This window comes from Heterodontus francisci, chromosome 40 (assembly GCF_036365525.1).
Source record: "Heterodontus francisci isolate sHetFra1 chromosome 40, sHetFra1.hap1, whole genome shotgun sequence".
Lineage (NCBI taxonomy): Eukaryota > Metazoa > Chordata > Chondrichthyes > Heterodontiformes > Heterodontidae > Heterodontus > Heterodontus francisci.
This window is the reverse complement of record NC_090410.1, coordinates 21,205,430-21,451,426: the sequence shown is the minus strand read 5'-3', so window position 1 is coordinate 21,451,426 and position 245,997 is coordinate 21,205,430. Positions and strand designations below refer to the sequence as shown.

General features: G+C 44.7%; 2 protein-coding genes across 7 annotated transcripts; both read left to right on the top strand.

Moving 5' to 3' along the window:
* Positions 1-90,648: 90,648 nt before the first annotated feature.
* LOC137353140 (THAP domain-containing protein 5-like) lies at positions 90,649-100,083 on the top strand. Its single transcript, XM_068019181.1, has 4 exons — positions 90,649-90,878; positions 92,109-92,301; positions 97,299-98,408; positions 99,830-100,083. Exons 1-4 carry the CDS (start codon positions 90,796-90,798, stop codon positions 99,953-99,955), a joined length of 1,512 nt encoding a protein of 503 aa, XP_067875282.1. The 5' UTR covers positions 90,649-90,795; the 3' UTR covers positions 99,956-100,083.
* Positions 100,084-105,967: 5,884 nt separating this feature from the next.
* LOC137353139 (uncharacterized) lies at positions 105,968-242,804 on the top strand. 6 transcript variants are annotated; one of them, XM_068019176.1, is made up of 31 exons: positions 105,968-105,988; positions 106,650-107,529; positions 119,091-119,334; positions 121,449-121,556; positions 125,424-125,576; positions 126,938-127,078; positions 129,376-129,830; positions 130,618-130,732; positions 132,364-132,800; positions 134,460-134,607; positions 153,176-153,478; positions 154,168-154,392; positions 155,493-156,322; positions 164,363-164,463; positions 165,389-165,437; positions 166,357-166,510; positions 166,623-166,966; positions 169,374-169,535; positions 170,197-170,308; positions 173,105-173,556; positions 176,985-177,146; positions 188,041-188,152; positions 190,017-190,489; positions 199,296-199,390; positions 200,819-200,870; positions 202,042-202,200; positions 218,256-218,367; positions 228,795-228,886; positions 229,064-229,118; positions 235,039-235,203; positions 236,358-242,804. In XM_068019176.1, exons 2-31 carry the CDS (start codon positions 106,852-106,854, stop codon positions 237,167-237,169), a joined length of 7,500 nt encoding a protein of 2,499 aa, XP_067875277.1. In that variant the 5' UTR covers positions 105,968-105,988; positions 106,650-106,851; the 3' UTR covers positions 237,170-242,804. The 6 variants fall into 6 exon arrangements, with proteins under 6 accessions (XP_067875277.1, XP_067875278.1, XP_067875279.1 ...); XM_068019177.1 differs by lacking the exon at positions 105,968-105,988 and adding an exon at positions 105,997-106,127 and having other exon boundaries at positions 121,452-121,556; XM_068019178.1 differs by lacking the exon at positions 105,968-105,988 and adding an exon at positions 105,997-106,127 and having other exon boundaries at positions 173,108-173,556.
* The last annotated feature ends 3,193 nt before the right edge of the window (positions 242,805-245,997 follow it).

Genomic DNA, 245,997 nt, shown 5'->3' with positions numbered 1-245,997 from the left:
ACACTGAAGAGTGCCTGCAGAGTCTCATCGACAGGTTTGCGGCTGCCTGCAATGAATTTGGCCTAACCATCAGCCTCAAGAAAACGAACATCATGGGGCAGGACGTCAGAAATGCTCCATCTATCAATATTGGCGACCACGCTCTGGAAGTGGTTCAAGAGTTCACCTACCTAGGCTCAACTATCACCAGTAACCTGTCTCTAGATGCAGAAATCAACAAGCGCATGGGTAAGGCTTCCACTGCTATGTCCAGACTGGCCAAGAGAGTGTGGGAAAATGGCGCACTGACACGGAACACAAAAGTCCGAGTGTATCAGGCCTGTGTCCTCAGTACCTTGCTCTACGGCAGCGAGGCCTGGACAACGTATGCCAGCCAAGAGCGACGTCTCAATTCATTCCATCTTCGCTGCCTTCGGAGAATACTTGGCATCAGGTGGCAGGACTATATCTCCAACACAGAAGTCCTTGAAGCGGCCAACACCCCCAGCTTATACACACTACTGAGTCAGCGGCGCTTGAGATGGCTTGGCCATGTGAGCCGCATGGAAGATGGCAGGATCCCCAAAGACACATTGTACAGCGAGCTCGCCACTGGTATCAGACCCACCGGCCGTCCATGTCTCCGCTATAAAGACGTCTGCAAACGCGACATGAAATCGTGTGACATTGATCACAAGTCGTGGGAGTCAGTTGCCAGCATTCGCCAGAGCTGGCGGGCAGCCATAAAGACAGGGCTAAATTGTGGCGAGTCGAAGAGACTTAGTAGTTGGCAGGAAAAAAGACAGAGGCGCAAGGGGAGAGCCAACTGTGCAACAGCCCCGACAAACAAATTTCTCTGCAGCACCTGTGGAAGAGCCTGTCACTCCAGAATTGGCCTTTATAGCCACTCCAGGCGCTGCTTCACAAACCACTGACCACCTCCAGGCGCGTATCCATTGTCTCTCGAGATAAGGAGGCCCAAAAGAAAAGAAAGAAAGAATGCTACTAATACTAACTGTATTGAAAAGGGTGGAATATTACTGGGAATGGTACTGGCAATACCTGTTATTACTGTGAATCATGCACCTAAGGATGTATACCGAGTAGAGAATATTGGAGTAATGAGGGAAGGACACCATGCTGTGTATCATCACATTCACCCCTATACGGTCCGCTCTAGGAAAGTAATGTTGAGAACGTCATTGAGATGATGTTGTGTGGGAGAATCGACCATAGTATGTTCACATCCTGTCTATGCCACTGAGGAAGCATTCTATGGTTTTAATACAACAGTTAACTGCACTATCGAGGCAGTATCAGCGGTTGTGAGTCCAACGCAGTTGGTTTACATGAGTAAGGGGAAATATTGTGTGACTACCTCCCTGACATCATTCTGGCACGGTAGGACACAGTGCCTCCTAGAGAATAGTACAGGATGTTTTACCCCAACGTTTCCCTCAAGGATAGGCCAGGTGGAACTGGTGGACATACCCAGGCGAGAGGTAGTGGTCCTCAATGCCACTGAGAGATGATCTGGAACTGTATGTTAGCCAATTCTCATACCCCATACCCCCATTGCCCGAACATATGACAGAGATTAGAGAAGGACTGGACTGAGTGCATAAAATTTATTACATCCTCCAGCAAAGGAGTGGGCAAGTCCAACGGGACATTGCGGTAAAACAGGTGACCACCTGGTGGGCTGACCTGTGGGACTGGGGAATGAGCGTGCAAGTTCACTCCTGGATCAGAATATTCTCACATGTTCCGATTGTAGCTCAGCTTGTGGTGTTGCTTGCATCCTCATCACCCTCTGTCAGCTAAGGTGACGAACTAAGAAACAGGAAAAGCAAGCACTTATATGAAAGGTTTTCCAAGAAGGGACTCCTCGGGGGAGGTTGGAGGATCACAAGTTAGAAGGTTTTATCTAAACCTAACTGGACCCTGAAGGGGGCAGGTAAGGTTTAAAGGGTGGAGCTCTGTCGGCGACCACCATCCGACCTGTGAACTATATGTGACCTGTTGAAAGTGTAAACAAGACCACAGCAGGTAAGTAGGGATGTGCTGAGACAGCTATGTGGTGTAACTGAACTGTAAAGGGGAAGTGAATGTGGTGAAACCTGCAAGGTGGTCATTAAGACATGTCTAAACTCACTGCTAAATTTGTAACAGACGCGCCATGTGAGCTGGTTGCTTGGAGACCAGGGTCGGCGGAGATCTGTTGAAGATCAGATTTTGAAACGCTGAATAAACGTGCTGTGTGAGCAATAATTTGGTAGTCTTGAGCCGTTGATACCCAGAGTAAACCTCCGGACCAGGACCAGTAATAGGGATAGTCTACACAGCCTTGACCAGTCAAGAGGGGCGTTGCAGTACGCACCACAGAGGGTCTCAGGAATAATCAGTGTGCCGTGCACTGCACCATCTGGCAATGCAACGCGGACATATTTTTCAGGAGGACGAATGGGGGGGAAGCACCTTTCCACCTCAGACGAGGATGATTTGGATCAGCCTGAGGTGAAGGCTGTTAATGTGAATGAGCCTTTAATGGATGCCAGGGCCATGGAGAGACGTGCACAGGACATCAGGGACAACCTCACATTTGGATGTTTTAGCCAAGAGTGAGGAACCTATGTGATTACAGTTCCAAAGTAACAACTACTTTACCTTCCTGGGATGTTCATTTACCCCCCGTCAGCCTAACCATTGCTCCAAACTCAAAGCAGGCATCCTCTGCCATCTACAATTGCACATGGAGTGGAACTTTGCTGATCTCACTGGCAGTTGAATACTGAATTAGAAAAAACCTGTGGCACACTTGAACATATGTCTACCATCCAGCCATAACCACTCAAACAAAGCAGCTGCAACATAATATCATTTTGACTATACCCGCACCTTCTAATGGCTCCAGGTTGTGATGAAACTGGAAAAACCCCTATGCAAAGCTTGCATATGAAACCATGTCACTACAGATGACTGCTACAAAACTGCAAGCTACAACTAGCAGTCAGTGAAGACTGAAGGGTTAAACGTCTAAGTTCAAACAAGAATGGCCATGTGTGCCACTCCTTTGAACGCATCAAAGCGTGCCAGCATGAAGCATGCCATTACATTTGGCTTTTCACCTTGGCAAGGTTAAATGATATACAAAAATGTAACAAAGATTAAATCAAATACATGTATTGTTAAAGATTTAAATGGGCAACAATTTCAATCTGACCACCCGTGTCACCTTCATGCTCACAATTCCTTAATTTTACACTTTCTGCAACTATGTCTAGGTGCAACCCCGACATTAGCAACTGAGGTGGAGGCGGTCTGCTCAGTGCGCTGCCCCATTGTTGTTGATGACTGTGGTGGGTATCCTCTGGAGGAATGGGACTTTGAGGGCTCCATCCTACTGGGGTCTGCAGCACTGGTGCAGGAGCATCCCCCTCGGGCTCGCCTACAGGAGGTAACGGGGTCAATGATGGGGGCGGGGGGAAGATGCGACACCGCTTTCCTAGGGCAGCTGGCATGTGCTCCTTCTCCATTTGGGTACGTGTTGGCACCTGCCTGTCTCCCTGAGGGAGGTTCAAGTTCCTCGTTCCCCCTCTTGTTTATCCAATACTGCATGGAGCCCATGGATACAGGTAAGACAGCTATGGGTCACGTGCTCAACCTGGCTCTCCATGGCAGTTGCCAACCTCTCCATCGTGGAAGCCATACGATCAAATGCCTGGGACATGGCTGACATCAGACTTGCATGGACTCCTCCATGGCACACGTAAAGCCACGCATGACCTCAGGCATTTCCAACATATTTTCCCCATGCGCGCGCAGCACTTTCAGTAGACATCTTGTGGCCTCGAACAGAGGATCATCAGCGTGGTCCGCCGCAGACCTCCGAATGTCAGCAGCTGGGATATGTCTGTGCTGTGTCCACCAGATTGTGACTGATTCTACACACAAACCCTGCCCCCGCTGTCCCGCCCCGGCGGACCGTGTGGATGTAACTGACCTGGCAGAGGTTGCAGAAGAAGCAGATGATGGTGCACTCTCTGGGGCATTGGCTTCATCTTCCCTCCTGTCATGTGAGTGTGGGCACCTGCATGGAAAACAAACAGAAGCACGTTAAGCATCATCACAGCATGAGCTCATCACATTTTTACACAATCCTCCACTGAGCCCATATGGCATCAACAGTAAGGTTAACATTTGGCAATTCAGACTTGCCATCTTCGATGGCTCTTCCTCCTTGCTGGCAATCTGCACCATCTCCTCTTCTCCAGGGGTCAGGTGTCTGAGGTCCGGGACACCAACCCGTCTTGCTGCACTCCCTTTCATTGTGGGTCTGTTTGCCCTGCTCAAGAAAGTGCTGAATTAATGACATATCAAACGACGCCTAACATCACTCATTCTGGCCTGTCAGTCACACGCTGCATCCAAGCGCTACCAGATGCCAGACTTGCACATTCTCCAGACTCAATGGCTATCACCAAGGCTGATCACACATTCGACCACATGGCATGGCTGCCCACTGACAGACGTAAAGTTTTAGGGAGCCCACGAGATACTATTTATAAAGCTCTGGTTGCATCACTGACTTTCGTCAATCTGAGCAGGTCATTAACCCATTTCTGACACAGTACCCAGGTTCGCCGTATCACCCCACAGTTCAAGACCTCGTCCACCACCTCCGTCCAGGCTGCCTTGTTCAAGCAGGAGAGTCTTCTGAGGCCACCTGCAGGGAAGAGGACCTCCTGCTTTTCCCTGATGGCCTGGAGGAGCACCTGCAGGGAGGCATCACTGAACCATGGGGTTGGTCTCTGCCTACTGGGTGATATTCTGGTGATGGTGGTGATGAAGAGATGAGAGATAAATAAAAGGGAGGCAGTGATGGGATGGAGAGAGATTCAAAAACAGATGAAGGTGGGTCACAAATTAAAATGATTGAAGGTAAATAACATAGAAATGTTTGCATCATTTAGAAAGTCGGCCAAGCTGCTTATCCTCCATGATTGCAATGCAGAGTGACTTATAGCCGTTACTGGTGCTTTGCAGACTGTTGGTGTTTCCACTGATGAAAAGCCATCCCTGCCTCCGGAACTTAAATTTTAAATTATAATCACGTGGGGACCAGTAAAAAGGGTGGGAGCGGAAGTGCCGCCAACTTCCAGTTCCATGTCAGAAATGCCTCGAGATGCGGAAAATACCACCCATGGAGTCATTATGGCACATTATTCCCATCGAGTCCATGCTGGCTCTCTGGAGGGCAATCCAGTCAGTCGCATTCCCTCGTTCTAAGCCCATAGCCCTGCAAGTTTAATTCCCTCAAGTAACCATCCAATATCCTTTTGAAATCACTGATTGTCTCCATTTCCTATACCTTTATAGGCAGAGAGTTTGAGGTCATTGCCACGCACTGCATAAAAAAGTTCCTCATTACACCCCCCAACATCTCCTACCCAAAACCTTCAAAAAGGTAACCTGTGTTTCGAAATTAACTGTTTTAAAGCAAGCCAGGGAAAGCGGGAAGGGACAAAAAGGATGGTCTGTGATGGGGTCAAAGGAGTGATTAAATGTCAAAAAGAATAGTGAAGTTACATCTCGAAACATAGATTGGGGGAAATCAGTTCCACTGATTGGGGAGTCTAGAACTAGGGGCAAAGGCAACAAAATTTGAAGCAGTTCTTTCAGCAGTGAAATTAAGAAATACTTCTTCACGCAAAGGATGGTAGAAGTTTGGAACTCTCATTGGCAATTGATTCTAGATCTATTGTTAAATTTAAAACAGAGATTGATAGATTTTCGTTAAAGGTATTAGGGATATTGGGAAAAGGCAGGTATATGGAGTTAGGTCACAGATCAGCCATCATCTCATTGAATGGTGGAACAGGCTCGAGGGGCTAAATGGCCTCTTCCTGTTCCTATGGTCCTCTGTTTTCTCCACAGATGATGCTAGACCTGCTGAGTAAAAACATATAAAACATAGAAAATAGGAGCAGGCGTAGACCATTCGGCCCTACAAGCCTGCTCTGCCATTCATTATGAACATGGCTGATCATCCAACTCATTAACCTGTTCCCGCTTTCCCCCCATATCCTTTGATCCCTTTCGCCCGAAGAGCTATATCTAAATCCTTCTTGAAAACATACAATGTTTTGGCCTCAACTGCTTTCTGTGGTAGCAAATTCCATAGGCTCACCACTCTGGGTGAAGAAATTTCTCCTCATCTCAGTCCTGAAAGGTATATTTTCCTTATATCTTAGTGAACATTGCATGGTTTCAGTATGACGTACTTGTACAGCAATAGCTTTGTGGAGTCCAGCTATGTAATAACTTGATATACAAAGTGTTTTTTTGTATTCTTTCATGGGAAGTGGGCATCGCTGGCCATTCCAGAGCGCAGTTACGAGTCAACCACATTGCTGTGGCTCTGGAGTCACATGTAGGCCAGACCCCAGGGCATTAACCTGGGCCTCTGGATTACCAGTCCAGTGATATTGTCACTATGCCACCATCTCCCCTTGAATCCACTATCACATCTGGATATGTGTCTCAACTCCATACATTGAGTATATGTGCCTCCCATCTTTACTTCAGTATATAGTATCTTATACATACTGAATTGATATTGGAGCTGAGAGGTTATACTAATCAGGAAAGGCTGAATAAGCTGGGCTGTCTTGAAAAGAAGGCTGAGAGGTTACCTAAAAGATTATGAAAGGGTTTGCTAGGGTAGACATAGAGATGAAGTTTCCACTTATGGAGGAAAGTAAAACTAGGAGCCATAAATATAAGATAGTCACTAATAAATCCAACAGAGAATTCAAGAGAGTGGTGAGATTGTGGAACTTGCAACCACAACAAGTGGTTGAGGAGAAGAGCACAGATGCGTTTAAGAGAAAGTTAGGCAGAAAGGAATAGACGGATATGCTCAAAGGGTTAGATGACGTAGGGTGGGAGGAGGCTCATATGGAGCATTAACATACCAGCATCCACAAGTCAGGCTGAAGGCCTGTTCCAGTGCTGTGAATTTGAAGTATTTCTGTGGAGCAATCTGTTTTAGTGATGTTGGTTCAGAGAAAAATATTGGTCAGTGACAATATTGAAAATGCTGGTCCTTTAATTAAACAGGACTCATTTCAGTGTTAATAGAGAGCAGGTGATGCTCATTCTAGTTTTGTATTTGAAGACTGGGCTTTTGACCAGTTAGGGTAGGGTAGGGTAGGGTAGGGTAGGGATGGGATGGGATGGGATGGGATGGGATGGGATGGGATGGGATGGGATGGGATGGGATGGGATGGGATGGGATGGGATGGGATGGGAAGGGAAGGGATGGGAAGGGATGGGAAGGGATGGGAAGGGATGGGAAGGGATGGGAAGGGAAGTGATTGTCATCAGCTTCCTCATTTTGGTGAATGGACATCTGCCTGTTTAACATGGTAGCAGATGATTAACTTTGATCTTTTCAGGTGGGAATAGAAAGAAAAAACATAGTTTCTTCCCCTAATCAAAGCAAGGCTCCTGGTGGTTTTTGGGGTGAAATGGCTGAATCATACTGCAGGCTCTTGAACTATGATTACCCACTGGTCTTTTTGGAATTGGATCCATACAAACAATGGAAGAATGAGGTGGAAATGTGGACTCTGGTCACTTTCCTAACCAAGAGGAAGCAAGGTATGGCTTTGGCTTTGTCTTTACCAGGAAAAAGCAAGATTAGAAATGAAGTATTTTCAGAATGTTACTGATTTGGGTACTGAAGAGGGATTGCCAATTCTAATACAAATTATGGACAAGATTAACAAACGATGATTTGTTGGAAGCCTGAGGCATGGTTGGTTTTTGATTAAATTTAAGAAGATGGACAATCAGTCTGTGGAAGAATGTCATGGAATTTGATAGGTTTTGTAACGATCAAAAAAAATTCAATCTAGAAATTCTTGAGTCTGTGCTTGCATTCAAATTGTTAGATTGTGCACAGATCTCAGATAAACCTTTGGTTTTGACGGGGATTCAGTTCCGTGGTACAGCTTTTTTTTTTGAGCAAATGACTGTAGCCCTAAAGAAATGTTTAAGAAAACAATCATTTCCAACTACCTTCATGTCACAAATTGGAAATTCTGCAGTGATAGAGAATGGAGGATTCCATGATTACTGGCTCCCCAAATTGATGGGGGTCTAGTTGCAGGAGAGAGAGTTGCTGAAGGACCTTTTTTGAAGTGGGTCACAATTGATAGATCTATGGATCAAAACAGAAGGCGAATGAATCCCAGAGATGCATGGGGAGTGGTTAATAAGTGTTTTTGGTGTGAGTCTAAGTATCACTATGCAAGGAATTGTCCTAGAACCAGGAACTGAGTATTTGAAGTGACTTGAGACGGATGATTCTGCTGATTAATATGATGAATGACATGACAACATCCTATTGGTGACTGAAAACTTGAGTCAGGCCATGAGCATTTTAGTTTCCGATTTTCATTCGGTTGTGCAATATTAGATCGTGGCTACCTCCAACAGTGTGGAGTCAATCGGCTGAACTGTTACTTGGAATCCCTTGACATGGCAGCTAGAAGTAAAGTTACTGAATATGAAAGCGCTACTTGCTTTAGGTTGGGAGATGATAATACATTAATGTCTTTAAAGAGTGGTCCTCCTGTGTGAAATAGCAGGAATGTCATTTCTTCAGCACTGATGTGGTTCAGAGTGACATACTGCTGTTGAATAAATCTTCAATGAAAAAAGTGATAAAGAGATTGGACATGGAAAATGACAGTGTTTGTCTTTGGTAAAGCAGTAAATTTACAATTCACTGGATCAGGGTATTGTATTCCATTGAAGAAACAGAGTGTTGCTTGCTGAGAAACTCAAAGTATTATTGACATCTGAAGACAAGAGTCTGGCTAACGAAGATTCTCTGGAAGTTGCACAGACAATTTTCCCATCCTTCATCGCAGAAGTTAAAGCTACTACTAAAGGATGCTGGAGTTGTGGATAAAGAACACCACTCCCTTGTTGAACAAGTCACATCTCAATGTGACATATGTATTAAATATCAGACACTACCACGCTTGGTTGTGAGTGTCCCATCAGAATTTAATGAAGTGGTGGCTATGGACCCGAGTGTGGGATAGATCATGGTATTTATCTGTCGCATTTTGTCTATGGCAACTAGGTTCAACATATCTACAGTAATAAGGACAAACTGACAATAATGGTTAAAGTTATGGAAAAGTGGGTTTGTCCAAGTCTTGGAATGCTGGCAAAACTTCTGACCGATTAATGGAGGGGAATTTGCAAATGATGAGTTTAGGGACATGTGAGAACTTAAATATTGTAGTTATGAACACTGCTGCAGAAAGTCCACTCAGCAATGGATTGTGAGAGTAATCATGAAATACTGGCAGATCAACTGAACTTCAAGCTACAAACAGCTCTGGCATAGGCAGCACATGCAAAAAATTCTTCACAAATGGTGGGTGGGGGTGGGGGTGGTGTATAGTCCATATCTATGATATACAGTTGTAATCCAAAATTGCTTTCCATGCTATGTGACTATCCTCTGGCCCTGGAGGGAATGACTATTCGCTCTATTTTCTCCACTCACCTCGCCTAAATGCACTACAGGCTGGTAGGAGAGCATTTATTAAAGCTGAAGCATCAAAAAATTCAGACAGCTTTTAAGACATTTCATAAGACTGTCCGGAGAAGACTTTAGTTCTGGCGATCTTTGATATAAGAGGGAAGGGCATAGTGAATGGAAAAGTCTGGGAAAAGTTATCGGACACTATAGGAAAATTTTAGTAATATAACATAACATGGGAATCAAACCATAAAAGAACATTGTTAGTGGGTACTAGATGCGTTATGAATTTTCAAACACCAAGAACATGGGAGAAGGTGATAATCATGAGCCACCATTTACATCGCAAACCCATGCATTCTGTGATTGAGCCAGAGGGGCAGAATCTGAGATCAAGAAATAGATACTGATACACCATGTTCGGGAAGAACGAAAGCAAGCTATCTCATCCAGGGATCAGTTGCCTAAAGTAGGTTTCCTGGTGGTGTACCAGCCAGCTAGGTCCAAAAACTGGAGGGAGGCTACGATAGTTGGACAAGCAGGGACGTCTACAGGCAAATACAAAATTGGTTAAATCTCCAAGAAGAGGGACAAGAAGTGAAGGCCACGGATTGTCAAACAGGAGTTCAAGAATGGAGAATGAGAAAACTTAGCTCGAGTTCAGATAATTCAGGAGATGCATCTGGGAGGAGAAAAACATCGTACACAGAAAGGACCTCTAGTAGACATCTTGACGGGTAGTGCAGAGGCCGCATCCTGACAAGGCAACTGTGTAGCTTAGATAGTGGAACCACGGGAAATGGGCAAGGTCTTAAATGAATACTTCTCGTCTGTATTTACCATGGAGAAGGTCATAGAAGCTAATGAGTTCAAGGGAGGGAACAGCAATTATCCTGGAGCAGATCAACATTACAAAGGAGGAGGTGGTGGAGGTTTTGAAGCACATTAAAGTGGATAAATCCCCAGGGCCTGACCAGGTGTATCCTAGGATGCTCTGGGAAGCAAGGGAGGAGATTGCTGGGGCCCTGGCAGAGATTTTTGTATCATCGTTCGCCACAGTTGAGGTACCGGAAGACTGGAGGATAGCTAATGTTGTGCCTTTATTTTCAGAAGGGCAGCAGGGATAAGCCAGGGAACTACAAGCTGGTGAGCCTTACATCACTGGTGGGAAAGTTATTCGAAGGGATTCCGAGAGACAGGATTTATATGCATTTGGCAGGGCAGGGTCTGATTAGGGATAGTCAGCATAGCTTTGTGCATGGGAAATCATGTCTCGAATGAGTTTTTTTTGAGGTGATCTAGAGGATTGAGGAGGGCAGGGCGGTGGACGTTGTCTACATGGACTTTAGCAAGGCCTTTGACATGGTCCTGCATGGTAGGCTGGTCCAGAAGGTTCGAACACATGGGATCCAGGGTGAGCTAGCCAATTGGATACAAAATTGGCTTGGTGATAGGAGGCAGAGGGTGGTAGTGGAGGGTTGTTTTTCAGATTGGAGGCCGGTGACCAATGGTGTGCCGCAGGGATCGGTGCTGGGCCCTCTGTTGTTTGTCATATATTAATGACTTGGATGAGAATGTCGGGGGCATGATTAGTAAGTTTGCAGATACCACCAAAATTGGTGGTATAGTGGACAGTGAAGAAGGTTGTCTAAGGTTACAACAGGATATAGATCAACTGAGAAAGTGGGCAAGGGATTGGCAGATGGAATTTAATGCAGACAAGTGCGAAGTGATGCATTTTGGGAAGTTAAACCAGGGCAGGACATATACAGTGAATGGCAGGGCCCTGGGGAGTGTTGTTGAGCAGAGAGACCGTGGGGTGCAAGTACATAGTTCCCTGAAAGTGGCAACACGGGTCGACAGCGTGGTGAAGAAGGCGTATGGCATGCTTGCCTTCATCGGCCGAGGCATTGAATACAAGAGTTGGGATCATCATGTTACAGTTGTACATAACGTTGGTTAGGCCGCATTTGGAGTAGTGTGTGCAGTTCTGGTTGCCGCACTACAGGAAAGATGTGATCAAGCTAGAGAGGGTGCAGAAAAGATTCACAAGGATGTTGCCTGGTTTGGAGGGCTTGAGTTATAAAGAGAGATTGGATAGGCTGGGTCTGTTTTCCCTGGAGCGAAGGAGGCTGAGAGGGGACATGATAGAGGTATATAAAATTTGAGAGGCATAGATAGGGTAGATAGCCAGAATCGGTTTCCAATGGTAGGGGTGACTAAAACTAGAGGGCATAGATTTAACGTGAGAGGAAGAAGGTTTAAAGGGGATCAAAGGGGTAAATCTTTCACACAAAGAATAGTGGGTATCTGGAATGAGCTGCCTGAGGAGGTGGTGGAGGCAAGAACAGTAGCGACATTTAAGAGGCATCTGGACAGGTACTTGAATGAGCAAGGCATAGAGGGATATGGAATTTAGTGCAGGCAGGTGGGATTAGTATAGACAGGCATTATGGTCAGTATGGACGTGGTGGGCCGAAGGGCCTGTTCCTATGCTGTACGTCTGACTCTACAACCTTCTCTGGATAAGGTCAGAAGCAGAAGTCCCGGTGATCTGGAAGTGTTTTCTAGCCACAAATAAGTTAGAATATAGGGTGATAAGAGGCTAAACAGAATTAGATAGTCAAAGAATTTGGGGTATATTTAGAGGTTATGGATAGGGGCCAACCTGCTCTATATCTCAGATGGATCTGTACAAGGAAAGTCCTACCAGATGGGACCTAAATAAGGCCAAGGCTCAGTTGGCCAGAGGTTTTGAGTGCTTGGGGGGATAAAGATATTAGGGTAGACTCTCCCACAGTGGGAAAGGTGATTGAGATTTTTTTGGCTATTTTAGCAACCTATTCTTGGAGGTGCAAGTCCATTGATATCAAAGCGGATTTCATTCAGGGTGACCTGCTTCAGAGGGAAGTGTTTCTCCAGCCTCCGAAGGAAACATCAGACATGAAAGGGAAGCTCGAAGTTGAATGAATATGGGTTGAATGATGCTTCCCAGATATGGTATTTCCAGTGAGGGCAGTTCTGTTACAGTTAGGGTGTTCACAACTGCAGGCGGACCCTGCAATATTTTATTGGCACTATAATGATGCATGTGGACAATTTTCTTTTAGTGGGGTGGTACTAATGAGTTTGAAAAGGATGTTATTCATTGAATCATGGCAGAATTTAAAATTGGCAGTCAAGCTTTTGGGGATTTTAAATGTGGGTTTGGAGACAAAACCAGGTGAGACGGATGTCATTTTACATCCACATTATTAATTGGAAAATGTTACTCCCATCACAATTGGTTGCACCAGATTGGGACCAAAAGACAGCTATGTCCAAGGATGAAATGGAATAGTTGAGGAGTCTTGTCAGACAGCTCAATCGGTTAGCCTCACAGACAAGACCAGGTGCAAGTTTTGATGTGCTAGAACTTAGTCTTGTGATGAAACATCCTAAGATTGAAGACATCTGAGGGTGAACAAAACATTAATAAATAGAGGTGTATGCTGAAGTTCCCTGCTTTGGGTGATCCCAAAAGTATGAAATTAATCGTTTTTTTGTGATTCCTCGCATGCAAACCTTGATGGATTTTCCAGTGCAGGAGGGTTTGTGATATCCCTTGTGGGAGAGAATGGGAAAAGTTGTCCATTGGCATGGGAGGCCAAGAAAATAAGAGTGAAGAGCGCACTAGATGCCGAAACTCCCGCACTCGTGGATGCTGTTGATATGGTGTTTATATTTGTCCAAGATCTTGGAAGAAATCTTGTATAAAAGAGACTGAAAAAAGACAGTACAAATTGAATGTTACATAGATAATCGATCTCTGTGGGATAATATACATTTGTCAAAAGTGTGAAGGGGTGCGGGGGGGGAAGGCTGAGGATAGTGTGTGTATCTCTGTACCTTTTCTTGAAGGGAATCCTGACAATATTGAAAATACTGGTCCCTTTAATTAAAAGACTCATTTCAGTGATGGAGAGCAGGTGATGCTCATTGTATTGGATTTAAGGGCTGGGGTTTTTGCCCAGTTGGAGAGTTGCCTCTGGACAGTTCTTACAGAAGGAAAGAATGGGAACTGATGTTTCGACTGAACTATGAATTGCCAATAAAATAGTTGTGGATCAGAGACTGTCATAGGCTTCCTCCATTTTGGTGACTGGACATCTGCCTGTTTTAACAGTCAGGACACTGTGGAGAATTCCACTGCTCTCCTTCAAAATACTGCCTTGGCAAATAAATCAGCTTGTTTTAGCTCAAGTGGTCTGTCATTCATTCTCTCTCTCTCTCTCTCTCTCATCTTTGGGATTAAGACCCACAAAAGCTTACACAGAGTGGGAATTGAACCTGAGGCCTTGCTTTAGCTGCACACTGCATTAACCAGCTGAGGCACTGGTAGTATTGAGAAATATTTTTATGGGCAAAATAAGATTATGGTAGCATTTAGTTCTGTTTTTTATTGCTCACTGTCTCCTGAGGAATCAGCTGTGGCTCAGTGGGAGTATTCTCCCGTGAGGTAGAAGGTTCAAGATCAAGTTCAGCTTCAAGGAATTGGAGCATATAATTTTGGTTGCAGCTCCCAGTGCTGTACGGAGGGAGTGCTGCACTGCCAGAGGTGCTGTCTCTTAAAAGGGTGAGGTAGTAAACTAAGGTCCCGTTTGCCTCCTCGGGTGGATGTAAAAGGTCCCGTGGCATTGAAGAGCAGGGGAGTTCTTCCTGGCCAGTATTTATCCCTCCAATCAACATCAGATTATCTTAATTTGAGGGAGTGTGCTTTGCACAAGTTGGCTGGCTGCTGCATCTCCTACATTACACCAGTAATTACCCTTGGGAACATCGGAGTCGGCCATTCAGCTCATTGCGCCTGCCACTCACCATTCAATATTTCTTGTATCTTTCTCAGTGAAGACAGACACAAAGTAATCATTTAGCTTCTCTGCCATTTCTCTATTTCCCCATTATAAATTCTCCTAACTCGTCCTGTAACGGACCCATATTTGTATTAGCCAAATGTTTCCTTTTCATAGAATCTTTTACAGTCTTTTTTTTTTCTAGCTTACATTCATATTCTATTCTCCCTTTTGCTGTATTCTAAAATCCTCCCAATCCTTAGGTTTACTACTATTTCTGGCAACTTTATAGGCCTTTTCTTTTAATCTTATACAATCCTTAACTTTTGTTATCCACAGTTGACTGCCTTTACTTTTAGGGTTTTTGTGCCTTGAAGGAACGTGTAGTTCATTTAAACTAATATTTCTTTAAAGACTATCCATTGCTTACGTACGGTCATACTTTATAATGTATTTTCCCAATCCACCTCAGCCAATTTGCTCCACATAGTTTCATAACTTCCTTTGTTCAAATTTAATACTCTGGCTTCAGATTGAACTACCTCACTTTCAAACATGATGTAAAGTTCTATCATATGGTCACTCATCGCTAAAGGATCTTTTACAACAAGATTATTTATTAGCCCTTTCTCGTTACATAATACTCTATTTAAAATAGCCTGTTCTTTAGTCGGTTTCTCAACATACTGTTCTAGAAAAGCATTCCTAACATTCCAGAAACTCTTCCTCCACAGCATTAGTGCTCCATTAGGTTTATCCAGTCTATATGCAGATAGAAGTCACCCATGATTATTGCCTATGATACATGCCTCTATAATCTCCTGATTAATACCATGCCCACACGACCACTACTGTTTGGTGACCTATAAACAACTCCTACCAATGTTTGCTGCCCCTTGCTGTTTCTTAGCTCCACCCAAACAGATTCCACATTTTGTTCTTCCAATCTGAGATCCTCCCTTACTAATGTACTGATCCCATCCTTTTTTTATTAGCGCAATGTCACCTCCTTTTCATTTTTGCCTGTCCTTCCTAAATGTGAAGTATCCTTGAATATTCAGTTCCCAGTCATGGTCGCCACATTTCCATTACGACAATTAGATCATACCCATTTATCTCCTATTTGGGCTTTAAATCATCTACCTTGTTGCGAATTTTGCGTGCATTCAGGTAGAGTGCCCTTGTCGTCTTGACATTTTGCATTCTAAGCCTAGTTGATGCTTGCCTTTGTTTCACCTGCCTTCTAATATCACTTGCTACTTTTCTAACTCCCGTTACAAGCTTTATTTCCTTTCCCACTTGAGCTATCCCTCTGATTCCCGTCCCCCCCCCCCCCCCCCCACCACCCCCCACTCGGACAAGCTAGTTTAAACCCTCCCCAAACTATTGAATCCCCTATCTCTATTGCTCTTCCACTCTTCTTTCTCCCCTCCTATGCAGCTGAGCCACCTGTGGTGCTACAGACTTTGCTCTGGCTGCACTCCCCCAAGGAACCAACACTCTCCAGTATTCAAAATGGAAAACCGATTCGCAAGCAAGACTCCTGCACTGCCTGCCTGGTTCTCTTAGACTGCCTGGCGGTCACCCAGTCCCTCTCTGCCTGTGTACTCCTAACCTGTGGTGTGACTATCTCCTGAAACATGCTATCCTCATAGTCCTCTGCCTCGTGGATACCCAGTGAATCCAACTGCTGCTCAAGTTCTGAAATCTGGAGCTCAAGCTTCTACAACTGGTGACACTTCCTGCAAATATGTTCATCTAGGACACGCGGTGAGCCATGACTTCTCATACCGCAGGATGTACATTTCACCTAGCCAAGCTGACCTGCCATAATGTAACTTTAAAAACATTTTATTACAATGCGAAGTAAAATAACTTGTCAGTTACTCACCAATCAACATCGTCCCCTGTACTGAAGAGAGGCAGCTACTGGAGGCTGAAAAAATGTGAAAGAAAGGAGCCCCTCTCTCATGCACAAAACTCCACTCTAAAGCTTTTTCCCAGGGTGGAAGAGTCAGTTACTAGGGGACATAGGTTTAAGGTGCGAGGGGCAAGGTTTAAAGGGGATGTGCGAGGCAAGTTCTTTACACAGAGGGTGGTGAGCGTCTGGAACTTGCTGCCGGGGGAGGTGGAAGCAGATATGATAGCGACGTTTAAGAGACATCTTGACAAATACATGAATAGGAAGGGAATAGAGGGATATGGGCCCCGGAAGTGCAGAAGGCTTTAGTTTAGGCAGGCATCAACATCGGCGCAGGCTTGGAGGGCCGAATGGCCTGTTCCTGTGCTGTACTGTTCTTTGTTCTTTGTACACTCTCTGTACACAAACTTATTTTATTAATTTATAGTTCCCCCTCTTTACCAAACCCCCTTCTTAACACTGCCCTCCAGCAGTACTCCGTATAGGCGAGCAGCAGAGTACCCTGAATTTATACTCTGAAAACAATACTGTGTCAGCTCTGCTACAGCTCAGAAACCAGTTTAAGCCAGCTACCTAATAAACTAGCTACAGCTACTAAATGTTCATATACCCCTGTTTAAAACTGCAAGAAACCTAACTTCCCTCTTAACTGAAAGAGGAATTTCAATTAATTGCTAGATGTGAACAAAAGAAAAACTAGTCTTGAGATTAACCCTTAAAATTCACTCACTTACCAAACTCCCTTCACACTCAGTGCACTTCAAAGTACTTAATTGGCTGTAAAGCACTTTGAAATGGCTTGAGGTCATAAAAAGGCACTATATAAATGCAAGTCTTTTTTTTCATATTCCTCCTTTTTGTTATGGTGTGCTGCCTGCTACACAAACAGATACAAGGAGAAATGTTTGTTATTGTGACATGCCTTCTCAGGTTTCTGTTCCCTCCCCTTTCAAAATAGTTGTCGTCATTCCCCTCATCCAAAACCTACTCTCAACCCCTCTGTCTTTGCAAACTACCACGCAATCGCCAATCTCTATTTCCTCTCCAAAGGCCTCGAACATGTCATTGCCTCCTAAATCCATGGCCATCTTTCCTGAAACTTCCTTTTTCATTCTCTTCAATCATCTGAAATGGTGCCAATGGAATTCACAAATATCACTGACTGTAGCTGTGGTGCAATTTTCTCCCTGTCCTCCATTCCTCCCTGTGGCCTTCAACATGGTTGAACCATCTTCCATTAACGACTCAGCCTCCATTGTCCAGCACAATGGGACTGCCTTTGCTTTATTCTACTCTTGTCTACTGAATCGAAGCACAGCCTCTCCAGCAATGGCTTCTCTTTCCATGCCTGGACAGTTATATCTAGTTTCCCCCAAGGATCTACCCTTGCACCATCACCCCACTTTTCTTCCTGATCTGCTTCCTGGACAACCATGATCTCAAGACATGGGTTCAGAGTCCACGTGTAGGTCTGATGACTTCCATTTCTTCCAAGCCACCGTCTCTCTCAACCCCTGTGATGTCAAGTGGCAAGTTTTGGATTTTTAAAAGGAATGGTGATATAGTTCTAAGTCAGGATGGTGTGTGACTGAGAGGCAAACTTGCAGATGGTGATCCCATGCTCCTTCTGCCCTTGTATCCTTCCAGGTGGCAGGTTTGGAAAGTGCTGTCAAAGAAGCCTTGGTGAGTATATTTGATTCTGCTCCATTTATTCACCACCCTCTTTATAAAGAATCTGTTCATCTTCCATCTTCTCAGTTCGAGCCTGACCCCTTTGAGACAGATTACAAATCCTTTTAAACAGTTAGGTGGAACCTTCTCCTTCTAAACAGTTAGTATCTTCCTACATGAGGCAAACTGAAGAAATCTTCCCCAATGGCATGTATTTACTTATTTTTAATGGGAGACTTTGAAAAACAATTGCATTTTGCTATAAAGTGCTTTGGGATGTCCGAGTTCATGAAAGGACACCTCTCCCTCATTAGAGGTGATTTTTGTTCCATCTTTTTTCTTTGCTCATGAGGGGACTTGATTGTGAGACTTGGTCCTACCCATCACCAGCTTTCACACTGAATCAGAGACTCCCACCCCATCAGCCTTCCCACAGCCCCACTGATCATCTGACAAGTTACCACACTACCCCAGTATCCCCCCACCCTCTCCCCCAGGGAGGAAGCTCATTGCTAAAACTCATTAGGGCCACTCTGAAGCAGAGTATGCAAACTTTTCAAAAACTAGTTCTAGAAGACCGAGAAATTCCAAACCGGCTGACCATTACAAACACTTGGTGAGTGCAAAACTCTTTTTCTACCAGAGCAATCCTTCACCCTGCTCATTCATACAATAGTCAGGACCAGCACGAGAAAAATGAATTGCTCTTGGGGAGTCCCTTTTTTGAGGAGCTTATGAACTTTGCTAAAACAACAAGCATGGAATTCCATACATTAAGTCATAAGGTTGAGGGTTCAAGTCTCGCTCCCTTTGTATCGAACCCTGATGTTGGGGTCAAATGAAGGTCATTACACTACACTGTGTGGGAAACAGTTACCCAGCAGTGATTTTCCCTGTATTGGGCAATTAGTGGCCAGAGGGCAGACTCCTCCATTCCATTAATGAGGCCCTCCAGCACAGAAGGAGATGAAGTCTGCAGTTCAGGTAAGAGAGAAAGGGCGCCTCCATTTTGAGATGCCCTCTCTCCAACTTTTTTGCACTTATAAATTTAAAAATGGAATCAGTAGCCAGGCCACCATTGTGGACAGCTAACAGAGGTCTGAGCCTGCAGCTCTGACCAACAGACTGAGAGGGCCTCAAAGCCTGCCTGGAGTGCTGGCCCTCAGCCTGCTGCCAAGAGGCCGCCTCCATTCAGCAGGCCTAGTCCCCAGTGGCTTGGAGGCCTGCAGGCTGACTGGAAAGTCTCTGCCAATAGGACTTCATAAGCGTTTAGCTAGTTCAATTGGCTACCCACTGCTTGTGGGCAGATAGCTCTGCTGAACCCCCACCCCACCTCAAAAACTGGCCTGAGGGCGGGATGGTGCCAGCAAACTGGCTGCCAACCGGTGGCAGGAATGTGAGTGCCCGCCTTCCTCCATGCTTGCCTCATACTTAGGCTGACACTCCCACTGCAGTACTGAGGGAGTGCTGCACTGTTGGAAATGATGTTTTTCGGATGAGAGGATAAACTGGGGGTCTGTCTCCCCAGTGTCCTGACCAATATTTATCTCTCAGTCAACATCACTGAAACAGACTATCTGGTCATGATCACATTGCTCTTTGTGACAATTTGCTGAACTCATATTGGCTGCTGTGTTTCCTACATTACAGCTGTGACTACATTTCAAAATTTGCTGTAAAACACTTTGGAACACCCTGAGGTTGTGGAAGTTGCTAGAGCCTGGCTACCCGACCCGTACCTGACAACAAGTGTCTGGGTCAGGTCGCTCTTCTGGGTCCAGCATTCGGGCTCTTGTCGGGTCGGACACATTCTATCACCACCTGGGTGCGTGGCTCCAATGTTGATTTACTTTTTGGACTTGAAAAGTTGTTTGTTTGTTTAGTTTTTGTTTAAGCTTTTGTAGAGAAGCAACAAAGTGAAAAAAGCTAGATTAACTGATAGTCGGGTGCAGGAAAAAACGAAAGGACTCTGGCCGGGTCGGGGTCAGGTTTCATTTGCAGATCCAAGCTGTCCTTTAAAAGTCGCTATTTAATTGATTAGGAAAGGTATCGGAAGCAACATGAGTGTTTTTTTGTGCAACGAGCAGTTAAGATTTGGAATGTGCTGCCTGATCGGGTGATGGATGCAGATTCAATAAGAACCTTCAAAAAGGAATTAGATAAATAATTGAGAGAAAAAAATTGCAGGAATATGGGAAAAGAGCCAAGGAGTGGTACTAATTGATTTCTGTTTGAAAGGGCCAGCACAGACTCCTCCTGTGCTGTATTATTCTATAATTGGATAGCATTTCTTTTCCATAGAAATTACAACACAAACAGGCTGTTGGGCTCAATCATCCTCCCAGTCAGCAGTTGTCCTAATCCCACCTGCCTGTTCTCTTCCTATAGTCTGTTATCCTCTTTCCTTCAACCATCCTATCTCACGTGTTCGAACATATTTCTTCCCTGCTTCAGTCATTCACTCTGCTCGAACATTCTACAGCCTCACAACCAATCATGTATAAAAAGGTTCTCCTACTCTTTGTCCTAAATCTATTACACTTAATCTTGTGTGTCCTCTCATTCTAAGCTTCTCGTTGGAAACAGTTTGTTTCCATCTACTCGATCCCATCCCTTCATAACTTTTAAACATCTCTATCAAATCATCCCATAATCTTCTCTTATGAAAAAAGCCCGATTTTTCAGGCTAAATGGGAGACTGAGAATGTCCTCAGTTTAGGATAGTGATTGGGTGGCCATGTGGCAAAGTAGGAAGAGAAAGGCAGTGCAGGACCCACAGTGTGGTATTCAGTATTGGATACTGATGAGGACAACAACACTGAAGGAGTACGGTCTGGAGCATGGCACCGTGAGGCAAAGGACAGCACTGGGAGGGGGCTGCTGGGAACAGTGAAGTGTGGGAATACAGTGGTCAGAGGGGATTTGATAGTCTGGGGACAGACAGTTGTCAGTCCGGTGAGTTACCCCAATGCCGAGGTAAAGGACATCACTGACAGGGTGCAGAACATTTTGAGGAGGGGATGGGAACAACTAGCAGTTATTATCTATGTTGGAACCTACGATATAGGGAGGAAAAGGGTTGAGGTACTGCAGTCAGTTTCAGGAGCTAGGGAGTATGTTGTTCTCCAGAAAGTCAATTGGTGAAGGTTAGTACTGAAGCCAACTTTACTCAGTCTTAGATTTATTTACAGAATTAAACATTACAAGCATATACCTCCTAAATCAACCACACTGCAGTTTCAATAAGTGTCTCTTTTTTGTGTTCAAGTGAATCCCCAGTTAATGGCCACCACCTGCAGACAATTAACAGGAAGTTGTGAAGCAAGACCTCAGAAAAAAACTGGTTTACTCCCAGTGCCACGCCCTAGTGAATCTGGGAATGGAAGTTTAGTTTAACTCGCAGCTGCAAAGATGGTGCAGGAGGGAGGGCTTTGGATTCCTCAGGCATTAGGACCAGTTCTGTGGCAGGGGGGACCTGTACGAGAGAGATAGTTGACACCAATATCCTGGCTGGGAGATTAAACAGTGCTGCAATAGGGTGGGGGAGAGAACAAAAATAGTACAGCACAGGAACAGGCCTTTTGGCCCTCCAAGCCTGCGCCAATCATGATGCCTGCCTAAACTAAAACCTTCTGTACTTCCGGGGACCGTATCCCTCTATTCCCATCCTATTCATGTATTTGTCGAGATGCCTCTTAAACGTCGCTATCGTACCTGCTTCCACCACCTCCCCCGGCAGCAAGTTCCAGGCACTCACCACCCTCTGTGTAAAGAACATGCCTCGCACATCCCCTCTAAACTTTGCCCCTTGCACCTTAAACCTATGTCCCCCAGTAACTGACACTTCCACCCTGGGAAAAAGCTTCAGACTATCCACTCTGTCCATGTCGCTTATAACTTTGTAAACCTCCATCATGTTGCCCCTCCACCTCCGTTGTTCCAGTGAAAACAATCAGAGTTTATCCAACCTCTCCTCATAGCTAATGCCCTCCAGATCAGGCAACATCCTGGTAAACCTCTTCTGTACCCTCTCCAAAGCCTCCACACCCTTCTGGTAGTGTGGCGACCAGAATTGCACGCAATATTCTAAGTGTGGCCTAACTAAAGTTCTGTACAGCTGCAGCATGACCTGCCAATTTTTATACTCTATGCCCCAACCGATGAAGGGAAGAAGGCATATGGTATGCTTGCCTACCTTATCCACCTGCGTTGCCACTTTTAGTGACCTGTGGACCTGTACGCCCAGATCGCTCTGCCTGTCAATACTCCTAAGGGTTCTGCCATTTACTATATACTTTCCATCTGTATTAGACCTTCCAAAATGCATTACCTCACATTTTTCCAGATTAAACTCCATCTGCCATTTCTCTGCCCAAGTCTCCAACCGATCTATATCCTGTTGTATCCTTTGACAATCCTCATCACTATCCGCAACTCCACCAACCTTTGTGTCGTCCGCAAACTTACTAATCAGACCAGCTACATTTTCCTCCAAATCATTTATATATACTACAAAGAGCAAAGGTCCCAGCACTGATCCCTGCGGAACACCACTAGTCATAGCCCTCCATTCAGAAAAGCATCCTTCCACTGCTAACCTCTGTCTTCTATGACCAAGCCAGTTCTGTATCCATCTTGCCAGCTCACCTCTGATCACATGTGACTTCACCTTTTGTACCAGTCTGCCATGACGGACCTTGTCAAAGGCTTTACTGAAGTCCATATAGACAACATCCACTGCCCTTCCTTCATCAATCATCTTTGTCACTTCCTCAAAAAACTCAATCAAGTTAGTGAGACACGACTTCCCCTTCACAAAACCATGCTGCCTCTCGCTAATAAGTTCATTTGTGTCCAAATGGGAGTAAATCCTGTCCCGAAGAATCCTCTCTAATAATTTCCCTACCACTGATGGAAGGATCACTGGCCTATAATTTTCTGGATTATCCTTGCCACCCTTCTTAAACAAAGGAACAACATTGGCTATTCTCCAGTCCTCTGGGACCTCACCGGTAGCCAATGAGGATACAATGATTTCTGCCAAGGCCCCAGCAATTTCTTCCCTTGCCTCCCTCAGTATTCTGGGGTAGATCCCATCAGGCCCTGGGGACTTATCTACCTTAATGCTTTGCAAGATACCCAACACCACCACCTTTTTGATAACGACATGGCCGAGACTATCTACACTCCCTTCCCTAGACTCATCATCCACCAAGTCCTTTTTTTAAATTCTGTCATGGGATGTGGGTGTCACTGGCTATGCCAGCATTTATTGCCCATCCTTAATTGCCCTCGAGAAGGTGGTGGTGAGCTGCCTTTTTGAACCGCTGCAGTCCATTTGGGGTAGGTAGACCCACAGTGCTGTTAGGAAGGGAGTTCCAGGATTTTGACCCAGCGACAGTGAAGGAACAGCGATATAGTTCCAAGTCAGGATGGTGTGTGACTTGGAGGGGAACTTGCAGGTGGTGGTGTTCCCATGTATTTGCTGCCCTTCTAGTTGGTAGAGGTCGTGGGTTTGGAAGGTGCTGTCTAAGGAGCCTTGGTGCATTGCTGCAGTGCATCTGTAGATGGTACACACTGCTGCCACTGTGCGTCAGTGATGGAGGGAGTGAATGTTTGTGGATGGGGTGACAATCAAGCGGGCTGCTTTGTCCTGGATGGTGTCCAGCTTCTTGAGTGTTGTTGGAGCTGCACCCATCCAGGCAAGTGGAGAGTATTCCATCACACTCCTGACTTGTGCCTTGTAGATGGTGGACAGGCTTTGGGGATTCAGGAGGTGAGTTACTCACCTCAGGATTCCTAGCCTCTGACCTGCTCTTGTAGCCACGGTATTTATATGGCTACTCCAGTTCAGTTTCTGGTCTCATTGGTGAATACTGATGCAAAGTACTCATTTAGTACCTCGCCCATTTCTTCTGGCTCCACACATAGATTCCCACCTCTGTCCTTGAGTGGGCCAACCCTTTCCCCTGGTTACCCTCTTGCTCTTTATATACGTATAAAAAGCCTTGGGATTTTCCTTAATCCTGTTTGCCAATGACTTTTCATGACCCCTTTTAGCCCTCCTGACTCCTTGCTTAATTTCCTTCCTACTGCCTTTATATTCCTCAAAGGCTTCGTCTGTTCCCTGCCTTCCAGCCCTTACGAATGCTTCCTTTTTCTTTTTGACTAGGCTCACAATATCCCGCGTTATCAAAGGTTCCTGAAACTTACCAAACCCATCCTTCTTCCTCACAGGAACATGCTGGTCCTGGATTCTAATCAACTGACATTTGAAAGACTCCCACATGTCAGATGTTGATTTACCCTCAAACAGCCGTCCCCAATCTAAATTCTTCAGTTCCTGCCTAATATTGTTATAATTAGCCTTCCCTCAATTTAGCACCTTCACCCGAGGACTACTCTTATCCTTATCCACAAGTACCTTTAAAACTTATGGAAATATGGTCACTGTTCCCGAAACGCTCCCCTACTGAAAATTCGACCACCTGGCCGGGCTCATTCCCCAATACCAGGTCCAGTACGGCCCCATCCCTAGTTGGACTATCTACATATTGTTTCAAGAAGCCCTCCTGGATGCTCCTTACAAATTCTGCCCCATCCAAGCCCCTAGCACTAAGTGAGTCCCAGTCAATATAGGGGAAGTTAAAATCACCCACCACCACAACCCTGTTACCTTTACATCTTTCCAAAATCTGTCTACATATCTGCTCCTCTACCTCCCGCTGGCTGTTGGGAGGCCTGTAGTAAACCCCCAACATTGTGACTGCACCTTTCCTATTCCTGAGCTGTACCCATATTGCCGCGCTGCATGACCCCTCCGAGGTGTCCTCCCGCAGTACAGCTGTGATATTCTCCTTAACCAGTAATGCAACTCCCCCACCACTTTTACATCCCCCTCTATCCCGCCTGAAGCTTCTAAATCTGGAACATTTAGCTGCCAATCCTGTCCTTCCCTCAACCAAGTCTCTGTAATAGCAACAACATCATAGTTCCAAGTATTAATCCAAGCTCTAAGTTCATCTGCCTTACCTGTTATACTTCTCGCATTGAAACAAATGCACTTCAGACCACCAGTCCTGCTGTGCTCTGCAACATCTCCCTGCCTGCTCTTCCTCTTAGTCTTACTGGCCTTATATACTAGTTTCCCCTCATTTTTCACCTGCTGTCCTACTGCTCTGGTTCCCACCCCCCTGCCACACTAGTTTAAACACTCCCGAGTGACGCTAGCAAACCTCGCAGCCAGGATATTTGTGCCCGTCCAGTTTAGATGCAACCCGTCCTTCTTGTACAGGTCCCACCTGTCCCTGAAGAGATCCCAATGATCCAGATATCTGAAACCCTCCCTTCTACACCAGCTGTTCAGCCACGAGTTTAGCTCCTTCCCTTTAGGTGGAAATGAAGAGGATCCAAAGCTAGACTCCCTGGATGACTAAAGATGTAGAGGTATGAATGAAACAAAAAATTTGGCTTTTTAAATATTTGTTCTTGGGACATGAGCATCACCAGCATTTATTGTCCTCAATTGCCCTTGAAGGTGGTAATCCATGTGGTGTAGGTACACACACAGTGCTTTTTTTTTAAAGAGGGGTTTGATACAATTGGGTGGCTTGCTGGGCCATTTCAGAGGGCAGTTAAGAGTCAACCACATCGCTGTGGGTCTGAAGTCACATGTAGGCCAGACTGGGTAAAAGTGAAAGGTTTCCTCTCCTGAAAGATATTAGTGAACCACATTTTTAATCCAATAATTTCATGATTATTAATAACTAGCATTTTATTCCAGAGTTCCTAATTAATGAAATTTAAATTTCCCCAGTTACTGTGGTGGGTTTGTACTCCTATCTCCAGAACACTAGTCTCGGCCTATGGACTACTAATCCAGTAACATTACCACTTTGCTACTGTGCCCCCCACCCCCCACCCGATTACAGGCTATAGGGACATTGTGGGGCAGTGGGACTATTTTGTGATCGATACAGGGCCATGGCGAGAGCCCAGAGCAGTGGATTGGGATTGATCCAGGGCTATGGAAAGCAAGCAGGGCAGTGGGACTAGTTTTGGATTAATCCAACCCAAAATGTCAACAGATGCTGCCAAGCCTGCTGAGTATTTACAACACTTTGTTTTCAGAATTCCAGCAGCTGCAGTATTTTTTTTGCTTTTATTTACCTATTTAGCATATCTGTTTTCTAGTTCAACCAACGAGTTTTCATTTTGTCCCATACATCTGAATTTTTCTATAAAATCTCTTGAGAAAATCCTGCCTATGACCTTCTGAAAATCCGTATTCACTACACCATAAACACAGGGAAGAGAGCAAGGATTAGTTTGGAGCAGAGAATTCCAAAGATGCATAACTGAGTGAGATTAGGGACCAAAATGTGGTCTAGTGGAGGTAGAGCACATGGCTGAGGTACGAAATGAGAACTTTGCATCGGTCTTCACTAAGGAAGAGAATGCTGCCAATGTAGCAGCAAAGGAGGTTCATGGAGACATTGGCTTGGATAAAAATAGATCAAGAGGAGGAAGATTGGTGGTTTTCAAAGTAGAAAAGTCACCCAGTCCAGATAGGATACATCCTAGGTTGCTGAGGGAATTAGGGGTGGAAATTGGGGAGGTTCTGGCCATAATCTTATCCTCTTTAGATGTACGGGTGGTTCCAGAGGACTGGATGATTCCAAATGTTACACCCTTTTTTAAAACAAAAGTGAGGGGGATAAGCCCAGTAATGACAGGCCAGAGGACAAAATTAATTGGTGCTTGGAAAATATGGGTTAGTAAATGAAAGCCAGCACAGATTTGTGTAAGGTGAATCACATTTGACTAACTTGATCAAGCTCTTAGAAGTAGTAAGAGATGAGGGCAGTTAGTTGAGGTCCATGTGGACTCTAAGGCATCTCATAAAGTACTATACTGGGTCAAAAACCTGGAACTCACTTCCCAACAGCACTGTGGGTGTACCTACACCACACGGACTGCAGCGGTTCAAGAAGGCAGCTCACCACCAAATTAAGGACAATTAGTGATGGGCAACAAATGCTGGCTTTGCCAGTGATGCACACATTGTCAGAGTCAGAGTTGTACAGCAAAGAAAAGGCCCTTCGGCCCACCGTGTCTGTGCCAGCCATCAAGCACCTAACTATATTCTAATCCCATCTTCCAGCACTTGGCTCGTAGCCCTGTATGCTATGGCGTTTTTCAAATGCTCATCTAAATACTTAAATGTTGTGAGGGCTTCTGCCTCTACCAACTCTTCAGGCAGCACGTTCCAGATTCCAACCACCCTCTGGGTGAAAATACTTTTCCACAAATCCCCTCCAAGCCTCCAGCCCCTTATCTTAAATCTATGCCCCCTGGTTATTGACCCCTCCACTAAGGGAAAAAGTTTCTTCCTATCTATGCCCCTCATAATTTTGTATACTTTAATCATATCTCCCCTTCGACCACCGCCCCCCACCCCCCACCCCGCCCCCCGCAGCTTTCTCTGCTCTAAGGAAAACAACCCCAGCCTTTTCAGTATCCCTTCATAGCTGAAATGCTCCAGCCCAGGCAACATCCTGGTGAATCTCCTCTGCACCCTCTCCAGTGCAATCACATCCTTCCTACAGTGTGGTGATCAGAACTGAACACAGTATTCCAACTATGGCCTAACTAGCATTTTATACAGCTCCATCATAACCTCCCTGCTCATATTCTATGCCTCGGCTAATAAAGGCAAGTATCCCATATGCCTTCCTAACCACCTTATCTACCTTGTTGCTGCCTTCAGTGATCTATGGACAAGTACACCAAGGTCCCTCTGACCCTCTGTACTTCCTAGGGTCCGACCATCCATTGTATATTCCCTTGCCTTGTTAGTCCTCCCAAAATGAATCACCTCACACTTCTCAGGATTAAATTCCATTTGCTGCTGCTGTGCCCATCTTACCAGCCCATCTATATTGTCCTGTAATCTAAAGCTTTCCTCATTATTTCCACCACCAATTTTTGTGTCATCTGCAAACTTACTGATCATATCTCCTATATTCACATCTAAATCATTTAATGTACACTACAAACAGCAAGGGTCCCAGCACCAATCCTTTTAGTTTACCACTAGTCACAGGCTTCCACTCGCAAAAACAACCCTTGACCATTACCCTCTGCCTCCTGCCACTAAGCCAATTTTGGATCCAATTTGCCAAATTGCCCTGGATCCCATGGGCTCTTACCTTCTTAACCAATCTCCCATGCAGGACCTTATCAAATGCCTTACGGAAGTCCATGTAGACTACATCAACTGCTTTACCCCATCTATACATCTAGTCACCGCCTCGCAAAATTCAATCAAGTTAGACAATATCATCCCCCTGACAAAGCCATGCTGACTATCCCTGATTAATCCCTGCCTCTCCAAGTGGAGATTAATCCTGTCCCTCAGAATTTTTTCCAATAGTTTCCCAACCACTGATGTTAGACTCACTGACCTGTAATTACCTGGTTTATCCCTAGTACCCTTCTTGAATAATGGTACCACATTTGCTGTCCTCCAATCCTCTGGTACCTCTCCTGTGGCCAGAGAGGATTTGAAATTTGTGTCAGAGTCCCTGCTATCTCCTCCCTTGCCTCACATAGCAGCCTGAGATACATCTCATCTGGGCCTGGGAATTTATCCACTTTTAAGCCTGTTAAAACTGATAATATTTCTTCCCTTTCAATGTTAATATGTTCAAGTATATCACAATCCCCCTCCCTGATCTCTACACCTACATTGTCCTTCTCCGTAGTGAACACAGATGAAAAATAATCATTTAAAGCCTCACCTATGTCCTCCGGTTCCCCACACAGGTTGCCACTTTGGTCATTAATGGGCTCTACTCTTACCCTGGTTATCCTTTTGCCCTTAATATACATATTAAATGCCTTGGCATTTTCTTTTATCTTGCCTGCCAATGTTTTTTCATGTCCCCTCTTCGCTCTCCTAATTACTTTTTTAAGTACCCCCCTACACTTTCTATACTCCTAGGGCCTCTGTTGTTTTCAGCTCTCTGAATCTGCCATAAGCCTCCTTTTCTATCCTTATCCAATACTCTGTATCCCTTGACATCCAGGGTTCACTAGACTTGTTGGTCCTACCCTTCACCTCAATGGGTACATGTTGGCCCTGATCACTCAATTTCCTTTTTTTGAATGACTCCCACTGGTCTGATGTAAACTTTCCTACAAATAGCTGCTCCCAGTCCACTTTGGTCAGATCCCATTTTATCATATTGGAATCGGCCTGTCCCCAATTCAGTACCTTTTTTCCGATCCATCTTTGTCCTTTTCCATAACAACCTTAAATCTTACAGTTATGGTCACTATCCCTGAAATGCTCCCCCACTGACACTTCTACCACTTGTCTGGCTTCATTCCCTAGGATTAGGTCCAGTACCACTCTTGTAGGACTTTCTACATACTGGTTCAAAAAGGTCTTCCAGACTAACTCAGTTTCTCTTCTATATTTGACTGTACATCACCCCCTACTGTACCACTCTGTATCCCATCCCCTGCCAAATTAGTTTAACTGCCCTGCAACCCCCACCCTGCAACAGCACTAGTAAACCTTCCAGCAAGGATGTTGGTCCTGGTCCTGTTCAGGTGCAACCAGTCCCACCTTTGCCAGAAACAGACCAGTGATCCAGGAAACTAAAGCCCTCCCTCCTGCACCATCTCCTCAACCACGCATTCATCTGCTCTATCCTCCTATTCCTATACTCACTAGCACGTGGCACCGGGAGTAATCCAGAGATGACGACCTTAGAAGTCCTGCTTTTTAATCTGCTACCTAGTTCCCTAAATTCTTGATGTAGGACCGCATCCCTCTTTCTACCTATGTCGTTGATACCAATGTGAACCATGACCTCTGTTCACCACCCCCCCCCCCACCCCTTCAGAATGTCCTGCAGCCGCTCAGTGACACCCTTGACCCAAGCACCAGGGAGGTAACATACCATCCTGGAGTCACGTTTGCAGCCACAGAAACGTCTATTTGTACCCCTTATGATAGAATCCCCTATCACTATAGCTCTTCCACTCTTTTATTTCTCCCCTCCTGTGCAGCTGAGCCACTCATGGTGCCACAGACTTGGCTTTTGCTGCATTCCCCTGAGAAGCTATCTTCCCCCAACACTATCCAAAGTGGAAAATCTGTTGGAGAGGGAGATGGACCCAGGGGACTTCTGCACTACCTGCCTAGTTCTTCTACTCTGCCTGGCAGTCACCCATTCCCTTTCTGCCTGAGCAGTCTTTACCTGCGGTGTGACCACGATGATCTCAGCCTCGCAGATGCTCCACAATGTCTCCAGCTGCCGCTCCAGATCCGAAATGTGGATTTTGAGTAGCTACAGCTGGAGACACTTCCTGCACACATGTTTGCCCTGGACATTGGGACTGTCCCTGATTTCCCACACTGCACAGGAGGAGCACGCCACACTGCCGAGCTGCGCTGCTATGACTTACTCCCTTAAATTACCCAAAAATTAGATTTACACTCGGGACCTCTAATCCCAAAAAAAAACTGCCTACTATATTAAAACAAAACTGTAGACCTTTCCCTTTTACTTTTAGTTACTTACCCAGCTATTTAGAGTTATTCCCTAACAGCAGTTACTCACCAACCTTGTAGCTTTCCTGTGACGTCATTGCTCACTTTGTTTTCAAACTCCAGCGCACCTGGACTCCTCTGCTCCGCTCCTGTAAGGTCCCATGAAAGAATTAAAAAAAAGACTTGATAGCAAAATTAAAGCCCATGGGATTAATGGGACAGGGGCCGCATGGATAAAAAATTGACTAAAGGACAGAAAGCAAAGATTAATAATGAATGGTTGTTTATTAGACTGGAGGGAAGTAAACAGTGGTGTTTCCCCAATGGTTGATATTAGGACCACTGATTATTTAGGTACATATTAATGACTTGGATTTGGGTGTACGGAATGAAATTTTAAAATTTGCAGGTGACATGTAACTCAGAAGTAGTAAACAATGAAGATAATTGAAACATATTTCAGGAGGACACAGAGCGGTGAAATGGACTGACGCATGGCTGATGAAATTTAAAGCAGGGAAGTGTGAAGTGATGCACTTTCCTCAGAAGATTGAGGAAAGGCAATACAAACTAAATGGTACAATTTTAAAGTGGGTGCAGGAGCAGAGAGACCTGGGGGTGTAGGTACACACAACTTTGGTGGCAGAATAAGTTGAGAAGGCTGTTTTAAAAAAGAAAAGTACAGGATTCCTGGCTTTATTGAGAGGCATACAGTGCAAAACCACGGAAAGTACATGAAACATTGGAACAGTGTACGAACAGGAGGCCATTTCGTCTCAATCCTACCCTGCCATTCAATGAGATCATGGCTGATCTGTGACCTAACACCATATCTTTGGCTAACAAAAATCTATTGAATTTAAATTAACAATTGATTGAGCATCAATTGCTGTTTGCAGAAGAGAGTTCCAAACTGCCGCCAGCCTTTCCTTGGAGAAGTGCTTGCTCATTTCACACCTGAAAGGTCTGGCTCTGATTTTTAGACCGTGCGCCTAGTCCTAGACTTCCTAACCAGTGAAAATAATTTATCTATCTGTTCTCCTTTAATATCTTGTAAACTTCACCCCTTAACCTTCTAAATTGGAGGGAATACAACCCTAGTTTGTGTAATCTCTCCTCTTAATTTAACTCCTGGAGCCCAGGTATCATTCTGGTAAATCTACACTGCACTCCCTCTAAGGCCAATATATCCTGCCTAAGATGTGGTGCCCAGAACTGCTTACAGACTCCAGGTGTGGTCTAACCAGGGCTTTGTACAGCTGAAATGTGTGTTCTAATCCCCTAGATATAAAGGCCAGCACTCTATTAGTCTGCTTGATTATTTTCTGCATCAGTTCATGACATTTTAACAATCAGTGTACCTGGACTTCCCCTGTTTCTGGTTTCTCAACATTTAGAAAGTACTCTGTTATAAATACCAGTAATGACCAGAAATTTGACAGATCAACATTTCCTGGAAACCATGTGAACAGAACATCATGATGCAAATACACAAAGTATTTGAAACTTCACGTCTGGAGACGAAGCAACTTAATGATTCTGAAAACACAATGGCCCAGATATTGTAATCACTTATAGTCAACCTGTGAGGATTCCCTTACTCTCCATGGGATAGGATGTGCCAAAAGTTCAGTTGTGAAGCTACTTATTGAGACCAAGTCAGGACGAGCTTATCAAGTTTCATGCAAATTGTCAATAAAGTCATGAGCTATTTACAGTCCAATGCAGGCTACATACTTCTAGTATTCGTCATGGACAGGGAGTGCACATCTACTCTTGCAGCTTTTGCTTTCAAACTTCTTTTCTTTTTGTTTCTCTTCCTCTTGTCTTGTTTCTCTTCCTCTTGTCTTGTTCCTCTTCCTCTTGTCTTGTTTCTCTTCCTCTTGTCTTGTTTCTCTTCCTCTTGTCTTGTTTCTCTTCCTCTTGTCTTGTTTCTCTTCCTCTTGTCTTGTTTCTCTTCCTCTTGTCTTGTTTCTCTTCCTCTCCAACATGCAGACCTGACTAGTAGGGTCTCTTTTATCTGGCTCTTATCCAATTAGCCCCTCCCAGTGCCCAATCATGTTCATCCCTGTGGCTATCATTCCCTGGGCGTGCCTTTCTTGACCAATCAGGTATTTGTTCATATGGCTGTTACCAACCTTATATAATTACATAATGACTTTCATTACAACACTGTCTTATTCTCTCCTTCTCAAGGTCTTTATATTTACGCTACCTTACGAACTTGAGAGAGATCTCCTAGACAGTTCTCATCCAGCTCTTCAAGGACTTTTAGCTCCAGCTGTAGTGGGCTTGTTACAGTTTGGCACAATTTCCCACAGTCCCTCTCCCTTGGCATCTTTTTTTATTATGCCCCATTTTTCTACTACATTATACTGCAAAAGTTCTGTGGTAGGATTAAATGTTCCTCGAGCTTGCATTGATGTTCACTGGAACACTGCAGCAGGCCAAGGACAGTAATGTGGGCAATAATCATACATATTGATCTGGTCTATGGAGAAAGAGTTAAGGGAATGGCTGGAATGGGGGGCAGGGATTTCCAGGTGGGAAACCCGGAAGTAAGGGTTCCCTGGATATCCTTGTGAAATTAACAGCTTGTAAGCTTGTATTTTTTCTGCAGGTTTCATGCCCAGCAGCCAAATAGATTGACAGGCGCCCTGTCAGGCTAGAAGGACTGCAGCACCCGCCACAGCAGAGAGAGAAAGATCAGGTTGGGGTGATTGGGTAGGAGGAGATTGTGGAGGGAGATCAAGGGGAATGATTGTGGAGCTTGAAGGTAAAGCATGGATCATGGAGATCTTGGAGGCCCAGGGTATGTTGTCTGATCTTGGGGTCTGTAAATAGGTTTTTGTGTTGGACAGGGGTGTATGTGTAGAGAATGATGTGGGGGGGGAAACACTCCTGCTCCTCCTGGCCTCCAAGCAATGCTGTAAATTCACTTACCTCATGGATCCAGCCTAACTCTCCTTTTACCAGTTAAGATTCCTGAATCCCGGGAAACCCAACTATGATTAACTAGGGCGGCACAGTGGCGCAGTGGTTAGCACCGTAGCCTCACAGCTCCAGCGACCCGGGTTCAATTCTGGGTACTGCCTGTGTGGAGTTTGCAAGTTCTCCCTGTGTCTGCGTCGGTTTCTGCCAGGTGCTCCGGCTTCCTCCCATCTCCAAAGACTTGCAGGTTGATAGGTAAATTGGCCATTATAAATTGCCTCTAGTGTAGGTAGGAGAATGGTGGGGATGTGGTAGAGAATATGGGGTTAATGTAGGATTAGTATAAATGGTTGGTTGTTGGTCGGCACAGACTCGGTGGGCCGAAGGGCCTGTTTCAGTGCTGTATCTCTAAATAAATAAAGAATAAAGAATAGAAATAGAGGCATGTAGCCTCCTTGACAAATTTTAGTGACTAGCTCACCTCCTCAGAACGGATTGATTGCCCCTTCCCCGACACGCTTCTGTCAAAACCAGAAGTGAACGATCTGGAGGTAAGTTGAGGTTGACTTTGAAAAATTTACAAATTTTACTGCCTACCCACCCCAAATCCACCCTTTTGGGGGTTAGAATACCTGGCACCTAGATGGACTTTGCAACTAGATGACCGGAGACACAATATCTTGGACCTGGATGTTATACACATTACACAAGGATTTAGCAACGAGATACTTCAATGAATTGACACCAGCCTGCATCAAAGATATAGAAAGACTCGTAACTGGACTCTCTGCACTGCAGTCAGTGGGGAAGGCAGAATCTCAGCTCCAAGGACCCCCAAGAAAGAACACTTCAAGTGCTGTGGAATTGATCACTCCATAGTCTTGACAAGGAATTCTCAAAGGAACAGGTTATCAGTGCGAATTTCATCACCGTAACACCACTGGAAGTTATGAAGGCCTGGCACCATTCTGCCAGGACATGCTGCACCATCAGCAGATTCTGGCCTGGCCCATGCAGCGCGTTCCCTTGCCTAGTGGACACCAGAGGGAGTGTCCTAAGTCATTGGAAGGCTGTGAAGAAACTCTACCCTAACGTCACCCATCCTAACCAGCTAATGCCAGGTTAGCTCATTTGGACCATATGGGTACAGGCAATGAATTTGAGCATCTTTCTGAAAACAAGAAGCGCTAAGCTGCAAGATGGGCCCTTTACTAGCAGTTCATTAAAAGGCCAGGCACACAAATTGCAGGTACAGTATTTTTAAGAACTTCAACTATTGCAAAGTGTCTGGAAGTACTCTGGAGTGTTCCTGGATTTACAAGAAAGGGTTCCCACATCCTCACGGGGAGGGCAGAGGAGTAGGTGACCTGTTCACGCAAAGGCTACAGAAGGTCTGGGAGCTGCGGTTACAACATGACAGAGAGATGAAGCAGAAACTGCGGAGAGGACAAGCTCTGTGCGATGCCTTCTGTCAAGCTGGAGCCAAACTCCTCCATGCTCCTTAACAGTTAAAAGAGACCATCTAGCAAGCCAACCAATGCGCCCAACATCTCCATGTGCATGCCCATCGGCGTTCTCCTACATGCTGCTCCATTGAGATCTTCATCTAAGTCCTCTGCAGGAGAACCCATCTGCCACTTCACCCTCCAGTGAGCTGGCAAACAAACCATCCTTTACCACTGTTCTGAAGAAGGGTCACTGACCTGAAACATTAACTCTGCTTCTCTCTCCACAGATGCTGCCAGACCTGCTGAGTATTTCCAACATTTCTTGTTTTTATTACATCCTTTACCACTGGCCTGGCTGCAGCCCACTCGTGCCTGGTGAGTAACTATGTGCTGATCTCAACTCTATACTTTCCTCCAAGGTATGTTCAGTGCCAGAATCTGAGCTGATGTCTGCGAGTGTCAGATCAAGTGAAGGGACCTCATCGCCACTGTGCTGTTGCGCTCTCTCTCCCTCTTTCCTCCCCGTGGCTGCTGTGGCTGGGCAGGTGGCAGTTCTTGGGTGTCTGAAAGCAAAAATCGGAAGGAGAAGATTGTAATATAGTTGAAACTAATTACTCACTTTGTGGAGCCGGATTTGCAACTACACACAGACCCAATATAGGTAAGGGTGTTTCGTTCAATTATCAATTATCAAATTTATTAAGTATTAAACACATAGACATCAAAATGCTTATACTTAACAAAGGCGATAGGAAACGGCTGTTCAGATCTTGAACCCTGGACCACAGAAGACCAGTTGCCAAAGTGCTGTTTCTTGAGGTGGATCTTCTCTTTTTCTCTTCTCTAGTGCCACTGAGGATCTCAAGACTCTTGTACCCTTTTTGGATCTAGCTGTTTGGGATAGAAATGCAATACTGTACCAATGTGCCTCTTGGCTTGCTGTATTCATGTGACCTCTACCATGAGGCACTCTGCAGGCAGCCATTTACAGTCAGTTTCATTAAGGACCGAGTACACACCAGACTGGTGTACTGTGAGCTTGTAACATGGTGTCAGAGTGGAGCTGAGGTGTGTGTTGAAGAGCTGTTTAGAAGCACAGCTATGGAACAAAGTCCAAAGGAATGGTCAGAGGTGCTAAAAGCTGCTTAAACAACCACAGGAAGCCACAAAAAAGAACAAAAACAGCTGAAAACACAGAGTAAGACGATGGCTGCAAATTTTCCTCTGCCTGCGCCAGTCGAAGTGAAAGGTGATATGAAACAGAACTGTCAGTTTTTCCACTCACAGTGGCAAAATTACAAAATTGTGACAGATTTTTGTTATGAGGGCATGTCCACTGCGAGTAACTACTCTTTTATCATTGTTGGGTGGAGACTTTTACAAAGTGTATTGCACCCTAAATCTCAAGAACAAAAAAAAAACAGACAGCAGAAATTTTGAAAGCCTTGAAGGCACGCTTTAAACCCCAAGTGACCGTAACCTATGAACAGTATGTGTTCAATATTAGGGCCCAAAATGAAAGAGTCCATTGATCAATATGTGACTGCAATAACAGTTTGCAGAATCCTGTGAATTTGTGCAACTAAAAGATGATATAATTAAAGACTAATTGTATTAGGCATAAGATATTCCATAGTGAGGGCACGTCTACTGAGAAGACCATCGTGCTGTCAGGAAAGCGATTGAAGTGCAGAAGTGCTGAGGTTGCAAATCAGCAGCTCGACCATATTCATGGCGGAACAGACCAGACCTTCTATTGTGCTGATAGACCTTCCAGGCCAAAAGGGCAGGATGCAAATACTGCAGAAGACATCACACACAGGAAAAGTTGGCACGTCCAGCGTGAGGAAAGCAGTGTTCTCACTGTAAGAAGCTGAATCATTTTGCACGCAAGTACTTGGCTAGAAGGAAGCACAACAAGCAGGTATAGATGGCTACTGGAGAGATCAGCTTAAGATTCTGATGAATCACTGTTCAACATACAATAGGTTGGTTCAGTCAGGTCAATAGGTGATAAATAGTTCACAAAAACAAGAAATGCTGGAATCACTCAGCAGGTTTGGCAGCATCTGTGGAAAGAGAAGCAGAGTTAACGTTTCGGGTCAGTGACCCTTCTTCGGAACTGACAAATATTAGAAAAGTCACAGATTATAAACAAGTGAGGTGGGGGTTGGGCAAGAGATAACAAAGGAGAAGGTGCAGATTGGACCAGGCCACATAGCTGACCAAAAGGTCACGGAGCAAAGGCAAACAATATGTTAATGGTGTGTTGAAAGACAAAGCATTAGTACAGATTAGGTGTGAATATACTGAATATTGAACAGCAGCAAGTGCAAACCTGAAGAAAAACAACGTGAAAAATACAGTGGGTAAGCAAACTGAACAAACTAAGATGAAATGAAATAAATGCAAAAAAAGATCGTAAAAAATGTAAAAAGGAATGTAAAAAAAAGGAAGAAAAAATAACTAAAAATGAAAGTAAAATGGGGGGCTGTCATGCTCTGAAATTATTGGACTCAATGTTCAGTCCGGCAGGCTGTAGTGTGCCTAATCGGTAGATGAGATGCTGTTCCTCGAGCTTGCGTTGATGTTCACTGGAACACTGCAGCAATCCCAGGACAGAGATGTGAGCATGAGAGCAGGGGGGAGTGTTGAAATGGCAAGCAACCGGAAGCTCAGGGTCCTGCTTGCGGACTGAGCGGAGATGTTCCGCAAAGCGGTCACCCAGTCTGCGCTTGGTCTCCCCAATGTAGAGGAGACCACACTGTGAGCAGCGAATACAGTATACTACATTGAAAGAAGTACAAGTAAATCGCTGCTTCACCTGAAAGGAGTGTTTGGGGCCTGGGATAGTGAGGAGAGAGGAGGTAAATGGGCAGTTATTACACCTCCTGCGATTGCAGGGGAAGGTGCCCTGGGACGGGGACGAGGTGGTGGGGGTAATGGAGGAGTGGACCAGGGTGTCGCGGAGGGAACGATCCCTTCGGAATGCTGACAGGGGAAGGGAGGGGAAGATGCAACTGGTAGTGGCATCACGCTGGAGGTGGCGAAAATGGCGGAGGATGATCCTTTGGATATGGAGGCTGGTGGGATGTAAAGTGAGGACAAGGGGAACCCTGTCACGGTTCTGGGAGGGAGGGGAAGGGGTGAGGGTAGAGGTGCAGGGAATGGGTCGGACACGGTTGAGGGCCCTGTCAACCACAGTGGGGGGAAATCCTCAGTTGAGGAAAAAGGAGGTCATATCAGAAGCACCGTCATGGAAGGTAGCATCATCAGAGCAGATGCGTCGGAGACGGAGAAACTGGGAGAATGGAATGGAGTCCTTACAGGAGGTAGGGTGTGAAGAAGTGTAGTCGAGGTAGCTGTGGGAGTCAGTGGGCTTATAATGGATATTGGTAGACAACCTATCCCCAGAGATGGAGACAGAGAAGTCGAGGAAGGGAAGGGAAGTGTCAGAGATGGACCATGTAAAGGTGAGAGAAGGGTGGAAATTGGAAGCAAAGTTGATAAAGTTTTCTAGTTCGGGGCGGGAGCAGGAAACGGCACCGATACAGTCATCAATGTACCGGAAAAAGAGTTGGGGGAGGGGGCCTGAGTAGGACTGGAACAAAGAATGCTCGACATATCCCACAAAAAGACAGGCATAACTAGGACCCATGCGGGTACCCATAGCGACACCGTTTACTTGAAGGAAGTGCATGGAGTTGAAGGAGAAGTTGTTCAATGTGAGAACAAGTTCAGCCAGGCGGAGGAGAGTGGTGGTGGATGGGGACTGGTTGGGCCTCTGTTCCAGGAAGAAGCGGAGAGCCCTCAAACCATCCTGGTGGGGGATGGAGGTGTAGAGCGATTGGACGTCCATAGTGAAGAGGAGGCGGTTGGGACCAGGAAACTGGAAATTGTCAAAATGACGTAGGGCGTCAGAAGAGTCACGGATGTAGGTGGGAAGAGACTGGACCAGCGGAGAAAAGATAGAGTCTAGATAGGAAGAAATAAGGTGATAAATAGTTTGTGACTGTTGGAATGATGACTGTAGAAGGAGAATATCAAGTCAACATAAAGTGCCAGACACTGGTGCGTCATGCAGCATCACGACCTTCACAGACCTGTGCAAAGTGGCTCAACATGGCGATCCAAAAATGAAGCCCTCAAAAGGAAGGCTGAGGCTATATGATGGCACCATATTAGTGCCAAGAGCACAAGTTACTCTGAGCCCATTGCAATGATAAGAATGAAGATCTGGAGTTCCAGATCATAGACAGCAAGCAAAAGCCACTCATCTCAGCCAAAGCAAGTTTAAAGCTTGGACTGGTAACCCTCAATGTGCAAAAAGAGATGCTAAAGAGCTTTCATGCAAGCCACCAAGGAATTGAGTTGAGTTTGAGGAAGAAAGCAATGACAGAAGAAAATTAAAAACAGAGCTGATAATTTAAGGTGGACGACATTTCAGAGGAGAACGCCTTTGCCAGTCGCAAGGTGACACGCGTCATACAAGTGGCGAGGAAGAGCTGGCAGTCATCTGCTCAGGCGCCCGAGGCTGTGGGGAAGGAGCACTCTGATTCCGCAGAGTGGGTAGACAAAATCAAGATGAAATGGCAAAATTTCATTTTGACAAAACTGCCAAAATATTGCCAGAATTGAGCATTGGACAGCCAGTCAGGGTAAGAATCATCAACGCGCTCAAGAGTCAGCCCAAGTGGCAGCTAAGGATCTGCATAGAGCAGTTGTCACCTCGATCGTATGTGGTGAAAGTGAAGGACCAGAGATACCGTCACAACTGCAGGCACATACACACCACTGGAGAAGCTGTTCCTTCATGACAGGCAGCCAATCAGGAAGATGACAACTCATCAACTACACAGATCGCGGAACAACCATCAGCCCTAGAGGTCCACAGCACCCCAACAACGGAAATAAAGCAACAGTTCCCACAGCAACAAGTGACAAGGGAACGACGCTCGTCAGAAAAGGAAAATCAACCAGAGGAACGACAATGCATATGCGCACCATTAAGAGACCAGCACAATTTAATGACTGTGTGCAATGCATGTGCAGAGACTGACTGCTAATACATGAGAACAATTGTGTGCATTGCGGGTAAATTGGGCAGCTCCAGTGTCAATGTTAAAGCATGCATATCCTTGTATGAAAAGGGACTGATGGGGATAGAAATGCAGTACTGTACCAATATGCCTCCTAGCTTTCCAGATAAAGTGGAAAATGGCTCGGGTGACCGCCACAGACAGGAGTGGGGTATGAGCCAGACCTGCACCACATACAGCAACAAAGTGAGCGCCTTGCACCTGATAACCAGGTTCTTGCCCACAAGTGCAAACAGCAGAAGGAATGTTCAGATATTCGAGCATCTCATTCACTCACCTCACCAAACACCACCTGCCCCACCTGTGGCAGAGTGTGTGGATCCAGAATTGGACTATTCAGTCACCTTAGGGCCCACAACCCTGGAGTGAAAGAAATTATCCTCATTCCTGAGGGATTGCTTAAGAAGGAGAAGGAAGGAGAAGTAGTACTGAGGGAGTGCTGCACTGTCAGAGATACTGTAGGTAGTTTTGGAGTGGTTTGAATTAGCTTTATTTTATTCTTTAATCTGATACTGGCACATTACTTAAAGGAGTCAGTTATATTTTATATTTTACATTGATTTGCTTTAATACATTAATCAGTCACAATTAATCCTAAAAACTTGATTTTTTTTTTGTATTAAATTGTGTGTACCTTGATTATAATCCAACATCCAAGATACATAATGTATTAAGTTACACAATTGTTCAATCAGCTGATGTATGAGTTTAAACATTTAGTTCATTTGTAATCCGCAGTGGTCGGAAGAGCTGGGAATCCATAATAAGTGAGGTGTTGTGAGCTCCAAGTAACCCTTTTGTTAGTTCAAGGCTGAGAAGCCTCTACAGGCAATATTAATTAGATTGTATCTCGAAGGATGAATGAAATTCTGTGCAGAAGCGAAAAATATTTCAGCCAAAGTGTCTGGGATCTTGGACAGCATGAGTACTCCTTTGTTCATGTTGCCCAGGTGTCTTATCTCAATTCAAATTTGTAATTAAAAACCAATCTAATTAGGCTAGTAACAACTAGAGCCAATTACCAGCCCAGCTTGCCTCTGCCTGCTAAGCAATGCGATGGTCAGAAAAGGGTTAAAAATAGGAGTCTCAAAAGGTTTTGTTGTGCACATGCAAGAAGATTCACAGAAGTAGAAGAATTCCAGCACATGGTGGGCGGGGGGGGGGGGGGGGGGGGGGGAAGAGGACAAACATAACAGAAAGGGTCTTCACGTTGTCTGTGACCAAATTTCGATCAGAAAACACGACCGTGAGAATTGTAAAGTCAGCACAACGCGTTATTTCTTCATAAAATTTTAATGAATTACTGCACCGAGTATCCTGTTACCACATGGGTCACGGACTTGTCAGGACTAAAGTTAGAAATGAGAAAGTCTTAATAAAAAGAGAAATCTCCATCTTCCCTCTCGGATGGATCAAAAAGACCCCACGCGAACTAGTCAAGGAAAAGCAGGGGAGTTATGCCTGCTGTCCTGGCCCTCAGTTCAAACATCTCATCTGAAAGATAGTACCTCTTACAGTGCAGCACACCCTCTATACTGCACTAGAATGTCATAGAGAGTCATTGAGTCATACAGCATAGAAACAGGCTCTTCGGCCCACCACGTCCATGCCGACCATAATGCCTATCTATACTAATCCCACCTGCCTGCATTAATTCCATATCCCTCTATGCCTTGCTCATTCAAGTACCTGTCCAGATGCCTCTTAAATGTTGCTACTGTTCCTGCCTCCACCACCTCCTCAGGCAGCTCATTCCAGATACCCACTATTCTTTGTGTCAAAAATTTACCCCTTTCATCCCCTTTAAACCTCCTCCCTCTCACCTTAAATCTATGCCCTCTAGTTTTAGTCACCCCTACCATGGGAAACAGACTCTGGCTATCTACCCTATCTATGCCTCTCATAATTTTATATACCTCTATCATGTCCCCTCTCAGCCTCCTTCGCTCCAGGGAAAACAGACCCAGCCTATCCAACCTCTGTTTATAACTCAAGCCCTCCAAACCAGGCAACATCCTTGTGAATCTTTTCTGCACCCTCTCCAGCTTAATCACATCTTTCCTGTAGTGTGGCGACCAGAACTGCACACAGTACTCCAAATGCGGCCTAACCAACGTTATATCCAACTGTAACATGACGTCCCAACTCTTGCCTTCATCGGCCGAGGCATTGAATACAAGCATGCCATACGCCTTCTTCACCACCCTGTCTACCTGTGTTGCCACTTTCAGGGAACTATGTACTTGCACCCCAAGGTCTCTCTGCTCAACAACACTCCCCAGGGCACAGCCATTCACTATCTATGTCCTGCCCTGGTTTAACTTCCCAAAATGCATCACTTCGCACTTGTCAGCGTTAAATTCCATTTGCCAATCCCTTGCCCACTTTCCCAGTTGATCTATATCCTGTTGTAACCTAAGACAACCTTCTTCACTGTCCACGATACGACCAATTTTGGTGTCATCTTCAAACTTACTAATCATGCCCCCTACATTCTCATCCAAGTCATTAATGTATATGACAAACAACAGAGGGCCCAGCACCAATCCCTGCGGCACACCACTGGTCACCGGCCTCCAATCTGAAAAACAACCCTCCACTACCACCCTCTGCCTCCTATCACCAAGCCAATTTTGTATCCAATTTTCTAGCTCACCCTGGATCCCATGTGTTCAAACCTTCTGGACCAGTCTACCATGCGGGACCTTGTCTTGCTAAAGTCCATGTACACAATGTCCATCGCCCTGCCCTCGTCAATCCTCTTGGTCACCTCCTTGAAAAACCCAATCAAATTCGTGAGACATGATTTCCCACGCACAAAGACATGCTGACTATCCCTAATCAGACCATGCCTTTCCAAATGCATATAAATCCTGTCTCTCAGAATCCTTTCCAATAACTTTCCCACCACTGATGTAAGGCTCACCAGCCTGGAATTCCCTGGCTTATCCCTGCTGCCCTTCTTAAATAAAGGCACAACATTAGCTATCCTCCCAGTCTTCCGGTACCTCACCCGTGGCTAACGATGATAACAAAATCTCTGCCAGGGCCCCAGCAATCTCCTCCCTTGCTTCCCAGAGCATCCGAGGATACACCTGGTCAGGCCCTGGGAAATTATCCACCTTAATGCGCTTCAAAACCTCCAACACCTCCTCCTTTGTAATGTTGATATGCTCCAGGATATCGGTGTTCCCTCCCTTGAACTCACTAGCTTCCAAGACCTTCTCCACGATAAATACGGACAAGAAGTATTCATTTAAGACCTCGCCCATTTCCCGTGGCTCCACACATAGATTACCACACTGATCCTTAAGGGGACCTACTCTCTCCCTAGCTACCCTTTTACTCTTAATATACTTATAGATTCTTTTAGGATTCTCCTTTATCTTATCTGACACGGAAATCTCATGGCCCCTTTTTGCACTCCTAATTTCCTTCTTAAGTGTACTCCAACATCCCCTATACTCCTCGAGGGACTCATTTGATCCCAGCTGCCTATACCTGACATATGCCTCCTTCTTTGTCCTGACCAGACCCTCAATATCCATTGTCAACCAAGGCTCCCTAAACTTGCCAGCCTTGCCCTTCCATCTAACAGGAACATGCCGGCCCTGAACTCTTCCTATCTCACTTTTAAACAGCCTCCCACTTGCCAGATGTCCCTTTACCTCCAAACAGCCTCTCCCAACCAACTTTTGAGAGTTCCTGTCTGATGCCATTGAAATTAGCCTTCCCCCAATTTCGGACTTGTCCTATCCTTTTCCATAACTATCTTGAAGCTAATAGAGTTATGGTCACTGGTCCCAAAGTGGTCCCCCACTGACACATCAACCACCTGCCCAGCCTCATTTCCTAAGAGGAGGTCGAGTGTAACCCCTTCTCTAGTAGGGCCATCCACATAATGCTTCAGAAAACTATCCTGGACACACTAAACAAATTCTTCCCCAGCTGATCCCTTAGCACTAAGGCAGTCCCAGTCAATATTAGGGAAGTTAAAATTACCTACTATTACAACCCTATAATTCCTACACCTATCTGTGATTTCCATACATATATGCTCCTCCAATTCCCTCTGACTATTGGGGGGCCTAGAGTATAATCCCATCAAAGTGATCACCCCTTTCTTATTTCTAAATTCTACCGATATGGCCTCGCTAGACGTTCCCCCTGGGATATCCTCTCTAAGTACTGCCGTGATGTCCTCCCTAATCAGTAATGCAACGCCCCCTCCTCTCTTACCTCCACCTTTGTCACGCTAGAAGGATCGGTTCGCCGGAACATTGAGCTGCCAGTCCTGCCTATCCCTCAACCACGTTTCCGTAATAGCTATAATATCACAATCCCATGTACCGATCCATGCTCCGAGTTCATCTGTCTTACCTGTAAGGCTTCTTGTATTAAAGTAAAGGCAGTTTAGCCAACCAGACCTTCCACACTCCCTGTCCTGCCCCTGCCTGGCCTGCCTACTGGACTTGCTTGCTTTAACCTCTACATTCTGGGGCGGCACAGTGGCGCAGTGGTTAGCACCGCAGCCTCACAGCTCTAGCGACCCGGGTTCAATTCTGGGTACTACCTGTGTGGAGTTTGCAAGTTCTCCCTGTGTCTGCGTGGGTTTTCTCCGGGTGCTCCGGTTTCCTCCCACAAGCCAAAAGACTTGCAGTTTGGTAGGTAAATTGGCCATTATAAATTGCCCCTAGTATAGGTAGATGGTAGGGAAATATAGGGACAGGTGGGGATGTGGTAGGGAACATGGGATTAGTGTAGGATTAGTATGAATGGGTGGTTGATGGTCGGCATAGACTCGGTGGGCCGAAGGGCCTGTTTCAGTGCTGTATCTCTAAACTAAACTAAAATTTGTCTCAACTATTTCATTGGAGAGACTACTGCTTTGGGTCCCACCCCGCTGCGAGACTAGTTTAAACCTTCCCAAGTTGTACTAGCAAACCTCCCCATAAGGATATTGGTCCCCTTCCAGTTCAGATGCAACCCGTCCTTCTTGTACAGGTCACCTCTGCACCAGAAGAGATCCCAATGATCCAAGTAGCCGAACTCTCCCGCCGACACCAGCTCTTCAGCCGCGCATTCATTTACCTTATCCTCCTATTCCTACCCTCACTAGCACGTGGTACAGGGAGTAATCCTCTGGTGGCTCACCCTCCCCTTTCAGAATGTCCTGCAGCTGCTCCTAGACATCCTTGACCCTAGCACCAGGGAGGCAACATACCATCCTGGAGTCTAATTTGCGGCCACAGAAATGCCTATCTGCACCCCTTGCGATAGAATCCCCTATCACTATAGCTCTTCCACCCCTTTTCCTCCCCTGCTGTGCAGCAGAGCTCTCCGTGGTGCCACGAACTTTGCTGTTGCTGCTTTCCCCTGGGGAGGTCATCCCCCCAACAGTATCCAAAGCGGTATATCTGTTTGAGAGGGGGATGGCCACATGGGACTCCTGCACTACATCTGGTGGTCACCCATACCTTTTCTGCCTGTGCAGCCCTTACCTGCGTTGTGACCACCTCATTAAACATGCTATCCACGATGTCCCCCAGCATCGTGTATACTCCACAGTGAATCCACCCGCAGCTCCAGCTCCCTAATGCGAGTAGCCAGTAGCTGCAGATGGATACACTTCCTGCACACATGGTCGTCAGGGACATTGAAAGCATCCCTGATTTCCCACATAGCGCAGGAGGAGCATATCACGGGGCTGAGCTCCCCTGCCATGACTTACCTTTAGGTTAATTAGTTACTCCCTTATTTTAAGATATTTAAATGCACTAACAGCTGCTACTCACCAAGCAATCACCTTGCAGCTCTCCTCTGACGTCGCTTTTTTTTCCAAAACTCCAGCGTGCTGGAAGAGTTCCTCTCCGCTCTGCTCCCAGAAGGTAAGAGACTGGGCCTCGATCCTCGGGTTGGATTAAGAGGCTCCGCTCTCGGCTTTCTCCCCACAGGTCTGCTCCATTCCTCTCCTCTTCGCTCCCAGGAAGGTAAGAGCAATGTCAGCCTTGAATTTTGCACTCAGGGCTTGGAGTGGGACTGGCACCCACAACCTTCTGACTCAGTGGTAAGAGCTGCTACCCAAGTGAGCCATAGCTGACGCTTCCATGACTCATACCTCCATGGAGAGCTGGCATAGACACAATGGGCCGAATGGTATCCTTCTGTGCCGGAAATGACTATGATTCATGCTGGGTTGATTTCTTTATAGATGGCCATCAGTGTGGTGTGTGTTTTTTGATTTTTTTTTTTAGTTTTTATTTCAGATATCCAGCATTTACCATTTAAGAACATAAGACATAGGAGCAGGAGTGGGCCATTCGGCCCCTCGAGCCTGCGTCACCATTTAATAAGATCATGGCTGATCTGGAGGTTTTAACTCCACTTTCCTGCCTGACCCCGCATAACCTTTAACTCCCTTGTCGGTCAAAAATCTGTCCAACTCTGCTTTGAATATATTCAATGACTCAGCCTCCACTGCTCTCTGGGAAGAGAATTCCAAAGATTAACAGGCTCGAAGAGAAGAAATTCCTTCTCTTTTATCCCAAGCATTCCAATGTGGGATAATTGGACGAGTCACACGTAATATCCCCAGTTAATTCACAAAGCCACTGATCATGAAATCTTTGTGTGCCAGAAGCTGAAATAGGAAACCTGCAAACTGCAAAAAACAGGAAATGGTTGTGTTTGTTCAGAAACGCCCTACTGCTTAAAATTAATGAAATAAATGGAAACGTCCTGAATAACAACAGTCTGTTTAAACCAATAACAACTAGCACCAAAACACTTCAGTCAGATCACTTCTTAAATCTTCTATATATCACGGAATAGAAGCCAAGTATATGTAATGTCTCCTCATAATTTAACCCTTTTTAGCCACTGTATCGTTTTGGTGAATTTGCATTGCATCCCCTCCAAGACCCAGATATTCTTCCTCAGGTGTCAGAACTGAACATGTACTCCGGATGAGGTCCAACCAGAGTTTTACACAACTGTAATGTTTCAAGCAGGACCACTTGAACATCACAGCACTACACTCACCACATGCTGTCCTCGCTCAGCACATCATGGCCTGACCATTGAGGCACTGTCAGGCATAAAGGGCCTTTCACCAGCCTTATTTAAAGGGGTCATGCAGTAATTTTAGTTGCTAGTATAATATTTCTAGCTACTGCTTGAGTTCTCTGTGCTTTCTGCTGTGTTCTATCACTCTAGATGATTCACTTTGTCTACACTGTTATGGCCAAGTGAGGAGGGGGGGGGGTTACAGTCGCATCTCTTGATCTTCCTCTTATCTGACTGCAACAGATTTTATTCCTTTTTTTTTAAAACAGTGGTTGTGCTTACTACCCCTGTGAGTGCTTTAACTTTTACCTTTAACTGTGATCATGAAAGAACAAATCAGACAAGTTTTCTTAAGTTTACACAAGAAAGAGGTAAGTTTATTCTACTCAACAAGCTAAACCCGTATTAAAATAATAATAAAAATAGGCTACACATTCAGGCAGACATTCACACGAGGATCACACACACGGAAACAGATTACAAAGTGGAAAGTAGGTGTTTTAGGTTGAATTAAAGTCCAGAATAAATAAAAGTTAAATACACAGTCTGAGGCTGGATGATTCGCTGGCCTTCCAGCTGGATTTGTATTCTTGAAGTCCTCGCTGGTCAAAGTCCACTTTGAAAGTTTCACTTTCTCTCTCTGGAATTCTAGTTTGAGTCTCCTCTGTTCTAATTGTATTTTTGCTAACATTACCCTGTCTGTTTCTGACTCTAACTTTGTTTCTGAATCTTCAGGTTCAAGTGAAAAATGGATGGCCACATGTCTTAGGATTTCAGATTTCTTAGCTTTTGCACGGAAAGTAATCTGAGCTCGGCCTCCTGCATTGCCTTGTCCAATGTCCTCGCCTGCCACAAGCTTTGCACTGATCCTGGACAACTGCGAATTGGGTGAGTTAGGCCACATCTGCCACAAGGCTAAGCAGATTTATGAGCCTTGATTACCAGACCAATTGTCGTAGCCATCCCCAATGCTTGTAACTGTTGGCGCTGAGCCATGATGGTTTCATATCTCCTTCCATTATTTGAGTAGTGCATCTGTGGTGTACACTTTCTTCTTTTCTAGCAGGTCTTTTTGAAAGGCCTCTAATGGGGTAGATGCGATTGCTGGTTCTACAATCTGTTCCAACAATTTAATATCTGCAAAGTCACATTCTTGAGCTTTGTCTCAGCACTTTGCAACAAACTGGTTAATGGACTCATCTTGCCTTTGCCAGTGGTCATAAGCTCAAGCTAATGAACTCAGAAATTGACCTTGACCTTGAGTGAACCAGGAATATCGATAGCTTTCTCAGGTCCTTCTGATTCTCAGCTGACAATCCTGATGTATTGATCTGTTGCAGGCCCTCATTGCCCAGTGCGATCTTGATTTTCACGGCTTGCTTCTCTGGTTCGCTCACTTCTTTATCCAAGAAACACAGTTCCATCTGCCGGAGAAACAATTTAAACTTAGACGCTATATCTGACGCCTTCCAATTCATAACTGAATATTTGCATGCCATTTTCTGGATGATCCTGCTTTTTCACAATATAGGCCTTTTTCACACATTTTCTTTTTACAAGCACACTTCTTTTTCCTTTTTTAGACTGGTTCATTTTCAGCAGGCCCGCCCCTTTAAGAGCGAGAGACCACAGCTAATTTTTTGTTGACATAGCTCGTCTTTTTTGACATGAAGAGCACGGCTTTCTTTGTTTACACAGGCTTTTTTTAAAAACTGACAGAGCAGTTTTTTTCTCTTTGCAGAGATCTGCAGCTTGCAGTACTGGCAACTGCCGCAGCCAGCCTTTTACTTTGCACAGGATCTCCAGTGGTGCTGTTGAGCTCTTCCCACTCACAAAGCCAAAAGACCAGGAAAACTAATACAATAATGGCTGCAGCTACTTCTTTTCAAATTTTTGACCCACTGTCAGATTAGTTGAAAACTCCAATCTCCTGGCAATTTGCCTACTGTTCTCACTTTCAACATCTTCTGGAGTCCTGTCTGCAGTCCTAGCTCACCGCACTGTTGTGGGGTCTTCTGCCAGCTGCACTTCTGGTAAGCAACCTACTGTTCCTTGTTCTCTCTGTCCGTTCTTCAGAATATATCAAATGTTGCCACCATGTAATATTTGGTGCTCTTCAGAAAAATATATCCCAAAGGTTGCCACCATGAAATATTACTTGTTCCTTTTGGTATGTGCACTATTGTAAGATTCACAGGACCACAAGTAATATCAAAAGAATAAGTGGGTTTTAATTATAACTTAACTGGAACATATCTACACACATCCTACTCTGTTGGGCTACACCCACAACTCTCTGGTGGTCTTTGATACGTCGCTTCCTCCAGTGACCTTCACTTACAGGCTCCTAAGGTGGTCTCACTACAGCAACCACAACTCCAGCCTTACACCAGGGCATAGCCAGCACTGCCCGTGGCTATCAAAGACACTAGGGCCCAAAACTCCTCCTTTAAGGTTGCAACAGGTGACATCTGAGACGGTGGCGTAGTGGTGATGTCGCTGCACTAGTAATCCAGAGACCCATGCTAATTCTCTGAGGACACAGGTTCAAATCCCACCATGATTATCATAAAAATTCATCTATTTCACGACTGCCCTTTAGGGAAGGAAATCAGCTGTCCTTACCTGATCGGGCCTACATATGACTCCAGACCCACAGCAATGTGACTGACTCTTAACTGCCCTCTGAAATAGCCTAACAAGCCACTCAGTTGTACAAAACTACCACACAAAAGTTGAAAAGGAATGAAACCCAACAGAACACCCGGCATCAACCAAGGCACTGGAAATGACAACAGCAAACCCAACCCTGTCGACCCTGCAAAGTCCTCCTTACTAACGTTTGAGGGCTTGTGCCAAACTTGGGAGAGTTGTTTCACAGACTAGTCAAGCAACAGCCTGACACAGTCATACTAACGGAAACATACCTTACAGACAAGGTCCCAGACACCACCATCACTATTCCTGGCTATGTCTTGTCCCACCGGCAGGACCAGCCCACCAGAGGTGGTGACACAGTGGTATACAGTCGGGAGGGAATTGCCCTGGGAGTCATCAACATTGACTCCGGACCCCATGAAGTCTCATGGCATCAGGTCAAATATGGGCAAGGAAACCTCCTGCTGATTACCACCTACCGCCCTCCCTCAACTGATGAATCAGTACTCCTCCATGTTGACCACCACTTGGAAGAGGCACTGAGGGTGCAAAGGGCACAGAATGTACTCTGGGTGGGGGACTTCAATCACCGAGAGAGGATCAGGAGGACCACTACTGACCAAGCCGGCCAAGTCCTGAAGGACATAGCTGCCAGACTGGGCCTGCGGCAGGTGGTGAGGGAATCAACAAGAGGGAAAAACTTACTAGACCTTGTCCTCACCAATCTGCCTGTTGCAGATGCATCTATCCATGGCAATATTGGTAAGAGTGTCCAAACAGCAGAAACAGCATACAATAGACGGGGCTAAGTGATTCCCACAACCAACGGATCAGATCTAAATGCTGCAGTCCTGCCACTTCCAGTCGTGAATGGTGGTGGACAATTAAACAACTAACAGGAGGAGGTGGCTCTACAAATATCCCCATCCTCAATGATGGGGGAGCCCAGCACATCAGTGCGAAAGATAAGGCTGAAGCATTTGCAGCAATCTTCAGCCAGAAGTCCGAGTGGATGATCCATCTCGACCTCCTCCTGGAGCCCCCAGCATCACAGATGCCAGACTTCAGCCAATTTGATTTACTCCGTGTGATATCAAAAAATGGCTGAAGGCACTGGATACTGCAAAGGCTATTGGCCTGGACAACATCCTGGCTGTAGTACTGAAGATCTGTGCTGCAGAACTAGCTGTGCTCCTGGCCAAGCTGTTCCAGCTCAGCTACAACACTAGCCTCTACCCAACAATGTGGAAAATTGCCCAGCTATGTCCGATCCACAAAAAGCAGGACAAATCCAATCCGGCCAATTACCACCACATCAGGTCGACTCTCAATCATCAGCAAAGTGACGGAAAGTGGCATTGACAGTGCTATCAAGCACCACTTACTGCTTACTGATGCTCAGTTTGGGTTCCGCCAGGGCCACTCAGCTCTTGACCTCATTTCAGCTCTTTTGTCCATGTTTGGACCAAGGCTGTACTCATGAGGTGAGGTGAAAGTGACTGCCCTTGATATCAAGGCAGCATTTGACCGTGTGTGGCATCAAGGAGCTCTCGCAAAACTGGAGTCAATGGGAATCAGGAGGAAAATCAGGGAGAATCAGGGTGCCTATCTATAAGGCACATGTCAGGATTGTAATGGAATACTCTCCACTTGCCTGGATGGGTGTAGCTGCAACAACACTCAAGAAGCTCAACACCAACCAGGACAAAGCAGCCTGCTTGATTGGCACACCATCCATCACCTTCAACATTCACTTCCTCCACCACCGACGCACAGTGGCAGCAGTGTGTACCATCTACAAGATGCACTGCAGCAACTCACCAAGGCTACTTCCAAACCCATGACCTCTTCCACCTCAAAAGACAAGGGCAGCAGTTGCATGGGAAGACCACCACCTGCAAGTTCCCCTCCAAGCTACACACCATCCTGACTTGGAAATGTATCGCCCGTTCCTTCACTGTCGCTTGGTCAAAATCATGGAACTCCTGCACCAGATGGATTGCAGCAGTTCAAGAAGGCAGCTCACCACCACCTTCTCAAGGGCAATTAGGGATGGACAATAAATGCTGGCCTAGCCAGCGACGCCCACATCCCATAAAGAATTTTGAAAATTACCAGTGGCGGACGGGCACTTCACCACCCGAGGAAGCTGCCCAGGTAGTGCCAGGCACCTCCTTGCGGGCTGGGGGGGGCCCTCCTGATTGTGCACCCTGTGTCCCGTGGAGGGCCCCCCCAGGAACCCCTGCTGCCCCCACTAAAACTACCACCCGGCACTATTTTGCAGAAGAACACGGATGTTTTCCCCCAACATCCTTGCCAAGCCCTCGAGCAACACCACTGGAAAAAATAGATTTTCTGGTCATTTATTTCATTGCTGTTTGTGGGATCATGCTGTCGCAATATGGCTGCTGCATTTCCTACATTGACAGCATTGATTAGACTTCAAAAGTACTCCATTGGCTGTAAAACGCTACGCAATCTCCCGAGGTAGTGATAGGTGCTATATAAATGCACATCTTTCTTCAGCGAAGCCCTTGTTGTCAGATTTTAATTACTCTGGCTAATCTTATGCATGAATAGGTCTGAGAGTCCAGTTGCAGCAAAAGTAATACTTTATCAAGGAATATAAGTTTTAGCTTCTGTCTTAGCTAGTGTTGACATAACAATTAAAGGTAAACATGCAAGGCCTGCACGTCCACATAATTTAGGTCAGGTCAGCTTGAACAAAGTGTCCAAAGCTCTTCCATTATTTGATGGTACAAGGACTAAGGGACACAGAGTTAAGGTTTCAGGCAAGAGATGCAGGGGGATGCGATGAAAAACATTTTTACACACCGAGTGGTTTTAGTTTTAGAGATACAGCACTGAAACAGGCCCTTCGGCCCACCGAGTCTGTGCCGACCATCAACCACCCATTTATACTAATCCTACACTAATTCCATATTCCTATCACATCCCCACCTGTCCCTATATTTCCCTACCACCTACCTATACTAGGGGCAATTTATAATGGCCAATTAACCTATCAACCTGCAAGTCTTTGGCATGTGGGAGGAAACCGGAGCACCCGGAGGAAACCCACGCAGACACAGGGAGAACTTGCAAACTCCGCACAGGCAGTACCCAGAATCGAACCCGGGTCCCTGGAGCTGTGAGGCTGCGGTGCTAACCACTGCGCCACGGTGCTGGCCTGGAACTCACTGCCTCCAAAACAATCAACGATTTCAAAAGGAAATTAGATGGGCGCCCGAGTAAATGAACTTGCAGAGCTATGGCGATAGACCGAGGGAATGGGACTGACTGGATTGCTCTACAGGCAGCCAGCATGGACTCAATGGGCTGAATGGCCTCCTTCTGTGCCATAATGACTCTACGGTCAGGATTTCACGGGACCCGGCGGGAAAGCGAAGGCGGAAGTGGAAGTGGGTGACGAAGGCCCTCCCACTCCAACTCCCGTTTCCATAGCAATCTCACACCGGCCGGCTAATTTATGGCTGGCGGGGGGGTGGGGGGGGGGGGGGGGGTGGAGGGTGGCCGGCCGCTTAGCGGTCGGAGGCGGACTTTCAGACGGTAGCTGCATTATCACCTGAATGGAAGGTGCACTTTGTTTTAAAGGCTGACGCAACATGCACATCCACTGCTGCAGCTCTCATCCCTGCAAACATTCTGCAAGGACTCAGACCTGCAAGCATCCACTGCCCGTGATCCCCCTCCCCCACCCCCCCACAGCATCCACTGCCCGTGATCCCCCTCCCCCACCCCACAGCACCCACTGCCCATGATCCCCCTCTCCTCCCCCCCCACAGCATCCACTGCCCATGATCCCCCTCTCCTCCCCCCCCCACAGCATCCACTGCCCGTGATCCCCCTCCCCCACCCCACAGCACCCACTGCCCGTGATCCCCCTCCCCTCCCCCCCCACAGCATCCACTGCCCGTGATCCCCCTCCCCCACCCCACAGCATCCACTGCCCGTGATCCCCCTCCCCCCCCCACAGCACCCACTGCCCGTGATCCCCCTCTCCTCCCCCACCTCACAGCACCCACTGCCCGTGATCTCCCTCCCAACCACCCCCCCCCACAGCATCCACTGCCCGTGATCCCCCTCCCCCACCCCACATCATCCACTGCCCGTGATCCCCCTCCCCCCCCCACAGCACCCACTGCCCGTGATCCCCCTCCCCCAGCACCCACTGCCCGTGATCCCCCTCTCCTCCCCCACCTCAGCACCCACTGCCCGTGATCTCCCTCCCAACCACCCCCCCCACAGCATCCACTGCCCGTGATCCCCCTCCCCCCCCCACCACAGCATCCACTGCCCGTGATCACCCTCCCCCCCCCACCACAGCATCCACTGCCCGTGATCCCCCTCCCTCCCCCACAGCATCCACTGCCCGTGATCCCCCTCCCTCCCCCACAGCATCCACTGCCCGTGATCCCCCTCCCTCCCCCACAGCATCCACTGCCCGTGATCCCTCCCCCCCCACAGCATCCACTGCCCGTGATCCCCCTCCCAACCTTCCCCCCACAGCATCCACTGCCCGTGATCCCCCTCCCCGCCCCACCACAGCATCCACTGCCCGTGATCCCCCTCCCCGCCCCCCCCCGCAGCATCCAACTGCCCATGATCCCCCTTTCCCCCCCCTCCTACAGCATCAAACTGCCCGTGATCCCCCTCCCCCACAGCATCCAACTGCCCATGACCCCTTCCCCAGCATCCTCCGAAGAAGGGCCCAGGAGAAATGTGCTTGGAGACATGGCAGAAGCAAGATCTTGGGTGGCCCCACAGTTTAGTGACATCTCCCTGCATGTTCTCCTCCAGGCTACTCAGGCAAGGTGGGAGGTCCTCTTCCCCAGGGACAGAGGGGGAAGACCTCTCCCCCACCCCCCCCCCTAACCAAGCAAGCCTGGACAGAGGTCAGCTGCCATGGGGTGGTCCAGAGAAGCTGGCTGCAGTGCCACAAGTACGTCAGTGACCTCCACTCCACAAAGTTGAGTACCCCATTCGGTGCCCTTTAGAAGGTGGCAAATGTAAGGCCACAGATGGTGGGGATGGAGATCCCATCGTGTCAGTGGCAATGGGTGGAGGCTGCAGCATCTCCTGTGTAAGGAATGGCTACAGCTCTGTCTAGGGGAGTGAGTCTCACATTGCCGACCCTGGTGGGGTCAAGGTGGTTCAAGGCATGCATGCCATTGGCTCCAGACACAGCAGCAAGTGCACAAGTCGATTAGGTGTTGTGTTTGCTCCAGTGCGGCCACTAACATTCTTCTTCCATGTTCCCACTGGAGAAGAGGGCCCAGAACACCAAGCAGAGGGCACAGACCGGTGGCAAACTCCCAGTGATTGCCATCCTGATGCCCATGGCAGAGGAGGCTCGAGAGCTGGCAGGTTCTCATGGCGGCTACTCCATCGCCGACAGTGAGGCTGGAGTGCCCTCACAGGAGGGTGAGTCACCTCATCAGCAGGCACAAGAGAAGCCTCAGGCGAGCATGAGGGATGGTGTTCATGTGTCCAATGTAAAGACATCCATGTTAAATTTCGGCGACTCTGTGAGCTCCTGACTGGAGAGGTTAGGAATGCTGAGCATTCTGTTCTGTCTCGCAGTTCAACCACAAGAACAGAGCTGCCGTCTCCTCCTCTGAGGAGGAGGGGATCTCAGAGGGCGCAGCATCACCGCATTCCCCCACACCAGTGTAGATACTTGCACCACAGTGGTGATGCATTTGCAAATAGAATCAGGGTCACAACCTGGTGAGAACACCACCTGATCAGCTGTTGGAGACTGTGACAACTGAGGGCACTGACACTTGGAGAAATGTGGGAAGCTAGGCCAAGTAGAGAGGGTTTTAAACTGAATAGTGTGGGCAAGGGATCAAATTTGTGAAGATATGGTAAATCAAGGAGTAGAGACAAGGCGAGAGAGAAAGGTATTAATATGGGCAATGATAGACTGTGACAGGAGGGGACAGAGTGTACAAATCTAAGAATAAATCAGCAGACGAGGCTAGAGGTTACAAAAATAATAAAAGGACAAAACTAAAGGCTCAGTATCTGAATGCACGTCGCATTCAAAATGAAACAGATGAACTGAGAGCGCAAATAGAAATAAATAATCTGACAGCTATTACAGAGATATAGCTGCAGGATGACATAGATTGGGACCTGAATATTGAAGGGTACATGGCATTTAGGAAGGACAGGAAGCTAGGAAAAGGTGGAGGGGTAGCTCTGTTATTAATGATGGTATTAGCGCAATAGAGAGGGATGATCTAAGTTCAGGAGACCAGGATGTAGAAGCAATTTGGGAAGAGATGAAAAATCATAAATGCAAGAAGTCACTTGTGGGAGTGGTGTACAAGCCACCTAACATTAACCACACTGTAGGATGGGTTATAAAGGAAGAAATAATGGCAGCTTGTCAGAAAGGTACAGCGATAATTATGGGGGATTTTTACCTACATGTAGACTGGAAAAATCAGATGAGCAGAGGTAGCCTATTTGAAGAGTACATAGAATGTTTTTGGGATAATTTCTTGGAACGATACATTCTAGAGCCAACCAGAGAGCAGGCAATACTCGACTTGGTATTGTACAACGAGATAGGATTAATTAATGACCTCATAGTTAAGGTATCCCTAGGTAGCAGCGATCATAATATGATTAAATTTTACATTCAATTTGAGGGAGAGAAGAGTGGGTCCAAGACTTAAATAAGGGCAATTGTGAGGGCATGAAAGCAGAGGTAGCTAAAGTGAACTGGCAAATCACATTAAAGGATAGGTCAATAGAGATGCAGTGGCAGACATTTAAGGGGATATTTCAGAATGCACAGAATGGATACATTTCAACGAGAAAGAAAAATTCCAAGGGTGGGACCCGCCATCCGTGGTTACCTAAAAAAGTTAAAGATGGCATCAAGTTTAAAGAAAAAGCCTATAATTGTGCAAAGATGGGAGGCAGATCAGAATATTGGACAGAAGATAAAAAAAACAGCAAAGAATGACAAAGATTGATAAGGAATTGATAAGGAATAACATTAGAGTATGAGAGAAAGCAAGCTAGAAATATAAAGACAGTAAGAGTTTCTATAGATTTAAAGAAAAGAGTTAACAAAGTGAGCGTTGATCCTATAGAAAGTGAGTCTGGGGAATTAATAACGGATAATAAGGAGCTGGCCGATGAATTGAACAGATAGCTTGCATCAGTCTTCACTATTGAGGATACAAGTAACATCCCAGAATTAGCTGTAAGTCAGTAAATGGAAGGGAGGGAGGAACTCAAGAAAATTACAATCACCAGGGAAGTGGTACCGACCAAATTGTTGGAACTGAGGGCTGACAAGTCCCCGGGTCCTGATGGACTTTATCCTAGGGTCTTAAAAGAAGTGGCTAGTGAGATAGTTGATACGTTAGTTTTAATTTTCCAAACTTCTTTAGATTCGGGGAAGGTTCTGTTAGATTGGAAAATAGCGAATGTAACTCCTTTATTCAAAAAGGGGTTATGGCGGGGGGCCCGAAAAATGCCTCCGGAAGAGGCCCACCATGGGCCTCGTGCCGGGAAGTCCCGGTCCCATATTACCAGCGGCGGCGAGATCTCATAGCAGCCCCCCACCCCACCACTTGGCGACGGGAGCAGAATTTAAATATGTTAATTAATGCAAAGTAATGAATTAATGACTTACCTGCTCCCACTGGCTGTCCCACTCCGCAGTTGTGGTCGGATGCTGGGACTCCTGCACCTTCAGATCTCTGTCCGGAGATCCGATGCGGGACAATGTTGGGGAGGAGGTAAGTATTTCAGTGTATAAGGGGGGGAGTGGGGTAAAACCAATATGATTGGTGTAGGGGATGGTAGGAAAGGTTAAAGATGAAAGTTTGTGAACTTTGTTTGGGGGGGGGCCGGACAGGTACACAAAGTAAGTATCTTGGGTTGGGGGGGGGGCGGGCGAGAGGGCAAGGAATGAGCTCTCTGGTTATTGTGGTGTGAGAGGGGGGCCAGAAGCATTTATTTATTTCTTTTCATTAAATTTAAAATGCATGCAACTTAAAAAATTTAAATTAAATGTAAGGACTGGAAGCCCTTTAAAAATGGCATCGACACCTGCGTAGTGGCGCCAGATGCCGATGGTGAGGACGGAATTCCCGCCCCCTCCATATCGGGGGAGGTGGCCTGCCCCAGCCATGTAAATGAGCCGCTGCGGCTCCGCAGAGTACAGCCCGCATGTGCAGGCTGCCATTTTTTATGGCTGCCACTGATTACGGAGGCGGCAACATAAAATCCATGCCTCTATGCAGTATGCCTTGCTTTTAAAATAGTCATGTTCATGGGAAGTGCAGCAATGGAAATACAAAAAAAACTGGAGAGTTATATAAAATAAATCAATTTCAAAGACTGCTACACTCGCCTTCAACAAGATGGAGGACATGCACCTTCCCCTGCACTAAAATACACATTCGTGTCTGCTAGCACTAAAACTCGTTAACCCCGTCTGCAATGAAATTATAAACAGATCAGACATGGATGGGAGCTATCCACAAAAATGAGCTAAGACAAAGGCACTCTCGGACAACTCATCTCCAGCTACAATCACTACAATAAAGTGTGAGAATACCTCATCTTACCAAAACAGACTGCTATCAGAAGCTATTGTATAGCCCTTCAGGAACTGAAACCTAAAGTCACATGGGTGAGACCAACACTTAATGAGTTTACCTTTAAAGGTAACCTTTTTTGGAGATCAACCAGAGATCTCTAGCCACAGAGAAAACATCGAAAGCCATCTTGAATTCCTGCATGAGGCTGAGAGTGAGATCAATTCCAGCTAAGACAGTTGAACCATGCTGAGATCAGTTTGCATCACATGATTTTAGCAGGGTATGCATTTTGTTACTGGCAGATAAGAAATGGGTTGTTGGTTCACATCTGCCACCTCCCAACTGACTGCAGATAGTGTTAAACTAATGTTTTTGCACCTGTGCTTTGTTTGCCAAATAAACAGACAGGGATCGGTTTTCTTGTAGGTTTAAAACAGAAGATTAAATATTTATTGAACAATAATCACTGGAAATGATCGCAACACTTACCTCGGAGCGGCGGCTGGCGGACCTGTGTGGAACCTGATCCGGAGCAGCGGTAGACTCTGTGTCTCTCAGCGTGCGGAGACTCAAAAAGAGAAAAAAAAACTGAGTGACATCATGAGAATTCTGCAAGGTAATTGCTTGGGTAAGTAGCAGCTGTTAGTGCATTTAAATTACTTAAAAAGGGGAAAGTTTTTTTTTAAAACCTCAAGTGATAAGATGAGTAGTACTACTTAAATTAGTGTAATTTATTAAGGAATTTAGATTGTACTGGGTAGTGCTTGGAGTAGAACAAGACCCCTAGTGTAATTAGTATTTTTTAAAGGGAGGAACTAAATTAATTTCAAGGTAAGTCATGGCAGGAGATCTCGCACCCGTGGTGTGCTCCTCCTGCGCTATGTGGGAAATCAGGGATGCTTCCATTGTCCCTGACAACCATGTGTGCAGGAAGTGTATCCATCTGCAGCTACTGACTACCCGCATTACGGAGCTGGAGCTGCGGGTGGACTCACTGTGGAGCATCTGCGATGCTGAGGACGTCATGGACAGCACGTTTAGTGAGGTGGTCACACCGCAGGTAATGGCAGCACAGGCAGAAAAGGGATGGGTGACCGCCAGGCGTAGTTGTAGCCGCAGGCAGGTAGTACAGGAGTCCCCTGTGGCCATCCTCCTCTCAAACAGATATACCACTTTGGATACTGTTGGTGGGGGGGGGGGGGGGGTGGGGGGTGGGGGATGACCTCCAAAGGGAAAGCAGCAACAGCCAGGTCTGTCACACCAAGGATGGCTCTGCTGCACAGCAGGGTGGAAAAAGGAGTGAAAGAGCTATAGTGATAGGGGATTCTATCGTAAGGGGTACAGATAGGCATTTCTGTGGCCGCAAACGTGACTCCAGGATGGTATGTTGCCTCCCTGGGGCTAGGGTCAAGGATGTCACAGAGCAGCTGCAGGACATTCTGAAGGGGGCGGGTGGGCAGCCAGAGGTCATGGTACACATTGGTACCAATGATTTAGGTAGAAAAAGGGATGAGGTCCTGCAACAAGAATTTAAGGATCTAGGTAGCAGATTAAAAAGCAGGATCTCTAAGGTTGTAATCTCTGTAAACTCTGCTAATGAGTTTAGAAATAGAAGGACAGAGCAGATGAATGTGTGGCTGAGGGGATGGTGCAGGAGGGAGGGCTTTAGTTTCTTGGATCACTGGGTCTGTTTCTGGCAAAGGTGGGACCTGTACAAGTTGGACAGGTTGCACCTGAACCGGAATGGGACAAGCATCGTTGCTGGGAGATTTGCTAGTGCTGTTGGCGGTGGTGGGGGGGGGGGGGGGCGGTGGTTTAAACTAATTTGGCAGGGGGATGGGGATGGGATACAGAGTGGAGGCACAGTAGGGGGTAATTTAGAACAGAAAGTGAGTCTGCCTGGAAGGCAGAGCAAATATAGACCTGGTAAGGCACAAGGAAAAAATGCAAGGTTGGATTGCATCTATTTCAATAGTCTTACTAATAAGGCAGATGAATTGAGGGCGTTAATTAGCACATGGGATTATGATATTATTGCTATCACAGAGACATGGTTGAGGGAGGGACAGGACTGGCAGCTCAATATTCCAGGGTATAGAATCTTCAGGCATGACGGGAAAGGATAAAAGAAAAGGTGACATTGCACTGTTGATCAAGGAGTCAATAACTGCAGTAAGGAGGGATGACATCTTAGAAGGTTCCTCAAATGAGGCCATTAGGGTAGAACTTAAAAACAAAAAGGGAGCTATTACTTGGTTTGGAGTGTACTACAGGCCTCCTGGTGGGGATAGTCTTATTAACTGGGATAGTCTTAGTGCAAAAGGCTTAAAAGGGGCGGAATTCTTAAAATGCATCCAGGAGAGGTTTTTGAGCCAGTACGTAGAAAGTCCGACAAGAGAAGGGGCAGTACTGGACCTAATCCTAGGGAATGAAGCCGGTCAAGTGGTAGAAGTGTCAGTGGGGGAGCATTTCGGAGATTTATTTATTTAGAGGTACAGCACTGAAACAGGCCCTTCGGCCCACCGAGTCTGTGCTGACCATCAACCACCCATTTATACTAATCCTACATTAATCCCATATTCCTACCACATCCCCTCAATTCCCCCACTACCTACCTACACTAGGGGCAATTTACAATGGCCAATTTACTTAACAACCTGCAAGTCTTTGGCTGTGGGAGGAAACCGGAGCACCCGGCGGAAAACCACACGGTCACGGAGAACTTGTAAACTCCGCACAGGCAGTACCCAGAATCGAACCCGGGTCGCTGGAGCTGTGAGGCTGCGGTGCTAACCACTGCGCCGCGGATATTGACCATAACTCTAAGATTTAAGGTAGTTATGGAAAAGGACAAAGATGGACCAGAAATAAAGGGAAGGCCGATTTCAATATGATAAAACAGAATCTGGCCAAAGTGGACTGGGAGCAGCTGCTTGTAGGAAAGTCTACATTTCATCAGTGGGAATCATTCAAAGAGGAAATTGTGATAGTTCAGAGCCAACATGGACCCGTTAAGGTGAAGGGTAGGACTTACAGGCCCAGGGAACCCTGGATGTCAAGGGATATAAAAGATTGGATCAGAAAAAAAAGGAGGCTTATGGCAGATCCCAAGCGCTGAAAACAGCGGAGACACTAGAGGAGTATAGAAAGTGTAGGGTGGCACTTAAAGTAATTAGGAGAGCAAAGAGGGGACATGAAAAACCATGGCGGGCAAGATAAAGGAAAATCCCAAGGCATTTTATAAGTATATTAAGGGTAAGAGCATAACCAGGGAAAGAGTAGGGCCCATTAGGTTCCAAAGTGGCAATCTGTGTGTGGAGCCGGAGGACATAGGTGAGGTTTTAAAAGATTACATTTCATCTGTGTTCGCTATGGAGAAGGACAATGTAGGTGTAGAAATCTGTGAGGGGGATTGTGATATACTTGAACATATTAGCATTGAAAGGGAGGAAATATTAGCTGTTTTAGCGGAAATACAAGTGGATAAATCCCCAGGCCCAGATGAGATGTATCCCAGGCTGTTATGAGGCAGGAGAGGAGATAGCAGGGATTCTGACAAATTTTCAAATCCTCTCTGGCCACAGGAGAGGTACCAGAGGACTGGAGGACAGCGAATTTGGTACCATTATTCAAGAAGTGTAGCAGGGATAAACCAGGTAATTACAGGCCAGTGAGTCAAACATCAGTGGTAGGGAAACTATTGGAAAAAATTCTGAGGGACAGGATTAATCTCCACTTGGAGAGGCAGGGATTAATCAGGGATAGTCAGCATGGCTTTGTCAGGGGGAGATGGTGTCTAACAAACTTGATTGAATTTTTCCAGGAGGTGACTAGATGAGGGTAAAGCAGTTCATGTAGTCTATATGGACGTCAGTAAGGCTTTTGATAAGGTCCCGCATGGGAGATTGGTTAAGAAGGTAAGAGCTCATGGGATCCAGGGCAATTTGGCAAATTGGATGCAAAATTGGCTTAGTGGCAGGAGGCAGAGGGTAATGATCGAGGGTTGTTTTTGCAATTGGAAGCCTGTGACCAGTGGTGTACCACAGGGAGTGATGCTGGGACCCTTGCTGTTTGTAGTGTACATTAATGATTTAGACATGAATATAGGAGGTATGATCAGTAAGTTTGCAGATGACACAAAAATTGCTGGTGTTGTAAATAGTGAGGAGGAAAGCCTTAGATTACAGGGAAATATAGATGGGCTGGTAAGATGGGCGGAGATGGCAAATAGAATTTAATCCTGAAAAGTGTGAGGTAATGCATTTTGGGAGGACTAACAAGGCAAGGGAATATCCAATGGATGGTAAGACTATAGGAAGTACAGAAGGTCAGAAGACCTTGGTGTACTTGTCCATAGATCACTGAAGGCAGCAGCACAGGTAGATTAGGTGGTTAGGAAGGCATATGTGATACTTGCCTTTATTAGCCAAGGCATAGAATATAAGAGCAGGAGGTTATGATGGAGCTGTATAAAACGCTAGTTAGGCCACAGCTGGAGTACTGTGTACAGGTCTGGTCACCACACTATAGGAAGGATGTGATTGCACTGCAGAGGGTGCAGAGGAGATTCACCAGGATGTTGCCTGGGCTGGAGCATTTCCGCTATAAAAAGAGACTGAAAAGGCTAGGGTTGTTTTCCTTGGAGCAGAGAAAGCTGAGGGGGGACATGATTGAGGTGTACAAAATTATGAGGGGCATTGATAGGTTAGATAGGAAGAAACTTTTTCCCTTAGCGGAGCGGTCAAGAACCAGGGGGCATAGATTTAGGGTAAGGGGCAGGAGGTTTAGGGGGGATTTGAGGGAAAAAAATTTCACCCAGAGGGTGGTTGGAATCTGGAATACACTTCCTGAAGAGGTCATGGAGGCAGGAACCCTCACAACATTTAAAAAGTATTTGGATGAGCACTTGAAACGCCATAGCATACAAGACTACGGGCCAAGTGCAGGAATATGGGATAGAACAGTTGGGTGCTGGATGGCCAGCACAGACATGATGGGCCGAAGGGCCCGTTTCTGTGCTGTATAACTCTATGACTCTAACACCACCAGTGCACATTCACTCTCACATACACACTCAAGAAAAGAAAGAAGGTAGCAAAGAAATGAGTGTAACTTTTAAACAACTCCGCCACCTAGGAAAATTGAGTTAAGAAGTAAGAGCACCGTCTTCAAACTGAAGTGTTGACTGCCAGTAGACTTCAACTTCAGCAAATGCAAGACAACCAGCAAACAGGCCTGCAACTTTAAAAACCTACCTTCCAAGAGGATCCCACAGGTATTGTTTCCTGAAAACAGCAGGCTTTTACACCTTAAACTCTTAACGCCTCTTACCCTTTACCTTCTATCTTTTCTTGAGTGTGTATGTGAGAGTGAATGTGTTCGGGTGGTGTTGCGATTTTTTTCTGGTGATTATTGTTCAATAAATATTTAATCTTCTGTTTCAAATCTACAAGCCAACCTATCCCTGTCTGTTTATTTGGCAAACAAAGCACAGTTGCTGAAACACTAGTTTAACACTATCTGCAGTCAATTGGGAGGTGGCAGTTGGGAACCAACAACCCATTTCTTATCAGCCAGTAACAAAATGCATACCCTGCTAAAATCACGTGATGCAATTCTTGTTTAAGGGGTTATTGTTGGCAGTTATTTCCTACACCTGCTGTCCTATCTGCTCCGGCGGTTTATTCTGCTAAGCGATATTTTAGCCACTTGCTGTACATTCTATAGTAATTAACCCATGTTGCTTCCTGCTCATGTTGTCGCCCTAACATAAGTCATTTTTCAACTATTTCCCCTAAAACCTGCACTTGTTACGATCTTATTAGAATAAAAGCAAAATACAGCAGATGCCTTGAGGATAGGGATTGAAATCCCACCACAGCAGCTGATGGAATTTAAATTCAATTAATTAATAAAAATCTGGAATTGAAAGCTAGTCTCAGTAATGGTGCCATTAAACTATCAATTATTGTAAAAACCCATCTGATTCACTAATTGGCCTTTAGGGAGGAAATCTACTGTCCTTACCCAGTCTGGCCTACATGTGACTCCAGACTCTCAGCAATGTGGTTGACTCTTAACTGACCTGTGAAATGGCCGAACAAGCCACTCAGATGTCGAGGGCAATTAGGGATGGGCAACAAATACTGACCTTGCCAGCAATGCCCACATCCCATGAAAGAATAAAAAAAGATGCTAGAAATCTGAAATAAAGAACAGAAAATGCTGGAAATGTTCACCAGGTCTTGCAGTATTTGTGGAGAGAAAAATAGAGTTAACGTTTCATCAGAACGGGATCTTATTGGAGTCTGTTTCATTACAAAACCCTTGTTACAATCTTATTGGAGTCTGCTACGTCAGAAATGTCCTGGTTTCCCATATAGGTTCAAACTTTTTTTTTTAATTAGCTCCTGGGATGTGAGCGTCACTGGCAAGGCCCATCCCTAATGGCCCTGGAGAAGGGCATGGGAATCTGATTTTTTTAGCCGCACAATTCAATTTTTCTTTATCAAAACGTAACTTTAGTTACTAGTCAATATCAACTCAGCTTTGAATTTCCATGAAATCTTTAACATTACTCAACAGAGAGCCGGCATAGACTCGATGTTCCAAATGGCCTCCTTCTATGCCGTAAATGGCTCCATGAACAAGCTGACACAGGCTTGGTTTAATGTCTCACCAAATAATGGATTTATTGTCAAATTATTATTGCTGACCGTGCTCACAATGGATCATGGGTAACCATGAGTTGGCCATCAGACAGGTTCCTACCTCCCTAAGTGGGTTCAATACATTACTGGTTCAGTGGAACATTTCATACAACATGAAACCCAAAGGGTATTTAAAGACCTGCAGTACAATAAAGTTTCATATTCAAAGGATGCCAGGAGCCATTTTAAAGCAATAAAAACAGAAAGTGGTGAAAATATTCAGCAGGTCTGGCAGCATCTGTGGAGAGAGAAACAGAGTTACCGTTTCAGGTCTGTGACCTGTGTCTCTCTCCACAGATGCTGCCAGATGTGCTGAGTATTTCCAGCACTTTCTGTTTTTATTTCAGGTTTCCAGCATCTGCAGTATTTTGATTTTATGCAATTTTAAAGCAGCTGTTTTGTCACAAAGTTCACCTGCTGCCCATCCCAATACCCTGCCATTTTTATTTCGGATGAACAGGAATTAGCATTAGGCCGTGATTGGAGCTTGGGAGTTTCTCTGAGGTTTTCCCCAGTGAAGGGGAAGACTTGAGCCAAGAAACACAGAGACAATGACCCTCAGGAATAGAAAGGAAAGGCAGGGGTACCACCTGTCCAGTTGTGAACAAGATACTGCTGTGGTTCTGATCTGGAAAGTGCTGCCTGAAAGGGTGGTGGAAGCAGATTTAGTAGTGATTTTCAAAAGTGAATTGGACAAATGCTTGAAAAAGATAGGTCTACGGGGAAAGAGCTGGGGAGTGGGATTAATTGGATAGCTGACTCAGAAGACGGAAGTGCTACCATAGAGCCAGAGCTAACACCTAATTATATTTAATGGATGAATATTTGACAAAATACAGGCAAAGACTCCACATTGTCTTACAGGTCAAGGATAATTATCTGTAATATGGAGCACTCATTTTGCTTGCTGAGCGAAGAAAGATAAAATACAAACTCCCCATTGTAAAGGTTCTGGGCAGTGCTGAACCTTACTTGGGCCATCCTCCAGGCCCAGCAGTGCTCCAAGTCCGGCCACCCTCCAGGTCCGGCCATCCTCCAGGCCCAGACCAAATTCCAGGCCCAGATGTGTTTCAGGCCTGGCCATCGTCCAGACCCAGCATGGGCTCTTGGGAACGGAATCAGAGAAAAGAGCAGCCAGTCGTTCTGAAAGCTGAAGATCCATCTCTGAAAAGAACAAAAGGAATTTTTTGGCACCACCCCCCCCCCCCCCAACACCACTACTTGAGACACCCCGCAACGTTTGAGACTCTCCACAGTCTGGGACATCTCCCACTGTTTGTGACTCCCCAATGTTTGTGACACCCCCCCCCCCCCACTGTGTAGGGACCCTCCACTGTTTTGGTACCTGTCGGAGGTGCCGTCTTTTGGATGAGATGTTAAGTCAAGATCCCGTTTTCCCTCAGATAAAAGATCCCATGACACTGTTTCGAAGAAGAGCTGGGGAGTTCTCCGCAGTGTCCTATCCAATATTTGTCCCTTTCCCGACATCATTACATCAGATTATCTGACTGAGTTTGCTGTGTGCAAATTTTCTGCCACGTTTTCTACTTTCCAAAAGTGACTACACTTCAAAAGTACTTCAGTGGCTATGAAGAGCTATGGACCATCGTGAGTCTATATAAATGCAAGCCTTTCTCTCAAATCCTCCTTGGGCTGTATGGATGAATTCTACAATGGGTCATGCACTTACCAACTGAGCCAGTGGAGGCAGTTTCAGGTACCGAATGGTTACCCGATGACTTGGCATGCTTTGCTGAACTGGCACATTCTTAATTGACAAGGTCATACACTTGTACAAAGTCCAGAGAATCTGAGACGCTCAAACAAAATTTAGACATTTATTTATTGCTGCAATGTTTGACCATCTGTTTCTTTTCTTTCGGTGCTATATCATTCCATAAAAAGTATTGCTCAACAGGTGCACTACCTGGTTACAGTGCATCATCGGCCTTGTGTCGAAACAGAGGCCTGCCCTCTGCTGGTAGGAGCTCTTCAATGCAATCCCACTATATATTTTCTCTTTTCCTCTCCTAATCCTTTTTAGAGTACAACTCCAAAAGGAAGAATGGACTTACATTTATATAACATCTTTCAACACTTCCCAGAGGCCTTCACAGCCAACGATTACTTTCAAATTCCAGTCATTATGATAAGTAAGTTCGTAGATGACACGAAAATTGGTGGTGTTGTAAATAGTGAGGAGGAAAGCCTGAGATTACAGGGAGATATAGATGGGCTGGTAAGATAGGCAGAGAAGTGGCAAATGGAATTTAATCCTGAAAAGTGTGAGGTAATGCATTTTGGGAGGACTAACAAGGCAAGGGAATATACAATGGATGGTAGGAACCTAGAAAGTACAGAGGGTCAGAGGGACCTTGGTGTACTTGTCCATAGATCACTGAAGGCAGCAGCACAGGTAGATAAGGTGGTTAGGAAGGCAAACAAGATACTCATCTTTATTAGCCGAGGCATAGAATATAAGAGCAGGGAGGTTATGATGGAGCTGTATAAATTGTTAGTTAGGCCACAGCTGGAATACTGTGTACTGTTCTGGGCACCACACTATAGGAAGGATGTGATTGCACTGGAGAGGCTTCAGAGCAGATTCACCAGGATGATGCCTGGGATGGAGCATTTAAGCTATGAAGAGATACTGAAAAGGCTAGGGTTATTTTCCTTCGAGCAGAGAAGGCTGAGGGGGACATGATTGAGGTATACAAAATTATGAGGGGCATTGATAGGTTAGATAGGAAGAAACTTTTTCCCTTAGCAGAGGGGTCAATAACCAGGGGGCATAGATTTAGGGTAAGGGGCAGGAGGTTTAGGGGGGATTTGAGGAAAACCTTTTCACCCAGAGGGTGATTGGAATCTGGAACACACTGCCTGAATGGGTGATAGAGGCAGGAACCCTCACAACATTCAAGAAGTATTTAGAAAAGCACTTGAAACGTCATAGCATACAAGGCTACGGGCCAAGTGCAGGAATATGGGATTAGAATAGTTGGGTGCTGGATGGCTGGCACAGACACGATGGGCCGAAGGGCCCGTTTCTGTGCTGTATAACTCTATGACTCTATTATTGTTAAGTGGGTAAAACCAAATGCCAATTTGAGCACAGCAAAGGTCCCATAATTTAACGCTTTTAGCCCTGGAATCATTCTGGTGAATCTACTCTGCACCACCCTCCAAGATGCTTCTTGAGGTGCAGTGCCCAGAGCTGAATGCAGTATTCTACATGGAGTCCAACCAGAGCTTCATATAATTGTAACATAACTTTCACCTCTTTGTATTCCAGCCCTCGGGGTAAAGGAAGCACAAGAACTCCATTATGGCCTCCCTGGTGCTACGATGCTGAGATCAGTTACAACATAAGATGACGCAGAGGTACCTAATGTTTTATTTATTGAACGATTGGGCTGTACTCGCTTACATGAAGACAATAGCTCGCATTTGTGTAATGAAGACAGAGCAGTATATAACACAGTACAGAAGAAATAGAGGAGAGAACGTTGCAAATACACAGCAGGTCTGTCAGACTGCGTGAAGAGAGATAATAGGTTATTGGTGTAAAACCGTCATTTGAAGTGGGAATCGGAGGTGAGTAAATTCCTTAGCAGAACTGAATAATGGGAACGAGCAAAAGAAAGAGAAGACCTTGCATTTCTATAGCACCTTTCACGACCTCAGGATGTCCCATAGTTTTACAGGCAATGAAGAAGTTTTGAAGGGCAGTCATTGTTGTGATGTAGGAAACAAGGCAGCCAATGCGTAGATAGTTTGGTTTAACATCGCATCTGAAGAGAATTGTAGAAGGATTCAGATCAGTCATGGAATTGAGGAAACAAGAACCATATTTCAATTTCAGACTTTTGCAAACTTTTGCAAATTGGGGAACATAAACCTTATTTGCTCAAAGAATGGAACAGAATTTGGATGGGGTAGTGCTTCAGTCAAGCTTGAGGCAGTAAGTATTTAAAATTTTCATAATTAATGGACTTTATAGTGTGTTAAACAAGGAATCAAAACAAGCTAAAATAATTATCTATTAAAAATTATAGACTAAGTTATGGTAGAGCAGGTTTTGTGTCTGGACTATGGTATAGGGGAGTTTGTAGACAGCAGGATTGTGCTGAGAGAACATGTTTGCAGGAGATGTCACTATCTCAAACCTCTCTGGTTCAGCATCATCGAGCTGGTGTGCGAATTGGAGACACTAACAATAACGGAGGGGGAGGAGTATCTGAACATTTTGCTCCAGACCTCGGTCACACCTCGTAGAGAGGTACAAGTTCAAACAGGAGTTAGTGTGATGGATAAATGTCCACAGTAAGGTGAGCTAGAGAACAAGGATCCACAGAAACTGATCCTATCCAATAGGCACAATGTACTAAGACAAAAGTGGAATACCGCAGATACTAGAAATCAAATAAAAACTGAAAATACTGGAAATGCTCAGCAGGCCTGGCAGCATCAGTGGAGAGAAAAACAGGTCTGTGACCATTTTTTATCAGAACCAGAAAAAGTTAAAGCTATAACAGGTTTTAAGCAGGGTACAGAGGCAGGGAAAGTGGGGAGGCGAGGAAAGAACAAACGGGGGAAGGTCTGTGAAAGGGCAGAAGGCAGAAGTGATGAGGTCTCCTCCGCCCATTGAGATAAAAGCCTACTTGCTGTACAAGGCAGTGCTAATGAATTCTGCATGTGAGAAACAGTACTGCTTTCATGTTGCCTCGAGGCATGCTTTCTCCGTGTGCATCCATCACAAATGGGCAGAGGTCTGTGCAGGGGGTCAGCAATGTGTCCGTACACAGACACCAAAGTCCATGGTAAAAGATTGAGGTCCGTGACTGGGAATTTCAGGGATGAGAAATTACCTATTGGCTTCTTCTTCCAGACCAGACTGGCTTTCAAAAAACAAAAATCGCACTCTCCATTTCACAGCAGAATTGGAATTTCTAAGTTTAGATCTTTAATGCTCATTGACATTCCTTTCCATATTCACAGCTGAAAGGTACTAAGAGCAGGAACTGTGGACAGATTCGGAATTTTCCAGCAGGCTTTTAAAAAAAATCAGAACCTGCCCGAAAACCCTGAATCTGTCCGAAGTTTGAAAGCACCGTCTCTGCTCCAAGCACCTGTCAGCTGTGAAACTGACAGCTGCAATTTTGTTTTTAAAGTCAGACTGGTCTGGAAGAAGCAGCCAATGGGAAATTCTAATCCCTGAAATTACCCGTCACAACCTGAAAATTTTTACCACAGTGTCCGTGTACGACCCCTGTTCCTTGAGCTCGCGTTGCACTTCACTGGAACACTGCAGCAGGCCGAAGTTAGAAATGTGGGCGTGAGAGAAGGATGGCAAACTGAAATGGCAAACAACCGGAAGCTCAGGTCTTGCTTGCAGACCGAGCGTAGGTGTTCCATAAAGCAGTCAACCACTCTGCATTTGGCCTCCCCAATGTAGAGGCGACCGCATTGTGAGCAGCAAATAGAGTATATTAAATTGAAAGAATCACTGCTTCACCTGAAAGGAGGGAGGCTGTGGTGTAATGGTGTTGTCACTGGACTAGTAACCCAGAGACCCAGGGTATTGCCCTGGTAACATGGGTTCGATCCCACCAGGGCAGAAGGTGGAATTTGAATTCAATTAATAAATCTGGAATTAAAAGCTAGTCTAATGACGGCCATGAAACCATTGTCAATTGTTGTAAAACCCCATCTGGTTCATTGTCACTGGACTAGTAACCCAGAGACCCAGGGTATTTCTCTGGGGACATGGGTTCGAATCCCACCACAGCAGAAGGTGGAATTTGAACATAATAAAAATCTGGAATTAAAAACTAGTCTAATGATGGCCATTGTTGATTGTTGTAAAAACCCATCTGGTTCACTAATGTCCTTTAGGGAAGGAAATCTGCTGTCCTTACCTGGTCTGGCCTGCACGTGACTCCAGACCCACAGCAATGTGGTTGATTCTTAACTGCCCCCTGAAATAGCCTAGCAAGCGACTCAGTTGATCTAACCACTACAAAGTGAATAAGGAATGAAACCAGACGGACCACCCGGCATCAACCTAGGCACCGGAAACGACAACGGCAAACCCAGCCCTGTCAACCCTGCAAAGTCCTCCTTACTGACATCTGGGGGCTTGTGCCAAAGTTGGCAGAGCTGTCCCACAGACTAGTCAAGTAACAGCCTGACATAGTGATACTCACCAAATCGTACCTTACAGACAACGTCCCAGACATGACCATCACCATCCCCGGGTACGTCCTGTCCCACCGGAGGGCAGAGGTGGTGGCACAGTGGTATACAGTTGGGAGGGAGTTATCAACATCGACTCCAGACCCCATGAAGTCTCATGTCATCAGGTCAAACATGGAAAGGAAACCTCCTGCTGATTACCACCTACCGCATCCCCCGCCCCATCAGCTGATGAGTCAGTACTCCTCCATGTTAAACAGCACTTGGAGGAAGCACTGAGGGTGGCAAGGGCACAGAATGTACTCTGGTTGGGGGACTTCAATGTCCATTACCAAGAGTGCCTCGTTAGCTCCATGACTGACCGAGCTGGATGAGTCCTAAAGGACATAGCTGCTAGACTGGGTCTGCAGCAAGTGGTGGGGGAACCAACAAGAGGGAAAAATATTCTTGACCTCGTCCTCAACAATCTGCCTGCTGCAGATGCATCTGTCCGTGACAGTATTGTTCGGAGTGACCACCGCACAGTCCTTGTGGAGACAAAGTCCCATCTTCAAATTGAGGATACCCTCCATCGTGTTGTGTGGCACTACCACCCCATGCTAAACGGGATAGATTTCGAACAGATCTAGTAATGCAAAATTGGGCATCCATGAGGTGCTGTTGACCATCAGCAGCAGAATTGTACTCAACCACAATCTGTAACCTTGTGGCCCGGCACATTCCCCGCTCTACCGTTACCATCAAGCCGCAGGACCAAGCCTGGTTCATTGAACAGTGCAGGAGGGCATGTCAGGAGCAACACCAGGCATACCTCAAAATAAGGTGCCAACAGGACTGCTTGTGTGCCAAACAGCAGAACAGCATGTGATAGAGCTAAGCGATCCCATAACCAACAGATCAGATCTAAGCTCTGCAGTCCTGCCACATCCAGTCGTGAATGGTGGTGGACAATTAAACAATTAACGGGAGGAGGTGGCTCCACAAATATCCCCATCCTCAATGATGGGGGAGCCCAGCACATCAGTGCGAAAGATAAGGCTGAAGCATTTGCAATAATCTTTAGCCAGAAGTGCCGAGTGGATGATCCATCTCGGTCTCCTCCTGAAGTCCCCAACATCACAGATGCCAGACTTCAGCTAATTTGATTCACTTCGCGTGATATCAAGAAACGACTGAAGGCACTGGATACTGCAAAGGCGATGGGCCCTGACAATACTTCGGCAATAGTACTGAAGACCTGTGCTCCAGAACTTGCCGTGCCCCTAGCCAAGCTGGTCCAGTACAGCTACAACACTGGCATCTACCCAGAAATGTGGAAAATTGCCCAGGTATGTCCTGTACACAAAAAGCAGGACAAGTCCAACCCGGCCAATTGTCACCCCATCAGTCTACTCTCAATCATTAAAGTGATGGAAAGTGTTATCGACAGTGCTATCAAGCAGCACTTGCTTAGCAATACAAGATGCACTGCAGCAACGCACCATGGCTCTTCAGATAGCACCTTCCAAACCTGTGACCTCTACTACCTAGAAGGACAAGGGCAGCAGATGAATGGGAACACCACCACCTGGCAAGTTCCCCAACAAGCCACACAATATCCTGACTTGGAACTATGTCGCCATTCCTTCACTGTCGCTGGGTCAAAATCCTGGAACTCCCTTCCTAACAGCACTGTGGGTGTACCTACCCCACATGGACTACAGGGGTTCAAGAAGGCAGCTCACCACCACCTTCTCAAGGGCAATTTGGGATGGGCAATACATGCTGGCCTAGCCAGCGATGCCCACATCCCATGAATGAAAAAACCCTTGGAATATATGTTTCATTTTGTAACCCTATGCTGCACTCTCTCCATTATATGCTTCCTAATGTGCTGCCTAGAATTGCTCACAGTCCTCCAGGTGTGATCTAACCAGGGTTTTGTATCACTGAAACAGGACTTCAACCCCTGTGTATTCTAGTCCTCTAGCTATTAAAGCCCAGCATTCCATTAGCCTTTTTGATTATTTTCTGTACCTGTCCATGACATTTTCAGAATTTATGTACATAGACTCCCAAGTGTCTTTGGACCTCTTCTGTTTCTAGCATTTCACCATTTAGAAAGTATTGTAATCTATTCTTTTTAGGTCCAAAGTGGATCACCTCACACTTGCTGATATTAAAATCCATTTGCCACAGCTTTTCCTATTCACTTAAACTATTAATATCACTTCGTAATTTTATGTTTCTATCCATGGCTTACAATACCGCCTATTCTTGTGTCATCAGGAAATTTGGACACGTGATGTAATGAAGTAAAGCATAAACACACAGATTGAAATATTACACACACACACACGAAAATTAAAGGGATTTTTGTTTAGAGCTCTGTTACAGTCAAAAAAACACTTGGGCTGAACATTTGCACATTCTTGAAGGAACAGCTTATGAGATATGCTGTGTTCCAAAACTGGCATACAGTCTGGTCTCTGAGTACACGTAGATGGCTCACTGGGATCTTTTAGAACAGTTCTTTTCAGGCGGCATTGAGTATTAATTTAGTAGGCTTTTCTTCAAAGACAGGAGATGAGGTGACACAGTGGACATTTCAGGGTCTTTTAGAGAGGTGCTGGAAAGCTGAGCTGGGTTGTGGTCTTCTCTCCTTCCCTGAGAATTCTTTTCTCTCCTTGGAAGTTCTCTCCTTCTTCTACAGACTTTTTAAAGAGATGGAACAGGCTGGACTGAGCTGGGGTTCTGTCCTTCAGTTTTATTTTTTAAAACTTCAACCCATTTTAAACAGTTCATTTCCAACCCCAAACAAGTCAAAAGTGAAACTGGAAACAGAAAGTCCACCTTCTGACCTGTCACTTCTCTGGACAACTTCCCCAGTTACCAGGGTTTCGGTTTGATTTGTAACTTGAGTCATGTGATAACCAGTAAATTTTGTCAAACAAGTCCTTGTTTGGACTTTTCAAACCGCTTGAAAAAAAACTGGTCCAGCATTTCTTCAGTTTGACTATGAATCCTTAAAAAATATATTTAACAAAAAACAGAAGCACTTTCATAACAATACTCTTGCTAATACACGCATAACTGTTATGTTTGAATAAATACTCATGTGTAATACATATCACCAACCAGAATTAAATGCAGTAGTCTAGGTATGGGCTATGTAGTGCAACAACCAAGTATAACCTCTACAGACTTGTACTCTGCTGCTCTGGCTATATATCCCAGCTTTCTGTTAACTTTTTCAATTGCTTTAAGTGTGATGAGTCCATGATTACTTCGAATTATAAAGGAACAGGAGTAGACCTCAAGCCTGTTCTGCCATTCAATGAGATCATGGCTGATGTGTGATCTTGTCCCATATCCCTTAATACCTTTGTGTCATGCTAGGCCCCACTTGCCAAGAATGAGGCACATTCATTTTGTCATGAACATTGATTTTAAACTGTTACTGGAGTGACAGGAGGGCTTGTTAAACAGATCAACTGACGCTGGAAAAGATATTTGCATATTAACAGGCGGTGTTTGGAAGGACAAAGCAGCCATTCCCTGACATTTAACCCACAATGGACATTTGATCACTGGACGTTGAAGGTGAGGGAGCTCGCATTCCAGGTTGACTGCAAAGATGGCCGAATACACAAATGGACATGGGCAACCTGAGTTTTTTGAATTTGCACAAAGTTTGTGGAGAAAGCTGTTTGCTCCTGGACTGAGAAGATCTCTCTCCTGTCTACTCCCATCTCTTTCTCACAAGGCTCTGAAGCCACTGTGTTTAAAATTAAAACCTGTTACAGTAAGACCAGGTGAAGGCTGAAAGGGAACCCTAGACACCCTTCTCAGCTGGTCGTAACACTTTGGTTAACAAAAATCTATCAATCTCAGTTTTAAATTTAAGAATTTAAGGGTAGCATAGTGGCGCAGTGGTTAGCACTGCAGTCTCACAATTCCAGTGACCCAGGTTCAGTTCTGGGTACTGCCTGTGCAGAGTTTGCAAGTTCTCCCTGTGACCGTGTGGGTTTCTGCCGGGTGCTCCAGTTTCCTCCCAAAGCCAAAGACTTGCAGGTAAATTGGCCATTGTAAATTTCCCCTTGTGTAGGTAGGTGGTAGGAGAATGGTGGAATGTGGGAGGGAATATGGAATTAATGTAGGATTAGTATAAATGGGTGGTTGAGGGTCAGCACAGACTCGGTGGGCCGAAGGGCCTGTTTCAGTGCTGTATCTCTAAATAAATAAATAGATTGGTCAAGCATCAATTGCTGTTTGCGGAAAAGTCTTCTGAATTTCTACCACCCTATCTGTTGTTACGAAAGTGCTTCCTTTATTTTTAATATTTTTATTTTTTTGAGGACTTGTGTTAAAATTGAAAAACTTCCATGGATGTGTTTTTTTAAAACCAAGTTCACCGACAGGACAAGATGTGGGGCTGTATTTTGTGTTGCCGCTGCAGTAATTGGTGCTGGCCATAAAAAATAGTGGCCCACACGAGCAGGCTTTACTCCGCGGAGCTGCTGCAATATTAAACGCGGTGGCTCATTTTCATGGCCGGGGCGGACCACCCGCCCAAACGGATGACCTGTGCAACACTGCACAGGCGCCAACACAATTTTTAAAGAGCTCCCAGGGGGCATAGATATAAAGTGATTGGTAGAAAGATTAAAGGGGAGATGAGGAAAGACTTTTTCACCCAGAGGGTGGTGATGGTCTGGAACTCACTGCCTGAAAGGGTAGTTGAGGCAGAGACCCTCAACTCATTCAAAAGAAGTCTGGATATGCACCTCAAGTGCCGTAATCTGCAGGGCTACGGAACAAATGCTGGAAGGTGGAATTAGAATAGGTGGATCATTTTTCAGCCGGCACAGACACGATGGGCCAAGAGGCCTCTTTCTGTGCCTTAAACTTTCTATGATTCTATGAAAAAAAAAATAATGACATATTTTTCTTTACATTATTTATCATTAACTTTCAACAGCACCAGCCATTAACATGCTGTATATTCCCCCCTTTAAAAAAACTTGTTTAAAGAAAAAACGCTCTTATCGGAAAAACATTTCTACATTTTCTTAACTTATCATTGCACAAGACGGCCCTCTTCGAGGACATCCAACAATTTTTTTGAATGAGCACCGCTTAGTAAAACAATCCGACAACTGATGGCTTGCATCAACCCATTTTATTTTTGAAATTTCTTTCCTTTCCCACGTTTCTTTTATACTTACTTGATAAATCCTCAACCTCTCTTCTGCGACAAGTTTTGTCGAATGGACATTTGTTTTTATATTCATTCATGGGATGTGGGCGTCGCTGGCCAAGCCAGCATTTATTGCCCATCCCTAATTGCCCTTGAGAAGGTGGTGGTGAGCTGCCTTCTTGAACCGCTGCAGTCCAAGTTGGGTAGGTACACCCACAGTGCTGTTAGGAAGGGAGTTCCAGGATCTTGATTCAGCCTTGTAGATGGGGGACAGACTTTGGGGAGTCAGGAGGTGAGTTACTCGCCGCAGGATTCCTAGCCTCTGACCTGCTCTTGTAGCCATTATATTTATATGGTTACTCCAGTTCAGTTTCTGGTCAATGGTAGCCCCTAGGATGTTGATGGTGGGGGATTCAGCGCTGGTAATGCCATTGAATGTCAAGGGGAGATGGTTAGGTTCTCTCTTGTTGGAGATGGTCATTGCCTGGCACTTGTGTGGCACGAATGTTACTTGCCACTTATCAGCCCAAGCATGGATATTGTCCAAGTCTTGCTGCATTTCTACACGGACTGCTTCAGTATCTGAGGAGTCACAAATGGTGCTGAACATTGTGCAATCATCAGCGAACATCCCCACTTCTGATCTTATGATTGAAGGAAGGTCATTGATGAAGCAACTGAAGATGGTTGGGGTTAGGACACTACCCTGAGGAACTCCTGCAGTGATGTCCTGGAGCTCAGATGATTGACCTCCAACAACCACAACCATCTTCCTTCGCGCTAGGCATGACTCCAGCCAGCAGAGGGTTTTCCCCCTGATTCCCATTGACCTTAGTTTTGCTCGGGCTCCTTGATGCCATACTCGGTCAAATTCTGCCTTGATGTCAAGGGCAGTCACTCTCACCTCACCTCTTGAGTTCAGCTCTTTTGTCCATGTTTGATCCAAGGCTGTAATGAGGTCAGGAGCTGAGTGGCTCTGGTGGAACCCAAACTGAGCGTCACTGAGCAGGTTATTGCTAAGCAAGTGCTGCTTGATGACACCTTCAATCACTTTACTGATGATTGAGAGTAGGCTGATGGGGCGGTAATTGGCCGGGTTGGACTTGTCCTGCTTTTTTTATACAGGACATACCTAGGCAATTTTCCACATGGCAGGGTAGATGCCAGTGTTGTAGCTGTACTGGAACAGCTTGGCTAGGGGCACGGCAAGTTCTGGAGCACAGGTCTTCAGTACTATTGCCGGAATATTGTCAGGGCCCATAGCCTTTGCAGTATCCAGTGCCTTCAGTCGTTTCTTGATATCACGCAGAGTGAATCGAATTGGCTGAAGTCTGGCATCTGTGATGTTGGGGACTTCAGGAGGAGGCCGAGATGGATCATTAACTCGGCATCTCTGGCTGAAGATTGTTGCAAATGCTTCAGCCTTATCTTTTGCACTGATGTGCTGGGCTCCCCCATCATTGAGGATGGGGATATTTGTGGAGCCACCCCCTCCAGTTAGTTGTCTAATTGTACATCACCATTCATGGCTGGATGTGGCAGGACTGCAGAGCTTAGATCTGATCAGTTGGTTATGGGATCGCTTCGCTCTGTCTGTCGCATGCTGCTTACGCAGTTTGGTATGCAGATAGTCCTGTGTTGTAGCTTCACGAGGTTGACACTTCATTTTGAGGTATGCCTGATGCTGCTCCTGGCATGCCCTCCTGCACTCTTCATTGAAACAGGGTTGGTCTCCTGGCTTGATGGTAACGGTAGAACGGGGGATATGCCAGGTTACAGATTGTGGTTGAATACAATTCTGCTGCTGCTGATGGCCCACAGCGCCTCATGGATGCCCAGTTTTGCATTGCTAGCTCTGTTCGAAATCTATCCCATTTAGCCCAGTGGTAGTGCCACACAACACAAAGGAGGGTATCCTCAATGTGAAGGCGGGACTTCATCTCCACAACGACTGTGCGGTGGTCACTACTACCAATACTGTCATGGACATATACATCTGCGGCAGGCAGATTGGTGAGGACGAGGTCAAGTATGTTTTTCCCTCTTGTTGTTTCCCTCACCACCTGCCGCATACCCAGTCTAGCAGATATGTCCTTTAGGACTTGGCCAGCTCAGTCAGTAGTGGTACTACCGAGCCACTCTTGGTGATGGACATTGAAGTCCCCCACCCAGAGTACATTCTGTACCCTTGCCACCCTCAGTGCTTCCTCCAAGTGCTGTTCAACATGGAGGAGTACTGACTCATCAGCTGAGGGAGGGTGGTAGGTGGTAATCAGCAGGAGGTTTCCTTGCCCATATTTGACCTGATGCCATGAGACTTCATTGGGTCCGGAGTCGATGTTGAGGACTCCCAGGGCTACTCCCTACCGACTGTATACCACTGTGCCCCCACCTCTGGTGAGTCTGTCCTGCCAGTGGGACAGGACATACCCGGGGATGGTGATGGCAGTGTCTGGGACATTGTCGGTCATTGTCCCAAAGAGAATGATAATCTATGTAACATTCTATAGGAAAGCTCCAATTTCCCCTTATAAAAGGGTTCCTTTAAAATACTCAATAAATACATACCCATATCTATCACTTCTATCAATGCAAGTGTCTCAGCAGCTAAGGTGCGTTTAACTATCCTCATTATTTTTTTCAGTTCCCAGGCTAACGGACAACATTTATCATTTCTTCCCACCAAAAATATAAATGAACCCTGAGCTCGAATAACCATCGAGTAGATTAGCCTGTGAGGCGTCACTAAAAATGACTAATTCATTTCTTCTGGATCACCCAAGGCTGGACACTTGAGTATACATTTATCAAAACTCAATCTCTTCAATGTCTTATTTGCTTTCAGCACTTCCCCAACAGTAGCATGTTTCAGCATGATGCTCAATTCTAATACATCATCGCAAGCATCCGGTTAGTTTGTGTGCACAACTAGTTCAACTGTCTGATGAAGCTCCTTAACTGGTCTGCTTCTTCCTTGGTTGCAGAGTCTTCCTTTTGTGAGGCTCCAGCCCGATTTGTTGGGATCCTATTAACATTCTCTAGGTAAGACTGTTGATTTAGGGTTACCCCCAACTTAGTCTGCCTAATATTCAACCCTATATATTTAAAAGCTCCGGAAGCCTGACTTCCAATTTTAAATTCCAGCAGAACTTTATCTACCACAAATTCTCAAATGCCTCAGATCCTCCCCTACAGAAAAATCATCTAAGTACATCGAGAAAATGCCTGCTAGTTTTTCTTCATAGTACCAATAAAACATTGCCAGATCCACCTTTAGTTGAATACAACCAGTTTTTAGTAGGATGGACCTAACTGAAAAATACCACGCCCTGGGGTACATCGTTTAGCCCAGAAACACACTTGTTTAACTTCCGTAATTTCCCTCCTTTTGGTGGCTTTAAAAATACTTCCCTTTGAAATTTCTCCCCTTGCAAAAATGCTGCTTATTGTCAATGGATTTATATTTCCATGAGTATGTCACTAAAAGAGCTAGGAAAATCCTCAAACTTGCTTCTCCTGCTGTTGGGGAGTCCGATCTGACTTCCTGGCCACCTAGTCACTCCTCAAATCCCTGAGCTACAAGTCTGGCCTTCGCTTTATACAGACCATCAGTTCTGGGTCCTCTCCTGTTTGTGATTTTTATTAACGACTTGGATGAGGAAGTCGAAGGGTGGGTCAGTAAATTTGCAGATGATACAAAGGTTGGTGGAGTTGTGGATACCGAGGAGGGCTATTGTCGTCTGCAAAGGGACTTGGATAGGTTGCAGTGCTGGGCTGAAAAGTGGCAGATGGAGTTTAACCCTGAAAAGTGTGAGGTCGTCCATTTTGGAAGGACAAACACGAATGCAAAATACTGGGTTAACGGTAGGGTTCTTGGGCATGTGGAGGAGCAGAGAGACCTTGGGGTCTATGTGCATAGATCGTTGAAAGTTGCAACTCAAGTGGATAGGGCTGTGAAGAAGGCATATGGGGTGTTAGCGTTCATTAGCAGAGGGATTGAATTTAAGAGCCGTGAGGTGATGATGCAGCTGTACAGGACCTTGGTAAGGCCTCATTTGGAGTACTGTGTGCAGTTCTGGTCGCCTCATTTTAGGAAGGATGTGGAAGCCTTGGAGAGGGTGCAGAGGAGATTTACCAGGATGTTGCCTGGAATGGAGAATAAGTCTTACGAGGAAAGGCTGAACATTCTAGGCCTCTTCTCATTAGAACGGAGAAGGATGAGGGGTGACATGATAGAGGTTTATAAGATGATCAGGGGAATAGATAGGGTAGACAGTCAGAAACTTTTTCCCCGGGTGGAGCAAAGCGTTACAAGGGGTCATAAATTTAAGGTGAAGGGTGGGAGATATAAGGGGGATGTCAGGGGAAGGTTCTTTACCCAGAGAGTGGTCGGGGCATGGAATGCCTTGCCTGAGGAAGTTGTTGAGTCAGAAACTTTAGGGACTTTCAAACGGCTTTTAGATAGGTATATGGATAAAGGAAAATATGGGGTATAGATTAAATTGTCCTTGACAGAGGACAAAGGATCGGCACAACATCGTGGGCCGAAGGGCCTGTTCTGTGCTGTATTTTTCTATGTTCTATGTTCATTGGGAAGTACTTTCTCTGTACAGATCCATCTATGGGACAATGCAGGTCATAGAAACATAGAAAATAGGAGCAGGAGTAGGCCATTCGGCCTTCAAGCCTGCTCCGCCATTCATTATGATCATGGCTGATCATCCATCTCAGTAACCTGTTCCCGCTTTCGCCCCATACCCTTTGATCCTTTTCGTCCCAAGAGCTATATCTAACTCCTTCTTGAAAACATACAATGTTTTGACCTCAACTGCTTTCCGTGGTAGCGAATTCCACAGGCTCGCCACTCTCTGGGTGAAGAAATTTCTCCTCATCTCAGTCCTGAAAGGTTTACCCCGTATTCTTAGACTATGACCCCTAGACTCCCCCACCATCGGGAACATCCTTCCTCAGATAAGGATCTACCCTGTCAAGTCCTGTTAGAATTCTATAGGTTTCTATGAGATCCCCCCTCACTGTTCTGAACTCCAGCAAATATAATCCTAACTGACTCAATCTCTCCTCATACGTCAGTCCCGCCATCCCAGGAATCAGTCTGGTAAACCTTCACTGCACTCCCTCTAAAGCCAGAACATCCTGCGTCAGATAAGGAGACCAAAACTGCACACAATACTCCAGATCTGGCCTCACCAAGGCCCTGTATAATTGCAGCAAGACATCCCTGCTCCCATACTCGAATCCTCTCGCTATGAAGGCCAACATACCATTTGCCTTTTTTACCTCCTGTTGCACCTGCATGCTTACCTTCAGCGACTGATGTACGGTAACAACCAGGTCTCACAGCATATTCCCCTCTCTCAGTTTATAGCCGTTCAGATAATAATCTGCCTTCCTGTTTTTGCTACCAAAGTGGATAACCTCACATTTATCCACATTATACTGTATCTGCCATGTATTTGTCCACTCACTCAACTTGTCCAAAACACCCTGAATCCTCCTCACAACTCACCCTCCCACCCAATTTTGTGTCATGTGCAAATTTGGAGATATTACATTTAGTTCCCTCATTTAAATCATTAATATATATTGTGAATAGCTGGGGTCCTAGCACCGATCCCTGCGGTACCCCACTAGTCACTGCCTGCCACCATTTGGAAAATGACCCTTTTATTCCTACTCCGTTTCCTGTCTGCCAACCAATTTTCTATCCATCGCAGTACCCCCAATCCCATGCGCATTAATTTTACACGTCATTTACTGCAGTTACTGTCCCCCTCTCACCATCTGCATCTGCTGGTGTCCCTTTCTCACTGCAGTTTTTCTTTGTCACCCAGGACTGCCTGGTCCTTTTCAGATTTCTGGGGGTGACTAGGAAAGATTCTCCCCTGGGTAACCGACTTTATAAATTAAAGCAAACTCATCAGCTAAAACAGCCACTTACTGTCGTCCTCTAGCTGGCACCTCTGTGTGTACACTGTAGGATCAGAATTCCTCCCTGCTCCCCCAAACCCTGCTCCTCCCCAACTGGACTTTGTGGAGTATGGGGAAGGAACCCCAACCCCCACAGACAATAGTACTGTGAATGAGAGCTAAACCTCAACACAATGCACATAGAGGCAGGCTGCATTCTGATGGGTCAACTTCAAACATTACAACATCACAACATACTGTTAAAGGACTGGAATTTAGGACATTATCATTACAGTGACACTGGATAACTGCCATCATGTTAAGTAATTGGGGAGACCATTGTTTGAAACTAACTGGCCCCAGACCACAGCATTCACCGCAGGGCGGCACAGTGGCGCAGTGGTTAGCACCGCAACCTCACAGCTCCAGTGACCCGGGTTCAATTCTGGGTACTGCCTGTGTGGAGTTTGCAAGTTCTCCCTGTGTCTGCGTGGGTTTCCTCCGGGTGCTCCGGTTTCCTCCCACATGCCAAAGACTTGCTGGTTGATAGGTTAATTGGCCATTATAAATTGTCCCTAGTGTAGATAGGTGGTAGGGAAATATAGGGACAGGTGGGGATGTGGTAGGAATATGGAATTAGTGTAGGATTAGTTTAACATGGGTGGTTGATGGTCGGCACAGACTCGGTGGGCTGAAGGGCCTGTTTCAGTGCTGTATCTCCAGAACTAAAAAAAAACTCCTGTCAAGACAGGAGAGAAACCTTTGTCGTGTATATCAGCTCTGGAGCCTGGATTACCTCACCTTGGTGGAGTTCATTATTCTCAGTCATGGAAATAGCATCAGCACTAAGTGGATCTGTCTGGACCAGGCAGGTAACAGAGGAAAGAGATTAAAAGGTAAGGTGCTAAGTGCTGACCATCCAGCAGGATGGCTTCAGGAGATGTGTTCATGATATTTTGATAAGGATCATCATAAAAAGAACAAGATTGAAGGGTTTGGCACTGCAGTTATGCGATGAAGGACAGGGACTGGTCTTCTCAGGTCCAGGCCTACAATCAACATTGTTTAGTCAAATCTTGAAGGAGTTTGTACTGTGGGGCTGCAGTCGGAAGGAGGGTCAGAGTTGGTCATCTTGACACAGGACCCAATCAACACCAGGACTGATCGGCCGTGTGGGTGATTGTAGTGCTTTCAGCCAAATCATAGTGATCTTGGTCTGAGGGATTGGGACAAAGTGTAGTGTTTTGCCCATATTTGTGGTTCAGCCAAATTGTAGTGATCTTGGTCTGAAGATTTTGGGACAAAAGCGTAATATTTATGCCCGAAATTTGTAAGTTTGAGCCAAGTCATAGTGATTTTGTTTTGTTTAACTGGGAACAGTGGTCAAATCGCTGAAGGGTTCAGCTGGGAGTTGGGGTGTCAATTTTAAGTTACTGCAGGAGGCTTTGTACTGAGGACAGTTTTGTTTTATTTCTGTTTCAACTAACCATAGAGTAGTCTGTATTAGGGATATTCTTGGATTCAATAAACCAATTCATGGTTAAGCTAAACCCTGTGTCGTGTGCAATTTTGTTCTTGTAATTCCTAAAGTCCAAGAACTGTAGTCAGGGGCATGGGAACAGAACCTCTTACAACACCAAACTCTCGCCAACTGTCAAGCTCTTTTTGCTTGGCATCCTTTATCAATTTACCATCTAACTTGTTAGTAGCCTCTAGAGCTTGTCTGTTATATGGGCTCCTACTTCTTGTGGTGCCCCTCTCCTGCTCTCTGGTCCTTGCATTCCCTACCAGAGTTCCTATCCGTTTCTGGACTACTACTACTCTACCTGTCCCTCCTACAACCAGACTTCCTTTCACATATTCATGACCTTTTCCTTGGACTGTGATCATCTTCAGGCCCACTGTCTGAACTTACACTACATTTTCTGACCTTACTCATTTTCACTTCCTTCTGCCAATCTATAGGTCTGATATCCCGTCCTTTGTCTTGCATATTCAGCCAATGTTTGTATTTCCCTGTGGCCTTTCCCACCCTACCTATAATGATGGCCTCCCTTCATTCACTATTTCCTTCTGGCATATATGTCACTCTAGTCCCAACTTTCAGTCATTGACCTTTTGGATAAATGGCCTTATCTGGATTTTCACTATCACTTGGTCCACTCTCAGTTAGCCCATTATCTGCCACAATCTGTTGCTCGCAAAGGTCTGACATATGTGCATGCGAAGTACATGATGCTTCATCAGTGTCCATCATTTGTTCAGATTCTGTCAATGTATAATCAGTGCCACTAAGCTGTGAGGAATGCACTCTAATGGTTTGGTTGCTATGTTGCAAAATTACCATTTTGCCATCAGTGCCTGTAACTTTTCCTGGGCCTCTCCATTCTTTCTGCCCTTCTCTGTCGTAATACACCATGTCCCCAGTATCAAAATTCCTTTCTGATGGCCTGATCCGATACCTCAAAACACTCCTGATTTTTTCTGAAACCTTAATGAACGCTCTTCTCCCTGCATGCATGGCATTTGAATGTTCCACAAAAATTGAACTAATTGTGGTCCCCTCTAAAAATGATCCCACATTACTGAAAGTATTTTCAGATTCCTGCCATAAACTAATTGATATGGGCTGTAGCCCCCAACCATTTGAAGTGTGTTTTTTGCATGTAACCTTGAATATAGTTGTTTAGACTCCTAAGGGGGGACCATCCATTTTTCTAAATTTATCAAGGTCCGAGCACACATAATAGGCACTCAATAAGTCATCTTTCATAAATTTTATCTATAAATTTCAAGAGTTTGTCCAAACCTTCCTCATTGTCCAAATGATGAGCCTCTAGCTCCAAGAACACTTTGCGCCTGATCTTGCTTTTGGCGAGAAGTGAAAGTGCAAGAGCCATTCCTTGCTTCCTTTTTGGTTAAGACATAACCCGTGTCTATATATCAACTTCATTCTTCCATTGATTGTAAGGTTCAGTTTCACAAAACAGCAGTGGAAAAATCATATCCTGAAACCTTACACTTTGTTTCAATCATCATTTTTTTTTTTTAAATGCTTGGCACAGAACTTACTTTTGCATTTTATACAACAACCCTAGCCAGCCAACACTGGCTGGCTCTTCTTTATATATAGAACACTTGAATACAATTAACTAATTAACACCCAACACCTGTTCACCCTATTATCTTGAACTAGCAGGTATTTATCATCCATTAACAGAACTTCAGACTCGAACACCAGAGACATTTTCTGTGCCACCAAGCCACGACCCCGACATCTGGGGTCTTGTAACATCCAGCCCGTTGTTTGAAAGCCACCTGTGCTGGAGGCCACCTGTGATTTGGGCTCAGAAAGCAGCAGAACCCTTGGTGACTTGGGGAAAAATGGTTACAGAGAAGCCACATGTCAAGGTTTATGGAGATCAGGAGGTGACATCTCTGTTTGAGGTTTGGACATTGTTTTCAGTTACTTGTGGTGGGAACTGTTTGAAGACAGTTGGTGTTTTCCTGCCAAGGGGAAAGCTCACCTCCTTCTCTACCTTTTTGAAGAAAGCCTGCCAAGATTAAGAGTAGAAGAGCAAAAAATCCCTGGTGCTGCATAGCTCCTGAGGAGCTGAAAAAAAAATCCTGCAATTCAAGTGTGTGCTTGCGGAAAAACCTTGATGCCACATTTCTCCTAGAAAGCCTACTAGAATAATTCTCGACATCTCCAGAACGGACTGCTTCTGAAACAATGCCAGTGATCCGTCTCCATATACCCGGATGTCAGACCAAAAAAGGGACAACTGACTTCCTTCCATATCTTCTTTCTTTTCTTGTCAAGAATTAGCAAGTATTTGGCCAAAGTAGTTTTTTTGTCTTTTTATTGTAACAGACCTCTGCAAAGTGAATTTCTGTATTTTTGCAGTGTGTATGTGAGTGCAGTTGGGGAATTTTTAAAAAGGGAACTTTCATATTTTAATCGGTGTGTTGATGCTTTGCTTCATTATTAATTTAAGTCTTGATTTATAATAAACTGATTCTTTTGTTGTTTATTCAAGAAACAAAGTTGGTGTGTTTTATTCTGGGATAAAAATAGAGTCTATGATTGACAATCAGTAAGTGGGAAAAAATTAAAATATGTGTTGTGACCCATGGAGAAGTGGAACTCGAATAAGAACAAAGAACAAAGAACAGTACAGCACAGGAACAGGCCATTCAGCCCTCCAAGCCTGCGTCGATCTTGATGCCTGCCTAAACTAACACCTTCTGCACTTCCGGGGCCCATATCCCTCGATTCCCTTCCTATTCATGTATTTGTCAAGATGTCTCTTAAACGTGGCTATCGTATCTGCTTCCACCACCTCCCCTGGCAGCAAGTTCCAGGCACTCACCACCCTCTGTGTAAAAAACTTGCCTCACACATCCCCTCTAAACTTTACCCCTCGCACCTTAAACCCATGTCCCCTAGTAACTGACTCTTCCACCCTGGGAAAAAGCTTCTGACTATCCACTCTGTCCATACCGCTCATAACTTTGTAAACCTCTATCATGTCGCTCCTCCACCTCCGTCGTTCCAGTGAAAACAATCTGAGTTTTTCCAACCTATCCTCATAGCTAATGCCCTCCAGACCAGGCAACATCCTGGTAAACCTCCTCTGTACCCTCTCCAAAGCCTCCACATCCTTCTGGTAGTGTGGCGACCAGAATTGCACGCAATATTCTAAGTGTGGCCTAACTAAGGTTCTGTACAGCTGCAACATGACTTGCCAATTTTTATACTCTATGCCCCGACCGATGAAAGCAAGCATGCCGTATGCCTTCTTGACTACCTTATCCACCTGCGTTGCCACTTTCAGTGACCTGTGGACCTGTACGCCCAGATCTCTCTGTCAATACTCCTAAGGGTTCTGCCATTTACTGTATACCTCCCACCTGCATTAGACCTTCCAAAATGCATTACCTCACATTTGTCTGGATTAAACTCCATCTGCCATTTCTCCGCCCAAGTCTCCAACCGATCTATATCCTGCTGTATCCTCTGACAATCCTCATCATTATCCGCAACTCCACCAACCTTTGTGTCGTCCGCAAACTTACTAATCAGACCAGCTACATTTACCTCCAAATCATTTATATATACTACAAACAGCAAAGGTCCCAGCACAGATCCCTGCGGAACACCACTAGTCACAGCCCTCCATTCAGAAAAACACCCATCCACTGATACCCTCTGTCTTCTATGACAGAGCCAGTTCTGTATCCATCTTGCCAGCTCACCTCTGATCCCGTGTGACTTCACCTTTTGTACCAGTTTGCCATGCGGGACCTTGTCAAAGGCTTTACTAAAGTCCATATAGATAACATCCACTGCCCTTTCTTCATCAATCATCTTCGTCACTTCCTCAAAAAACTCAATCAAATTAGTATGACACGACCTCCCCTTCACAAAACCATGCTGTCTCTCGCTAATAAGTTCGTTTGTTTCCAAATGGGAGTAAATCCTGTCCCGAATGATCCTCTCTAATAGTGCAATCCTCCCGCCTTGGTCGTAACAGGTACAGAAAATCAGAATTGTTTGGAATTATCTGCCAGGTCTGTCTCTGCAGGAAAAGGCATTGGGAATGTTCAAAATATATGTAGATATTGTCTGGAAGAGCCAGCATACCCAAGGGAATGGGACTGATACCCCAAAAGCCCTTTTCTCATCTTTGATGTCTAACTAGTTGCTTTCTGAACTCATTTATACAATTCACTATGATTAGAATTTAAACATGGAAGTTTTATATATTTGGGCGGCACAGTGGCGCAGTGGTTAGCACCGCAGCCTCACAGCTCCAGGGACCCGGGTTCGATTCCGGGTACTGCCTGTGTGGAGTTTGCAAGTTCTCCCTGTGTCTGCGTGGGTTTCCTCCGGGTGCTCCGGTTTCCTCCCACAAGCCAAAAGACTTGCAGGTTGATAGGTAAATTGGCCATTATAAATTGTCACTAGTATAGGTAGGTGGTAGGGAAATATAGGGACAGGTGGGGATGTTTGGTAGGAATATGGGATTAGTGTAGGATTAGTATAAATGGGTGGTTGATGTTCGGCACAGACTCGGTGGGCCGAAGGGCCTGTTTCTCTAATCTAATCTAAAAAAGTAACTTGAGCATCAGCAACTTACACAAAAGTCCCAAGGCACTTCACAAAGGAGATGGCAATAGACACCAAGCAGGCATTGGGAGAAGAAAATGATGGCAGAGGAGACAGTAGGTGTGCCAAGGAGGTAAGTTTTAAGAAAACTTTAAAGATAGGTAAGAGAAGCAGCAAAACAAAGGGATTTAGGAAGAGAACGCCAGACTTTATAAACATGATGCTTTGTTTTAATTTATGCATTCACAGGATGAAGGTGATCATTACCAAGGCCAATGTTTATTTTTTTTCTCTCAAAAATATACTTTATTCATAAAAATCTGTTAAAAAATATATTATAAAATGGTTCAAAACAGCACCAGGTTGACATTCCAGAAAATGCAAAGGAAATCAGTTTTCTTCGATACAGGAGTGAGTTGCCTCACAATCCTTCCATTCCATTTTACATGCCATGTACATTTTTCAGCAAACCCACATTTGATGTGTACAGCCCGAGGGGTTTTCCATGGATCCAGCCGTTCAGTTCACTATGGCGGAAGAACATTACACAATGGTCTTTCCCCATTGAGCCTTTGCGGCGGCTGCCCCAAGCTTTAGTGCATCCCTCAGCACCTAGTCCTGGACCTTGGAATGTGCCAGTCTGCAACACTTGGTCGTGGACAACTCTTTGCTCTGGAAGACCAGCAAGTTTCGGGCAGATCAAAGAGCGTCTTTCACCGAATTTTGAAGGTGGTGGTGAGCCTTCTCTTTCAACCACTGCAGTTTGTGTGCGGAAGATCCTCTCACAGTGATGTTCGGTAAGGAGTTCCAGGATTTTGATTCAGCAACAATGAATGAATGGCAATATATGTCCAAGTCAGGCTGGTTTGTGATTTTGAGGAAAACGTGGAGGTGGTGCTCTTCTCATGCGCCTGCTACCCTTGTCTTTCTGGGTGGTAGAGGTTGTGGGTTTGGGAGGTGCTGTCGAAGACGCTTTGACTGGTTAGGGTGTGTGCTGGTGGTGGAGGGACTGAATAAGTCAGCTGTCAATGGTGAGATGTCCACACAAAAGAGTCTGAGTGGGCAAAGCCATGTAGGGATTTGTAAATGAGGATGAGGACATTGAATAAAGAGATCAGTGAGCCTTCAGAATCTTTGAAACTGGGACCTTCTCAGTGGCCATCATTGAATAGCACCACAGTCTGCAGCCATATATAACATTTATAGAGCCCCTTTAACATAGAAAAATGTCCCAAGACACTCCACAGAGCCATAATCAAATACACGTGGACATCAAGCCAAAGGACGTGATATTAGGAAGGCTGACCGAAAGATTGGCCAAATAGGTGGGTTTTAAAGAGGGTCTAAAAGGAGGAGGAGAGAGGTAGAGGGGTTTTGGGAGAAAATTCCAGAGCATGTGGCCCTGGCAGCTGAAGACACAGCTGTCAATGGTGAGATGAAGGAAAATGGGGATGCAGAAAAGGCCAGAGACAAAGTTTGGCAGGAAGGTGGACTAGAAAAAGACACAGACAAAGGGAGAAGTGAGTCCATGAGGGATTTAAACATGAGGATAAGAATTTTAAACTAGAGGCCCAAGAGCCTAATGAGGTCAGTGAGCATGACTGTGCTGGATCCGAGCTGGATTTGGTGGGGCAATGGGCAGCAGTTTTGAATGAGCTGGAATTTACAGAGGGTGGGAGATGAGAGACTAGCCTGAAGAGCATTGGAATAGTTGAATCTGGAGTTAATAAAATTGTGAATTTCAAGGTGGACTACATGAGATGTTTCTGCTTTTATGACTAATTATTGCTAGGCTAAGGGGAAAAGAGGATCAGCTGCCTATATGTTCAAAGTGTTTGTCTAAACTATTTTAAACATAATTCTATAAGATCTAACGAGTATTCAATAAACATTTCTGATAAGCTTTACACACGAAGGCGATTTAGCGATATTTTAAAATTACTGAACATTTAAAAAATTACATGGTCTTGTTTACCAACACAATGCATTAAAGGTAGGACGTCACAAAATGTAGTGGTTTAATTTAAGATCACTGTAACAATTTATTTTATGCAACCGGCAATTGTAGAAACAAACGCCAGTATAAAATATGGCGAACGTCTGACGTACCTCGCCACCGGGTGGGCGCCTCCATATTTGATACTGGCATGGTGCGTTTGCCTTGGAAGTCACGTGGGACAAGGCCGCCCCACCCCCCCCCCCCCGAGTGGGCTGCATACGCAAGAGCGAGTAGAGCTTCCCGCCCTCCGCCACACGGTTTGGAAGCTGATTTGAATTTGAAAGAGAAGCAGTTTTTTTGGGGGGGGCTGTGGCCTTTCGACCGCTTCTTCCGCCGCGATGCCCAAGAACTGCGCGGTGACCGATTGCTCCCGGCACGCGGGGCAGCTGGCGGCCGACAATCGGAGGATCAGCTTCTACAAGTGAGTGGCGGCAGGGCCTCCGGTCGGGCCGGGGGGGGGTTGCACCCGGTGTGTGCGTGTCCCCGTGCTCGCTGCAGAGCTCACTGGACTGAGGGAGACAGGAGGAAGAGGAGACCCTGGCACCAGAACAGATAATCTGCTGATTATCATATTGCTGTTTGTGGGATCATGCTGTGCCCAGTTTGCTGCTCTGTTTCCTAGTGCTTCATTGCGCTTTGGGACTCCCTGCAGTTATAGATAGTTATAGAAATGCAAGTTCACTTTTTATATCAGGGCCAACCCTGCACTCGACTCCATTCACCTGCCTTGGTTCTGTACCCCTTAATATCCCAGCAACAATATCAATCTCAGTCTTGAAATTTTCAGTTGTCCCCTTTCACCACCTCCCCCGCCCCAACACACACACAATGTCCCAACAGTTTTTTGGAGGGAGAATGTTCCAGGTTTTCACTGTGTGAAGAAATGCTTCCTGACATCACCCTAATTTCAAAGTTATTACATAGAATTTACAGCACAGAAGCAGGCTATTTGGCCGAATTGGGTTATTGTCCACAGGAACGTCCTCCCACCCTCCATCTAACCCTATCAATGCATCTCTCTCTCTCCCTGTCTCCCTCATGTACTTATCTTTAATGGCGTCTATACTAGCCACCTCAGCCACTCAATGTGGCAGCGAGTTCCATATTCTATCCCCTCTGAGTAAAGAAGTCTCTCCTGAATTTCTTACTGGATGTAACAGTGACTTTATATTTATGACCTTTAATTTTAGACTCTCCCTCAAGTGATAACCTGCTGCTTGAATAAATTTCTCTGAACCCCTCTCACTCTTTGTGATGATTTGAAATTGATGATTCCTTTGTCACTGACTCTCCAACCAGAATAAATAGTTTATTTGCCCTACGAAAGCAGTCATAATTTCTTTCAGAAACCCTGTTTTAAGTTTTAGTTTTCTCTGCTCCAGTAGAGATAATTGCTGTTATCTCAAGTACTCATGCTGGTGGATGGGCTTGTGCCTTTTCTTGTTTGAGGGTAGATTGGTTTTGAATTGTGGAGAAATCTTAATTTCTTAGCTAAAAACAAATGTGTAATGAGAGCTCTGGAGGGTGAGTGGTAGAACTGTTGAGAAAATTACTTTAAAGATTAGTGCTGTGGACAAACTATCTTCAACAGCTTCAAGAGAAGTCCCGTGTTTTTTAAGTTTCTCAGAAACAACTTTTTGTTTTGATTGAGGTTTCCATTGAATGACAAAGAAAGATTCGCGCAATGGCTTTCTAATATGAAAAGGGAGAAATGGGTTCCATCCCAGTACCAGTGCATCTGCAGTGAACATTTTACTCCTGACAGCTTTGAATGGAGGTGGGGGACACGATACTTGAAGGCAGATGCTGTACCTACAATTTTTTCTTTTCCGGAGCAGCCTATGGTATGTTTGTTCTCGAAAGGTTTGGCTATTCCTTCATGTGTACTTCATCCCAATATCTGGAATAATGCTAGAAATCAACCTGAAGTTGCTTCATACCGAGTACACAGCACTCTAGTGACTTGAAGAGATGGACATGCAGTAAAACCTTTGCGTGTTCTGATCTGAGTAGCTAACTAGGGTTAAAGTAGTAACGAGTAGTCCAGAAGCCTGGACTAATAATCCAGAGACTTTGAGTTTAAAATCCCACAATGGAAACTTGAGAATTTAATATGTTTTATTTTTAAATCTGGAAATAAAAAAAAAACTGATACCAATAAAAGTGACCATTAAGCTGTTGGATTGTCTTAAAAACCCAACTGGTTCACCAAAGTCCTTTCAGAAAGGAAACCTGCTGTCCTTAGCCAGAGTCTGGCCTGTATGTGATTCCAGCTCCACACCAATGTGGTTGACTCTTAACTACTCTCTGGCCTACCATGTCTCAGATTTAGGGACGAGCAATAAATAATGGCTATGCCATCGTGGAACGAATTAAAAAGAGATTAGGAGCGCAGTTACTAAATGAAATGAACAACCGAAATGCTGAGGAATTTCTATTTCAGACTGAGTTCCCGAATTTGAATATTTGGATTAGGGTCGTGGAGAGATGATTTAAGGCAAAAGGCTAAAAGGAGATTCAGACTGGAGGATGGTGATTTTCCCCAAGGGTCAGTGCTAACTGTATTTTTTTTTGCTCTATATGACTGACTCGGATCTTAGAACACAGAGTAGAATTTCAAAATTTGCCAATGATACCAAACTTGGAGTGGCGAACAATGAGAATGATACGAATCGCCTGCAACAGGACGTTGATAGGCTAGCAGAATGGGTAAACAAGTGTCAGATGGAATTTAATATGGAGAACTGTGAGGTGATGCATTTGGCAGAAAGAACAGGGAGAGGCAATATAGACTTAATGGCACAGTTCTAAAGAGTGTGCAGGAACAGAGGAACCTGGGGGTTCATGTGCATCGATCATTGAAGGTGGCAGGACGCATTGAGAGAATGTTTAGCAAAGCATATGGACTTCTAAATAGAGGCATTGAGTTCAAAAACCGGTGAAGCTATGTTGAACTATTATAAAGCTGTGGTTAGGCCCCAACTAGAGTATTGCATCCAGTTCTAGTCACAACGCTTTAGGAAGAATGTGAGGGTCCTTGAGATGGTGCAGAGGATATTTACCAGAATGATTCCAGGGATGGGGTATTTTAGTTATGATGATGGGTTGGAAAAGGTGGGGTTGTTCTTGGAGCAAAGGAGATTGAGGGGGGATTTAATAGAGGTGTACAAGATTATGACAGGCTTAGATAAAGGTAGACAAGGAAAAAAAGTGTTTCCATTAACTGATGGTACAAGGACTAGGGTGCACAGATTGAAGATTTTTGACAAGAGATGCAGGAGGAAAATGAGGAAGAACTTCTTTACACAGTGAGTGGTAATGACCTGGCACACTGTACCCACGAGGATGGTGGAAGCAGAAACAATGATTTCAAAAGGAAATTGATGGGCACTTGAAGGAAATAAACTTGTGAGGTTACAGGGATCGAGAGAGGAATGGGACTGACTGGATTTCTCTGTGGAGAGCTGGCATGAACTCGAAGGTCCAAATGACCACCATATATGACTCCAATATCTGTATTGGGGAATCAGATACTTTTTGATAACCATGTAGCATCCAGCACACCAGAGCTAAGGGAGATATGGGTTAGATTAGGCTTCAGTTCTATCCTTCACTGACTAGCTGAAATAGAATAAGTATGATGTTGTCACCTTGATGGGTTGATTTGTACACTCTTGGACTCAATGTTTCATAGTTATATGGTGTAGTAGAATTCTGAGAGATTGAATAAATTGAGATTGGATCATTTGGCTTAGAGTAATTACTCAATATAAACAGAATGTACATCCTCTTAGAAAAGGTCTGCAGTTGAGATAAAAACACAAAATACTGGATACAGTGAGCAAGTCAGCCAGTATCTGTGGAGAGAGAAAGTTAACGTTTTGGTCGATGAGGTGAGTGCTAATAAATGGTAACTGAACTGAAACATTAACTCTTTCTCTCCACATGCCCCCTTGCCTGTTGAGTGTTTCCAGTATTTTATTTCTTTCTTTCAGATATCTAGCACTTGTAGTAGTTTGCTTCTGTAAGTCTAAATGTTCTGTTTTCTTCCACTCTGCAGTTCTGAGCTCCTACCTTACCGAGGTTATTTAACAGACACTTTCTGTGTCATTGCTGTCGGCTCTCCTGAAAAGAGGGAGACTATCCTCCAAGTGGTGGGGATAGGAACTGAGTGGAAAAGAAAGAAAGACTTCCATTTATAAAGTTCCTTTAATGACCACAAGGTGTCCCAAAGCACTTTACAGCCAGTGAAATCTTTTTGACGTGTAGTTGCAGTTGTAATGTAGGAAATGTGGCAGCCAGTTTGCACACAGCAAGCTCCCACAAACAGCAGTGATGATGGATAATCAGTTTTTGTGATGTTGATTGAGGGATCAATATTGGCCGACACCAGGGAGAAGGTCCCTGCTCTTCTTCGAAATAATACCATGGGATCTTTTATGTCTACCTGAGAGGGCAGGTGAGGCCTCGGTTTAAAGTGTCATCCAAAGATGGCACATCTGACAGTGCAGCACTCCCTCAGTACTGCACTGTTGTCAACCTAAATTGTTTTACAACCTTCTGACTCAGAGGCAAGAGTTCTACCAACTGAGCCACAGCTGACATTGTATTGGCAATGTACCTTTTGATCTCGGTGTTTTGTAAAGCACAGTATTCATAGAGAAGTTTATTTTAAGTCAGTGTAACCTGAAGGCTATCTCAAAGCAGAAGTTTGGGTTTTATTCTTGTTACTGTATTTAGGATTAGTCTGACCTATCTCAATCTGTGGTATCTGATCAAATCCCTAAGACAAACATGCCATTTTGCCATGTAATTTAGGGGCAAACCTCAAGGAAACCATTTTTCTTGGTCTTCCTTGGTACCAAGCATAGCATTGGCATGGTGGTAATTTGCATAACCTCGGGTTAATGATTGTCTTGAACTGCCTGATCAATTACCTGGCAGAGGTGCAAAAACAATTAAGTTCAAATAATTGATTATATTATGTGCTGAATATCTCCCATTCACACGTCCGAATTGCCATACAGTTATGAAAATGATCAGGTAGTAATTTGCAAACTATGTTTGTATGCTATATGCCTGAGTTGAGAGTTGATCAAGCTTTTGAAAAATGGATGGGCAATTGTGAAAGAGTGTTCGAGCTATAGCTGCAATGAAACTCTGATCGGTAGATAAAGGGCACCCTCTACATTGAGATTACTAGAAAAGTTTAGGCCACATAACAATACCCATTGAGCTGATGGATAGAGGAAGATCAATATATATGAATGTTCAGAAGGCATTTGGTAAGCATCTGTGCAAGAAGTTACTATCTAAAACTGAAAATTGTTGGTATTGGAGGAAGCCTTGTGGTGTGCATAGTTGCATCTCCACAGATGCTTTTATATTGGATTTAGTCGCATGCCGGAGCTGTTGGCTGCCAATGCACAGGCCTCAGCAGTGGCAAGCAACCTCAGCTGGAGGAAAACTTACTGGATTTGCTAACCAGTCCTTGGGAAGGTAGGAACAGGAGTAGGCAGTTTAGCTCCTTGAGCCTGCTCTGTTATTCAGCTAGGTCATGGCTGATCTGTATCTCAACTCCATTTACTCACGTTTGTTCCAATTCACTTGATACCCTTATGTTTGAAAGTGAAAAGTTTAAAAAAAAAAAAAATTATTGCTCTTTCTCCTGAAGACACTGACTTTCACGTTGGGTAGAGTTACTGACAACTTGGTTCAGTGGTAGTATTTTACCTCTCGAATCGGAATCCCCACTGTAGGACTTGAGCACATAATCTAGGCTGACAATTCACTGAACTACCGAGGAAGTGCTGCATTGTTGGAGGTGCCGTCTTTGGATGATATGTTAAACAGAGGTCGCTTCTGCCTGTTCAGCTAAACAAGGTAAACTATTTGAAGAATAGCAGAAAAGTTCTCCTGATTATCAATTACCCTTCAACAAAACACCCCAAAAAATAATTAGCTAGTCATTCATCATCTCATTGATGTTAGGGGGACGTTGTTGAGTGCAGACTGGCTGCTACATTTGCCTACATAACAGTGACTTCACTTCAAAGCAGCTCATTGGTTTGTGAAGTGTTTTGGGACATCCTGAAGATATGAAAGTCACCAGAAGTGGAAGTTCTATCTATTTGCTATCTTGCCCAGATATCCATTCTTCCTGTGTGAGCCAAGATGGTGAATGTTCGAGATTATTACACTGTAGTGGGCATGGCAGTTGAGCCTCATTCTGATCTCGCAGATACCCACACATAAGAACAGGTCCCTGAATTAATTCTCTAAATGATGAAGCTAAAGAACCAAGAGCCATAGTGCAGGATACCATATATTTGAAAAGAGCAAAAAAGATCAGAGCATCACAGCCAGGAGCAGAAACACTAGCTGATTTCCGCATCTGTCCCACTCGCTAGCTCAAAGGGTTGAGGCCAGATGTGCCTCAGTTGTTGCTTTGGATGAGATTAGCTAACTCAGGACAGGTCAGCAATCAAATCTGGACCTTCTGGTCGATATAGATGCGTGCTGTACCAGGCATTGCCTTTATCGACTAGGCAATAAGGGCAGCCTCCTTGATGCTTTTTGTATAGATTTAAAATTAGGAAGCTTTTAAATGTATAATGCCTAACAGATTTGATTATTTTTGAACAGTTTCATTATCAGACCAGTATTGGACTATCAGCTACCATATGATTCCTGCTACAATTATGTCAGCTTAGAAAGCGTCCCGTGCATGTTTACTGTAGGGTATATACGTATTAAAAATGTTGGGATCAATTCTATTGTCTGTAATTGTTGTTGAAATTTTTAACTAAAGTTTCTAACTTTAAAAAAAATCTTTCTGCAGAAAAGGAAAGCTCTTGCTCGATCAAATGTGAATAAACGGCAAAGAAAGAGGTTGGAAGCTCAAAGCAATGAAGAAGAAACAGTGCTGCATGTGCAATCTGTTCCAGTCCTGTCACCTGCATTGAGTGAACCAAATGCACTTGCAGTGTTAGCTATGGCAACAGAACCAACTCTGTCTACGGAGGCCACTCCGTTGGCTTCAGTGACTGAATTGGATAAAGTAGCTATGTCTTCTGTCAGTGCCTGTGCTGATTCTATGTCTGAAGCAATTATACCATCTGCTGAACCTTTATCGAATGTGGCAATGAATTCCTTTGAGCTGCTACAGATAGACAGAGGCAGATCCCCTGAATCTGTACTACTGGAGCCATCAGTATTGCCATTTGAAAATGTTGCAGCTGTTGAAACTGTTCCACTTACACCAACATTGGCATCGGTTGAAACTGTAGGAACTACTACAATGTTGCCATCAGTTGAAATTTTACAACTTGTGCCAACACAAACGTGTGAGGAACCAGAACCAACATTAACGTCGATAGAAATTGTGCAGTCGGCTGGGCAAGATGTTGAAACTCTGTCCTCTCTCCAGCCAGAACTTCCAATGCCAGTCCCTTCTACTCCAGCAACATGCATTTTTGAAGACCTGCCTGCTTTAGCTGTTGTGTCAACTTATCAAACGTTATCACCCACCGACGTGTCGTCTCAGCCATCACCCATATTAGTGACAGCAGCAACTGGACCTATAAAAAAAGTGTCTGGCTTTGAAACGCTACTGACGTTGCCCTCTGCGCTCATTGTGCCAATTATGTCAACTCTACCAATTGTGCAAAACAATTCAGTTATGCCCCCTGGGCCAATTATTGAAGCTGTGGAAACAGTTATGAGCACACTACCTGACCCACCAGAAGTACAAGATGAACATTCATACCACAAAAACGATCTCACCATTGAACAACTTGAGGAGATCATTACTAACCTGCAAAAAAAGGTGAAAGTTATACAGCAGCGTGAAAGGAGGAATTCAGCCCGACTGAAAGCTATGGAAAATCTTGTGGACCAACTGAAAAGGGAAAATGTTATTTCAGAGGAGAAGCTAAAAATAATGGAGATGGTAGGTAAAGGACTTCAATCTTGGATTTATATTTTGAGAAACCTAGATGAAGGCCTACAGTGCAGGAAGCTTCCAAGATTGGTAAAAGTAAGGAAGAACTTGGGTAAATTAAGTCGTTGCAAGAAGGTGCAAAAGACTGGTTATCCCCTTGCTATCTTGGTCGGCCTCCAACCTTCCACCATCCATAAACTTCTGCTTATATCTTAACTTGCTCCAAGTCCCATTCAGCCATCACCCCTGTGCTTGCTGACCTACATGGGCTCCTGGTCCAGCAATACCTCAAATTTAAAATTCTCATCCCTAATGTTCAAATCCCACCCCCCCCCCCCCCCCCCTCCTCCATGGCCTCTCTCCTCCCTATCTCTGTCACCTCCTCCAGCCCTACAAGCCTCCAGAATTTCTGCGCTCCTACAATTCTGGCCTTTTGCACTTCCCTAATTTCCATGGCCCCATCATTGGCAGCCATGATTTCTGCTGCCTAGGCCCTAAGTTTTGGAATCCCCTCTGTGAACCTCTACGCTGATATCTTCTCCTTTAAGATGCTCCTTAAAATTTTGCTCTTTGACCAAGCTTTGGTCACCTGTCCTAACATCTTATATGGCTTGGTGTCGCATTTTGTTAATGCTCCTGTGCAGTAACTTGAAGATCTTTACTATGTTAAAGGAGCTATATAAATGTAAAATAAACAGAAAATGCTGGAAATACTCAGCAGGTCAGGCAGCATCTGTGAAGAGAGAAACCTGGTGATGGTGTGGGCTGGCAGGGAGGGGGAGAACTTACTAGGTCTCCATGTCAGAGATTAAAACTGACAGTTCATCATTTTTTTTCCCAAAGAGGTGATCTGTTCCTTTGTGATGTCTCATGATACCAACTGATGAGAAAGTTGTTAGTAATGATTCCTAAACTAGGTTGCTTTTGCAATGCTGTATTTTCATCGAGAAGCTGTGATACTGTCACTTTGAACTTTTAACACTCCTCCTCACCTTGGAAGTGTCTTGTTTTCATTCCTTGCCTCTCCCTGGCTGAGATTGTGAACTTGTATTCTATTAGTCCATGGTGTGGATTGTTGGTGCACCAATCTGTTGCTGTACCATTTTGAAGGTAAGTGTTGACATTGTTAGTCTGTGGAACCATGCTAACAGTGAGGAGTGAAATGTATTAGTTTGTTTACCATAGCTGTGTAGTTTAGAGGGTGGATTTTGTGAACACCCGTGCCATAATTTTCCAACATGCGCAGGCTGCATGTGAGACTCAAATGGTTGTGGGAGGAACTCAGAAAATTTACCTTTTTAAATCTGAAAAGAGAATAAATTTTAAAAACAGAACTTCACAGATTGAAAATTGGTAGTAGTCTGCATGATCAGAATAGTCTAAGGAGATTGTGGTATATTTAGCTAATTCTTTGTTGTTGCAATTTTCAGACCTGCTCACAGACAAATGCTCAGGTGATTAATCCCTCCGGTGCTGTCACAGTTGTTTGTGAAGACAATGGCACTATACTTTATACACTTCAACAGTCACTAAATGAAGATGGTGATTTTCTTTGAGGGCGGTATTCAGCTTCAAGGAGAACAACCGATATCCACTTGCTAAATCCTACAACTGTTATTGTTTGTTTGTTCATGGAAAAACTTTGTAATTGAAAAGATTAAATTATATTTTATTTCTACTATTACATTGTTACAAGCTTTCTTTAACGTAATTGCAGTGATGACATGACATTCTTGACTAGATGAAGTAGTGCAGTGTGCTTGCTTAACCCAGAAGCTCTTGGAATTTTTGTTTGATCCCTGCAAGAATAATTGAGCTTGTGTTCTCTGTGTACAATAGTGCTCATTGGATGGCTGTATTTTTCCATTACATATAGAAATAATTGTCTTGAAAAACTATCTTGGTGTATAAGAGATAAGGGATATTGTGCTATATCAGCTGTTTCTAATGTTTTACAATGATCAGTGAGGTTAATTTTTCTCCTTTCCTCTCTTTCTGAAGGTCTTGACTTCTTCCTAGGCTACTCTGCTGCTCACTCAAGCACTCATTACTGAGATACACATATAAATAATGAGTATTGGCAGGCTATTTGACTAGGACACACTAAGCTGATATTAACCTGATGGCTATAAATGGGTAACTTCATTGAGGGACAATCGTGAGTGGGTATCTTAATTTCCCACCACCATAGAAGGTCAATGAAGTAGGCAGCGTAACTGGCTCAAAAGCCGAGTAATTGTGTTATTGGACAGGAACAGGATTGAAGTTATATGGCAAGAAGGGTGGTAGATGGGGTCAATCTGTGAATGAAGGGTAGGCAGTTTGGGCCAATGCCCTTTTCCTGTTTCTGTCAGTGATGGCTGCATGGTAGCTCTCTCGCCTCTTAAGTCATAAGGTATGGGTTCAAGTCCCATTCTAGAGCCTTGAGCACATAATCTAGGCTGACACTTTGTGGAGTGCTGCACTATTGTGGGTGCTATTTTTCAGATGAGACATTAAACTGAAGCCCCATCAGCTCTCTTGGGTGGGCGTAAAAGATTCCATGACGTGTTTCAAAGAGCAGGGGAGTTTTCCGTTTCCTTGCCAATATTTATCCCCCAAGCAACATCACAAAATAGATGATCTGGTCATTATCATATTGCTGTTTGTGGAAACTTTCTGTGCGCAAATTGATTGCCGCGTTTATTTATTTTTATTTAGAGATACAGCGCTGAAACAGGCCCTTCGGCCCACCGAGTCTGTGCTGACTATCAACCCCCCATTTATACTAATCCTACATTAATCCCATTACCCTCTCACATCCCCACCTTCCCTCAATTCCCCTACCACCTACCTATACTAGGGGCAATTTATAATGGCCAATTTACCTATCAACCTGCAAGTCTTTGGCTGTGGGAGGAAACCGGAGCACCCGGCGGAAACCCACGCGGTCACAGGGAGAACTTGCAAACTCCGCACAGGCAGTACCCAGAATTGAACCCGGGTCGCTGGAGCTGTGAGGCTGCGGTGCTAATCACTGTGCCGCCACTGTTTCCTACATTACAACAAGTAACTACACTTCACAAAAAAAAATTAATTGTCTGTAAAGTGCTTTGGGATACCCTGAGGTCATGAAAGGCACTATTTAAATGCAGGTCTTCCTTTCCTAAAACAAATGATTTCTCTGGCTTTGCTGAGCCCTACAGATTGGTAAAATTCCAGATTTAATCCCTTGTCTCATGAGTTAGGCAAAGGTGGTGAAGATAAAATAATCCATGCTCTCATCTCCTGAGTTCTATCTAGTGACACTTGCTGGAAGGTCCACATATAGACAGGATTAAGCTTAGCTGTAATGAACCCATAGTTGAATAATGAATTAGCATTCACTGTCTGGATTGTCACAGAACATATGACTTCTTGGACATGTTACTGCCAATGCCTGGAGCAGTAGCCCAGTCTGAGTCATCTTGAGAGAAGGTAAGAAAAATTGGGAATGCATTAAAATGTCATCTGAAGAAGCTAGTATGCAAAATGTACAAGTAGAAAGTACAACAATACTGTAGATAAAAGAATTATAGCATTGCATTTTAATGTATCTATTTGGTTAATGGCAGGAGGATGGCCTATTTTCACTAAAATATATCCATCTGACAATGCAAGAAACTGCTTCTATAGCCTGTCTAGAACATGAATTCAACTTCTGTGGTAGTCCATATCTTCTCACAGTGACAACTACTCTTTCATTCAGGGGAAAGAAACTCCTATCTAAAAGGATTTATTTTTTGGTAAATATCAATGATCTGAGCAGGGAAAAGTAAATGATTTTGTGTCTTTCAACAGCTGTATTGCATATACCATCTTTTGTTCAGAAAAGATCTTGCATCTATAAAGTGATTTGGTTGTGGGGACAAAATGTAGTATTTCCGAGTTTGCGGATGACACAAAACTAGGTGGGAATGTGTATTGAGAGGAAGATGCAAAACTGTTTCAAGGGGGTTTGGACATAGTGAGTGGACAAGAACGTGGCAGATGGAATATATTGTGGAAAAATGAGGTTATCCACAATGGTAGGAACGGGTGTGCAGAGTATTTCTTAAACGGTAAGAGATTAGAAAGTGTAGATGTACAAAGGGATCTGGGTGTTCTTGTAAATAAGTCACTGAAAGCTAACATGCAGGTGCAGCAAGCAATTAGGAAGGCTAATGGTATGTTAGCCTTTATTGCAAGAGGATTTGAGTACAGGAGTAGTGAAGTCTTGCTTCAATTGTATAGAACCTTGGTTAGACCGCACCTGGAGTACTGTGTGCAGTTTTGGTCGCCTTACCTTAGGAAGGATATTATTGCCATAGAGGGAGTGCAATGAAGATTCACCAAACTTGTTCCGGGATGGCAGGACTGTCCTAGGAAGAGAGATTGGGGAAACTGGGCCTGTATTCTCTAGAGTTTTGAAGAATAAGAGGTGATCTCATTGAAACCTACAAAATACTTAAAGGGGTAGACAGGGTAGGTTGGGGAGTCTAGAACCAGGGGACACAATGTCAAAATAAGGGGGAAGCCACTTAGGACAGAGATGAGGAGAAATTTCTTTACTCAGAGGGTTGTGAATCTTTGGAATTCCCTACCCCAGAGGGCTGTAGAATCTCAGTCATTGAGTATGTTTAAAGCAAAGATTGACAGATTTCTAAATACTAATGACGTAAGGGGATATGGGGATAGTGTGGGAAAAAGGCATTGAAGTGGACGATCAGCCATGATCATATTGAATGGTGGGGCAGGCTTGATGGGCTGATGGCCTATTCCTGTTCCTATGTCTCTTTACAGATGTCCCAAAGTGATTGAGTCAGCAAACAACTTGTGATTATTACTCACTTCAATTTAAAATAACAAGCTATATTTAAATTGTCACTTTTAAAGTAAACACAATGCCATGTATTAATATTGGTTTCTAATCTGTGTTGATGACTATTGTTTCTTCCTGCAGTTTGCCCAGTGTTTGACAATCAACATTGGCAGATGCCATGTTCCAAATTGATTGAACAAAGTGAGTGAATTTAATTCAGCCACTTTTACCATGTTGCATTCTTTGGAAAGCAATGTTAACTTGAATTGGTGAATTTCATGCCCACCTTTTTGTGTTCCCTATAACCTTTTGTTACAGTATAATTTATATTGAATATTTTTAATATGAAATAAAGGGATGTGAGGTTACTAAGCTCTTGCAGGCAGCTGAGGCTAACTTCAGTGTTGTAAAATTCTGTGATTCTACAATGGCACAGCCACCAAACAACAAAACTACCCATTTAAAAAAATCTGTAATTCAATGTAACCTTACTGATATGGTGCAGAGCTGTGAACATGGGAATGTTGGAGAGGTTTACAATTCCAAATGTATTTTACAAAATTCTGTTCACTGATCTATATTGAGTCCAATTCTGTTTTTATTACATGAGATTTTGGCATTTTTAAACCAGTTGGAGATCCTATTCAACACAAGTGAGGCCACTGGTTTGAGTGACTGAAATAAAATTCTCTTCCTATGACGTGGGATTTAGGATTGTTCCAGGTATCTTGGGAATGAATTATGCAGTTCCTTTTTTGTTAAAATCATACAACAGTAGTTTATTTGAACAGTGATGTGCATCTGTTCCTTCTAGAAGAGTTTGTTACAACCAGGTGAGAAATGTGTCTAGGCGTCTGTTACAATCTTCACCTGGTCTTATTGTAACAGGGTTTAATTTTACACACACTGTGTTTTGAGCTCCCCATTTTGTGAATCCTTGTTCAGTTTTCCAATTATAAGACAAAGAAACCAATTCACACAGGCTTTCTCAGGTTTAAAGAAGAAAAATGAAATTTTATTAAAACTTAAACTCTAATACGGTTAATGCCCACACTAGCACGCACACGCGATACACACATGTAAATAGAGACAGAAAAGAGCAGAAGAAAAGTAGAACAGTTTAAGGCAATCTCTTGTTACTCTGCTTCGAGCTCGCTGTAGTCCTTTATTGAAGATATGGTCTTGCGTTTCGTTGGGGGCCCAGTGTTCCTTTTAAAACTTGTTCACGTAGGAGACTTTTTCTCTCTCAGTTTACGTGTCTTCAGTGGTTTCCAAAGCTAGTGAAAGCGAGATGAGGGCAGACAGGAGAGGGGTCTTATCAAACCAGGAGCTTTCTCAGTTCAAATCCTTTGTTGGAAGTTCACATCGCAACAGCCAGCTAGTCATGTGACTAAAACTGGTCTGACCACTTCTGTGTATTAACGAAGCAATGACGGGGTCCCTTTTGTTCCAACACTGCTAGTACTATGCAAATGTCCTTCCAGTCAGGGTCTGGCAATTTTAAGTTTTAATGTTCATGTGGCTAAATCATGTGTGCCTCAGTCTTTACCTGACGAGTTGTAACTGGAAAATTACATTTTAGTAGTTGTCTTGTTCATCATTTTGTTTCCTAAACCCATACTGGGATTACTGCTGCTACAGGGTTGTGTTCACTATTATGTGTATTGAATTATAACTGTGGTGGATAGCCTGGTTTAGTGGGAGAGTAAATTGCAAACACTTTACCTATGGAAAACATTCCAGCCTTTAATACTAGTTCTGTTGGGTGGTTTGCTGAAAAGTACAATCAAACACAGTGGTATAGGTGTGAAAACTGCTAATGGTTGCTTTTAGTGCCCATTTCTATTTTCACAGGCAGAGGTGTGAATCTGAGTAGGCAGGAAGCTGCTAGATGCTTTGGCCATCAGCACCTTGTGGTGCCGAGAGGGTGAATAGTAAACTGGCAGTTTCAGCTGTTTTGTTGCTCTGTGATCCAGCAGGGTGAGAGTTCAGTCATCCTCCTGCTTTAAGACAGCTAACCTGTTGCCTGAATAAAGCTGTGCCCTGCTAGCAAACGAGCTGGGGTCCCTTCTCCTGTAGCACCGCAGCCTCACAGCTCCAGCGACCTGAGTTCAATTCTGGGTACTGCCTGTGTGGAGTTTGCAAGTTCTCCCTGTGTCTGTGTGGGTTTCCTCCGGGTGCTCCGGTTTCCTCCCACAGCCAAAAAGACTTGCAGGTTGATAGATGAATTGGCCATTATAAATTGTCACTTGTATAGGTAGGTGGTAGGGGAATATAGGGACAGGTGAGGATGTGGTAGGAATATGGGATTAGTGTAGGATTAGTATAAATGGGTGGTTAATGGTCGCCACAGACTCGGTGGGCCGAAGGGCCTGTTTCAGTGCTGTATCTCTAAATCTAAAAAAATCTTAAGGGAGCAAGGGTGGCATGTGGGCCATTCCTTCTGGGTGAGTGTTATTGTAAGGCGGTGGAGAGGTGCAGGTGGACCATGTGTGCTGAGAACAATTGGGAAGGCGGTCGGGTTGTTGTCCCTGGGGCAGGGGGTGGAGGAGAGCCCCATGGCCTGGGGCAGGGGGTGAAGGCGAGCCCCAGAGCCAGGGGGAGGAGGCAGCCCAATGCCATGAGCAGGGGGTGGAAGAGAGCCTGTTGCTATGGTGAGGGGAACAGCATGGTAGTGCCGGCGCCACCGCGTGGTCCCTGTGTGTTTGGTGGGAGGGGAGTCACGTGGTCCCTGTGGGGGTGGGGAGTGAGTCACGTGGTGCGGCGGCTGGTGCGTGTAATTTAGAGGCCTGGCGGCGGGCTCGGATAGCTCAGGCTCCGTACTAGTCGTGGCTGTGGTGGGGCAGAGGAGGGCAGGGTCGGGGGCCGTCAGCCGGCCAGCGTCCGTTCACTGCTGCGACTAGTTTGAGGTGAAGAGGAGAATTTAATCTAACGACACCGTGCTGGGGTGGGGGCCGCGGGGGCGGCCGCGCCGGAGCTCGGCGAGACACAAAGCCTGGATCGCGCTCGAGGCCGAGGCGCCTTTTGTTGGGTTGCGGAAGGCGGGCTGAGGCCTTGCTACCTGCATATGCCGCTACCCCACCCTGCCTTCTCCGAAATCCTTCCATAGTGAGGGACTAACGGGAGCGGGCCAGGCCTGTACAGGGGGAGCCGGGCCGGGCCGGGCCGGTGGTGGAGGAGGAGAATCACATGTCCGGCTCGGTGCCGCTGAGCTGGGCTGTTTGCTCCCATTGTCTGCGAGTCCTTGAGGCATTTCACACCATTTAAAAAATAAAACATTTTTAATGATGAATTGTGAAAGCGGAATTCAATCTGGTGCAAGGAGGCTCCACGTGAACCAGTGTGTTTAAAGCCCTGATTTATTGCCTCCTCCTCTTTCAGTTATTTTAATATCATATAATCGGCGTTTATTCTTTTTCTTCTGCTTTCAGGATGTCCTTCCCGAACCGAGCCTGGAGCGGCCGCCTTACCCCCGGCGATGGCTGACAACAGCCGGCAGCTGCTGGGCTTCTCTCGCCCCTCTTACTGATTCCATGGCCGAGCATTGATCGAGGCGTCGCTGCGAACTGCAAGCTGCCGACCGATTGCAAACACACACCATTTACATCTAGGCACACACTCACTCACTCCGCCATGGACCGAGCAGCTCCTGCAGCCATCAGCCCCAGCCATGTCCGCCGAGTAGAAGGCAACGACATGATGAAGTCCCCTCCATCCTGCCTCAAGTCTGGGAATGTCAAGGTCTACTTGAAAAAATGGAGCATCTGGGACAAATTTTACAACTTGGGTACCGAGATGAGGATGTCCAAACGAGGGAGGTTTATGTTTCCATACTGTGAATATTCCGTTTCTGGGCTGGATCCCGAGAAAAACTACATCATGGCAATGGATATCTCTCCAGTGGACAACTATCGTTATCGATATAATGGGTGCAAATGGCAGATAAATGGGAAAGCAACCCCGCATGTGATGGGGAGGCTTTATTTCCACCCAAATGGCAGTGTTTCTGGAAAAGAGTGGATGGTTAAGCCAGTGTCTTTTGCCAAACTCCGATTAACCAACTGTCCCAGTGCAGAAGAAGGTAATGCAATCCTTCATTCAATGCATCGATATGTCCCCCAATTGCACATCATTGTGGCTGATGGAATTATTGAGAAGCTAAACCTGAATGATCCTCGGGTCTACACATTTGTCTTTCAACAGACTGAGTTCTTTGCTGTGACAAAGTATGAAAACAAATTTATCAGGCAGCTAAAACATTTCTATAATCCTTATGGCACGGCACTGCGAGACGTAAAGACCTCGAAACAGGTAAATGATCAACTATAGTTTTTTGGGTAAGAAAATGGTCATTTAAAAAAATGTTGGCCAAGAGCCTTGCTAATGGGAGCCCAATGAATTTAGTCAAGCATGTAGGCATCAGACAGTTTGGCTGTAATATCTTTGTAAACATCTTGAAACATACTCAATGCTGATTTCATTATCTGTGTATAAATCACTGCACACTCTGCCTGATTCAAATTAAGAAATCTAGACATCCCCGCAGTTTGAGTGTACTGGCAGTGTTGTGAAGCATGCCAGTCATGTAACTATGACTGGTGTGATTTGAATATATTCCAACTGTTGTCTCAATACGTTGATGCATTCAATGACTCTATCCTGAATCGTTAAATTATTAGAATGTAATTCTGATTCTAACTTTATCGTGGTTTCCACAAGCTTTAATTTTTAACTGTAATCAAATTATTGTAAGCCTGTATTTTGAGCCATTCTACATTAACTGAAGACTGGAGGAAAGGTTTCCCACGTGAATTATATTTTCCTCACATGTCTAGTCTTAGGCCTTCTGTTCACCTTGCTATGCCTGCAGCTGGCAGTTGGCTCAATCACATCCTTTGCCATTGATACCCATCCCAACGAAACCCTTAACTCTTACACCCTGATCACTCCCCTAATATGCCCCACCCCACCCCAGTCTTTGCTCCATTAAGTCCCAAGGGCCACAGACTTGAATGTATATGGTGAACAACTGATTTAGCCATTTATCATCAGGTCTATCTGGACCACACGAGCACTATTGGGCCCTGTTGTCCATTGCCAAAACAGCTAAGTATTCTAAGATCATCATCTGGCTTTTCTCAACTACCAACTGTCTTAAATTCTTAAAACGTGCACCTCTACTCTACCTTCCAACATAAGTGTGAGAAACTTTTGGCCCTCTTAGTAAGATTACGACTATCTGTTCAGCCGCTTGTGCCACATCCATTCCTTTCCCCTTGCCCACTAAGCCGCGATTTCCCTTTGCCCTAGCCCTAAATGTACAACTTCTAGTTTCTCTCCTATCTCCCCTCTCTGAGCTCACCTCGTCCATAATACAGCTAAAGCCCCGGGGACACAGGTTCAAATCCCACCATGGCAACTGGTGGAATTTAAATTCAATTAATTAATAAAAGTCTGGAATTGAAAGCTAGTCTCAGTAATGGTGTCATTTTTTTATTTTTTATTTTTTTAAATTTTTATTTAGAGATACAGCACTGAAACAGGCCCTCCGGCCCACCGAGTCTGTGCCGACCAACAACCACCCATTTTACTAACCCTACAGTAATCCCATATTCCCTACCACCTACCTACACTAGGGGCAATTTACAATGGCCAATTTACCTATCAACTGCAAGTCTTTGACGGTGGGAGGAAACCGGAGCACCCGGCGAAAACCCACGTGGTCACAGGGAGAACTTGCAAACTCCGCACAGGCAGGACCCAGAATTGAACCCGGGTCCATGGAGCTGTGAGACTGCGGTGCTAACCACTGCGCCACTGTGCTGCCCGACATGACACCATCATCGATTGTTGTAAAAACCCATTAAGGAAGGAAATCTACCATCCTTACCTTGTCTGACTCCAGACCCACAGCAATGTGGTTGACTGTTAAATGCCCTCTGAAATGGCCTCGCAAGCCATTCAGTTGTCAAAGGCAATTAGGGATGGGCAGCAAATGCTGGCCTTACCAACAACGTCCGCATCATATGAAAGAATAAAAAAAACACCTGTCTTGACATTCCACCCAAATTCCCTTTCTAGGCCCCATTTTAGCTGATATTTCAAACTCTCCTCAATACAGTTCCATCCCTCTCAAACCTGCCATCAACAACTCCCTCAAAACACCCACCCTTTTCCAATATCCCTTTTCTTTCCAAGGTCCTTATATGTCTTGTCGCTTCCCAAAACCATACCCGTCTTTCTCGCATCACTATGTTTGAACCTCTCCAATCAGGTTTCTGCTAATTGCCAGAGCACCAAAATGACCCTAGTCAAAGTCACATCACATCGTAAATGACTTTGACCATTTTACACTGTCCCTCCACATCGTTTTTGACCGATCCTGCAGCCTTTGACACTTTTTTTATTCGTTCATGGGATCTAGGCGTCGCTGGCTATGCCAGCATTTATTGCCCATCCTTAATTGCCCTTGAGAAGGTGGGTGGTGAGCTGCTTTCTTGAACCGCTGCAGTCCATGTGGGGTAGGTACTATGTGCTGTTAGGAAGGGAGTTCCAGGATTTTGACCCAGTGGCAGTGAAGGAATGGCAATATAGTTCCAAGTCAGGATGGTGTGTGGCTTGGAGGGGAATTTGCAGAGGTGTTCCCATGCATCAGCTGCCCTTGTCCTTCCAGTTGGTAGAGGTCGTGGGTTTGGAAGGTGCTGTCTCAGGAGCCTTGGTGCGTTGCTGCAGTACATCTTGTAGATGGTATACACTGCTGCCACTGTGCATCAGCGGTGGAGGGAGTGAATGTTTGTGGATGGGGTGCCAATCAAGTGGGCTGCAATGTCCTGGAAGGTGTTGAGCTTCTGGAGTATGGTTGGAGCTGCACCCATCCAGGGAAGTGGGAATATTCCATCATACTCTTGACTTGTGCCTTGTAGATGGTGGACAGGCTTTGGGAGTAAGGGGGTGAGTTACTCGCTGCAGGATTCCTAGCCTCTGACCTGCTCTTGTAGCCACGGTATTTATATGGCTACTCCAGTTCAGTTTCTGGTCAATGGTAACCCCCTGGATTTTGATAGTGTGAGATTCAGCGATGGTAATGCCATTGAATGTCAAAAGAGATGGTCATTGCCTGGCACTTGTGTGGCACGAATGTTACTTGCTACTTATCAGCCCAAGCCTGGATATTGTCCAAGTCTTGCTGCATTTCTACACAGGCTGCTTCAGTATCTGAGGAGCTGCGAATGGTACTGAACGTTGTGCAATCATCAGTGAACAACCCCACTTCTGACCTTATGATTGAAAGAAGGTCATTGCTGAAGCAGCTGAAGATGGGCTTAGGACACTACCCTGAGGAACTCCTGCAGTGATGTCCTGGAGCTCAGATGATTGACCTCCAACAACCACAACCATCTTCCTTTGTGCTAGGTACAACTCTAACCAGTGGAGAGTTTCCCCCCTGATTTCCATTGTCTCCAGTTTTGCTAGGGCTCCTTGATTCCATACTCGGTGAAATGCTGCATTGATGTCAAGGACACATCATCCTCCTCCAATGCCTCTTCTCAGTTATCCAGCTGAGTGGGACTGCCCTTGCCTGGTTTCACTCTTGCCTATTCGTTCATAATCACTTCTGCAGCATTGCTTCTGACATCCCCGAGGATCTATCCTTGGGATCTCCTGTTTTTCATCTATATGTTGTCCCTCAGACATCCTCTGAAGATATAAAATCAGGTTTTACATTTACACTGACAGCACCCTGCTTCACCTCAACAGCACCTCTCTCAACCCTTTCATTGCTTCTGTGTTGTCAGTATGTTTTGTTTAATTAATTTCATGGGATGTGAGTGTTGCTGGCAAGACCAAGCATTTATTCGCCATCCCTAATTACCCTTGAGAAGGTGGTGGTGAGCTGCCTTCTTGAACCACTGCAGTCCATGTGGTGTAGGTACACCCACAGTGCTGTTATGGAGGGAGTTCCAGGATTTTGATCCAGCGACAGTGAAGGAATTGCGATATAGATTTTTTAGATTTAGAGATACAGCACTGAAACAGGCCCATCGGCCCACAGAGTCTGTGCCGACCATTAACCACCCATTTATACTAATCCTACACTAATCCCATATTCCTACCACATCCTCATCTGTCCCTATATTCCCCTACCACCTATCTATACTAGGGGCAATTTATAATGGCCAATTTACCTATCAACCTGCAAGTCTTTTTGGCTGTGGGAGGAAACCGGAGCACCCGGAGGAAACCCACGCAGACACAGGGAGAACTTGCAAACTCCACACAGGCATAGTTCCAAGTTAGGATGGTGTGTGGCTTTGAGGGAAACTTGCAGGTGGTGTTCCCACGCATCTGCTGTCCTTGTTCGTCTGGGTGGAGGAGGTTGTGGGTTTGGAAGGTGCTGTCGCTGGTGGTGAGTTGTTGCAGTGCATCTTGTAGATGGTGCACATTGCTGCCACTGTGCATCGGTGAAGGGAGTGAATGTTGAAGGTGGCGGATCAAATGGGTTGCTTTGTCCTGGATGGTATCTAACTTCTTGAGTGTCATTGGAGCTGAACTCATCCAGCAAGTGGAGAATATTCCATCTCACTCCTAACTTGTGTCTTGTGGATGGTGGACAGGCTTTGGGAAGTCAGGGGGTGGGTTGCTTGCTGCAGAATTCCCAGCCTCTCATGTAGCCAAAGCATTTATGTGGCTGCTCCAGTTCCGTTTCTGGCCAATGGTAACCCTCAGGATGTTGGTAGGAAATTCAACGATGATAATGCCATTGAATGTCAAGGAGAGATGGTTATTGCCTGGCACATGTGTGGTCTGATAGTTACTTGCCACTTATCAGCCAAAGCCTGAATGCTGTCCAGGTCTTGCTGCATATGGACATGGACTGCTTTAGTATCTGAGGAGCTGCGAATGGTACTGCACATTGTGCAGTCATCAGCAAACATCCCCACCTGACCTCATGATGGAGGGAAGGTCATTGATGAAGTGGCTGAAGCTGATTGCGCCTAGGATATTACCCAGAGGAATTCTTGCAGCAAAGTCCAGGGGCGTAGATGATTGGCCTCCAAAAACCACAACCATCTATCATTGTGCCAAGTATGGCTCCAACCAGCAGAGAGTTTTCCCCCCAATTTCCTTTGACTTCAATTTGGCTAGGGCTCCTTGATGCCATGCTCACTCAAATGCTGCCTTGATGTCAAGGGCAGCCACTCTCACATCACCTTTGAGTTCAGCTCTTTTTATCCATGTTTGAACCAAGGCTGTAATGAGGTCAGGGCTGAGTGGCCCTGGAGGAACCCAAACTGAGTGTCACTGAGCAGATTATTGCTAAGCAAGTGCCGCTTGATAGCACTGTCGACGCCACCTTCCATCACTTTACTGATGATTGAGAGTAGACTGATGGGGCGGTAAATGGCCGGGTTCAACTCGTCCTGCTTTGTGTGTACAGAACGTACCTGGGCAATTTTCCACATTGCCGGGTAGATGCCAGTGTTGTAGCTGTACTGGAACAGCTTGGCTAGGGGCGCGGCAAGTTCTGGAGCACAGGCCTTCCGTACTATTGCCGGAATATTGTCAGGCCCCATAGCCTTTGCAGTATCCAGTGCCTTCAATCGTTTCTTGATATCACGTGGAGTGAATGGAATTGGCTGAAGTCTGCTATCTGTGATGCTGGGGACCTCAGGAGGAGGCCGAGATGGATCATCAACTCGGCACTTCTGGCTGAAGATTGTTGCAAATGCTTCAGCCTTATCTTTTGCACTGATGTGCTGGGCTCCCCCATCATTGAGGATGGGGATATTTGTGGAGCCACCTCCTCCAGTTAGTTGTTTAATTGTCCACCACCATTCACGGCTGGACGTGGCAGGACTGCAGAGCTTAGATTTGATCTGATCCGTTGGTTATGGGATCGCTTAGCTCTGTCTGTCATATGCCACACTTGGTCGAATGCTGCCTTGATGTCAAGGGCAGTCATTCTCACTTCACCTCTTGAGTTCAGCTCTTTTATCCATGTTTGGACCAAAGCTGTAATGAGATCAGGAGCCGAGTGCCCCTCATGGAACCCAAGCCGAGCATCAGTGAGCAGTTTATTGCTGTGTAAGTGCCGCTTGATAGCACTGCCGACGCCACCTTCCATCATTTTGCTGATAATTGAAAGAAGACTGATGGGGTGGTAATTGGCCGGATTGGATTTGTCCTGCTTTTTGCGGACAGGACATACCTGGGCAATTTTTCACATTGCCTGGCAGATGGCAGTGTTGTAGCTGAGCTGGAACAGCTTGGTTTGGGGTGCAGCTAGTTCTGCAGCACAAATCTTCAGTACTACAGCTGGGAAGTTGTCAGGACCCATAGCCTTTGCAGTATCCAGTACCTTCAGCTGTTTCTTGATAGCACGTAGAATGAATCGAATTGGCTGAAGACTAGCATCTCTATCTCTGCTGGGGACCTTGGGAGGAGGCCGAGATGAATCATCAACTCGGCACTTATGGCTGAAGATTGTTGCAAATGCTTCAGCCTTTTCTTTTGCACTGATGTGCTGGGCTCCTCCATCATTGAGGATGGGGATATTTGCGGAGCCGCCTCCTCCAGTTAGTTGTTTAATTGCCCACCACCATTCACGACTGGATGTGGCAGGACTGCAGAGCTTATATGTGATCTGTTGGTTATGGGATCGCTTATCTGTGTCTATTATATGCTGCTTCCGCTGTTTGGCCTGCAAGTAGTCCCATGCTTGACATCTTATTTTTAGGTATTCCTGGTGCTACTAATGGCATGCTCGAAGAGACTTCGTAGTTGGCAGGAAAAAAGACAGAGGCGCAAGGGGAGAGCCAACTGTGCAACAGCCCCGACAAACAAATTTCTCTGCAGCACCTGTGGAAGAGCCTGTCACTCTAGAATTGGCCTTTATAGCCACTCCAGGCGCTGCTTCACAAACCACTGACCACCTCCAGGCGCGTATCCATTGTCTCTCGAGATAAGGAGGCCCAAAGATGGAGATGGTGCTACTCATGGCATGCTCTCCTGCTTTCTTTTTTATTGAACCATGCTTGTTATGGGTAAGCTGAAATTTCCTCCAATTAAACATTAGAAAGACTAAATCCTTCGTCTTTGGATCCTACCACAAACTCTGTTCCTTAGCTACCAGTTGCATCCCCCTCTCTGGTCACTGACTCAAATTGAACTGAACTGTTTGTACCCTCAGTCCTATTTGACCCTGAGCTGAGCTTCCAACACCATATCCTCTCCACTATAAAGGCGGTCTAGTTCCACCTGTGTAACGTTGCTCATCTCTGCCCCTGCCTCAGCTCATTTGCTGAAGTACTGATCCATGCTTTTATTGCCTCCAGGTCCATTTATTCCAATGCTCTCCTGGTCGGCCTTCCAGCTTCCGCCCTCCATTACCTTGAGTGCATCCAAAACTCTGCTGCCTGCATTCTAACTTGCACCAAGTCCCGTTCACCCATCACCCCTGTGCTCACTGACCTATATTGGCTACAGTCCACCAATTCCTCAATTTTAAAATTCTCATCCTCTTGTGTACATCCCTGCACGGCTTCAACCCTCCACGACTCTTTAACCTTCTCCAGTCCAACAATTTTGAGATCTGCAGTCCTCCACCTCTGGGCTTGTTGATCCCTGACTCTTTTCGCCCCACCATTGGCAGCCATGCCTTCAGCCATTTGGGCCCCAAGCTTTGGAATTCCCTCTTTCAAGCACTCTGTCCGTCAATCTTTCTCTCCTCCTTTAACCTCTCCATAAAACATAACTGTTTGACCAAGCTTTTAGTCATCTGCCCAAATATCTCCTCCTTTGGGAAGATGTCAAATTTTTATTTCCACTCCTGTGAACAGCTTTTACTACAATAAGTGCACTGTGTAAATGCAAGTTGTTCACAAAACCTAAAGAATGCAGAAACAAGATGCTGGACTAAGCTACTGAGCATTCACTGCCTATTAATTATTATTAATAAGTTGACTCTCATTAGTACATGCATAGGCCATATAGACCACTTGGCTTAACAATCTGGGTAGGTAAAACAATGGAATCCCTACTGAAGGAGAAAACAGAAAAACATCTAGAAACCAAAAATATAGTAATGTGTCGTCGGCACGGATTTCAGAAGGGAAGGTCTTGCCTGACCAACCTTGTTGAATTTTTTGAAGAGGCAACTGAGAGTAGATGCTGGTAACGCAGTAGATGTAATTTATCTAACTTTTAAAAGTGCCTTCGATAAGGAACCACATATAGACTAATGAATAAGGTCAGAGAATGCGGGATCAGGGGACAAGTAACAGAATGGTTACAAGACAGAAAGCAGAGAATAGGAGGTAAAGGGTCAGAGGTAGCAAGTGGTGTTGCAGAAGGATCAGTGCTGGGACCACTTTTCACAATTTATGTTAACGATTTGGGCTTTGGCATCAAAAATGCCATTTCTAAATATGCAAATTTAATACATGGGGAGGTGGGGTGTGGGGAATAGTGAGTACTGAGGAGGACTGCAACAAATTACAAGAAAATATTAAACTTACAGAATGGACATTTTGGAAAATTAATTTCAACATAGATAAATGGAAGGTATTACATTTTGGTGAGAAAAATAAAGAGGTTGCATAATAAGAAACCAAATGGGGTAGTGAAGCAAAGGGATCTGGGAGTGTAAATACACATCACAAAATATGGCAACACAGGTTAACGAGACCATTAAAAAAAAAGCAAATCAAGCACTCGGTTTATTTCTAAAGGGATAGAATTGAAAAGTAAAGAAAATATGCTAAATTTATATTGAACCTTGTTTGGACCACTGAGATATTGAGGGTGCAAAAAGATTACAGGGATGATACCAGAAATGTGGGGGTATACCTATTAAGAGAGGATGAACATGTGGGGGTCTGTTTTGAAAAGAGAAGGCTGAGGGGTGACCTAATAGAGAGGTCTTTAAAATTATGAAAGGTTTTGAAAGGGTAGACACAGAAGTTTCCACTTGTGGCGAAGAGCAAAAATAGACAGCATCAATATAAGAAAGTTACCAAGAAATCCAAGAAATCAAATAATGGAATTCAGAAAAAAAATTTATTTGCCTGGAGAATGGTGAGGATAATGTGGAACTCACAACCTGAAGGAGTGGTTGAGGCAAATAGTACAGATGCATTTAAGGGGATTGTATAAGCATATGAGGGAGAAGGGAAGAGAGGGTTATACCAATCGATTTAGATGAAGAAAGGCAGGAGGCTTGAGTAGAGCATAGATGCCAGCATAGATTAGTTGGCATGTTTCTGTCCTGTATATCCTATGTAGCTGCTCAAGCTTGTTACAGCTTTATTTAGCTCATGGCTGATCTGTGTCTTAACTCCATTTACCCGCCTTGGTTCCATATCTCTTAATACCCTTGCGTAATAAATCTATCAATCTCTGTTTGAAATTTTCATTTGCCCCCCCCCCCCCAGTCTCAACAGCTTTTTGGAGGTGAGAGCTCCAGGTTTCCACTATCCTTTGTGTGAAGATGTGCTTCCTGGCATCACCCCTGAATAGTTCTAATTTTAAGCATATTCCCCCTTATTCTGGACTCCTCCACGAGAGTTTGTATTTACCTTATCAAACCCTTTAATCTTCTATACACTGGGGGAAATACAGGCTTTGTCATTGAAACCTTTCCTTGTGTTTTAACTCTCTTAGCTCCCGCTATCATTCTGGTGAATCTGCGCTGCACCTCCTCCAAAGCCAAGATCACCTTCCTGAAGTGTGGTGCGCAGTATTGAACAAAGATGCAGTCTAAGCAGAGCTTTATGTAAATAGCACCTCCTTTGTATTCCAGCACCCTTGAGGCTAACATTCCATCTGCCTTTTAAACTATTTTTTTGTACTTCTGCATTACTTTTTAGTGATTTCTGTTCATGGTCCTTTAAATCTCCCTGTTCCTCCACAGTTCCTAGCTTCTTGCTGTTTAGAAAATACATCGTTCTATCTTTCTTGGGTCCAAAGTGCATTTCTCCATGTTGAACTCCCATTGCCATAGTTTTGCCCACTCATTTAATCAAGTGCACTGACAGAGGAAGGGAGATTGACTCTATTTCTAAGTCTGGAACATTGTTCCAAACTGATGTAAATAATTCTGAAGTTTGGATTGGATGCTCTTTAGAAGTTAGTTGCAGATTGAGTGACATAAAATATATCCTTTTTAAAAATCCCAATATCATTTACTGTGGCTTAATCCAATACTAAACCACCAAACAAATGGTGCCTGATAAAGTTTTTCCCTTGCTGCTCCCCACCCACCCACCAAACTCGCTGAAGTGGTGAGTAGACATTTTTATCTCTGCTGGTTTAAGAACCTCACATGAATGTTTACAAGAGCAGTCTGTTGGTGACGCACTTCAGTTATTACCTCTTCTCGTGAGGAATTGTCTACTCGATCAATGCTGGAATGGCTGAAATAAGTAAATTGAATTGTGACAATAAACCTGCTGTCTGTCATCCTGGTGCGTGACATTGGACTTCCAATAGAATTATAGAATGGTTACAGCACAGGAGACCACTCGCACATGTTGCCAAATCCTTTCTCATGTCTATACGGGAAAGTAATGGAGGTTTCACTTGTTCCTCTTCCCCTGCTCCCTTTCGCTTTTACAACAATTTTCTCCACTTCTTCCCTTTAAGGTGGTGGTGATGACTTTGCAGGACTACAGAACTGTAAGCTCTGGCAACCTTGACAAATGGCTAATCTTATAATCCCAGGCAGTGATGTTGGCAGGCTTTTGTGTTATGGGCAGGGTGGGGGCTAATCTCACCAAACCAATCCTGCTCTCCCAGCACCCAATGCAGCATTTCCAAGAAGAGTCATTGACTAACAGTCAGGGGTAGAAACCCTGGATAACCCCCACCCCAACCCACTGCCCTTTCCAAACCAGGGACACTGAGACCAGTGGTAGTGCTTTTGCTACGCCAGCTGCAGTTAGCTAACCCTCTGTTCAGATTGCTCCTATCTGTGCCTGTAGGGAAGGTGATATTAAAAAGGTGTTAAAATTTTGGATTGATCTTGAGGAAATGTCTGTTTTTCCTCACCATGCTGTACAACTCCACACTACTGTTTTTGTTTGAAGTGGAGGGAAAAGAGAACGGAAGGAAGATCAATTTTAGAACAGAATTTTTCATCACTTATAAATAACCCAACTGGAGAATGAGGGACAGTGATGGAGGGAAACAATTTACTTGGACACTGCCCTCACTATCATTCTCCTTCAGGTTTTTTTTCACTGAGTGGGTGAGCCGGTGAGATGCTCTTGAACTTTGGAAATGGGAAGTTCTTAAGAGTAGCCTCAAATATAAATTTTTTCCTAATTTTTTCAAAGCATTGTTGGTATTTGCTGAGTGCAAAATTGAGCTAACTAATTTTTTTTTATTCATTCATGGGATGTGGGCATCACTGGCAAGGCTAGAATTTATTGCACATCCTTAATTGCCCAAGATGAGCCGCCACCTTGAATACAACTGAGTGTCTTGCTAGGCCACTGCAGAGGGCAGGTAAGAGTCAACCACATTGCTGTTGGTCTGGGGTCATGTGTAGGGCAGACTGGATAAGGACATAAAGGATATTGGTGAGGCAGATGGGTTTTTACAACAATCTGGTAGTTTCACGGTCACCATTACTGATGCTAGCTTTTTATTGAAGATCTATTTAATTAATTGAATATAAATTCCTCTGCTGTCATGGTAGGATTTGAACTCGTGTCTCCAGATCATTAGTACAGGCCTCTGGATTACTAGTTCATTAACACAACCACGGTGCTACTGTACCCCTGTGCATGGACATTGCAGCATAGCATGCCATTCCTTGCTGTTTCTCCTTGCTCAGCATTTCATGAATAGTGTTTATTGTTTCCTCACAGGATGTGGCAAATAGCCGAAGGCCTAGGAAACGATGTGAAAAAAAGCCCCTCTTCAATGCAGTTAAAATCCATGGTACCATGAATGATCAAGAATCTAAGGAGGAATTGAAGACAATTACTCCCATAAAGGATGGTGCAATAAAAACCCAGGAATGTATAAATAATCAAGGGCCTATGAAACAAACGAGAGAAATTGTGCCTGTAGAAAATGTATTGCAAATAGAAGGGTCATTCGGTTTTAAAGGTCAGTAACAAATGTGCATTTTTATTTTCACAGAGTACTCCTGTATGTCTGCTCATTACATTGCCGAAATGATGTTGATGCTTGTTTAAATCTCCTCCACTTTCTTAATCTAGTTGCAGTTTGTTTCTTGTTTGCTGCAGTTCTTTCCCCTCTTCTAAAGCTCCTGACTCTTGTTGGAGCATGCTATCACAGGTATTGGTCGCTATGCAGTACCTCCCTCGAATGGCTTTTCCTCACGTATGAACCTTGATAGGTGTTGGTAGGCTATTTGACCACAAAGGACATCGCAGTCATATCCTACATTGCCTTCGGTCCACATGTGCACTTCCCAGCAAAGATGGTAATAAGGAATGTCAGCCCTGTTTTCATCTCTTGCTCCCCGATCCCCATGTTTCCTCTAATTCAGAGGCATTGAGGTCCGTTGTACCAGGAAAACCTTTACAGATGCTGATTGACCTGTATGTTCTAGTGTTTTTTGTTTCTACATACCTGACTCCTGTCTTGGCTGAGATCTGGCACAGAGTGAGGATTGAACCTGGAATCTTCTGGGGTTCTTTGGTTCGACCCCAAACTAGGCAGTAGATTTTCTACCTGGCTGCTGGGGAAACTCAACACATTTTTCAAAACCTTCCACAGACAATTTGTTATCTGTACATTTTAATGACAACATTGCTGTACGTGGGAAGCAAACACTGTTTTTCATTTTAAAGCATTAGTGCTTTGCAATATTTTTTTACTTAGATTTCCTATCTGGTACTGTCTGTTTAACATAATTGTGCAGGTGTTCTACTGTGCAAGTCTGATTCAACTTGGAATGCTGCCTTAATTAGTGCCCTAATTAAATGTGTTTTGAAAAGGTGCTTCATCAAAGGGAATGGTTTGGATGCAGGGAATATTATTTTTTGTCAGATATTGCATTAAGCATCTCTTGTAATTGCAGCGCTCGAGTGCTTTTATGAAAATATACCACAGTGGGTAATTTGGAACCACACAGAATATCATATCCTGTTGATAATTGTGCATTAGTTAAGGTCCTTTTGAAACTTTATTCTAATTCACCATTCATGTTACAGTAAGGTTCACCTACTGGAGGTTACCTTGGGTTAGAATAGTTATGGGTAAGAGCAGAATCACAAAATTGTTACAGCACAGAAGGAGGCTGTTCAGCCTGTCATGTCTGTGCTGGCTCTCCGAAGGAGCAATTTACCTGGTGCCACTCCCCCAGCTTCTCCCTGTAGCCCTGCATATTCTTCCTTTTCAGATAACAATCCAATTCCCTTTTGAATGCCTCAATTGAACTTGCCTTCACCACACTCTCAGGCATTGCATTCCAGATCCTTAACCACTTGCTGCCTGAAAAAGATTTTCCTCATGTGTCCAAAAGAGAACAAAGGAAGAAAATTCTGTGCTCCTACTGCTTCAATACTACATTTAACTGGCTGCCTCTTTTGGGAACTTTGCATACTAGGACATTTGCAACTAATAGGAAAAAATTACTGGCCCAAACAGTTTATTTATTTAGAGATACAGCACTGAAACAGACCCTTCGGCCCACCGAGTCTATACCGACCAAGAACCACCCATTTATACTAACCCTGCAGTAATCCCATATTCCCTACCACCTACCTACACTAGGGGCAATTTACAATGGCCAATTTACCTATCAACCTGTAAGTCTTTGGCTGTGGGAGGAAACCAGAGCACCCGGCGAAAACCCACGCGGTCACAGGGAGAACTTGGAAACTCCGCACAGGCAGTACCCAGCATCGAACCCGGGTCCCTAGAGCTGTGAGGCTGCGGTGCTAACCACTGTGCCACGGTGCCACAGGGGATGCAAAAAAAGGGGTGGGGGCTGAGGAAAGGCAGCCAACAGCAGAGAGGCAGCTGCATGTGACTATTGCAGGACCTGTGAAGCTCAGGAGGGGAAAAAAAATGATTCTGGCATTCTAGTGTGTAAACATGAAAAATTGGTTGAGGAATTTCCTCTAGAATCTTGTACTGCTGAAGAATTTGAAGGCCTACGTAGGAGTTTCTTTCAAAACTTGGCTTTCTGTAATGCAGAGGCTGCTTTCTTATGCTAGCAACCTTGATACTTAACTGTAAAATTCTCAAAGCAGGTTCTCTGAGTGACACAACGGAGATTGAAAACCTTGAGCAGAAGTTACGGGAGGATCTGAGATGGAATGGGACACATGAAATACTTCACCCAGCACTACAAAAATGTTAGTATGCTTTTTCTCTTGGGTTTACTTGTGATCCTTTTGTTCATCAATCATTTAATTCAGCCTGTACAGGTATGCAGATGCACGTGGGCAGATTTGGCTTAAAATCCAACCTAGACGTAGGATTAAACAGTTTCTGGTTGCTAAGTGAAAGCATTTTACATTTCCCTATGTGGGGAGGCCCATAACCCAATATTGGCACTCTGAGCTGTAGAGAAAACGTCATCCCGGCGGCGGAGTAGAGATTTTTTTTTATTAATTCATTCATGTGATGTGGGCATCGCTGGCAAGGCCATCATTTACTTCCCATCCCTAACTGCCCTTGAGAAAGTGGTGGTGAGCTGCCTCCTTGAACTGCTGTAGTCCATTTGGTGAAGGTACAGTGCTGCTGGGCATAGAGGTTTTGAATGGTTTGCTGGGCCATTTGAGGGCAGTTAAGGGTGAACCACATTGCTATGGGTCCAGAGTCACATATAGGCCACAATAGATTGCCTTTCCTAAAGGACATTAATGAACCAGATGTTTTTTTTTAATGACAATCTGTTAGGTTCATGGTCACAATTACTGATACTGTCTTTTTTTTATCGCAAATTTATTTAATTAATTGAATTTGAATTCCCCAGCTGCCATGGTGGGATTTGAACTCATGTCTCCAGATCATCAGTCCAGCCCTCTAGATTACTAGTCCAATAACCTAATCACCATGCTACTGTACCCTGATGTGCTCTTGTGAAAGTGGAGCAAAGTAGAAGGAACTTTAGTCTGAACTAACTGTACTATATTTGTCATGGTAATTCTTAATGCTGACACTAGCTTCTTGAAACTGTTTCACTGCTGAGTATGAATAGCCCTAACTTCGATGAGCACATTGCAACTGGACAGTTTTGTATTCAGTCAACAAGTCAAATATATTATGGTGCAATATGGGCTCCAGTTCTTACTGCTTCCCCATCTCCAAATCCCTTTGCTCCATTTCTTTCTTCGCCCAGCAGGGCAAGGTAAGCTTATTTCCACATGGTCTCAACAACCTTCGAGATATTTTATGTTGTAAAGAAAGACTTGTTCAAGAAATTTAAGGACTTTGCAATGTACAGTGTTCTGTCGGTGATTCAGCTAACGTGGGAAGCAGTTTTTTTTTTCAATGCATGAGCAATTTCTTTAAATGCTCAGGCCCTTTAAAGATATTTGCATGACCATGCAGGTGCAGTAATTTAAAGGGGCTGACTTGTGTGCAGCCTGCGCAGGGGCTTTTGGATTGCTGCGCAGTTGCGCAGCTTAGAGGGAACATTGGTAAGCCTTAACTAGTTAAGGGAAATGAATGTTTGTAGTTTGAGAGTCTAACTGGATACAACATCGCGTGACTGTCAGTATCCCATATTGGGCAGTATGATGCAGGAGAACTTGGAAACCAATCTAGGTGCTCACAAGTCCCTCACTAGACCTACGTTCTCCTCTAGATCATGAAGAAACCAGTAGTCTCCTCCTCCTTCCTACTAGTGGGAAATTGCAGCAGGTGCCTGGGGGCTAATGTCTGGGAGAATATTTCTGTCTGCTATGTTTTTGGAAAGCCACAGTTTCTCCCCCATTTAGTTGATGTATAGCTCTGTTATGCTATTTGTAGATTTGATTCCTGTAGATAAATCAACAAATTTATACAGCGTCTTTAACGTAGTAAAACATCGCAAAGTGCTTCATAGGAGCATAATCAAACAAAATTGGAAGCTGAGCCACATGAGGAAATATTGGGACCGGTGACCAAAAGCTTGATCAAAGAGTACATTTTAAGGAGCATCATAAAGGAGAAAAGAGGAGTAGTGATGGAGAGGTTTAAGGAGGGAATTTCAGAGCTTGGAGCAGTTGAAAGAGACTGCCTGTGATGGAGTGCAGAAAATTGGGAATGTGCAAGAGGCTAGAATTGAGGGAGTGCAGAGATTTTGGAGGGTTCTAGGGCTGGTGGAGGTTACAGAGATAGGGAGAGACGAGCAATGGATGGATTTGAAAACACAAATGAGAACTGTTGGACTGGGAGCCACTATAGTTCATTGAGCAGAGGGGTGATGGATGAACAGGACTTGGTGTGAATTAGGATGGGGCAGCAGGGGTTTGGATGAGCTCAAGTTTACAGAGTGTAGAATGTGCGAGGTTGGCCAGGAGTGCATTGGAATAGTCAGGTTTAGAGGTAACAAAGGCATGGATGAGGGTTTCAGCAGCAGATGGAGGAAAGTTCTGCTCATCTCATACTGGATGTCGGACAAGATGTATGACAAACCAAAGGCAGTGGTGGGTTTGAGAGGTGGTAATGAGATAGTGCTGGGTGTCGTTGGCGTACGTGTTTTCAGATGATGTCCCCGAGGAGCAGCATGTAGATGGAAAATAGGAGGGGCCAACGTTAGATCCTTGTAGTACTCCAGAGGTAATAGTGTGCGGGAAGAGAAGCCAATGCAATTGACTCTGGCTGCGACTGAATATGTAAGAATGGAACTGGATGAGAGCAGTACCATCCAGGTGGCAAACAGAGGACAGGTGTTGCAGAGGATGGCGTGATCCACCATACCAAAGACTGCAGACAGGTTAAGGAGGGATAGTTTACCATAGTCACAGTTACATAGGATGTCATTTGTGACTTTGTAAGAGGTATTTGGGTACTGTGGCAGTGGCGAAAACCTAAAAGGAGGGATTCAAACAGAAATTTGCGGAAAAGATGGGCATGGATTTGGGAGGCTCGAACATGCTCACGAATAGAAGACGAAACGGAGGTGGGAGATGGGCAGTAGTTTGCAAGGTCAGGGACGACAAGGTGGGGTTTTTTGAGGAGGGATGGTGATTATAATAATTTGCTTCAGTTTGGAATGGGCCTGAATTTGCTGTAGCTGGGTCTGCAGTTTGTTAGACTTGCCCCTACATCCTTCAGCTTAAATATTTTGCTTACAAAATTGCTGAAAGTGCACGCGGGGTGATGGAAACAGCATCAGAGATCTGAGTGAACAAGGCAACCAGCTATGCAGCTCCTTAACCAATGAGATATAAGGATCGGGAATAAAGACAGGAAAGTCTGAGGAAGAGGGTGGATTAGAGGGGGTGAAGTCACTGTCAAATCAGGTACAGAAAGAGGGAAAGAAAGATTGGATTGAGAGAGGAAAGAAGCAGAAAGGAAAAGTAAGAATTTTAAAAGTTGACATTCGTAAAATCTCCCACAAAAATTAAAACCTGAAGGAATGTGATCGTTAATTTTCAGAGAGGTTAATTGGCTGTCATTAACAGTTATCACAATGTTAGAATGGTAGTTCCTCTTGTAATGACAAGGTTTAACTTTCTGTGCTGAATTTAATGGGCAAATACAGCAAGTTCCTTCGAGGCGAAGGATGAGTTTCCACAAGGCTGTGATGGAGCGGCACAATTTTGGTAGCAACCTTTGGATATTCCCATGTAATCACACATCTGCTCCTTGCCTAAAGTTGCTGCACGATTTTCCCATAAATAATAAGTGTCATTAGCCTTGCAGTAAATTCTGGCTCAATTATTTTTTCTTCAACTTTAAGGTTTTTTTCCCCCTCTCCCTTCCCAACTGCCTTGTATTTACTTAGGTTTTGTGTTGTCTCTTCCAAGATGGCTTAGTGTCCCTTGGAAGGCAGGTAAAAGTGGCCGACACTGTTTCTCTCCTTGTCCACCTTTAGGGTGACACAGGTTTCAGTTGTAAGCCAGCAGACGCGGATCACTGGAATTAACCCATGTTGTACCATTCTGTAGCACCATAAATGGGTGATATCTCCTTTAAACTATTCTTAAACTGAGCTAAATGGTCCTGATATAACTTGCATAGTCTCTAAAATTGTTATGCTATGTGTATATATTTTCTTTTTTTCCTAGCTGGAATTAAACTAAGTGGCTTCCAACTCACTGAATGTCTAAATTTGAAGCATTTAGGACTGGCTCTGTATTATGGGGACTCTGTTTCAAGTTCTGTGCAAAGTGTTGAATTGAATTCCTCGTTTCCTGTAAATGAGTGTCATGGGATTCGAGGTAAGGATTTTATCTGTATTTCTGTAAATACAATCTAGCTTTAGGGTCTGTTGTATTCTAATCTTCTAGTTTGTATGGTCAAGGTGGGGTGTGATAAAAGGAAAGAGCTTTGACTGGTAAGGATTCCATTCTTTTTTTAAAATTCGTTTGTGGGATGCAGGCATTGCTGGCTAGGCCAGCATTTATTGCCCATCCCAAATTGCCCTTGAACTGAGTGGCTTGCGAGGCCATTTCAGAGGACATTTAAGAGTCAACCACATTGCGTGGATCTGGAGCCAGACCAGGTAAGAATGGTAGATTTCCTTCCTTAAAGGACATTAGTGATCCAGATGGGTTTTTTACAACAATCGACAGTGGTTTCACCATTAGACCAGCTTTTTAATTCCAGATTAATTGAATTCAAATTTCACTATTTGCCATGGTGGGATTTGAACCCATACCCCCAGACCATGAGCCTGGGCTCTGGATTACTAGTGCAATGACATTACCACTACACCACTGCCTCCCCTTGCATTTACCCATCTGTGTTAGCCAGGTTAACTAAACAGTTGCATTGATAATTCCATTGGTAATGCTTAGGTGCATCTTATGGAACTTTGGGCCATCTATAAATTTTAAGTTAATATTCGCGTGAATTTCCATATATCGCAGGCTGCTAATAACCAATCACAGTATTTTCGTTTAGGATTTTTCCCCACGAGGAAAAAGAACCAAGAACTGCCCTTTCCAAACCTTAATGAAACTCAACACAACACAAATCAGCAAGTGAGAAATAAAAATGCAAATAGAACTGTGTTGTTTGGGCCTCATGGTCAGATTGGCACAATCCACTGGCCATTGTTTGGCTGCACTTGCTGTAGACGCTTTAAGGAGGGGAAAAGGAAGGAAAATTGACATGGGAGAAGATTGGTGAAGACATCTTTATAGTTTTTGTGATTGTGTAATTCAGTGGTTCAAGCTAACTCGTACTTGAACCAAGTGAAATATTCAGTTTGGTCCTTGAGGTCTACGGGTGACCATTTTCGTGACGAACTAAAAAGACTCACCTTAATATATTACCTAGACATAGTGTATACCTTTATCTGAGAAGCTGCATTTTGTTCAGTGTATTGATCTCCAGAACCACAAACATCCATCTAATCTGAACCTGTGCTAATTTTTACTTCAGCTTCTGATTATAATATTGCTTTTGAAAACTAATATTGGTACTGAGTATAGTTGGGGGTGGGGTGGGGGGGGGGGGGGTGGGGGGTGCGGGGGGAGAATCCTCCAAGGGCAACATCATCAGGAAAGAGTATATATAGCTGTGCAAGTGACTTTGCCTTATGAATGTTTAAGTACCTTGTGTTTTTTTTTTGCAGAAACTGGGATTCCATTTATCTCCAGGACAGGAAAAACAAATGATCTCACCAAGATTAAGGGCTGGAAGCACAAGTTTAATCTGCAGCCTGGATCACCCGATGACAAACTGAGTCCATCACGTAAACAAGAATATTCATCAGGTTTGCTTTTCTTTAGTGATTCAAGTGTCTGGAAAAACTCAGTAGCTGGAAGAATATTACTCCGTTACTAGTCCACGATCAGTACAAAGAAAAGATCCAAAGTGACTTTTGCAGAATCATATGGATTAATACGAATTAGGAGCAGGAGTAGGCCACTTGGCCCTTTGAGCCTGCTCTGCCATTCAATAAGTTCATGGCTGAACTGATTACTCCACGTTTCCACCTACCCCGATAACCTTCCACCCCCTTGCTTATCAAGAATCTATCTAACTCTGCCTTAAAAATATTCAAAGCCTCTGCTTCCACCACCTTTTGAGGAAGAGCATTCCGAAGACTCACGACCCTCTGAGAGAAAAAAGTTCTCATCTCTGTCTTAAATGGGCGACCCCTTATTTTTAAACAGTGACCCCTAGTTCTAGATTCTTCCACAAGGGGAAATCTCCTTTCCACATCCACCCTGTCAAGACCCCTCAGGATCTTTATATATTTCAATCAAGTTACCTCTTGCTCTTCTAAATTCCATCGGATACAAGCCTAGCCTGCCCAATCATTCCTCGTAAGACAGCCCGCCCATTTCAGGTATTAGTCTAGTAAACCTTCTCTGTACTGCCTCCAACGCATTTACATCCTTCCTTAAATAAGGAGACCTGTACTGTACACAGTACTCCAGATGTGGTCTCACCAATGCCCTGTATAGCTGAAGCATAACCTCCCTACTTTTGTATTCAATTCCCCTCGTGATAAACGATAACATTCTATTAGCTTTCATAATTACGTGCTGTAACCTTTTGCGGTTCATGCACTAGGACACCCAGATTCCTCTGCATCTTAGAGCTCTGCAATCTCTCACCATTTAGGTAATATGCTTCTTTTTTATTCTTCCTGCCAAAGTGGACAATTTCCCACTTTCCCACATTATACTGCATTTGCTAGGTCTTTGCCCACTCACTTAACCTATCTATATCCCTTTGTAGCCCAGTTATGTCCTCTTCACAAGTTACTTTCCTAACTATCTATGTGCCATCAGCAAATTTAGCAACCATACCTTCGGTCTCTTCAGCTAAGTCATTTAGATAAATTGTAAAAAGTTGAGGCCCCAGCACAGATCCCAGTGGCACACAGCCTGTTGCATCTTGCCAACCAAAAAATGACCCATTTATGCCTACTATGTTTCCTGTTACCTAGCCAATCTTCTATCCATACCTATATGTTACCCCCTACACCATGAACTTTTATTTTCTGCAATAACCTTTGATGTGGCACCTTATCAAATGTCTTCTGGAAATCTAATAAGTACCAAATAAGTTCTGATGAAAGGTCACAGACCTGAGACGTTAACTCTGTTTCTATCTCCACAGATGCTGCCAGATCTGCTGAGTATTTCCAGTACTTTCTGTTTTTATTTATCCTCTTGGCTTGTTATGTGGAGTGCCCTGTGGGAAAGAGTGGAGAGGAAAATAACGGGCACAGGCTCAATTGACCAAAAGGCCTGCTCCTTCTGTGCTGTGCTATTCTATGATTCTATAAAATTATTGCTGCCTGTTGAAGTCCTACAATGCTGTGCCTTGTTGTGGGGGACCAGCATTGCTTTAGGGTGTGGAAATATCAGTAACTTTGATTATCCTGCTTTCCCAACTGAAGAAACTTGCGTTGATAACAAGATGTCCTCAAAGAAATTGTTTTTTAAACTAAGAGTTATGATTCCCTGAATAAAGAATGATGGTAATGTCTAACTTGCACAAAGATTTTTTTTTTAAATGTGCTACTTTGTAGCATCCGGTTGCATTGAAAGCTGTTAGAATTGGTTTTGAAATCATTAACTTAGTTCGTCATTGAGCATAAACTTGCATTGTATTTGTCTGTATAAACAATGTTTCTGTTTTACCTTTGTAAGTACTTAATGGGTTTTTCGATGTGGTAATTTTATTTTCCTTGTCACTTTGTGACTACAAAAGTCTTCCTCTTCATTCCTGGCAGGAATTATATTAAACTTTGATACTGGGATAATTCCCATTATTAGGTGACACTTTGCAGCGATATTTTCACTTTCTGCGCTAAGTGACAAGAATTTCCATTGACTTGCCCTCTTTCCCCTCTCTTCTCCACCTATTCTTTCCCCCCCCACCCCCACATTTCCTTGATGACGTGTGTGTCTGGGGATTTGGAAGGAAGATTTGCAGGCATGACCACTTAAAGAAAACCTCTCTATTATGTTATTGTAATATTTCAATGACATTGTCATTGGCTTTAGCATAATTTGGGACTGTTATTGAAATATCCCACCTCCCCTTTAATAGGTGCCGGCACTGCAGTTATTAAAAATAGATCAGCCTTTGTTAGCGACTTGCTTGATGAATATCTGGAGAAAGAAGGGAAGATCATTGAGCAGCAGTCTCTACTGTATGACTATGAAATGCCTGAGATTGGTTGTCAAACGCCTACTATGTTGGACTCGCCATGTGATATTCCACTAAACACTACCCGTTCGCCTGACTTTGGTACACCGCTGAAAAATAAGTCTTCACATTTGGAAATGTCTCCTGTGTTAGAGAAACATTTTAGTGTCACAAACAAAGGGATTTTCATCCGAGATGTGCAAGACACCGGGATGGATGCGAAGGCTAGATGTAGAATACAGAAGAACGACAACTCTGCAGCTAAAAGGTCCAAAATACCCAGTCCATACGACAGTACTTCAGGATTATCTAATAACAATAAACAGTCTGGAACGAATGCCACATCCCCACAGCAGGTGAGACGTCACTTACCACAGAATAAAATTTCTTCTGTGCTTCCCCAACAGTCTTGGACAAATTACCTTCTTCTGTGACAGTGTGAGAATTTTGCATTCCTGACACCAGTCATCTCTGAATGAGAGTGGCATTTTTGTTTGTTAGCCTGGGTAACTTTTTTGATTAGGTGGTAGAGTTTATAATCTGGAAGAAAATGTGTGTATAGTTTTTTTTTAATAATGTCCAAAAAGTTCACTTCATAGGATTGAGCTCACCTTCATTAGTGAGAATTTTTGTAGACATCATAGTTTGCAATTTACTTGGGATGGAGACCAAGCAGTATAAAGGGACAGGAAGAATGAATTATCGGTACATTAAGCTGATCACAAAACATTTATTGGCGAAGGTAAAGGGAGGATCTGATAAAAGTGTTTGAAATTGCAGTTTAATAGTGAAAGATTATTTCTAGTGGCGATGAGCAAAGGTATATAAACTTAGCATTACTACTGGAAGTATAATGGGGAAGGTGAGAAGATTTTTTTTTAACGTTTAAACGGTTAATTAACGTTGGAATTCATTGCCAACTTAAGCTGAGTGTTAAAGAAAGAATTAGATAAGTACTTGAATGTTAAGAGTGGGGAATAGCAGGGAAATGGGGTATGGATAGATGGTTTCAAATGGAGCTATAGTTAGCCAGGTAAAGTGAGCCAAGTGGCCGCTTCCTATCCTTAAATATGATTCTTTGAACTCTTCAGAAGATAGTATTGTGTGTTTGTGTAACAGAATTTCTTTTACTGTTTTTCCAAGAAACAACTGAAGCCAGGTTCTTCAAGCCTTAATACTGTACATGTAGTATCAAGTCCCAAAGGTGGAAAAAAGTCTGACATTTCAGGAAATCAAACTGAAGCAATATACATTTCAGGTGAGGACAGTAAAAAATAGAATTTCAAGACTTAGACACAGTCGTCTGGATTTCTTAAATTACCAGCGTTGCCTTTAAGAGTGGAAATCTGGAACAATCAGTTATTTCTCTGCTGATGTGGAATCTTTTCGCAAAGGACTTTGGCTGTAGAAGTTGTAGAGTATTTCTTGAGTCTGAATTGGAGCCTGACCTGACCTTAGTAAAGGGGACTCCCTCCTCTAGATCCTGGTTGTTTTTTTTTATTTATTTTTTTATTTTAGAGATACAGCACTGAAACAGGCCCTTCAGCCCACCGAGTCTGTGCCGACCATCAACCACCCATTTATACTAATCCTACATTAATCCCATATTCCTACCACATCCTCTCGATTCTCCTACCACCTACCTACACTAGGGGCAATTTATAATGGTCAATTTACCTATCAACCTGCAAGTCTTTGGCTGTGGGAGGAAACCGGAGCACCCGGCGGAAACCCACGCTGTCACAGGGAGAACTTGCAAACTCCTCACAGGCAGTACCCAGAATCGAACCCGGGTCGCTGGAGCTGTGAGGCTGCGGTGCTAGCCACTGTGCCGCCGCCATTGTATTCTACATTGACCGTTGCAGCGTAAATGTAGCATCATTATTCCTCTAAGCAGTGATTTGGATATTAAGTAGGGTTGAACCAGAAATTTTACATGGGGCTCTAGACCTTCGTAAACCAGGAATGTAAAACTTTATATAGTTGAGCAAACAGTGATAATCTCTAGAGAGATGCATTAGGTCATTGATTTTTGTAATTTGTTTACAAGGGGGAAAGCAAGAGGATCTATTTCTTCCTCGGGTATTGAGTGACTTAACCTCCCTATGTGCCCGACCTTGCTCTTGGCTCTGCCTCAGTTCTGTCTTCTCTTACTGGTCTACTTTCTGGATGTATCTTCCACATCATAGTTAATTCTGCTAAATACATGCACACGTGCTTATACACATAAAAGGTTTTTCATATTTGTGTGTGCATTTTTTCAAATTAAATCTGAGCCTGATTCACACATTGATACTTTACTAAACGAAAACATTGGAAGTGGAATGATGTTTTGGGAAAAATATCAATGTTTTAGCTGTGTTGCTGATGGAGGCAACTGTAGCTTGGACTTTTCATTTCATCTCCACCCAGAGATGTTTTCTTCTTCATACAAAGTTTCCATCCAATCTCCCCCACTCCTTACATCCTGTTCTCACCATTCCTGAAATCAATGTTTTCCTTTAATAACATACGCTTCCTTCTAGCCCCTGTAGGAGACAAAAAGGAATGAGCTAAAATGGATATGCAGTGAGGTTTTGCTATATGAATCAAGAATTGGTGGCACAGTAGTAAACATAGGTCCCTATCACCAACTGCTGTCACACGCCCAACAGTTTTAAGGACTGTAGATCCATTTGAAGAATAACACTCAAGTGGTGGGTGATCATTTCATGTTTGTACTTTCTCAGTATTTGGATTATCTGAGAAACATTTTGTAATAGATGTGGGCCAAGGCAGAAAGTTCAGAACTTTTATTTATCTAGTGCTTTTTTTATTCTAACCTGGTTTTTCCTTTCTTCCTTCACACTATATATTTTCTTTTTGATGTATAATGTGTTTTCTCCTCAGACTATAAGAATACCGAGGAGCTGGAATCAAGATACGTACGAGTTGAGTCTAATTCCCAGGTCACACTTGAACCATCTTCAGGAATGGAGCATCTATCATCAACAGCGAACCGATCAGCTGCTTCAAAAACTGTTGAGATAATCTCCTACTGTACTTGGACTGAAAGTCGGGTTAAGATAATTAAGTATATCGCTGAGTGTGTTATGGGCAATAAACTTCCCTCAACACAGAGATTAGACAAATACGAGATTCATTTAGAAAAAAGAGAGGGGACTTTGTTATTTCCACCTAAGAAGCATGTCGATGTGAGAGCAACCATCCAGAATTTCTCAGACTCTGAATGTGTATTTGATAAACCACTGGTACAGACTATGCTCATCGAAGCTGTGGTTGGCAACTGTGCTTTCAAAACAAAGCTGAATCATTTAATATCGAAGGTGAGAGCTTCACTTTGTACACATGTGCTGTTCGTGGCTGTTTCTGTAAGGGAGGAAACCTGGGTAGAGAAAAGAGAATTGATTCTGGTAGGTTTCTTAGTTCTCCTTTTCCCTAGAAATACATTCAGCTGTTATGCAATGTTCCATTCAGTGACCTGGTCAGACTCACCTATTTTGAGTGAGGGTTTTCTTTCCAGTACTCTATGCCGATTGGTAACTTAGTGAAGTGTAAGGATATGAATTATGTTCCGATTCATTTATCCATACAGATGTATCAATCAAGTGTATTTTGAAATCATGCTGCCATATTTTATATGCCATATTTTTATACATTCGTATTTTATACACTCCAGTTATATATTTATTGTTCTACATCCTAGTTGTCACGTGGGCTAGTTTTAGTTTTGTATTAGTCTTGAGATTATGTACCCTCTTAATACTTGCCATGGGTGAAAACAATATTCGCCCTTAATAATTTCATTTACAAGAACATAAAAGAAGTGCAGACCCTTTCCTGGAAATCATGTGGTCTTCTCAGGCTGCAATGATGAGGCAGAATTCTTGAGTTTCAGTGATAAGACAGGTTTCCTGCATGACTCTAATTCCTGTAAAACACGTGGCCCTTTATCTCTAGAGAACAAAGGGACTGTGTAGTGGATAGTACTGCCCTTGGTGTCTGTCATTTTAAGAAACCAATACGAAAGTGATTACTTGCACCTATGACCAATTAAAAGAATTAGGAGGGTCGTTCGGTTAGGGGTGTACACCTCCCAGAAAGGGTTAAAAGTCCATGCACAGCAGCCTTTGGCACACAGCTTTATTGGACAAAGAAAAGCAGTAAGAAAAGGCCAGAACTAGCATCACTTTGTGTCCAAGTGCTGTGGGGAGTAAAGACCATGTGTGACTTGTAAGCTATCACCTGGTTAAGTAAAATTTTGTTACTTAATAAATTCCCTTGATTTGTTGTACCAAAACTATTGTCTGCAGTTGTTCTGTTTTGTCCAAGAACTCAAAAAAGGTTCAGACCGCCCAAAACCTTTACAGATGTATGGGGAACGTTGCCTGTTCATTACCCAGGTTAGAATTACTGAGCACCAAGTTGGCTGATTTTTGACCTTTGTGCATTTGATAGAATTGATTTCATAAATGGAGGTGATTTTGCTATAATTGGAAACTTGGGAACTATGTCATTTTTATATAAGACATTTTTTCTGTATAATCCTCTGTGCAAAGCAGAACATATTTAATTACTGCAGTGTAGCACACACAGTATAAAAACACCTACTGTGACAGATCAGATTTTCCTCATACAGTGGTGATGGAGTGATTAGATATTGTACCGTTGCAGAGCGGTACAATGCAGACTCACAGAGAGGAAACATGACAGCAGCTGGTTATAGAATGATGATAGCAGGGACCAAGGAACACCAAGTTATGTGAATTAACAGGAGAAAACCACTTAAAAAATTACCACGTTTTTCTTCACTGATGGCAGAATTCAGATGGTTACACATTAGAAAGTTCAGTAATCAAACTTGGTAAATGCATTAATTAGGATGGAATAAAATTGGTGTGCCACTCACAGAGATTTCTCCGTTTTAACCCCCGTTTTATTACGTTTTCTAATTTCTCATTTTGTGTTTGCATATTGTGCCTTAGGTTTCCAAGAACAGTTCCAACCAAACAAACGTAGAGCAGCTTAATTCTCCAGTTCACGTTGTACTGGATTTAGAGAAAAGTGTCTCCTCGCCAGAAAAGTGCCCAAGTGAAACCAGTTGTGCTACTACCCTGTCGAACAGACTGACTGGTAAGTAAATGTACTTTGCTTATAATGCCCCAATTTAAATGCACACATTAGAAGGAGAAACAGTGGCAGGTGATAAATCAGAGGGGAAGGAAGTAGCGATAGCTGATTAATTAGAGCAGGGTAAGAGCGAACCTACCACGGTGTTGGCCAAAAAAGCCAGGAGTGATGTCAGAGGACAGCAGGTAGGTGATTGGTGAGTTTTAAGTTTTTTTTGCTTTTCTCTTTAAACAAGGGCATGATTTAAACTCGGACTGGGAAACAATAAAGTATTGGATTAAATTTGCAACTTAGCTTTATTAAAATTCCAATTGGGGTAAGTATAACAGTAAGTGAATTACTGAGAAAATTAGCACAGACCAGGTATAGAGGCATTAAATAAAATTAATAGTTTAAACAAGATACTGACTTAATTCCAAAAGAGGGAATGGAGTTGTTTTTAGATCATGGTTGGACGGCTGAGACCTGTTGCTTGCAATTTCTGCACCATGCGGGAACTTCAGGATGCTTCACGTGTCTTGGGGGAAACTGTGTAGGAAGTCTCTCCAGCTGCTTGAGCTCAAGCTCAGGATTTCCAATCTTGAGGAGTGGTTGAAGTCACTGTGGAGCATCAGGGAGAGTGAGAGCTTGCTGGATTGTATGTACCAGAATGTGGTCACGCTATAGGCAGTGAGAGATCAGGATAGTAGATGTGTGGCCCTCCAGAAAAATAGGAAGAAGCAGGAGTCTTTGGGGTATGTAGTACTCTCAAACTGGTCCTCAGTATTGGAGACTGCTGAGACTGACAACACCTTGGAAGAGTACAATCCAGAGCATGACAAAATGGGCAAGGGAACAGCAAAGAGTAGAAATGCAGTGGTTATCGGGGATTCCATCGTTTTGGGACAGGCAGGCATTTCTGCAACCGTCATCGTGAGTCTCATGTGGTCTGTTGCCTCCATGGTGCCGGGTAAAGGACATCACGGAGAGGGTGCAGAATATTCTGCAGGGGAAAGGGAGCGCGCCAGAAGTTGTGGTGCACACCAGTGCCAATGACAAAGAACATGTATTGAGGTCCTTTGGTCAGATTTTTAGGGAGGAAGATAAAAAGAAGGACCTCGAAGGTAGTAATCTCTGGATTACTTCCAGTGCCATGCTAGTGAGAGTAGAAATAGGAAGATAGGGAGGATCAATGTGTGGCTTGAGGCATGGTGCAGGAGTGAGGGCTTGATTCTTAGGACGTTGGGACCAGTTTTGGGACAGATTGCACCTCAATAGGACTGGGACTAGTGCCCTTTCAGGGAGATTCACTACTGTGGTTGGGAGCTTTTAAACTAAATTGGCAGGGAGATGGGTGCCAGCATATAGAAGTAGAAAAGAGGAATAAAGCGTATAAAAGAGTGAGAGTGTTGGTTAGTATTAGAGAAGGAAGTAGTATTATATTAGATAGGAACAGACTAAGAAGGACTGCGAGGGATACAAAGACAGCTTTACAATGCATGTTATGTAAACATGTGTGGTGAATAGGGTGGTGAACTACAATCACAAATAGTCCTGAGAATATGATGTATGGGCAATAATGGAAACAAGGCTTAAAAGTGGTGAGATCTGGGCACAATGTTCAAAAAAGAAATGGAAGGGAAAAGAAGAGATGTGGGGTGGTAATACTGATTAAGGAAGACATTATAGTGTTGGAAAGGGAAGATGTCCTTGAAGGGGCAAGGACAGAATCCATTTGGTTAGAATTGAGAAGCAAGAAGGGTATGATCATGCTGCTGGGGGTATCTACAGGCCTCCAAATAGTGAGAGAAACAGAGAAATTTTGCAGGGAAATCGCAGAGATGGGTAAGAACTATAGAATGGTGATATTGGGCGATTTTAATTGCACTCATATCAATTGGGATAATGTTAGAGCAAAGAGTAAGAAGCGAGAGAAATTTCTGAAATATGTTCAAGAGGACTTATTTAACCAGTACCTTCTCAGTCCAACTAGGAAGGAGACATTGTTGGATCTGGTGCCTGGGAATGAGCTGGATCAAGTAGACCATGTCTATGGGGCGCACTTGGATAAGAGTGATCATTGTATCATAAGGTTTAGATTAGCAATGGAGAAGAGCAAGGAACAATCTAAACTGGAATTTTGAAATTGGAAGAGGGCTAAGTTCAATGGAAGGAGAAGGAATCTAGCCAGGGTAAATGGAAGCAAAGATTGACAGGAAAAACTATAACAGAATAATGGGTGATCTTTAAGGAAGAGATGTTTCAGATACAGGGTGGAGGCTTTCCAACAAGGGTGAAAGTTAAGGTAACCAAAGCCAGGGCTCCTTGGATGACGAGGGACATTTTTTTTTAATTCATTCATGGGATGTGGGCGACGCTGGCCAGGCCAGCATTTATTGCCCATCCCTAATTGCCCTTGAGAAGGTGGTGGTGAGCTGCCTTCTTGAACCGCTGCAGTCCATTTGGGGTAGGTATACCCACAGTGCTGTTTGGAAGGGAGTTCTAGGAATTTGACCCAGCTACAGTGAAGGAACGGCGATATAGTTCCAAGTCAGGATGGTGTGTGACTTGGAGGGGAACTTGCAGGTGGTGGTGTTCCCACGTATTTGCTGCCCTTGTCCTTCTAGTTGGTAGAGGTCGCGGGTTTGGAAGGGGCTGTCTAAGGAGCTTTGGTGCATTGCTGCAATGCATCTTGTAGATGTTACACACTGCTGCCACTGTGTGCCACTCGGTGGTGGAGGGAGTGAATGTTTGTAGATGGGGTGCCAATCAAGCGGGCTGCTTTGTCCTAGATGGTGTCGAGCTTCTTGCATGTTGTTGGAACTGCACCCATCCAGGCAAGTGGAGCGTATTCCATCACACTCCTGACTTGTGCATTGTAGATGGTGGACAGGCTTTTAGGAGTCGGGAGGTAAGTTACTCGCCTCAGGATTCCTAGCCTCTGACCTGCTCTTGTAGCCAAGGTTTTTATATGGCTACTCCAGTTCACTTTCTGGTGAATGGTAGCCCCTAGGATGTTGATAGTGGGGGATTCAGCGATGGTAATGCTGTTGAATGTCAAGGGGAGATGGTTAGATTCTCTCTTGTTAGAGATGGTCATTGCCTGGCACTTGTGTGGCACGAATATTACTTGCCACTTATCAGCCCAAGCCTGGATATTGTCCAGGTCTTGCTGCATTTCTACACGGACTGCTTCAGTATCTGAGGAGTCACGAATGGTGCTGAACATTGTGCAATCATCAGCGAACATCCCCACTTCTGACCTTACGATTGAAGGAAGATCATTGATGAAGCAGCTGAAGATGGTTGGGCCTAGGACACTACCCTGAGGAACTCTTGCAGTGATGTCCTGGAGCTCAGATGATTGACCTCCAACAACCACAACCATCTTCCTTTGCGCTAGGTATGACTCCAGCCAGCAGAGGGTTTTCCCCCTGATTCCCATTGACCTCAGTTTTGCTCGGGCTCCTTGATGCCATACTCTGTCAAATGTTGCCTTGATGTCGAGGGCAATCACTCTCACCTCACCTCTGGAGTTCAGCTCTTTTGTCCATGTTTGAACCAAGGCTGTAATGAGGTCAGGAGCTGAGTGGCCCTGGAGGAACCCAAACTGAGCGTCACTGAGCAGGTTATTGCTAAGCAAGTGCCGCTTGATGGCACTGTTGATGACACCTTCCATCACTTTACTGATGATTGAGAGTAGGCTGATGGGGTGATAATTGGCCGGGTTGGACTTGTCCTGCTTTTTGTGTACAGGACATACCTGGGCAATTTTTCGCATTGCAGGGTAGACGGCAGTGCTGTAGCTGTACTGGAACAGCTTGGCTAGGGGCGCTGCAAGTTCTGGAGCACCGGTCTTCAGTACTATTGCTGGAATGTTGTCAGGGCCCATAGCTTTTGCAGTATCCAGTGCCTTCAGTCGTTTCTTGATAGCACGCGGAGTGAATCGAATTGGCTGAAGTCTGGCATCTGTGATGCTGGGGACTTCAGGCGGAGGCCGAGATGGATCATCAACTCAGCACTTCTGGCTGAAGATTGTTGCAAATGCTTCAGCCTTATCTTTTGCACTGATCAGAGAGAGAGAGACACACAGCACTGAAACAGGCCCTTTGGCCCACCGAGTCTGTGCCGACCATCAACCACCCATTTATACTAATCCTACATTAATCCCATATTCCGAACCACACCCCCCCTTCCCTCAATTCTCCTACCACCTACCAACACTAGGGGCAATTTACAATGGACAATTTACCTGTCAACCTGCAAGTCTTTGGCGAATACATCTTTTATATCTTTCTTGAGACATCCTGACTTATAAAGCATCTTTCAAAGTGGCTCAGTGGATAGCACTCTGGCCTCTAGGTCAAAAAAAATTGTAGGTTCAAGTCCCACTCTAGGACTTAGGCACAAAAATCTACATTGATACTCCAGCTCAATATTGAGGGAGTGCTGCACTGTCCAAGGTGTTGTCTCTCGGATCAGACGTTAAACTGAGGCCCCATCTGCCTTCTCTGGTGACATAAAAGATGCCCTGGCAACATTTGGAAGACGACCAGGGGAGTTATCCCCAGTGTCCTGGACAATATTTATCCCTCAGAAAAACATCACAAAACAGATAATCTGGCATTATCACACTTCTGTTTCTGGGGCCTTGCTGTGCACAAAATTGGCTGCCTTATTTCCTGCAATGCACCAGTACTACACTTCAAAAGTACTTCACTGGCTCTAAACTGCTTTGAGACGTCCAGTGGTCATGAAATTGGCTTCATTAGATTCTTTTTTTTATTTGCTTTAAGTTCCATTTGATCCTGCAATGAAACATCTGACCTGGTTTTCCACTTTCTCACACAAAATTTACCCAGAGTTCCCTCACTTTGATTCACAGCAAGTGTCACACCAGACGTTCCTCTTCCTGCAGCCAAATACCTGAGCCTTGTCCTAACACCTTGTAATCCTGGGTATACTTTCATGGGGCCTACCACACTTCTGGCCCAACCAGAGGGGTCTGGAGAGTGGTGGCCACTGCTGAGGCAGCAAGGAGAATGCGAGGGCACCTTAAACTAGAGACACCCTCAGAAGGGTGAGCATTATGTACACTTTTAAATTGGCTAAGCGGGCTGCCCCGAAGAACGGAGGGGAAACCCCTCCTGCCGTCTTTGCTGCCCCCTCTCTGGGCGAAAGTGCTTCCGGTTCTGATGGCGACCCCTGCCTCCCATCATCCCCCCCCTCCCCAGGAAGCTGCTAAGAGGCCACCTCCATGCAGCTGGCAGCCTTCCCATGCAACAGGAGCCCCTCTGTCACTGGGAAAAATAAAAATTGCCCTTAATTGGGCCTTTAAGTATTCAAATTGGCTTTCCATCTCCGCTTGGTGCCATAGTGTCTGCTCCATGCAGGGGTAAATGTGACTCCCATACAGGAGTCAGTGTGAGCCTGTCCAATTAAAGGCCCAATGGCTGGGCATTCTTGTTTAGGTTGTGATCCTGACATGGGGTCATATCAGGGTCACGACACTCTACGCGCATATGGTGGGACTGCTGACCGTATCTTGCGCTATGTGGCCAATTAACAGGAGTGCCAACCAATAATGTTTAGCGGGCGGGAGTTAGTGCTGACAGCAAGCGTGAGGGCGCCATCTTTAAAGGGCCTTCATATTGGTTGCACACAGAGAAGTCTCAGGAAGGGGTGTAGCAGAAGGCAATGTGTGGAGGAATGGAAAGAACCAGAGGATGGGTAGCTCCATGATGTAGTGACCTGTCCCTGGAGCTACTCCTACAGGCAGTGAGGGATAGGAAGTGGGCCCTTTTGCCAGAGGAGGGGAGGGGGAGCTGGAGGCAGCCTCACGGAGAAGGTTAGCAGCCGCAAAGTGGTCGCAAGAACCTGGGTGCAGCGCCAGAAGTGCTTCAATGACCTTGTAAAAGGCTGGCAAGGTGGCAGCCCTGCGTGTGTCATACAGATGCCATGCATACTGTGTCGTGGAATATCCATGCACAGGGACTCAAAGGGACCACTGTGTGCGTCATGACAGAGGGAAGCCTTACACCAGAGCACCATGGCCAATCATTTGCACACAAATACGTGCCAAGCATGGATAAATGCCAGCACCAGGCCTCCCATTGCCACAGTGATGACCACTGAAAGTGGAACAGGGGCAGGTACATTGTGTGAGACTATTTCTTTGTGTCTTTGCAGGAGAAGAGCGCTCACAATGCACGAGACATGGACAGGTGGCAGTCCCTTCATTGTAATTGCAACATTGATGGAGGAGGAGGTGATGGAGATTGGTTGGTTGGCAGCAGGCCAGTCTGTCGCCAATGTCAATCAGGATTGGGGCCCAGACAGAGTGAGAGCTGCGCTGGTTGCGGACACCAGTACTTCTCAGTTGACTCATCAGTGGCACCAATGTAGTCCATGATGACCATCTGACACTCAGGAGCATATAGAGACAAGGGGTGCTTAGGGATGGTATTAAATGTGCTGTTGTCTCTCCCACAAGCATAGAGGTGGAGGTGGCACAGATGAGGCCATCGGAGGCAGCAAACAATTCAGAGGAGGAGGTGCTTCTCTAAAGATGCACCACCACATCAGTCCAGCACACCCTCTGCCAGGGCAGATACTGTCACCTCTTGGGGCCTGAAGGAGTGGCACCAGCTGGTGACCATGGCACATGCCCACTGGAGCAGGTGACAGAGGCAGTGACAGCTGTGGCCAGTCCCCCTTGGAGGACGGAGGACAGGACCAGCAATGCTCAGCTCCAAGCAAATGCTGCGCCTTGGGGTCATCAAAGTAGGTGCTCCTGGAGCAGCAGAAGGAAATGTGTAGACATCTGTCAGAGTTCCCAGAGGCTGTTTCCTCCCATGCGCGCAATATGCGGGACTGCATCCATGCCATGAGTGGCGCCACGTCTCTGGTTTATGAGCGAATGGCTTCCTCGTTGAGAGGGTGGCGACCCTCATGGACAGCCTCATGTGACAGGCCTCTGAGCGCATGCAGGAGGTGTCAGTATGGTGTCAACCTTGAGCAGTTTTGATCGCTGTGTTGGCATCATCGCTCAGAGAAGCATGGACCAGTTGTCAGGTGGCGTACCGAGACTGGTAAGCAGGGGTGTGCAAGCTTGTGGCGCCCCTAGCTATGACAGCGGCCCCTTGAACACTCTGATGGTGACACACACACTGCTCCCAGCCCTGATGACAGAGGTTGCCCCTGCATAGATGCAGGTGCCGCTGTCCACGCTGGGCCGCAGAAGGGCCCAGCAACCTAGAGGACGTCTGCCATCTAATGGGCATCTCAGGCGCTGGAGCAGCAAGACCAGGAGGCTTCTCCCACATCAGCTCCAGCCACAGGGGGAGCACAATGCAGAAGCACTGGATAGTGAACTCGTTAGCTAGCAAACTAGCTGCACAAAGGGACTTGTGGCGATGAATTTCTTTCATGTATGGCACTGTATATTGGCTTATTATTTAACACATATGTTATGCCTCAGCTCCATGTCTCCTGTGATTCTCACTTCCCGAGGAGGCTGTGCCCAAACGCTGGGACATGGAGCTGAAAGGGGTGTCGGTGAGGATGCAGAAGGACCTTGGGAGGGTGTCCTCACAGGGCCTAGGACAGCATGGCTTTGCAGGTCACGAGGGCATCTGCAGGGAAGCAGCTGGCAAGAGTCCAGTGGCGGCATGGGGAGTCGCATGCTGAATTTCGTCTGGATGAGGGAGTCCCGGATTTCCTTGACATGTATGTCAGTGGCTGCTCCCAGCAACGCCACCTATGCACGTCCACTGCCCACCTGATATTGCCTCCTGTCCCCTTCTCTTCATCGTCACAGGAGATGCTGCACTCAATCGAGTCATTCGGTGCTACTTACACTCCTCTCTGCTGTGCCAGGTTCTGCAGAGTGCAGCATACCACCACAGTAAGGGAGACCTTTGATAGGCTGTATTGAAGGGCTCCCCCTGAACAGTGTAAGGTTCTGAATCGTATTTTCAAAAGTCCAATGGCTTGCTCAATGGTCGCCCTTAAGAGGTCTCATGCGCCTCCCTGGTGGGGTTCCACACTGGTGTCAATAGTCATGTCTTCAGTGGATAACCCTTGTCACCCAGGAGCCACAACTGTCATTCCACCAGAGAGCCTGCGTGGATGGCAAATAAAGCGAGGTAATACACAATTATTGGGAAGATTTTGAGAGGGGTAGAAGAAGTGAGAGACTTTGGAGTGCGTGTCCACAGGTCCCTGAAGGTGGTAGGCCAGGTACATAAAGTGAAGACGACATATGGAATGCTTTCCTTTATTGGCCGAGGTATAGAATACAAAAGCAGGGATGTAATGCTGGAACTGAATAAAACGCTGGTTAGGCCACAGTTGCAGTATTGTGAGGACACGGCTGGATGTGGCAGGACTGCAGAGCTTCGATCTGATCCGTTGGTTATGGGATCGCTTAGCGCTGTCTATCGCATGCTACTTACGCAGTTTGGCACGCAGATAGTACTGTGTTGTAGCTTCACCAGGTTGACACCTCATTTTGAGGTATGCCTGGTGCTGCTCCTCGCATGCCCTCCTGCACTCTTCATTGAACCAGGGTTGGTCCCCTGGCTTGATGGTAATGGTAGAGTGGGGATATGCCGGGCCATGAGGTTACAGATTGTGGTTGAGTACAATTCTGCTGCTGCTGATGGCCCACAGCGCCTCATGGATGCCCAGTTTTGCATTGCTAGATCTGTTCGAAATCTATCTCATTTAGCACGGTGATAGTGCCACACAACACGACGGACAGTATGCTCAATGTGAAGGCAGGACTTCGTCTCCACAAGGACTGTGCGGTGGTCATCCTACCAATACTGTCACGGGCAGAAGCATCTGCAGCTGGCAGATTGGTGAGGACGAGGTCAAGTATGTTTTTCCCTCGTGTTGGTTCCCCCACCACCTGCCGCAGACCCAGTCTAGCAGCTATGTCCTTTAGGACTCGGCCAGCCCGGTCAGTAGTGGTGCTACCGAGCCACTCTTGGTGATGGATATTGAAGTACCCCACCCAGAGTACATTTTGTGCCCTTGCCACCCTCAGTGCTTCCTCCAAGTGGTGTTCAACATGGTGGAGTACTGAGTCATCAGCTGAGGGAGAGCGGTAGGTGGTAATCAGTAGGAGGTTACCTTGCCCATGTTTGACCTGATGCCATGAGACTTCATGGGGTCCGGAGTCGATGTTGAGGACTCCCAGGGCAACTCCCTCCCTATTGTATACCACTGTCCCGCCACCTCTGGTGGGTCTGTCCTGCCGGTGGGACAGGACATACCCGGGGATGGTGAAGGCAGTGTCTGGGACATTGTCTGTTCGGTATGATTCCGTGAGTATGACTATGTCAGGCTGTTGCTTGACTAGTCTGTGGGACAGCTCTCCCAACTTTGGCACAAGCCCCCAGATGTTTGTAAGGAAGACTTTGCAGGGTCGACAGGGCTGGGTTTGCCATTGTCGTTTCCGGTTCCTGGGTCGATGCCGGGTGGTCCATCTGGTTTCATTCCTTTTTATTGACTTCGTAGCGGTTAGGTACAACTGAGTGGCTTGCTAGCCATTTCAGAGGGCATGTAAGAGTTAACCACATTGCTGTGGGTCGAGAGTCACATGTAGGCCAGACCAGGTAAGGACAGCAGATTTCCTTCCCTAAAGGACATTTGTGAACCAGATGGGTTTTTACAACAGTCGACAATGGTTTCATGGCCATCATTAGACTAGCTTTTAATTCCAGATTAATTGAATTCAAATTCCACCTTTCACTGTGGTGGGATTCGAACCCATGTCCCCAGAGAAATACCCTGGGTCTCTGGGTTACTAGTCCAGTGATAATACCACTACGCCACCGCCTACCCCTACATATCGAGAATATGATGAAACAAATTAAAGAGGGTGTATAATGCATGTCAAGTGAATTCTTCAAGCAAGAACCAAGCTAAATACAATAAATTGAGAGAAATGAAGACTGGAAAAGCAAAAATATGAGAATAGAGTGGTAGTTAACATAAACGGGAAGCTAGCCTCTTACCAGCATGGAAATGGTAATGCGTAGTGGGACAAAGGGTGATATCTGTTTCGAGGCACAGGGTGAAACGAAAATACCTTATGAGTACTTTGTATCTATATTTACTAAGGAAGAGGATGCTGACAAAATATTAGTAGAAGCAGAGATGGTAGAGGTAATGGGTGGGGTGAAAATTAGTCAGCAGGATGTACTGGAAAACCTGGCAGTGGATAAGTCGCCTGGTCCGGATGGCTTGCATCCCAGGTTGCTGATGGAGCTGAGAGTATAAATAGTGGAAAGGCTTACCATAATCTTCCAATCTTCCCTAGATATGGGAGAGGTGCCAGAATATTGGAGAGTGGCAAATATGACACCCTTATTCAAGAAAAGGTGTAAGGATTCCTAGTAACTATGGGCTGGTCAGTTTAACATCAGTGGTGGGTAAGGTTTTAGAAACAATAATTGTGGGAATCAGTCAACAGACAGTTGGAGAGATATAAGTTAATTCAGGAGAGCCAGCATGGATTTGTAAAAGGCAGTTCGTGCTTGAGTAATCTCATTGAATTTTTTGATGAAGGGAAAGCAATGGATGTTATCTGAATGGATTAAGATGGTATTTGGCAACGTAGCACATAAAAGGCTGGTTAACAAGTTTGAGGCTTATGGAATAGGAGAGTCAGTGTCAACTTGGACAAAGAAATTGGCTTAAGAACAGAAAACAGCAGTGGTAAGTAGTTTCTCTTCAGACTGGAGGGTGGTAGACAGTGGTGTTCCCCAAAGATCATTGCTAGGCCCACTGCTTTTTTGATATATCAATGACTTGTATCTTGGAATAGAGAGTAAAATTTCTCCAAACTTGGAGGTGTGGCATACAGGAAAGATGATAGGTGGTGCAGTGGTAATGTTACTGGACTAGTAATCCAGATCCCAGGCTAATGCTCTGGGGACAAGGGTTTGAATCCCACCACGGCAGATGGTGGAATTTGAATTCAATTAATATATCTGGAATTTTTTTTAAAAGCTAGTCTATTGATGACCATGAAACCATTGTTGATTATTGTAAAAACCCATCTGGTTCATTAATGTCCTTGAGGGAAGGAAATTTACCTGGTCTGGCCTACATGTGACTCCAGATCCACAGCAATGTGGTTGATACTTAAAATGCCCTCTGAAATGGCGTAGCAAGCCACTCAGGTCAAGGGCAATAAATGCTGGCCTAGCCAGCAATGTCCACATCCTACAAATGAATAAAAAAAAAATAAGCTGGCAGACGAGTGGCAGATGGAATTTAATATGGAGAAGTGTGAGGTGTTTTGGCAGAAGGGATAGGAAGAGGCAATGCAGACTAAATGGCACAGTGCTAAAGAGTGTGCAGGTATAGTGGGATGTGAGGGTCCTTGAGAGAGTGCAGAGGAAATTTACCAGAATGATTCCAGGGATGAGGGATTTTAGCTGCAAGGTTAGGTTGGAGAAGCTGCGATTGTTCTCCTTGGAACAAAGGAGATTGCAAGGAGATTTGATAGCAGTGTACAAGATTATGATGGGTTTAAATAAGGTACACAAAGGATAGCTATTGCCCAAAATCTTAAATCTGTATCTCCTCGTCTGTATACCATTAGCTAATGGGAACCACTTTATTTACCTTATCACAGTGGCGCAGTGGTTAGCACCGCAGCCTCACAGCTCCAGCGACCCGGGTTCAATTCTGGGTACTGCCTGTGTGGAGATTGCAAGTTCTCCCTGTGTCTGCGTGGGTTTCCTCCGGGTGCTCCGGTTTCCTCCCACATGCCAAAGACTTGCTGGTTGATAGGTTAATTGGCCATTATAAATTTCCCTTAGTATAGGTAGGTGGTAGGGAAATATAAGGACAGGTGGGGATGTGGTAGGAATATGGAATTAGTGTAGGATTAGATGGTCGGCACAGACTCGGTGGGCCGAAGGGCCTGTTTCAGTGCTGTATATCTAAACTAAACTAAACTAAACCTGTCATAGTCTTGTACAGCTCCAGCAAATCTCCCTTCAATCTCCTTTGCTTTTTATTTGTTCTTTCATGGGATGTGGGCGTCCTGGCAGGCCAGCATTTGTTATCCATCCCTAATTGCCCTTGAACTAAGTGGCTTGTTAGGCCATTGCACAGGGCAGTTAAGAGTCAACCACATTTCTGTGGGGTCACAGGTGGGCCAGACCAGGTAAAGATGACAGATTTCCTTTCCTAAAGGACGTTGGTGAACCAGATGGGTTTTTATGATAATCATTGATAGTTTCATGGCCCCATTAGTGAGACTAGCTTTCATCTCCAGACCTTTTTTATTAATTAATTGAATTTAAATGTCACCAGCTGCCACAGTAGAATTCCAAGAAGAACAATCCCAGCTTCTCCAACCTAACCTTGTAGCTAAAATTCCTCATCCCTCGAACCATTCTGGTAAACTTCCTTTGCACCCTGTCAAGGACCCTCACTTTCTTCCTAACGTGTGGTGATTAGAACTGGATGCAGTATTCCAGTTGGGGCCTAACCAGAGCTTTATGAAAGTTCAGCACAACTTCTCTGCTTTTGTACTCAATACCTCTATTTGTAAAATGCAAGATCCCATGCACATTTCACTGTCAACATGTCCTGCCGCCTTCAAAGATCTATGCACGTGAACCCCAGGTCGCACTATCCCTGTACAATCTTTAGAACTGTGACAATTAATCTACATTGTCTCTTCCTATCTCTTGTGCCAAAATACATCATCTCATACTTCTTTGCCACTTGTCTGCCCATCCTGCTGGTCTATCTATGTCCTGTAGCAGCTGATTGGTATCATCTTTGCTGTCTGCCACACCTCCAAGTTTGGTATCATGGCAGATTTTGAAATTTTACTCTGGATTCCAATATCCAAGTTATTTATATGTACCAAAAAAAGCAGTGATCCTAGCACTGACCCTTGGGGAACACCACTGTGTACCATCCTCCAGTCTGAAAAACAACCATTTACCATGACTTGCTGTTTTCTGTTGTTTTTATCCAAGCTGACATTGACCCTCCTATTCCATGAGCCTCAATTTTATGTGGTATTTTGTCAAATGCTAGCTTAATCCATATAGACAACATCCATTGCTTTTCCTTCATTAACCTTCTCTGTTAACTCACCAAAAAATTCAGTTTTACAAATCCCTGCTGATTGGAAGATTATGGCAAACCTTTCCACTCTCTCCGCTCCCATTTCCTTTAGCAATTTGGGATGCAAGTCATCCAGACCAGGTGACTAAACATAGCCAGGGTTTCCCATACATCCTGCCGATCAATTTTCACTCCATCCATTACTTCTATCTACCATCTCTGCTTCTACCAATATTTTGTCAGCATCCTCTTCCTTAATAAACGCCGATACAAAGTACTCATTAAGTATTCTAGCCTTGCCCTGTGCACCAAAGCATATCACCCTCATTGTCCCTAATAGGCCCACCTCCACCTCTGCTTACTATTTCCTTGCTAATAGATTTTTGGATTCCCCTTTATGTTAATTGCCATTCTATTCTCACATTCTCTCTTTGTCAGGCTCATTTTCCTCTTCATTCCCCTCCTCAGCTTATTGTATTTGACCTGGTTCTCGCTTGAAGAATTCACCTGACCTGCATCTTAAGCCCCTTTTTTTGTTTCATCATATTCTCTATCTGCTTTGTCATCCAAGGAGCCCTGACGTTGGTTCCTTTACCTTTTACCTTTGTTGGGATGTACCTAGCTAGTATCTGAAACATCGCCTCCTTAAAGATCACCCATTGTTCGTTACAGTTTTTCCTGTTAATCTTTGGTTCCATTTTATCCTGGCTAGATCCCCTCTTCTCCCATTGAAGTCAGCCCTCTTCCATTTTAGAAATTCTGCTTTAGATTGTTCCGTGCTCTTCTCTATTACTAATCTAAACCTTATGATACAATGATCACTCTTACGAAAGTGTTCCCCCACTGGCACTTGGCCCACCTCCTTCCTGGTTGAGCCGAGAACATACAAGAAGGTTCTCCTGAACACATTGCAGAAATTCCTCCCATCGTTCCTCTTTACTCTAACATTATCCCAATCAATATCTGGATAATTGAGGATCCCCAATGTTACCACTCTATAGTTCTTGCCAACTCTGTGATTTCCTTGCAGAATTGCTCCTCTGTTTCTCTCTCTCTCTCACTATTTGGAGGCTTATAGATATCCCCAGTAGCATGATCATACCTTTCTTGCTTCTCAACTCTAACCAAATGGATTCTGTCCTTTCCCCCTCAAGGACATCCTCCCTTTCCAACACTACAAAGTCTTCCTTAATCAGTATTGCCACTCCACATTTTTTCTTTTCCCTTCCCGTTCTTTTCTGAACATCTGGTGTTCTTGAATATGAAATGCCAAGACCTCACTATTTTTAAGCTTGTTTCCATTATTGCCACAACATCATATTCTTGCAAGGCTATTTGTGCTTGCTTACATACATGCATTGTAAAGGTACCTTTGTATTCTTCGTAGTCCTTCATCTTTTCTTATCTAATATAGTACTACTTCCTTCTCCAATACTAACCAACACTCTCATTCCTTTATACACCTTATTCCTCTTTTCTGTTTCTATATGCTGGCACCCATCTCCCTGCCAATTTAGTTTAAAAGCTCCCCAACTACACTAGTGAATCTCCCTGCAAAGGACTTTGCACTCAGTCCTGTTGAGGTGCAGCACGTCCCTTTTGAATAGGTGCCTCCTGCCCCAAAACTGATACCAATGCCCCAAGAATCTGAAGCCCTCCGTCCTGCAGCATGCCTCAAACTATGCATTGATCCTCCCAGTCTTCCTGTTTCTACTTTCGCTGGTGTGTGGCACTGAAAGTAATCCAGAGATTACTACCTTGAAGGTTCTAGTCTTTAACTTCTTCCCTAGCTCCTAAAAGTCTGACTGTAGGGCCTCAGTACCTGCTCCCTATGTGTCACCAACGTGTAGCATAAATTCTGGCTCGCTCCCTTTCTCCTGCAGAATTTTCTGCATTCTGTCCATGATGTCCTTGCACCAGGGAGCCAACGCACCATGTGGGACCCACGATGACAGTTGCAGAAATGCCCATCTGTCCCCCTAACAATGGAATCTGCTATAGTGACTTCATTTCTACTCTTTGCTGTTCCCGCCTGTGCAACCCCTTGCCCATTGGTGCCAAGGTCTGGACTGCATTCCTTCAAGGTGTCGTCACTCCTAGCAGTCTCCAAATCTGATTACCAGTTTGAGAGTAGCACATATCATAGAACATAGAACATTACAGCGCAGTACAGGCCCTTCAGCCCTCGATGTTGCGCCGACCTGTGAAACCATCTGACCTACACTATTCCATTTTCATCCATATGTCTATCCAATGACCACTTAAATGCCCTTAAAGTTGGCGAGTCTACTACTGTTGCAGGCAGGGCGTTCCACGCCCCTACTACTCTCTGAGTAAAGAAACTACCTCTGACATCTGCCCCTATATCTATCACCCCTCAACTTAAAGCTATGTCCCCTCGTGTTTGCCATCACCATCCGAGGAAAAAGGCTCTCACTATCCACCCTGTCCAGCCCTCTGATTATCTTATATGTCTCTATTAAGTCACCTCTTCTCCTCCTTCTCTCTAACGAAAACAACCTCAAGTCCCTCAGCCTTTCCTTGTAAGACCTTCCCTCCATACCAGGCAACATCCTAGTAAATCTCCTCTGCACCTTTTCCAAAGCTTCCACATCCTTCCTATAATGCGGTGACCAGAACTGCACGCAATACTCCAGGTGCGGCCGCACCAGAGTTCTGTACAGCTGCAGCATGACCTCATGGCTCCTAAACTCGATCCCCCTACTAATAAAAGCTAACACACCATATGCCTTCTTAACAGCTCTATTAACCTGGGTGGCAACTTTCAGGGATTTATGTACCTGGACACCAAGATCTCTCTGCTCATCTACACTACCAAGATTCTTCCCATTATCCTGAATGCTCCTGCACTTTCTGCCTCTTCCCACTCTTCAAGGTGCTCAGCTATCTTCTATTCTGAACTCTCATTGCCTGTGGGGTGACCACATCCTGGAATGTCCACATCCAAGAAACTGTCATCCTCCCTGATGCACCACAGTGACTCCAGCTGCCCCATAAGCTCAAAAATCCTGAGCTTGAGCTCAAGCAGCTGGAGACACTCCTACAAATGGTCTCCAAGATGCATGAAGTGTCTTGAGGTTCCCACATGGCACAGAAATTACAAGCAACAGGTCTCAGCTGGCCATGCATAATCTAAGAAAAAAATCTCTACTCCCTCGTTTACAATTTGTTAATATCTTGTATAGACTGTTAATTTTAATTAATGCCTCCATATCTGCTCTGTTCTAATATTCTTAATACTAATTCCCTTACTATTATACTGAACAGGAATAAACTGGATGGAACACCCAGCATTGACCTAGGCACTGGAAACGACAACAGCAAACCCAGCCCTGTCTACCCTGCAAAGTCCTCCTGACTTACTTTCTGGGGGCTTGTGCAAAAATTGGGAGAGCTGCCCCACAGATTAGTCGAGCAACAGCCTGACATAGTCATACTCATGGAAACATACCTTACATCCAGTGTCCCAGACATCACCATCTTTGGGTATGTCCTGTCCCACCTGTAGGACAGAACCACCAGAGGTGGCAGCATGGTGGTATACAGTTGGGAGGGAGTTGCCCTAGGAGTCATCAACATTGACTCCGGATCCCATGAAGTCTCATGACATCAGGTCAGACATGGGCACGGAAACCTCCTGCTGATTACCAGTTACCTCCCTCCCGCAGCTGATGAATCAGTACTCCTCCATATTGAACACCACTTAAAGAAGCAAGGGCACAGAATGTACTCTGGATGGGGGACTTCACTGTCCATCAGCAAGAGTGACTCGGTGGCACCACTGCTGGCCAGATCCTGAAGGACATATCTGCCAGACTGGGCCTCTGGTAGCTGGTAGGGAACCAAAAAGAGCGAAGCACCTACTAGACCTTGTCCTCCCCAATTTACCTGTTGCAGATGAATCTGTCCATGACAGTATTGATAAGAGTTACTTGAATCCTTGTGAAAATGAAGTCCTGTCTTCACACTTAAGATACCCTCCATCATGTTGTGTGGCACTACTGCTGTGCTAAATGGGATAGATTCAGAACAGATCTAGCAGCTCAAAACTGGGCATCCATGAGGTGCTGTGGATCATCAGCAGCAACAGATTGTACTCAACCACAATATGTAACCTGGCATATCCTTCACTCTGCCATTACCATCAAGCCAAAGGATCATCCCTGGTTCAATAAAGAGTGCAGGAGAGCATGTCAGGAGCAACACCAGGCATACTTAAAACTGAGATGTCAACCTGGTGAAGCTACAACACAGGACTACTTGCATGTCAAACAACGGAAGCAACATACTGTAGACAGAGATAAGTGATCCCACAACCCAACAGATCAGGTCAAAGCTCTGAGAAGAGATTACACAATTCATTCGAATTTAGAAGGTTAAGGATTGGTTTGATTGAAATTTTCAAGATGTTAAGGGAGGTAGATGGGGTAATTGGAGAGAAACTATTTCCTCTGGTTGGGGAGTCTAGGACTAGGGGACATAAAATTAGAGCCAGACCTTTCAGGTTGGTAGAAATTTGGAACTCTCTTCTGCAAATGGCAATTGATGCTCAATCAGTTGTTAATTAAAATCTTAGATTGATAGGTTTTTGTTAACCATGGGTATTGGGGGATATGAGGCAAAGGCAAGTATTTGGAGTTATGTCACCGATCAGTTATGATCGCATTGAATGGTGGAACAGACTTTAGGTGCTAAATGGCCTACTGCTGGTCCTATGACCTATAGGTTCTCAAGAAACTTAAGTGTCAGCAATCATGCCCCTACTGCTAATATCTGTACATCAATAGTGAATCAGTTCCGTGTTGCATCCTTAAAAATGAACTGAGCCACTACATGTAGCAGCAGTCAGGAGTGTATTGGAATGCTTCCCACTTGTCTGAATGTGTGCAGCTCCAACAAGAAGCTTGAGACCTTCTGGAGCAAAGTAGCCCACTTGATTGGCACTCCATCCATCACCTTAAACATTGACTCCTCCCACCACTGGCACACTGTGGCAGCAGTGTGCATCAACTACAAGATACATTCAGCATCTTGCCAAGGCTCCTTCGACTGCACCTTCCAAACCTGCGACCTCTACCTCCTAAAATGACAAAGGCAGCAGGCACGTGAGAACACCATCACCAGCAAGTTCCCCTCCGAGTCACACATCATCCTGACTTGGAACTATATCGCCGTTCCTTCACCATTGCTAGGTCAAAGTCCGAGAACTTCCTTCCAAACAGCACTGTGGGTGTACCTACACCACCAGGACCGTAGTGATCCAAGAAGGTGGCTTATCTCCACCTGCTCAAGAGCAATTAGGAATGGGCAGTAACTGCCAGCCTTACCTGAGACACCCACATCCCATGAATGAATTTTTAAAAAATTGTATAAATGTAATTAAATCACTTTGCTGCAACAAGTGATCATAGCGTCAATAACCTGGTATTATGTGCTTCACCTCCCAATTCTATTTTTTCTGCAGCAGAAGATAAAGCGCAATCATTTCCTACAACAGTAGCCCAGAAAAGGGAACAAGGAGTCTCTATTGCAGCTACTGACACTACTGTGAAAAATGTGTCCAAAGCCCCCTCTCCTTCTATTAGATCTGCAATCACTACATTCCAGAGAATTGGGGCTTTGAGTACATTGGTGACCAATACAACTCCAACACCAACTCCAAGCTGTTTTGTGAATCCTGTTGTATCTCAATGCAAATCTGAGACTCCATCTACTCCTCCAACCCGTTACCTACTGTGTAAGACTAATTCTTCTGGATTGTCTTCAGGTAGGTTTGAGATTGAGGATTTCTGGTCAGATCCATCTGGTCACTTCATTTTGTGCGTGTATGATAAATATCTGAAATTTTACATTTTTGTTATGCTAAGTTCAAGAGTGTAGATGGTGCAGAACGAGCAAGATGTTGCAAATGCTGTGGGAGAAGGGGTGGGGGATAGGAGATGTAGTTATTTCATGTCTGAAACAGCAGCTTGAAGCCCATCTGGAGAGTTCATGTAGATGCATTAATTCAGCCAAAATATAACAACATCTGAATTAAAAACAATATTTTGAGAGAGGAGAGAGTAGTGAAGAAAACAATGTACCCTTTTCATTGCAATATCAATTTTGATGTACACCTTGCATTTATATGTTAAATAAAAGCAGAAAATGCTAGCATTACTCAACAGGTCAGGCACCATCTGTGGAGAGAGAAACAAGTTTATGTTTAAGATTCATGACCTTTTGTCAGACCTAAACTCATATATAGCTTTGTGTGACCTCTGAATTAATATACATTGAGTGACTGCATCACCAATGTCATTGGTATCCCTGTCTTAAAAAATGGATTATATGGCAGAAGTAGGTGAAAGTCACTGGAAAAAAATGTTTATTTCTGTAGAAGTTACCTAATTAGGCTGAATAGTTTGGCTCATTGGCTTGTCATGCAGTTTTTTTAATGGGCTGCCTTCTTATCAGGATCAGCTGACTCTCTGGATCAAGATGTTCGTCGGCATTGTATTGCTGTCCCAAACACCTTGAAGCTACAGCCAGGAGACAGTCTAATGCTTCAGCCTATTAAGACTGCTGATGGCCGACAGTTATACAGACACTCCAGTGGGAAGATATTCCAGCTAGTTTACACAAAGACTCCGGAACAAGCTCCAGTGCAACAGCTTAACATTCCTCAATCTCCCATTCTAGGTATGGTATCTAGGAACAAACTGAATATTCAGCACTGATTCTCTATAAAATATAGTTACCACACATGTTAGGTATTCAAAGTAATTTCTTCCTGCTTTTTCTTTTGTTCATCTTTGCCACCCAACCTAACCTTATTACATGCAATAATGCGGGGTCTTGGAGCTTGTGAAAACTGTGATTGGAGGATTGCAGACACATTTCTGAGTCTGCAAAAGGTCCTCTAAACTCATTTCACATAGTATCTTTGCAGGCAGCAGATGGCCCAATAACCTTAGGCCTAGCAGTCTGGGTGCAGTGAAGTCTGGACTCAGGAGGTGAAAGGGCACTGATGGTATTTAATTGGTACGCTCTGGGAAGAATATGAAGCATTGGTGTTGTTGCTGGATTTTGTCCCTCAATCAATATCACAAAAACAGATTATCTGGTCATTATCACATTGCTGTTTGTTGGAGTTTGCTGTTTACATATTGGCTGCCACGATTCCAACATTACAACAGTGACTACACTTCAATAAGTATGTCATTGGCTGTAAAGCACTTTGAGATATCCAGTGGTCGTGAAAGGTGCTATATGAATCCGAGTCTTTTTGGATAAGTTGGTTCTTTTTTTTAAAAAAAACTTACTCGCAATTAATGTCTACAAGCTGGTGAACTTTTCAACTCTGCTTGGAGATTTGAAACATGTATCTGATCATTCATGTACACCAGTTTGTTGACATGCTTATGAGATTTTAAAAAGAGTTTGTAATATAATGGTGTCCTATTCACAACTAGATGATCCAAAGGTTGGTTCAATTTAGTTACTGAAATTGCATGAGTTGAATATTTTATTTTGAATGATAGGGTTTTTTGGAGCACTTTGCAGTTGCTGAGCTGAAGTTTCTTTCATTAAGAAGCTTTTCAGCAGTGGTTCAATTTTTTTTGAGCAGTTCACATGAAACCTTTTTTGTTATGGTGACTGTTATTCAATTGTTCTTTTTTAAAAAAAATCTTGCGCTTCACCGTAAAGGCGAAATGAAAGTCCTGGACAATGGAAAAATGAATTCCCTTTTAACCTAAATAATTGAGAAATGATTTTGAAGAATAATGTTTCAATTACAGGAACATCTCCACTGGTCGAAATCCTCACACCTACAGCTACTACTTTGGTAGGTGATGCTAACACTCCTCATTGTAACACAGCTGCTACAAATTCAGAATTGTGTACCAAAACTGGTTCATCAGAAGAAACAAGTGTTGGGGCAGGTTTGTGCACTTCCACACCTCTGTGTAACGTTGTCACCTGTGTTACAACAAAGCCACAACTTCAGACTAGTGCTACAACTTGGAATTTGGCGGATCAAGTTTCTCCATTCCAGTCACTATTTCCAGATACCACCACGCCGGAGGCTGGACAACACAACAGACCATACAGTATCATTCCTTTGGCTGGTTGCCAGTCAAAAGCAAATGTTGATGAATTAAACAATGACATGTTTGACTTAAAAATGAAAATGAATCCAATAAAACCTTCTGAGCCAGAGGAATATGATCAAAGAGTTGGTACCGTTAGAACCTTTCCTATCAAAAGCGAGAACATTACAGTCACTGGAGCTTACGAAACAAAATGGGTACCAGAGAACAGCAGCTTTGCAGAGGATCACAAAAGGACAGATTGCATAGAACAATTGAAATGTGAACTTAATGTCGACAAGCCCAGTGAAGCCCAAATTAAGGTTGAGAGAGATTTGTCAGAAATAAATGCCGGTGAGCCCGTTGATTCTGACAGCTCTGAAATCTGCACTGTGACCATAAAAGAGGAGCATTTGAATGATGAGGAAGACGATGTCTTTACTGCATTGAAAGAAGAGTCCTTTAGAAGCTCCAAGTTCTGGAATTGTTCATTCAATTTAAATACAGAAGCTGTGACTGAAGCAGAGTTGGGCGTACAGGTATGTATGGAATATACATTTTTGTGGTTCATTGATTTTCCTATGAATGAGAATAGATGGGAAAAAATTCAGGCACTAAACTGACTGCTCTCAAGCTTAGGGCTTACAATCCTTTTGTAACACCCATGACTAAAATGGTCCTTTGTATTATGCAATCAGACATAATGTGGCTTGTTCCAGGCTCAACACCAGTTACTTTGGTTCTTTGGCAAAAGGCAAAAAGCTGTAATTTTTTTTTCCAGTTAGTTTGATGCCTAGTTAAATAGCGCAGGTTTATCCTGTGGTGAATTTTTCTTTCCTTTTCCCCTCTGGAAAAAGTGTTATAGCTGAGACATAGACCATTTGAGCAGTGATGTTTGCATTGGTGCCTTTCTGTGAGCCTCCTAGTCTAATCTCCATTCCATTTAGTGTTCGTCTTTTTCAAGCAACAATCAGAGTTTCTTAATGGAGTGAATCCTTCAAAGCTTACCCTAGTATGTAGGATACTCAGCTTGATAAAGTAAACCTGAAACAGTGTTTTCAGATGCACCAAGGCCTTTGTATTTGTAATAAAGGCCAGCATACCAATTGCCTTCCTAACTGTTTGCTGTATCTACATGTTAAGTTTAGGGCAAACTATTTCAATTACACAGCATAGTCAGTAGCTGGAATGGGTTACCAGAACACTCAATGTACTTTTTAAAAAAAAACAACTAGGTGCTCTAATGCTAAGGCAATGCAGTTAGGTCATCAAGGGGAGGGATAGGAACATAAGAAATAGGAGGTGTAGGCCATTTGACCCTTTGAGCATGCTGCGCCATTCACTAAGATCGTGGCTGATCTTCATCCTCAACTCTGTCTTCCTGCACTAACCCATATCCCTTAATTCCCTTAGTACCCAAAAATCTATCAACCTTTGCCTTGAATATACTTATTGACTGAGCATCTACAGCTCTAGGAGTAGAGAATTCCAAAGATACACAATCCTTTATGTGAAGAAATTTCTCATCAGGCCTAAGTGGCTGACCTCTTATTCTGAGACTGACCCCTAGACTTTCCAGCCAGGAGAAACATCTTCCAAGCATCTACCCCTTAGGAAATTTTATATGTTACAATTAGATCACACCACATTCTTCTAAAGTCTAGGGAACTAAGCCTAGTGTACTCAATTTCTCATCGTCGGACAATCCTCTCATCCCAAGAATCAGTCTAGTAAGCCTTCCTTGCACTCCCTCTATATCAAGTCTGTCCTTACTTAAGTAAGGAGACCAAAACTACACACACAACTTCAGATGTGGTCTGACCAATGCCCTATACAATTGTATAAGACTTCTTTACTCTTGTACTCCAGCTGCTTTGTAATAAAGGCCAACGTACCATTTGCCTTCCTAATTGCTTGCTGTACCTGAATCTTAACTTTCTGTGATTTGTGTACATGTACACCCATGATCCTCTGAATACCAACATTTACCAAGTCTCGCACAATTAAAAATATTTTACTATCTTTTATTTTTCTTTCCAAAGTGAACAACTTCACACTTGCCCGCATTATATTCCACCTGCCTGTCGCCCATTCTCACAACCGGTCTATGTCCCTTTGCACCCTCTTTGCGTCCTCCTCACAGCTTACTCTCCCAACTATTGTCAATAATCTTGGATACATTACACTCGGTGCCCTCATCTGGGTCATTGCTATAGATTGTAAGTAGCTGAGGTCCAAGCACCAATGTTCTCTCTAAATTTTTTTTGTGTTGGGCGAGGCCTGCTCACTTCACTGTGTTGCCTTCAAATATTTTGAAATGGCCACACACATGCATTATCTAAAACTGAGCAACTAGTGAGCTACTTGCGTAGTACCTTTCGGGTTACTGCGCATCCATGCACACCTTGGAGGGAGCATTGCTCAGCACTGATCCTTATAGTACTCCGCTGGTTACAGTCTGCCAACTCAAATGATCTGTTTATTCCTACTCTGTTTTCTCTCTGTTAACCAATCCCCAATCCATGCTAATATAATATCCTTAATCCATGAGCCCCAATTTTGTGCTGTAACCTCTTGTGTGGCACCTTATTGAATACGTTTTGCAAATTTGGTGAACCAATATTCACTGGTTCCCCTTACCTAGCCTGCTAGTTAAAACCTCAAAAAAAAACTCTGAACAGATCTGTCAAATATAATCTCCCTTTCATAAATCCTTGTTGACTCTGCCTGTCATATTATGATTCTCTTAAGTACCCTATTACCATGTCCTTAATAATAGATTACAATATTTTCCTTATTGCTGATGTCAGGCTAACCAGCCTGTAGTTTACGGTTTTCTCTTCCTTCCACCCCCCCCAACCTCCCCCCACCCCTCCTTTCTTGACTAGTGGGCTTACGTTTACTACTTTCCAATCCATGGGGACTGTTCCAGAATCAATGCATCCACTATTTCTGTAGCTACCTTCAGGTCCAGGGGATTTGTCGTCTTTTAGTTCCAGTAATTTCTTCAGTGCTATTTCTTTACTTACGCTAACTTCATTAAGTTCCCCATTCTCACTAGACCCTTGGTTCCCCACTCTTTTCTGAATGTTTCTTGTGTGTTCTATCATGAAGACAGATACAAAGTATTTGTTTCATGTCTCTGCCATTTTCTTAGTCCCCATTATAATTTTTCCTGTCTCTGTCTCTAATGGGCTCTGTTTACATTTGATAATCTCTTCATTTTTACTCAGAATTTATTTTATTTAGAGATACAGCACTGAAACAGGCCCTTCGGCCCACCAAGTCTGTGCCGACCATCAACCACCCATTTATACTAATCCTACACTAATCCCATATTCCTATCACATCCCCACCGGTCCCTATATATTTCTTTACCACCTACCTATACTAGGGGAAATTTATAATGGCCAATTTACCTATCAACCTGCAAGTCTTTGGCTGTGGGAGGAAACCGGAGCACCCAGCGAAAACCCACGCAGACACAGGGAGAACTTGCAAACTCTGCACAGGCAGTACCCAGAATTGAACCCGGGTCGCTGGAGCTGTGAGGCTGCGGTGCTAACCACTGTGCCGCCCATTGTCTCTTGTTATGATAGAGGTGGAAGGAGTGCACTGTTTATTCTAGTCCCACTTCTCCACAGGTCACAAAATATATTTTTAAATTTTCCCACTTACTAATACAGTCAATCATATACTCTATTTTTCCCAGAATAGAGCACACTAAACAGGTTTCTTTAATGAAAACAAAATTATCAGTTTATCATAGAACAAGTCTTAACTGGTAATGAAGTAACGCTTAAACACACATTTAAATTTTTAAAGTCCCTTTTTTACCTTAGCCCCTCACTCACTCTCTCACTCTCACACAAGCACACACATACACCGGTTGACTGGAAAAATAAAAGGGATTTTTAAAATTCAGAGCTCTGTTAAGAGAGAAAAACAAACACTTGGGCTGATTACTTGCTCGTTTTTGAATAAAACAGCAGATGAGATATGCTGTTCCAAAACTGGCATACACGGGTCACTGGGATCTTTTAGAACTGTTCTTTTCAGGCAGCATTAAGAATTAATTTAGCAAGCTTTCTTTAAAGACAGGAGTCGAGATGAATTGACACAGTGGACTTCTCAGGATCTTTGAGAAATGCTGGAAAGTGAGCTGGGTTGTCGTCTTCTCTCCTTCCTTTACTTCCTCAGCAGCAGGCTAACTTTATCAGCCACACACTCCAGAAGATAAAACACACTGACACTACAACCAAAAGCTTATGAGTCTACTGCCCCGTCAGGTGTGCTCTGCTGCTCCCTGGCTTGTCCTATCAGGACGCGTGACTGACATCTCTGCCCACATCATCCCCTGTTACCAGGGTTTCTGTTCTATTTTTAACTTGAGCCATGTGACAGCCAGTACATTGTTGCCAAACCAGTTCTTTCAGTGTCCCCTTGATGACTCTCTTTGAAAAAAAACTGGTCCAACATTTATTCAGTTTGACAATGAATTCCTCAAAAATATTTTCACAAAAAAAAAACAATCACTTCCATAACACCCTTGATGGTTTATTTACTCATATTCTTTTAATCAATTTCTTGGTTATCCTTTGCTGAATTGTAAAATCCTCCCAATCCTCAGGTTACTATTATTTTTGTTAACATTGTAAGCCTCTTTCTTTAATCTATTACCAGCTTTAACATCTCCTGGTATCCACAAGTGAACCACTTTTCCCGTGGTTTTTTTTCCTTAAGAGAATGGATATTACAAATTAAGAATTAATTCTTTTCAATATTTACCATTGTTTATCTACCGTCGTATCTTTTAATGTGTTTCCAATCTACCTTGCCCAACTTGCTCCATACCGATGTAGTTTGCTTTGTTCAAATTTAAAATCCTAGATTTGGACTTAACTAAATTATACTCAAACTCAATTTAAAATTCTATCATATTATGATCACTATTCCCTGGAGGCTGCTTTACTACAAGATTATTAATTAAACCTTTTTCATTAAACAATACTAGATCTAAAATAGCCTGTTCCCTAGTTGGTTCCTTGATGTACTGATCTAGAAAACTATCTTGTATACATTCCATAAACTCATCCTCCACACTATTACTGCAAATTTAGTTTGGCTAGGCTATTGAAGATTAATGTTCCCCATGATTACTTTATTATCCTTTTCACATGCACCTCTAATTTCCTGATTTATTCTCTGCCTGACACTACAACTACTGTTTGAGGACAGATAAACTACTCCCACAAGTGTGTTCTGCCCCTTCTTGTTTCTTAGCTCCACCCAAACTGATTTTACATGTTGATTTTCTGAGCTAAAATCCTTTCTCTCTACTGTCTTTATCCTATCCTTTATTGTCAGGGAGACTTGAACTAGGAGACAATTTAAAAATTAGGGGTGTCCCATTTAAGTTGAGATGAGGAGAGGGTCTCAGAGGGTCATTAGTCTGTGGAATTCTCTTCACCAGAGAGCAGTGGAGGCTAGGTCATTGAATATATTCAAGGCTGAGTTGGATAGATTTTTGATTGACAAGAGAGTCAAAGGTTATGGGAGGCAGACAGGTAGGTGGTGTTGAGGCCACAATCAGATCAGCCATGATCTTATCAAATAGCAGAGCAGGCTCGAAGGACTGAATGGCCTACTCCTCCTAATTCTTGTGTGTACCCCCCCTCCTATTCCATTTGCCTATCACTTCTAAAAGTCAAGTGTACTGGAATATCTAGTTCCCAACCTTAGCCATTCTGCAACCATGTCTGTAATGGCTATTAGATCAAACCTATTAGTTTCTAATTGTGCAATTCATCTATTTTGTTGCGAATGCTTTGCGCATTCAGATACAGTACTTTAGCTTTACCTTTTTTCTATTTATTTCCCTGATGTCACCTTAATGCCCTGAATTCTCTACCCCTTCCTAACCCACTCTGCTTATTCTTACCCAAATCACTACTCTGCTCCACAGCCTTGACTTTCCCTTACTGCTTTTGAATTTACCCTTTCCTGAATCCTCCCTATACCCTCCTCCCCTTCATTAATATAAAGCCCTGTCTACTGCCCTAGTTATTCAATTCGCCAGGACACAGGTTTAAGTGGAGCTTAACAAACAGTTCCATCTTTACCCAGTACTGGTGTCAGTGGCCCATGAAGCAAAACTCCTGTCTCCCACACCACTCTTTCAACAATGCATTTATCTTTATGCCAATTTGCATGTGCACCAGGCAATCCAGAGGTTACTACCTGTGAGGTTCTGTGTTTCAAATTGGTTAGTTCCTAGTTCCTCAAACTCATTCAGCAGAACATCATTCCTAGTTCTTCCTGTGTTGGTTCCTAAATGGACCATAACAACTGGATCCTCCTCCTCCTCCCATTCCAAGTTTGTCTCCGCCCATGAGGAGATGTCTTTAACTCTGGCAACCGGCAGGCAACAGAACCTTTAGAATTTCTGGTCATGGCTGCAGAATCTATCCCCCTACCACTGCCATTTGAATGGCCACCTGTACCATGGTATGATGGTCAGTTTGCTGGTCCACCTCCAGGCTTTACCCTCCTCCACCTAGGCAGCAAGAACCTTGTACCTGTTGGATAAGGGCAAAGGCTGAGGGCTCCTCCATCATTGCACATGGGGTCCCCTGACCTGCCTGACTCAGTTGCACCCTCCTGTCCCTGACCACTAACCAGGCCTGTACTAGTTCCAAACCTAAGGGGTGTGACTACCTCCTGGATCAAAGTGTCCAGCTAATACTTTTTCCCCTCTCTGATGCCTTGCAATGTCTGCACCTCGGACTCAAGCTCGAGAACTCTGAGCTGAATTTCCTTAAGATGCAGACATTTACTGCAGATGTGGTTGTCCAGGATTATGATGCACACAAAATTCCACATACTACATTTGCGGCACAGAAGCTGCACTGCCATTCCTATATAACCTTATTTATTTGTTTCATTAAACTGGGGCCCCGCTGTAACATGGTCTGCTAAAGCGCAGAACTCTGTATAATGCAGGTCTTGACTTGACCACAAAACTTTCATTCTGCAAATGCAGCTATAAGCCTCCCCCACTACCTCCCCTTTCCCCACAGCCACCCACTTTAGTCAAGAGTCATAGAGAGATACAGCACTGAAACAGGCCATTGGGCCCACCGAATTTGTGCCGAGCAACAACCACCCATTTATACTAATCCTACATTAATCCCATATTCCCTACCACATCCCCACCATTCTGTTACCGCCTACCTACACTAGGGGCAATTTACAATGGCCAATTTACCTATCAACCTGCAAATCTTTGGCTGTGGAAGGAAACCGGGGCGCCTGGCGGAAACCCACGCGGTCACAGGGACAACTTGCCGAGAACTGAACCCGGGTTGCTGGAGCTGTGAGGCTGTGGTGCTAACCACTGCGCCACTGCCGCCCAAAAAAATAAAAAGTAAAAGCAGCCATTTAATTATTTAATTTTACACAGCATCTGCTTTATTTATTTAGTTTGATGCATGAGGACTGGAAACTAGGAATATGCACGCAGTATTGGCCCTGGAACTAGCAGGATCAAATCTGAACGCTAGGCACCAGCAGTGAAATAATGTGGTCTGACCTATAACGCGGACTCGAGATATGGGCGCCGTGTACCGCTTTATAGTAGGGATCCCAATGTATTTCTTTAAAATTAGGGTCTCTCTTTAAATTGCTCCAGTTCCTGTTCCTTTGCTACTTGTTTTTGTTTATCAGCTCCTTTGTTTTATTATTTACTTAATTCATTATCTATATATGTCAGATACTAATTTATTGAAAATTCAGAACCCTTTAACGTTAGTATCCTCTATTTTTAGTTCATTTTAATTTTATCCTCCTAGATTTAATTAATTAAACACTCAATTATATAATAAATTATACACTTGACTTAGGTTTAAAATAAATTCCTTAGGTGTACTTCCTTGGGCTCTACCACTCCTCTGACATCACTTTTTCAGATTGAATTTTTTTTTCTAGATTCTTCCCTGTGTCAGAGACACTGCTCCTCTCAGCTGCTTGTCCAGTACTTTGTGGCCGATAAGGTAGAGATATTAGTTTTTGGGAGGAAAACCAAATCACTTCATCTCTGAGAATGGGCCAGTCTTCATTCAGTGAGGAGGGGAAGAAAATCACCATGGACTCTGGCCACTAAGCATTTGCAACTTGGGGTGGGATCTTGTCTCAGAATGAGGAGTTGTCGGTAGTAAGGACCCTGGATGGTGAAGTTGGTGCGTACTGTCCACCTGGTCAGTACGATCACCTAGCATTTCCTAGGAGCCTAGATCTGTTGGTGGACCAAGTTGGCCAGGTGTTTAAGTTGCTGCAATAGTTTACCAGCACCTGCAAATAATATTCCGGGAGCAAGATGCTGTTAAGCTTGAATTACCACCAGAATCGCTTCTTTTCTGCTATAGGGAAATGCCTGACTTCTGTCTCTCAAATGTTGCCATAATTGGCTTAAAACTTGGTATGCAGGAATCATGTGTTTTTTTTAAGGTAGTCTTCCACTCGATGAGATGCAAGTTTTCTGCCACTTCTGTCATTGTGCAGACTTTTGTTCTTCTTTGCAGACTCATTCAAATAGAAGTAGAGATGGGTTTGGAAACCTTGCGTCGAAATCAAGAATTCCAAGAAATTCATTAATTGTCAATAATCTCAGTGTACCACACAGGTCAGTAACCATTAAAGAAACAGTAAAAGTTTATCCTCAATACCCACAGTATGTAGGATGCTCAATAGAGAAAGTAAACCTGGAATAATATTTTCATATATAACAGGACAAGAAGGTAAATAATTGTAGTTGTAAAGAGCAAAATTAGGACAGCATCAGTGTATTTCTTTATACAGAACATATTCAGTAGCTAGAAAGAGTCAGCCAGACGCTGGATGTATATAAGAAACAACAGACTGCTGTAATGGCAAGACAGTAGGGTTGCTGTTTCAGAAGGGTGAAACCAAATGGGATAGAAGGTCTCTTCATCCAGAGTGATCTTTCATGAAGTTTAACTTCCACGTTGACCTTGTGTGGATAGAATTGCTCCTAAACCCATCCCCTTTATGTAATAGTTATTTATCTGAGGAAGTTGCATTGTTAAAGTTCTACCTTCAGCCTTACAGTTGAAATGTTGCTTGATTGATGTACACAAGGCTGTTATCTATGCAGGCAATTTAATGAAATTTAATTGATAGGGGCAGTTTGCCTCCTGGTAAATTCATTATTAAATGTAAATTGGTGAACAGTGTAGCAGTGATTCTTTTCTTCCGCTCCCCACCATTCCCCCCCCCACCCCCCCCCCCCCCCCCCCCCACTTGCCCCCATCACTGTCCCCAACAAACAAGCGCACACGTAATGGAAAGAGAGTAGTCACTTATTGTTCTTGGAGGATCTACTACATTCAAAACATGAGAAAGCTCCTACCCACAATTAATCAGTCATTTGATTTTGATACTTATTTAACATGAAGTTTTTGCAAGAATTTTGGATATGCAAACTTGTAAATTTAACATTGTTACACACCCATCTGTTAATGTTCGTAGTCTGCTTCATTTACGCCAATTGACTGCAAATGATCTTATAAACTATTCCTGTTTTCTAGGGGATTTTTCCAGAATTCACAATCATTCAGCCACTCATCTAAAAGAACGGTGAGTCCAATTAAACGTTTAGTTTTGTTGCATGGCCAATTGACTACACTTACTTCAAACCTAGGGCGGTATTTTATTTATGGCACACCGTTCCCGATGGCGGAAGTGAAATTGGGCGGCACTTCTGCTTTTGTGCTGGGCTGGGGCGGGATGGGGGAACAGGAGAAACGTGGGATCGCGCGTTGGAGGAAGCTTTTCAGTGGTGCAATCCAACGTCATTTAACAATGCAGAAGTTAAGGCTGGGCTATAAAGCACCCCCCTGGACAAACAGGGACTTTCGGCATCATGACCATAACGTTACTGGCTAACTCCAGAGGCTGAGTAAAGTATCTATTTTTCAGCAGCAGTCCCACATTCAAACTTCTCCCACATCATTCATTTTTCGATTTGTCTTTATTGTCTTTGATCTCCCTCAATCACATCCAGTGTCTGTGAGTAGACATAGACCGGCCCCACGGTTCAGTGATGCCTCCCTTCAGGTTCTCCTCCAGGCTGTTAGGGAAAGGCAAGAGGTGCTATTTCCCCAGAATGGCACCAAGTGACCCTCCCGCCTGGTCGAGGGTAGCAGATGAGGTGAGCAACTGTGGGGCCATCGGAGGACGTGGGTGCAGTGTAGGAAACCAGTCAGCAACCTGCTCTGAGCTGCCAGGATAAGTGTGATGGTTGCATCGTACCTGATGGTCTCATGGGGTTGACAGCAATGTAAATTTGCAAGTAGGGAGGTATGCCAGACTTTGGAATGGGTGGTCAGCCTCAGTGCCACATGGGAATTGAGACCAAATTGTGTGAAAGTCTGGCAGATGTGAGTGCTTGGATGCAGCTTGTGACTGACAGGACAGCATGTTTGATGGGGAAGCATTCAGACAACAGTGTAAGTTGTCACGTGACATGTAAATAAGTCTGCACTTTGTCATGCAGGACATGCAGAGACATAATGCTAGAGAAAGATGTAAGACAGGAGGTGGTGACCCTAACCTGAGGCTTCTCACCCCTGCTGAGGAAGAGGCTCTGCAGCTCGCAGGAGAGGAGGGAGGAAGAGCAGTAGCAGACGGCAAGGCTGGAAAGTCCAGGCGTAAGTGTTGAATTGCATTCAAACTGGTGATTGGCATATGGGCGCACATGAAGAGGTGTAGTTCTTGTGTTGTGATGAATCTTAATATGGTTCTGTTTGTTCTCTACTGCAGTTCATCGCAGTCCAAGGTCCAGACCTCAACCACGTGAAGAACATGAAGACCCCACCTCTGGAGATGATGAGACCAGTGTCCCAGAGGATGCACCGTCATCTGCCTCTTCAGCAACCTCCGACAGCACAGTTACACCCATACGGGTCGCGGAAGGGTCGCGTTTAGAATCGGGGTCTCAATCTGGTGATCACAACATGGACACGTTACAGCAGCGGAAGGAGACTGTGACAGCCGGGTCCCCTGACACTCGGAGGACTGCTGGGGACCGGGCCCCTGCTGAGACCCACGCTGATGAAGGGCCTCTGGTAGCGGCCACAAGAACCCTGCTGGACATGCAGCAAAAGGTAGGGGAACATATCTCGGAGATGCCAGAGGTCATGCGCGGCTTTGCGCAAGTGATGGAGGAGTCCATGCAAGCCATGAGTTCCGCCATGTCTCAGGCATGCAAGCGCATGGCTTCATCCATGGAGAGGTTGGCGACCGCCATGAAGAGCCAGGTAGATCACTCGACCCATATGCGCTCTGACCTGCATTCCATCGCTGTAGCCATGGGCTCAGTGCAGCAGTGGCTAGGTGAGAGGGGGATGAGTCACATGGACCGCCCTCCAGGTGCTGCTTCCCCTCAGGGAGACAGTCAGGTGCCATTGTGTACCCAGATGGATGAAGAGTGCTTGCCAACTGCTCCAGGGGCATCGTCTCTGGACACCCCCGGGGTGAGCGGCCTCTCCTCATCCCCTCCGACATTGACCCCATTACATCCAGTAGGTGAGGCCGTGGAGCATGCCCCTGCACCAGTGCAGGAAACCTCCAATATCCCGGAGCCCTCAAGGCCTCGGACCTCCAGAGGACGCCCACCACGGTCATCAAAAGCAACGGGGAAGCGCACAGAGCAGACGGCCTCCATCTCAGCTGCTGATGTTGCGTTTGCACCAAGACGTAGTGATCGTAAGCGTAAACATAAGTGTTACTGAGAGCACGAAGGTGGCATGGGTGTCCACCAACTATATTTCTCATGTAAATATTTCACAATATATCTGTTTAAAATTACTCACGTATGCGTTATCTTCATTTGTTTGGACTAACTTAGTTGGAGAGCTAAATGTAATGGCATGCCTCATGGTTGGCACACTTTGATGCTTACAGAGGTGGTACGGACATTGCATTTTAATGTGGAAATCGCAATGTTGAGTTTCATCAATCAAACTTCAATGAATGTTCATGTGACTGTCCAGTTTGCAGTTGATAGTTTGTGGAACATGGCTGCACCTGCAGGCTGTGCTGGCACTCCCATTTGTGCACTGTCATGCTGCTGATGCTGCGGATTCAGTTGTTGTGCCGCAAGAGTCCTCCTTAGCAGCATCCTCTCCACCTGGTGACATGTTTGAGTGAAAATTGGGTGTGTGAGACCCAGGTTATTATAATTATATAACTGTGTTCATAGGCAGACAGGGAAATGAGCACATCCTTGTCCATTGCTTTCATCCATAGAATTGATCAGCAGTGAGTTGTTAAACTCCACCCATTTTCCACACACAACTCCACCCACTCCACTCTGGCCTCCTCCCAATGTGACTGGCAATCATTGCAGCCCCACATGCATCTTGAGATATTGAGACTATTGTGCTTGTGAGCTTCCAGTTCGAGGCCATGACCCACCACCCTCTTGTCACCCTCACACTTGTACTCATCACCCTTGGCCCTCCCAACATCACCTTCCGCCTTCCCTCTTTAACCCTTCAACCAAAACGCATTACCCTGGACCCTGTGACCATCCAATTGGACATGTCCACTCTACCCCCTTGAGCCTTTCCCCGTCGACATGCCCCCTCTGATCCTAGACCCTCCCTGCGTTATCCTTAGAGTTCGATTTGTTGACCTACCCTAGGAGATTTATTTGAATATCCCAACCTTTGACTGGACCTGCCTCCCCTAACGAATCGAACTCCCCCTGTGACTGTGATCATTCCCTCTGCCATTCAGCACCCTGAGTTTGACCCACAGGACCCCAATGTGGACAGTACTGACCCCTCCATTTAGGCTCCACATTTCCCTTACCTTGACTGACCATCTTCCCCCGCCACGCCACACCACACCACACCACACTACACCACACCGAGGACACCAGGCCGTTCCCACTTCACCTCTTCATCCAACCCCTCCCTTGGATCCCTCTGCCACTCCTCCGTTTGTGTGCACCTAACCCCCTGCCACCCCTATTTTGCCTTTACTGTTCCCGTGCCTTCATCCAAACTGCCATTCTCCTGTAGCCCTTCCTTGTGCCGCTGAGTTCAACAAACTAAACCGCTGACCTCAGATACAGCTGCACTAGGACGACTGTTGAACGCCACCTTGAAAAGACCGTCCAGCGTGTGCCACGAGATTCCTGTCCACCCCTCAGTTAATCTGGAAGGTAGGACTTCATTGCAATTAATTATAAGCAAATGAGTATTCATTGCATGCAAATGTATTTAAAGTTGGAACCTGCCACGGGAAGTCGTGAAGACTGACCCGCCACAAAGATGCCGCTGATTTAATCTTAGATTCTCAACCCACAGTCGGGAAAAAAAAATTTCAACTCCTGCCTTATTTAGTCACCCGACCTGCCACGTTTCCCACTTTTGCAGGCCCCATAAAATTTCCCCCCAAGTTTCTAACTATTCGGGGTTGCTTGTTCTACTAACAGCGGCCAATGCTAGACAGCTCAGTAAGGCCCAGCTTCAGCTACATTCTCAATGGTTTTATTATTCTTAGGTATTTGAGCCTTCTGTGCTATGTGAAGCTAGAAAGAAAGCAATATTACACAACATGAGAGAACGAGAGTCACGCAGGATGATGGAAAACCGTTTTAAAGTACTGAAGAACAAGCTCTTTGATGACGAGCAAATTGCTTCAAAGGGTGCCATCCTTGACGAGGTTTGTGAATACTTCAGTTGATCACAATGTAAGAATGCCAAGAATTTCACCATCAGTTTTTCAATGAACATTTTTGCACTTTATCTCCCAGTACTCATTGGTCCCTTTTAAGGATTGAACAGATTTTTCAGCAATTAAATATTTGTTTATTCACCACCACCCCCCACCCCCCCCATTCTGTTGGGCACAACCAAAAAACTAATCATTAAGTTGAAAGTCCGATCCCATTTTATTGCTACAGATCAATTATTTGACTTCCTTGATGGCTATTTTGAACACTAATGGTCATATAGGTCCTGCAACAAATAGTATATTCTACCCATGTTCATTCAAAGTGGGTTTTGTTCAAATATAATTGTAATTATTCAGCAGTTCAATGCTTTCTACAACAGGAAGGAGGCATTCTTTCACCGCTTCAATTCAAATGTAGCAGCTTCAAATTAAGAACAGGCAATAATGTGGTTGAGATGGTGAGCAATTGATCAGACATTTGTATGGCTTGTGTTTATCCATAGGGATGGAGTGAAAATCTGGGGAAGAACTCTAAATGTAATATTTGAAATGCACAGCACCCACATCCATGTGGACTTTTGAAACTGTCCTCAGGCACAGATTGGGTATTGATATTTTTTGTATTTCATGATTTTACTGTGTTCCACAGGCCATTGATGTAATCACTAATTTGGATAAGCAGTCCAAAAATCTAGCAATAGAGAAAGATCTGCTTTTGGGAAAACAAAAGATCCTGTTAGAAAAGATATCGCTCTTGTCTGGTAAGACACTTTCTGTTAATAAGGAGAATTCTGCCACCAAAGTGATTTGGAATATGTTTATTGTCCTTCATTGAAACATATAGAATTCTTAAGCAGGCTTGACAAGGTAGATGCTGAGTGGCTGTTTCCTCAGCTGAAAGGTCCAGAATTGGGGGTCGTAGTCACAGGATAAAGGGTCTACCATTTAGGACTGAGAAGAGGAATTTCTTCACTCAGGGATGTGAATCTTTGGAATTCTCTAGAGGGCTGTGTATGCTCAGTTGTTGAATATATTCAAGGCTGAGATAGGTAGACTTTTGGGCACTAAGGGATATGGGGATAGAGCAGGAAAGTGTTGATGTAGAATATCAGCTGTGATCTTATTGAATGACAGAGCAGGCTCAAAGGGCCGTATGGTCGAATCCTGCTCCTATTCTTTATGTTCTTTCCTTGGGAAAGAACAATGGTCCAAGTGCAGGAATTAAGATAGCAAATTTACCCCTTAAGCTGCTGATAGGTACGGAGATGAGAGAAACTGGGATTGTTCTGCTTAGATCAGAGAAGGCTATGGGAAGATTTAGTTTTTTTTATTCATTCATGGGATGTGGGCGTCGCTGGCAAGGCCAGCATTTATTGCCCACCCCTAATTGCCCTTGAAAAGGTGGTGGTGAGCTGCCTTCTTGAACCACTGCAGGCCATGTGAGATAGGTACGCCCACAGTGCTGTTAGGAAGGGAGTTCCAGGATTTTGACCCAGCGACAGTGAAGGAACAGCGATATAGTTCCAAGTCAGGATGGTGTGTGGCTTGGAAGGGAACTTGCAGGTGGTGATGTTCCCATGCATCTGCTGTTCTTGTCCTTCAAGATGGTAGAGGTTGCGGGTTTGGAAGGTGCTGTCTAAGGAGCCTTGGTGCGTTGCTGCAGTGCATCTTGTAGATGGTACACACTGCTGCCACTGTGTGTCGGTGGTGGAGGGGGTGAATGTTTGTAGATGGGGTGCCAATCAAGTGGGCTGCTTTGTCCTGATGGTGTCGAGCTTCTTGAGTGGTGTTGGAGCTGCACCCATCCAGGCAAGTAGAGAGTATTCCATCACACTCCTGACTTATGCCTTGTCGATGGTGGGCAGGCTTTGGGGAGTCAGCAGTTGAGTTACTCGCTGCAGGATTCCTAGCCTCTGACCTGCACTTGTAGCCACAGTACTTATATGACTACTCCAGTTCAGTTTCTGGTCATTGGTAGCCCCTAGGATGTTGATAGTGGGGCAGTGATGGTAATGCCATTGAATGTCAAAGGGAGATGGTTAGATTCTCTCTTGTTGGAGATGGTCATTGCCTGGCACTTGTGTGGCGCGAATGTTACTTGCCACTTATCAGCCCAAGCCTGGATATTGTCCAGGTCTTGCTGCATTTCTACACGGACTGCTTCAGTATTTGAGGAGTTGCGAATGGTGCTGAACATTGTGCAATCATCAGCGAACATCCCTGCTTCTGACCTTATGATTGAAGGGAGGTCATTGATGAAGCAGCTGAAGATGGTTGGGCCTAGGACACTGCCCTGAGGAACTCCTGCAGTGATGCCCTGGAGCTCAGATGGTTGACCTCCAACAACCACAGCCATCTTCCTTTGCGCTAGGTATGACTCCAACCAGCAGAGAGTTTTCCCCCTGATTCCCTTTGACTCCAGTTTTGCTAGGGCTCCTTGATGCCATACTTTGTCAAATGCTGCCTTGATGTCAAGGGCAGTCACTCTCACCTCACCTCTTGAGTTCAGCTCTTTTGCCTATGTTTGAACCGAGGCTGTAATGAGGTCAGGAGCTGACTGGCCCTGGCGGAACCCAAACTGAGCATCACTGAGCAGGTTATTGCTAAGCAAGTTGGTGCAGTGCATCTACCTTCTAGATGGTAGAGGTCGTGGGTTTGGAAGGTGCTGACTAGGGAGCCTTGGTGTGTTGCTGCAGTGCATCTTGTAGGTGGTACACACTGCTGCCACTGTGCGTCGGTCTGGAGGGAGTGAATGTTTGTAGATAGGGTACCAATCAAGCGGGCTGCTTTGTCCTGGATGGTGTCGAGCTTCTTGAGTGTTGTTGGAGCTGCACCCAACCAGGCAAGTGGAGAGTATTCTATCAAACTCCTGACCTATGGACAGGCTTTGGGGAGTCAGGAGGTGAGATACTCGCCACAGGATTCCTAGCTTCTGACCTGCTTTGATGAAGGGTTTTGATGAGAGTAAATAAGGAAAACCTATTTCCACTAGCAGGATCACACATTAGCAAAAGAACCAGAAGGAAGATAAGAATTTTTTTTGTTGTAGAATGTGCTGCCTGAGGGCAGTGGAAACAGGTTCAATTGTAACTTTCAAAAGGAAATTGGATAAATACTTGGTGAGAAAATTGCAGGGCTTTGGGGGAAAGAGCAGAGGGAGTGGGGCTAATTGGATAAGTCTTCAAAGAGCCAGCACAGGCATGATGGGCCAAATGGCTTCCTCCTGTGCTGTATGATTCTAGGTTCAGGAAAATTACTGTTTCACTGGGCTGACCAGATTTGTTTATTTTTTAGTGATGGGGTTGGGGTAGCGCACTAATATTAGATTGCATCTCGTCAAACTATCAGAAACAATGTTATCGCTGTCATAAATACAAACCAAAATATACAGAAATCCATGAAATTTGCATCCAATGGTAATGGAACAAAGATTTGGAGATTGTTTCCTGTAGTCACTGTTTTTTTTCAGCACATTGTATCAGAAAATGATTGTTTTATAGTTGATCAACAACATAAATTAGCTTGAATAGCAACTGAACAGCTGTGCCTTCCCCCAGCAGAAATGGGACCTGTTGTAGCACAAGGTGGAGTTGAAGCTGGTGAAATCATTGAACCCAGCGAGGCCTTGAGTTTCTCAAGCGGGAAAGATTCCTCTTCTCAGAATTTCTTTGGAATGAAATGGTTTCCAGAAGGTGGTCCTTCGGATGCAGTGGCTGATCAAAGGACAGTTTGTGGAGTAACTGTAAAATATGAAGTGAATTCGACCAGTTCCGACGATATAGTTGCTGTTAGGGTCGGTGACTATCTCAATGAGAAATACAGCAGTGAACTGGACTATTCTGGCAGCGCTAACATGTTTGCAGTGAACACAGAAGAGAATGTTAGTCAAGAAGATTGCTCCACCTTCAGTTCAGAAAAGGAAGAATGTTCTGGAAGCTCCAAGTTCTGTAGCTTTTCAGATTACAGCACTGATATGGAAGCTTTGAATAAAATGAGCGTGGATGTATTGGTATGTAATTGAGCTTGGTTTGGTTCTGAATAATGTTTTCAGTTGGTTTCTATTTTGAGGAAATTGTCATTTCCCTGTTTTGAGATGCAAATAATATTCCAAATACAATAGGAACCTGGATTCTCCACCAGAATTGTCACATGACAGACTTGTGTGTGATATTGCCTGATGCCTGGCCCCTTGTGTTTCTATTTCGTTTCCTTGCTGAATATAAATATATGTTGTTGTTGAATAAAATTCTGTTTTGTTGTTTTATTTCCCATATTGGTATTGTGTATGCGTGGAACCAGATTTGGGGACTCGCGATTATCTGCTGATTGCCATCATCTACAGGAGGAACCTTTCCATTATGACGGCTAATGGGGATTTCATGATAACTTTTTACTTTGCACCATATAAGGAGGGGAGATGGTTTGTTTTGGGGGAGGAGGGAGGGAGGTGAGGGTACATGTAACACAGAGGTACCTCGAATTTAATCAGCATAATTGAATAATCTGACAGCAAGAGCAATGGTAATCTTTCCGATGTTTGTCCTTACCTGTTAAGCTACAATTAACCTTGCAAGTAATGGCATAGTGGGAAGAATCTTAACCGTGAGCAGCAGGTTTACTTCGTCAGATTCAACTAGTGAGGCATACTGGCTGGGTCAGTCTGTGGAATAGTGCAGCTAGAATATCATTGCCCAAATCATAAAATAGCATAGCACAGAGGAAGCGTCCAGATTTTTCGAAGAGCAATCAGTTAGTCCTACTCTCTGGCCATTTCCCCATATTCCTGCAATTTATTTCTCCAAGTATTTATCCAGTTCTCTTTTGAAGACTATTAGTGAATCGATCCACCACCCTATCAGGCACTACATTCCAAATCCTAAGCACTCGTTGCATAAAAGTTTTTCCTTAGGTCGCCTCTGGTTCTTTTGCCTTTATTCTGAACTTCTATCAGCTAGTATGCCATCTTGGGACAACGTCTAACCATCCTGAAGAGCCCAAAGTCTCTTCTTTTCCGTCCCCAACTCCCACCCACTGAAGAATAGTCACTAGTGGTCAGCAAAAAACTGACCGCATTTGGGAGCCTTGCTAGGGAGATAGCAAATGCCAGGAGCTCCTTGCAAACAGTGCATTTGCCATAAAATGTGCTTTGATCCCAGTATCCTGAATGCAGCATGGACACACACCATACCCCTTTGAGCAGTGGTCCAATCTATTGAAGGAGCAGAGCTTCAGCTTGCTCCTCTGCAGCCAAGTGTTGGTATGCATCTACCCCTGCACTTGTTTTCTCGTACAGGGCCTTCAGGCATTGCCTTCCAGCAGCTGTTTCCCAAGCATCCAAGTTTTTGGTTACATCTGCCTTTAACACGGTGAAAGGGTAGGTTGTAATGTGCCAGCCACCTTGATGACAATTGACGAGATGAAAAATCAGGTGAAACAGCTAGGTAATGAATGGCAGTTGGTGGGGTTTAAACTGCTTGTTTATGTAATAATGTATGTCCCAACTGTGGTGAGCAGATCTAAGCATTAAAACTAGCTTGTCAGTTTAAAATTGGAATTGTCCCCTCGCATATTTCAAGTGTTACTGAACCCAGAGCTTATTAATAGCTAGCTGGAGTTGCATTTAATCATATATTTGGGTGGTTGTTGGTTGGCACAGACTCGGTGGGCCGAAAGGCCTGTTTCAGTGCTGTATCTCTATTAGTATTAGTATATACTCACTGGCACATTAAAGCAGGCATTACATTGTAATCTCAAACAGGGGAGGGGAAACTAATGCTGATGTTGTGTTAACCATGTTAGGAGGTAGAATTTTAAAGTGCTGTACAGCCCCTTTCGGCATTTACAACACAGAGGCTGTGCTCAGAACTTCTGGAAAAAGCCAGATCACTAATATTTGCTCATTGAGTAGCAAGTGAAAAGGTGTGAAGCGATCAAAACGCTGTAAATCAATGGTGATTGGAAGGTTGGTGTCATCTACGGTAGGGAACATCAGTTATATAACTACAAGGGAAGAGCAAATAAACGCAAGACCTATATTGGCTTAATCCTCAAATTCCCTTAAAAAGGTTGATCCTCATTCATAGGCGAAGAAACTGCTTTCATTGCCCTCCTGGCCGCATCTCCCAATCCCAGTTCTGCGATGGATGCACTTGTGGTTCTGAACATATAAAACCAGTTGTAGCACATCATGGAATGGTATTTGCAGATAAATTGTTTGAATTTTTGCTTAAACGGAATAGAATCATAGAGTGTCCACAGCACAGAAGAAAGCCATTCGGCCTGTCGTGTCTTTGCTGGTCTCTGCAAGAGTAACTCACAAGTCCCACTCCCCAGCCTTTTCCCCGTAGCCCTGCAAATTTTTTCTCTTCGTATAATTGTCCAATTCTCTCTTGAAGGCCTCCATTGAATCTAGCCCACCAAACTCTCAGACAGAGCGTTCCAGATCCAAACCACTCGCTCTGTAAAAGGTTTTTTCTTATGTCACCTCCTGGTTCTTTTGCCAATTGCCTTATATCGGTGCTCTCTGGTTCTGGATTCTACAGCCAATGGGAACAGTTTCTCTGTATCTACTCTGTCCAGAACCCCCATGATTTTGAACACCTCTATCAAATCACCTCTTAATCTTCTCTTCTCCAAGGAGAACAGGCCCAGCTTCTCCAACCTATCCATGTAACTGAAGTTCTTCTTTCCTGGAACCATTCTCGTGAATCATTTCTGCACCCTCTCAATGCTTCAGCATCCTTCCGAAAGTGTGGTGCCCAGAACTGGATGCAATACTCCACTTGAGGTTAAACCAGTGTTTTATGAAGGTTTATCATAATTTCCTTGTCTTTGTACTCTCTGCCCTTATTTATAAATCTCAGGATCTCATACACTTTATTAACCGTTTTCTCAACCTTCCCTGCAACCTTCAGTGATCTGTTCACATACAATCCCAGGTCCCTCTGCTCCTTTAGAATTGTACTCTTTAATTTATATTGCCTCTCCTTCCTAACAAAATGAATTAAAAATAAATAAGGTTTTATAAACTGTCAGAGACAAACTAGATAATTTCTGTGAATATCTAAGTAATTGAGCGTCTAAGCTTTTGTTGGAGGTGAGAGAAAATGTATTTGAGGCGTATAGGAAGAAAAGACAGTGAGCGAGGTGAATAAAGTTAAAGAGACAAACTGAAGTACGTACAGAAAAGGGGAGAATAAGTCAGAAAAATAGATATGAGGTGTGAGGCATACAGAGAGTGGGAAATGATCAGACATAGATAAATTTTATTTTTGTCCATTTTCACAGGAATTGAAATTTAAATGTAAAAGTAATCCAAAAAAAATCAAGCTGAATAGTGACCCTATTCGAGAAATACAAATAGTGTTTATCAAAAATTATGCATGTGTCCAGTTTTACTTTGCCATGACTTGGTACTTTCTGATTGTAATTCTACAGGGGCACAATGAGCCACCAAGGGGTTGGAGAGCCAAGAGAAATGCAACACCACATACACTGAGAGAAAGAGAATCTCGCAAGTTGATGGAAAATCGTTTTAAATTATTGGAGAGCACGGTTTTCAATGACAAAAAGGCCCCAAAAGGTGCCATTCTCATTAAGGTTTGTTCAGATGAATTTTGAGGATTATTTTCTTCACGTAGAGGAGCTCTTCATCCATGCTGTCCCTACTATAGCTTTTATTTTGTCAGTATATTTAGCTACTTTTTTAATTATGGTGTGATTTGGTGCATCTGTGTCTTTTGCAACAAAATATTTTGAAATTCACATAACCATTATCTTCTACACTGCCCCTGTACGATAAAGGCTGGCTCGGGTTTGCAAATGAAACCCGACCCGAGTCCTTTCATTTTTTTTCCCACGCCCGACCCGACCACCAGAATGTTCAGTTAACCTAACTTCCATTTTTCAGTTTTTAAGCTTATGCAGATAGGCAACAAAAACTGTAACTGGACTTGAAAGGTTGTTTAACAAGCACATTAAAATTGGAGCCAGGTACTAGAGATAGTGATAGAGTGTGTCCGACCCGACCCGACCCGAGCCCGAATGCCGGACCTGGAAGAGCGACCTGACCCGACCCGAACCCAACACATGCCGTCGGGTTCGGGTCGGGTAGCCATGCTGTACTTTGTGATAGTACTTGCTTCCATTTGGGCAGTGTTAGGAAACGTTGACCTCTGGCTCCTTTGATGCAGCTGGTTAGAACATGCTGCTGTAGGTTAGTGCATGAGTTATGTTTGGTCTTCTTATCAGTGGTTCTCATTGTGAAGACACAGGCAACTGTCACACAACGTAACTGGTCCATCAGAAGAATACAGTAGCTATAATATGTCAGCTCCTCTGAATTGCATTTGTGGCCATAGAATCGTGTGCAATGGCTTCTCTTGTTACCTCTGGACCACCTCCCCCATCGTCCCCTGCCTCTGTCTCACAAAGGATCTATCCTTGGTCCCCTCCTATTTCTCATCTCCATGCTGCCCCTTGGCGACATCATCCAAAAACACAATGTCAGGTTCCACATGTATGCAGGTGACACCCAGCTCGACTTCGCTACTACCTCTCTTGAGCCCCTCCACTGCCTCTGATTTGTGACACTGTGAATCCGGATGAGCAGAAAATCCTTCCAACTAAGTATTGGGAAGACCATTGTCTTTAGTCCCTGCCACCAACTTCATTCCCTAGCTACCAACTCTGTCCCTTTCCCTGGCTGCTACCTGAGGCTGAAGCAGACTGTTCACAAAATCTTGCCGTTTTATTTCACCCTGAGATGAGCTTCCAACCATATATCCCTTCCATCACCCAGACACCCTACATCCACTTCCATGATCTCACCATCTCTGTTCCTACCTCAGCTTATATGCTTAACCCCTCATACATGTCTTTGTAATCTCTAGACTTGACTATTCCAATGATCTCCCATCTTGTCCCCTCTATAAACTTAAGCTAATTCAAAACTCTTACTGCTGTGTCCTTGCACCCATCATCCTGTGTTTGCCTCCCTAAACTGGTTCCCAGTCTGACCACACATTGATTTTTAAAATTCTCATTCTCGTTTTCAAATCGGTCTATGGTCTCGCCCACCCTCTCTCTCTAACCTCCTCCAGTGGTGCAGCCCTCCAAGATCTTGACGCTGCTCCAATTCTGGTGCCTCATGCATCCCTGATTTTAATCTCCCCTACCATTGGTGGCCATGCCTTCAGCTGCCTAGGCCCTAAACTCTGGAATGCCCCTTCCTAAACCTTCCTGCCTCTGTACCTCCTTAAAACTCTTTTAAAACTAACCTCATTTGCCAAGCTTTTGGTCATTTGTCCTAATATCATCTTATGTGACTTGGTGTCAAATTTTGTCTTAATGCTCCTATGAAGTGCCTTGAGACATTTTACTACGTTAGGGCGCTATATAAAAGTTATTGTAGTCGTGGGCATCATCATTATTGTCATATTATATGTAAAAACAAAGAACTTGCCTTTGGCCTTAGGACACCCCGAAGAGCTTCACATCCAATAAACTACTTTTCTAATAATATAAGAAAGTCCATTTTGGCCTTTTGAGCGTGCTTTGCCATTCAATAAGATCATCGACTTCAACTCCACCTTCCTGCATTATCCCCATACCTCTTGATTCCCTTAGTACCCAAAAATCTATTGAGCTCTGTCTTGAATATACTCAGTAACTGAGCATCCATATCACTCTGAGATAGAGCGAATTCCAAAGATTCACAACCCTTTGAGTGGAAAAAACCACCTCATCTCGTTCTTTTTGAAGTGCAACTCAGCAGCCAGTATGTGCCCTGCAAGCTTCCATGAACAGCAGTAAGATAAATGACCAGATTGATTGAGGGATGAATATTGCCCACGATACCAGGGAGAACTGTCATGCTCTTTGAATGGTGCCCTGAGATGTTTTAAAACCACCCAAGAGGGTAGACAGCACACTAGTTATATGTCTCATCCGAAAGGTGGCACCTCCCAACAATGCAGCACTCCCTGAGTATCGCACTGAAAATGTCAGCCTAGGTCAAGTCTTTGCAGTGGGGCTTGAAGCCACAATCTTCTGAATCGGAGGCAGATGTGCCACCAGTGAGATACTGCTGACTCTTGTTACTCCAGAGTCAACAAATTGTACATTCATCACTGAGTATATGGGACAGTTAACAGATTTAAGAAAGATGTAGTAAAGATACGCAAAATTAACATAACTAATGCAGGATCCATTACAAGATGGGTTAAAGAGATGTTAGCTTGGTAGGTTTATCCAGTGAATTATTGAGCTATATGAACCAGAAATACAAACATTGATACAGTTCCTTGATTTTAAGCTGGAGTAGAGGTTGGGGTACGACAATTAACCGCTGCATCAATGGGTTAAGAGGAAGGGAGAAATTATTCAAAGGACCTTGCTCCAGTGACGTGAACCCCTTCTCCACTCCCCTTTAAACTGGAAGTACCTGCTTGTAGCCTCTGGTGGCCCTAGTAGTTGAATAGTTGATAAGTCATTTGAGGCTTTTACATGAATAATTGGCACTTTGGTGACATACCAGCAGCAATGGAACCTTACTCTCATGATGCCTTCAGGAAAGGGGAAAAGTAAGGTGCAAAAAAAGGTGGTTGAATGAGGAGGATGATAATAGAAGCCTAGAGGTTCCATTGAAATTATGTTTCAGGAATGGGCTGGCAGAGTAGGATAATGACTTGTCCTGGCGCACCATGCTGTGATTTTTGCCCACCCCCACACCCCCAAATCATTTTACTTGGTGACTCTTTAAACACACACTCGTCATTAAAATTAGTGAGAATTGCTGCTGGTGAGTAGAGAGTAACTGTGTTTAGTTGAGTCTCAAGACTATCTGGAGATTTGTTTCACTTAGATAGAGAGAGGCACAACGGCGACACATCAAATCATAAAGACCAGGGATGGGGAGGGGGATGCCTGACTAGGACTAAACACTACTACCCTGTACAGTCTGTTTTGGCAATTTTTGACATTGTTTTTGATACTCCTAGTTTCAGTATCATGCAATAGCACACCGCAATGATGATAGAATTTAAATTTAAAGATTTCATACATAAATTTGGCTTTGAGCATTTTGAGAACAAATTCTGTGGTGAAACTACTGCAGTATAAATGGGGTAGCTTTACCAACTGGACTTAAGTACATAAGAAATAGGAGCAGGAGTAGGCCATTTGGCACCTTGAGCCTGCTCCGCCATTTAACAAGACAATGGCTGATCTGATTATGGCCTGAACCTCACTTTTCTGCTAGTCTGCCATAACCCTTGACTCTCTTGTCAATCGAAAATCTGTCTGAACTCAGCCTTGAATATATTCAATTACCCAGCCTCCACTGCTGTCTGGGGAAAAGAATTCCAGACACTAACGACCCTCTGAGAGAAGAAATTCCTCCTCATCTCCGTCTTAAATGAGAGACCTCTTAATTTGAAACTGCGCCCCGTAGTTCTAGATTCCCCCACGAGGGGAAACATCTTCTCAGCATCTACCCTATCAAGTCCCTTCAGAATCGTTTCAATAAGATCGCCTTTCAATCTTCCAATAAGTATAGGCCCAACCTGCTCAACCTTTTCTCATAAGACAGACTCCTCATCCCAGGAATCAGCATAGTGAACCTTCTCTGAACTGCTTCCAATGTATGCATATCCCTCCTTATATAAGGAGACCAAAACTGTACACAGTACTCGAGGTGCAATCTCACCAATGCCCTGTACAGTTGTCGCAACACTTCCCTACTTTTATACTCCATCCCTCTTGCAATAAAGACTAACATTTTATTTGCCTTCCTAATTACTTGCTGTACCTGCCTGGTGAATTTTTTGTGATTCATGTACAAGGACACCCAGGTCCCTCTGTCGCAGCATTCTGCAGCATCTCTGCATGTAAATAATATTCTGTTTTTCTATTCTTCCAGCCAAATGGGCAATCTCACATTTTCCCACATAATATTCCATCTGTTGAATTTTTACCCACTCACTTAACCCATCAAATCCCTTTGCAGACTCTTTGTAACCTCCTCACAACTTGTTTTCTTACCTGTCTTTGTATCGTCAGCAGTTTTGGCTGCAATTCATTTGGTCCCTTCATCCAAGTCATTCATATCAATCTTAAATAGTTGAGACCCCAGCACTGATCCCTGTGGCACTCCAGTACTAACAGTTCGTCATTCTGAAAATGACCCATTTATCTCGACTCTGTTTCCTGTTAGCTAGCCAGTCCTCTATCCCTGCTAATGTATCACCCCCAATACCATGAGCTCTTATTTTGTACAGTACCTTATAGAATGCCTGTTGGAACTCCAAATACACTACATCTACTGGTTTCCCCTTTATCCACCCTGCTTGATACATCCTCAAAGAATTGTAATAAATTTGTCAAATATGATTTGCCTTTCACATAACCATGTTGACTCTGCCTGATTGTATTGACAGACGTTAGGCCAGTTGGTCTATAGTTTCCAGCTTTCTGTTTTCCCACCTTTCCAGAGGTGTTAATTTGCAGTTTTCCAATCTGCTGGGACCTTTCCGGCATCTGTGGAAGTTTGGAAGATTACAATCAGTGCATCCACTATCTCTGCAACCATTTCTTTTCAGACCCTCGGATGTAGGCCATCAAGTCCAGGGGACATGTCAGCCTTCAGTCATACGAATTAGGAGTAGGCCACTCGGCCCTTCGAGCCTGCTCCACCATTCAATCAGTTCATGGCTGAACTGATTCCTCCACATATTCCACCTACCCCCCATAACCTTCCACCACCTTGCTTATCAAGAATCTATCTACCTCTGCGTTAAAAATATTGAAAGACTGCTTCCGCCGCCTTTTGAGGAAGAGAATTCCAAAGGCTCACAACCCTTTGAGAGAAAAAAATTTCTCCATCTCTGTCTTAAATGGGCGACCCCTTATTTTTAAACAGTGACCCCTAGTTCGAGATTCTTCCACAAGGTGAAACATCCTTTCCACGTCCACCCTGTCAAGACCCCTCAGGATCTTATATGTTTCAATCAAGTCGCCTCTTACTCTTCTAAATAGTCCCTGTATTATTCCCATTATTTTTTCTCTAGTGTTTGTTCTACATTCCTCCCTTTCTTTTACCCCTTAATTTTCTACTGTTATTGGGAATTTGTTTGTCGTCTTCCGTTCAAAGTCTCTGCCATTTCCTTGTTTCCCATTATTAATTCCCCAGTGTCATCCTCTAAGGGACCAACATTTATTTAACTACTCTCTTCCTTTTAATTTATTTGTAGAAGCATTCACTGTCTGTTTTTATATTTCTTGCTAGTTTTCTCTCATACTCGAATTGCTCTCTTTTTCAGTCATCCTTTGCTGTTTTCTAAAATGTTCCCAATCTTCTGGCCTACCACTAATCTTCGCAGTATTGCATGTATTTTCTTTCAATTTGATACCATCCTTAACTTCCTTAGTTAGCCACGGATAGTGCATCCTTGTAGAGTCTTTCTTCCTCAATGGAATACATCTTTGTTGAGAGTTATGAAATATTTCCTTAAATGTCTGCCATTGCTTCTCCACCATCTTACTTTTTAACTTATTTTCCCAGTCCACTTTCGCCAAATAGAGCCCACTGGTTATCTAGAAGCAAACGAGGTAAGATAAAGCAGAAAAAGAAAGCTTATGACGATCTTAAAAATCTTAATATTTTAGAAAGCCTAGAGGAATATAGAAAGTGCAGGGGTGATGTAAAAAAGGAAATTATAAAAGCAAAGAGAGAACATGAAAAATTATTGGTAGGTAAAATCTGGGAAAACCCAAAGATGTTTTATCAGTACATTAAGAGCAAGAGGATAACTAAGGAAAGGGTAGGACCTATCGGAGATGTACAAGGGAACTTGTGCGTGGATGCAGAAGATGTGGGCAGGGTTCTTTATGGGTTTTTTGTCTCTGTCTTCACAAAGGAGAGGGTTGATGTAGACATTGCAGTTAAAGAGGAGTGTGAAATACTCGATACGATGAGCATAATGAGAGAGGAAGTACGAGAGGGTCTGACATCCTTGAAAGTGGATAAATCGCTAGGGCCGGATGAATTGCATCCCAGGTTGTTAAAGGAAGCCAGGGAGGAAATAGCGGATGTGCTGAGGATCATCTTCAAATCCTCACTAGATACAGGAGAGGTACCAGACGATTGGAGGTCTGCAAGTGTTGTACCATTGTTTAAAAAGGGTGCGAGGAATAGGTCAAATAATTATAGGCCAGTCAGTCTGGCCTCCGTGGTGGGTAAATTGTTAGAATCTATTCTGAGGTATAGTATAAACTGCCATTAGAAAGGTACGGATTCATCAGGGATAGTCAGCATGGATTTGTTAAGGGGAAGGTCATGTTTAACTAATTGAGTTTTTTGAGGAAGTAACAAGAAGGATTGATGAGGGAAGTGCAGTGGATGTCGTCTACATGGATTTTAGTAAGGCATTTGACAAGGTCCCATATGGCAGACTGGTCAGTAAAATGAAAGCTCACGGTATACAGGGGAATGTGGCAGATTGGATCCAGAATTGGCTCAGAGCAAGGAAACAAAGGGTAGTAGTCGACGGATGTTTTTATGAATGGAAAGCTGTTTCCAGTGGCGTTCCACAGGGCTCAATGTTGGGTCCCTTGCTGTTTGTGGTATATATTAATGATTTGGACTTAAATGTGGGAGGCATGATTGGGAAATTTGCTGATGACACAAAAGTAGTTGATAGTGAAGAGGGTAGCCATAGACTCCAGAAAGATATCAATGGTTTGGTTGAGTGGGTGGTAAAGTGGCAAATGGAATTCAATCCAGTTAAGTGTGAAGTAATGCATTTGGGAAGGGCAAATAAAGTGAGGGAATACACAATAAACGGAATACACAATTGAGAGGGGTTGAAGAAGTGAGAGACCTTGGAGTGCATGTCCACAAGTCTTTGAAGGTGGCAGGACAGGTAGACAGAGTAGTGAAGAAGGCATATGGAATGCTTTCCTTTATTGGCCAAGGTATAGAATTCAAAAGCAGGGATGTAATGCTGGAACTGTATAAGATACCGGTTAGGCCACAGTTGGAGTACTGCGTACAGTTCTGGTCACCACATTACAGAAAGGACATAATTGCTCTGGAGAGACTACAGAGGAGATTTACAAGAATGTTGCCAGGGCTCGAAAGTTGCAGCTAGGAGGAAAGATTGGATAGGCTAGGGTTGTTTTCCTTCGAACAGAGGAAGCTGAGGGGTGACTTGATTGAGGTGTACAAAATTGAGGGTCATAGATAGAGTAGACAGGAAGGATCTGCTTCCCCTAGTGGAGCAGTCAGTTACCAGGAGGCATAGATTTAAGGTGATTGGTAGAAGGATTAGAGGGGACATGAGTAAAAACTTTTTCACCCAGAGGCTGGTGGGTGTCTGGAATTCACTGCCAGGGATGGTGGCGGAGGCAAAACCCTCAATTCTTTCAAAAGGTACCTGGACATGCATCTGAATTGCTATAGCTGGCAAGGCTATGGACCAGGTGCTGGAAAGTGTGATTATATTGGGCAGCTATTTTTTTCGGCTGGCGCAGACATGATGGGCTGAATGCCCTCCTGTGCCGTAATTTTTCTCTGGTTCTAACTCTCTTCATACCCTAGTAATTGCCTTTATTTAAGTTTAAGACACTAGTTATGGACCCACATTTTTCACCCTCAAACTGAATGTGAAATTCTGTTGTTATGATCACTCTTGCCTGGAGGATCCTTTACTATGAGGTCTTTAATTAGTCCTGTCTCATTACACAGAACCAGGTCCAAAATAGCCTGGTCCCTGATAGGTTCTAGAATGTATTGTTCTAAGAATCAGTCCCAAATACACTGTATGAACTCATCCTCCAGGCTACCTTTGCCAATTTGATTTGTCCAATCGATGTGAAGATTAAGATCACCCATGATTATTACCGTACCTTTCTTGCAAGCCCCATTATTTTTTTTTTTTTAGATTAGAGATACAGCACTGAAACAGGCCCTTCGGCCCACCGAGTCTGTGCCGAACATCAACCACCCATTTATACTAATCCTACACTAATCCCATATTCCTACCAAACATCCCCACCGTCCCTATATTTCCCTACCACCTACCTATACTAGTGACAATTTATAATGGCCAATTTACCTATCAACCTGCAAGTCTTTTGGCTTGTGGGAGGAAACCGGAGCACCCGGAGAAAACCCACGCAGACACAGGGAGAACTTGCAAACTCCACACAGGCAGTACCCGGAATCGAACCCGGGTCCCTGGAGCTGTGAGGCTGCGGTGCTAACCACTGCGCCACTGTGCCGCCCAGATTTATACTCTGTCCTACTTTGTAGCTACTATTAGGGGCCTATAAACTACTCCCACCAGTGACTTCTTTCCTTTGCTATTTATCTCCACCCAAACTGATTCTATATCTTGATCTTCTGAACCATGATTATTATTCACTATTGTACTGATCTCATCCTTTATTAACAGAGCTACCCTTTTCCTTTCCTCCTGTCCTTCCAAAATGTCGAATACCCTTGAATATTCAGATCCCAGCTTTGGTCACGTTGGAACCATGTCTCTGTAATGGCTATTATCATATTCATTTATTTCTATTTGTGCTATCAATTCATCCATCTTGTTATGAATGCTGCGAGTATTCAGAGAAAAAGCCTTTAATTCTGTCATCTTAGCATTTTTGCCTATTCTGGCTTTATTTGCTGGTGCACTCTTTTATGTTTGTATGCTCTGTCCCTTCCTGTCACATTCTCGTTCTCATTACTCATATCATTAGACTCGCCAACTTTAAGGGCATTTAAGTGGTCATTGGATAGACATATGGATGAAAATGGAATAGTGTAGGTCAGATGGTTTCACAGGTCGGCGCAACATCGAGGGCCGAAGGGCCTGTACTGCGCTGTAATGTTCTAAAAATTACCTTGCACCATTCTCTTTAACTTTCCAAATCTCTTCTCTTTCCCCCACCCACTAAAACTATTTAGTTTAAACCCTCTGTCCAGCCCTAGTTATATGATTCGCTAGGACACTAGTCCCAGCACGGTTCAGGTGAAGACTATCCCAACGGTGCAGCTCCCTCTTTCCCCAGTACTGGTGCTAGTGCCCCATAAATCGAAACCCACTTCTCCCACACCAAACTTTGAGTCATGCATTCAACTTTCTAATTTTATCTACCCTATGCCAATTTGCTTGTGGCTCAGGTAGTAATTCAGAGATTATTACCTTTTGTGGTTCTTTTTAATTTAGCCCCTACTGCTCATACTCCCTCAGCAGAACCTCTTTCTTAGTCCTTCCTGTGTTGTTGGTATGCACCTGGACCACAACAACTGGATCCTTCCCTTCCCTTGGAGTTGGAGAGGAACTTGGAGTGGGGATGTCCTTAACCTTGGCACTGAGCAGGCAACACAACCTTCAAAGGCTCACAGTCTTGGCTGCAGAGAACAGTATCTACCCCCCCCCCCTCCCACCCCATTACTGTTCCCTACTATGTTCCTTTTCACTCCCCCCACCTGAATGGCTCCCTGCACCACGATGCTGAGGTCAGTTTGCTCATCCTACCTGCTGTCCCTGGTCTCATCCACACAGGCTGCAAGAACATCGAACCTGTTGGACAATTGCAAGAGCTGAGGTTCCTCTGGTGCTATCTTCTGAATCCCATCCCTGCTTCTCTTGCAGTCACACCCTCCTGTTCCTGACCACGGACCAAATCAGAAGTACCCAGCCTAAAGGGTGTGACTGCCTCCTGGAACAAAGCGTCCAGGTAACATTCCCCCTCTCTGATGCATCAAGGTGTCCGAATCTGAGTCCAGCTCATGCACTCTGAGCCGAAATTCCTCAAGCTGTAGACACTTAATGCAGATGTGGTTGCTGTGGATCACACAGGTGTCCACCGACTCCCACATGCTATAGCTGCTAGACTTCACCTACCCTGCCATCTTTACTGTGTTTTATTTAACAAATTAAGCTTAGAAATATCACTCAACAATTATCTGTAGTTATATCAGTTGGTTAAAGTAGTTAAGCTAAAGATTTAATGCAATATTTATATCTCCCCAGTACCAGTACTGCCCCATTCAGAGAGAAAAAAACTTAAAACTTACCTGTCTGCTCACCTTATTAATCCTTCCGTGCTACAGCTCTTGTGTCTTGCTGCTAGTCTCCGGCTCCCTTTCTCAGAACGCTCCTTTTTCTGTAAAAGGTCAGAACAGCACCTCCTCCCTCACTGCACCGAATTCCCACACTTACCAAAATCTCAAGCTCACACTGTGTCTCGAGCTGCACTCAGTCACGAGCTGCTACCTTCGTGCCTGCTTTCTTCTGTTTATGGTCTGGTTAACTCATTACGTTGCAGTATCTTACTTCATTGGAAGTACCCACAAAAGTCTCCCTTGCTGCTGTCAGGAGGTTTGCTACACTATGGTCTATCGCAGAATTGATGGAATGATTTCTGGCTGAAGTAGTATTTAGTAAAATTTTAGTCATGCCGTTTTATCTTGGTTTTATCTTAACAGGCCATTAATGTAATCAGCGACTTGGATATGCAATCAGAAGAACTGTTCAGGGAAAAGGAACTGTTAATGAAAAAGCAAAAGAAATTGCTAGAGGAAATTTCACTTCTATCAGGTAAGGCTAGCTTCTGCTTTAACTTGAAGAAAGGAATTCCAGCATTTAGTGTGAATCAAGAAATAATTCCAATTCTTGTGTCTTTAGTCTGTCGGCTACTTTATTTTCCCGAGAATAAAACTGTACCACATTGTGAATTGAGTGTTACTGTATCTTGAATGTCATTGAAGATATGTTTTATTATGTATATTCATGCATATGACAGCCAGACCAGTTTTTTTTTGTGTGAATGTGGAAGAAAAGAATCAGGAAAGTGCCTTTCCCTTTGGCTGGAACACATGTTCCAGAATGAAAGAATGCGGATTGTGCAATGCTGTTAATTTGAAAAATTTACATCATCCATGCCCCCATTATTTAAACAAATCCAGTCTAGGTATGGTAGCATGGTGGCATGTTACCGGACAGACTGAGAGTTCAAATCCCACCAGGGCTGTTTGAGAATTTATGTTCAGTTTTAAAAGAAATGTGGAATGGTATTAGTAAAAGTGACATGAAGCTGCTGGACCTTCATAAAAATCCAATTGATCTGCTAATGGAAATCTGACATCCTTAACCAGTCTGGCCTATAAGTGACTCTAGTCCCATACCAATGTAACTTCTCTCTGAAGTGGCCTAGCAAGCCACTCAGTTGTATCAAACTGCTTTTATGAATACCATCAGACTACAGTGGTTGAAGAATGGCTACCGCATCCGGAGAATGGAAAAACAAACTATACAATTGGTGGTGGTTCTTCAAGTTTTTTTTTCCCCATTATTGTCCATGCTCAACTGCAAACAGAACCATTTCTCTGATCCTGTGCCAGCAAACTAAAATAAAAACGGATAGTCAACTGTGGAGTACTTGGCATGATAAGAAATACACATTCTAAGAAAGTCACCCCATATTGGTATATGTATTTGGGGTTGAGATCTTCATTCTTAAGTTGATCTCCGCTCTCGCCCACATCAGAAGTTTAATTGCGAACAACTAGTTTTCTGTAGTTAGTCACAAGTGTATTATGGCTTCTGGGCTTCCAGTAAAGTATATTTGGCATTTGTAGTGTTTCTGTAGGCTGTTTGCTGTTTTCCGCCTCTTCCCCGTCCCCCCCTTCCTTCCCCTCCCATTCCCTTTTGCCTTTAAAAAAAAATTGTGTTCAGTGTTGCTCATCGTTCCTTTCGCAATACCTCTATTTGCTATGCTGTATTATGACTGGTTAGTTAGTTCTCGTTGTGATGTCTGTTACCAGGCCAACAATTTCTGAGTCATTAGTTGGCTGTGGTGTGTTCAGCCTGTCCCCATTTCAAAAACTTTCAATACTTTTAATTTCACCATTTTGTATAATTGATGCCTATTAAAATATTAAATTATAAAATTAAAATGAGACGTTGCTCATAAACCATTGTGTCTTTAAACAGATTATATATTCTACAATCACATTTCTAAAAGTGGAAAAGACATTGTTTAGGTTTTGTTGTGTCTTTGCAGAACATCTTCATTGGTTAACCCATATAAATCACCTATGACCATTTCTTTGATGGATTGTGCTCCTCATTCTTACACAGCTGCTGAAATATCTAGTTCCTCTGAGTCTTGTTGGTAGCGTTCCATCAGAAACTCCAAATGATGTCACAGACTCACACACTTTTGCATCTCTTGTGTTATAATGTTACTTAAGTACACTCACTAATGCAACAGACCCACAGAAGAGCCTTAAAATTTGGAAATCAATACACCCCAGTTACTTCTACCCAGTCAGTGAGGGTTATGCCAGACACTATCACACAGGAGGAAGGGCAGCACAATATACCAGAAACTACAACATTCTCACAGCAGTAAACAGTCAGATACTTGCAGAGATGAACTGATCAACTGTCTCCTTTGTAGATACAAGGTCTGATGCAACTGAGGATCAAACAGAAGATGGACAATTCTTTTGTACTAAGAAGGTCTCAGATGTGCGAGCATTAACTTTTCAGAAACCTTCTGAAACGCACTGGCTTGCAAACAATAACCCATTTGACGCTGCAGTAATAAAAGGCAATGCAGTTTCTGTTTTATCAGAACATCATGCTGAAGATTGCACAGGAGGAGTTAACTGGGAGCAAGATAAACAAAAGGCCAACAGACTTGTTACAGTCAAGATGGCAGGAGACTTCAAAGAGAAGAATTACCAGGAACCTATGTACCCTGACGGTTATGATCCATCTGCAGTAAGAAGAAAGACATGTAATGGTAAAGATGAAGATGCTCTTTTCACTGTAGGAAAAGAATCATCCATTGGGAGCTCTGACTTTGGCAGTCATTCAGATTTCGATATAAATATGGACGAAGTGAACGAAATTGACGTGGAAATACTGGTATGTATTGAGAAACTATTTAAGTGAACTTGCTTATTAAAGTCACAATAAGGGGATTAATTTCTTCATTCGTATTCCCAAATACTCAGCTGTTACAATTGGTTAACTAAAGCTCTCCCATTGGCTGATCTATTCACTGGATAAACTCTGAGCTTTATAGACTCGAGTACCCTGCACTCAGCTCATCTGGCAATACAGTTGCTACAGTTAGCGCATGCTACCTCTTACAGAATGAGGAAAACTGGCTTGGGTTCATCTGTTGGCTGTGCGGTGACCCTGTTGGAGTTGTGTGTGTATATATTATGTATGCTGGGAAGGCGGTTTGTACTGCCCCTGCCAGTGTTTGATGTGTAGGCCCATGTGGGAGGAGCAACCACATGGCCGAGGTACTGAAGGGTGATGTCCAGGGCCATACCCCAACATGTATCAGGTACTCTACCGAGAAACGTCTGGGTGTCTTTGGGTGGGATGAGCAAAACCAGCAGGGGATAATCTGTACTAGGGATTGATTATTATTGAAGTTTATGGTTGATTTTCTTTCTCATAGTACTGACTGACCCAATCTTACAGTAGAATGTAAGAAACCTGGGTTTGAATCAGAAAGTTAAGTTTCTTCACAGTTTCTTCACTTGGTGTTTTGCCTCCAAGAGACAATTAAACTCGGGGATTTTCCTGCTGTACAGAACTCCCTCCCGTTAACTGATATTCATAAATGGCTTGAGGGGAGGAAGGAGTTATGATGCAGGACATTCGAAGTGTTGTAAAGGCCAGAAAGTGTAGGGAGAATGAATAACGTCTCCTATTACAGTACTTTGTAGCAGGTAAGTTTTGCTGTGTGACAATATATAAACTAGAAGTTGTTCAAAGGGTCTGCTAAGTATGCACAGAACAACATGGTCTGGCATCACCATTTTGTGTTTGAAGATGAGACTTGCCTTGGTGTTGAGCAATGCACCATCCCTAGTCATGTTTCTACAAATCCAGGGTGTCTTTTCTTCCCCTCGCCTCTCTGGGAATGTTAGCCTTCACCCAGTATCCACCCAAGTGGAAAAGCTGAAGTCAGGAACTCAATGTACAGGGAATCTCTGGTGTAAACAGAGCATTTGTAAACTTGGGGTCATCCAAAACACTGCTGCCTGTGTCTTAACATGCACTAGGTCCTGTTTCCCTATCACCCCGTGCTCACTAATCTACATTGGCTCCTGGTCAAACAACATCTTGATTTTAAAATTCTTGACCTTGTTTTCATATCCCTCCACAGCCTCACCCCTCCCTATCTCTGTAATCTCCTACAGCCCCATAATGCTGTAAGATATTTGGGCTCCTCTAATTCTGGCCTCTTGTGCATCCCGGATTTTAATTGCTCCACGAATGATGGCTGTGCCTTCGATTGCCTAGGCCCCAAACTCTGGAAATCCTTCCCTAAACCGCTCTGCCACTCCACCTTGCTTTCCTTCTTTAAGACACTCCTTAAATCCTAGCTTTTGGCCATCTGACCTAATATCTCCTTTTGTGGTTCAGTGTCCTACTTTGTTTTCTAATGCTCCTGAGCAGCACCTTAGGATGTTTTATTACGTTAAAGATGCTATCTAAATATATAAGTTGTTGATGTTCCACTCTATGATATAGAACACAGCACTGCCCTACAGGATTCTTGCATAGTTACGTGACTGGACAGAACCTTTGAACCTCAGAGTCTCAAAAAATTCTTATGCAATTCACAGATAATTGTTCATTATTGAGTAGAATGGTCATCCTTCACATTTAGTGTTCTTTTCTTTAGTGTGTTGCGAGGATAGTTGAGACTATGATCTACCAGTTCTTATTTAGTAATTAGTATTAAGTAAAAATAGAAGAACAATCCACTGAATCATGTTCCTTTGAAAGGACTGAATATTTTCACGTCTATTCCTGCCAGATTATTCCAGACTCTTTGAAGAACTTCTTCCTAATATTTATAAATACTTGCTCTTTGGCCCTGCTCATCTGTCCTACTTTGAAATATATTTTATCTTAACAAAGATCTCACTATATTGTGGAAATTGACCTTTTACAGTAATGTTTTTTGAGCAGCTACATCGAAATCACAAAGTAGAAGTGGGCCACTCAGCCCAACCAGCCCGTGTTGGTATTTATCCTCCACACGAGCAGTACTTCTAACCCCACCCTATTCTCTGGACATCGGCAGTGACAAGTCTGTGATAACTCCCAGGTACCATTCTAACTCTTCGCTATTGATTGTTTGGTCATTACCACTCACTGCATATAAAAACCATTCTTCCTCTCATCCCCCCTGCATCTCTCGTCCAAAACCTTATATCTGTGTCTCTTGTTCCTTGTAGCTTCAGCTAATGAGGACACCTTTTCTTTGTCTACTCTATCCAAATCTGTCATAATCTTGTACACCTCAATGAAATCTCCCCTTGGTCTCCTTTGCTCCAAGGAGAACAATCTCCACTTCTTCAGCCTAACCTTGCAGCTAAAATCCCTCATCCCTGGAACCATTCTGGTAAATCTCCTCTGCACCCTCTCAAGGACTCTCGCATCCTTCCTAAAGTGTGGTGATCATATCTGGATGCAATTCGCTAGTTGTGACCCAACCAGAGCTTTATAAAGTAAAAGCAAAATACTGTGGATGCTGGAAATCTGCAATAAAAACAAGAAACGCTGGAAATACTCAGCAGGTCTGGCAGCATCTGTGGAGAAAGAAGCAGAGTTAACGGGTCAGGTTAGTGACCCTTCAGAACTGGCAGATATAAGAAATGTAAAAGATTTTAAGCAAGTAAAGCGGGCGTGGGACAAGCGATAACAAAAGAGAAGGTGTTGATAGGACAAGGTCACAGAATAGCTGACCAGAAGGTCATGGGAGCAAAGGCAAACAATATGTTAATAGTGTGCTGAAAGACAAAGCGTTAGTGCAGATAGGGTGTTAATGGACTGAAAACTGAATAGCCACAAGTACAAAAATGAAAAAAAAAACACAGTGGGTAGGCACAGTAGAAACAAACTGAACAAACTAAAATAAAATAAACACAAAAAAGAAAAAATAACTAAAAATAAAAGTAGAATGGGGGGCCCATCGTGCTCTGAAATTACTGAACTCAGTGTTCAGTCTGGCAGGCTGTCGTGTGCCTAATCGGTAAATGAGATGCTGTTCCTCGAGCTTGTGTTGATGTTCACTGGAACACTGCAGCAACCCCAGGACAGCGATGCGAGCATGAGAGCAGGGGGGTGTGTTGAAATGGCCAGCAACCGGAAGCTCGGGGTCATGTTTTCGGACTGAGTGGAGGTGTTCCGCAAAGTGGTCACCCAGTCTGCGACACTCTGGTCCACTCCTCCATTACCCCTACCACTTGGTCCCCTTCCCACGGCACCTTCCCCGGCAATCGCAGGAGGTGTAATACCTGCCTATTTTACTTCCTCTCTCCTCACTATCCAAGGCCCCAAACACTCCTGTCAGGGAAAGCAGCGATTTATTGGTCCTCTTTCAATCTAGTATACTGTATTTGCTGCTCACAATGTGGTCTCCTCTACATTGGGGAGACCAAACGCAGACTGGGTGACTGCTTTGCGGAACACCTCCACTCAGTCTGAAAGCATGACCCCAAGCTTCCAGTTGCTGGCCATTTTAACACACACCCCTGTTCTCATGCTCGCATCTCTGTCCTGGGATTGCTGCAGTGTTCCAGTAAACATCAACGCAAGCTCGAGGAACAGCATCTCATTTACCGATTAGGCACGCTACAGCCTACCATACTAAACATTGCGTTCAATAAATATCAAAGCATGATGGGCCCCCCACTTTACTGTTATTTCTTCTTTTTGCTTTTTTGTGTTTATTTTATTTTAGTTTGTTTCTACCGTGCCTACCCACTGTGTTTTTTTTCATGTTTGTGCTTGTGGCTGTTCAGTTTTCAGTCCATTAACACCCTATCTGTACTAATGCGTTGTCTTTCAGCGCACCATTAACATATTGTTTGCTTTTGCTCCCTGACCGTCTGGTCAGCTATTCTGTGACTTTGTCCTAGCAATATCTGTTTTGTTATCTCTTGCCCCACCACAGCTTTACTTACTTAAAATCTTTTACATTTCTTATATGTGCCAGTTCTGAAATGTTAACTCTGCTTCTCTCTCCACAGATGCTGCCAGACCTGCTGAGTATTTCCAGCATTTCTTAGAGCTCTATAAAGGTTCAGCATACCTTCCCTGCTTTTGTATTCAATACCTCTTATTTATGAAGCCCAAGATTCCGTATGCTTTGCTAGCTATCCTCTGTGTTTCCTGCCACCTTCAAAGATCTTTGCACATGAATCCATGTTTCTACATGTTTTACACATTTTCTGCCTAACTTGCAATTCCTAACGCTTATCAGTATTCAACCTTATTTGTGATTTTGTTTGCTTGGAATTTTTATCTACATTCCCTTTATTGGGCAGGTTTATTTGCTTTATCTAGTTGAGGGTGCCAATTTTAACAGTCAGTATTAGGAAGGACATATCCAATCCAGCCCATTACTGTTGCATCAGCCGACATTCGATTATGAGCAAAGTAATAGAAGGGTCATTGATAGTGATATCAACTGGCACTCAACTCATCAATAATCTGCTCACCTATGCTTAATTGGGTCCACCAGGACCACTCAGTTCCAGACCTCATTGCAACCTTGGTCCAAACATTCCAGAGGTGAGAGTGTATGTTCTTGACATCAAGACAGCATTTGACCAAGTATGGCATCAAGGAGCCCTAGTAAAATTGAAGTCAATGAGGATCGGGCGGAAACTCCACTGGCTGGAGTCATACCTCACATAAAGTAAGATGGTTGTGTTTGTTTGAGGCCAGTCATTTTAGTCCCATGACATTGCTGCAGGAGTTCTTCAGGGCAGTGTCCTAGGCTCAACTATCTTCATCTGTTTCATCAATGACCTTCCCTCCAACATAAGATTAGAAGTGGGAATGTTTTCTGATTATTGCAGAGTGTTCATTTTCATTCACAGCTCATCAAATAATGAAGCAATCAGTGCCCACATGCAGCAAGACCTAGATGACATTCAGGCTTGAGCTGATAGTAGCAAGTAACATTTTGCCACACAAATGCTGCAACAAGAGAAGGCTTAAATATCAGCCCTTGACATTCAGCTGCATTACCATGATTGAGTCCTGGGGCCAGGGGTGGAGTGGGGTGGGAGGTGCGGTCACCATTGACCAGAAACTTAACTGGACCATCCATATAGTCCAGTTTATAGCCACTGAAGAGTGGCTTTAAAGCAGGTCAGAGGCTGGTTATTCTGCCTTACCTTCTGACTCCCCAAAGCTTTTCCAGTGTCTGTGAGGCGCAATTTAAGTGTGTAATGGAATACTTTCCACTTGCCTGGATGAGTGAGGCTCCAACAATTCTAGAAGTTCAGAACAAAGCAGTTTGCTTGATTACCCTATATGCCACCTTAAATATTCGCTCCTTCCACCACCAGCGCAACATGGCTACTGTGTGCATCATCTACAAAATGCACTGCAGCTATTCCCCAAGGCTTTTTTGGCAGCACCACCAAAACCCACAACCTCTACCACCTAGCAGAAGCAGCAGACATGTGGGAACACCATCAGTTCCAAGTTCCATTCAAAGTCACACACTGTCCTGTTTTGCAACTCTATCACCTTTCCTTCATTGTTGCTGGGTCCTGGAATTCTCCCTAACAACACTGTGAGAGTACTTTCATCATACAGACTGCCAAAGGTGGCTCACTGCTACCTTCTCAATTAGGGCTGGATAATAAATGCTGTCCTTTCCAGTGATACATCCCATGAATAAGTTAAGAAAAAAAGTCATGCTTTGGTCACCACTCCTCACTCACCTGATACTGTTTTTTCACGGCTGTGAACTATGGAATGTTTTGCTACGTTGGGGGTGATCTATAAATTATTCTTGTTATTACAGTTGAGAGATTATGTGCTGGTGTAGGTTTCATGCCTGCAGCCTTCTGGCCCATAGGTGCGAGTGTTACTATCTAATTGTCAGTATAAACCTGGTGCACATTTTACACTATTGTGCAAGTATACACCTGGTTTGTATGCACCATCATCCAGAAGATGTAAGCTGTTCTGATTTAAACAATGTTGTTATTACAGAGGGCAATGTAGTTATTACACAGGGCACGTCTCACTATGGCTGGAAACTTGGCAAAGGTGACCTGTTGCATCAGACATAATTCTGTACTATTTCTCCCGGCAGCTGTTTTCAATGCTTTCCAGCTCATAAGGGACTAAAAAGATTTTAAGTTTCTATTTGAGCTAGAATTCTAACAGAATGTGCTTGGCCTAATGTGCTAGCTTTAGAGTTGCTACAATACTTAGTACATCCATTGATGAATTCCAATCATTAGAAAAGCCTTGACTGAAAACTTTACAATTTTCCAGACTTGTCACTCTTGGGTGCCATTAGCCACCTGGCCATTGTAAATAGTTGTTGAGCTACTTTAGAAAATGGAAAGCAAAGCTTTACTTTCTTTAAAATAATAATTCTTGAGTGTGGACATTATGGAGCTGCGAGGCATAATGAGAGAAATTTAAACTCTGTTACTTAGTAATCTAGCCCACCAAACCCAGGCAACAGTCCAATTGGCACTTCTAATTCTTATCATAGAACCATAGAAAGTTTACAACACGGAAAGAGGCCACTTGTCCTATCGTGTCTGTGCCACCCATTCTAATCCCACCTTCCAGCATTTGGTCCGTAGCCCTGACATTACAGCACTTGCGGTGTACATCCAGACTTCTTTTGAATGAGTTGAGGCAGTGAGTTCCGGATGCCCACCACCCTCTGGGTGAAAAAACTTTTCCTCATCTCCCCTCTAATCCTTCTAGCAATCACTTTAAATCAATGCCCCTTAGTCACTGACCTCTCTGCTAAGGTGAACAGGCCCTTTACATCAACTCTACACAACCCCTCACAACTTTGTACATTTCAATCAAATCTCCCCTCAACCTTCTCTGTTCCAAGGAGAACAACCCCAGCTTATCCAATCTTTCCTCACAGCTGCATTTTTCCAGTCCCAGCAACATCCTCGTAAATCTCCTTGCTACCCTCTCTAGTGCAATTACATCCTTTCTGTAATGAGGTCACCAGAAAGGCACACAACTCAAGTTCTGGCCTAACAAATGATTTATACAGTTCCAGCATAATCTCCCTGCTCTTATATTCTATACCTTGGTTAATAAAGGAAAGGATTCCATGCTTTCTTAACCGCCTTGTCGGCCTGTCCTGCTGCCCTCAGGGATCTGTGGACATTTGCTCCAAAGTCCCTCACTTCCTCTACATTTCTCAGTATTTTCCCATTAATCTTGCATTCCTTTGCCTTGTTTGACCTCCCCAAATGCATCACCTCATACTTCTCCAAGGTGAATTCCATTTGCCACTTTTCTGCCCATCTGAACAGGCCATCAATATCTTGAAGAAGGGTCACTGACCCGAAACGTTAACTCTGCTTCTCTTTTCACAGATGCTGCCAGACCTGCTGAGTGGTTCCAGCATTTCTTGTTTTTACATCAATATCTTGCTGCAGTCTACAGCTATCCTCCTCCCCGATCTACCACACGGCCAATCTTTGTGTCATCTGCAAACTTCTTGATCATGCTCCCCACGTTTACATCCAAATCATTAATATATACCACAAATAGCAGGGAACCCAGTACTGCGCCCTGCAAAATGCCAGTGGAAACAGTCCTCCAGTCGCAAAAACACCTGTCAACAATTACCGTTAGTTTCCTGCCACTGAGCCAATTTTGTATCCACCTTGTTGCATTTCCCTGGATCCCAAGAGATTTTATTTTTTTAACCAGTCTGCCTAGTGATAAAGGCCTGCTACCCGACCTGGACCCGACGACGTGTCCGGTTCGGTTCAGGTCGGGCCCCTCCTCTGGGTCCAGCTTTCGGGCTCTGGTCGGGTCCAGGTGGGGCTGGACACACATGGTAAGTGCTCTGCCGATACGTATTAAAAATAAAAAAACTTATCTGAGCTGGGAGTCTGGGACAAAACTGAGTCTGTGCAGTGAGCAAGTGATGTCATCACACACACGCTGCAGCTTCCTGGAGGTTCCGAGTCGGAAGCTCGGGTCGAGTCGGGCACGGGGCAAAATTGGAGGGACTCAGGCCAGGTCAGGCTCAGACCCTCTGTGGATCGGTCGGGTTTGGGTCGGGTTCTGAGCAGGCCTTTACTATGTGGGACCTTGTCAAAAGCCTTGCTAAAATTCATGTAGACCACATCAACTGCACTACCCTCATCTATCTTCCTTGTTACATCTTCAAAAATTTCAATTGAGTTAGTCAGACAAGATCTTCCCTTAACAAATCCATGCTTTTTACTAGTCTTTCCTATTTGAATTTTGGTTGAAGCATTGCAAAGGGATTTTTTTAAGCTTTGTTGCCTCATTTGGCGAACTAATCCTAAATCAGAACACCAAGGTCTATTAGTATTAGCAGCTCGAGATGTACGCAAACTAATGCGGCTGCTGATTGTGCCCGACTATATAGCCCATGAAAGCTTCGGCACGCCTGCTATATATTTGGGGAATATTAATTCAAGTTAAGTAAGACGAGGGCACAAATTTCAATTAGCAAAGAGGAAATTCAAAATGGATCTTGGAAAATAAAGTCTTTACTCTGCATAATTTAACTGTTTGAAACACTCTGGTGAGTTCCGAAAGCAGTCGATGCTTGTCTGGGTGAATTGGATTGTTAGTGCAATGAGCCCAATGGGTCGAATGGCCTTTTTTCATCCTTTACTTTCTCTTGCTTTCATTCTAACCCATACAGAGTCATTCAGAGAGCGAATATGCAGATATTGAGATGGAAGATGGTGAGGTAACCGACGGAACCTCAGCAACTGAGAAATTATGTGCACCTCCCAGGTCAGTAATGGATTATTTCAGCAATTTTCATCAAAAAATAAGTTTTGTAAAGAGGTTTTATGCAATTACTGCCCAGAGACACAATGACTGTCACTTCATTATCTACTCTCCCGTGCCAGTGGGCAGCACCTATTCTCTGCTGATTGACTCACCCCACTGGTTGAGGTGTGAGTCATTATATGGAATGAAATGTGCACAATGACTACACTGTAGTGCAGCATTACTACTGCTGCCATCTTTTAAAGTTTATTAAAATGCTGATCTGTTGCCTGCCTTTGCTAGTTTTTAAAAAGCTGCTTAACATTTGTGATTAGTTGCCAGTGAGATTTAGTGAAGGTGGCACAGTGCTATTTTACTGCTGCTGGATGTCTTGAATGTGCTTTGTAGTGTCTGTACAGTAAAGTATTAATAGATCATACCATTAACATTTGATTGAATATAAACTTCTCCCCTGACAATGTCCATGAGCCACACAGCTCTTGCATCTGGGGTAGGTAATCTGCTCCCAGTGTTCTGGAGTCAACCATTAGAAGATGTGGAAGAACAGCCTATTCACAACTTTTACTAATTTCTTCCCCCCGCTCCCCCCCCTCCACCGCCATGTCGAAGATGCAAAACCTCTACTTTGCTTCTCCCTACAGTGGCATAACAGGGAAAGAGAACATAGGCATCAGATCACACTGTTTAGTGGGTTCCTGTTCTCTTCTGAAGGTACTGACTCTTGTTAAGCTTTGGTGGCTTTCCATTACCGTACCCAGATTGCCATTTTTATTTATTTATTTAGAGATACAGCACTAAAACAGGCCCTTCGGCCCACCGAGTCTGTGCCGACCAACAACCAGCCATTTATACTAACCCTACAGTAATCCCATATTCCCCTACCACCTACCTACACTAGGGGCAATTTACAATGGCCAATTTACCTATTACCTGCAAGTCTTTGGCTGTGGGAGGAAACCGGAGCACCCGGCGAAAACCCACGTGGTCACAGGGAGAACTTGCAAACTCCGCACAGGCAGTACCCAGAATCGAACCCGGGTCCCTGGCGCTGTGAGGCTGCGGTGCTAACCACTGCGCCGCCCCTTCTGTAGGTACCAGCCCAGGTATAACTTGTACGTGGGCCATTCATCCACAGCTTGTGCCGTAGGCTGAACCCTGTCCTCGTCCCCCAGTCATATGGGTGTAACTTGCAGCAGGGTCAAGGGATAGCAATCAAGGGCAGTGTTTTTTTTTTCTTCTGCACCCACCCCAAATCTGCTGAGGTGAACTGTTGTTCAGCTGAACTAGATAACAGCACGTATCGAGAATTGGACTTTGAATCTTTTGGGATCTCTAGTTTATATGACTTACTGCTGCAACAAGTGCATTTGCCCTGGATAATTTTTGCAAAAACAAATTGTCTCTTGTAATAATTGATCCTTTTTTTAGGTGGCATTTTCACAATTATTCACAATCTCGAAAGTTTTCACTCAAGAGAAAGGTAAGCCCTAATGTACAGCATTGATTTAATCCTGTCTTGCATTCATGTGAGATCTGTATATTCTGATAAGATACTATCTTTGGCCTCTTTATCTCGAGAGACAATGGATAAGCGACTGGAGGTGGTCAGTGGTTTGTGAAGCAGGGCCTGGAGTGGATATAAAGGCCAATTCTGGAGTGACAGGCTCTTCCACAGGTGCTGCAGAGAAATTTGTTTGTCGGGGCTGTTACACAGTTGGCTCTCCCCTTGCGCCTCTGTCTTTTTTCCTGCCAACTACTAAGTCTCTTCGACTCGCCTTCTATTAATTTTATAAAATGTTACTTTAGAAATGGGACTATAGAATTATAGAATGCTAGAGCATTAAAATAGGCATATGCTCCATCAAGTCTCTACTGTTGTTTTTCTCCAGCTCATCTAATCCCAATATCCTGTCTGCTCCTCATACCCTTGAATATTACTTTTCTGGAATGACCACATTCTAACCACCTGCTGTGTAAAGGAATTTTTTCCAACCTGCCATTTCATTCTTTTTGTGATGATCTTAAGTTTGTGCCCTCGTTACTGTCTTGCAACTCGGTGCCAATAATCTGTAACTATTTGCTTTATAACGGTAATATCAAACGTATCTATCAGGGCATCCATTAACTTATGTAAACATCTTTAAGATCTTGGAGTCCAACAATCCATATTGGATCTGAAAGCTGATTAGTTTTCTTCTGAAGATTCTTCCTTTTTGGGTTGGTCTTCTTTGATTTAAATTATACTCCCTGACTTACCATGTACCTGAAAAGTTTGTGCTCTTGGTATCAATTAGGCTTGTCTCATCAACCTTTAGCTCTTTAAATAGTACTTTAGTTCCAAAACACACCACACCAAAAAAGCTTACCCAATGGTACAGGAATCCCTTCATTTGGAAAATAGCTCAAACCCTAGATGATTTATGGGAGCTGTTGACCCCAGGACCTAAGACAGTAGTTCACTCTGTTATACATATTCTTGTCAGTACCTTGGTCCGCTTTCTGCCAGTTATTGATAGTAAATTTCTGTTGTCTTCCATACCAGAAAAATGTAATCTTCCCTTTTACCAGTTATCTGTCAGAAGCATTTGCAGCCTTCTCCAACAGTCACGAGATTGTATGTTTATGCAATAAGTAACCATTTTATTTTAAAGATCTACAGTGCATCTGAGCTGAGGAAGAGTAGAAAGAATCCACTGTTGCACACCTTAAGAGAGCGAGAGTGGCGCAAACTGATGCAGAAACGTTTCAACGAGTTGAGGAAACTGCTGTTTGAGGATGACAGGGTTTCTAAGCGTGCCATTCTTGATGAGGTTTGTTTAAGAATTACCCCAGTGTTTTTTTTGTTTTATTTGCTAAGAATCTTCACAACATTTTTCACTTTCTTTCCAGGGTACATTCCACTAAATTAACAACTATGGAATGAACAAAAAGGTCATTCAGCCCATCAAGCTCACTGCTTCCAAAGATCATATGCAGTGTGCCCCATCACAGACTCTGTACCCGCCCCTCATTTAATCATTAAAGACAGTTTCTGCATAAGTAGTCCCTGATCCTCAAAGGTGATGGAGCAAACCAACAGAATCTGTATCCATCTGTGTTTCCACTGTTTAACCTATGGTCCCTCACAAACAGTCTCCACTCCAGATTTTCCCTCTTTCTTCCCTAAACCCAACAACACAGCAACCATCATGTCTCCTGGAGTATTTTTTGTTGTACAATATGTACCATTGCCATATAACTTGTGAACTTACTGCCATTACCACTTGTGAAAATGTTGGCTGATTCCAGAGTATGGTTTCATAAGGCTGTCAACCCTCCCGCATGCCACCAAGAGCAATTTTTCATGTCTAATCGCAGACCATGGATATCAATAGGCTACTTGACTTAGAGGAGTTGACAGAGGGAGAGATCATAGATAAAGCTGCTCTAATTCCTGTCATCCTCTGATATCCATCATGAGGAGTTTTTGTGCCCATCCTAAGCCCAAAAATATTGAAACTGATTGATTGCCATTCCTCCATCACTGCCCTTGATGTATGTAGTTTTTGTTTATGATCATCTGTTCCTCTTTTCTCCCCCCTCTTTCCTTCCCTTTGCCCCTCCCCCAATCTCTGCTGGGATTGCTGACGTGTGGTACAGAATCTACATTAGTCAATGTGCTAAATATTTTTTAGGCTCTGCAAATTTTGCCATATTGTACGATTATTGTACTGACTCCCAAATTATAAATTTTACACTGCCGGTGTTGTATCGGCTGGTTTTCATTTTCTTTAAGTGTAAATCGGTCTGTTTTATGGAGTGGGACTGTGTCTCCTAACTGTCTCCAGTGACGGTCCTGAATTTTGTTTTCAGTATTATCTGTTAAGTTTTTTCCCTAAACAAGGGTATGCCCAACATTGCGATGGTATCTACTGACCTAACAAGTAGTATTTTCAGCTGCTCAGCCAAGAATGTTACAAGGCAGTAATGGGTCATAGAGTACAAATGGAAATGTCCAGTGGTTCACTCGCAATGCAGCTGACCCCGAGCTTGAAAATACAGCCTTCCAAGTTTTATTTGTAAGACATAAGGAAAATTCTTTCTGTAGTAGTAAATTTAGAAGAGTTTCTGAAGAAATTGCCAACAGAAGAGTTTACAGTATGATTTCATATGTCCATAAAATGATGAAAAGACATATTACAAATCTGCTTTGAATTAGGATTGCTTTCTTGTGTGGTTTGTTTTAAAAGGATGTTAAGATTTAATTCTCTTTTTTTTTCAAATCACTTTATCCCCAATTATGAAACATTAGAAGCTATTTGGCTGAAGCAAGTCAAATGGCTGCGCACAATGACACCATCCTAAAGCAAGAATGGCTATGCCAGACAAATTGGAATGGGAGTCCTGCCAAAAGCAACCAATTTAGAAGTCAAAGGAATTGTGATTTGATTCAAATGACTTTAAATAAGGGGAAAAGAACACTTCGAGGCCACAAAATTGGACAGGGCCAGAAAACGGGCGTGGGTATGGTAATCCGTAATTAACCCACACCTGTTGATTCCAATGCAGTCAGCACACAAACTGCTGATTTGCAAGGTAGCTGTGTGCAGTCAGCACTAAATGAACCCAAGTTTTTTGCAATACCAACAACACTTAAAACCAGCCTGCATTACTTAAAAGGGAGGTGTATTCTGGCTCAAGTAGGTGCTGGAGCTGTTTGCAGAAGAGAATGTGAACAGGAAGAGCACTGAATTATGGCGCAGCAGTGCTAATTTGGCCTAACCATCAGCCTCAAGAAAACGAACATCATGGGACAGGACGTCAGAAATGCTCCATCCATCAATATTGGCGACCGCGCTCTGGAAGTGGTTCAAGAGTTCACCTACCTAGGCTCAACTATCACCAGTAACCTGTCTCTCGATGCAGAAATCAACAAGCGCTTGGGAAAGGCTTCCACTGCTATGTCCAGACTGGCCAAGAGAGTGTGGGAAAATGGCGCGCTGACACGGAACACAAAAGTCTGAGTTTTTCAAGCCTGTGTCCTCAGTACCTTGCTCTATGGCAGCGAGGCCTGGACAACGTATGTCAGCCAAGAGCGACGTCTCAATTCATTCCATCTTCGCTGCCTCCGGAGAATCCTTGGCATCAGGTGGCAGGACCGTATCTCCAACACCGAAGTCCTCGAGGCGGCCAACATCCCCAGCATATACACCCTACTGAGCCAGTGGCGCTTGAGATGGCTTGGCCATGTGAGCCGCATGGAAGATGGCAGGATCCCCAAGGGCACATTGTACAGCGAGCTCGCCACTGGTATCAGACCCACCGGCCGTCCATGTCTCCGCTTTAAAAGACGTCTGCAAACACTACATGAAGTCCTGTGACATTGATCACAAGTCGTGGGTGTCAGTTGCCAGCGATCGCCAGAGCTGGTGGGCAGCCATAAAGGCGGGGCTAAAGTGTGGCGAGTCGAAGAGACTTAGCAGTTGGCAGGAAAAAGACAGAAGCGCAAGGGGAGAGTCAACTGTGTAACAGCCCCGACAACCAATTTTATCTGTAGCACCTGTAGAAGAGTCTGTCACTCCAGAATTGGCCTTTATAGCCACTCCAGGCGCTGCTTCACAAACCACTGACCACCTCCGGGCACTTACCCATTGTCTCTCGAGACAAGGAGGCCAAAGAGAGTGCTGAGAGCGTGCTCCAAGGTTCTCTGGAATTGCACTGGCTGCTTTGGTGGTGGAGGTAAACAAGAGGAAAGAGGTCCTCTATCCATAGGGGCCAGGAGATGTCCAGAAAAGCTGTGGAAGGCCAGTGGAGCAGTTAGTCATGATGGTCAATGCCAGGAGTCCAGCATCAAGAACCTGGATGCACTGCCTCAAGACATTCATTGACCTCGCATGAATGGTCAAGGTCAGTGAACTTAATGTCATGACCCATCAACTGCACCAGTAGCTCTCTACTCTGCTCAGTCCACCCCGTTCCTACCAACAATCTCTATCAACTACAACTCATAATTCACATTCACAGCTTCACCTCATCTTCCTCACACTTAGCACTGCTACAAGCCTCACACTCGTCTCTCACAGCTTTCACACACTGCCAGCCATTAAACCATGATAGCCACCTCACCCAAACACATTGCATCGGGCTCACTGAAACACTTCCTTCTCTCTCAGGACAAGTTGGCACATAACTGGGGACAGGAGGACCTAACTGTACCCCGATGAAGGACCTGGTGGTTGCTGTCATTGGCGCGGCTATCACTGAGGCTGTGGCCAGTGGTGGGACTGAAACAATCCTGTATCCTTATCCTCCTCACATCCTACTTCCCCTTTGTCCCACAATTTCTTCTGATTTATAAGCTGCAGATGGTTTAAGCATGCACCCCTTACTTTCCTGCCTCACCTTACTACAGCCCTTGTGCCTTTCTCCTTTCAGATACCTAAGAACTGCAAGCTGGCCAGGCTGTGGTGGTAGAGAAGGAAGGTAGTGATAAAGAAGAAACAGTCACTGAGATTTGCAACCACCAGTTCAGGTTCTGTCACTGCGTGTATTTAAGAGTATAACTGAGGCAGGATCTGCATCTGGTGAGACACTGGGCACAAGTGGCCTGCAGTCAGAGCAGTGGACAAGGGTAGTACAGATGCCAGATCGTGCACGAGTTCTGCTGCAGAGGATTCAATGAGGACTTCGCTGGGGTGCCCTACAGAAAAAGGCTAATGATTAATGGGCGGCACAGTGGCGCAGTGGTTAGCACCGCAGCCTCACAGCTCCAGCGACCCGGGTTCAATTCTGGGTACTGCCTGTGTGGAGTTTGCAAGTTCTCCCTGTGTCTGCGTGGGTTTCCTCCGGGTGCTCCGGTTTCCTCCCACATGCCAAAGACTTGCAGGTTGATAGGTTAATTGGCCATTATAAATTGCCCCTAGTGTAGGTAGGTGGTAGGGAAATATAGGGACAGGTGGGGATGTGGTAAGGAATATGGGATTAGTGTAGGATTAGTATAAAATGGGTGGTTGATGGTCGGCACAGACTCGGTGGGCCGAAGGGCCTGTTTCAGTGCTGTATCTCTAAACTAATTATGCATAATGAAATGCTTGGTGCATTGGCTGGCCTGTCAGAAAGCCTGTGGTCAGTGCCGAAGAGCATAGGGGAGTCCAGCTCCAACGTGGAACAGGACTTCACAAAGAGCTCGGAGCCCATCCTTTCTGGCATGGAAGCGATGGCCAAATTCCTTACCGCATTGCAGACCCAGCTGTGACGCAGCATCTGATGATTGATGTCACCCGGCTTCCATTGCAGCACAAGCAGAAGCCACCCAACATCTGAGTGGTACAGTGGAAGCTCACACTGAAGTTACACAAGGTCAGCTTGCTACTTTGCAACCTCAGATTGCTGCCATCATGACTGTAGGTACCAGTATTCAAAGAGGTTTGAAGGGTGTCAGCAGTCCAGCAATCTGTCCTAAGAATAAAACATAAGAAATAATAGCAGGAGTAGACCACACGGCCCATCGAGCCTGCCCTGCCATTCACTATGATCATGGCTGATCTTGGGCTTCGACTCCACTTTCCCGCTCGCTCCCCATATCCTTTGATATTCTGAGACCAAAAATCTGTCTGCCGTAGCATTAAATATATTCAATGATTGAGCATCCACTACCCTCTGGGGCAGGAAATTCCAAAGATTCACAACCTTTTGAGTGAAGAAATTTCTCCTCATTTCAGTCCCAAATGATCGGCCTCTTTATCCTGAGACTGTGCTCCTGTGTTTTAGATTCACCAGCCTCTCAGTGTCTACCTTGTCAAGCCCCTTCAGAATCTTATAGGTTTCAGTGAGATGACCTCTCATTCTTATAAACTCCAGCGAGTATAGACCCAATTTACTCAGCTTCTCATCATAGGACAACCCTCTCATCCCAGGGACCAATCTAGTGAACCTTCGCTGTACTGCTTCCAATACAAGTATATCCTTCCTTAAATATAGAGACCAAAAACTGCACACAGTATTCCAGGTGTGGTCGAACCAAAACCCTGTACAATTTTAGCAAGACTTCTTTATTCTTGTACTCCAGTTGCTTTGCAATAAAGGCCATCATGCGATTTGCCTTCCTAATTTCTTGCTGTACTTGCATACAAACTTTGTGTTCCTTGTACGAGCACACCCAAGTCTCTCTCAACATCAACATTTACAAGTTTCACGCTTTTTAAAAAATATTCATAGAATAGAATGACACAGAAAGAGGCCACTTGGCCCATCATGTCTGCGTGAGCCAAATAAAGCCACCCAACCTAATCCCACTTTCCAGCATTTGGTCCATAGCCCTGCAGGTTACGACACTTCAGGTGTACATCCAGGCACTTTTGAAATGAGATGAAGTTTTCTGCCTCTACCATCCTTTCAGGCAGTGAGTTCCAGACCCCCACCACCCTCTGGGTGAAAAAACCTTTTTCTTCATCTCCCCTCTAATCCTTCTACCAATAACTTTAAATCTATGTCCCTAGTCACTGAGCTCTCTGCTAAGGAAAATAGGTCCTTCCCATCCCGTCTATCCAGGCCCATCACAATTTAGTACATTTCAATCAAGTCTCCCCTCAGCCTCCCCTGTTTCAAGGAGAACAACCCCAGCCTATCTTTCCTCGTAGCTGCAATTTTCCCGTCCCGGCAACATCCTCCTAAATCTCCTCTCTACCCTCTCTAATGCAATTACATCATTTCTGTAATGAGGTGACCAGAACTGCACACAGTACTCAAGTTGTGGCCTAACTAATGTTTTATATAGTTCCAGCATAACCTCCCTGCTCTTATATTCTATGCCTTGGCTAATCACAGAATTGGTACAGTGCAGAAGGAGGCCATTCAGCCCATCTTTTTACCATTTACTTTAAATCTGTGCCCTGTCCTCCTTGATCCTTTCACGAGTGGAAACAGTTTTTCCCTATCTACTCTGGCCAGACCCCTCATGAATTTGAATGCCTCTATCAAATCAGCCTTCTCTTCAAGGAAAACAGTCCCACCTTCTCCAGTCTGTCTTCATAAACTGAAGTTCCTCATCTTGTGAATCTTTTCTGCACCCTCTCAAATAAAGGAAAGGATTCCAAATGCAACCTTAACCACCTTATTGACCTGTCCTGCTACCTGCAGGACATTCACTCCAAGGTCTCTCATTTCCTCTACACCTCTCAATATCCTCCCATTTATTGTGCATTCCTTTGCCTTGTTTGACCTCCCCAAATGCATCACTTCATACTTCTCCAAGTTGAATTCCATTTGCCATTTTCTACCTGCCTGACCTCATGCAGTCTACAGCTATTCTCCTCGCTATCAACCACATGGCCAATTTCTTGATTTTTCCCCCTACATTTATGTCCAAATCGTTAATATGTACCAGGAAAAGCAAGGACCTAGTACTGAGGCCTGCGGTACACCACTGGAAACAGCCTTCCGGTCGCAAAAACACCCGTCAACAATTACCCTTTGTTCCCTGTCACTGTAACTAGCTCGCTACATTCTCCTAAATCCCATGGGCTTTTATTTTCTTAACCAGTCCGCCATGTGGGACCTTGTCAAAAGCCTTGCTAAAATCCATGCAGACCACATCAACTGAACTATGCTCATCAATCCTCCTTGTTAATTTCTCAAAAAATTCAGTCAAATTAGTCAGACATGGCCTTCCTTTAACATATCCATGCTGACTATCCTTAATTAATCCATGCCTTTCTAAGTGACAGTTTATCCTGTCTCTCAGAATTGATTCCAATAATTTGCCCACTACTGAGGTTAGACCGATGGGCCTGTAATTATTTGATCTATCCTTTAAACAAAGGTACGACGTTAGCAGACCTCCAATCCTCTGACACCACACCTGTATCCAGTGAGGATTGGGAAATGATGGTCAGACCTTCCACTTTTTCCTCCCTGGCTTCTTTAAACAGCTTGGGGTGCACTTCATCCGACTGTGGTGATTTATCTACATTCGAGGATGCTGATCCCCTAAATACTTCCTCTCTCCCTATGTTTATCACATCCAATACTTCACACTCCTCCTCCTTAACTACAGTGTCTGCTGTGAAGACGCAAGCAAAGCATTCATTACTAAATTGGTCCCTGGGATGAGGGGGTTGTCCTATGATGAGAGGCTGAGTAATTTGGGCCTATATTCTCTGGAGTTTAGAAGAATGAGAGGCAATCTAATTGAGACATACAAGATTCTGAAAGGGCTTGATAGAGTAGAAGCTGAGAGATTGTTTCCGCTGATCGGGGAATCTAGAACACGGGGACACAGTGTCAGGATAAGGGGCCAATCCTTCAGGACTGAGATGAGAAATTACGACACTCAAAGGGTTGTGAATCTTTGCAATTCTGTACCCCAGAGAGTTGTAGATGCTTCATGATTGAATACATTTAAGGCTGGAATAGATAGATTTTTGGGCTCTCGGGGAATCTAGGGATATGGGGAGCGGGCAGGAAAGTGGAATTGAAGCCCAAGGTCCGCCATTGTATTGAATGGCAGAGCAGGCTCGATGGGCCATATGGTCTACTTCTGCTTCTATTTCTTGTGTTCTTGTATTAAGAACCATACCACATCTTCCGCCTCCACACACCGGTTACCTTTTTGGTCTTTTATGGACCCTACTCTTTTCTTAGTTATCCTCTTAATGTATTGATAAAACATCTTTGGGTTATCCCTAATTTTACTTGCCAATATTCTTTCATGCCCCCTTCTTGATTTCACCCCTCCACTTTCTGTACTCTTCTCGGCTTTCTGTAGTATTGAGTTCTCGGTGTCTGGCATAAGCTTTCCTTTTCTGCCTTATCGTGCCCTGGAAGCACATTGACATCCAGGGGGCTCCAGATTTGGCTGCCCTACCCTTTTTCTTTGTGGGAACATGTTTATTCTGAACTTCCTGAATCTCCCCTCTGACTGCCTCCCATTGCTCTGACACTGATTTACTTTCAAGTAGCTGTTACCAGTCCACTTTTGCTAAATCATTTCTCAGCTTAGTAAAATTGGCCTTACCCCTATCCCTCTTTAAGCCATGCTTCTTTAATAGCTATGATATCATACTGCCATATTTTTATCTGTGCCCTCAGCTCGTCTGCTTTATTTGCTATATTCCTTGCATATTCTGCTGTTCTATTCTTAACCTCACAATTCCCCACATTATACTGCATCTGCCACCTTGTTGCCCACTCACTTAACCTCTCTATTTCTCTTTGCTGCCTCTCTGTGTCCTCCTCACAGCTTGCATTTCCACTTACCTTTGTATCATCAGCAAACTTAGATGCATTACTTTTTTTCTCTTCGGCTAAGTCATGAATATAGATGGTTAATAACTGAGGCCCCAGCACTGATCCTTGTGACACAGCACTAGTCGCAGCCTGCCAACACGAAAATGTCCCACTTTGCTTCCTGTCTGGTAATCAGTCCTCTATCTGTGCTAATATATTACCCCCAACTCCATGAGCCCTTTTCTTGCCTGTTAACTTCTTGTGTGACACCTTGGGTCGATGGTGACAGACTATCTGTCTCTTGATGCAGAACTCGCAACACGCATAGGGAAAGCAGGTACTGGTAGCTTTGGCCAACATACATGGGATAACACCATGCTAGCCCTTAGGACCAAGCTGATGTTTATAAGGCCTCTGTTCCCAGCTATATGGCTGTGAAACATGGGCAACTTACAGCTACCAGGAAAAGAAGCTCAATAATTTCCTTCTTTGCTGTCTGTGACACATTATGGATATATCCTGGCAGGACAAAATCACAAATGTGGCAGTCTTCTCCAAGTGTGTTGGCACTAATCAAACAGAGGCAGCTTCGGTGGATCGGACATGTCCGCAGGATGGAAGACAACTGTATGATGAGGTAGCCATACCAGATGACCAGTGGGGCGCCCAAAGCTCCACTTCAGGGATGCTTGTAAGCATGACATGAAGACCCTAAATGGCGACTATTGCACCTGGGAGTCACGAGATGGCGAAAGAGGGAAATGGCGACGCATCCTGTGGACTGGTGTGCACTACCACAGCAACCAGTTGCTACAGCAGATTGGCAACAGGTACAACGTCAAAAACAACAACTCTCTGTCACTTGGCAGCTTCACGTGCACTTGTGGCGGAATCTGCCTCTAAAGGATTGACCTTCACAGCCATCAGAAAAGGCGTGCCAAGAGAAGACACCCCACCTAAATGGATTGCTGCATGTCCACCATCTTTTGTAGATGGAAGGATACTAACCAATGTCAGCTTATCAAATGCCTTTTGGGAATCCAGGTATACTACATCTCTTTTATCCCTTTATCTACCCTACTAGTTACATCCTCAAAGAACTCCTCCAAGAGATTGCTAGGATTGGTGAAGCACTGCCCAGGGGAGTGGTAGTGGCTCCATGGAGCACAAACCTGTTGTCCTAATTCCAGAAGAGAGCATACAATCCCCACCGTTGCCTCTCTACGAGTGCCCTTGCTGTTGCCTTTGAGCCAGCCAGCTCAGATTGCTGCTGTCCATGCTGAGATGGTGCATTCTGAAGCAAGGCTTTCCAGGGCCAGAGCAGCTTGAGGTTGTCATCCAAGGCCAGCTGCAGTCCTCCACAGTGAAAGTCAGCCGCCTTCAATCAACCATGCTGCAGTCATTGGGGAAACGCTGTGTAAGAGGGCGGCACAGTGACACAGTGGTTAGCACCGCAGCCTCACAGCTCCAGGGACCCGGGTTCAATTCTGGGTACTGCCTGTGTGGAGTTTGCACGTTCTCCCTGTGACCGCGTGGGTTTTCGCCAGGTGCTCCGGTTTCCTCCCGCCGCCAAAGACTTGCAGGTGATAGGTAAATTGGCCATTGTAAATTGCCCCTAGTGTAGGTAGGTGGTAGGGGAATATGGGATTACTGTAGGGTTAGTATAAATGGGTGGTTCTTGGTCGGCACAGACTCGGTGGGCCGAAGGGCCTGTTTCAGTGCTGTATATCTAAATAAATAAATAAAGAGCACTGGGACAGGCAAAGGCATATTGAAGATGGACAAAGGCGATGAGTTGACATTTGTATGCAATGTGGCATGGTTTGATTTCTAAATTTAGTCTGGTATGTTTGTTTTGTGTTTAATTTTGCATTGTGGCCATGCGAACACTGATGGTCAGTAACAGAGGAAACGCAAGGTGTGGGCTCAAGCTGAATAGGGAATTGCGATTGCATTTACTGGTATTGTAGTTGGATGAGTTGACCATGGACAGCCGGCCATATAATGGCTGTGTTAGCTGTCTGCTCAGTATTTAGCCATTGGTAAGGGCTGTGCCTTCTTAATATTGAGGTTGTGCAACATGCAGCAGACCACCACAAATCTTTCAATGCATTCTGCTGAGTACTGGGGACCCCTCCAGAGCTTTTGCTTTTATTCATTCATGGGATGTAGGCATCACTGCCAGGCCAGCATTTATTGCCCATTCCTAATTGCCCTTGAGAAGGTGGTGGTGAGCTGCCTTCTTGAACCACTGCAGTCCATGTGGGGTAAGTACACCAACAGTGCTGTTAGGAAGGGAGTTCCAGGATTTTGACCCAGCGACAGTGAAGGAATGGCGATATAGTTCCAAGTCAGAATGGTGTGTGACTTGGAGGGGAACTTGCAGGTGGTGGTGTTCCCATGTATTTGCTGCCCTTGTCCTTCTAGTTGGTAGAGGTCGCGGGTTTGGAAGGTACAGTCTAAGGAGCCTTGGTGCATTGCTGCAGTGCATCTTGTGGATGGTACACACTGCGTCAGTGCTGGAGGGAGTGAATGTTTGTAGATGGGGTGCCAATCAAGCGGGCTGCTTTGTCCTGGATGGTGTCGAGCTTCTTGAGTGTTGCTGGAGCCGCACCCATCCAGGCAAGTGGAGAGTATTCCATCACACTCCTGACCTGTGCCTTGTAGATGGTGGACAGGCTTTGGGGAGTCAGGAGGTGAGTTACTCGCCTCAGGATTCCTAGCTTCTGACCTGCTCTTGTAGCCACGGTATTTATATGGCTACTCCAGTTCAGTTTCTGGTCAATGGTAGCCCCTAGGATGTTGATAGTGGGGGATTCAGCACTGGTAATGCCGTTGAATGTCAAGGGGAGATGGTTAGATTCTCTCTTGTTGGAGTTGGTCATTGCCTGGCACTTGTGTGGCGCGAATGTTACTTGCCACTTATCAGCCCAAGCCTGGATATTGTCCAGGTCTTGCTGCATTTCTACAAAGACTGCTTCAGTATCTGAGGATTCACGAATGGTGTTGAACATTGTGCAATCATCAGCGAACATCCCCACTTCTGACCTTATGATTGAAGGAAGGTCATTGATGAAGCAGCTGAAGATGGTTGGGCCTAGGACACTACCCTGAGGAATTCCTGCAGTGATGTCCTGGAGCTCAGATGATTGACCTTTAGCATCCACAACCATTTTCCTTTGCACTAGGTATGACTCCAGCCAGCGGAGGGTTTTCCCCCTGATTCCCATTGACCTCCGTTTTGCTAGGGCTCCTTGATGCTATACTCGGTCAAATGCTGCCTTGATGTCAAGGGCAGTCACTCTCACCTCATCTCTTGAGTTCAGCTCTTTTGTCCATGTTTGAACCAAGGCTGTAATGAGGTCAGGAGCTGAGTGGCCCTGGCGGAACCCACACTCAGCAGGTTTTTGCTAAGCAAGTGCCGCTTGATGGCACTGTTGATGACACCTTCCATCACTTTACTGATGATTGAGCGTAGGCTGATGGGGCGGTAATTGGCCGGCTTCGACTTGTCCTGCTTTTTGTGTACAGGACATACCTGGGCAATTTTTCACATTGCAGGGTAGATGCCAGTGTTGTAGCTGTACTGGAACAGCTTGGCTAGGGGAGCGGCAAGTTCTGGAGCACAGGTCTTCAGTACTATTGCCGGAATATTGTCAGGGCCCATAGCTTTTGCAGTATCCAGTGCCTTCAGTCGTTTCTTGATATCACGCGGAGTGAATCGAATTGGCTGAAGTCTGGCATCTGTGATGCTGGGGACTTCAGGAGGAGGCTGAGATGGATCATCCACTCAGCACTTCTGGCTGAAGATTGTTGCAAATGCTTCAGCCTTATCTTTCGCACTGATGTGCTGGACTCCCCCATCATTGAGGATGGGGATATTTGTGGAGCCACCTCCTCCAGTTAGTTGTTTAATTGTCCACCACCATTCACGGCTGGATGTGGCAGGACTGCAGAGCTTAGATCTGATCCGTTGGTTATGGGATCGCTTAGCTCTGTCTATCGCATGCTGCTTACGCAGTTTGGCATGCAAGTAGTCCTGGGTTGTAGCTTCACCAGGTTGGCACCTCATTTTGAGGTATGCCTGGTGCTGCTACTGGCATGCCCTCCTGCACTCTTCATTGAACCAGGGTTGGTCTCCTGGCTTGATGGTAATGGTAGAGTGGGGGATATGCCGGGCCTTGGGGTTACAGATTGTGGTTGAGTGCAATTCTGCTGCTGCTGATGGCCCACAGCGCCTCATGGATGCCCAGTTTTGCATTGCTAGATCTGTTCGAAATCTATCCCATTTAGCACGGTGATAGGTGACACACAACACGATGGACGGTATCCTCAATGTGAAGGCAGGACTTCGTCTCCACTGGTCACTCCTACCTGTACTGTCATGGACAGAAGCATCTGCGGCAGGCAGATTGGTGAGGACGAGGTCAAGTATGTTTTTCCCTCATGTTGGTTCCCCCACCACCTGCCGCAGACCCAGTCTAGCAGCTATGTCCTTTAGGACTCGGCCAGCTCAGTCAGTAGTGGTGCTACCGAGCCACTCTTGGTGATGGACATTGAAGTCCCCCACCCAGAGTACATTTTGTACTCTTGCCACCCTCAGTGCTTCCTCCAACTGGTGTTCAACATGGTGGAGTACTGAGCCATCAGCTGAGGGAGGGCGGTAGGTGGTAATCAGTAGGAGGTTACCTTGCCCATGTTTGACCTGATGCCATGAGGCTTCATGGGGTCTGGAGTCGATGTTGAGGACTCCCAGGGCAACTCCCTCCCTACTGTATACCACTGTGCCACCACCTCTGCTGGGTCTGTCCTGCCGGTGGGACAGGACATACCCAGAGATGGTGATGGCAGCGTCTGGGACATTCTCTGTAAGGTATGATTCCGTGAGTATGACTATGTCAGGCTGTTGCTTGACTAGTCTGTGGGACACCTCTCCCAACTTTGGCACAAGCCCCCAGACGTTAGTAAGGAAGACTTTGCAGGGTCGACAGGGCTGGGTTTTCCGTTGTCGTTTCCGGTGCCTAGGTCAATGCCGGGTGGTCTGTCCGGTTTCATTCCTTTTTTTTTTTAGCTGTTTTTATTTAGCTGTTCAGGCAAAAAAAAAAGGATTGTTTAAGTGCCGCTCTGATCTGCTGTATCACATTTCATATTGGAGTACGGCTTTTATTGTATGCATGCTGCACATGTTTGACTGGGTTGCGCACTGGAGTCACGCGCCATGTCGTCAAAGGATAGCCCTTTTCACCCAGTAGCCATCCTCTGGTTTCTCGTGGTGGTTCAAATGCAGATGGCACAGCAGACTGGCACAGAATGAAGGCATCATGACTGCTGCCAGGATACCGGGCATTGACCTGCATGATACGCTGCATGCGGTCGTACATGAAGTGGAATCCCTTTCCGTTACGATAGATCTCAGAATTTACATGCAGTGCCCGCGAAGCGACATGCGTGAAGTCAGTTGCTCCCTCCACCAAAGCTTTTGCTCATTCAGCATGCTTCTCTCTGTTAGAAGAGAAAAAATGTATTCAGTTCTCTTCTAATGCAGAGCTTCAGTGACCTCCCTTATGCAACAGAGGACAGCAAACTGGGAGATGTTGCAAATATTGCCTGCTCCAGCTTGGAACGAGCCAGGCACTAACAGTTCATGGCCATGGTCACCTTCACAGCCATTGGCAATGCCGTCCTCGACATGCTCTGAGGCTGCATTGGCGGCAGTTATGGCTGATTTTAGTGAGGACCTCATTAGTGATGCAAAGATGTCTGACACACTGTTCCTTGCTGAGGCTCAGTTAGGAGAATTGCTGACTGAACACTCTGGGCGGATGTGGCCTGCTGTTCAGAGCCCTTCTCCCTCTGCCCCTCCTCCCTCTTCTAGCAGTTTGACATGCTCTGTGTCATCTCTGCTCAATCTCCCTGTCATGCTGTAGTCCAGGGGGATGCAAACTGTGCACCCATGTCTGGGAGCAAGAGGTTTGTACAGAATCCTTGAAGTCAGGATAAAGTTCTTCAGCATTTGCCACAGCACTCCCTATAGACTTTAGCAACTTTGAACAGCTCTGGAAACCACCAGACACATCTCTACACAGCAACAGCCAGTATAAAACAATCAGCAACTAACCTGAAAGTAGTTGATGATCCCTTTCATTAAACTGATGGTGGACCTTCCTACTGCTGAATGCATGTTCATCTGTGCGCGGTTAAGAGAGGGCGTTAAAACATAAGAAATAGCAGCAGGAGTAGGCCATATCACACTCAAGCCTGCTGTGCCATTCAATTAGATCATGGCTGATCTGATCCTGTCCTCAACTCCACTTGCTTGCTGGCCCCCATAACCCTTGACTTAAATAAGGAGACCAAAACTGTATGCATTACTCCAGGTGCGATCTCACCAGCCCTGTTCTAGCAAGACTTCCCTACTTTGTACTCCATCCCCCTTGCAATAAAGGCAAACATTCCATTTGCCTTCCTAATTATTTGTTGTACCTGCGTGCTAACGTTCTGTGATTCATGTACGAGGACACTCAGATCCCCCTGTGCTGCAGCATTCTGCAGTCTCTCTCCATTCACATAATATTCTGTTTTTCTACTCTTCCTAGCAAAGTGGATAACCTCCCATTTTCCCACATTATACTCCATCTGCCAAATTTTTGGCCACTCACTTCACCTATCCAAATCCCTTTGCAGACTCTTTGTGACCCCCTCACAGCTTGCTTTCCTACCTGTCTTTGTATTGTCAGCAAATTTGGCTACAATACGCTCGATTCCTTCATCCAAGTCATTAATATAAATTGTAAATAATTGAGGCCCCAGCACTGATCCCTGTGGCACTCCACTAGTTACAGTTTGCCAATCTGAAAATGCCCCATTTACCCGACTGTTTCCTGTTAGTTAGCTAATCCTCTATCCATGCTAATGTATCACCCCCAAAACATGAGCTCTTGTGCCGTAATCTTGTATGTGGCACCTTATCGAATGCCTTTTGGAAATCCAAATACACTACATCCATTGGTTCCCCTTTATCCACCTTGCTTGCTACATCCTGAAAGAACTCTAATAAATTTGTCAAGTACGGTTTCCCTTTCATAAAACGCTGTTGACTCTGCTTGATTGTATTAGCTGGAGCATTGAGCTGCAAAATGGGATCATTGGTGTTAAATCAGTGTTAGACGCTGATTGATGTCATAATCTACCTACTTTCGATAAATCTACCTACTCCAGTAAACACTTACTGTGTGCACGCTAATGCCCTCACCAAAATGGTGTCCCAACTGTTTAATATTTTTGTCTGACCGATAATTGACTTTATCAGGGGTACGAAGTGACCAGCTTGAAGGTGCAAGCAAGCTGAATTTATACCGATAGTTATCAAGCTGGATTGCTTCAGAATTTGCTATGTGCTACTTCAGCATGTGCTCTCTGTGTAGTTTGGTGATATGCACAAGCCATAAGTGGCATACTACTTTCTCTATATCAATTCTTGTTATTTGAGCAAAAATAATAAAATGATGCAAAATCACAGCAAAAGGGTATTGATCAGTGTTTCATAACTTTACTTAATCTTTAAATGGTCATGTAACCTTTAGGCGATTACTGCTCTTGGTGATGTATAACATTACTCCATGCAGAAAGCTTTTCATTATTTAACTGTTTGTCACTACAGGCCATCAGTGAAATCCAGAATTTGTGTCAACAAGGAGAAAAACTCAATTTGGAGAAAAAGCTGCTGATGAAAAAGCACAAGGCATTGTTAAAAATAATCTCAGTCCTCTCCGGTGAGGCTTATTTTCTACCTTTTTACTCATGTAAATGTTAATTTTAGTGATTTCTTTGAGGTGGTTGAAAATCAGACAAGTTTGAATAGCTTTTTCTTTTTGTAGTATTTTTATATGTGAATCACCGGTCTAGTAAAACTGTTCCACTGTGATACATCATTTTTCATTACCAGTCTACACAATTTGTAGTTGCCTGAAGCATCCTTTGCCATTCATGCAAGAAAGATTTGCCTGTAAAAGGAAATAAAACCTTTCAATCTAAAAGGCAAAAATCTGGAAATACACAGCAAGCCTGTCAACATTTGTAAAGAGAAAGCAGCAGTCAACTTGTTATCAGAGAATGGTATGGCAGAGGGCACAGTTTAAAAAATCAATGATACAGCACAGGGGGAGGCCATTTGACCTACTGTGCCTGTGCTGGCTCTTTGGCCGAGCTATTGGTAGACCCATTCCTCTGCTTTTCTCCCACAGCCCTGTAAATATTTTCCCCTTCAAATATTTATCCAATTCCCTTTTGAAAGTTAGTTTGAATTTGCTCCCCTCCCCGCTCCTTTCAGGCAGTGCGTTCCAGATCATCAGAACAGGCTGCATTTTAAAAAAAAAATAAGTTTCCTCAGGGTCCCTCTAGTTCTTTACCAATCACGTTAAATCTGTATACTCTGCTTACTGGACCTTCTGCCACTGGAAAACATTTCTCCCTATATACTCTGTTAAAAGCATTCATGATTTTGAACATCTGTATCAAATCTCATCTCAACCTTCTTGCTCATAAGGAGAACAACCCCAGCTTCTTCAGTCTCTCCATGGAACTGAAGTCCCTCGTCCCTGGTAGCATGCTGGTAAATCTCTTCTGCACCCTTGCTAAGGCCTTGATACCCTACCTAATAACCCAGATTTCTTCTTTGTAGTGCCTGACCACATCTCCCCAAAGCACTTCACAAGTATTGCATTGTAACATGTATCATTAACCAACATTTCTGAATTGTCGTTAATACTTTGTGGAGGAAAGTGCTAAATTTTTCTGTTTTTAAAAACTAGTTAGTTGCTTTTGGTTACAGAGCATTCATCTAAGAAATAGCTTGACATTTGATAGTCCAGGTGAGCCATTGAGGCATACTGAGTGTGATGTTTGTGTCTGTGACTAGTACCAGAGGAAGCTCCTTAAATCCTGGATCTGATCTAGCAAGTGGGCCTTCATTTATTTGATTTGTATAGCAAAAATTTTGGAGCTGTGGATATATCATGCAGAGTGAACTCTCCCACACTCCGGGATGATATTTTGAGGGGGGAGGAGGTAGAGGAGGAAAAGTTCTATAAAGAGCTTACGTGTATTATATCTAGAAACACCTCAAAGCGTTTCGTACACAGTGAATTTCAGTCACTGTTTTAAACAAGTATGGCAATATGTCACAAATAGCAGTGAGATGAAATAGGAACAGAAGTAGGCTATTCAGCCCTTTAAGCCTGTTCCAAAAATGAATGCATTATAATCACATTCTGTCATTTCAGAAAATAGTACAGCTGAAGTGTGTATATTGGTTCAATGAATATAGTCATGGAAAGTTCAGAAAATCTTATTACTCACTTGCTAATGTTATAGAAAGAGGAATTGGTGTACGAAATAAAGGATGGTGCTGTGCTATTGAGTATTGCAGGTCAGAAAGTTGGGCTACGATGTTATAGCCCTACGTCCATCCCTCTGTCCCGTGAACGTGGCTTTCTTGCTAGGGGTGCAGGATTGAAGAACCGTCCCATAGTGCTTTGCTGAAATATCTGAAGATATAATAAGTTTATACTCCACGACCAGTAATCTTACTTTATATGATGTTGATTAAGGGATGATTGTTGGCCAGGGCAATAGGAGAGCTCACTGCTCCTCTTCAGATACTGTCCTGGGATCGTTAATGTCCAGCTGAACTACGGAAACAAGCTGACAGCCTTGGTTTAACTTTCTACAAGAAGGATAATACCTTCAATAATACAGCAGGCCTGGTCATTTAGGCTGAATTGTCAACCGAACTTCTATGCTCAAGTCCTGGAGTTGGTCTTGGACCCACAAACATCCTGACACTAATATATGCTTTTAATGAGCCTCGTGAATACCATGTGTTACATGGCTGATTGAAGCCAAGCTTGTACCTGTCCACAAGCTTGTAGTGAGTGATTTCTTTAATTCAACTCCTAAACCTCTCTGCTCCTCCATAGTTCCTAGCATCTTGCCATTTATAAAATACTCTGATCTATCTCTTTGGGTCCAAAGTGGATGACCTCACGTTTCCCCACCTTGGCAGAACTGTGGCAGATGGAGTTCAATCTATCAATGTACCTTTGTAACTTGCTGCATCCAGCTACACAATTTACAGTGCCCACCCATCTTAGTGTCATCTGCAAATAAAGTGCAAATGATCTGCCAGGAACACACATTGCCAAAGCCACGATGTCATCTTTCTCTTCACTTGCATCTGTATAAATTTACTCAGTGTTTAATTCACAGTAATTAGCTTTGTAATGTTAAAGATATACTTTACACAACAGTAAAACAATGCATCTGCTGACTAAGGATATAGACAAGTATGAGGGGGTGGTGTATTTTGGTAGGAGGAATAAGGTGGCCATCTACTGATGGAGGTCTTCAAAATTATGAAGAGTTTCAGTAGGGTAGAGTAGAGAAGATGTTTCCACTGTGGGGGAGACCAAAACCAGAGAGTAGTGAGAATGTGGAACTCACTACCATAAGGAGTGGTTGAGGTGATTAGTATAGATATATTTAAGGGGAAGCTAGATAAATACATGAGGTAAAAAGAAATGGAAGTGTACATTGATAGGGCTAGATGAAATAAGGTGGGAGGAGGATCCTGTGGAACATAAATACTGGCCTGGACCAGTTGGGTTGAATGGCCAGTTTTTTGTGAATTCTATGTAATCAACTGCAACAATGGTTTGTTGTCTCAGATCTCCCTGTGGTGGTTACTGGAAGCACAAAGATGGGAGAATTCAGTGTACTAGATGGCAGGAAATTTCCTGTAGCTAATGTAAGACTCAGCAAACCTGGTTCAACATATTATGCTTAAATCTGGTTTTGAATTTATAAATACAAAGAACAGAGTTCTAACAAACGTGGGAATAAAACTTTGCCTCTGATATTCCTCCTCCTTTAATCACTGGGGTACTTCTTCGCTGGGGCACTGATGCACAGTTATTCTGGACTCCAGTACCTTGTCTGATTATTCTTCCAGACAGTGTGTCAACAAACATCACAGCTGAGCTCAATCCTATGTGTGAACATACAAACATACGAATTAGGAGCAAGAGTAGGCCACTCGGCCCCTTGAGCCTGTTCCGCCATTCGATATGATCATGGCTGATCTGATTGTAACCTCACTCCACATTCCTGTCTACCCCCAATAACCTTTCACTCCCTTGCTTACCAAGAATCTATCTACCTCTGCCTGAAAAATATTCAAATACTCTACTTCCACAGCCTTTTGAGGAGGAGAGTTCCAAAGACTCACGACCTTCTGAAAGAAAAAGTTTCTCGTCTGTCTTAAATGGGCGACCCCTTATTTTTAAACAGTGTCCTCTTGTTCTAGATTCTGTCACAAGAGGGATCATATCCTTTCCACATCCACCCTGTCAAGACCCCTCAGGATCTTGTATGTTTCAATCGTGTCTCTTACTCTTCTAAACTCCAGTGGATAAAAGCCAAGCCTGTCTAACCTTTCCTCATAAGGCAACCTGCCCATTCCAGTTATTAGTCTAGTAAACCTTCTCTGGACTGCTTCCAATGCATTTACATCCTTTCACAGGAACGGCGGAGGTGGTGGGGCGACATGATAGAGGTTTACAAAGTTATGAGTGGCATGGACAGAGTGGATAGTCAGAAGCTTTTTCCCAGGGTGGAAGAGTCAGTTACTGGGGGACATAGGTTTAAGGTGCGAGGGGCAAAGTTTAGAGGGGATGTGCGAGGCAAGTTTTTTACACAGAGGGTGGTGAGTGCCTGGAACTTGCTGCCGGGGGAGGTGGTGGAAGCAGGTACGATAGCAACATTTAAGAGGCATCTTGACAAATACATGAATAGGACGGGAATAGAGGGATACGGACCCTGGAAGTGCAGAAGGTTTTAGTTTAGACAGGCATCAAGATCGGCGCAGGCTTGGAGGGCCGAATGACCTGTTCCTGTGCTGTACTGTTCTGTTCTTTGTTCTTTTGAGACCAGTACTGTACACAGTACTGCAGATGTGGTCTCATCAATACCCTGTATAGCTGAAGCATAACCTCCCTACTTTTGTATTCAATTCCCCTCGCAATAAATTATAGCATTCTATTAGCTTTCCTGATTACTTGCTGTGCCTGCATACTAATCTTTTGCAATTCATGCATGAGGACTCCCAGATCCCTTTGCAATCTCTCACCATTTAGATAATATGCTTTTTTATTCTTCCTGCCAAAGTGGACGTTTGCACATTTTCCCACATTATACGCTATTAGCCAGGTCTTTGACCACTCACTTAACCTAGCTATATCCCTTTACAGCCTCCTTATGTCCTCTTTGCAACTTACTTTCCTACCTATCCTTGTGTCATCAGCAAATTTAGCAACCATTTATGTAAATAGTAAAAAGTTGAGACCCCAGCACTGATCCCTGTGGCATACCACTTGTTATATTTTGCCAACCAGAAAATGACCCACTTATGCCTACTCTCTGATCCTATTAGCTAGCCAATCTTCTATCCATGCCAAAATGTTACCCCCTACACAATGAGTTTTTATTTTCCACAATAACCTTTGATGTGACGCCTTATCAAATGCCTCTGGAAATCTAAGTACGTACATCCACTGGTCCCCTTTCATCCACAGCAAATGTTAGTTCTTCAAAGAACTCCCATAAATTGGTTAAACATGATTCCCCTTTCTCAAAACCATGTTGACTCTGCCTGATTACCTTGAATTTTTCTAAATGCCCTGCTATAGCATCTTTAATAATAGCTTCTAACATTTCCCTATGACAAATGTTCAGCTAACTGGCCTGTAGTTTCCTGCTTTCTGTCTCCCTCCTTTTTTGAATAAAGGAGTTAAATTCGCTATTTTCCAATCGAATGAAACCTTCCCGAATCTAAGGAATTTTGGAAAATCAAAAGCAACTCATCAACTATCTACTAGCCACTTCTTTTAAGACCCTTGGATGAAGTCCATCAGGACCCAGGGACTTGTCAGCCCGCAGCTCCAACAGTTTGTTCAGTACCACTTCCCTGGTGACTGTAATTTTCTTGACTTCCTCCCTCCCTTCCATTTCCTGATTTACAGCTATTTCTGGAATGTTACTTGTATTCTCTATGGTGAAGATTGATGCAAAATACCTGTTCAATTCATCTGCCATCTCCTTATTTTCCCTTATTCTCCATCTCGCGCGCCCCCTCTCTCGCGCTCATGCACGCGCTCTCTCTGTCTCTCTCGCGCTCTGTCTCGCTTCCGCTCTCGTGCTCTCTCTCGCGCTGTCTGTGTCTCTCTCGCGCTGTCTGTGTCTCTCTCGCGCTGTCTGTGTCTCTCTCGCGCTGTCTGTGTCTCTCTCGCGCTGTCTGTGTCTCTCTCGCGCTGTCTGTGTCTCTCTCGCGCTGTCTGTGTCTCTCTCGCGCTGTCTGTGTCTCTCTCGCGCTGTCTGTGTCTCTCTCGCGCTGTCTGTGTCTCTCTCGCGCTGTCTGTGTCTCTCTCGCGCTGTCTGTGTCTCTCTCGCGCTGTCTGTGTCTCTCTCGCGCTGTCTGTGTCTCTCTCGCGCTGTCTGTGTCTCTCTCGCGCTGTCTGTGTCTCTCTCGCGCTGTCTGTGTCTCTCTCGCGCTGTCTGTGTCTCTCTCGCGCTGTCTGTGTCTCTCTCGCGCTGTCTGTGTCTCTCTCGCGCTGTCTGTGTCTCTCTCGCGCTGTCTGTGTCTCTCTCGCGCTGTCTGTGTCTCTCTCGCGCTGTCTGTGTCTCTCTCGCGCTGTCTGTGTCTCTCTCGCGCTGTCTGTGTCTCTCTCGCGCTGTCTGTGTCTCTCTCGCGCTGTCTGTGTCTCTCTCGCGCTGTCTGTGTCTCTCTCGCGCTGTCTGTGTCTCTCTCGCGCTGTCTGTGTCTCTCTCGCGCTGTCTGTGTCTCTCTCGCGCTGTCTGTGTCTCTCTCGCGCTGTCTGTGTCTCTCTCGCGCTGTCTGTGTCTCTCTCGCGCTGTCTGTGTCTCTCTCGCGCTGTCTGTGTCTCTCTCGCGCTGTCTGTGTCTCTCTCGCGCTGTCTGTGTCTCTCTCGCGCTGTCTGTGTCTCTCTCGCGCTGTCTGTGTCTCTCTCGCGCTGTCTGTGTCTCTCTCGCGCTGTCTGTGTCTCTCTCGCGCTGTCTGTGTCTCTCTCGCGCTGTCTGTGTCTCTCTCGCGCTGTCTGTGTCTCTCTCGCGCTGTCTGTGTCTCTCTCGCGCTGTCTGTGTCTCTCTCGCGCTGTCTGTGTCTCTCTCGCGCTGTCTGTGTCTCTCTCGCGCTGTCTGTGTCTCTCTCGCGCTGTCTGTGTCTCTCTCGCGCTGTCTGTGTCTCTCTCGCGCTGTCTGTGTCTCTCTCGCGCTGTCTGTGTCTCTCTCGCGCTGTCTGTGTCTCTCTCGCGCTGTCTGTGTCTCTCTCGCGCTGTCTGTGTCTCTCTCGCGCTGTCTGTGTCTCTCTCGCGCTGTCTGTGTCTCTCTCGCGCTGTCTGTGTCTCTCTCGCGCTGTCTGTGTCTCTCTCGCGCTGTCTGTGTCTCTCTCGCGCTGTCTGTGTCTCTCTCGCGCTGTCTGTGTCTCTCTCGCGCTGTCTGTGTCTCTCTCGCGCTGTCTGTGTCTCTCTCGCGCTGTCTGTGTCTCTCTCGCGCTGTCTGTGTCTCTCTCGCGCTGTCTGTGTCTCTCTCGCGCTGTCTGTGTCTCTCTCGCGCTGTCTGTGTCTCTCTCGCGCTGTCTGTGTCTCTCTCGCGCTGTCTGTGTCTCTCTCGCGCTGTCTGTGTCTCTCTCGCGCTGTCTGTGTCTCTCTCGCGCTGTCTGTGTCTCTCTCGCGCTGTCTGTGTCTCTCTCGCGCTGTCTGTGTCTCTCTCGCGCTGTCTGTGTCTCTCTCGCGCTGTCTGTGTCTCTCTCGCGCTGTCTGTGTCTCTCTCGCGCTGTCTGTGTCTCTCTCGCGCTGTCTGTGTCTCTCTCGCGCTGTCTGTGTCTCTCTCGCGCTGTCTGTGTCTCTCTCGCGCTGTCTGTGTCTCTCTCGCGCTGTCTGTGTCTCTCTCGCGCTGTCTGTGTCTCTCTCGCGCTGTCTGTGTCTCTCTCGCGCTGTCTGTGTCTCTCTCGCGCTGTCTGTGTCTCTCTCGCGCTGTCTGTGTCTCTCTCGCGCTGTCTGTGTCTCTCTCGCGCTGTCTGTGTCTCTCTCGCGCTGTCTGTGTCTCTCTCGCGCTGTCTGTGTCTCTCTCGCGCTGTCTGTGTCTCTCTCGCGCTGTCTGTGTCTCTCTCGCGCTGTCTGTGTCTCTCTCGCGCTGTCTGTGTCTCTCTCGCGCTGTCTGTGTCTCTCTCGCGCTGTCTGTGTCTCTCTCGCGCTGTCTGTGTCTCTCTCGCGCTGTCTGTGTCTCTCTCGCGCTGTCTGTGTCTCTCTCGCGCTGTCTGTGTCTCTCTCGCGCTGTCTGTGTCTCTCTCGCGCTGTCTGTGTCTCTCTCGCGCTGTCTGTGTCTCTCTCGCGCTGTCTGTGTCTCTCTCGCGCTGTCTGTGTCTCTCTCGCGCTGTCTGTGTCTCTCTCGCGCTGTCTGTGTCTCTCTCGCGCTGTCTGTGTCTCTCTCGCGCTGTCTGTGTCTCTCTCGCGCTGTCTGTGTCTCTCTCGCGCTGTCTGTGTCTCTCTCGCGCTGTCTGTGTCTCTCTCGCGCTGTCTGTGTCTCTCTCGCGCTGTCTGTGTCTCTCTCGCGCTGTCTGTGTCTCTCTCGCGCTGTCTGTGTCTCTCTCGCGCTGTCTGTGTCTCTCTCGCGCTGTCTGTGTCTCTCTCGCGCTGTCTGTGTCTCTCTCGCGCTGTCTGTGTCTCTCTCGCGCTGTCTGTGTCTCTCTCGCGCTGTCTGTGTCTCTCTCGCGCTGTCTGTGTCTCTCTCGCGCTGTCTGTGTCTCTCTCGCGCTGTCTGTGTCTCTCTCGCGCTGTCTGTGTCTCTCTCGCGCTGTCTGTGTCTCTCTCGCGCTGTCTGTGTCTCTCTCGCGCTGTCTGTGTCTCTCTCGCGCTGTCTGTGTCTCTCTCGCGCTGTCTGTGTCTCTCTCGCGCTGTCTGTGTCTCTCTCGCGCTGTCTGTGTCTCTCTCGCGCTGTCTGTGTCTCTCTCGCGCTGTCTGTGTCTCTCTCGCGCTGTCTGTGTCTCTCTCGCGCTGTCTGTGTCTCTCTCGCGCTGTCTGTGTCTCTCTCGCGCTGTCTGTGTCTCTCTCGCGCTGTCTGTGTCTCTCTCGCGCTGTCTGTGTCTCTCTCGCGCTGTCTGTGTCTCTCTCGCGCTGTCTGTGTCGCTCCCGCGCTGTCTGTGTCGCTCCCGCGCTGTCTGTGTCTCTCCCGCGCTGTCTGTGTCTCTCCCGCGCTGTCTGTGTCTCTCCCGCGCTGTCTGTGTCTCTCCCGCGCTGTCTGTGTCGCTCCCGCGCTGTCTGTGTCGCTCCCGCGCGCTCTCTCGCTCCCGCGCGCTCTCTCGCTCCCGCGCGCTCTCTCGCTCCCGCGCGCTCTCTCGCTCCCGCGCGCGCTCTCGCTCCCGCGCGCTCTCTCGCTCCCGCGCGCTCGCTCTCTCGCTCCCGCGCGCTCGCTCTCTCGCTCCCGCGCGCGCGCTCTCTCTCTCTCCCGCGCGCGCTCTCTCTCTCTCTCGCTCCCGCGCGCAGCGCTCTCTCTCTCTCTCTCTCGCTCCCGCGCGCGCGCTCTCTCTGTCGCTCCCGCGCGCGCGCGCGCTCTCTCTCTCTCGCTCCCGCGCGCGCGCGCGCTCTCTCTCTCTCTCTCTCTCTCTCTCGCTCCCGCGCACGCGCGCGCTCTCTCTCTCTCTCTCCCGCGCGCGCGCGCTCTCTCTCTCTCTCGCTCCCGCGCACGCGCGCTCTCTCTCTCTCTCTCGCTCCCGCGCGCGCGCTCTCTCTCGCTCCCGCGCGCGCGCTCTCTCTCGCTCCCGCGCGCGCGCTCTCTCTCGCTCCCGCGCGCGCGCTCTCTCTCGCTCCCGCGCGCGCGCTCTCTCTCGCTCCCGCGCGCGCGCTCTCTCTCGCTCCCGCGCGCGCGCTCTCTCTCGCTCCCGCGCGCGCGCTCTCTCTCGCTCCCGCGCGCTCTCTCTCTCTCTCGCTCCCGCGCGCGCGCTCTCTCTCTCGCTCCCGCGCGCGCGCGCTCTCTCTCGCTCCCGCGCGCGCGCTCTCTCTCTCGCTCCCGCGCGCGCGCTCTCTCTCTCTCTCGCTCCCGCGCGCGCGCTCTCTCTCTCTCTCGCTCCCGCGCGCGCGCTCTCTCTCTCTCTCGCTCCCGCGCGCGCGCTCTCTCTCTCTCTCGCTCCCGCGCGCGCGCTCTCTCTCTCTCGCTCCCGCGCGCGCGCTCTCTCTCTCTCGCTCCCGCGCGCGCGCTCTCTCTCTCTCTCGCTCCCGCGCGCGCGCTCTCTCTCTCTCTCGCTCCCGCGCGCGCGCTCTCTCTCTCTCGCTCCCGCGCGCGCGCTCTCTCTCTCTCGCTCCCGCGCGCGCGCTCTCTCTCTCTCGCTCCCGCGCGCGCGCTCTCTCTCTCTCGCTCCCGCGCGCGCGCTCTCTCTCTCTCGCTCCCGCGCGCGCGCGCTCTCTCTCTCGCTCCCGCGCGCGCGCGCTCTCTCTCTCGCTCCCGCGCGCGCGCGCTCTCTCTCGCTCCCGCGCGCGCGCGCTCTCTTTCTCGCTCCCGCGCGCGCGCTCTCTCTCTCTCGCTCCCGCGCGCGCGCTCTCTCTCTCTCGCTCCCGCGCGCGCTCTCTCTCTCTCTCGCTCCCGCGCGCGCGCTCTCTCTCTCTCGCTCCCGCGCGCGCGCTCTCTCTCTCTCGCTCCCGCGCGCGCGCTCTCTCTCTCTCGCTCCCGCGCGCGCGCTCTCTCTCTCTCGCGCGCGCGCTCTCTTTCTCTCTTTCTCGCGCGCATGCTCTCTTTCTCGCGCGCGCTCTTTCGTTCTCTCTCGCGCGCGCGCGCTCTTTCGTTCTCTCTCCCGCGCGCGCGCTCTTTCGCTCGCTCCCCCGCGCGCGCTCTTTCGCTCGCTCCCCCGCGCGCGCTCTTTCGCTCGCTCCCCCGCGCGCGCTCTTTCGCTCGCTCCCCCGCGCGCGCTCTTTCGCTCGCTCCCCCGCGCGCGCTCTCTTTCGCTCGCTCCCGCGCGCGTGCGCGCTCTCAAAAGTCAAGCCAGGGGTCTATTTGCTTTTGATACTTAGGATTACAATGTCTGGTGCCAGCCCTCCGTGTTTGCAGATTAAATGTGAATTTTATGTATATTATACAGGAGAGAAGAAACTTAAAAATCAGAAAAGTGATGCTGCTGTTTGTGAGACGAATCGTGAGGATTATCATCATAATGTTCCTCCAGGCCAGTCTGTGAGTATGAAGGTTTTTCGAATTGATCCACAGATTCAAAAAAGTATCCAGCAAAGTATTTTTACCCTCAACCTGACCCCAGGCTGGTCTGCCATTTAACCAAACAGAGACAGATAGGGAAGTTTAAGTGTAAAAATGATGTATAAAATTTAAAATACTTGTGCTCTGTGTTTTCAGCTGTCATCTGCCATAAAGGGGAACAGTGAAGAATCCACACTGGTGCCAATAGCTGGTAAGATTTCGTTCAGGCTTGCTTCAGTGTCTTTTAATAAAACTGTGCTGTAATTTGGTCTGGCTGGTACTGATGATTGGGAACCAACTATGCACAGAGAGAATTAATGCCCTGAAATGAGAAAGAAGTGATTTTATTCCATCTGTAATGAGTTGCATCACTTCCCCTCGCCCCCCACCTCCCCTGCCCCACCCTACAGCAACCATGAAATCTCAGAAACATGCAAATATCCCCACCCCCGAGAAACATCTACCTGAAAAGTCTAGAGGTAGATTGCAGAACTTGTTTTTAAATTAATCTTCGCATCTCCTACATTGTCGGAGTAGAATAAGCCGGTGATGTCCTGGGACTGAGATGATTGACCTCCAACAACCACAACCATCTTCCTTTGTGCTAGGTATGACTCCAACCAGCGGAGAGTTTTTCCCCTGATTCCCATTGACTCCAGTTTTGCTTGGGCTCCTTGATGCCATGTTCGGTCAAATGCTGCCTTGATGTCAAGGGCAGGCGCACTCGCCTCACCTCCAGAGTTCAGCTCTTTTGACCATGTTTGAACCAAGGCTGAAATGAGGTCAGGGGCTGAGTGGCCCTGGAAGAACCCAAACAGAGCATCAGTGAACAGGTTACTTACGAACATGTGAATTAGGAGCAGGAGTAGGTAACTCGGCCCTTCGAGCCTGCTCCACCATTCAATAAGTTCATGGCTGAACTGATTACTCCACATTTCCACCTACCCCCGATAACCTTCCACCCCTTGCTTATCAAGAATCTATTTATCTCTGCCTTAAAAATAATTCAAAGACTTTGCTTCCACCGCCTTTTGAGGAAGTGAATTCCAAAGCCTCAAGACCCTCAGAGAAAAAAGTTGAGGTCTCAGCACAGGTCCCCGTGCCACACCACTCATTACATCTTGCCAACCAGAAAATAACCCATTTATCCCTACTGTTTCCTGTTAGCTAGCCAGTGCCAATATGTTACCCCCTACACCATGAGCTTTTATTTTCTGCAATAACCTTTGATGTGGCACCTTATCAAATGCCTTACATCCACTGGTTCCCCTTTAACAACAGCACATGTAACTCCCTCAAAGAACTCCCATAAATTGGTTAAACGTGATTTCCTTTTCACAAAACCATGTTGACTCTGCTTGATTACCTTGAATTTTTCTACATGTCCTGTTATAACGTCTTTAATAATAGCTTCTAACATTTTCCCTAAGACAGATGTTGAGCTAACCGGCCTGTAGTTTCCTGCTTTCTGTCTCCCTTTTTGAATAAAGAAGTTACACTCGCTATTTTCCAATCTAACGGAACCTTCCCCGAATCTAGGGAATTTTGGAGAATTAAAACTAATGCATCAACTATCTCACTAGCCACTTCTTTTAAGACCCTAGGATGAAGTCCATCAGGACCCAGGGACTTGTCAACCCGCAACTCCAACAATTTGTTTAGTACCACTTCCCTGGTTGTAATTTTCTTGAGTTCCTCCCTCCCTTCCATTTCCTGACTTACAGCTAATACTGGGATATTACTTATATCTTCAAAAGCGAAGACCGATGCAAAATATCTGTTCAATTCATCTGCCATTTCCTATTATCCATTATTAACTCCCGACTCACTTTCTATAGGACCAACTTTGTTAACTCTTTCTTTTTAAAATATCTATAGAAACTCTTACTATCTGCCTTTATATTTCTAGCTAGCTTTCTCTCGTACTCTAATGTTACCTTCCTTATCAATCTTTTAGTCATTCTTTGCTGTTTTTTATATTCTGTCCAATCTTCTGACCTGCCTCCCATCTTTGTGCAATTATAGGCTTTATCTTTAAGTTTGATACTATCTTTAACTGTTTTAGTTAACCACAGATGACATGTCCCACCCTTGGAATTTTTCTTTCTTGTTGAAATGTATCTATTCTGTGTATTCTGAAATATCCCCTTAAATGTCTGCCACTGCGTCTCTATTGACCTATCCCTTAACCTGATTTTCCAGTTCACTTTAGCTAGCTCTGCTTTCATGCCCTCATAATTGCCCTTATTTAAGTTTAAAATACTGGTCTTGGACCCACTCTTCTTTCCCACAGACTGAATATAAAATTCAATCATATTATGATCACTGCCAACTAGGGGCACCTTACCTATGAGATCATTAATTAATTCTATCTCGTTGCACAATACCAGGTCTAGTATGGCATGCTCTCTGGTTGGCTCCAGAGGGTATTGTTTCAAGAAATTATCCCAAAAACATTCTAAGAACTCCTCATCTAGGCTACCTCTGCCCATCTGATTTTTCCAGTCTATATGTAGGTTAAAATCCCCCATGATTATCGCTGTCACTTTCTGACAAGCTGCCATTATTTCTTCCTTTCTACTCAGTCCTACAGTATGGTTAATGTTAGGTGGCCTGTACAGCTCCCACAAGGGACTTCTTGCCTTTTATGATTTTGCATCTCTACCCATACTGCTTCTACATCCTGGTCTGAATTTAGGTCATCCTTCTCTATTGCACTAATACCATCATTAATTAACAGAGCTACCCCTCCACCTTTTCCTAGCTTCCTGTCCTTCCTGAATGCCATGTACCCTTCAATATTCAGGTCCCAATCTATGTCGTCCTGCAGCCATGTCTCTGTAATGGCTGTCAATCATACATGGACCACGACAACTGGATCCTCCCCCTGTAAGTTCCCCTCCAGCCCTGATCAGATATACCGAACTCTGGCACTGGGCAGGCAACACAGCCACCTGGACTCTTGCTCTTTGCTGCAAAGAACCATGTCAATCCCCCTAACTATACTGTCCCCTACTACCACTACATTCCTTTTTTTCTCCCTCCACTTGAATGGCTTCCTGTACCATGGTCAGGTTGCTCATCCACCCTGCAGCCCCCATTCTCATCCAAATAAGCTGAAAGAACCTCAAACCTGTTGGACAATCACAAAGGCTGAGGCTCCTGCATTACTGTCTTCTGGGTCCCCTTACTTGCCTCAGCTGCAACCACACTCTCCTGTCCCTGACCACTGACCAAATCAGAAGACCCTATCCTAAGGGGTGGACCGCCTCCTTGTACAAAATGTCCAGGTTACTATCCCCCTCCTTGATGTGACGCAGTGTCTGCAGCTCGGAATCCAGTTCAATGACTCTGAGCCGAAGCTCTTTGAGCCGCAAACACTTAACTGCAGATGTGTTTGCCCTGGATCACACTGGCATCCAGGAGCTCCCACATGCTACAGCTGTGACACATCACCTGTCCTGCCATCCTTAATGTGTTTTAATTAACTACTTAATTATTTTATTCAAATATTTATTTTATTTCCCTTTTTTAATATGTTATTAAGCTTACCACTAGTTCCTTTCCTATTTTAAACGTTAGGATTAGAATGGACCTTAATCACCTTACCAGATACTCACCAAACAGATAGTTTCTTCCCAAACCAATCACCTATCTGTTTGCCTGTGATGTTTGATTTAAATTAAATTAAAAGCTTACCTGTCTACTCACCCCGGCGGTTCTCGGTTTCCCTGCTCTCTCTGTTGATTGTGACGTCACTCTGATGTCACTTTTCGATTCTTTTTGTTCCTGCTCCACTTCTACCTTGCGCTCTCGCTCTCTCTCCGCTCTCCCACTCTGGGCTTTTGGCGCACTTTTTAAACCTCTGCTCCCGCCGAGCTCCTCTCTCTCTCTTGCTCTGTCTCTGTCTCCGACTCTGGGTATTGCTGAGCAAGTACTGCTTGATAGCACTATCGACGAACCCTTCCATCACTTTGCTGATGATCGAGAGTAGACTGATAGGGCGGTATTTGACCGGGTTGGGTTTGGCCTGCTCTTTGTATATAGGACAAACCTGGGCAATTTTCTACATTGCCGGGTAGATGCCAGTGTTGTAGCTGTACTGGAACGGTTTGGCTAGGACACCGCCAGTTTGCGAGCAGAAGTCTTCAGTACTATTGCCGGAATGTTGTCAGGGCCCATAGATTTTGCAGTGTCCAGCACCTTCAGGCGTTTCCTGATATCACGTGGAGTGAATAGGATTGGCTGAAGACTGGCATCTGTGATGATGGGGACCTCAGGAGGAGGCCAAGATGGATCATCCACTCGGCACTTCTGGCTGAAGACTATAGCAAATGCTTCAGCCTTTTCTTTTGCACTGATGTGCTGGGCCCCTCCATCGTTGAGGATGCGGATATTTGTCGAGCTTCCACCTCCTGATAGTTGTTTAATTGTCCACCAACATTCATGACTGTGGCAGGACTGCAGAGCTTCAATCTGATCTGCTGGTTGTGGGATCGCTTTTCCCTGTCTATCATACTGCGTCCTGTGTTTGGCATGCAAGTAGTCCTGTGTTGTAGCTTCAACAGGCTGACACCTCATTTTTAGGTATGCATTGTGCTGCTCCTGGCATGCCCAACTGAACTCTTCATTGATCCAGGGTTGATCCCCCAACTTGATGGTAATGGTAGAGTGGAGGATATGTCAGGCCATGAGGTTACTGATTGTGGTTGAATACAATTCTGCTGATGGCCCACAGTGCCTCGTGGATGGCCAGTTTGAGTTGCTAGATCTGTTCAGAATCCATCCCATTTAGCATGGTGGTAAGTGTCACACAACACGATGGTGGGTATCCTAAAAGAGAGGTCAGGTAGGTTTTTCCCTCTTGTTGGTTTCCTCACCATTTGCCACAGCCCCAGTCCAGCAGCTTTGTGTTTCAGGACTTGGCCAGCTTGGTCTGTAGTGGTTCTACCGAGCCAGTCTTGGTGATGGACATTGAAGTCCCCCACCCAGCGTGCATTCTTTGCCCTTGCTACGCTGTGCTTCTTCCATGTGGTGTTCAACATGGAGAAGCACTGATTCGTCAGCCAAGTGGGGGGCAGAAGGTGGTAATCATTGTCCATGTTTGACCTGATACCATGAGATTTCATGGGGTCTGGAGTCAACGTTGAGGACTCCCAGGGCAATTCCCTCCCGACTGTATACCACTGTGCCACCACTTCTGGTGGGACAGGACATACCTGGGGATGATGATGGTGGTGTCAGGGACATTGTAAGGTAAGATTCAGTGGGTATGACTGTCAGGCTGTTTGACTAGTCTGTGGGACAGCTCTCCCAACTTTGGCACAAGCCCCCAGATGTTAGTAAGGAGGACTTTGCAGGGTCGACTGGGCTGTGTTTGCCATTGTTTCCAGTGCCAGAGTCGTTGTCAGGTGGTCCGTCCGGTTTCATTCCTTTTCTTGGACTTTGTAGACAACTGAGTGGCTTGCTAGGCCACTTCAGAGTCAACCACATTGCTGTGGATCTGGAGTCACATGTCAGACCAGGTAAGGACAGCAGATTTCCTTCCCTAAAGGACATCAGTGAACCAGATGGGTTTTTACAACGATCAGTAGTTTCATGGAACCATTACAGAGACTAGCTCTCAATTCTATTTTTATTAATTAATTGGATTTATTAATTTGAATTTAAATTCCACCAGCTGCCATGGTGGGATTTGAACCCATGTCCCCAGGGCATTAGTCTGAGCCTCTGGATTACCAGTTCAATGGCATTACCACTACATCACCGTCTTATGTCACACCTTCTTAATGTTGTACTTGATGGTGTTGGTTGAGGGAGGAATGTTAGTCATGATTTCAGGATGGCTCCCTGCTCTTCAAGTAATGTCATGTCCTGTTCAAAAGACAATCCAGCAATGCACTCGAGTGTCGGAACTGAACCTTCTGACTTGGGAGGTGAGTGTTACCAAAAGAGCCAACCGAACATTCTACAAAAAGTACTTGTGTGCTGCCAAGTAAAGTGGAAAGAACAGTACATCCAGCCACAAAATCACACTCGATTTTTGATACATTACTTATTTTTTTAAATGCTAGTGTTTAAATTCAGACGTTTTGGAAACTTTTTAATTTTAATCTTTTTAATTGGCATAGGAACTCCTTTTCACCTTCTCCTGGAGAAAATTGCAGTGTCCCCCCATGGTGGTGAGTCTGGAGAACGGGACTGTATCTCCCAGACAGAGGTGCACGGCATAAAGGGACTAATGCCAGGGCATGCTGTCATACCACAGCAAGAGGAGGCACATTTAGCTTTTTCAGGTATAGTTGCTTCTAAAGAGTGTGCCGAGATAGTTTTATAATTATTTCTAAGTTAAGAACGTTGAGAATGTGCAACGCTGCCTAATCCTAAGGTAGAGTGAGACTGCTATCCATCTCCTCATCCAGGATTTTAGTGATGTTTGTCGAGGAATAAATATTGGCCAAGACTTCCCCTACTCCCATGGAATCTATTATGAGCGGGCAGATAAGGCCTCAGTTTAATATCTCATCCAAAAGGTGGCACCCCGATTGTTAAATCAGCCTTGATTTTTGTGTTCAAGTCTCTGGAGTGTAACTTGAACCCACAATCTTTGATTCTGTGTGAGAAGTCTACCAACTGAGCCACGGCTGAGACTTGACACACAAGACCCTCTCTCAGCATGTGAAGAAAGCTGAACTTGTGTGCTCTTACAGAAAAGTACAGTATTGCTTTAATAAGGGGATGGGGGTGTAAGGAAAGGAGACGAGTTTGTTGCAGCACAGGGAAAGATTTTACATACAGAAGACTACCAATGTATCCTTTGACATTTTTACGGCATTATTTTGTTTTGAAATTCTGGTCTTTAATGTGAAAAAAAAAGTTTGTTGATTTTGTCAATCACCACTGTAGGTTTTTATAAAATTCTCCAACTTTTAGGTATTATTGCAGCTTCAGCTTGTGGCTGTGAGGAACCTGACATTCTGGGTCAGATGGAGGCCATAGTTCCCACTAATAACCAACTGACTCTAAGCTGCAGCTCTGAGAGAATGGGCATTGGCATCCTTTGGGTTCCTGCGTGTTGATCCAGCGCAGACGTTGCTGAAGGCAGTAGTAGCTGAGCGCTGCCATGGAATCAACCCCTACTGAGTTTGTGAATCTGTGTCCTATCTGAAATGAAATACTGTAACACATTTGGATCTGGCCACTGGGCCTCGAATGTGACAGAGCACGGTGTGAATTTTGAGTTTTGTGTGTATTTACTTTATCTTTTTTGTTGGCATGTTCATAAAATGTAATTTCACTGGTTTTCATCTCCACTTTTCTTTTCATTTGCTCATAGGATGTGAGCATCGCTGGCAAAGCCAGTATTTATTGCCCTTGAGGTGTGCTGAACAATTGGTAAGTTGTGCTTTTTGAGTGTAGTAAAATTTCTTTCACTGTTTTTATTACATAGAGGGCTATTCACATACATCATCATCAACACAGCCAAGAGACGAAATGGTCAAGCAAATGCATTCAGAAAAATTAGAACAAGTACCTGATACAGTATCAACAGCCATTGATGTAGCATCAAGGAACCTTAAGACTATGCAGGATGGGGAACAGCATGTGAATGCAACGGGCCAGAATTTAAAATCTACAAAAGACCTACTACCATCAAATGGAGGCCTTAAAAAGCCAACACAGGATGCTTTGTACTGGTCAAAGTCAATAAGCAAGGACTATACTGCAGAATCTCCGGGAAAGGATCAAAAAGATTCAAGATCAGCAGTTAAAGGGAAACTGCAGGTTATCAGATCAACAAAAGGGCAAGACATTCTTCAAAAACTGGCTAAGAAGGTGCAAGAGGCTGGAATAAAACCATGGACGTGGAAATCAAAACGAGAAGATTCAGAAAATGCCCCACACAACTTGTTTGACAGTGAGAGCAAGTCGATGCAGTGCTTTCAAAAGGCTTCCACCTCTGTTTGTGAGAGCCCTATTGCCCAATATGTGTACACAGACACAACTGAGCTCCTTGTGAAGGGCAAAAGCTTGCATAGTCTTCTGCCGGACCAAACATTGACGCAGAACCCAGCATTGAACAGAGGGGGAGCAGGGCAAGTGGAGGCTGAGCTAGACATGGATTCAGCTTCCTCCGACAGCTCTACAACAGTACCATGTGCAGTCAGAGAGCCCAAAATATTTATATCTTCCGTGGACATTCATTCTGCCAATGAAGCAAATGCAAACGGAGGCTGCTTGCTGCTGGATTCCACACAGTAGAGTATGAAAGTTTCGAAGCAGAGGAGTTCTGACTAACACGTTATTGTCTTTTCTCTCCCTCTCTCTTTCTGCTGTTGATCTAGCCATGCCTTAATAGAAAGACTGGCTGAGCAACAGAAGGCCAGAAAATTTGGGCAGGTTTTTGAATAACTGAGCCCTAACTGGAGTTAGGGACAGCCGGAGGCAAGTTTCTAAAGCTAACTGCAGGGACTGTACCCCATGCTAATGTTGGATTTGGTCACTCAATGTTTACACATAACCTTTTTTAAGCAGTTCGAGGAAGTCTTGCTATGTTGCTTCCTCAGCTGAGCAAGGGCCAAGTTCTCCTCCTCCTCCTCCTCTCCCTGTTCTTTCCCCATCAAGGTTACTATCCTTCCAGCAGGAAGTGTGAAAACTGAAAGGATTAGCTCTATGAACGAATAGAAGTGCAAATTGTGCAGCTGTTAACTTTGCTGCAATTTTAGCATTCGCACAATGGGGGGGTGGGGGGGTCAGAAATTGAACCAGACTGAAATTGAAATGACGCAAGAAGAACACATCCCTGAAAGTTAGAATATCTGTCAGAATGTTAGTATTTATGGAGATATCAACAGTAATAAACTCACTGCTCTGTCCCATCCCATGTAGGTCAGTACTTGAGGTAATCTACTTAATTTGCAAAATTAAACCGTGAGTGTTTCGTTTTAATGTGAGGGGAAGGACCCATATTCTGCCTTATTAGGATATCAAAAAGTTACTGTAGTTTGTAGGGAATGAGTTCACTTCACATTAAAATCTGAATTTCTGAAGACTTGAGTACCTACTGCAGTAAACACTGGAATGCTTGCTGTGCACAACCTAGAGTGGCAGTGGATGAAACTTTAATGTTTAAAAAGTGCAAGGCTTTTTATAAAGTGGATTATATACTTGACAGTAGAGGTTGGAACTTCAGTCCCATTTTTAACATGGTCTTACGTGGAACAAATACATTTTGCACAAAAACGTGCAGGTGTTTGTTTTTCCTTGTATAACTTATTTTTTAAAATGTACAGCACTTAGCCATTGTCTCTGTCTTGTATTGTTAACTCCAGATTTTCAGTCTGTACTTACAAAGTTTTGAAATCTCACAATAATGTTAAACTGGCTGAGAGGAAGGAGTGAGTCTTATGGTAATTTTGGCCTCTTCTAAAGCAGCCACTTATGAGCAGTAATCAAAAGAACTAAAACGGTTAGGGGCTTCAGAGATGTAATTCTTCAGGCACTATACAGTGCGCCATTACAGTAACATCACTAGCACTAGCATAGATTGCTTGTATTACTCTCTGAACAGCCCTCCTTAGGGTAATGTAGGAACACTTTGTTCAATGTACTTGCACTTGATTGTGACTTGAGTCATTTTCCTGTAAAACTGAGTGCAAAGATTTGAAGCTAATTTTCTCTTGGTGTCAGTGCTGGGTGTGCTGGCTGACAGCTGGTGCAGGTCTTGTTTCCACACTACTGGTTGTCTGAAACTGACTGATCATGGAATAGACATCCAGATAGCGTAGCAAAGGTGTGTTTCAGCAATGGATTCTGGATAAATGAACTAAGTTGAACCCTATAGTCTGCCTCATCCATAATGATGTTGTGCCTGATGACTTTAGATGAAGTGCTCTGATTCTTTTTCCAGCCCCTCCTTCTGAAGTAACCAGCAGCTTGCTTATGGCAACTCCACTGGTGTGAACTGTAGGTATAAAAAATCCACTTCTTTCCACTGTGGTGTATTGGTCATGGTCCACACAGCTTGGGTATTTGGGGAAGCATTCTAATATCCTTACACAGCGTAGTTTAGTGTAGAGACTTGGACCTTGTGCGCAGCAAATGTACAAACCTGTTCTAATTGCTGTTTGGGCTGTTTCTGTGATGTCCCTCCTGTGCCCCTGTTTTTGGTAGTCCAGCACTTGTAACTCTCAATTCAGTCTGTTTTGTACTTTGTTTTTTATTTGTTGGTTTTCTTTTTGAAGTTTGTGGGTCTGCAGGTATGTAAAGGACTGCTCTTAACCCTGTTACCTCAGTGATAGGCAAATCCTAAATTTGAACGCCAAGGCTGCCTATAAATAACTTCATATATGCAAATGAATAGGAACCCGGATTTAACCTTTATATGTGTCCCTGAGGCCCCAGAAAGACCTGCTGGGACATGGCTGAGTTGTGTTGATCTGTTTCTGTAATTTGCAATGAGCTTTGTTCATTTATACTTATTACAAGTAATTGTGGGTGCTGGGATGGAAAGTTGGTTAAGATGATAAATTAGGATATCCCCTTGGAAAAACCCAGTTTGATTTTTCAATTTCACACTGACTCTTCTTGCTGTGTGGTGTACTTCACTGTATACTATATGTACATTTCTAGTACTGTATCTTTCACTGTATATTTTAGATTGCTGCATGTGGTGCACATTTTGTTATATAATGGATTTAAAGGGTTACTAATCTGTTCTACCTCCTCATAATTTGGCCTTGCACTGCCAAGAGCAAAGTTCCTAAGACACTTTTCTGTTCTAGTCCAGGTCTGGTCTTTTTTAAGTTCTGTGTGTGCATGACTTTTTCTTATTAGTGTTATTTGTTGTATTTCATGTTTTGTCTCGAATCCTTTTGAAATTGCCAGCCTGACTTAACAATGGTGGCATAAATGCATTGAGTTTGGAGATGTGACAAAGTGTGGAATATGTAAGACTTCAAAAAAGAATTCAGGGCTCCATGTATAGTTTCTAAGTTCTGTTCTATCTGATCTTCAGATAGGCAGGTTGCTGCAGAATTCAGCCATTCTGATGGGACCACTACAGTAGAGATGCTGCGTTTGAATAGGTTTGCATAACTAACCACAACACTACTTTCTTTTAAGTCTTGGTCTTCATGTTCGCTGTGGTTGAATGTGCATTGCACTAAGGATAGTGGTGTGTACGGTGTTTAGCAATAGCTTCAGTGTAGGGACTAGTAACGAGGATTTTTTTTAAAAACAATTAAGTTAGAAAGTTTCTCACCTTTTTAAAAAAAAAAATATCGATTTTTCTCAATGTCAACGAACCATTCACTGACCACCTTTTGCTGAGCGATCTGAGCCATAGTCAGTTGATGTAATAGCTTGTAATTCTCCTTTGACATTTTAAGTGGTGGAGAGACTCTTACATGTTTCATGGTGTATTGTGGGAAGGATGGAAACTGGTAGCTGGTTTGGAGAGGTGCTATAGGACTGCAGACATTTCTGCAGAACAATTTATATATAATAAATATTTCCTTTCTTCCCCAAAGTAAAAATACACAGTAACCTGTTTACAGTTCCCATCCTTACCAGAATGCATTGCATGAAGCAAGGAGTGGTTCTTTCCTGTTTTGGGTTGGAGGGGGCTGCATTTGTTACAATAAAAATGTAATGCCCTCCATATTGGAAATCTGAATTAAAAATGACTTTTGGAAATGTACATCAGGATCTGAACAGGTAAAAGGCAGGTTAATCTCTCAACTCTAATTGTTGCTGGTTGATTTAAATCCCGTTAATGAATCAATACTGACATTCAGGCCTCTATCCTGAAAAATTTAGATGCAAAAACAGTCTCTGTCATTGCTCTTTTAAAGGCCAGACAGAGCTTGAAATAATCCTTCCTGGTCACTACTGTTGGCCATCACTACAAGTTAAAACCTCCTTCATATTTTTAATGTGATGTTGTTTTGGAAAGATACTCTTAAGTACGCATCACCAAAGGCTGTCGCTACTGCTCCTTCCCTCCTGCATGTACCACGCCTCGTTTTCCCCATTGAGTCTATATCTGTTGGAAGAACAGGTCGTATAGGCTGAGGAGCAGTTACATGGACAATTCATGATTTGCTATTGGCTTCAACGTCCCTTTTGAGTTTGAACTGCTTCTGGTGAGGTTGTGGTTTAATATTGCTGTACTGTTCAGAAACAGATCCTCTCGCAGAACTATGACCCAGGTTGTCCTGGTTTCCATAATAGTGTTCTGCTATGCAGTGGCTTATTGTGATGGTATACTCGTGTTCTGGAGCTGGGGTAGGGATAGTTCCTGACATTGTGGGCAAGTAGTCTCTCTAGCAGAGAAAGTGTGTCAGTCCACATCCACCTCTATGCACCTACTTGACAACTCAAACAACCATTCCCGACATTGGAAAGCTTTCATAAACTGATTTATTTTCAATCCCCTTGTGCTCCCTTTTGGGTCTTTAGCATTTCTAGATTTCCAATTGTTTACTGTTGCTTTTGTATGGACAGGCAGCCCAAACCTTTCCTCCTTCCATTTCCCTTTGTTTGGATAAAGTGTTGAGCCATGTTGAGACTCATGGAATATGCAGATTGAAACCTGGCAGCTTGAGAAACATGAGTGCCAAGCTCATACAGCAAAGCAAAACGTAATTTTCTATGTACTGTGGCAGTCTAGCTCACTGTCATAAGTTATTTAAAGAAATGTTTTTAGTTTCTTATTTTTGGAGCCTGTCTTCACCATGTTGGACTTCACAGATTGCTTACTCTGTGTGCTGGCTGAGAAAGTAAATACATCTAGAATGAAAAATCTCTATCACCTGCACCAGTGATTATCCAGTGGGGGAATTTGATTTTTGAATATATTTTCAATTAGCTTCCTCGTGATCTGATGATTGTAGTTTGGATTCAGCCTACTTGCTTGGTCCTTAGAACATATCTAATACTGTGTTGGCATGGTAGTAGAATTCCAAATAGTTGTTTAATCCTGAGCAAATGACTTTCAGAATTGTCATCGAAGGACAGTAAAGAAATAATTGTTTTGGCTTGGCTGTGTTGCTAACACTAATCTGAGTCAGAAGGTCATGGACTTAATTCCCATTTCTAGACTTTGAGCCCATATTTCAGTCTAATCCTCCACTGCATTATGGAGCTGTCATTATGTGAGGTACCATTTGCCTTTTGAGGCAGGTGTCAGAAACTCATGTGACAATGGAGAGATCTCCATGCTGTCTTGGTCAACGTTCTTCCCTCAACCAGAAACGATTTAACTGGCTATTCATCTTATTGTTTGTGAGATCTTGTTTGGCCAAAATGGCTGCTTTTGTTTGCCTACATAACAATCACTGCATTTCAAAAAGTGTGAAGCGCTTTGAGACATTCAACAGATGTAATAAGGCGCTATATGAATGCAAGTTTTTTTATAATTGTAACATACAAGATATTTATCAGAGTAACTAAATTAGTGTAATGCGAGAATTCTGTGAAAAGAAGTGGATATAAGCTGGGCTGTGTGAAGGCTCCAGAGCATGACTGAATCATTTAATGAGGAAACGCGGAAATTGCTCCCTATTGTTACTTCATAAAAGCTGTAGAAAACACAACTTCCATTATTTTTAAAACTCATGGTGTGTTAAAGTGCTCGTCTGCTTAATGGTTTTTTTTTCATTGTCGTAGTTCATTGTGACTAAGGAATGAATATCTTGCTTTTTTAATAGCAAATATTGATTTGCTAATGAATTTATCTGAACCTGTTTGTAAAGTAAAACCAGTGTTATTTGTATTTTTAATATTTTTCAATGAAAGGTGCATCACCTAACAATTGGTGAGAATTATTTTTAGTACGAATACTCTGTAAATACAGCAAACTGTTGTAATTAAAGAGCATGTTTGCTACAAACTGTTTTTTGGCTAGTAGTTGATTTTATTCACATCTGAGTGACAGTGGTCATGATCAAGACAAGATAAATTTTGGCATTTGATGGGAAATCTCCCTCATCTCAATTCTCCAACCTCTCCTCCCATCAGCTTGAATCTCATCCCCTTCCATTACCCCATCATAGCTTTTCTATGTCTAACTTATCAATGTTACTAAACTTTCCTGTTCATTCTAAGCCCCAATCCACTTTCCAATAAGCTCATTCCACCTATTACATCTGCACTGTTTTGTCTTTTGCTGAAGATGACTTGTGGTCCAGTCCACGGTAGGTGGCCACCCTCTGGTAACCTTGCCCAAGTGGCCATTCTTCATATAAGTGCCAACCACTGGCTAGATAAATTAGGCTTGTATTCCCTTGAATGTAGAAAATTACGGGATGATCAAATTGAGGTGTTTAAGATGATTAGAGGATTCAATAGCAAAACTATTTCCTCTTGTGGAGGAGTCCAGAACAATGGAATATAACTTTTAAAACAGAGCTAAGCTGTTCAGGGATGATATCAGAAAGCACTTCTTCACACACAGGGTACTGGATATCTGGAACGCTCCTGTTGAGGTTTGGGGTCAGTCCAAAATATCAAACCTGAGATTGATGGGTTTTTGTCAGGCAAGGATATTAAGGGTTACGGAACCAAGGCGGTAGAGCTAATACAGAATGGCAGAACCAGCTTGAGGGCTTGTATGGCCTTCCTCCTGTTCCTATGTTTTTGTCATAGTCCAGCCCAATCTTGCCACCTTCTGCAGTCAATGCTGAATCTCCAATATTTCTGGACCATTAACACCCCATCCCCCCGCCCCAGTCCAAACTGCTGCACCTCCCAAAGATTAAACATATATGCCTGAGTTAGCCATATGTGCATCTGACGATCACCTTTGTTTGAGGACAAGGAGAAAATACAAATGCAGTGGTGTTCTGTTTACCCTCCCAAATGGACAGGAAAGAACCTCTGGCATTATTTGATATGGTAGATGGGGACTACTTCCTCTGTTGGGGAATCCAGAACAATCTTCAAATTAGAGCTTGGCTGTTCAGAAGTGAAATGAGGAATTACTTCACACACAGGTAATAGAAATCTGGAACTCTTTCCCCAAAAGGCAGTGGATGCTGGATCAGTTGAAGCTTTGAAGACTGAGACTGATTTTTTTTTTGTTAAGTGGATCAAGGAATTTGGCACAACGGAGATACAAATCAGTCATGATCTAATTGAATAGTGGAATGGGTTTGAGGCACTGAAAGGTCTATCCCTGTATCTTAAGTTTAAAAAACCCAAAGACAAATTGAGTTAAAAGAAAGGAAATGAGATACATTTGTATAAGAAACATGTTAGGCCAAGGCTAGACTATTGGATGCATTGTTGAGCAACCTATCATAGGAAGGATATTATAGTCATGGTAAAGTTACTGGCGATTCACTAGAACGCCAGAAATGAAGTTATAGTTATGAGTTTGATAAGTTTTCATTGCCACAGAGAAGATTGTTTGGGATAGAGATTTTAAAGATTCTGAAATATTTTTATAAAGCTATCTTGTGAAGCATTTCCAATGGTTGGAAAATCTGTAACAAGGGGAATGGACTGAATTAGCACTGGAAAAACAAAGGGCAAGTTAGAGGAAAGGTTTTCACACATGTGAAATGTGGAATGTTTTACCACAAGTGAATACTGAGGCAGGACCAACATAATTGAAAAGGGGACTATTCAAAAAGAATTTAAAAGGACATGAGAAAAGGTAGAGAAATGGAATTAGAGTGGCCAACTTCAATTGAGGAATTTTCTTTCCCCTTGTTTGGGGGAGAAATATCAGATTCCGTTCTTTTTGGAGGCTTTACCTGTAATTCTTTAACTGCCTCAGAAAATTGTCAGTCGGGGATGGGAGGTTGAGAGAGAGGCCTCATCAGTGTAAATGATGAACAGCATCGTAAAGAATGGACTTTTTTTATTCATTCACAGGATGTGGGTGTCTGTAGCAAGGCTGGTATTTATTACCCATCCTTAATTGTTTTTTCCAAAAATATACTTTATTCCTAAAATTTGTAAAAGTACATTATATAACTGTTCAAATTTAGCATTACATAAAGTGCAAGACAAATCGGTTTCTTGCAATACAGTACATGAGGTGTCTCACTACACTTGATACTACAGGTTTTATTTACGATGTACACTTACATTTCATGTCAAACATTCTCTGCTGCATACAGCCCAAGGGATTTTACAGTTTCCAGACCCTTGATGTACTATGGCAGATGGGTTTTAGACAGTGGCCTTCCCCAATTGAAACTTTGCAGTGGCTGCCCCATGCTTTAGTGTGTCCTTCAGCTTGTAGTCCTGGACCTTGAAATGTGTCAATCTGCAACACTTGTCATCAACAGCTCTTTGCATTGGAATACAAGCAATTTTCAGCCAGACCAAAAAGCGTCATTCACCAAGTTGATGGTCCTCCAGCAGCAGTTGATGTTTATCTTGGTCTGCGCCCTGGGAACAGCCTGTAGAGAGCACTGAGTCCTGCGTTAGGGAACTGCTCAGGATGAACCTCAACAAAAATGACTGCATCTCTTTCCAGACTCACTTTGTGAAGGCACATTCCAGAAGGTGTTAGATGACAGTCTCTTCCCCACCACAGCTGTCTCGAGGGCTGCGTGCGGAGGCAGTGAGACTCGGCGTGTAGGAAGGATTTGATGGAGAGGGATCTTCTCACCAGCAGCCAAGCTTCATGTTGGTGCTTGTTTGTAAGCTCTGGTGATGAGGCATTCTGCCAAATTCATTTAACCGTCTGCTCAGGGAACAATCCACCATTTCTTTTTTCCCGCAGGCCCTCGATGTTACGTGTGGACCACTGCCTGATGGACTTGTGGTCAAAGGTGTTTTTCTGTACAAACTTTTCCACGAGGTACAGAACGGTCCAACTGAATGGAGCATTCTGCAGCAACGTGGCCAGACCAATCCTTCGCAACACTGCGAACAGATGGAACTCTGTGATGCTTGGTGTTTGTGTACTGAGGGTCTACGTGCAGCTTGATGCAGCCACACACAAAAGTGACCATCAGGATGAGGGAATCCTGGTAGTGATGAGCCACATTCTTGACAACTGAGTGGCTTGCTAGGCCATTTTAGAAGCCAATTCAAAGTCAATCACGTTGCTGTGGATCTGGAGTCACATA

What these genes read in the sequence shown, in the direction of transcription:
- LOC137353140 (XM_068019181.1), top strand. Translation starts at nt 90,796, where the DNA reads ATGCCCAAGAACTGCGCGGTGACCGATTGCTCCCGGCACGCGGGGCAG. An exon ending in CTTTTCCGGAGCAGCCTATG is followed by an intron (nt 92,302 to 97,298) that starts GTATGTTTGTTC and finishes ATCTTTCTGCAG; the next exon opens with AAAAGGAAAGCTCTTGCTCG. An exon ending in AGCTAAAAATAATGGAGATG is followed by an intron (nt 98,409 to 99,829) that starts GTAGGTAAAGGA and finishes TGCAATTTTCAG; the next exon opens with ACCTGCTCACAGACAAATGC.
- LOC137353139 (XM_068019176.1), top strand. Translation starts at nt 106,852, where the DNA reads ATGGACCGAGCAGCTCCTGCAGCCATCAGCCCCAGCCATGTCCGCCGA. An exon ending in TGAGTGTCATGGGATTCGAG is followed by an intron (nt 125,577 to 126,937) that starts GTAAGGATTTTA and finishes TTTTTTTTGCAG; the next exon opens with AAACTGGGATTCCATTTATC. An exon ending in AATCTCAGTGTACCACACAG is followed by an intron (nt 164,464 to 165,388) that starts GTCAGTAACCAT and finishes CCTGTTTTCTAG; the next exon opens with GGGATTTTTCCAGAATTCAC.